Below are 261606 nucleotides of genomic sequence, written 5' to 3'. Positions count from 1 at the left end.
GAAGCTGGGATCTTTCCGATTTCAGACTCCAGCGGCTTAATCCTCTCCCAGGCCTGCAGGAAGGGGAGGAAGAGGGTGTTGCAAGCCAAATTTCATCATCAGCGGCAGCCCCAACAGAGGGAGGAGGAGGCGAGGGGCAAACAGAAGGGAGAAGCAGGGCTCTGGCGCAGAAAAGGGAGTTGTTTGGAAACAGGGTAAAAGGCAGCCCTCTCAGCCTGGGCTTACCGACTGCTCGGCTTGTCAGGAGAAGAGACTCGGGCACGTGGGGCGCATGTGTGGGCACACATATGTACACACACAGGAGTTCTGGGCACACGGGCATACCTCTTAGGGAAGCGGCACTAGCATTAGTGTCTGTCACACCCCACAAGGGGCCTGGCACATGAGAATCCAAAGGAAAAAAAAATGTTGACTGACTGAGGGGTTGAATGTCTGGGAGAATGCTGATGAGCTGAGCAGATAGAGCTCCACATGCTCCTGGAATGTGGCTCTGCCATTTTTCCACCTGCCCCAGGGGCCCTGGCACATACAGACTGCTGGCTCCTTCGGTTTCCTGTGCCTCTAGGGTCTACATAGGCCAGCGAGGGTGGGGACACTGGCCTGGGGAGCCTGGAGGTCCCTGCTGCTTCTGCTTAGATGACACAATCACCCCCGAGCTAAAGGAATCTAACCCTGTTCACTGAGCGCCTCTTACGCACCAGGACCTGGGCCGGGCAGCCATGTGTCCCACAAGATCAATATTAGAAGTGAATCTCACCTTCAAGGAGCTTATGGCCCCACTGGGAGGACCAGACACATAAGTAATGGACTGTGATGCATGACAGAATGTGATGCTTGCCAGGAAAGAACTACTAATCAAGTGCTCCAAGGAGGAAGAGAGTTGAAGATGACCAAGAAAGTGTCCTGGAGGATGGAGCATTTGAGATGGGTTTTGAAGCATGGGTAGGAGTTTGAGTTAGCCATAATGGCATAGGAAGGAGGCAAAGCATTTTAGGAGGAGGAAGAAATGGGAGAAATGGTCATAGAGGCTGAGGGTAAAGCAAAGAGATAGTAACTTTGTCTGGTGGGTGAGGGGGAATAGGGGACCGAGGTTGGGAAGCCGGCACAGGTGAGGACATGAAGGTTCTTGACATGTGGAAGGAGCTTGCATTTGTCTGGGGTCACTGGGGAGCAACTGCAAGGTTTTGAGCAGGAGGTGGCATGATTAAAGTGGTACTGGGGAAAGATAAAGATAGCCAACATTATTGAGCTGTTGTGCGCTGGGTATTGTTCTAAGTGCTATGGAAGCAATTTTCTCATTTAATACTCACAGCTACCCTCTAAGTAGGTGGTAATATTATCCCATTTTATAGATGAGCAAATGGGGTCACAGAAGTCTTGGCAAGAGGATGGGAATTAATTGAAGACAGCAGAAATCACAAATGGGAAGTTTAGGATGATAAATTCTTTAATGTCTCAAGCACTTTGGGGCATGGAGGAGAATACTCATCATTTTTTTCTACTTTGATGTCCAATTTATTAATCTTTATTCAATTATTAACATTTCCCTAAATATTCTCATACCACTTATACAACCAATAAATAAAAAACTTATGAATTTGGCAAATTGTATTTCCCCAAATATTTAAACAGTGACTACAAATGGAGTTAATTCAACTCTTCATAAATCAGGTGTTCTTAAAAACTTTCAACATCTTAAAGAGCAGACAAAACAAACAATATTACTGGGTGCCTGGGTGGCTCAGTCGGTTAAGTGTCTGCCTTTGGCTCAGGTCAGGATCCCAGGGTCCTGGGATGGAGTCTTGCATCCCACCTCAGGCTCCCTGTTCAGCGGGGAGTCAGCTTCTCCCTCTGCCCCTCCCCCTACTCGTGCTCTTTCTCTCAAAAATAAATAAAATCTTTAAAAAACCCAAATAATATTACAATGGTTGTCCCCCCTCAAAAGCCCATTCATTACAAAAACAATATCATGAATTTAAATTTCTTTGTTCAATATTTCTAATATTATTTTCTTCATTCTTATTCTCTTTTCTTCCTGGGGCAGGATTTTCCTGACTTAACCTAGAGAGTCAAGGTTTACCTGCTCCAGCAGGCTGAGGGTGCAGATTGGGTTGCCTGGAGTTGATCTGGGACCAGGCACAGGGTCCCGGTAGGGTGGGGCTTCCAGAGAGATTCTCCTGGACTTCATTATGCAGCCCTTCACCTATTTCATCAGGGAACTGTCCTCTTTATGCTTGGACCAATCACAGATTCTGAATTTTTGTGTGTGACCCTAATCTTTTCCCCAGAATGATTCTACTTCTGAGTGCCTTATCTTGACAGTACAGCCACTGTGTTCAGAGTGGGGCCTGGTCTGGTTCAACTAAGTCTAAAGCCCTTGGTCAATTGGTTAACTGGAACTACATCCTTCCCTTCAACTGTGCTGCTAAGACCTACACTATAGTGAGCTAGGGCGCTGAAGCAAGGGTCTAAGATGAGGCATTAAAGGCTTGAATTAAAGCAGTGGCAATGGAAATAAAAAGGAAAGGACAGTTTTCAGAGACTCCATGAAGGCAAAATTGACTTCTATTTAATGGAAGAGAATAGTGTACCTCATAGAATCAAATAAAAATACATGTGAAGGTCCTTTGTGGTGTATAAGAACCACTAAATCCTAGTTGTTTTTGCTTTTGTTATTATGTTACCATTATGAGATGGCCAAGGACAAAGCCTTAGGGAGTTTACCCAAATTTAAGGGGTGTGCAGCAGGATGGGAGGCAGGAAAGGAGGCTGGAAGAGAAAGGGAACTGAGGAAGATGGTCAAAGAGAAGAACCAGGAGAGAGAGATGTGGTGCAGACCAAGTGGGTGGGAGGCATGAGGACAGTGAGGTGTATCTTCTGGAGGTCCAGGAGAGAAGAGGCTAAGGTCTGAAGGAGGGTGGGGACAATATGGGTGTGTTGGGAGGAAGGAAGGAAACAAAAGAGGTGAGTGATATCTTAGAAACAGAAGTGGCAGATGGGGACTGTCTGGACAGGCTGATGAGGGCCAGAGCGGGGGTCAGCAATTCTAAGGTCATGCACCTGGGGGTGGGGAGCCTGGGCAAATGCGGGAAAGGAAGGCTGGGGTGGCCCTGGGGCCCTATGGTGCACAGAGCGAAAGGCTCCCCACTCTGACCAGGTTTGACTATCCTTTGCAGACACTATTCTGTCAGCCACATGGCCCTTGGCCTTCTAGCCTGGCCATCATGCTCCACTCAACCTCCACATTCTCATGGGAATTAGAACCAGAGAAGTTCAGAACTGGCGGGGTCTTCAGAGGTCATCTGATCTACCCTCCACCTTCAACTACCACCATTAAACAGATGAGGACATTGAGCAGAAGTGGCATGGTTAGTGAGTGACAAATCTGGGATTAGAATCCTGGTCTCCTTACTCCCAATCTAATATATTTTACCCCTGTCACTCAACCTGATGATTCTACTGCAAGAGGACTTGGGTCCATGACACCCAATATCACCTGGCTGCTTAAAGAGACTTTTCCAGATAATAGGCTTTATTTTGGCTTACCAGACCTAAAAACCTTGGCACTGGGGTAGGATTAGGGGGCTTAGTGATAGTCATGGAAGGTATGAGACATCAGAAAAGATGAGCCTCTTCTGTGCTTATCAAAGAACAGAGGTAATATTGGGGGGATTTTAAGAAATAGCAGGTAGTCAGAAGTGGGGAGAGATTAGAGGAAGGAGCCAGAGGCAGGGGGGACTGGAGAGGATGGGCTACCCTGAGCTTAGCAAAGCTCTAGCCTAAAACCTATGTGAAGAATCGAGAGAGGGAAGATAAAGTGATGGTGGTGGTGGGCTTTGTCCTATGGGAATGTGGAGCAAGAGACCGAGGACATGAGGACTCAGTATAGGGTCAGGTGGATGGCTTTATCCAACTTGCGAGAACAGCAGCCCAGCCCCCAAACTGGCAGCACCTCTCTGTCTCCCCTGGCCCTCTGACCACTCTCTTCTTCCCTCCTTTGATCGCTGGTGGTAATTGCTCCCCATTTGGCCATTACTTAGCTCATTAATTGCCTAAAGGAGAACATCAGCCTAGGGTGGGGGTGATTGGTAAAGAAAGCAATAGGGAGGGAGGACTCTAGGGGAAGGGAATGGACATGGGCCTGGGATGGGGCTAGAGTGCGGTGGAGGAGAGTGGGTCTTGTACATCTGGTTCTAGTCAATGGCACTTCTCTGCCCAGGTCTAGTTTGGAGGAACCACTTTTCAACTTTAATTTGGACACTAATACTTTCACTCTCTGACATCCTACCATCCCTGATGCAATCATACTCTCCATCTTTCCTCCTCCACCATCATCATTACCACCATCACCATTGTAATAGGCAGCCTCTAAGGTGACTCCCACAGGCCACTGCCTCCCAGTATTCATGCCCTTGTGTAGTCCTATCCCCTCAAGTATGCGCTGTATTAGTGTTGGCGAGGATGTGGAGAAAAAGGAACCCTCGTGCACTGTTGGTGGGAATGCAAGCTGGTGCAGCCACTGTGGAAAACAGTATGGAGTTTCCTCAAAAAGTTAAAAATAGAACTACTCTACGATCCAAAAAAAAAAAACAAAACTACTCTACGATCCAGTAATTGCACTACTGCATACTTACCCAACGAAAACAAAAACAGTAATTTGAAAAGATATATGCACCCCATGTTTACTGCAGCATTATTTACAATAGCCAAATATGGAAGCAACCTAAGTGTCCATCAAGAGACAAATGGATAAAGATGTGATCTGTGTGTGTGTGTGTGTGTGTGTGTGTGTGTGTGTGTAAAGAATATTATGCAGTCTTAAGAAAGGATGAGATATGCCATTTTTTACAACATGGATGGACATAGAGGGTATTATGCTAAGTGAAATAAGTCAGACTAAGATACCATATGATTTCACTCATATATGGAATCTAAAGTAACAAATGAATAAACAAAATAAATGCAGAATCAGACCTATAAATACAGAGAACAAACTGATGGTTGCCAGAGTGGGGGGGGCGTGGTGGGCAAAACGGGGAGGGGGAGATACAGGCTTCCAGTTATGGAGTGAATACGTCAGCAGGATGAAAGGCACAGCATAGGGAACAGAATCAGTGGTACTGGAAGAGCGTTGCATGGTGACAGACCGCAGCTACACTTGTGGGGAGCCCAGCACATACATAGAGAAGTTGAATCACTGTGTTGTACACTTGAAACTAATGTAACATTGTGTGTCAACTATACTCAAATAAGAATTCTTTTAAAGCATGGGCTGTATTTAATGACTCATTTCTAGTGACTAGAATCCAGCAGAGGTGATGGGATGTTACATCAAGATTAGGTTACAACGAGACTGTAGCTTCTGTCCTGGGTGCTCTCTCACTTGCACTGAGGAAAGCCGGCTGCCATGTTACCAGCCTACACTATGGGGACAAAGAACTGAGGGAGGCCTCAGGCCAACATCCAGCAAGGCCCCAGAGCCCAAGAGGAACTGAATCCTCCCGACAACCACGTGTGTGAGTTTGGAAGGAGATCCTCCCTCAGTGGAGACTGCAGATGAGATTGTAGCCCCTGCTGCCGCCTTGGTTGCAGTCTTATGAGAAAATGAGCCAGAGGCACCCACCTAAACCATGCCCAGCTTCCCGACCTGCAGGAACTACAAGATATCAGTTGGGGACTCTCTTATGGGATCGGGACACGTTCATAAAAAGTGAACAGTAAGTCAAGGAAGTCTATCCTTATTGCCATTTTGCATGGTAGGCAAGGCTTCATGGAGGCCTCAAAGGATGGGTGCAATCTAGATAGGCAAAGGGGGAGGGGAAGACATGAATCAGCCTGATGTGTCAGGTGGAAAATAAAGTGAGATCTGGCCAGAGGGGAGGACCATGCAGGGGGGCAGTGGGAAATGAAGTTGGAACCGGAAAAGAAGCACATGAAGGTATAATGCATTTGTGCGGGGCTCTATACTTCCCAAAGCATTCTCTGTGCTCAGTTGGCTAAGCAGTGCCATCCTCTTAAAGCTCTGCCCAGGTTTCCAGCTCAGCCAAAGGAACCAGGCCTGGGACTGAAGCTTCAAACCTTTTGCTCCAATTGGAGGCAGCATGGAGTGATGTTGTCCAGCCCACCTGAGTCACACATCCTTCCAGCATATAAAAAATGGGCAAGTTATCCAACCTCATGTTGGTTACATTTCCTTCTCAGGCTGATGTAGAGACCAGATATCATATGAAAAACACTGCAGATGTTTCTGGGCAGCCTGGAAATGAATATTAATTCCAGCCCCTAGGCTCCCTGCACCCTAACCAGCCTAGCACCTTGTCCATTTGCCTGGAGGCTGGGCAGAAGTTGTCTCATTTGCATCCATTGCACAACTCCAGAGGGCAGCTAGCCTATAAACACGAGGGTAGGAGGTTGGAAAGAGACATTAATTGACCAGCGCTTCTAAAACCTCCCCCTCCAGAATGTCTTCCAGGATTGGCCCAGGAGAGTCAACTCCTTAGTTCAGGCCTGTCTGACAAAAAAAAAAAAAAAAAAAAAAATACCCTCATCTGCCTTTTCCAGAGAAACTACTCCATCTGCCCACTGGGGTGGGTGGGGCCCAGAGCCACGATCCTAAGGCTGGAAGGAACCCTCTAGAGCTTCTGGATGAAGCTCAGGCCCATCCTCGGCCAGGGAACATACCAGAATCCCCATGTAACAAGGACACAATGCTATGCCACACTTGTTTACAGTTTTCTCATCCTGAGGCTTTGTTGACACTCACCACCACCCTAGGACATAGACAGGCCTTATTATTTGCTTCATCCCCACTTTATAGATGAACAAATGGGAGCTCAGAGAGGTTAAGTGACGTGACCCAAGAGCACTAAAGTGGTGAACGGCTGAGCTGACCTCAGGATGCCAAATGCCCTGTGGTCCCCCAACCCCACACTGCCCCAGGCTCAGAGACACTCAATGACTTGCCTGAAGTCCCTCGTAGACGCTGCAGGGGGCTGAGAACCCAGGCCTCCTCTCCAGCCCCTAGAGCAGGGTTCTTTCTGCTCCATCACCCTGCACTGGGTAGAAAAACTGCTTGGGGAAAGCACAAGTTTGGCAGTGAGAAGGGAGAAATGATGGGAGGGGAGGAAGGAGGGAGCTGTAACCCTGCAGGTGACTGCAGAGGATGGGGTCGATATGGAGATGGGAAGGCTAGGACTCCATGGTCCCCAGGTGGCTGGGCTGGGACTAGCCCTCCCCACTCCATCAGGCCTGAGGCTGCAGGCTGCCAGTGTTCCTCCACCAAGACCCCTGGAGAGCCCAAAATCAAATATTCCTCTTCCCCTGTTCAGGCAGCCTTATTGCCATTGACAGCAAATGTATTGCTCTAATCTTTTCTCATTTTGCCAAGATGGGCTCCATTCTGACCTCCCTCCCAGCCTTGAAGGCTTCACAGAGGCGGGAAGGATGCACTGAGGTGGGAGGGAGGTGCAGGGTCTGGGCTGTAAATGGGGCAGCTGTAGTGATCCCAGATTTGATATGGTCTTGTCTCTAGAAGCCTGGAAGACTCAAAAACTGGGAGATGTCTGGGGGGAATCCATGACTGAGGGTTCCCCTGTGAAAGCAGATGGGAAAGGCTTGATGGGCAATGGGGAAACTGGTTCTAGGGGCCCCAGGGAAGCAGACTTCTGCAGAGCAGACAGGTCTGGGGTGTGTGTGTGTGTGTGTGTGTGTCTGTGTGTCTGTGTGTGTGTGTGTGTGTGTGTGTGTGTCTGGTGTGTGTGTGTGTCTGGTGTGTGTGTGTGTGTGTGTGTGTGTGTGTGTGTGTGTGTGTGTGTGTGTGTGTGTGTGTACACACACGCTTTTGTGTTGAAGCCAAAATTCTAAGCTTGGGAGATGGTCCTGTTGAGATGGGGGAAGGTAGGGTGTGCCCACCCTCTCCAGAGTGTCTGGCCTCCCCTGTCTGTCCTGCTGTCTACTCTGCTGTCCAGAGAAGCCTTGCCAATATGAATGCCCCCTGCTTTTCTGCCTCTCCTTCTGGTCTTCTCTGCTTAGATGAGCACTCAGGCTTGGCAGACCTCCGAAAGGTATCGTGGAAGGGCCAGAAGTGTGGGAGGGCAGAAGGAACGAGGCTTGGGAGACGTGCAGCCTGGGGTCAGGGTTGGTACCCAGAGCCCAGGCAAAAGGGAAGAGGGGCTGTGTAGGGCAGAGTGGTTGTGGGAAGGAACTCACTGCTTAGAGCCAGCTGGGATACATAAGAGAGGAGCAGCTGATGAGCAGAGCTTGGCCAGGGAGGAGAAGTGGGTGCCCATTAGAGCAAGAGTAAGGCAGTAAGGGGTGAGGGTACGGTCCTCAGGCCCTGGGTCCTTCTTCATTTGTTCTGCTATGATCAAGCCTGAGAGAGACAGAGAGAGAGTCAGTTTGCGGCGGGGTGGGGGGCGGCATGTAGAGTCTCTGGGTCCCATCACGGTGAGCGCCTGTCTGTCTGTGTATACCTTCAGGTTGGGCTGGAAAGTCTTCTGGATCCTGACAGGTTGAGTCAGCCTCTGGGGTTTGTGTGTGGGAGCCCTCTTCCCTCTGGCCCTTGCCAGGGAGAAATCCCTGACTGGAGAGGCTGAGCTGGGTCATAGCTCTGCCCTGGGTTCCACAGGGCTGGGGTGGGGTGGAGGGTGTGGTGAGAGAGTGGAGGGAGGGTGCTGGCCTCTCCTGTCCTCCCCTCTTGCCGCGAGCTGCTGCCTCCTATTATCAAGCGATAATTATTTCCCTTTTTATACAGAACTCCCTGCCTGAACTGACCTTCCTGCTCCTCTCTGATTGTCCTCAACTCCACCTTCAGAAAGGCTTCCCTGCCTCCACAGGTCTTCATCAGTTCCCTGCATCCCTGAGCCGTGTGCCAAAGCCACTCAGGATGGCCATCTGTGCCTTGTTTGGTACCTTTTCTTCCCACAGTCCCTTCCCCTTGCCTGGAGATAGCCGAGGTAAAATGTGAGGACCCTTCTATGTGGCAGGCTAGGAAATGGTGCTCAAGGTCCAACCAGATGGGAATTACCACTCACTACCACAGGTGTACGCACAGTGCTAAGTGCCCTGGGACACAGGTCACTGTCCCCTCTGGGTCCCTTACCTCCCCCAACTCTGGCGATACGTCTCTCTTACAGAGCCTATGTGTAACAGGTCCTGGCTGCGGTTTACAGACCCAGGACTGGAACCTTGGTCCCACCCTATCTCAGTTTGGAACAGCCCTTTGGCCCTTGGGCCTCAGTTTCCACAGAGTATGGGGTTTCAGCACCCCCTGGTGGTCTAAAGCCCATTCACCAGTGCAGCTGTGTAGGATGGCAGTTGAAAGGGCCTTCCGGGATATTTAGCCCAGAGGTTTCCAACCTTTTTCATTCCAAAAAATTTTCCATGATTCTGACATGTTAACAGTCATATTTTTTTAAAGTAAACTCTACGCCCAATGTGGGGCTCAAACTCACGACCCAAGATCAAGAGTTGCCTGCTCTACTGTCTCAGCCAGCCAGGTGTCCCAACAGTTGTATTTTTGATATCTGTTGGTTGAGAAAATACATAATGACTGAATTTTGGACTGCATCATTAAAACTCATTTGTATTTTATTTTTCCCCCAGCAATCACACAGTTACACGTAGAGGGTTCCTCAGAGTCTTCATAGGGTCAAGGGCTGAATCTCCTGTGATCACTCTATGGCCTCTACAGTTTGGGAACCACAGATTTAAACCACTCCTCATGTCACAGATGATGAAACAAGCTAGAAGGGAGGAGATCTGTTTAAATTCACAAAGCTAGTGAGAGTGTCGCACCATACTTGCTATGATTTACATAAATCTCTGATCTTTTTAAAGAACCAGCTATTTTCCTCTCTCATTCCATAGCTATTAGAGAGCAGTGGTTCCCAAAGTGTGGTCCCCAGGATAGTAGCATCAGCATCACCTGGAAATGTGTTAGAAATGCAAATTCTCAAGCCCCACCAAAGACCCACTGAATCAGAAATTCTAATGATGAATTCTAATGGTGGGACCCAGCAATCTGTGTTTTAACAAGAACTCTGGAAGGGATTCTAATCCACACCAACATCTGAGAACCACCCGTATGGAGCAGGGACCTACTGAAGGTCAGGCATGTTGTCAGAGATGGGACAAAGTGGGGTTAAACGAGCTTTGCTCTCTGTTTTTTATTTTTATTTTATTTTATTTCTAAAGATTTTTATTTGACAGAGAGAGAAAGACAACCGGAGAGGAAACATAAGCAGGGGGAGTGGGAGAGGGAGAAGCAGGCTTCCCGAAGAGCAGGGAGCCCAACGGGGGGCTCGATCCCAGGACCCCGGGATCATGACTTGAGCCGAAGGCAGACGCCCAACGACTGAGCCACCCAGGCACCCAAGTCTCTGTTTCTTAAAGAGACTGGAATTGGGGGGAGTTGAGTTCAGTACAATAACTACACCCCTCCCCTAAACAAGGTTTCTGGGTGCTTGGGAGAGGCTCTGGTGTTTCTGAAGGGGCCTTGGTTCTATTACAGTCTGATTTAGTTCGACTAAATTTTTAGTTCGACTGATTTTATTAATTGTGAGAGGGTGGTTCCTAGGCATGAAGTGGGGAAACCATGGATTGGGGAAGATTTGTTTTTGTTTTGATGAGAGGGAGAAGGGTCATCAAAAGAAAGAGAAGAGGGATGCCTGGGTGGCTCAGTCAGTTAAGCATCTGCCTTCCGCTCAGGTTATGATCCCAGGGTCCTGAGATCGAGTCCTGTGTCCTTGGGCTCCCCTGGGCTCCCTGAGCTCCCTGCTCAGCAGGGAGTCTGCTTTTCCCTCTCCCTCATGTGCTCTTTCTCTCTCAAATAAATAAATAAAATCTTTTAAAAAATTGTTTAAAGAAAATAAGAAAGACACGAAAGAAACAGGAGGACAGGGAGACACACAAAATAATAGTAACTGATCCTCTGGAGCACTAACTATGTGCCAGGCAATGTGCTGAGAGTTTTGCAAACACTGTTTTATTGAATTCTCCCAACAGCCCTTCACACTATCATTCTCATCCCCATTTAATAGATAGGGAAATAGAGGCACAGAGAAGTCAAGTTGCCCATAAGGTCGTAAGTGATGGAAGTAGACTTTGAACCAGGGCCAATATAACCCAGAGCTCACCCATTCAACCACTCTACTTTGCTGCTTCTCTTAGAGAAATTGGAAGAAATAAGGCTGACAGGGTACCTGGGTGACTCAGTCGCTTAAGGTTAAGCGTCTAACTTCAGCTCAGGTCCTGATCTCAAGGTCCTGGGATGGGTGGGGCTCCCCCCTCAGCGGAGAGTCCGCTTCTCCCTCTGCCCCTCCCCCACTCTCCCGCCTCCCTGCTCTCTCATTCTCAAATAAATAAATAAATAAAATCTTAAAAAAAAAAAAAAAAGGCCAGTCCTGTTATTTGCTCAGAAACCTTCAATGACTCACTAGTGCCTCGAGAATGAAATTGAATTTATTTGGAGCGGTATTCAAGGCCCCTCACACTGTGAAGTCAAAATTCTTTCCAGTTCTACCCCTACTCACCAGTCAGGATCCTTGCACTTCCGCCCCACTGGATCAACTAACTTCTCCGTTTTCTCTTAGAACTTCCTGACCACTTCACTTGCTACTCCCTTCCCCGTTGGGATCCTATCCAAACTTCAAAGCTCAGTTCAAATGTCTCTTCTTCCGGGCAGACTTTCCCGATCCTCAGCCGGAAGTGGGGCTGGCTCTCCCTGAACGCCAGAACACAATGCCCACCTCTGCACTCTGCGCGCTTTGTACCCCACCGCACCCCCACCTCCCTGCCTAGCGCACTACCTGGAACGCAGAAGTGCCCACAACATCTCGGTTTAATTGACAAGGAGAACAATTCTCGAATGGAGGTAGGGAGTGAGACCTCTAGAGATGGAGATCAGAGAAGGAACCGGGCGGCAAGAAACCGAGACGGGCAGAAAGGATGAAGACTCACACCCGGGTGTGATTAGACGGACCAGCCAGGGAGCCGGTCTCCCCTCGCCCCGCCAGGCCTCTTCCCACCGCCCGGGGACCCACGGTGACAGTTCCTCTGTCGCGACTTCAGGGCAGGCGGCCCGGCCCTGGAGAGGTGGGGCGCGGGGGCGGCGGGGCGCGGGCGCGCTCGGGCGGTCACCCGCGTCCTCGTCATTAGCATAAATCCCATCAGCGGCTCCCGGCGCGAGGCGGCGGCGCGGGCGGCGGGGGTGGGGGGCAGGGAGCAGGCTCAGGTGACCGCCCTCCCCCCCGCCGGCTGCGTGGGCGGCGCGTCCCGGTGTTCACGCGTCCTCCGACGGCGCGTTAGGAGGCAGAAAGCCCTTTTACAGCCATTACCTCGCTGCCACCACAGAACTACCCGGCGAGTGAGACTCGAGAAGCAGGAGATTAAGTAACCAAGCCTAGATCTCGCCTCCAATAAGTGGCAGAGCCGGGAATCAAACCCATGCTTTTTGGCACCAGCTTTCACGTTTTTCCCTTAACAGGTGCAGCCCCAGGATGCCTCCCTCACCAGAGAACTGTAGTTTGGGAAGAAAGGGGGTTAAGAACCTTCCTCCCCACCCCCCGCCCCCCCAACACACACACACACAACCTCACCTTTTCTGTGTCTTCTCCCCGGGCTTGTGCAACAGTAAAGGGGCTTGAGTGGAACGGGAGGGGTGTGGTGGTGCCTTGGGTGGAGGGAGGTGTAGGCGGGCAGACAGTGTGTCCAACCCTCATGGCTACCACCATCCCACTGAACTCACTTCTGCTCACTCAGATGGCTACTGGAGCTGCAAAAGCAAGAGAATATAGCAGTAAATGAGAGGAATACCATCTTCAGTTCGCTGGGAGTTTATAGTTTAGTTGGGAAGATAAGGAATATTTACTTAGCACTTAATGTGTACCAGGCACTATGCTAAGTGCTTTTCATTTATTCCTCTCAACAGATCTATGAAATAGGTACTATTATGATTTCCATTTATAGACAAGTGAGCAAAGGCAGAGATGACTTATGAAAGGCCATATAACTGGTAACTGGAAGAACCCCAGTACAAATGAGGTGACATGTGAGGGGCAGGGTGCTAAGGGAGCTTCTAACAAACGCATGGCTCCAGGCCTCAGAGACCTCTGAAACAGACAGAAAACTCTTAAGCTGCCCTGGAAGGGTGAGTAGAACTTAGCCAGTTGAAAAGGCGGTGGGGGTGGGGAGGGAGAAGTGCAAAGAAATGCTAGAAGGGTCAGCAAGTGCAGCTCCAGGGGCAAGCCAGGCCAGGTTAGGGGAGCCTTGGTAGGGATTTTGGTCTTTACTGAGGAGGAAGTTGAAATCATTAATGATTTTAAACAAGACAGAGATTGATTAGAGTTGCATTTTTTAAAAGATCACTCGGGGTGTAAAGAATGTAAGAGAGGGGTAAACAATTTCATTGGTGGCTAGGACTACTGAATTGGACTAGGGTGGTGGCGGTAGGGAAAAGACAAGTTTGCACACCAGAGATACTTAACAGGTGCGCTCAGTAACTGGACAAGAGGTGAAAAGGAGAGAGAGAAAGCTGAGTCATTTCGCGCCCTCTTCTCTCTTTCTAATCATTAGGTCCAATCGTTTAAGAGATGCACTTCATTTCATGAATATCTTTCCCATCTGCCCCTCCTTTCCATCCCTCCTGCCACTGGCCTAATTTGGCCATGTCTTTTTTTCCCTAACGACACAGGAAGAGTCTTTCTACTTTCAGGTTTTTCCCTCTCCAGACAATCCTCCATGCCAGCTGAGCATATGACCCATGTAAAATGCAAACCTAGTCAAAGTCCTCCGAACCCCATTGTCTTGTCATTGTGTCTATTACAGGACAAGGTCCAATTCCTTCCCAGTGTGGTCTCTACATATTTTCTAGCTTGCTTCTTCCCTTCCTCAAGCCAAAGCTGCCTAAGAAAGCATCACACTCACTGAACCCCCAACATCACCTGAGGGTTGAGGTAAATGTTCTTTCACAACCCTAAACCTTCATAAATTGTTTGCTTGTGTATTTATTAAATATACACATGACTCATTCCTGAGAAGTCACAGGATCCTCCCATTGCTAGGAATGTGCCACCCCCTTCAATCTGGTAAATTCCTATTCACATTTCAAGTCCCTGACATCAAGTCTCTGTAGGCTTTACTAACACTCCCACTCCCCAGATAGGATTAACTGCTTCCTCATCTGTACTTCTAAAGCACTTTACACATATTGTGTCCTCAAACTTATCATATGATAGGTATCTAAGGAGGCACAGACTAATGCAATCAATGAGTGCTCCTGATCTTAAAGGTTGTGGGGAGGATTAAGTGGGATAATACGTGTACAGTTAATATTTACTTTCTTCATATCTTCCCTAATAATATTAATAACAATCTGTATTACAGTTTACAAAGTGTAAACTTTGATAGTGTTCCACACACTCTTTTGTTTGATCTGGGACTAAACGTGTGAGATAGGGATAGTACTATTATTTCTGTTTTATAGTTGGAGAACATGAAGTACAGAAGGGTTACAAAGTGATAATGCAACTGGTTCGGTGGTATGCCTGCTGCACAGAAGGGCTCCAACAGTATTTGCTGAAAATGTTTAAATGGAGTCAAGTTTTCTGGTTATAAAACCTGTGACCTTTCTTTTAGATAGACCACACTGCTTCTTGTATGTGTTAGCCAGTATTTTTTTTAAATTGCAGGTAGCCACTCATTATTGAGTAATGAATTCAATGATGTAGAGACAACCAACATGGAGGTGGGGGGGAGAATAGAAAAGTTCAGAGTACATTACATTGTAGTAAGGATGAGCAGATTTCTGTGATACTTGGTTGTGTAAAATGTATTTCTCACTGTGAGTCTGCATGAAAAAGTAAGAAAGCTCTGTGCTTAGCACAATGCCAAGTTCTAAGTGAACACTTATTAAACGGAATTTTAGCACTTTTATTTTTGCATTTATTTTTCCCCCCTGGGCTGTCTCTTCCATTCTTGGCTACCGGAAAGCAAAGATCATATAATCTTTTTTTTTTTTTTAAGGTTTTATTTATTTATTTGAGAGAGAGAGAGAGTGCACGACCGGGGGGAGGGGCACAGGGAGAGGGAAAAGCACAGTCCCCACTGAGCAGGGAGCCCAATGCAGGGCTGGGTCCCAGGACCCCGAGATCATGACCTGAGCCGAAGGCAGAGGCTTAAGTCAGGGTGCCACCCAGGCGCCCCTCATCTTTATTTTTCTGATACCTAGTATAGCGCTTGTTATGCTTGCACTCAGTAAATGTGTGTCGAGTGAAAACCTGGATGAATGTACCAATGAATGATGGCATTTTATACCTCAATAAATATGGTTACAAATGACTGTTCTATCTCCTTCCAGAATTCTTCCTATTCAACAGCGGGACCTGACACTGTTCAATTGATAATTTCCAAAAGCCCTATTTTCCTGCCTGGGAGGAAAAAACAGCAAGGCCAAGCATAACCTGCATTCAAGAAATATCACTTGCCCTTAGTCAACATGGTATCCTGAACGGCTTCAGGAAAGGGATCTGGGGAGGAGAGACCCTAAAAACAGACAACGCCCCCGCCCATCTGCTGACCTTAGTCAAAATGGCTGCCTTTGGCGTCGTTTTCATCAGCAAGCGCATGCCCGGCCCTGGCTCCGCCCCTCCCGCCCCTTGGCTCTCTTGCGTGCGTCGTAGCGTAGAGGGGCAGCGCGGGAGGAATAAATTTCTCTGTGATTGGTTGGTGCAGGATTTCAAACCCGAGCTGGAGGCGCGGTGGCGCTCTGCCGTTGGGTGAGGCGCGGAGGGAAGTAAGTGGAAGGCGGCCCAAGTGGGGCCAGGCGGACGCGGCCAGGTGGGCGCTAGAAGCTGCAGGAACAGGTGCGTCTGACTCTGGGTGTGTGGTAGGAGGGAGGGTGTCCGAGGTGGTGAGCCGTGGCCACCGCGTGTTCAGGGAGAAGACCGGCACCTACAGCCCCTCCTCTGGGGCTCTCCACGGGCCGGGGGAGGCTGCGGCCCGAATGGGTGGTGGCTGGAAGTGGGGGGCTTCTTTCTCCTAGCTGTATTTTGCGGAAAGCTGGGGGCGTCTTTCTGAGGTGGTGGCTTGAACAGGGCAGGAACCGCCCCCAAGAAGTGACTAAATACAGAGTTTGAGAGTGGGTGGGGTAATACCCCCATTCTCGTCAGAGGAGCAAGGAGTTTTGGAAAGGAGAAGCCCTGGTGTTTGAGAGGCGGGGGCGGCTTGAAGTGGAGCCTCTCTCCCTTGTGGGGCTGTGTGTATCCAGGTAGGCTGGCTGAGGCAATGACATCTTGCCTGTCCCATCCTAATTCTTAGCTTTAGGAAAAACGAGGCCTTACTTTTACAATTTCACGTACGTTTCTCTTCCCTGGATTTGGTTCGTAGGCGGAGGGAGTGTTTAGCAACGTAGGGTGGGTGAGAAGATAAGGCTTTTTTTTTTTTTTTTTTAAAGAAATGTCATTATCATTCTTTTGAATGTGTGGGGTGAGATTTTCGAGTTATTGAAAGTGCTTAGAGAAGGCGCCTTTCCTATAGCTTAATCATTCAACAGGTATTTAATCAGTGCGTAATATAAGTACAATACAGTCTTATTTAGCCTTAAAGGAGCTTGCACTTTATTTGGGCTGATAGAACTGAAGATAACTGTGGTGAATCTAGTAGGCCTTTACCCTATTGAGTATACTGTACATTAGTATAGCCCTTTTAGAAAATATTTTGGCAATATTTATCAAGAGCTATAAGAGGTTTTTACCCTACGATATAGTAATCCCAGCCTTGGAAATCTATTCTAAGGAATACAGCCACCTAAAGAAAAAAAACCTGTTCACAGTGATGTTCAATTCATTCATTCAGTGAATGTCTGTTAATCATTTGCCAAATGTCAGGCCCTATTCTGGGTACAGGGGCTCAGCAGTGAACAAAACAGACAAAAATCTGTGCATTCTTGGAACTTAAACTGTTGGGGAGGCAGACAATAAACAAATAATTTAATATGTAAGTATGTTAGATGAAGATAAGTGCTTTGGAGGAAGATAAAGCAGAGAAGTGTAGGGGGTAAGGGCTGCAATTGGAAATTGGGTAGTTAGGAAAGACATCAATGAGAAAACGACATTTGAATAAATCCCTGAAGGAGGTGAGGGAGTGACCCTGCAGGAGATTCCAGGTAGATGTAACTGAAAAACTGAAAATTATATTAATATCCAAAGAAGAGAATCGTTAAATAACCGCTAATCAACTTTTTGTAACTTAATGGAAACATGATGGAGAAAAGCCAAACACCAAGTTATATCAATGTATGATTGCAATATTATGAGATATGAGTATATAATGGGCAAAGAGTAGTTAAGGAGAGGCATGTAATTGTTTAGGGTGATGAGGTTTCGGTTTCACTATTAAAAACATTAATTTTTTTGAACTTAGAACTAAGTCACAGTATGAAGCAGTGTTTTATGTCTGCCAAATGGATGTTATCAATAATAGAGGTAATAATTTTGGACTGAAACTGTTAGGGAATGTTTTAGTGAATTGGTAAGACACTAGACCTTCAAGAATGGAACACTGCAGAATGGGAAGAATCCACAGAATAGGAAGGAAAAAAAGAGACCTTAGTATACTAAACTGGTAATAATTTTCTGAGAAATAATAATTCAACTTGTCTTTTTATTTTAGTCTTCATTCACGTTGGACTGAGAACATTCTGTTTACTCTTTCTGCAATTCATTTGTTCATAAGAACATTTGGTTTCAAGATATTCCTTCTGTCTGCCAGTTGTAGAGAGGCTTCTTATACAGTAAAGCAGAAGCTGGACATTTGGGAAAAAGAATTGCTCTGAAATGCTTTCATATGAAAGAATCTTATAGTATTGAGACTTTCTGAATTCTTGGGAATCTCCAGATTTAGTAATGTTTTTGAGAATGTTTTTCATTAAAACTCTTTCCTGAAAAACTCAGACAACCTTCCATTGCTTTGTCTTACAATATTTAACACCCTTGATGCATCTAAAATGTGATGTATAGGTCTCTTAATCATGTTGTTTCTAGGAGGAAGAAGAGGATAGAGACTTTTCCCAGGATACTCTGCAGTTAAGATCTGTAATAATCTGTTATTCTGAAGGACGATGTCTGTCTCTTGGCTGGGTGATTGAAATTAAACTGGGGACTCAAAGCAATCACATCAAGCTGAGACTCTTTCCTGGTGATGTGAAATTGCTCCCTCAGGGATACTCACAGATTGGGAGTCTGTAACATAGTGACTTCTCCACCTCTGGGGCTTCTCATCAATAACAGCTGAGATTCTCTAGCACCTTTTTGTTTAAAGTGCTTCGCAAACTGATTTCCTTGCTACACACAGGGATCATTTCAGCTTTCCCAAAAGGCAGCTGCCTCTATAGTGAAAAGTGACAGCTGTTTTACAGCTACAAAGCAATGTACTACAATATGACTTTGTTTTTGTTTCCTTTCACATTAGTGTATCTCCTAGCTACGGAGCTAAATAATAAAGGGGGAGAAATAAAGGAGTGTTCATGTGGGTGAAAATGTGACCCAACAGGAAAATTAACATCATTTTTAATTGACATTGAATAGGATGAGTAAATTTTAGCTTTTTGAGTTACAATTTGGCTGAGATATCAGAGTTAGTACTGATGCAGAAAGATATTTTTGTCATCTATAAATAATTCCTGAATGTCACTTCTATAGAACATTAATAAAAATACATGGTCCCCTGGCATATAAAGAGAAGAGGATTATATTTTGCTAGTGCTGTTTTTGGATTACCCTAAGTAAACCTGTGTTAGAGAAAAAAGCTATTTTCAGATGCTACAAGCCTCATGTAAGACAGCTTGCTAAAGAGCCTAGACCTGGTCAAATTTTGCTGTCTTCTCTGTTCTTCTTGGTCTGGGTTCCAGCTATGATTTGGTAATCACTGTGGTAGGATGTAAATAACAACTATCAGACCAAAACAAAAAACAAAAAAATGTCATACCCACTATAATACCCTATAGTAAGGTTCAATTTATACATTATAAAACGTACGTGAATTGATGCTATTCTGTGAGGTCAATAGGCCAAATGTTATTGTTCCCACTTCTAAATGAGTCTCAGAATTTTACTTACCCCAGGTTATGCTAGCAAATAGAAGAACTAAAACTTTATCCCAGGGCTTCTGTCCAAGCCACCCCTTTTTTAAACTGTTGTTTCAGTTTTCATCTATATTCCACATTGATGTTCAGGAAGAATGGAAATTCTTTGTGACCGTAGACTCATGCGTGTGTGTATGTGTTCTCTGATTTTCTTTCTTTCTTTCTTTCTTTCTTTCTTTCTTTCTTTCCTTTCTTTCCTTTCTTTCCTTTCTTTCCTTTCTTTCCTTTCTTTCCTTTCTTTCCTTTCTTTCCTTTCTTTCCTTTCTTTCCTTTCTTTCTTTCTTTCCTTTCTTTCCTTTCTTTAGTAAACTACGCCCAACATGGGGCTCCCACTCATGACCCTGAGATCAAGAGTAGCATGCTCTACTGACTGAGCCAGCCAGGCACCCCATCAATTATTTATTTTTAAATATTGAGTGTGTGTGTATGTGTGTGTGTAATACAGTAGTGCCAAAGATAAGGTCTCTCACATGTGCAGTCTACCTGGGATATAGGGTAGAAATGTGGTAAAGTTAAATTAGAGTGCAAGGTGTATGTGTCTGAATGCCAACTGAGCAAAGCAGTGGGGAAAAGGTCAGTTGAAGTGAATGAGGACAGCCTAATTCTCCTGTCGGGTCACATTTTCACCCACATGAACACTCCTTTAGTGGTTGGGTAGAGAACATGAGAGAAGGGTCCGTGGGTATGGTGATCATACTTGTCAGAAAGGGAGTAACTTAAGGTGGTTCTGAGGTTTGGAACTGAGTGAATGATAAGGATATAAAAATTGAGAGGTGGTGGAGTAGGTCAGTGGGTAGAGTAGTTGCTGATATAGAACAAAGTCTCAGAATCAAGCTTCACCTCCAGGGCCTCCCAAGCAAAGTAAGAGCTATAGGACTGCAGTTAGGAGAGAGCCGGGAGAAGGATGGGTGATCATCTGGAGAGCTGTAATGACTAACATGGGATAGTTTGATAAGTTCTTTGAGAGATTGGAAGATTGAATTTTAGGGAATATCTGGTGTTGAGAGGGAAGAATAGAAAAAAATCCATAAACCCTTCCTAAAACTCTAAATCTGTAGACTCTGATGGTCTGACAGTTGAAAGTTACCTCTGTTGTTTTATAGCAGAGCACTGGGAGTTCAGTTAAACAGCTGCCTCCTGGGTACCAGGCATGTTTGGACAATAATGTAGATGGAAGTAGTTGTATGAGATAACCGTTACTACGAAGAAGAGTAGTCACCAGGTAGGTTCTCTGTGTCTTTAGTCTTTTTAGGAATCTGGTTGTGTTTTCAAGAGCGTACCTCCCCACGGCCTTCACTCTAGGGAGTGATATACACAAAGAACATAGGCGAGAAGAATAGTGGGCTAGAGGAACTTGAGAAAATGTGAGGATTTCTTTTAAAGGGGACAAAGGATCAGGTTGTTGTATTGTCATTTAAAACAAACCTTCTGATTTTTTTTTTTTTTAACCAGTTTTTAATACTCTAGTTGCACTGTGAAATCTTCCTTTTCTGCATTCTTGGGCAGTTAGAAGTTTTCCTATGTGCGGAGTTCACTGTCTTAGTCTCAGAATGTATAGATGACTGCTGAGATAATGGAAATCAGTGCCCTACATTAAACTTGATTGGTCTCTTCCCATTTTTACTGGAGCCAAAGGAAATCATCATTTGAATAAACTACCGAATGCCCTGCTCCTGCCCTGTAGCACTGGGTATATGTACCTGTTTTGTCATACTGTTAAACCCATGGGCATCTCCACGGCTTCCAGATCTCTTCCTGCCAGTTTTCATGCTATTCTTTTAGTTTTGTTCTTAGTTTAGAGAAAGATCTTTGTAATAAATTTGTTAGTCTGGTTGCTTAGCAGCTTGCTGTGATTATGTAGCTTGGAACAGATACATTGCCATTTGAAAATCTTGGTTTCCGGCTCTGATTCAGGTGTATGTTGCCTCCAAGCTTGGAATTGGAAGCTTTTTGGCTATTAGACCAATCATCATTTGAGTACAAATGAATAACTCTGTAGCATTTAGTAGAAAATATCTTTATGTTTATATATCCCTTTGTCCTTTGTGGGGTTTTTTGTTTTTTTTTTGTTTTTTACCCTCATAGCTTATGGCACAATCTTACAGACATTGTAAAATCACTAAACCTTCATAAAAGAGTTATTTTTTTCTTTCTTTCTTTCTTTCTTTCTTTTTTTTTTTTAAGATTTTATTTATTAGAGAGAGAGAGCACACAAACAGGCAGAGCTGCAGGCAGAGGGAGAGGGAGAAGCAGACTCCCTGCTGAGCAGGGAGCCTGATGCCAGGCTCCATCCCAGGACGGACCCTGGGATCATGACCTGAGCCACCCAGGTGCCCCCATAAAAGAGTTCTTAAAATTTTATTTAGATGCATGAAATAAGGACCTAGACCAGAATGTTGAAGGGTGATTTGGAGAAAAATAAGAATCCTTTAATGGTATTTCTAAGGACGTTCAAATTTCAAATGAAATTTTTTATTTCATTTCCTTGATAATTTTTGTAACGTCCAGTTGATGTCTTTTTTTCTTGACTGTTAAATGAAGATATTATTTCCTCTAAGTGTTTCCAGTTAAAGTCTATTCAGAACAGAACTGTCTGTAAGGACACCGTTTTTAATGTAGTATCAGCAGGTCTTTGGGGGGAAATAGGAAGCCTGAAATTCACTTCACAGGACACAGTAGCAAATGATTTTTTTCCTTTGCCCTTCTAACTGTGAAGGTGGTGTATTGTCTCCTTGACGCCAGAATGTGGTACAACATAATCCTTTGCCTATACTTAGTATAAATTTATTAGACATAGTCCCTGCACACAGTCCAACGGAGAGCCCTGCATTACAGAAATAATTCTTGTGCTGCTGAGCTGGCAATTTCCTCACTTAATCACTCGTGTGACGTCATCTGAGCCGTTGGTAGGAAATGTGCTGACCATGTCCTGCGTTTTAAAAGGCAGTTGCAATAGCGGTACTAGCTAAAAATGAAATTAAAAATAAACCTTTTAAGTTAACGTTGAAGGTCTTCAGAGTCCAGAAGGATTAAAGTGGCAAAAGCATATTAATCAATAGACTAAGAGCCACATTTTATAGTTGGTCACCTAGTAATCAACTGACATGCTTGTCCTTAATTGCTTTCCTCAAGCTCCAGAGTGATTGCAGAGTGGAGGAAAAGAAGTAGGCAGGAAGGGGATGTTATATTTGGAGGTCTGAAGTGCTTTTCTGATTTTCAAATGAATGTTAAACATTCCAACTTTGTTTTTATAATAAAAATCATACAAAACAATGATTGTTGGCTTGAGATCCTTATAGTGGTAGCTACAAATGGAAGAGTCCAGATGTTAATCACTGATGGCTATATTGGATTGCTACTGAATTGTTTGTCTGGGGGAGAAGGCAGGACCCCTAATGTATATTTGATTTCTTGGCAGAAAGATGGATATGACTATGCTGAATTTGCGGAATCTGTTTGAGCAGCTTGCACGCCGGGTGGAGATTCTCAGTGAAGGAAATGAACTCCGTAAGTCATCCTGAGCTGGCCTGTGTGAAGAGAAAAAACAGATTTCAGATTTGGGTTTTCTGCAAAGCTGAAGTGTGTTCCAATCTTAAAATTGTTTTTCAGTTGGGCTTCCTAAAAGGAAAATGATGGTCACTTATCCATGGTCAGAGCTTAATGGACACTCATTCTAACTGGTTGCTTTTTTCCTATAGTTGTTCTTAAGTGGGTGTACCCAGATTTTTTTCATTATCAGGAGTCTCTTTCCATTGAATACTTGGCATTAGTTGCCAATTTCACCAAGAACTGGGTAAAATCTGAAGTTCCAAGGATGTTGCTTCTTTCTTTAGAGTAGTTGTTGTCTCTATTTTTTATACTGGGCTTTCCCTCTGTGCTATAAAACATTTTCAATTGAAGAGGAGAAAAATGTCATAATTTCTTTTTGAAGAAGGGACTGTTCATCTGCTTTCACCTATTTCATGTATTTGATTCTTAGGAAGAAAGGATTGAAATTGGGTAGAGAGTTGGGGAGAAAAAAGGAGGTGGTGATAGAATGGTGGTCTGGGAAGTAGATCAGTGCAGAAGGAGGGGGGCTGATGGCCCTGACTTAAGTGATCTAAGGAATTATTTTTTATCAGCTTTTCTTTGGGTTGCCATTGTCTTCCATTTCAGATTTTCATTAATACCTAATTTAGTAAGCTTTGCTCTTAAGTCAGCCTCATTGGTATAAAAGTAATACAAGAACTGTGTCTCTAACCTTTATTTATTTATTTTTAGATCTTCACAGTACTTAGTATGGTGTCCTGCTTATGCCATTCAGCTTTTTCTTTAATTTGATGTTTTTAGTAGCTCTTATCCACCTACCTTTTAAAACAATATTCTCTTTTCTCTCTCTGAATAGCTGTTGCATGACCCTATCATCTGATACCAGCTCAGTAACCATGATGGCATACTAATTAGGCTTCTCTTTGAGGTCACATCATCTCAGAAGATGGATTACTTTGGAGCCCAGTGGGGAAGAGTATTGAATAAGAGATCTTAAAATTCAGGCTCATTCAGCAAATATTTAGCAAGAACCTAAAACAGCTTCTAGCACATGTTGAGTTGAGGGAAAGGGATGACTGACTAAATGGCTTCATGGACGAAAGTGGGGTGGAGCCGTAGCTGTAGGGTAGGATCCCAACAGACACAGATGAAAGAGGGCATTTAAGGTGGAGGCAAGCGGGTGTGGGGCTTGAGGGGAGTAGGAGTAAGGGGGGTGGTGGCATAATCAGAGCAGAGCTTCTGGAAGATGACCCTGGCAGAGGGGGAGGCCGGGAGACCGATGAGGATGTGGTTGCCATAGCTCAGGGAAGAGGCAGAAGGAGCCCTAACTAGAATGGTGTTTGTGAAGAGGGAAATAAGGGGAAATGGGTAGAAGAGACTGTGATAATAAGATCATTATGAGGAGGCAGCTGATAGGATATGGGGGCAGAGGAAGTAATTTGCGGTTTGGAGTCCCAGTAACTCGGGCTGGCTTTTAACTCATTTCTGTGTCTGTGTCTCCACCTGTAAAAAATAGGAATTCAAATGTCTTTATCTTTGTGGGAGTGCTGTGAGCATTTGTGGATAAAAATGAGATACTAGTTAGTTGTGAAAATACTTTGAAAGTAATTATGCCAAAAAAGTTAGATATTTATTTTTACAGGTATCCTTGTTTTATAAAAACATTTCTATCTTCCCATTGATTCCTGTTCTAAAATAGAGGTATGTTTTGCCTCCCTCTCCAAATCCCAAACTTGGAATGTTGGCTTTTGAGGAAATAGGGTGGCTTCATGTTTTCTAGACTCTAGAATCTCCTTTCTACAACCACTTCAGTCTCTGTCCTCTTCTTTGACCCTAGGAATTCCTCCCATGGTTAAGTATCCTGACTCTTTATTCTTGTCTTTCGTCAGTCACTTCATTTTTCTCTCTCCTTCTTGTATAGGTTTGTTCATGTTGTTGTTTTTAGCTAAGTCCAAGATTCCCGAAAGAGCAGAGTGAAGGTTAATATTCAAATAAAATGACTGTAATAACCTACTTATCTTTGATTTCCCTGGTCTAAAAAGAAAAAAAAAATAAAAACAGACAAACAATGATTTCCCCGGTCTTCATTGTTTTTATCTTCTATTCTTATTTTATCATGAACTGCCTGAATTTTTTTTCATGTCGTTGGTGTGTAAACTGGGAATAAATATAACTTAATATTTATCAGGTACCTGTTGTGTACCAACACAATGCTAGGTTTGTGTTACGCTGTGTACAGTAGGTGATTCTACAGTGTATGTGACTTGGTGCCTATCGTCAAGGAGATTATGGTACTTAAGTTTCAGAGATAGGTTTCTTATGAAACAGAAGATAATACAAGTGTCAAAATGTATGCTTTTGGGAAGTATAGAAAAATGTAATGTGGAACAAACGGATTAGGAAAGGATTCATAGAACAGATGGGACTAGAATGGATACATAAAGAAGAGTGTAGGTAGAGCATTCTGTTTGGAGTACGCAGCTTGATCACAAGGGAGAAGGCAGAAATAAGCATGGGTCTGTTCTGGGAGCAGGGACAAGAAAGGGTATTGTGTAGTGGTGGGAGGTAAGTTTGAATAGACTGGTGAGGTGGGCTTGGATGCCTGGAGTTTAAATTTGATCTGAACAGCAATTCTTCATTTATTTGTTCAATGAATATTTAAGTGCCTACTGTGTGCTACAAGGCCCTGGAGATAAAAGAGACACAGCGCCCTTGCCCTTAAGAAGCTTAGAGAGTGGTGGGGAAAACAAAGGAAGAGCCTGTGCAAAGTCCCCGGGAGGAGTGAGCTGAGAAAACAAGATCTCTGGGACGGTTTTAATCTATTTGCTGAACTATGTATCGAATCCTTTTTGTTGTTGTTGCTCTTTTGTTTTGTTTTTAATGAATCAGAGATTAACCTCAATTTATTTTAAGGAAATTTCCCTTAATTCCTTTTTGATAGATGCATTTCGTAGTTTAATATATACATAACTTTTTAAAGGAAATTAATACATCTTTTGAATGTGTACTTCATGACAGGGCCTAGTGCCAAGTTGGAATTGTGACTCACAAACTGACCCCAAAAATGCCATGTTTATTGATCTCCAATATCAGAATTTTTCCTGATCTGTGATCTAACGTGCCATTTTGACCCATCCTGGCAAATTTAGTTCATAACAGAAATGTACCTAGGTAATATCTTAGGTATGCAAATGTTCTGGTTTTGGTCTAACACAAACCAAGTTGAACTAGTAATTGAATCATTCATACTATTAAAATAGGAACTCTTTCCTGGAAATGAACTGATACTTTATTTGGTTTGAGTTCCATCATCCAATTCACTTAGACTTATAATATATGCCAGTTAACAATGAGTAGGGATTAAAACCCAAATTTAATAAGGTTTATCAAGGAGGAGTGTCCTTGGGGTGCCTGGGTGGCTCAGGTCATGATCTCAGGGTCCTGGGATGGGATGGTCCAGGGCTCTCCCTGTCCCTCTGCCCCTACCCCCGCTCATTCTCTCTCTCTCTCAAATAAATAAAATCTTTTTTTTAAAAAAGGAGTGTCCTAAAGAACAAACAAATGAGCAAAATTAGGTCCAATGGAAATCTTTTCATTCTCAAAATTGTTTTTCAATTCAGTAGGTATTTGAGTGCGTATGCAGCACTATATTTAGAAACATTTAATGGACCACAGTGTGGAGCTAGAAAGTTTTCAGACATATAGTTGAAAAGTATATTTCTTGTTCTCTATTTTTTTGAAATTGAAGTACTATTACATACATCAGAAAAGTACACAAATCATAAGTGTAGTACTTGATGAATTGCCAGAGTGAACATGGCTAAGAACCAGCTCTTTAAAAAAATTTTTTGTGAATCTACATTGTTGAAATAGTTAAATTGGCAAAAGGAAAATTTAGTTGTGTTCTAAACTTAACAAAACCAACATACTGTTTAAAGCTATTTGAATTGTAGCTATATATATATGTATGTATATGTGTATATATGTGTATATATATTTATGTGTATATATATTGCATTGTCTAAGATAACTAGGTCATAATATCCTGTTCTGCTAAAACCTGTTGTTTGTTACAAACTGAAGTGTCCTTTGTGTAAGACGCTTTCTCTAGATTGAATTGGCAGTCTAATTTGTAAGTTTGAAATTTAGTCCAGTTATTTTATTAGTCCAATTATTAAGACTGAAACAATATTCATTGTTTCTATGCTCTTAGGTTAAATGCAAACAGGAAAAGTGCCCTTAACTACCCAAGAATCTGCTAGCTTTGTGTGCCTGTGGCCTAGTTTCGGCTGTAAACTGGGTTAATTTGGCCAGCAGCAGATGTACACCTTGGGAACTTCCTCCATGAAGGTGGTGGGGAGTGATGCCTAGAGATAGATCAAGGGTAACGAGAAAATAGGAAGGCACTGTAGAACAGTCTTTGCCAATAGCAGGTGGCAAGCGTGAACGCCACCAGGGTTATCATGCTTTGAGGCACTGTGCTCTCTCTGCAGACATGTGGAAAGAGTCCACATTCCGCCATCAGTGACTCACCCAAAGTTAGTATGATCTGTTCTTCCTGTGTCTTTCCCACTGAAATGTTTATACACCCTTCAGGGCAGTGTTAAACAGCACAAGCAAATTGGCTCTTTAGTTTCAAATCAATATTTGTATAATTATATAGTTGAATGGAATTGCAGGCCTAGACATCTATAATATTAATCTACATCTACTGGAGCATATTAACAGCAGTTACATTTGAATTTGCTGTTTAACGTCTCTCTGATGCAGCAATGCATGACTCTAAAGGAGGCTGTTTTTGTTTTATAGCTGTAACTGTCCTGGTGTGCGACAGCTGCCCTAAAGGTATCCCCCTTTGATTGCCTCCTGTTCAGGAGCTTTCAGTGTTGGTATTACATCTGGAGCCAGGTGACTAATGAGTTACTTATTCCATAGCAGATGCCACTGGCTAAGCCAAAGTAAGTGGCCTATCGAAACAGGAATTGCTCTCCACAAAGCTGTCATGCAGGGTGATGAACATATATCCAGGATCTGCTCCTGGTTATTTTCAGCTGGCTTTGTCTAGAGTTTAGCTGGTCCCTTAATTATATATTTGGAGAAAAACTGAGTAGAGGACTCTGTCATTAGAGCATTAGTACTGTGTTTGGTGCTCGAATTATTGAAGTTTCCCCCTTTCCTTAGAATTCATCCAGTTGGCAAAGGACTTTGAGGATTTCCGTAAAAAGTGGCAGAGAATAGACCACGAGCTGGGGAAGTACAAAGATCTTTTGATGAAAGCAGAGACTGAGCGTAGTGCTCTGGATGTTAAACTGAAGCATGCACGCAATCAGGTGGATGTCGAGATCAAACGGAGACAGCGAGCTGAGGCTGACTGCGAAAAGCTGGTGTGTATTGTTCTCTACGCCAGAACTGTGGCAGTGGGGGGAGGGGACGGCATCATCTGGTCATGTTTCCACCTGCCAGTTATACTCAGTTTCTTCTTCCACATTAAAGAACTAAAAGCAACCAGTCCATTGACAAGTTGGCCTTGATTGGAGCTGAAATTGCAGCGTAGGAATCCTGCTCTTCATAGGCTGAAATTTAAATTTTTTTTCTCTTTTAGACTTGAAACTATGACTTACTAGATTTCAGATGAGAATTTAAAGAATTAAAATTAGGCAGGGAATTCCTAGCGTGCTTGGTCTGTCACAAGATGTTGGCTATCTCTCATGCCGCCCAGAGTAGCTACTCTAAGGTTTTCCATCATTACTGCTCCTAATTCAGGGTAAAGGGCTAGATGTATTCAGCCAGTTGAGCAATGTGACTAACGTGGAACACTATCATTTTAATGTACCAGGATGGGTCATGGTACAAAATAAAGCCTTTACGAGGAGGCACTAATCCATCTTGGTACAGTGTTAAATGCCTCAGTAAGCTCAAGTTGACTGGTTCCAGTGTGTCACAGCTTTGTATCCATTTTAATACATTTTGCTCCACCATTTAGAAAGGTGGGTGGCTGCTTTGATGCATAGAGGAAGCCAATAATTGTCCTGATAAAATGACACTAAATTGTTTTTGCCAGCAAAATGTATTTTGGGACCCTCATTTTGCAATACTGTCTTGGATTTCCAGCTTGACCCAAAAGTCTTGTAGCAGAAAGCCCACTATTCTGGATGGAGTTCATTTTACCAGTCAGAAATCAGAGACACAATCTGGGCTTGATGTGAATTAATATGCTATCGGTGTAGCAGCCTTCCTGAAGGCTCATTTGCATAATGCTGTATTTTAATGTCTTCTGGTCTGCCCGTCCCATAAATTTGAGGTGAAGTTTCTCCCCTGGTTAGTTAGGATGTTTTACTCTGCTTTGGTCTGCAGGAAAGACAGATTCAGCTGATTCGAGAGATGCTCATGTGTGACACATCTGGCAGCATTCAACTAAGTGAGGAGCAAAAATCAGCTCTGGCTTTTCTCAACAGAGGCCAGCTGTCCAGCGGCAATGCTGGGAATAAAAGGTGGGGAAACCGCATCTGTTGTTATCTGATCACGAGCAACACAGCTGTCAGAAGTTCTTGCTATCTGAACTCTTAAATAGGCTGCTTCTGGAATGTGTGCTGAATAAAGCAGAAAAAGACTTTGGAGGAAGGGTGGGTGGGAAATAAAGGCACAGGGGCCTCCCAATTTCTTTTATCTTCTTTTGTTTTTGATCTTTCCTTAGGATGTTGTTTCACCATGGGTAAAATTTTGATGTTGGTGCTAAACTGCACATACTAATCCCACTCATTGCTAAGAAACGTAAAGGTGAAAGTGGCAGTTCAGCAGTACTTTCAGTGTTTACTCTCCAGAGAGCTCTTGTAGCTCTTCTGGTTTAGAAGGCCTTCTGTGAGCCAAGACCAGACAATAATTTTGGTTCCACTGCATCACTATTTAAAATAGTCTCAACCAGGCTTAGAATTTAACACCCCCAATACAATACGTAGGGAAAGGTCAGCACTCTTCGAGCTATTTATTTTGTTGCCTGGTTGTTTTATGGGGAATCTTTATAACTGAGAAGATATATGGGCTTAATTTCTTCAAAAGCTAATGCTGGGTAATACTCTTTCTTGTAGAAAGCACCTACAATTGGGATCAGATTAAACTTCACTCTTCTGCCTGTGAATTTTAGTAGCCTGTTCAGCAGGGAGTAGCACCCATGCTCCTGACTGTAACTTTCAACTGCTGTTGTGAGGTCTTTGCCGAAAAAGCAGCTGTGCTGCGTGTGTCCTCACGCGTGCACAGCCACTCTCTCCCATGGAAACCATAGCAAGCAGCCACCACAACTAGGCTTTGAACTTGTAGTTGTCTCCATAGGAAGGCACTGCTATGAAATTGCTGGTGTTACCTGACCACTGTGACTCGTTCTGAGTGTTCATGCATTTCACTTTCCAGAGTCTTCTGTATCTAATACTGTGTTGTTTCTCTCATCTAGATTGTCAACTATTGACGAATCTGGTTCCATTTTATCAGATATCAGCTTTGACAAGACTGACGAATCGCTGGTAAATAAACGTTTGATCTCTGAGAATTGTCTGTTTTTCTTACCCCTGCTCCCTCAGGAATCTCTTGTCCTCTCTTCTGGAATTCCTTTATTAGTGTTTTATTAGTTGATGTGATACAGATACTGAGCTAGCATTTTATTTTATTGATTAATTTATTTAAAGATTTTACTTATTTATGAGAGAGAGAAAGCAACGCATGGTGTAGGGGAGGGGCAGAGGGAGAGGGAGAAAGTGTCTTTAAGCAGACTCTGCACTGAGAGTGGAACTGGATGCAGCGGGGCTCAATCTCAGACCCTGAGATCATGACCTGAGCCGAAACCAAGAGTCAGACACTTAACCAACTGCACCACTCAGGCGCCCCTGAGCTAGCATTTTAAAATAAAAATCCACACAGGCTATAAGAGACTGGCTTATATATTTAGTTTCTGGAAGTGAGAATATAGAATTCAGGATTTGGTATGAGGTTAAATTTATTTAATGGATCTGTGAGCTACATGTACTAATTGACTGTATCTTGGCTTAGTAAAAAGCCCCAGCTAGCAATAAAAAAAAAAAAAATAAGATTCTACCCAGGCAGTGTTTATTTGCTGCTCTTGGAGAGAATAGACTTGTGCCTTATTCAGAATTAGTTTGGTTCTTGAAGAAAACTTAGTCATACTTCACAATTAGAAGGAAACCAGTGCGGGGCGCCTGGGTGGCTCAGTCGTTAAGCGTCTGCCTTCGGCTCAGGTCATGATCCCGGGGTCCTGGGATCGAGTCCCACATCGGGTTCCCTGCTCAGCGGGAAGCCTGCTTCTCCCTCTCCTGCTCCCCCTGCTTGTGTTTCTGCTCTCGCTGTCTCTCTCTCTCTCTCTGTCAAATAAATAAATAAAATCTTTAAAAAAAAAAAAGGAAACCAGTGCTCTGGAGCTTCAGCCAGAAGACTGACAAAGTTTCCAGGCACTCTATAATGCTTTGTTCAACAGTGATTAACTGGTCTAAACTCTTTGTTACCCTGCTTTTGTGGGGCAGCACCCTTTTCTTAACTTATGGTGGTGTTTCTGCATAAAAGGTCATCTCTTGATATTTTAGTCTTTGATGTTCAGAGACTGGTGGTTTATTGGTTTGTGTATCTTGCCTGTTTTACTGGCCGAAAGCTAGCAAACAAAGCAATAAATCAGGAGGTTATTTGTGGATGGTTTTCTGATAGTGAAAGAAGTGAAGACTACTTGTTATGTGGGCTAGGAGCGTTCTGTCCCAAATCAGTGTTTGGGGAAATCATTGCCATTTTATAGATATACATAGTAAGGAATGATATGAATAGGTCTGGGATATATAGTAAAACTAGAACATATTAGTAGCTGATTTTGGAGCTAGACCTACTTATGGTGTATCTGTTGTAACCCAAACTGAATCAAATAATCAGTAGGTAAATTAAATTACGTAACCAGGAATTGGAGAGATTAGATTTCATTTAGCTAAGCTACCAGTTGCTATGTACTACTGTTTCTGGGTTTTGTGTTTTCAGGAATTATTAGGAGTAAGGAAATCACATGAATGTAAATGGTTAAACTAAGTGAAGTGAAACTAGACCATGGTAAAAATATAATTCTTCAGTGGTGAATGTCTTTGTTGGGGCCCAAGGAAGAGGGATGTTTGGGAAATGTAAAACCTGAACTAGAACTTTTTAAGTGGCTACATTGTACAGAACGTCTGATTAGATAGCAATCCCTTAAGAGTAAGAAGGACATCTAACCCGATCAGTATAGTGCCTGAGATTCTGTGAGTTCTACAACTAATTACAGAAATAGTCAGAAATAAAGGACCAGGCACTGGAGATAATCACGACAGAAGTTGATTCTTTACCCTTTTCTTGCCTCTGTGGTATTGACTCCTGACTCTATTATAATAGCTTCAATTTTAGAAAGAAAGCAAGTTAACTTACCATAGCTCTAGCTACAGCACTTGAGACCCTCCCTTCCCTTTGCCCAAATTGTAAGTTAGGCAGTCTGACTCAAAAAGCCTTTAAAGTTCTCTCTAAATTTATTTGCACAGGGTTTAGGGGAGGCCTAATCACAGAAAGAAATTAATGCAGTGTAATTGTCAACAGGATTGGGATTCTTCTTTGGTAAAGACTTTCAAACTGAAGAAGAGAGAAAAGAGGGTACGTATGGTTTTGTTTAGTTTTTGTTGTTTTTACAAAATTACAATAAAGGAGTTTACTCTAGAAATTTTTCCATGATACAGCATTCCTGACATGTTGCTCTAACCATAGTTAAACACCTATTACAAATGAATTCATGCTGGGGGGTGGTATGGACGATTCTCAGGGTAGTAACTCAGGATAGAATCTTAACTGTTTCACTGTTCTGGCTGCCTCAGCTCATTCATGGAGTGGAAAAGGATATACTTGAGTTTGTTTTGAGTTGTCAGAGGAATTTTACACAGGACTTTTGTACTCTAATAGAATTTTCAGATGAAATGTGTGTATAATGGGATATGCAGAGCTCTCTGTGTGTGCTTGTTTAGGGCACTTAATATGTTTCCAAAGACTTCATGTCCTTAGATAGGATTACAGCTCGACTTTTTCTGGTGCTGTCATCTAAATTTTTCCAAAGCTTGCTTTTTTCTTTTAGGGCACTGAGGGCATTTTTGTGTTGGTACAACTTAAGCTTCATGTGGAAATAGAATGAGAGAGAAGATATTGTTATTTACCATAGCCCTGGTACCTAGGACTTTCACCCAAGTTGTCTAATGGAATAATTTTATTTTCCGTGCTTCAGATCTTCTGTTTCACACTGAACTTCTTGGTCTTTGTCTCCTTTCCAGCGCTCTAGTAGCCGACAGTTCACTGATGGTCCCCCCGGACCTGTAAAGAAGACTCGTTCCATTGGCTCCACAGTAGACCAGGTAAGAATAGTCAGGCCAAGAGAATTGTGGTTGTGAATACATCAGAGGTTAGTGGCCCCAACCATTAAGAATCCTGAGTCAAGGGGTGCCTGGGTGGTTCAGTCGGTTAAGCATTTGACTTTGGCTCAGGTCATGATCTCGGGGTTCTGGGATCAAGCCCCACGTTGGGTTCCTTGCTCAGTGGGGAGTCTCCTTGTCCCTCTCCCTCCCCTTCTGCCCCTCCCCGTTTGTGCTCTCTCTGTCTCTCAAATAATTAAATAAATAGAACCCTGAGTCAACACTGCAACGTTATTTTGAGAGAGAGATTTGGCAAGTTTTTCTATGTAACAATAGGATCCTTATCATCCATATGAATGGAATCACTCTGATTGAGTAAACAACTGTCAGCTTTGTATTTGATTCTTAGTTGCTTGTATGTATGCCTCTGTGACCTATATTTCTGTTCGAAAGTATGAGGTTTCAACTGAGTGTTTTTGAGCTGGGGTTGTAATTCCTGACCAAGATTCGGGAATTTTTCAACCACTCCAAAATTATCCTATGGTGGAGGGGAAATTAGATTCACATGTTTGTCCTTCCCTCATTTCTACTTTTGTTTCAGGGAAATGAATCCATAGTTGCAAAAACTACAGTGACTGTTCCCAATGATGGTGGGCCCATCGAAGCTGTGTCCACAATTGAGACTGTGCCATATTGGACAAGAAGCCGAAGGAAAACAGGTCCACTGGGTTTGTAGCTAAATCGCCTGTGTAAAACAACTGGTGAAATTTCGGGAGACTTGACTTTTTAGAACCCTTTGAGGTAGGGATTGGATATTGTGGGTAGTTTCTTGCTACTGCTTACTGAAGGCCAGAGCACTGTGTTATACCTTTGGATTGCTAGCCTGGCCTGTGCCACTCACACATAATATGTTCTTTCTTTTTCTTTCTTTTTTTTTTTTAATATTTATTTATTTATTGGCGAGAGAGGGAGGGGCAGAGGGAGAGGATCTTCAAGCAGACTCCCCGATGAGCATGGGCCCACACGGGCCTTGATCCCAGGACCCATGAGATCATGACCTGAGCCGAAACCAAGAGTCGGATGCTCAACCGACTAAGCCACCCAGGTGCCCCATAACTCATTATTCTTGAAATGAGTTTTTCTGCATAGCCATTGTTGTCGCTTCTGATTATGGTTACAAATTACTGGTTGTCTACTAGTTATATTAAAATCGGGGTTAAAATTCACAAGGAACAAAATATTAAGAAGCTTAAAGTTGCTTGTTTTCTAGGTACTTTGCAACCTTGGAATAGCGACTCCACCTTGAGCAATAGGCAGCTGGAGCCAAGAACTGAGACAGACAGTTCCAGCACTCCACAGAGTAATGGAGGGATGCGCCTGCATGACTTTGTCTCTAAGACGGTAGATGTGATTGCTCTTTCTTCTTTTGGGCACACTTAATTTTTTTATTGTGAAAGTAATATATACCAGGAACAGATTTAAATAACTTAGTGTTAGAAAGTTAAATGTCAGATTTCCTTTCAGTTCTACTCTTCAGGGCTGACTGCTGGTTACAGAGGGTCTATATCTTCCCATTCTGTGAGTAATAGTACATGAAAGCAGCTTTTCAGAAGCAGTTGTTTATGCTTTTTAGTGATACGTATTTACATAGTATGCTTGAATATAGCACACTTTACCTTTGTCCCATTGGATTTCCTCATAAAAAGCCCAAGCAACCTGAGGCTCAGAAGAGTTAACTGCCTTGTTTGAGCCACAGGACAGCAAGTGGCAGAGTTAACATGGAGATTTTGTCAACAGGTTCTTTCCACTACTGCACACTGCCCCCTTCCAGCTGGATGACCTTATGCAAATTACACAGCGTTGCTGGCTTCTGTTTCCTTAGCTTGAAGAACAAAACCTGTGTTGTAGGACTATTGTGAGAATTACACAAGTATTTGTAAAGGGATTAGGAAGTTGTTTGGTACATCCTAAGTGCTTAATAAATGCTGGTTGTTGATGATGATAATTTTCTAAATCAGACCCCTCTGTTATTTCTGTCCTCTTTTGTCCTCAGGTTATTAAACCTGAATCTTGTGTTCCATGTGGAAAGCGGATAAAATTTGGCAAGCTGTCTCTGAAGTGTCGTGACTGTCGTGTGGTCTCTCATCCAGAATGTCGGGACCGCTGTCCCCTTCCCTGCATTCCTACCCTAATAGGAACGCCTGTCAAGATTGGAGAGGTAGGACCTATGGGGGCCGTCCTTGTGTTACTGCTTCTTTAGCTTTTTGAAAACTTAATGTCAGTTTTTATCCTAAAATTAGTGATGCCAAGCATAGTTTTTCCCACGAATGATGAAGAGAAATGATAAAATGTTAACTTGCAGCCGAGTCCTGCTTGGCTTTGTCTGTTTAGTAGCTTTTCTATAGCAGACTTCTCTTCCCTTCCCTCCTTCCACCCTCTCCGCTCTTCTCTACTCATCCTCCCTCCCTCCCTCCTTTTCCTTCTTTCCTTCCTCCTTCCTCCCTCCCCCTCCCCCTTCCTTTCCTCCTCTTCTCTTCCTTCCGCTCCACATCCTATTCTTGTTTTTTAAAATTCCAAACATATACAGAAGTAGATTAGGATAACTAACCCCTGGTTCCTATCACTCAACTTCTGTGATTACTAATTCATGTCCAGTCTTAATTTATCAGTACCCCCATGTCTTCCTCTTGGCCCTGTCCAGTGAATTAGTTTGAAACAAATCCCAGCCATCATATAATTTCATCTGTGAATGTTCTTCCTCTTATGTTAGAGGTATTCCATACTAAGCTATTAAGATTAGATTGCTTATTTTTAAAAACTGATTCAATCTATTAAGAAATTATTTATTGTACAAATAACATTAACAAGATTCAGAACAAAATGATTATGCTGCTACCCAGCCCCTAGCAAATCAAATGTTACTTTTCTTTAATCTTAACAGTTCTTATTCGTGCATGTAATTGGTTACAAATTTTTTCTACTCTGATAGAGAACCATGGAGTTCTCCTCTACAGATAGGTTTGTGTCCCGATCGACTGTGAGTTGTGTTAAATAATTTTTCTAAGGATAATTAAAGGGTAAAAAAGGTTTTCTTTTTTAGAATAATAAATTAGTTCATATTAAAGGCCATACCTGTAATCTCATTATTGCTTGCTTTCTGAGGCCCTTGAGGAGAGGAGAAGCAGGAGCAGAGTTGTAGCTAGTGGTTTTATTACTTGTTCATGTAAGAGTGTGGTGTATGTGACCATAGATCAGTCCTGTTGGAGTTGTAGGAAAAAAAAAGCTGAGAGTCTCTGTTCTAATATATGGTTTGGGAATAGGAGTTTAAAAGTAAACCTCATGTCCCAGCCTGAGTATTAGTTTGGAGATGGTTCTTCCTACTAGTCTTGATTTGCTGGTCTAAGTGGTATAAATAATAATTTAAAACTCTCCCTTTTCAGGGAATGCTGGCAGATTATGTGTCCCAGACTTCTCCAATGATCCCCTCCATTGTTGTCCATTGCGTAAATGAGATTGAGCAGAGAGGGCTGACTGAGGTAAGAGTCGACCTTCAGGGGTGCCTGGGTGGCTCAGTTAAGCCACCAACTCTTGATATCAGCTCAGGTCACGATCTAAGGGTTGTGAGACTGGGCCTGTGTCAGGCTCTGAGCTGGGCGTGGAGTCTGCTTAAGATTCTCTCTCCCTCTCCCTCTTTCCCACTCCTGCCCACCCCGCCCCCCACTCTCTCTTAAAAAAAAAAAAAAAGTCCACCTTATTTGTGTTAATAATTAGGAGTTCTTAACTGAAAGTGTCACCTTGATAATAGACAGGCCTATATCGGATCTCTGGCTGTGACCGGACAGTAAAAGAGCTGAAAGAGAAATTCCTCAGAGTGAAAACTGTGCCCCTCCTCAGCAAAGTGGATGATATCCACGCTATCTGTAGCCTCCTGAAGGACTTCCTCCGAAACCTCAAAGAACCCCTTCTGACTTTTCGGCTCAACAAGACTTTCATGGAGGCGGCAGGTAAGAGGAGATCTTAATACTAGAATGTGAGTCCCACAGGGGCAGGAAATCTGGACTCTTCCTTGTACCGCCCAGTATAGTGCCTGCAACATTGTGGATGCACACATGGTTTGATGGAAGAAGAGCTATATCAGTGTTCTTGGTGCCCGTCCTCTTCTTGTCTAAACTATACAGGGTACTGACGGGGGGGCCATGTGAAGGCCTGTGGATCTTGTCAGCAAAGGTCTTGTAAAATTTATCTTAAAATTGAAATTTGCCACTCCTACCGCAACCACTCTTGACATCTCTCATCCTGGAGTGACAAAAGAACCTACTGATTTTCCTCTTTCTATTCTCGGCCCTCTGTATGATCCTCAAACAGTATCTAGAGGGGTCCTTCCAAAGTTTAAATTAGATGATGTCTCTTCTGTCCTTAGTATTCTCCAGTGACTTCCCATTGCTCTCAGAATAAAATCCACAGTCCTTCACATGGCCCCAAAGACTCCACCTGTAGGATTCGGCTCCTGGTTATGTCTCTAGAATCATTTATCTCAACACCCTTCCCTTCTTTCTTCTCCCGATCCGCTGGGATGCTTGCAGTTCTTAGCACATGACCAAGCTTACCCCCCTCTTGAGGCCATTGCATTCGTTATTGTCTCAGCCTGGAATGTATTTGCATGATTTGCTCCTTTATTTCTTTCAGGTTTCTTTTTGGGTATCTTGTCCTCAGAAACACCTTTCCTGACCACCTTGTCCAAAATAACTGCGCCCATTACTTTCTAGCTTCTACTATATAGCACAACTGATAGATACCTGCTTTTTGACTCACTCCTCCAATAGAATGTGAGTTCCATGAGGCAAGGTCTTTGTTTAATTCTGCTTTACCTGAGTACCTACAGTAGTACCTGGTCCGTAGTAGGCCCCTGACTGTGGTTTATAAACGAACACCTTGGTAATTGTAGTCGCTGCAGTTGTGTGCCTGCCTTCCCAGCACGTGGGTTGCTAGCTGCTTTCCCTAACTGCGGGAGCCGTTTTTTTTTTTTTTAAAGGTTCTGATTTCTAATATTGAGCTATTGGCCAGTGTCCTGCTTGTTAATGAAACTGGAGTTTGATGCAGTCATGAACCTAATCAGAAGTTTCAGAAACTTACTGTATAGATGAGACTTTGTGGTCGATCACTTGGAAGCACGCTGTCAAGGGAAAGAAGTCTAGGCCTCTTGGTGTTTCCTTTGCATTTGTAGAAATCACAGACGAGGACAACAGCATAGCTGCCATGTACCAGGCCGTTGGTGAACTGCCCCAGGCCAACAGGGACACATTAGCTTTCCTCATGATTCACTTGCAGAGGTGAGTACGGCAGAAACTTGCTTCTGGGAGCTTGGGAATTTGCCACGGGGAACATAATGTGGGTTGGGTGTTAGGGAGGGAATGTGAAGGGTGAATTGTTTACTGGTAGATCTTATGTTTTGGTCTGTGTTTAAGCGGAAGAGCAAATCTTCTAATTGAGTGTTCTCTTGCTTTAGAGTGGCTCAGAGCCCAAACACTAAAATGGATGTGGCCAATCTGGCTAAAGTCTTTGGGCCTACCATAGTTGCCCATGCTGTGCCCAATCCAGATCCAGTGGTAATGTTACAGGACACCAAGCGTCAGCCCAAGGTAGGCAAGTGCACTGTATATATAAAATACATATATATAAACCTGTTTGACCTGATAACATGAGAGAGTGGTGAGAGGTAGGTCCTAAGCTTTGAAAGTGTGCTAACCTGTTTGGTGGCTGTTTAGGTGGTAGAGCGCCTGCTTTCACTGCCCCTGGAGTACTGGAGTCAGTTCATGATGGTGGAACAAGAGAACATTGACCCCATGCATGTCATTGAAAACTCAAATGCCTTTTCAACGCCACAGACACCAGATATTAAAGGTAAGGCCCGACCTGACTCCCTCTCTGGTTTTGGGCATTTACCCTCTCCCTGCCTTTGCTAGAGCTGTTTAGAATTCATATTCTTCAATAAAATTAAGTTTGTTATGAGGATTCTAACATTAAAAGAAAATTTGTACAGTTCTATCATCCTAACTTCTTTTTTCACTTTTATGAAATGTGGTTCTCCTTCTTTTCCTTATACATATGGATATTTTAGAAATACAATAACAATTCAGATATAATTTGATCTTATTTCGCTTAGCATATTGTGAGAATGTTTTCTGTTACTATATAATTTTATTTTTATGGTTGTAAATAGTAATTTACTTAACACATTCCATTAGGAATTGATGTTATTTTTGAATTTTCCATAGTTACTAATAATGCTGACATCAGCATTATATGTATATACCTCTGTTTCCCCTAAAATTAAATTCCCAGGAGTGGGAATTGCTGAATTAAAGGGCTTGAACATTTTTATGTTTCACCAACTTGATTTCTTAAAGACTTTTGCCAATTTGTATTGCCACCAAAAATGTTTGAGTTTGGTTTCTTCCAACATTACTGGCATTGGAGACTTGACCTCTCATTTTTGCAAGATCCTTTTTAAGAAAGAACGTTGTTCTTTATAGGTAAGAATCAAGTGGTCAAACATTAGATTTGTGAATGTTGGAGTTTGAGAATGGCCTAAATCAGGAAGTGAATGTCAGCTCTTCATTGAGCAGTTGCCTACATAGTTCAGAAGATAGACTGGTGTGTTACAGACGATGACAAAAATGATCTCTGGGACTTTGCTTGGGTCTCTAACCTTAGCTCTTAAAGTGCTTCATAGAGTATTCAGCTGAAAACTGGTCACCCACAAGGGTGCTTTTCTTTTTGCCCTTCCTTTAAAAATGTGTCTTAACTTTGACTGAAGTGAGTTTACTGGGGCCCGTGACCACTCCTGAGCATCAGCTTCTCAAGACTCCTTCATCTAGTTCCCTGTCGCAGAGAGTGCGCTCCACCCTCACCAAGAACACGCCCAGGTATGTGGAACCAGCTGGCTTGGGAACTAAAAAAGGACTCTTTCCTTAGACCTCTTTTCCCAGCATACCAAAGCTCGTATTGAAGGGAAAATGGAATGAGGCCTTCAGCTAGCGGCTAGCCTTTAAAAGCTAATCTGGAGCCATAAGGACCCCTTTTTGAAAAGGGTCTAAAGGTTTCGTTTCCCCTCTCTCATCTCAGGCGACAAAGAATAGTTTGCCGAGTAGTTGAGGAGGGTTTCCTATTTTTAGCTGATAATATCAAGTAATGTTAGAGTTGTTGATTTGCCTTCTTTTCATAGAATACTGTTTTGGTTCATTCTCCGTAGATTTGGGAGCAAAAGCAAGTCTGCCACCAACCTAGGACGGCAAGGCAACTTTTTTGCTTCTCCGATGCTAAAGTGAAGTCACATCTCCTGTTACTTGCCCGCATTCCCTGACTGCAAGGAAGGGCGCACCTGTACTCTCTGCTTTGCAGCCTCCTGTACTCGTTACTACTTTTAGCATTCTCCAGGCTTTTCATCAAGTTTAATTGTGCATGGGGGTTTTATTAAAACTATATATATCTCCCTCTCTTTCTCCTCAAGTAATGTCATATCAACACCTTGTGCTGTCGTTGTTGGGAGCTTTTAGATGGGAGATCTTTACAGCGGTAGAAGGGAGAATATGGAATTCATTGTGATTGGGGGTGGGGGGGCTGGGGCGGGCGCATCCCTTTGGCTTAAAGCCAAATGCTGCTCATGACTGATCTTTCTCGGGTGTTATTTAGAACTAATTTCCATGAGGCAGTGACAGAAGCCGCACCTCTTTGGTTAAGACTGACTTGTCTCAGGGTGGGAGGTGGGAGGGCAGGGTAAAGAAAGGTTGGACAGAGGATTTAGGATGGCTCCTTCTGAGAACTTGGAGGTCCCCTTCCCCCAGTATGAACTCAGCTGTAACACGGAGCCTTCATAAAGATGGATATAGGGTGAGGACAGAACTAGTGATGGGGGTGTGCTTACTAGCTTTGATTCGGATTGATTAGGTGTAATAGTGTTAAGTGGCACAACCTTGTAAAAGTGATGCTACAACTTGTATTTATCTCTAATGGGCCTCTGGCTGGGCTTTGGGTTTGGTTGGGGTCAGAGCCAGTTTGTATTTCAGTTGAATTCATTCTGATGCTTGACCCTCCCGTCCCCTTGTCCATTGGAGCCTGACTTCTAAAGGTCATATGCCGTCTATTTGGCGTCCCAGTTCACAATTAAGAGTAGCCTATAAGGGGAGATTGTCAATATTTTGTGTGGCAACAAAAGCCACAGTCATTTTGTCTTTGCACTTTGGTTGCTAAAATCTTCCTATGGAACATAGCCACATCTAGATAAATATGAACTTTCTTTTATTAAAATTATTTCCAATGTCTACAAAAATGCTTTCTTCTGTAGAATGTTTTTGACCCATAGTGACCTTTGTCTGTAAAACACATATTTAGAATAATATTTGGAAAAAAGTAAATCGTATATTCAAAAGTTCTGTGAGGTTGGTTTTCTTGTCCTGGAAGGTAACCTTCAACGCCTTTTTAAAGAAAATATTTTTCCTCAGTGTTTTGGTCCATTATTCATTTTCATTCTCTCCCCTCCCCCAGTGTGGCCCCCACCAGGAGTTTGTTTCTTCGTTTCTCATTCAGTCTCTTTCATTGTCCAAATTGAAGTGCTAGATTTGTCTTTTGACTGTTATCCTCTCTTTTGAAGAAACTACTTTAAACAAAAACCAAACTTTTTAAACAAGTCTTTAGGGACCAGAATGGTGCAGTTTAAAAAAAAAAAAAAAGAAAAAAGACAACTCTGGCTGGCTGACTGCCTGGAACATCCTTCACTGCTGGAAGTGCTTCTGGAGTGAGCTGGGATGATTAACTGAGGGCACCTGCACTTGGAACTCTGAAGCTGGTGAACAGAATGTATCTGAGATTGAGCGTAAACAGTTGCAGGCTTAATATGTAACCACGGAGAGAGGAGGCAACCTACTGGCTTTTTTCCCAGGAGGTAGCAGCTCTCAGCAGCGATATTTTGCCTCAGCAAATTGAAAGAGGACGGGTCCCTTCTCCTCTTACCCCCCTTTACACACACACACATGCCTGTTAAGTTTTATTTTTTAACTTTGTCCTAGATGCCATCTTTTTCCTTAGGTCTGTGTAAGCCTGTGTTGGCCTGGCTCCATATTTGCTGTTCTGTAGTATCTCCCCAAGGTGCATTTTAAGTCACTAATGTGGAGGAAGTAAATGGATTGTATAATGTTAGTGAAGGCAAGACTACCCTATGCAGGAACTGATGGCCTATTAACGAAAAAGGAAATGGTCCTGTGTGTCAGATGTTGGCAGCCAGTTGCTCAGTTTCGGGCTAGGCCAAGAGACCTCAGCCATGAAAATAATTCTGATATTAGCAAAGGGAAATATGTACCCACCTTCAACTTCTTTAATAGTACTTCATGTGGAACAGCTTGACTTTCGAGGGCTTTCTTAATTAAATTGTATTTCCTTGATGTGAGATCTAAGGAAATGGTCCAGTGCTTTGGAGTAGCAGGAGTAGCTCCTGCCCCTAAACCCTTTCTGATGCTGCCTCTTACCCCGCCTTTAATGCAGTTTAACTTCACTCTCTCACTTGCTAAATAACCAGAATCTAAATTTTTAAGTCCGTTCTCCCTCAGTCTAGGTAAGACTCCTAAGTTTGATATTTATTTTTTTAAATTTTTTTTTTAAGATTTTTTTTTTTTTTTTGACAGAGAGGAAACACAAGCAGAGGGAGTGGGAGAGGGAGAAGCAGGCTTCCCGCTGAGCGGGGAGCCTGATGCGGGGCTCGATCCCAGGACCCTGGGATCACGACCTGAGCCAAAGGCAGACGCTTAACGACTGAGCCACCCAGGCGCCCCAAGTTTGATGTTTATTTAACTGGGCAAGCATTGCGTGGTTTGATTCAGTAGCAACAATTTGTATTTATTACTGGGCGTCTAATGATTTCTCTTAAGAACGTGAATTCATTGCAGAAATAGAAAGCATCTGAGTTTCCATCAGAGGACTATAGAGTGTTCAAGTGATTTACCATGACAAAAATGGCCATTTTTGGCTATGAACTACACCTGTGGCATTGAAAGGGGTCTTGAATTCTTAAATTCCTGCTTAAATTATTGGGCAGCACAAAGTGACCAGGAGTGCTGAGTACAGGGAGCAAACCCATCAGTCTTGCTGGGTTGGTTTCGTTAACAGCAGGACCCCCCTGCCCACCTCAAGCTTCAAACAGACACATACACATATACATACAGTACGTGATACACTGTGTGATTTCCTGGGATGTGATTTCCCGGTGGAAAAACATTTGGGAGACCCACCATGGTGAGTCTGGAATACCGAGCAGTGGTTTGCTTACTCATGCGCCACCTTTTCTGAGGCTCTGCAAGACGTAGGGAAGGGGCTGTTATGGAATCCTGATCTGAGAAGCAAGGGAGGCACAGTTCATACAGTAGGTTCTCGATCCATGTGCTTCGATGATAGTCTTGATCGTGACTCGGGTTTCAGCCACTGGTGCAAAAAGATTTTAAGCATGCAGAGTTCGGTTATGTTAGTCATTGTGCTTTTCATAGAAACAGGATTTGGAGAATGGTCACTTAACCTAGGAATTCAGTGATTTAAAAAAAAAATCTCCCTGGAGTTGGCCTGTTTTGTAAATAAGTGAAGCCCCCAGGCCAGGGGCCAGGGTTCTTAACTTGTATAATTTATCAGACTCTGCTTCTCAGAGTCTGTATTTGTTGATGGTTTCTATTCACGAAGTCAGGCAGAAGGCAGTTTGACGTCACTAGGAATAACCTTGTAGTGTGTGGGAGCCTTGTCCTCCGCAGTTGTGTGGGATGGGAAAGGAGGCCACTTTTCAGGGACTCGGAGTTGGAAGCAGGAATTTTCCTTTTGTCTACCTTCTCCCTCTATAACTTGCCAGCTTCATTTAGTTGCATTGTTTTGATACAGATTGCTCTCACATCTCACACAGTTGGACACCATCTGTGTGCTAGGCTCAGACACGTATAAATGGATATTTAGATTTCTAATAAAGCACTTGCCGGTTAATATCTTCTCTGGTTTTCAGTGAAGATGGAATTAACCGATTCCTCATAAAGTCTCTAGGAAATGTAATATGGTGATTGACAGTATACCAAGTGCTTTCATTCATCATCTTACCTGATGTCACCACATCCATGTAGGGTGGGCAGGTAATCTTATCCTAGTTGACAAATTCAGAGGGGTGATTTGGCTTAAATTCCCACAAACTAATCTATAGTTTAGCGGGGATAAGAACTTGGGGATTACAGCTCCTACTGGAGTTCAGTTGTGGTGCTTGCTATTTTAGATCAGCATTGTGGGGTCTGTTGATATATTATTAGGTACATAAATGATTCCATGCAAGGCTGTACGCGGATGTGCTTATTTACAGATGACCCAGAAGGAGCAGGGAGGCCCAGACTGCTGGGAAAAGCATTTGGGACAGGAGAATGAAATGTCTTAATGGTTGGGCTTATTGTCTTGTAGAGTGGGAGCCCTGGGCTTGGTTGGTGACCCAGGGCTGCTTTCTGTGTGGAAGGAGGTGGATGAGCTGGTGTGAGTGTTTGAGGTTCCTCCTGGTGGGAGTCCGTTCCCAGGTCACCCATGTGCATCTTTAGTGCTCTGAAGCTCAGAGCCAAGAACAGGCGAGTCTCTGAGCCAAAGCCATCAGCCTGCTTCTAGAAACGTGTCAGCGGATTAGCTTATTGGCTTTCCCCCTGAGTGGCATTAGCTCTCACCCCGTCTCATGTTCACCATCTGGCTTTGAGTAAGAAGTCGTCGAGTGATCTCTCTTCAGCAGCCTGCTCTGTGCCAGGGCTTTCTGAGGGCTGTTCAGCTTTCTTCCTCATCAACTCCAGGGCCCAGTGCTCTCCAAGAAGAGGTAGTCTGTCTGTTGTGTCCACACATGCACACACCTGGAATCAGAAGAATAGACCTCAGAGGAAAGAAAAAAAAAAATCAGCTCAAAGGAGAATGTGTCTGTGTAGTTAGTGGCCTAAAGTCTTTTGTTGTCAAAACTAACAAGTGGATCTGTCCTTAGGTGAGTTTTTAAAATGGAGTTGCTCCTGCCTGTAAGATAATACAGTTTGTCCAGATTTTAGTAGAGCAAGACATACGAAGGGACTGGGATTTTTCTTCCTCATTGGAAAGCAAGGCCTCAGGTGGGGTGCTTAAGTGAACCACCTCTCGTGCCCCCAGGGAGCTGGCTGCTCTCTCCTCCTAGGTTAATAGATGTTGACTGGGGCTAAATGCCTGATGCTTATGGACAGAGTCCAGCCCCTCAGCAGAGAAGCCGCACTGTGGAGATACAGCGGCTGCCATTAAAGGGGGCTAAGCCCTTTCCAGCTGCTTTGCTTTAACGGGCACTGCCTGCAGGCGGCAGCTTAACAGAGCTGTCTTAGCCCGATTAGGAGGAAATGACTAATCTCAGCATCTCCTGGCACTGGCCTGGAGGCTCTGGGGAAGATAACCCGGTAGGGTGGGAAGTGGTTGGATAAGTGGTGTTGGAGTGCTAGGCGATTATCCCCTCGAAAATGGTGGTCCCTACTTGGCATGGTTTGTGTCTTACTTTGTCTCCTTAAAAAAAAAGTGGGCTTTTCTTTGCTGGCCTCCCTGGCACTGAGGGAGAAGCTATGTTAACCATGTTGGGCGGCCTGGGTATTGAAATCCTGCAATAGAGTTAAGAGCATATGAGGGCAATGGTGCCCATCCCCCTTAGAGGAAGAAGACCTGAGACCCTCCAGTGTGGTCCCCACTTTGGCCTTACATTCCCCTTCACTTCATTCATTCATTCATAGTAGGCTCCACACCCAGGATGGAGCCTAATTTGGGGCTTAAACTCAAGACCCTGAGATCAAGACTCAGACACTTAACCAACTGAGCCACCCAGGTGCCCTTCCCCTTCACTTTGAAATCTGATTTAAAGAGCCAAGATCTGGGGCTCCTGGGTGGCTCAGTCATTAAGCGTCTGCCTTCGGCTCAGGTCATGATCTCAGGGTCCTGGGATTGAGCCCCACATCAGGCTCCCTGCTCAGCGGGAAGCCTGCTTCTCCCTCTCCTTCTCCCACTGCTTCTGTTCCCTCTCTGTGTCTCTCTCTGTCCAATAAATAAATAAATAAATCTTAAAAAAAAAATTTTTAGAGCCAAGATCTGGGGCACCTGGGTGGCTCAGTTGGTTAAATGTCCGACTCTTGGTTTCAGCTCAGGTTATGATCTCAGGGTTGTAGGATAGAGACCTGCGTTGGGCTCTGTGCTTGGCACAGAGTCTGCTTGAGATTCTTCCCTCTCCCCTTCCTTCCCCCTCTGCCCCTCCCTCCACTCGAGTGCCTGCAAATGCACTCTCTCTCTAATAAATTTTAAAAAATAGTAAAAAAGAGGCAAGATCTGAAGGAGAAATCATTTCCTTGGTTGTAAGATGCACTTAAAATATATGGTTTAGTATTTCTGAGAATTGGGATGTCTTATAATCAATGGCATCTTACAAAAACAATGTAGTGTTTTTTCTTTAGTGACTCATAAAATAGTCAAGCATCTTATTATCGATGTTATTTGGGTTGGAAGTGTTAGCTGTTCACGGGAGACAGGCTGTTGGCTAGACCAGATGTGGAGGTCAGGGAACCTCCTTCTTGTGGTCCAAGAGCTTTAAAACAGGGAATTCTTTGTGTCTGAGGGAAGCTACAGGATGGGGAAGAGGAGGGCTCAGCCCCAGAACATCTGGCACCAAGAGACAGACAGGCAATATGTATGATAGGATCAAAATCTGTCCAGTCATGACCCCTAGAGCCATTACATGTGACCTTCAAGTCTGGGAAGGGTGGGAAAAAAGCCACTGTGGATCAGTGAGCCTATGACCAAAATACTAGTCCTCCCCGATGGGAGTTGTGAAATGAGTATAGCACCAAAACACTGGGGTGCTTCAACACAAAGGAGGTTAGAGGTCCGCTCGAACAGGGAGCTGGGAGTTTATTGTAATCCTTTGTCCAATTGGCTCACCAAATCCAGAATATCAGAGGTCTTTCCTCCCATGAAACTGGAAGTCCATGGTTTGGGGACCAACAAAGAAAGGGCAGAGAGTCAAGTTAGGGAAAGGTTGCCCTGAGATGAGAAGTAGACTAAAAATCTAATTATGTTTAAGAATCGTCTTCCTGTTGCAGTAGAGAGAGGTGTTCAAATAACTGTGAAGTAGTGTGTTCAGTGCCAGGATGGAGGTGTGTGCAGAGTGCTGGGGGAGCTCAGGAGGGAGGGGCTGGAGGCTTACCAGCCTCAGACGTGATGACATTAGGCAGCATCTCAGGATGCACAGGGCAGCTAGAGAGGCCTGGGAAGCATACCCTGGACGGAGAGGCACCTCCAGCCCAGTGCCTCATAACTGGACACCAACGACCGTCCCGGCCTCTCCTCTGATCTCACGCTGGGCCCTGGCCTGGCTGGGCCTTGTTCCATCCTTCTGCGGAGCTGGGGAGGGGGGCGGGTAGCTGTTGGTCCCTGCCACCGTCAGTGGCATCCTCCACCCCCAGTTTTGGCAGTAACTGCCCCTTTTGCTGACTTAATCAGAGCTCTGAAACAGTTTGCATTTCTCCCTTTTCTGCCCATTCACTACAGCCTACTAATCAGTGCTGTCAGACTCCACAGTCTCCTAAACCCCCTTCCCTAACCGCGCCTCCCCTCCAGCATTGGCTGACTGCCACCGCCCCTCCCCAAGAGGTACAGACCGTGCCCCAGCTGCCCCGAGTGGCCACTGTTCAGCCGGATGGATGCTTCTTGATTAGCCCTTAACTGCTCCCCTCCCTTCTTCGCTCCCTGTCTTCCCCGGCTAACATGGCTGGGGCCTGCCATTAGCACTAGGTCAGCTTCCCTGCTGATAAGGAGCTCTCTTCCCGCGCCGCTCCGGGTGCCGGAGTGCAGTGCTGTGGGCTGGGAGGGGCTGAGGCAATACCCTCTCCTGACCCAGTGTACTCTCCCATCAAGTACCCAGTCGGCTTGTTTTGGATCATTTGACCTTATTATAGATCAGAGATCCCAGACTTTGATTTGTGCTACCTCTTAAACCCTCAGCTCTGATGGCTGCTCCCCTTTGTTTTCTTAGCTTTCATATGAAATTCCAGATGCTCAAGGTCTTGCGTCTTTTTACCCCTTTATACCCACCTGGCCTCCTTACTCTCATTCCCTGGATCTTCCCGCAAACCAACTCTTGCCCCAGTCACTCCAGTGCTCCACCTCTCTGTTCTGGGGAGACCTTTCTTTCTTTCTTGGGTTTGATTCGCTTTTTTCTTTTTTTAAAAATTATTTAGTTTTAGTAATCTCTACAGCCAATGTGGGGCTCGAACTCACAACGCCGAGATCAAGAGTTGCATACTCTTCCAACTGAGCGAGCCAGATGCCCTTTTGGTGTGATTCTTTTTTTTTTTTTTTTTAAGGATTTTATTTATTTATTTGACAGAGAGAGAGATAGAGCAGGAACACAAGCAGGGGGAGTGGGAGAGGGAGAAGCAGGCTTCCTGCCGAGCAGGAAGCCCGATGTGGGACTTGATCCCAGGACCCTGGGATCATGACCTGAGCCGAAGGCAGACGCTTAACGACTGAGCCACCCAGGCGCCCTTGGTGTGATTCTTGACTCCTCTTTCCTCTGGGATCCTCCTCCCCCAACACACTCACACACACTCTTCTTTGCTTAAGCTAACTAAGGCTGGGGACTGGAGAGGGAGTGGGTCCTTCTTTAGTAATAGCCGCCTGGGCTGCTGGGCTGCGCTAGGAACTGTGCGGAAGCAGCTGAGCCAGCAGCAGAGGGAACAGCAGTCTACCGTCTACCGCAATGATGGTGACAACCGTACCAATTGAGATCTGTGTCAGGTGCCTTGCTAACCACATACATCCCGTCCCGTGTGGTTCCAGCCCCCTTATTGAATAGACCCCATTTCCCAGATAAGGAAAGTGAGGCTCAGGATTCTTAAGTAACTTGCTTAAGTTCACACAGTTATAACTGCCTGAGCCTGTATTTAAACTTTTTCAACCCTTTCAACCTCTATTATACCTTTATGTAGTCTTCTTTTTTTTTTTTTATAAGGTGTATAGAACCTTTAAGTCAAAGTGATTTTCTTCGGAAAGTGAAAGTCTCTGGATCATCGTCTTCTCCTCCTCTGCCCTCAGTCTGAGCAGCCCAAATGTGTCCCAGAGCCTGGCCCCTTCGTGGGCTCCCCACAACAGCCCCCCCTCCGTCCCCGCACAGTGCGGTCCCAGTGTGTCCTCTTTCCAGCCAGAGGTATCAGTGGGGGTGGGAAGTGGAGAGGATCTTCCTGCCAGCCAATGGGGATGCTGCAGCCTAGGCTCTGGGCTCACATCATCTGCTCCTGCTAAGACAATCATCAACATAAAAGGCTAATTGTATTAATCACCAAGGCACCCCCCACTCCCTTTCGGGAGAATTATGAATTGCAATTGCAGATGGCTTTGCTGATTGAAGGCAGTGCTCAGCGGGGAGAAGGGCCAGATCAGATTACACACCATTAATTAAAAACTTCCCCTGACAACCAGGAGGAAGGGAGTGCACACCAAGGGTCGGCCTGGTTGGGTCTCAGTCCTCCCCACGCTCCCACCGCCCCCTCCACCCAGGCCCAGGGGCTGGGGCTATGAAGCCCTGCTGTTGCAGGCTGGAACCTGTGAATTTGGCTCCCCAAGGGCCAGCCCTTCCCTCATCCAAACAGATGGCTGACTGTCCTATTAAAGGGCTCCAGAGAAGGGGAAGCTAACCTTTGGTTACTCATTCCTATGTCTAACTTTGGATGCTCTTCAGATTCTAACCTATTTCCTCACTTTTCATGAAGCTTTTCTCCTCCTTGCTCTAGTCTCTTCTGACAGAGTACAGCTTTAAAGAACTATTCATGAAAATAGCCCCCAAGTCTCTCTCTGAGCAGTCACTCTCACCTTTTGGGCCTGGAGACGGGTTTGGCAGTCAGCTCCGGAGTAGGGGCTGGGGGCTCCGGGGTGCTATGCACCCTGGTCCCAGCTACTCCTCTCTGTGAACATAGGTGTCTCAGCTGCTCTCATCCTGGCGCATCTGAAGTTGTAACTCCTGAATTCTCATGATAGATCCCTGCCTCCCCTCCCTGCCCAGTCGCCCAGCCTCAGTCATTCATTCATCAAACTTTTATTGAGCACCCAGTGTGTGCTCAGCTCTGGGGACGCAGAGATAATTTGTCTAGGAACTTCAGAGCCCTACTGCAGGAGCTGCACCCCCCTGCCCTTGTCAGCCTTCTAGTTCTGGACTCCCTTCCTTCCTTCCTTCTTTCCTTCCTTCCTTCCTTCCTTCCTTCCTTCCTTCCTTCCTTCCTTCCCTCCTTCCTTCCTTCCTTCCTCCCTCCCTCCCTCCCTCCCTCCCCTCCTCCCTTCCTTCCATTTAACTTGTATAAGCCCCCTAGAGCTCTGTTTCGGAAAATTCTAAGCTGGGAGCTGAGGAGACCTTAGGGGGCTGTGGTACTGAGCTGGGTGACCTTTAGCAAGTCAATCACATCTCTCCCCACCTCCCCCCCACCGCCATACACACCCAGCTGTCCCTGCTCATAAAAGGGCACAAGAAGCCCTGGGCTCTGAGAGATTGTGAAGATGGATGAGTGGGGCCCGGCTTGGAGAGATGTAAATAGTACTCCACACTGACAATATCACAGAATCCTGAACATGGACACTGTGGCCACGAGCACTTGGGGACTCAGCTCTCACTCTGGTCACCGGCTGGGCACTGTCACCCTGCCCTTGAAAGACTTTGGTAGCCCCTCCCATCCCCAGTGCCGTTGGAGACATCATGGAAAAGGACCTATCTTTTTTATGGTTTTGGTTGCTGTATCTCAGGGTACCATGGTGATGAGCACCATAGAGATGAGAAGAACTGACTTTTATTGGCTTGTCTCTTTGTTCCAGTGGCCCTCCTCAACCCCCTCCACACACACAGAGCTCCCGGGTCAGTAGATCCAGGAGAGGAGGCAGTGCAAGTAAGTGGAACAGATGAAAGGAGAAAAGCCTACTCTCTTTTCCCTCCCTCTCAATCATCCCCCTCTCCCTTCTTCCCTCCTCCCTCCCATTACCAACAGCAATTGTATTCAAACCCAATAATTACAGTAACAGCGACAATAATCATCATTTATTGGGTTTTTCTAGCATTTTAACTTCCGAAAACATTTTCCAGTCTCTGGTTTGTTTTCACAGCAGGCCCTGGGGGAGGACTGTGCCCATTTTATAGCTGGGGAAGCTGAGATCCAGATAGGGCCCCAAGTCATGGGGAGAGTATATTTACAGCAGCTTGTAAATATTAACAAACCAACTGAGATTAGTAGTCCTTCAGAGGCACTGAACTGCAAATCTTGGTTTCTTGGGTCATTCCTGAGTTCTTACCATCCTTGGGACTCATTCAGTAGCTTTTTTGAGGATCCTGGCAGAATTGAGAATGAGGCTGGAGACAGCTTGTGGCCCAGGTCAGGGACAGGAGGCTGGGATAGGGACTTCCCCCCCCGTCAGGATTGTTCCCATGAATGGGGCTGTGGGGTGGAAAGTGGGCAAACATCTGGGGGAGCCTGCCCTGGAAAAGGCCTGTTTGGCCCAAACCTCCCTTGCCTCTATCCTGCCCCTCTGCCAGCCCTAGAAAAGGCTCCTCTCTGGGTCAGCTCTTCCCAAGGGCAGGGTCCTCTCCTGAGCATTTAGAGGCGTGAGGAATGAAGATCGATCAGAAGGACAGTCTTTGTCCTCAGGAAGCACCCACGCTGAGGGCTGGTCTCTAGCCCCCAAACCATACCCAGGAGCAGAGATATCCCTATGAGGAGCTCAGAGGATGTCCCAGGATCCAATTCTTCTGGGAAGTCTGGCTTTCCCCTCAAGGATGGGTAAGACATTGGGGTTCCCTAAGGTCTCTGTAGCCCTTAGTGTCTGGGCTGAGTGGCTGTCTGGGCTCCAGTACCCAAGGCAAGGCGATCCGGAGGCTCAGGATGCCCACTAGGATCCAGATGGATGAGAGAAGGGGAGGGCAATCATGAATTTCCCTGCCTCCTTCTGCTCTGTCCCATTAAGAGATGTAGGAGGAGGAAACTGAACAGATTTGCTCCCCAGATTCTTTCTGTCTAGAAATATAACACCAGGGATAGGGACTGGCATTCCCTATCCACGCTGTTAGGACAAGGGGCCTAACATCCCCATCCTTCCTGCCCTCAACCCCCCACCCTGGCCCCACCCCCTATAAAACCTGAAGTCTGGTTGTACAAGGCAAGCTACCCACCTAGAGGGCTCCTCTCAGAAGCCCAAAGGTGAGGGCCAAGTTCTATACCATCTGACACACGTTCCCTGTTTCAGTATCCCCTGAACTGGACTGGGATTCTCTCTTCTTGGGCTCCTTTTCTGCCACTTTCTCCATTTCTTCTGTACCCATGAGGATGGCCAGTCGCTGGGCCATGGTCTTGGTGTCAGGGAACAGGATAAAGTTGTAGATGAGCGAAGCCAGGACAGCTCCTGTCAGGGGTCCTACCCAGAAGATCTGAGGGGGCAGAGAGAAGTGGGCATGAGTTATCAGGATCATAGGGTAGCTTTGGGACCCTCGCCTGGTTCCTTAGTATTAACTTGGTCTCCCAGGACCCCTTGATCTGTCTACACGATGACAAAATGGAGAAGCAGGCATCCTGCCCACCAAGTCTCTGCAGGTGAGGTGACCTTGCCTTGCACGGGGCAGGCCTAGTCTCCTCACCCCTCCTGTTTCCCTCCTCTCGCCTCCCCTGTTCCAACCAGGAGCCCTGGCTAAGTGCTGTTCCTGCTTCAGCTGGTGTGTGTGTGTGTATCTATTTCTGTTTGTCTTTTTTCTTTATCCAAGTTTGGAAACTGGTCCAGCTGGAGGAAGTGAATAAGGAAACAGCCAGGACTTGAGGCCTGGGCTGAGGCTGCATCTCCCGCTCTGGCCCATTTATCAACAGTCTACTGGGTCCCCTTGGCTACTGAAGCTGGAAAGAAAGGAAGTACAAGCCAGGATATTTGCCTTCATCTGAGCTTAGGGAAACCTCCCCTGGGGGTCAAGATGGTCCGTGGTAGGGGGACCTGTCTCCCCACGTCCCTGTGGACCCCCTGCTGGTGAAAGCCACCGTCCCTAAGGCCCCTGCCCAGCCCCTCCCCTCCTCACCCCACGGCGGCCAGCAGAGGCTCTCACCCAGTGGACCTCGAACTTCCCAACATGATGGCAGGGCCGAAGGAGTGGGCCGGGTTCATGGAGCAGCCGGTGAAAGTAGACCTGGCGGGGGAGAGTGCAGGTTCAGGGTATGAGGAGGCTTAGGGCAGGCCCAGGAGGGGACAGCCCCCTCTGCCCTGGCTTAGAGCCTTGGTCCCAGCCTTGGCCACTGCGGCGCCATATCCCAGGCCTGGACTGTGGGAACACAGCCTCCACCCAACGCATGAGGGGCTCAGGGAGGGACCCTTCCTGGCCTTCAGGGTCCCTGCAGCCTCCTCAGGGAGGGACCAGTGTGTGCATGTACACGGTGTCCCCTTGGCCTCTTACCCCAATGAGGTGGCCCAGTGCCAGAGAGATCCCCATCATGGTGGCTGGGGAGCCCGATGCCTGGCGGCTGTCAGTGGAAACGAAAACAGAGTACCAGCCGCAGGGTCAGAACCAACTCCACTGCCACAGCCTGGCCCGTCGAGACGCTGCTCCGGACCTGGGTGCGGAGGCTATGCTGGAGGTGACACGGCTGTGCCATCGGGTGGTGACCCGCTCGGGCCTCATTTCCTCACCGTAAGGAGGTGATGCCTCACCACCCCGGTTCCAGGCCCCGGGGAGATGGAGCAGGGAGAGCTGTGCAGTGCAGTTCGGGTCAGCCCTGGACACCCGCTCCCTGCGGAAGGGAGTGGCCGCCCTCCTAGCCCCCCCAGGGAGCTGCAGCCAGTAGTTGGCGAAGGGCTCAGTTCTGTTGGGGAAGGGAAGGCTCGGAGCAGGGGGATGCAGGTTTTTGGGCAGACTGGGAGGAGACCGTGGGTAGGAGGGGTAGGAGGAGACGGGGGTGGGGGGGGAAGTAGGTGGAAGGATAGATGATTAGGGGAATCTGGGGGAGTGAGACAGGCCTCAGGGTGCTGGGGAAGGAGGAACATGGGGACGCAGAGAAGCAGGGCACACGGGGTGGACCGGAAGAGAAGAAGGGCATGCCGGGTCCCCTGCCACTACCCGCAGCCCCAGGCGTCCCTGGCTACCCTGACCCTTCAATGCCCGGTCCTTTCCTGACTCCTACCCTTGTGCCACCTTGTACCATAACCCCATTCCCGCTCTTCCTGCGCTAAGGCCACGGTCTGGTTTCCCCGGGTCCCAGGGCGCAGCCCAGAGCAGGCAAGGAGCACGGGGCTGAGTTATTTCCTCCCTGTCGCCTCTCCTCAGGCCTGGTCGTCCAGCCTTACCACCCGGGTGGACATCCCTTTCCTGGCCCTGCCATGTGCCCCTCCCTGCACCTACCATGTTAACCCCGAGGGTCTCTCGGATGTCTCCTGGGACGACCCCATAAAGCAGAGCAGCCGCCACAGTGGCCCTGGCCAGCTGGGCAGCCACATAGGCCACAGGAGGGGGCAGGGAGATTTGGGAGCCCACGAGGAAGGCCAGAGTCACAGCGGGGTTGATGTGGCCCCTGCTGGTCTTCCCAGGTGATCTGCACAGCGACCGCCGTGGCCAGGTTGAAGGTGATGGCGATCTGCAGCACGGTGGGAAGCGCCGAGGGCCAGGGCAGGGCTGAGCCCACGCCGAAGAACACGTACAGCCCTGTGGACCTCGGGCAAACAGCGCCCTGCTGGCAGCTCTCCACAGCATCCTGGCCCAGCGTCACCCACCGGGCTACCCTGGGTCCGGGCCTGGCTGCCTTGGCAGCTGCCTTTACTTCTCCTGGGACCTCTGATCTCAGCTGTCTCCGGGGGTCTCTTGTCTCTGGCCTGCTCCTCTCCTTCGCTGCTGACCCAGGGGCCTGCTGGTCAGACTGGCAGGAGCAGGCTGACAGGCTTGTGTGCATCTGGGGGGGTGGGAGGCGTGAGGCCTGTATGAGGGCTGGTGCTCCCCTGCTTGCTCCGCCCGGAGCACAGCTGGGACAGGGGGCAGCCCCTGGGCGCTGAGCTGGAACCCAAGCTGGTTCCCAAGCCCGACAGCCCTAACGTTGCTGCGGGCAGAGGCCCAGCCTGAGCGTAGCAGGTGCAGGCGTAGTGGTGGGCGTCGGCTTCCAGCTTAGATGCAGTGAGCTCCTCAGATCCCCAAGTCCAAGGCCTGCTTCCGAGGGTCCCATGCATTCCCAGAGGCTCCTGTTCCCCTGGCCCCCTCTGCCTGCTGGCTCTGCCTCCAAATGGGCTCACACTATTCGATGCCCCATAAACCCAGATGTGAAATGAAGCTCTTTCCTCCATTCCCACCTAAATCCCTATTCACAGAAAGCAGATGTGAACAGAGTCAAATTTTCTAAGGACCTGGGTCTGTGTGGGTGCAGGGGGGACAGAGGGAGGAGGGGCTTATTCCACAGCTGATCAGATGACACACACCGCAGTGGAGAATTTCCCCTGTGAGCTGGGAATTTCCACTGGCTTGTCCTTGCCCCGTCCTGTCTCCCCTGCCTGCCCCCTCCCTCACAACCCTCTCCCCTCCACACCCTGCTCTCCTTCTCAGGGGCCGGAACAATTCCTCTCAAGTCTCACACAGGGCAGCCGAGCCATTTTTGTGACAATGCCAGCCCTGAGGTCACCCAGGCCTTAGGCTCTGCCCTTTTAACCCCAGCAGCATATCGAGATATTTTCCCAAACAAAGGGATTTCCTCCCTAAGAAGAATCTGTGGAGCTGTTGAAGTAAGTCTTCACTCTTCACCACATGGGGGGGGGGGCCCTGACTTCACCCCTGGCCATAACTTCCTGCTCAGTGGGTATGCCCTGGTTGTCTTCAGGCTCCTCAAATGCAACCTGTCTCAAAATGAGATCCTCATTTCTCTCTGTGCCCCCCCCCCACCCCCCATGCACTCTTCCTGTTTTCTCCAGCTCAGTTGGTAGCACCTGGGAAGCATCCTTGAACCTTCTCTCCCTTCTGCCCCCAACCAATAAAGGCATCAAGTCTGGCTGATTTGGAATCCTAAATATTTCTTGACTGTGCCCTCTTCTTGCCACCCTGCTGCCCTGTGGCCTTGAATGAGTCTCTCTGTCTGCTTCCTCACTCAGCTCCAATCAATTATCCACACTGCAGCCTGAGAGATCTTTCTAAAATGCAAATCTGATCCTGCTGCTCCTTTGCTAAAATCCCTTCAAAGTGTCCTCATGCCAGGCCTACAAGGTCCTCGGGGATCCTGCTCCTCCTACCTCACCTCTCCCCACTCCTTGCTTTGTCCTGTGGCCTCACCAAATGACCGGTGGTTCTGCAACACGTTATGCTGGTCACTCCTTGGAGAACGCTCTGTCCTCTCCTTGGATAGCCTTTCCCACGTCTTTTTCTTGGGTAACTCCTAACTCATCCCTAAGGCTCAGCTTCAGGGTCATCTCCTTTGCTGGGTGATGACCCCTCCGTGTGCTCCCACCCCATCTGGGCACTTCTGTACACTTCAGTCACCACAGAATGCTGTCATGGTGATAATGTGTCTCCTTAATGAGGCGGTGAGCCCCTCGGGGGGCCGGAACCAAATTTTGCTCATCCCTACATCTAGTGTCTTGCACAGGGATTGGCCATAGTTGGTGCTTGATAAATATATTTTTTAAAGATTTTATTTATTTGACAGAGACAGCGCACATGCAGGGGGAGCGGCAGGCAGAGGGAGAGGGAGAAGCAGGCTCCCCGCTGAGCAAGAAGCCTGTATGGGGCTCAATCCCAGGACCCTGGGATCATAACCTGAACCAAAGGCAGACGCTTAACCTACTGAGCCACCCGGGTGCCTCGTGCTCAATAAATATTTATTGATGAAAGAATGAATGAATAAAAGCTGCTTGACCTCCTGGAGGCAGGTGACTTTCATATCTACTTCATTCCAGCCAGCCTTATACCCATCCCACCTAGGTCTGAGCTCTCTGAAATCTTCAAGTGGAATAGCCCAGCTCTGGTTACAGGCTCTGTCCACGCACCCTCTTCCATTCCCTTTCCTGGCCTCACCCTCCCCTCCCCAGCCAGATCCCCTGGCATCAGTGCCTCCACTGTCCTGCACGCCCACCCCTTTTCTCCACCCCGGCCCCTGCATGTCTCTGTTCCTTTCTCCTCCACCGCCGTCTGGCCCCATCCGGATCTGCGCCATCGAGCGCCGCTAGAACAACTCGCCCAGCATGCAGGCTTCTGCCACGAAGAGTCCACGGTCTCTGGCTTCAGTGGGGGTCACGGCTCTGCTCAGCCATCCTTACACCGTCCTCAGTCAGCTCTCCCTCTCCCCATTCTTCTAAGGCCGACTTCCAACCTTGTCCATGCTCTCCAAGTGCCCTACTCCAGCTTTCTTCCAGCAGCTCAGCTTGCCCCCTGTCCTACCTAGAAAGAGAAACTAGCAGGTAAGACTTCTTCCCACCCTTCTTCCCCAGGCACAAACTCACCTGCTGCTGCTCCATGCCCTCACCAGCTTCCCTCTGGCCCTGAAGAAGAGGCAGCCCTTCTCCTGTCCAGTCAGGGGCCCCTCCTTGTGCTCCTGGCTCCTCCCTTTGAGTGACTGGGATCCTCTCTGGGCTGGTCCCAGTCTCATCTGGGGTTTTTCACTTCTCCCTCTCAAGGCCGAGACTTGATAATGGGGCCTGGGTAATCCCAGAGTAGTGGAGAGACCACGGGTTTGAGGAAGCCTTTCCTCTTTGTTTCTCTTTCAAGACTTTGCTCAGGTCCAGTTCCTCTATGAAGGCCGCCCTGATTCTCCTCTCCAGCCAGTGGCTACTTCTGGCTTTGACCTCCTCAGGGCCTCCCCTGTTCCAGTGGAGACCCATGCTTGCCTGGTCTCAAAGAGGCTTTCAATAAATGCTCGAGGAATGAAGGAATGTGGCCACAGGGGCAAGTGTGGGTGACCCTCCTCCCTGGCATGGTGGGCTGTCCCAGGGAACCTCAGGGCATCTCTCTCCTTCCCTTCCTGCAGACAGGGCCGCAGAGGGCTTCCCTACACCCTACCTAGCCTTGGTGAGGTGCACCTGTACGCCAAGCACCCAGCCCCACTAATGCCTAGCTGTTGAGAGCCTTTGATAAGGCCGTACAGGCGAAAGCGTTCACATATCCCCATGTATACTGCACCCCTGACCAGTGGGTAACTTCTGTGAGCTCAGTTTCCCCACTTATAAATGGAGATAATCCTCGTTGCCCCATGTGTCATTCGGGGTAAATGTGCTGATACCTAGGAGAGGGTCTCTGAGCCAGGAAAATTTTGGTTGTTCGGATCGCCCTCCCTCACCCCTCCGGGGAGACAGGTGTGAGGACTGGGGTGGGGTGGGAAGGGTCCTGGTTGCCATGGCAGCTCCCAGACAAGCAGCTCCCAGGGCCCCTGCTCTGGGCCCTGGAGGCTGAGAGAATCAAGGGCAGCCGGAGCCCTGGTGTCCAGCTGGTCTAGAGCAGCGCCTCCTGGGGCCCCGTCTGGCCAGGCACAAGGTCGGTCAGCCCCTGAGGCCAGGTGGGCACGGGCCAGGGCTTTGCTCCAGCTCCAGCCAGCACCTCCCCGGACCCTGCCAGTCCTGGGCTCTACTGCGAAGCTCTCGGGTCCCTCATGCTCAGAGGCCCTTTGCCAAGGTCCCATGCCCAGCTGCCTACAGCTGCCTGTCGGTGGCCGTGGGCTTTTAACCCCCTAGAGGCCGGTCCAGCTGCGGTGGCGGCTATCTCCTCGGGGAGTGGGGTGTGTAGGTGTGCGCACAAGGGGCAATAGGGGCTCTGACTGAGGTCCTCTCAGCTCGGGGATCAGAGGGGGAGCAAAAGGGCGTGGAAGGAGGGAGGTACTGGGAGAGCGGAGGAGGGAGAAGGAAAGCACGGCAGAAAGGGGAAGGATTCAAGGTGGCTTCCCTCGCGTCATCTCACCAATCCTCCAGAACTGTGGAAGCCTCGTCCACACCTGACAGAGGAAGCTGAGGCTCCGGAGGGGCTTCGAGAGCTCACCCACCCCTCAACCCCTCCTCCCATCCCCCTAGACACCTGCCGCCGATTTCTACCTTTACCCCTAGCCCTCCTCCATCTCCCCATCCTGTTCCCATGTCCACCTTCCTACCAGGTGAAAACCAGCAGGCCCTGGGCAGAGGGGGAGGGGAGGAGTAGGAAACCTCCCATAGGAGAATCAAGGCTTTTCCCGGCTTCCATTTCCAGGTGGAGCAGAGGCTCAGGGGGTGACTGAGCACGTGTGTACTTGGGTGTGACACACGGAGCCAGGTTTCCAGGTCTGGTCCCCAGCAGCCCTGTGAGAGAATGGGGGAGGGTTGATGTGGCTCCTCACACACACACGCACAAACGCACGCACACCCCCCCCACCCCGAGTGAGCAGCTTATGCCCAGCAGACACAGCCCCGTGAGTACAACTGAAGGTCAGCGTAGATGTGCAGGGCTACTGTGTGCGTGTTCATGTGTGCGCAGGCCTCTGTGGGCTCCGGACCCGAGCCGACTCCAAGTTCACACATCAAGGAACACAGCGCCCCCTGCTGGCCAAACCACCCGCCTCTGCATCTTGAGGGCCCAAAGCCCTATGGGGACCTGCACCCTCTGGCCAGGCCAGGCCTGTAACTCCCTCGAATTGGGTGCCCCACCCATCCCTGAGGGTCTGTCTCCCATAGGCCCACCGTTCACCACGTTATGCTCCCCTTCGGACCCATCAAAAAAGGAACGCAGGTCGTTGGGCTGGAGGGAGAGGCCAGCCTCCCAGTCATGTCTGAGCCTGTACCTGAGTCCTGTGGGGGCGAGAGGGATAGGGGTCCTTTCTCTTCTGCATCCTCTCCCGGATAGTGGGCTGGGGGTAGCTGCTTCCTGGTGGCCTAGGGGACCCGGGCCTGAGGGACTCCCCGTACCCCTGCGTGGCTAGGGCCCAGACCCAGGATTTGTGTTAGAGGAAGCCCAGCAGCTGCGGATTCGGTGGACGAGGTCCCCCCCTGCTGGTCGGAGCTGGGACTTGCGGTCTGGCTCGAGGGTAGGGGCCGGGGTGGATGAGGGCAGGCGAGGGACTACTCCTTTAAGGGGGCCCTGTGAGGTACACACACACACACACCTCTCATTCACCAATACTAGGCTCGAGTTTGAAGGAGGGCTAGGAAGTCTGGCCCTCCTCACCCATGGTCTTTGGGGCTGACGCTGGCCGGCCAGGCTCTATGGCTTCTCAGTCCCTCTCCTGACCCTAATGGCCCCTCCTCTTCAGAGGCAAAGCTGTAAGACCACAGGAGAGGTTCCCATTCCGGAGAAGCAGGAACTCAGGTTCAAACACTCTCAGGAGAGCAGTGCCCAGAACTGGAGTGTGGCTGGGGTCCCAGATGTGTATGTGCTGCGTTCTTTTCACACTAGTTTATTGAGCACTCACTGAGGTGCCGGCCCTGTTTTCCTTCTGTCCCCTGTCTCACTTTATGTTCCCAACAACCCATGAGGTGGGTACAAGTATCCCCATTTTATAGATGAGGGCTCCTTGCTCAGCGGGGAGTCAGCTTCTCCCTCTGCCCCTCCCCCTGCTCTTGCTCATGTGTGCGCTCTCTCTCTCTCTTAAATCTTGCAAAAAAAAAAACAAAACAACACAAAACCACAACTCAGAGAACCTATGTTACCCAAAGTTGCAAAGTAGGATTTGAACTCCAAGCCAGACTCCTTAACTATGATGCAGGGCTGTGTCCTGAGCTGCTCTCCATTTTCCCTACAGAGAGCAGACTGGGCTCAGGTATCTTGCTCCCTTAATCTTAAACCATTCCCACAGCAACCCTGTGAGGGAAGCATTTTTGTGCTTGTTTCATAGCTTAAGAGACAGAGGCTCAGAGAGTTTAAGGTGGCTTCCTAAGGAGTGTCAGTGACAAGGGGACAAGGGCAGAGCAGAGCCACGGGCCCAGAGCTGTGGGACAGTGAGAAGAGAGGCCGGCAGAGGCAGGAGTGAGGAGACCCAGAGAAGGGTGGGGCCGGTTGTGGCTCCTGGGTATGTGTGGGGTGAGGCAGGGGGCTTCTGCCTCCCACAGCAGGCTCCCAACATGGCACCTTTTTGGAACAGTGAGGTGCAGAGAGGGGAGTCCATGGCTGTGTCTCCTACCCGATGACAGCTCTGGCTGGTCACCCGCTTGGCATCTCAAGGGGCTGTCAGCTGGTTCAATTCTCCTCCACCCTGCCTGGCACACCCTGGCACTGGGGCCAGGCCCTCCTCAGGTGGCAGAGACTTGACATAGCTGAGGTGGGAGGGGTGAGCAGGCGAGCGACTGGGTGAGGACCCTTCCTTTGCTCCCACGGCTTCCTCCTGACCTCTAGCTCTGTTTCTGTGTTTTGGTCTCCTCTCCCTTTCTCGTCCCGACCTCACCTCTCTGCCGCTCTAAGCCTTCCCTGGCCTCAGCTTCCCTGTCTTTCCACAGAGAACTGTGCAGACCATGGAGAGCATAAGGGATGACAAAGAGGAGACCGACTGTCCAGAGGGACAGAGACGATCAGTCAGAGTGTCCCAAGGAGAGGCTCTGGGGAGAGATGAGGCAGAACATGAATGTCAGTGGTTTATTGGTAAGCCCCTGCCCCAAACACCAGCAGCCCTACCCTGTGCATCCTCGAGCAGAAATAAATAAGGCAGCATTTAATGAACCAGTTTGTCTCCCTCCTTAGGCAATCTGGGGGGGCGGCAGCCTCTGCAGTCCTAGGGACCGGGACCCCTCTGGCTCTTAACAGGGGGCGAGCGGTGGGGGAAGATAGGGGCATACAGACTGCTGGCCACCCCTTCCTAGCTTGGCCCCAGTGCAGCCTCTAAGCTTGGTGCTACTTTCACAGTCTCTTGAGGTCTGACCTCATGGCAGCAGGCTGTCCTGTCCCAGAGAGACCCCTCCGCATCAGACACCAGCCCCTGGCCCCCACCCAAGAGTCCCATCATGGGTTACTGCTCCCATCCCTAACTGTGAAGCTGGGAGAGCCAGCACCTCCTCCCTAGCCCAGAGGACCCAGCTGGAGGGGAAGGAAGCTTTGCTGTCATACATATATATTTTTTTTTGCCCCTGTGGTTCAGGGGCTGGGGGGCCGGCCCCTGCCTGGAACTGGTCAGCGGGCAGTCAGCTCCATGGTCTTCTTCCGCTCCTCCCGTTGCTCTTCCCAGTCCTCCTCAGGTTCGTATGTGCCCTTGATGATGGCCATGCGCTCGCTCAGGCTCAGGGAGTTGGGGAAGAGTAGGTAGAAGTAGAGGATGGCAGCCAGGATGGCCCCCACGATGGGCCCTACCCAGAACACCTGGCGGGGACATGGCAGCATCAGGGGGCTGAGTGTCAGACCTCAGAGACCAACAGCTTCCCCTCCAGAGGACAGACCCGTGGACCATCAGAGGAGGCGGACCTACAGAGTTCCAGACCTCCAGAGGGAGAGATTTCCTCCTGCCCAAGGAAAAAATATACTGACACCCTATTTATTCCTCAATGACCGGGACTTGGCCTACAGACGCTCAGATCTTCAAAGGAGACAGATCCCCAGAAGGACAGGGCCCCCCAGCCTCACCCTAAAGAGAGACAAATGACCCTTCGAAGGAAAAAGACATGTATATTCCCGGAGAGACAACAGAACTCCTCTCCCTCCCACATAGGGAATGAAACAGACCCTGGAGAGAGAGAACAGGAGGAGGCGACAGATAGACCGTCCAGAGGGACAGGCCCACAGGAAGGAAGACTCTCGACCTCCTCAACCGGAACAGATAAATAAAACATCAGAGAGGACAGACACACAGACACGTTGCCCTCCCCCCCACCCCCATTCCACCCCAGAAGGACAAAGTCCTCAGAGGTTTACACAGAGGAACAGATCTCCTTCCCTTCTTTAGAGGTATAGATACAGGTAGTCCCCCCACCCCACCCCAGCCCCAAACCAGGGTCCTCTGCCATTTAACTACCCTTGTCCTTGTTCTGGTTGCATCCCATCCCCTTCTATATTCCTTTCTCTCTCCAGCCACACCTCCCAGGGCCACCCCCAAGCTCTGGGCCCACAGCATCCAGACAGTCCCGGGGCTCTTGGCCAGGTTTCCAGGCCCTCATTGCCAGGGAGCCAGTGTAGGGCTCACCCAGGGACTCACCCAGTGAGCAGAGCTGAGGCGATTCATAACCATGGCGGGGCCGAAAGAGCGGGCTGGGTTCATGGAGCAACCGGTGAAGTAGATCTGGACAGAGGGAGGGAGGTGGCGAGGGGGGGACATGCTTGTCCAACTCCTAAAGGCCCAGTCTTTCCCACAGTCACCCAGAAGTTCAGGGGCTCAGCCAGGTCTCTGAATCAAGTCTCCCAGTTCCTAGGCTGGTGACCTCTCCCTCCGTGGGTCCCCATGCACCCTTCTTCTCAAGTCCTGTGCTTGGGCTGGATTTCCCGCCTTCACCCCAACTCCCACTTACTGCCATATCCCCTCAGGCTAGAGAAGATTTCGGGGGATCCAGCCTGGGACAGGGTACAGCAACCCCACTCCAGGCCTTAACTGCTGGGGTTCCTGGCTCAGAAGGGTGCTGCTCTAGGGCCCCGTTATTTGCCCCGAGGGGCTGCCCACAACTCCAGCCAAGTGGCCTTATTGCTCACCCCCACGAGGTGGCCCAGTGTGACAGAAAGGCCAATGGACAGAGCCGGAGAGCCCACAGGACTGGTGCGGCGGGTGTCGGTGGAGGAGAAGATGCAGAGTGCTAGCTGGAAGGTCAGAATCAGCTCCACTACCACAGCCTGGCCCTGGCTTGTGTTGTTGTTGAGCTGCAAGGGGAGGGTGGGTTAGAACCCCTGCCTTCCAGCTCTATGGCCGGGGGCTTGGGGCCTCTGAGGACACTTAGAGCCATTGTACCTGGAGGCCAAGCCTTGCGCACATCAGGAAGGTCTTTTGCTGAAAAGACTGAAAAGACCTGACAGTGTGCGCAAAGCTTGGAGCACAGGCCTGTGGCCAAGGAGCTGAGTGTGAGAGGAGCTTTTCCTGGACAAGGTCCTGTCAACGGTTCTGCCCAGTTCCCACCCCCACAAGCTGGCATTTACCCTCCCTCCTGTGGGCAGCTGCCCAGTTTGCCTACTGCACCCCCAGCCTGCCTCCCGCCTGTGTCTGACCCGCTGCCAGTGCCAACCTCAAACCCGTCTCTCCGGTGGGGCTGACTCACGGCTTGACAATGGCCGAGAAAATCCTCCTCTGTGTTTGATTAATGAACCCAGTTTGCATGGGACATGGGGACTGAATCTGGGACTGTGGGAGGGGGTGGGAGCAGGGAACCAGGAGCAGGAACCCATATTCAACAGACCCTACACACGGGCACCACATTACGAGGTTCACACGCATGGTTTCTAAATGTAACCCCCTTGACACCTGCCATGGTAGGTTATGACCACCCCCATGGAATGGCTGAGAAAAATGAGACCCAGAGGAGCAAGGGTCACCCAAAGCCAGGATAATGACCCATCTTTGGTGGTTCCATGAAACCACTCCAATGAGGAGCAGACAGGAGCAGGGACGGTCCCAAGAGGAAGGCAAAACTCAGGGCTGAGACAGGAGAAAGCCAGAAGTTTCGGGCAAGAAAGGAGGGACAGTAGGCACCAGGAGATAGACCAGGAAGCGCAGCAGGAGGGGAGAGGGCGGAGGAGGTGGGTATGAACCAGGGATGCTAGCAGGGGCACAACCCAGCCTGGATATTCATCTTTCTGACCTTCCTGACCACACTGGCCCATTCTGTGGCACCCGTCTTTGACATGGGGCCCGGGGATCTGGTCAGGAGCCCACTTCAAGGTCCCTATCCCACCCCAGCCCCGTGGGCACTCACCGCGTTCATGGCCAGATTGCCTCGGGCATTGAGCGGTGCCAGCCCATAGAGGATGCCCGCCCCAGCAATGGCGCCCACCAGCTGGGCCACCACGTAGAAGACAGCCCGGAGCAGGGAGATCTGGTTGCCCACCAGGAGGGCCAGCGTGATGGCGGGATTGATGTGGCCGCCGCTCACGGGCCCCAGGGCCTGGGCCAGGGTGCCTATGGCCAGGCCAAAGGCCAGCGAGATCTGCAGGATGCTGGGCAGCGCCGACGGCCACTTGAGGGCCGAGCCGAGGCCAAAGAAGACGAAGATGAGGGTGGCCAGGAACTCGGCAAACACGGCCTTGAGGAAGGCCACGGAGCACACCTCCTTCTTCATGGTGGCCGCGGGGGCCTGGCGGCGGCGGCGGCCGCGACGCGGGACGCCCGTCGGGGCGGCGGCGCCGGGGGCGGGGGGCTGGCTCCCGGGTGCGGCGCGCTCTGCGGCGCCCACTGTGTGGCTAGCGGCCTGGCGCGGGCCGTGCAGGGGTGCGCTATATAGAGGGCGGGCGCCCCGCGGGGGGGCGAGCGCGGGGGGGCAGTGGGCGGCTCCGGCGCCCGGGGCCCAGCGCAGCGCGCAGGGAGGGAATCTGGCGGCCAGCGCCGGCTCACAGCGGCCCCGGGGCCCGCGCGCCCCCGGCCCGGCGCCCGCCCCCCCGCCGGGGCAGCAGCGGACGCGCCCGGGCCACGTGACCCAGGCGGCGGCCGTGTAGGCCGGCCGGGCGGCTGGGGACCCGCGCATGGTGCGCCCCCGACGGCTCCCGCGCTCTCCTCCGCGCTGCTCGTCCCGGGCTCCCTGGGAGACTTCGCCGGGTCCGGCCTCGCCCGTCCTACCGTGCTCCGAGCGCCTACCTCCGCTGGCCCTCGATCTCCGTCCCTTGTCTTCCCCTTTTTTTCTCGGGCTCTGGGTCCAGCTCCTCCTTTTCTTCCTGCGACGCGGGCATCCTGACCCGGCCTCACCCCCCGGCAGGGCTGGAATGAGGCGATTCTCCGAGGACAGCGCCACTCAGCTCCCTGCCCGGCGGTGGCGGGGGCGGGTGGCCGGGCTGGGCCGCGCGGGGCGGTCCGGCCGGCCGTCGTGGGCCTCTCCCTGGCTGGGCCAGGCTGGCTTCCCGGGTTGGAGCGGGGGCATTTTGGGAAAAGCGGGCGCAGTGCCAGCCGGGCCCGCGTTTGGCAATCCTCGAAGCCCAGTAGCCCCAGGAGGCTCCCTCTCCCGGGCAGCCGCGCCAGCCCCTCCAGGAGCACAGAACTCCTGGGGATCCCAGCGAGTCCCCAAGAGGATGGGGGCCGGGAATTCACTTCGTTCATGGGACGCGAAGGGGCATGACCGAGGGCGGTTTTGTTTTGGGTCAGGGAAGAGCCCCTGGGAGTGGGGGTCGGAGTTTGGTGCGAGGAGGGTGCAGGTGCAGCGCTGACCTCCCATGCCGGGTCTTGGCCTCTCCCGCTTTTCTACCCCTGCCGGAGGCCCCCCTACTCTGGATATCTCAGGTTTTTCTTTTCTTCCTCCCACCGCTCACCCCTTCCTCCTCTGTCTCCTTAGTCTTCCCCTCCTTCAAATCCTCACTCAGTCTTTTTTTTTTTTTTTTAAGATTTTATCTTTAAGTAATCTCTACACCCAACATGGGGCTCCAACCCACAACCCTGAGATCAAGAGTCCCAGGCTCTACCTGAGCCAGCCAGCCAGCCCCCGCCCCCGCCCCTCACTCAGTCTTGCAATACCTGCCTCTGCTCTTTCTCCTTCAGCCTCTCCCTCCAAACTCTTTCTTTTTCAGACTTCTTGTCTCTCTCTTCAGTCTGCTGGTCTGTCCTTCTAGCAGTCTCTTCCTCTCTCGTCTCTGTCTCAGTCTCCCTCGAAATCCCTGTTCCTCTATCTCCTTGCAGTCTCAGTCTGTCTCTTAGGCTCTCCCTCTTTTTCTCTTTCCAATTTCCCTTCTCCCCCCCCACCCCCTTGCTTTCTGTTTACGGTCTTAGCCTTAGGCTCTGTCTCAGTCTCTCCTTGCCTCTGTTTCTGTCTCCTGTTTTACTTCCTCGGCCTCTTAATTTCTGTGACTTTCTTCGTTTCTTTTCTGTCTCTACCTCAGTTTCCAGGCCCGTCTCTCTTACATGTGTTCTTTTCTAGTGCTCCCACCCCTGGACTAGGTGACACTCTCTTCCAGCTCCCTTCCGCCTCCCCCTGTACTTATCCCTTCCCTCTGAGCTCCCAGCTGCTCTCCGCTGGCCTTCCCAGCCCTCCTTCTTCCCAGCCCCACGTGAGGCATGTAGGGAATGAGACTGGAGAGCCCTCCAGGGCTTGGAAGAAGGATCCCAGGAGAGGAGTTCCACAAAAGACCCCACCACCTGCTACCACCACGTGTCCTTGGGAAGCACTCAGCATAGTGCCTGCTACAGAGTAAGGCTCAGTAAAGTTTCCTCATGTTGTGCGTGTGACTATAATTTTACAGCCCCCCTGAGGGCTCTATGTGGTGTTACACAGAGGGTGCAGCAGAAGGAGAGAACGGGTGCTCCTCTGGTAGTCTCTCCCGCAGGGGCTAAGTGGGGGGGGGGGGGGCTGGAGGAAAGCCAAGGACCTGGAGGAGCGGACTCTGGGCTCCGTGGCAGCTAAGAGGCCAAAGAAAACAGGGACCAAAGAAACCCCACTATTGTTCCTCCTCAGTTCTGTGTTTCCAGCTGGAGCAGCTCCTTTCCCACTTCTTTCCTCCTTTTTTTTTTTTTTTTTAAGATTTTATTTTTTTATTTGAGACCGAGAGAGGGAGTGAGCACGCAGGCGAACATGCACAAGCTCAAAGGCGGGGGGGAAGGAGCAGGAGCTGGTGGGGGAGGAACAGAGGGAGAAGGAGAAGCAGGCTTCCTGCTGAGCAGGGAGTCCGAAGCAGGGCTCCATCCCAGGACCCTGAGATCATGACCTGAGCCGAAGGCAGACGCTCAACCTTCTGAGCCCCCCAGGCCTCCCCCATTTCTGTCCTCTTGCGCCAGGTCTGTTTGTCCTTTCTGCCATGGGTCCTGGAGCCCTGCCCCTGGAAGGGCATGGCAGGTGTGTACTGGGTTTTCATCTGGGCTCGGGGCTCAGGGCTCAGCGCAGGCCTGTCCCAGACTGGAATAGTGACCCTGATGACTCCATAGACTCAGAGGGAGCAGTTGGTTACGTTTCCTAGGCCTGTGCTTAGGGTCCTTGCATCTCTCTCCAACCATCTGGGTCCCTCTGTTCCAAGGCTGTCGCAAGAAACTACTGCAGCTACTATGTTCTGGAACTGTCTTTGCCCTGAGCACTTGGGCTCTGGGCTGGCAGCCCCAGAGGAATGCTTCTTTGGGATGTCTCTGGACTGGGAGATAGATCTCCCCATCTGTGGCAGGGAGAGTTAGAACCCCTCAGGGAGAGCCCTTTCCCTCCTCTCCTGATATAGGGACCCCTGTATTCCCTGGGAGTCATTGAGGGCTGGAGGCAGAAATCGTAGGGTAATTGGCAGCAGAATATTCCCCTGGGGCTCCACGCATTCCCCAGTGTGGGGGAAGAATCTTTCAGTCCTTCCTACAAAGACTTATCGGGCAGTTCCTATGTGGCAGGCACTGTTCTAAGCACTGGGGATATAGCCGTGAACTAGCAGACTATTTCTCTGCCTTGAGGAGCTAATATTCTAATGAAAGGAGACAGGCAATAAACAATGGGTATATGTAAGTTATACAGTGTGTTGGAATCTGGTAAGTGCTAATGGAAAAATAGAATATGTTAAGGGGGGCTGGGCATGCTGGGGTGGGAGTGGAGGTTCTTTGAAATTTTAAATGAGCTATCAGTGTAGGTCTTGTTGAGAAGGTGACGTCTGAGCAGACTTGAAGGAAGACAGGGAGAGGTCCATGCCTGTATCTGGAGGAAGAACATTCTGGGCAGAGGGAGCAGCCAGTGTTGCCGGAACAGAGGGAACAAGGAAGAGCAGAAGGAGGTGAGAGCAGAGGCGGTGGAGGGGGCAGACTGTGCACCAGCAAAAGGCCCACAAGGCCTCACTGGCAAGAAGGAAGAAGTTGCGGAGCCAAGGACTGCTATGGTCTGACAAAGTTTTTAACCCCGCCCCTCTGCTCCTGGGTTGAGAAGAGACCAGAGGGACAGGGATTAAAGCAGGGAGATGGGTAGATGCCTACCCAGGGAGAGGTGATAGTGGCCTGGACCCCAGTGGAGGTACTGATGGTGAGAATGATCAGATTCTGGATCCCTTGCGCACGGAACCCTGAGCGGAAGGCCTGATGGAGTGCTCGCGGTGCGTGAGAGCGAGGCGTCAAGGGGGACTGGAGCTGTTTGGCCTGTGCATCTGAAGGACTGAAGCTGTATCCGTTGAGCTGGGGAGGACGGTGGCAGGAGCAGGTCTGGGTCTGTTAGTTGGGGCCGCGTTGAGTATTCGGGGTTGTCCTGTTCTGACTTCCCAACACAGCGCTAAGGCCAGCGTGAGGAGACCAAAAGGGGCTGTTCTGTTCTTTACTTTCTCTGGAGGCCAGACAGCCTGCCCATGTCTTGGTGCCCCCTCCATGGTGCCGTCTGAGTCACAAAGCCTGGGTTGCCCCTTTCGGCCAGGCCGGCTGTGGAGATTTGCCTTCACAGGCTCCCGTCGTTGAGCTGCTTATTCAGCATTGACATCCCTTCTGCACCGTACCCAACAGCAGCTCTGGGGGGCTCAAGACGTGGGAGAGACCCCGGTTTGTCTTCTGGCACTTTGGACGATATTGACCATCACTCAGGTGTGGAAGAAATAGCACTTATTGGCAAATGAACATTTATTGAGTGCTTACTATATGCAGTGCACTGTACTAGACCAGACTGATGAAGGAAAATACGTAGGAGAATGCCATCCAAGAACTGGAAGGAGCCCTGCCCCCAAAGGGCTTACAGTCTTGCCTGGGAGGCACTGCGTGTACACAGAATCGCCGCTGAAAAGACACAAAGCCACATGAAAGCAACATTTGCAGGCACAAAGTGGGGATGTGGGAATGGATGCTGCTGGGACAGCTCAAAGCCTCCTCTGTCCCCAGCTTGAGGACCCGGAAGCCTGTCCACCTGCCTCCATGCTGCCTTGCGTCTCTCTGGTTTTGGGTGTGTCCGCGCTCCATCCTCCTCCAGACTAGGAGCTTTTCAAGGGCAGAAACCAGCCTGGTGTTCTTTGTCCTTTTCTCCCTACCCTGCTGCGGCCCTCCCCGAGGGCCTGTGTCCACCACTAGACAGAGGGCTGCGCTGGACAGCCCCGGTTGTGTGCTCTGGTTTCTGCCAGGGGCGCCCAAGGGGGCAATTAGGACTTGCCCCAGACCAGACCTGGTCTCTCCTGAGCTCCGAATGGACAGATCATGGGATTTTGCAGTCAAATGCTCTATCCCTGAGCTATACCCCCCAGATCATGGGATTTTTGAATAAGAAGGCCTGAGTTCAAGTTTTGAGTCCGCCACATACAGCTGTGTGATGTTAGATCATTCTCTGAAATGCAGTTCTTCAATCTATAAAATGGGAAGAACAGTATTTGCTCTGCCTGTCTCACCGGGTTGGGAGATAATCAGGGGGGATGATAGGGAGTGCGTTGGAAATGCTAAAATCCGGCGGACCTGGAAGCTGCCCTCCTTCCCTAACCTGCCTGAGGTTTTAGCACAGAGGTTGGGACACAAGAGATGCTCACTAGGTGTCAGGTCCCCTCCATCCTCACCATTTTGAATCCTGCTTTGACCTCTGACCTTAGTGACCCCAATCTGGGCAATCAGGGCAGGAGGTTGTGGTGATGTCACATTTGGTTTTAGGTGAGGTGCAATCCAGGAAGCGGGATAGACATAAAGAGAAATTCTGGGCACCTTCTAGGGGGATGTGTGGGGGTGAGGTGGGGTGGGGATAGGGTGCCTGAGACACATGCAGGCTTGGCTTACAGCTCAATGCCTTGCTGCTTTTGAACTTCGAGAGCAGTTCAAAGTACAGCCCCAGAGGTCACTTTGGTCTCTGATACAACCTCTCCTCTGGTAGGAGGTCAGGTGGCTGTCACCAGCTGTCGGGGGGTTCGGGACCCTTTCTTCCATAGCATCTATGGGCCAAGGCAGCCTTTTTCTGACCCTAGAGGGAACTTTGGTCAAGGATGACAGCAAAAAGCATAGATGAGGAGGTGGGCACACGCCCAGAGATGTTCCCCATACACCGTCCATCTTTGAAGGGAGCGGAGGGCAGGAAGGGGCTGGAGACTCCGGGACACGGGGTGCTCGGTGCCGTGTGAGACAGACACCGACAGAAGCCTGGAAGCAGGAAGGCCCTAGTGCATGGAGAAAGGGGCTCAAGATGTGATTCTGAGGTTAGCTATGCAGCAGACTGGAGAGGGACGGAGAGAATGGAAGGTGTCTGGGTGATGGGAGGAGGAAAGTGCTAGAACAGCTAGGGTGCACTCAGGGCCAGGAGAGGTGAAGAGGCTGGACCAGGATGGGGTCATCCCCAAACCCATCTCCTTCTGCCTTGACTCTCAGGGCCGTCCTTTGCACTGTCCACCATCTAAAGAAGGTAAAAGAGGCTGAGGATCAGGCCCCTTCTGTGCTCTACCCGCAGGAAGCGGAAATAATGAAATAATCCCAATAATGCGTGCTAATGGTATGAGGAATTACAGTTCACACAGCATCTTCACATGCATCATCTCACTTAATCCCACTTAATCTCATTTGAGAACCATTGCACTGGCCTGGAAATGTAGAAGCCCAGGCTCTAGACACAGACCTGCCTCTGCCTGGACAAGTCATTTCCCTTCTGTGGTCCTGAGAGTGCTAGGCTGCTCTCGCCCCCCAGTAACTGAACTAGGGTGGAAACCTGAAGGGAGGGAGAGGAAGAGAGATTCCGGGGGAGCGAGGCCTGTGGCCGCATGCCTGAAGGCCCTGGCCAGCCAGCCAGGGGTGCGTGCCAGGAGAGAGGCCTCACTTGCGAAACGGAGTGTCTCCTTTCACCAAGTGTCCAGTTGCAAATCTCCCCCTCTCCCAAGACAAAGGCTGGGGCCCGCAGAGGGCTTTTGTTTTCTCTGCCACAGGCTAATCTCTGGGTCTGGAGCCCCCTGGAGATGGGGGTCTCCTGCATACACGTAGGGCATGTACACACACATACAGGCATGCACACACACATGCCGGCTTCCTTCTTTGAAGAGGTCTTCCCTCAGGGCAGAAAGGAGGTCCTTGGCCACCCAACCCTCCCTTTTCCCGGAAGACACTTTTGGGGAAGCCGTTCTCTAGCTGATATTCTCTGTCTCTAGCAATGGGAAATTGGCAAACCTTGGGGCCCAGCGCTGCAGCTTGGGGGAATTTTCCAGGAGAGGCAGGGTAGGGGTTGCCCATCAGGGCCCTCCCTTCAGCCCTCTCAGGGGCCTCCAGACCCTCCCCTTCCCTTCTCCTGAGGAGCACTGTCTTAGAGCTCCTGGGGAGGATGGGGCTGCAGAGGGAGGAGATTTATTGCACTGGGGGTGGGGAGGGGTCAAGAGGGGAGTGAGAGGTTGCCAGCCAGTGCACTCACACCACCACGGGCACAGCCACTTACACTCAGGAGCATGCACCACCGTGCACTTGGGGACAGAGAGACACTGGGGAGGAACACACACTTGCACACTAGCAGAACCTGCCGCACCGTTCCCAGATCCCCCTCCCCCGCGGTACCCGGTGCGGCCTCCCCAGAGCCTTCCTCCGCCTGCTGGCCTTCCCTCCCCAAATGTCCAGCTGCCTGCAAGGGGCCAGAGCGTCCGGACTGCTCACTGCCTGCAGCCTGGGGGACAGGGGGTCTGCCGGCCTCACCGCCACCCCGCAGCCCCCGCAGCGGCTCCTGGGCGCGGCGCACGCCCGGGGCGGCCTTCGGACCTGGGGAGAGGAGGGGCTGGCTGGGCGGCGGGCGGGCAGTCCCTCGGAGCTCTTCCCCCGGAGCCTGGGGCCGGGGCCTCGGGGCCGGGCGGGCGGTGCGCTCAGGCCTTGCTGCCCCGCGGCAGGCTCTGCGGCGAGTGCAGCTCCACGGACTGCCGCCGCCGCACCTCGCGCTCCTCCCAGTCGGCGTCGGGCTCCTGCCCCTTGAGCACCGCCAGGCGCTCGGCCAGGCTCTTGGCCGGCGGGAACAGGACGTAGTTGTAGAGGAGGGAGCCCAGGACGGCGCCCACCAGGGGTCCGATCCAGAAGACCTGGGGCGGGAGGAGAGGCCGGTCGGGGCGGGGTTGAGGCGGGGGGGGGGGGCGAGCCCCGACTCCCCGCGCCCCTCAGCCTCCAGACGCCCTCCCCCCGCTTGGTGTTGGAAAGGGGGTCTCCCACGCGATTCGTGGACTAGTGCGGGGGCGGGGCGGATTGGCGGACTTAGTAACGAGGGCAGCAGCTGTTGGGGCAGGCGGGCTAGTTGGGGGTTAAGGGTGCGAATTCCAAGCGGACTGCCCGGGTGACCAGAGGCCATGTGCCCACCCTGTCTGGGCCTTAGTTTCCTTTCATTGTAATAATGCCTACCTCCTAGGGTGGTCGTGAAAACCAACAAAGCACTTAGAACAAGGCCTGGCCCCTACTCAGGCTAGATGAGTGCTGAATAATACAAATGTCTGCGTTAGCTAGTACAAATATTACCATTTACGGGGTTCCAGCCATTGTGTGAGCTGTTTTACACCTCACTTAAGGAACGTCACTTAACTCTTCCAGAAAGCCAATGAGGCAACAACTGCTATTATCCTCACTGAGGGATATGGAAAGGAAGAACGAAGTGTTCCGCCGCATCAGACCCGAGGGAGGAAAGCCCAGCCTCCCCAGGAGGAGCGCGGTGGGTTCGCTGAGCTCCGACCCCCTCTATTCCAGCCCTAGCAGAGATGGGTTTCTGAGGGAGGGGAAGGCCGGGGAGGTTTCAGCCATTACCCAGTGGTCGTCAAACTTGCCGGTGACAACAGCAGGAGCCAGGGAGCGGGCGGGATTCATGGAGCAGCCAGTGTAGTGGATCTACAAGGGGAGGCAGGGGTCAGGGACCGAAGGCAGCTGATGAGGACAGCGCAGGGAGTCCTTGTGCCCCTCTCTAGCCCTTGCCCTCAACCTCAAGGGAACCCCTGTGATGGGCAGTTAGTCCGCATAGGTACAGGGTTCTGTCTTCATTGGAGGCTGGAGTGAGATCTGGGGGAATCTGGGAGTCAGACCTTCTGGGATGGCCACATGACTGTGCCTCTGGGGAGTTCTGTGTATCTGGCCCCTGGGGGTCTTTGTGTCTGTCACTTTTGCGGGTCTGTGTGTCTATTTCTAGAGTGGTCTGTGTGTCTGCTTCTTTGGGGAAGGTCTGTAGGTCTGTCCCTGGGGGGACTAGAAGCAGTGGCCCTGACCTACCCCAAGGAGGTGCCCCAGGACCACGGAGAAACCGATGGAGAGGGCAGGGGTGCCCAGGTTGTCTCCACGACGCTCATCTGTGGAAGCGAAGATGCAGAGCACCAGCTGCAGGGTCAGGAAAAGCTCCACGGTGACAGCCTGGCCTGCTGTTGTGTTGTTGCTGAGCTGGGGAAAGAGAGAGGGTGGGTTGGGGCACGCTGAGCGGGCTCCCCACTCTGGCTCCATCTTCCCACCCATCTGCAGTCAAGGCTCCAGAGAGGCTTCTGGGCTGGGACTGGAACACCGGGGCTCACCAGCCACCTTAGCTCAAATGAATGATGGCTTCTTCCTGGGCTGTGGCCCAAAGGTAGGGGGATTGACCCCAGGACTGCTGGTGGTCCCTAGGCCAGAGGTAGGAAAACTGACTACACAACCCATTAGATTTGGGGGCTGTGATTATGTGCCTAATGTGGGAGGCAAAGGATGCTGAGGTCCACGATTTGTTTCCAGAAAAACAAGAAGGGAAGAGGTCTTGACTGCAGCAGGAAGCTTTAGGGCAGGTAACAGAAAGGTCTTCTTTGCTCTCTAGGCCGTAAGATACTACTGGTGTAACGAGAGGCCTGTGCTCTTTCTTCATGTGGGCAAAGGGTCCCCAGGGAAGGGTCTTAGGACTTGGGTCTGGGAAAGTCCTAGTGAGAACCCTCACCCCATGAGCCCAGTGTACAACTCTTTCTTTTCACCTTTGCCTGTCCCCTCGGATCTTGCCTGTTCTACACTGTACTTCAGGCCTCAGTTTTGTCCTGTGGATTTGTTCCCTGCACATCCCATGGAGGTTGGGGATGGGGGCGCTGGTGCCCTGTACTGTGGCAAGGGGGCCTGTGGACCAGGTGGGGTGCCCATGGTCCTGGCAGACCCTGCCTTGGGTAATGAGAGAACTTGGGGCCGAGCAAAGAGGCTATTTCATAACCAGGCCGCACCCAGCACTGGATTTCTCTCTGGGTTTTGTCATCCTGTGCCCTACACCCTGCCCTCAAGCGCTGGGCACTGCACCGGCTGGCACTAGGAAAGCTCTCAGCTCCCACGCTCCTTCTCTAGGCCCTGAACCCCCATTCTTGGGTCCTAGCCATCGGGCTGGCACCCTTGGGTCTCTAGGGTCTAACCTCAGGCCCTCCACTCCCGTCGTCCAATGTTAGAGCCTCTAGTTGGGGGCAGTGAAAAGAGCTTTGAAGGCAGATATTTTGGAGGCCTACAACTTGCCATGGGGCCCTATTTACTACTTCAGCCTCAGTTTGTCCTTCCATAAAATGGGGATAACATAACAGATTCCGGAGGACTGTGTGAGGACTGGAAATGACAAGGGCAGAGCCCCAGCCCCATTCCCACTGGTAAATGGCTTTTCTAAGGGAGAGGTGTGGACATGGATTTGGTGTCAGACAGCTCTGCATCCACTTCCAGGTGCTGACATCAGCTAGTTCTGTGATTTGAGTCAATTGAATGCTGGGCCTCAATTTACCAATCAGGGTAGAGGGTACACAGAATTCATCTTACAGTGTTGCACCCAGACATAGGTGATATCTGGCCTGGCAAAGAGCAGGTGCACATCAGCGGTAACTTCCTGGCAGCTAGGCTGGCCTTTCCAGTGACCTCAGAGGATGCCTGGAACGGTCTTGGGGGTCATCTAGCTTTCTAGCCTCAGGGCAACCCAGCCCCACTGCTGCACCATTCCAGCAAGGCAGGGTTCTCCCTAGTTCCTCAAGATGGTAAATGCTGAGCAGTAACTTGGGGGACCCTCTCCAGACTCTTTCCTTCTGAGGGCCCCAGTTAACTGTCAAATGATGGAGGAGCAGGAGTGAGTGTCCCCATGGCTCCTTAGCATTTCCATTGCTCTGCTCTTAGAGGAGATTCTCTAGCCACACATTCACTTTCTTGGCCATACTCTCAGGAAGTTCCTCCGGCAGTCTAACTGGACCTCTCCTTCCTGGGAACAGAACTAATTTCATACTCACTGGAAATAGTCACACTCCTCAATCTGTCTCCCACCATGGCCACTCTAGCCTTTCCTCATCCCTGAGCCCCAGCCTCATCATATTTTCCATTTTGAAGAAGAAAAATTTCCTCAATTGGGACACCTCTACCCCTTGCATGAGGAAGGGCCACCTGTGCAAAGGAAGGGGTGGCCGCAGAAACCGTGTAGGACTCTTCAGAGACATCAGCGCTTTTATCCAGTGGCCCAGGGAAAGGCAGGCCATCGAGGCATGAAAGAGGTGCTTGCGGCCCTGGCTTGGGATAGGGGTGGAGAGAGATGTGTATTGAGGGGACACAGACTTGGCCTCCTCACCCATGGCCTCGGATGCCAGGGTGCTGCACAGACCCAGGAGAGAGAGAGAGCAGGAACATGGAGGGGGAGGGATTGCGGTGTCCTCCCAGCTCCCAAAGTGCCTAAGGTGTCCGATTAGCCACTGCTCATATAATCAGCAGTTAGTCACAGGCTCTGGGGACCTTCTCCAGGGTCTGGAGAGACCTTGCCTCTTCAGCTTTTCCTTGAGTTCTGGTGATTTCTCTGGTATTGACACACTGTAGAACTCTTGGCCCATGCCTTCCCTTCTCTGAGCCTCAGTTTCCTTGTGTGCTAAACAAGTCTTAGTTGATGGCTCAGGGAGGGGACACTGGTCAGGTGGAAAGATCATGAGTTTTGCAGTCAAGCCTGGGTTTGAAGGCTGGCTTCTGGCACCTTAAGCAATGGATATACCCATCCCTACCTCGAAGCTCTGTTGTGATGTGTCAACGTGTGGCTTGTGAGGAGCACCTGCTGTGAGGCTCACACACGGATGCTGGAGAAATACTTCTTCCCTCGAGAAGACCCTTGGGACTAGCACTCTGAGGTTCCTCCCAGTTCAGAAAGCACATCTGCTTTGGGACTTTGTCTTCTGCTGAGTTCTAGCCCAGCCCTCACTGTAAAGCGGGCATCAGGTCAACCCTGATCTTGCTCTTCCCCCATGAGACTCAGGGCAGAAGGTGCCAGCAGACCCACCTGGATCCTGCCTCTGCTCAGACCTTATTGCTCCTTCTACCCCGACTCCCTTATGGCACCTGTGTTCCTGGCTTCAGCATCTCTCCCTCTCTCCCTCCTCCCCACCCTCCATCTTTCTCTCTCCACACCCAGACCCTCATCCAGATCTGGTCCCCCCACCTCACCCTTTCCAAGGGACTCCCCAGGACCTGCCCCTTGGGGAAGGGACAAAGTTCTGGCTACTCACTGCATTCACAGCCAGGTCCCCTCGAATGTCGGGTGGTGTGATCTCATGGAGCAGAGCGGCCCCTGCCACAGCCCCCAGCAGCTGGGCAGCCACGTAGAAGGCAGCTCGGAGAAAGGAGACGTGGCAGCCCACCAGGCAGGCCACGGTCACGGCAGGGTTGATGTGAGCCCCGCTGACGTGGGCCAGAGCCTGCACCAGGGTGCCAATACCCAGGCCGAAGGCCATGGCAATCTGCAGCACAGAGGGCAGGGCCTGTGGCCAGTTGAGGGCCGAACCGAGGCCGAAGAAGACGAAGAGGAGCGTGGCCAGGAACTCGGCAAACACAGCCCTGGAGAAGGCTATGGACCGGAGTTCCCACATGCTGTGCCCTTTGTGGGCTGGCCCGGCAGTCACAGCAGAAGGAAGCTTGTGGAGCACGCTCTCTCTCTCTCTCTCTCTCTCTCTCTCTCTCAGGGTCTCTGGGGAGGCTGGGCTAGGGGCATTTATAGGGTTCTTCCATCCTGGATTGGGACACGTGAGGTGGAGGTGGAGTCTGGGTCCGTAGCTTGTCTCTCCTATGGCTGCTCCCATCCCCCACCCCTGCCCACCAGCATGCCTATCACCCCATCTTGGCCTTCACAGCTGACTAATGTTCCCCATTAATAAGCTCCAGATAAGGACTGACGTCCCCTGATTTTCCGTGTTTGTTCCCTGGTTCCCCCAGGGCTGTGGCCCCAGGGCTTCCCCCGCCCCCACTGGTTCTATGAGTGGGGCTTCTCTGAGGGGATGATGCCAAACCCCCTCCCTCTGACTCCAACTATTGGTCAAGGCAGGGACAACACCTCACCCAAGAATGACCATGAGAGAGGATGTCCATGCTACCCCTTCTAGTGATTGGGAAGTTCTTCCTGTTGTTGACCTTCAATTATTCCTTCTTGAAGGGGATGGAAAACAACAGGTTGGCTTGTGACGTGAACCTTCCAAGGCATAAAGGTTTCGTCTCTTCTGGGCTCACTTTCTTGTAGTCAGTTACCCAGAAGTTCTTAAGCTTCATGTCCTGCCAGGAACTCCAGCCAAAAGGCGGCTCCCGTAGCCTGGACGGAGGGGGGTGGTGTCAGTGGCAGGGGGACCCTGGTTCTGGGTGATGGGATCAACCTGCGGTTGCCTGAGGAAGCTTCCGGCTTCCATTCCAGCATCACCCTGGTCCATCTCTGTGATTTACCCTTTCTTGTCTGTCTCTGTAAATAGGGGATAATAAACTTCTACATGGGGTTGGGGTATGGGGTAAATGAAATAATGTAAAGTGCTCAGAGCCTCACCTGGCCCACAGTCAGCCATCAATTAATATCAGCTATTATTAATAGCGTTATTTATTTATACTCTGAATACTCGGAGGAGGAGAAGAGGTCTCCCTAAACTCACATAGAGTGTCCCAGAAGCTGTGACAGGTAGTAGGCACCCCCTGGAGCTCAGAGCCACCCAAGCCACATGGGGAGGACATTTCTGTGAGGCAGTGAGCTGTGCAGGCTCAGGGAGGCCACAATGATCCAGAAGCGACTCTTTGGCCTTGCTGCCCACTCAGCCCAGTCTCTGGGCAATGCCACCTCCCACCATCAGTGCTGCCCTGGCCTGGGATCTAGGAGACATTTAGGTCTGGGAGTCCCCAGGCCCCACTCCTGGGGACCCAAACACAGGGTCAGGCTCAGAGGGCAGTTAGGAGGACTGGCTCCAGACCCTGCTCTACCTCCTGTCCAGCAGGACCCCAGGCAAGTCACAGTTGTAGGAACAAAGTCTGGGAGGGATCGGAGACTGCAGAGTGGAGCCCCTTGTGTGCCCTTAGATGGGCCATGCACCCCTTCTGGTCTCTCCTCTTTGGTCAAGGTGTTTATGATCTTGAGAGACGGAGAGAGGGAGTGGCCTGCTGACCCCTGATTCTGGGCAGGACCTGCCCTCACCTCGTCAAGTGAAAATCTCTTACCTCCCCATAAACCCAGAAGAAGTGTCACGGTTTCTTTCTGTAAGCCCATTAATTCCCAACCCAAATGTGTGTGTGTATGTGTGTGTGTGTGTGTGTTTGTGGTCATTCAGTCACAGTCATAAATTTGGAACCCAGTGGGATCTTAGAGGTCATTTAGCCTATGAATCTCACTATAGAGATAAGAACCTGCAGTCCAGGGAGAGTAAGGCCTATTCACGTTCTGGTCTGGGCCTAGGACTGGGAGGAGGGGAGAGCAACAACCATGACTGGGCCCTACGTGTGCTGTGCATTCCTTTTGAGCCAGGGAGGAAGAAGGTGTACCTGTCAGAGCCCCGGGGGGCTGGGGTGGGGGGTGGGAGGGGGTGGAGGTTGGAGTTCAAGCTGTGGGTCCTGGTGGGCAGTGGAGCTCCCCTAGGCAAGGACTGCATTTTGTCTACGGTGACCACGACGCCATGTCTTACGAGGTCCAAGGTGCCATCAATTGTATGAGGCACCACTAATTAGTATTGCAAAAATGCTTTCTTGGTGATAGATTGTGGTAACAGTTGCACAAAAATGTGTATGTACCTAACACCACTTAACTATATAGTCATAAATGGTTAGAATGGTTTTATGTTATGTGTGTTTTGCCATAATGAAAAATAATTTTAAAAAGCCATGAAGGAAAATGACCCGAAAAATGCTTTCTTACCAATTTTGGTTTGTATCTAATGAAAGAAATCTTTCGGATTGATTTAGATATCAGTTTTTTTTTTTTAAAGTCAAAATCACTCTTTCACAATTATCGAAAAGGAAATGATTGGTGAAACAAACTGGCTAAGATAGTCCCCAAATGTCTTCACATTCGGAGTCCACATTTCTTAAATTTCTTTTTGATTCAGAGTGCTCAGGGTTTTCCTACACAGCATCACCCTCTGTGCCATCAGGAGTGTAGTGACGTACCATTTCCTACAAGAGTGTCGCGATCGTGTCCAGAATTTCTTTCCAAGCTTTAGACACTCCTTCCGTAGGCTTTGCCACACGTGTTTTCTTGCTTCACACGTGACTGGCAATCATTTGGCCCCGGTCTCAGTGATCAGACATAACACAGTTTCATCTACCTCTGGGGCTCTTTCTTTCCTAGGTCCTATAAGACACCTGGCTGTTGTTTCGTGAGAAAATAGGAGTGTGTGTCATCTGCTGGTGGCCCGAAGGAGGGGCTGAGACCCCGGAAAAGCGGAGTTAGGAGGAGGGTGTGTGTGGGGAGCCGGGCCAGCAACGATGCGCCACGAGGCAGCGCAGGGACAGAATTCAGGACTGGTGCTGTCTGCCAATTGACATAAGGTGTGTTTCCTGCTCTGAGCTGAGCTGCAAATGCCCTCCATTCTCCCCACAAGGTCAGTAAAAGTGGGTCACGCTCCACAGCCTGTGAGGCTGGGACTTCAGGGAATGAGGGAAAAGGGACAGGGCCAATCCATGGTCAGGTGAAGTGGGACAGAGCGAAGAGAGCAACTGTGGGCAGCAGTGGCGGGAGGGGTGGGAGACTGGGGCTCAGCCCTGTAGGAGGCATGAGAAGTATTGTAGGGTGTCAAGTCCGTACAGTTTGGGGACAAAGTGTAAGCCATTGGATTTCTACGTAGGGTTACAGATAAAATACACAATGCCTGAGTATGTTTGAATTTCAGATAAATAACAATACATTTTTAGCCTAAGTATATTCCAAGCAATATTTAGGACATACTCACACTGAAAAGTTACCTGTTATCTATAATTGAAATTTAACTGGTTGTCCTGTATTTTTATTTGTTAAATCTGGCAACCCTATTCTATTTGAAAGCAAAAGGGGAACCCAGAGGACTGAAGACCTGGGGACAGCTGGGTTTCAAACTAAGTCTTACAAGGACTTTTGGGGTTGAGTCTCACTAGCCCCATTTTATACAGGAGGAAACTAAGGCAGAGAGAGGTTGTAAAAGTTGTCTGAGATCACAAGTCTGGTAAATAGAGGAAATAAGCTATGGATACAGGTCTGTCGGATACAGAAGTTCAGGCTTAAAGGAATGTTGAAAAAGAAAACCAAAATCGGTGGCATCACAATTCCAGACTTCCAGCTCTGTTACAAAGCTGTCATCATCAAGACAGTATGGTACTGGCACAAAAATAGAAACATAGATCAATGGAACAGAATAGGGAGCCCAGAAACGGACCCTCAACTCTATGGCCAACTAATCTTCAACAAAGTAGGAAAGAACATCTAATGGGAAAATGGTCTCTTCAACAAGTGGTGTTGGGAAAATTGGACAGCCCACATGCAGAAGAATGAAACTGGACCATTTCCTTACACCATACACAAAAGTAGACTCAAAATGGATGAAACACCTAAATGTGAGACAGGAATCCATCAAAATTCTAGAGGAGAACACAGGCAACAACCTCTATGACCTCGGCCGCAGCAACTTCTTGCTAGACATGTCTCCAAAGGCAAGGGAAGCAAGGGAAAAAATGAACTCTTTGGGACTTCATCAAGATAAAAAACTTCTGGGGCGCCTGGGTGGCTCAGTCATTAGGCATCTGCCTTTGGCTCAGGTCATGGTCCCAGGGTCCTGGGATCAAGCCCTGCATCGAGCCCTGCTTTGGGCTCCCTGCTCGGTGGGAAGCCTGCTTCTCCCTCTCCCTCTCCCACTCCCCCTGCTTGTGTTCCCTCTCTCGCTGTGTCTCCCTGTCAAATAAATAAATAAAATCTTAACAACAAAAAAAGAAAAGATAAAAAGCTTCTGGACAGTAAAGGAAACAGTCGACAAAACCAAAAGACAACCGACAGAATGGGAGAAGGTATTTGCAAATGTCTTATTAGATAAAGGGCTAGTATCCAAAATCTATAAAGAAGTTATCAAACTCAACACCTGAAGAACAAGTAATCCAATCAGGAAATGGGCAGAAGACATGAACAGACATTTCTCCAAAGAAGACATCCAAATGGCCAACAGACATATGAAAAAATGCTCCACATCACTCAGCATCAGGGAAATACAAATCAAAACCACAATGAGATACCACCTCACACCAGTCAGAATGGCTGAAATTAACAAGTCGGGAAAGGACAGATGTTGGCGAAGATGCAGAGAAAGGGAAACCCTCCTACACTGTTGGTGGCAATGCAAGCTGGTGCAGCCACCCTGGAAAACAGTGTGGAGGTTCCTCATAAAGTTGAAAATAGAGCTACCCTATGACTCAGCAACTGCACTATTAGGGAATTACCCCAAAGATACAAATGTAGTGATCCGAAGGGACACCTGCACTCCAATGTTTATAGTAGCAATGTCCACAATAGCCAAACTATAGAAAGAGCCCAGATGTCCATCAACAGATGAATGGATAAAGAAGATGTGGTCCATATATACAATGGAATACTACTTAGCCATAAAAAAAATGCAATCTTGATATTTGCAATGACGTGGATGGAAATAGAGGGCATTATGCTAAGCGAAATAAGTCAATCAGAGAAAGACAATTATCATATAATCTTGCTGATATGTGGATTTAAGAAACAAAACAGAGGATCATAGGAGAAGAGAGGAAAAAATAAAACAAGATGAAATCAGAGAGGGAGACAAACCGTAAGAGACTCTTAATCACAGGAAACAAACTGCGGGCTGCTGGAGGGGAGGGGGGTGGGGGATGAGGTAACTGGGTGATGGACGTTAAGGAGGGCATGTGATGTAATGAGCACTGGGTATTATATAAGACTGATGAATCACTGACCTCTACCCCTGAAACTAATAATACATTATATGTTCATTATTTGAATTTAATTAAAAAAAGAAGTTCAGGCTTTACCTCCATTGATGGGTTGCCTTTGTCCTCCAAACCCCACTTCAAAGGCCAGGCAGTCCTAATGGCCAGGGCCAGGGTCTAGGCAGGGACAATTGCAACTCAAGCTCTCTCCATCCCATGGGGTGGGGCCCAGGGATCTCACCTAGCTTCGCAGAGTTCCCTGCTGCCCACAAGACAAGGCAGGACCTTGAGTTTGGCACATCCTCCTTCCAAACCCATCATCTCTGGGTCCTGATAAGTGTGGTGCCCTCTGCCTGGGACACGTGTGACCAGCACTTTCTCGTGGCTAACTCTTCCCTGAACTCTGGGCCAGGGGCTCGCCAGCCTTTCTGACAGAGGCCTGCAGGAAGACACACACCTGATACCCTAGTCCACAGACATGATCTCAGTAGGTAGATGGATAACATAGATGTAGATATGGTTATAGATAGCTAAAACTTATATTTCCCCAACAATATTTCCTCATTCTGGAGGCTTTAAAATCCTATTCTATCTCACTGAAAAAGCAATTTAGGTCACAACTACTAAATTGATTTCATGACCCACTAATGGGTTACCACTCACAGTTTGAAAAATACTGCTTTTGATCCTGGCTCAAAAGTCACTTTCTCATTGGGGAAGACTTCCCGTAGCCCCAGTAACACACACTTCTAGGACCACCCCATGGTGTGCCTTGCCCTTTCGTATCACTCAGAGGCTTGTAATGATCTGCTCATGTCTGACTCCTCTCCTGGACTGTGAACTCCCAGACCGCAGGGACCCTATCTGGGTTTGCTCCCCGTTGCCCCTCCGGGGCCCAGCACAAGGCCTGGCATATTATACGTACTTGATAAATGCTCATCAAGTAAATAAATGAGCAAAACCATCAGCTATTGTCCCTCCAAGCCCCCCTGTCCCCCTTCCCTGCACCCTGTCCCACACCCTCTATGTTGCAGCCACACGGCATTCTTTAGGGACCTGATTTAGGAGAGAACTCAGAGCTTGGGTGGAAAGGGGGAGTGTGCATTTGTGCTCTGGTGGGGTCAGGAAGGGTCAGGAACAAGTTTGTCCTCATTTGAAAAGGATCAGGTGTGAGTAAGGGGCTGGGGGCAGGGAGACATTTTAATAACCCTGCCTCATGAAGTAGGGAGTTCCCAGTCGCTTGGGGGAGTCCCACAAAAGCTGAGCGAACACCGGGAAAGCTGGGGCAGCAGGAGTTGCTGCATGAGGGGGGAAGGCTGGACAAACTGCCTAATGGGGACCAATACGGCTAGCTCTGCAGACTGGAGAAGCCCAGGCTGCAAGCTAATGAAGCCTCCTAACAGGGGGCAGCTGGGAGCCATTGTGAGTACTAGCAGCAGGGAGACCAGCTGGGGCGGGGGGCTGCAGGAGGGCATACCGTTCCTCCCTTGACTGAACTCTTAGTCCCTGGCTTCATCCCCCATGACATCTGGGGGAGGCAGCCAGGCTGGAGGCCCCAAAGAGCCAAGGGTGCCTTTTTTTTTTTTTTAAGATTTTACTTATTTGAGAGAGAAAGTAAGAGGAGGGCAGGGAGGAACAGAGGGAGAAGCAGACTCCCCACTGAGCAGGGAGCCCAACGTGGGGCTCAATCCCAGGACCCTGGGATCATGACCTGGGCTGAAGGCAGACGCTTAGCTGACTGAGCCACCCAGGTGTCCCTCAAGGGTGCCTCAGTGGCCCCATGGCTCCCTGGGTTTCCACCCACCCTGGGGGGCTCCTCCCACAGGGCTCGAGGGCAGAGTGGGAAAGTATTTGCCAGATGGCCAGGAGAGCCTGTGTATTTGCCCTATAGGGAGAGAGAGGGGCTGCAAATGCCAGGGCACGCCGGGGTCATTACCAGGGAAGGGGTGGTAATGAGCTGGAAGGCTTACGGGCAGCGCCCCACCACCTTGCTCACAAAGGTCACCCAAACCTGTTTAACTCCCCACTCAGAACAGCTGCAGCTAAAGCACCCTGGCTCCCGGGTGCCCGCCTCCAGTGAGGGCTCTGTGGGCTCCGGTGACTAGGTAACTTGCAGGACCCGGTTCAGACTCTGCGCTGGGTCCCTCTCCTCCCCACCGTGCCGTTGTGTCCACCTTCCTCCTTCCCTGGCGCCTCACCCCTTTGTGTCCTTCCCAGGCCTCAGCCTCTGTCGGCCTCACACCTCTCCTTGAGGCCTGCCCTGCACGCCCATTGCGTGAAGTGCTGGGCTCACACTCCTCTCACCCAGTCATCTCAATTGTGTGGGGAAGTGGGTACCAACCCCATGTTAAGGATTAGGGTAAGGGAGGCTCGGGGACATTAAGCTGGCTACCACCTCCTCTGCCTCCACTCCATAGCCCCCTGCCTCACCTCCATGAGAGCACAGAACATGCTCCTGGCTGAGTGGCTAAGCTGAGGAAAGGAACTGTATCAAATTCATCTTTGTAGTCACCCTGCTTGGCACGTGATTGGCATATAGTAGACGCTCGAAAGAATGTTTGTAGAATAAACTGTTTACCCAAGGTCAAAATAGCTAGGAAGTAGCTCAGTCATAACTCAAACTCAGATCTTCCTGAATACCAACCCAGCCCCACACCCTTCACCCTCCTCCAGGAAGCCTTCCTTGACTTAATCAAGGGAGCCTCGTCCACCCCACTCCCCAGAATCCTGGGTGTTTGGTGCGTTCCTATCTCCCTTCCCCCCCACAGTCCCTGAAGGCAGGGTCCTGAGACGGCATCCCAGCCTGGTTCTGACCCCCCAGGTCTGCCCCCGGAACCCAAGAGGAGCTCTGTGAATGTGGGATGCCCAGGCTGGGTGGGAGGGGGGAGCCCTGGACAGGATGACCTCAGCCAAAACAACTGTGTTTCCTGCCTGTGGCCTCAGCCACCTCCTCGTGACCCCTGTTCATCCAACCAGATTTCCACCTGGTACTGGGCCTGCCAGCTTCTCACGAGAGCCAGCCCAGGCCTTGGTATTCTCCGGGGGTGGGTCCAGGTGGGGCACCTAATCCTCTGCTCATTTTGCTGCAATTCAATATTAGCCTCCAATTTTCATGCTCTGTTGCCATCCTACTCTCCTCCCTCTGGCCTCTGCTGGGGGAAGGGAGGACTGAAGACTCCCTATGGCACCTCTGAGGGCCCCCCTGGAAGTCCCTCGGGCTGACCACAGCCCCAGGCATGCTCAGCTGAGAGCTGAGCATTGACCTTGGGAGGGAGGGACTGCTGTCCCACCAAGGGAGCAAGGCCTGGGTGTCCAGCGGCCTGGGGGTGGATCCTGACTCCACCTTTTAGGCTGCCTGGCTCTGGGATCCAAAGCCGCACAGGTTCTCCCACCGTCCAGGTAAACAAATGCCAAAGTGCCTGCACATGGCGCCTGTTCGCTTCCCCAGGGGCTGAGGGCCCATGGCTCTGGGAAGTCCTTTCCTTATCTAACCACCCACCTTCTGGCTGCAGTGTTGGCCCATTCTCTCTGGTTCTAGCTGACGAATGTCCATTTTCTTAGGATTTTAGGGCACTTGAAACAGTTCATTTTATTTATTTATTCATGCAACAGTTACTGAGCACCAGCTGTGTGCCAACCACTGTTTTAGGCTTGAGATACGTCAGGGAACAAAACTGACAAAGATCCCCCACCTGGCAGGGCCGACTCTATGGGCCGGTTTCTCAGTCCAAGGGGCCGTTTATCAGATGGTCTTTCCCAGCCTGTTCTCCTCCACTTTTTTTTTTTTTTTTAAGAATTTATTTATTTATCTGAGAGAGAGAGAGAATGAGTGGGGAGAGGGGCAGAGGGAGAGGGAGAAGCAGACTCCCTGCTGAGCAAGGAGCCTGATGCGGGGCTGATCCCAGGACTCCGAGATCGTGACCTGAGCCAAAGTCAGACGCTTAACCGACTGAGCCACCCAGGCGCCCCTCTCCTCCGCGTTAAACAACATGAACGACAGGACATGAAAAGAAACTGAAAATATTGGAAAATCACAGTGTCTCAGCTGTCACCTTCGCCCCCGTCTTACTGCCAAAGCTCGAATTTAAGTCGTGTCACACGAGCGCAATGATCAGTGTGTGCTGTTCCTCCAAAAGTTCGACAGAGTTCCCACGTGACCCTGCAATTCCACTCCTAAGTGTTTATCCAAAGGAGATGAAACCAGGCATCCAAACAAGAACTTGTGCACACATGTCCATAGTAACTCCATTCACAATAGCCCAAAGGTGGGAACTACCCAGATGGCCATCTACAGATGAGTGGATAAGCAAAAATGCAGTCTATTTACACAATGGAGTATGATCCAGCCATAAAACGGAGTGAAGTACTGATACGTGCAATGACGTGGATGAACCTTTTTAGATTACTGCCGAGGGAAAGAAGCCAGACACAAAAAGCCACAAACTGGTGAGTCCACCGATGTGAAATGTCCAGAAGAGGCAAATCCATAGAGACATACAGCAGATGAGTGGTTGCCAGGGGCTGGGGGAGGAGGGGGAGGGAGAGCGACTGCTTGATGAGTATAGGGTTTCCTTGTAGGCTTAATGAAATATTCTGAAACTGGAGAGTGGTGGCAGTAACACAACACTGTGAATTTACCCAATGCTACTGAGTTGCACACTTTGAGATGGTTGAAATGGTGAAAATTTTGTGTTATGTTATTTTACAGTTAAAAAACAAAAGGGTGGCTTTTTCCGGTAGCGGAGTCTGGAGAAGACACGCAGAAATGGCACCTCGCAAGGGGAAGGAAAAGAAGGAAGAAGAGGTCATCAGCCTTGGACCTCAGGTAGCTGAAGGAGAGAATGTGTTTGGTGTCTGCCACATCTTTGCATCCTTCAATGACACTTTTGTCCATGTCACCGATCTTTCTGGCAAGGAAACCATCTGTCGCGTGACTGGTGGAATGAAGGTGAAGGCTGACCGAGATGAGTCTTCTCCCTATGCTGCCATGTTGGCTGCCCAGGTTGTAGCCCAGAGGTGCAAGGAGCTGGGCATCACTGCCCTCCACATCAAACTACGAGCCACAGGAGGAAATAGAACCAAGACCCCTGGACCTGGGGCCCAGTCAGCCCTCAGAGCCCTTGCCCGCTCAGGAATGAAGATCGGGCGGATTGAGGATGTCACCCCCATCCCCTCCGATAGCACCCGCGGGAAGGGGGGTCGCCGTGGTCGCCGTCTGTGAACAGGATTCCTCAAATTACTGTTTTCTGTTAATAAATTGGCTTTGTGTGAGCTAAAAACAACAACAACAACAACAACAACAACAACAAAAACAAAAGGGTGTGCTGTGTGGGACTTCTTGCCCCATGTATTGCTTCTACTCCCCCCCCCCCCGCCCCAGGGCCTTTGCACATGCTGGTCCTCCTACCTGGGATGCTCATCCCTCCTGTCTTCTTTTAGTTCATCCTTCAGATCTCAGTGTAACTGTGACTTCCACAGAGAGGATCAAGCCCCCTATTACATGCTTGACCACCATGCGCCACCCTGGTGGAGCACTTGTCTTGGTCATAATTATGACGTTTATATGATGAACGTCTCCCCTACTAGACTGTAAGGTTCTGGTAAGAAAGGGGAACCTGTGTGTGGTTGGCTTCCTGATGTATCCCTAGGACTTAGCCCAGTGCCTGGCATACCGTAGATGCTCAAAAAATGTTTATTGAGTGCATAGATTAATAAATGTTCCTAAGGGAAATCTAATCAAGTCATTCCCCCCAGCAGTCCCAGCTCAGATGGTTTCCCCATTACTGCCACTGCCACACTGAGCCTTCATGGCCACCACAACTCATCCAATCACCACGGACAGTCAGGATGAGGCTGCAGAAAGCAGACATGGCAAGGAGAAGGAACAGCCACACTCCCGGGTAGCTTAGGAGGTAAGACAGAGTTGGTCAATAAGGGTGGAGTGCAGGTGCAGTGCAATCACTGGTATTCGGATGAGAGAAGTCAGGTGGCAAGTGGGCCATCTGTCTGAGTTGGACTCGTGAACGCGAGTCAGTCGGGGCTGTCTCAGTTGGGCTTTCCAAGAAATGGTTGTTGAACGAATGTGTGAAAGAATAAACTAAGAACCTGCAGGTTAAGTGCTGGGCACTTAACAAGAGCACAAAGGTGGGTTCTGGGCACATTAGAGAATAGCCTCCAGGGGACTTGGTGGGTGGTGAGATGTGGGGTCGAGGGAGGGACAAGAACAGAGAGACTCCAGGGGTATAGTTGGGCCCTGCTGCCCTTCACCAAGATGGGGAGCCCTGGAGGGGGAGCAGGTTGGGAGAGAAATGATAAGATGGATCTGGATGTTGAGGTGCTTCTGGGATGGCTCGAAGAAGTTTCTGGGGGAGTTGCAGAAGCCAAAAGCAGTGGGTAGGAGCGAATGGGAGAGGAGACAGAAGGGGAGGCCAGAGGGGATTTCAGGGCTCATGGGAGGAGCTGGGGAAGAATACGCAGTTGGAGAGAGGGATGAGGGAGGGGATAACAGATGGTGCTCCATGCCCAAGGAGGGAGGAGGTGGGATCCAGCCTCCAGGCTAGGCCTTGTCAGGAGGGGGGAAATGTGTGTTTCCGAAGAAAGAAAGGCAGGGTATGGGTGGGATGTTGCAACGTGAAGGTGCGTGGCAAGAACTTGAGGGTATTGCCGTCTTAGCACTTCTGCTTTCTTTGCGAATGAAGAGGCAGGTCAGCTGCTCAGAGGGGCTGGGAAACGTGGAGGCCAGAGGGCACTGGAGAGGCTTTGAAAGAGCTACAGTGCAGAGCTGAGAGAGGACCCGTGGGGGGCCGTGGAAAGGGCCTGTTTGAGTAAGAGGCCAGGATCTCCTTGGGGGCTTGCTGCTCTCCAGCTGGCTAGGCAGCCCAAGGCATAGAAGCCGGGAAGGCAGCCGGCTCATCAGCCCAGCGGGTGCCAGGAGGGCACAGTGGGCAGCCAGGCAGGGGCTGGGGAGGGTGTGAAGGCCAGGGGGCCTCGGGGCGGGAGGAGAAGGTAGAGGCCGGGCAAGGTGGCGGTCTCGGTGAGCGGGACTCTGGGACAGGAGGCAGGAATGAGGGAGTGAGAGTCAGAAGCACAGAGGGATGTGGCCAATGAACCAAGTGTTTAAGCTTTGAGACACGTAAGCGTTTTAGGAAAGACAAGCTCTAGGCCGCGGCTATGGGAGGGACTGACTGACGTGGAGATGAGGAGGCCTTTGGGTTTGAGAAGGTTAATGGACAGAACAGAGGTGGATCTTCCCCACACAGGAAGAGAGCTGGGCTTCCAGCAGGTGGAGAGGAGGTTTAAGGACGAAGCTGAGGAAACAGGAAGGCTGGGGAGGGAGAGAGGGAAGAGAAGCAGAGAGACGAAAAAGCAGGGAAAGGCTGGATGGCTACATGGACTCAGCTCCAGATGGTGAAGCCTGGATACAGGACTTCCAGAACAATCCCCTCTGGGGGCCCCTGCTGCATGGGGGCAGCAGGCCTCTCAGGAGGGGTCAGCCACAGCTGGAGTTGTGTTTCTGAGGAACCCGGGCCCTCTTCTCTGGCCCCAGGGACACTCTCTTCATTCAGGCCTTCAGCATCTTTTACTCTGATCCCCCAAACAGCCAATGTATCTACCCCCTGACCCTACAGACTTCTCTTTCCAGGCCCCTTTATTCCCCAGAGCAACCTTGGCCCTGTAGTCTTCCCCAGAACCCTTCCCTGCCTGCACCCCATCCCCCCGACAAAATAAACTCCACCCCGTTCCACCCCCTCCCCCGCCCCCAAATCTTCTTACACCACGCAGGCTGAGCCTGGGACTACTTGTAGTTCCCTGAACAGTCTCTGTTCTCGCTCCAGGCTGTGCACACAGTACCTTCCTCCTGAAAGGCCTTCTCCGCCTCCTGGCTGGCTCCTGGCGCCATCCTTTTCTTTCCCCAAGAAGCTTTCCCGTATGATCCAAGACTGCCCCTCTTAGGTGTTCCTAGAGTGTTCTGGGCTTTCCTTATCACAGAGCCCTCACAACACTGTAATGTTTCTGCTCTGGCCTGCCTTCCCCACCATGGACGGTACAAGAGCTGGGTCTTGGGTCTCTAACACCGGGCATAGGGTCTGGCCCGGTGTAGAAGCTCAATAAAAATGTCTTGAATGAATGTACTAGTTGGTTGAATTGGGCTGGGCTGAGCTACTGGTGGTCTAATTAGTTCAAAGGAATAGTGTCTTGTTCCTCTTCCAATGGCATCCCTGGACAGTTGTTCGGGGGGTAGAAAGACAGTGTCTGGGATGGATCAGATTTACTGGGATGGCTTTTCACCATACGACTGTCAACCTCCCCGAAGGTCATATTGTCTGAATTACGTACGGGTGAGAATGGGGAGGGCTGGTGCCTACTCACTGAGAAAGCTCCCTGGGTGATGCTGACCCTTTGCACCTCCCAGCCTCCCTGAAACTGCTTCTCGAAGGCTGAGTTCTGGGCCGTCTTCAAGGTGATAACAACCATCGCTGGGGTTCAACCAACGTGTGCTGAGTTCTGAAACCGCTGCCCTTAGCCTCCACGCCATGTTGCCTTCACCACGACCACCACGGCCACTGCCCCCTAGAGAATTTCTGGTTACCTCATTCCCGTAGGGGTGACTCTTTGGGTGCTCCGTACACCCTCATCCTGCCCAGAATCCTGCATGGAGACTGTCTGAGCCAAATGACCCCCCACAACACCTCGCTCCGTTTAGCTCTGCCCCCTCCTCCTTCCAGTCACGTCTTTGCCAAGAAACTCTCTTTGACCAAATTCTACCCCTCCCAACTCCCTCGCTGCCCCCAGCTCTGGACAGATTCTGATCTCTTGTGGGTGTGGTGCTATACCCCATCAGTGAGAGCGAGTCCTGTCCTCAAGCAGGCTTCATCCCATCCTGGGGTCATGGACAGAAATGGGGGCAGGGCTGGAAAGTAGAGAGCTCTGGGGGGTGCACAAAGTGGAGTGAGGCCCCAGAGCCTGAGTCCGAGCAGCCAGGACTGGAGGAGGAGGCAGTCCCTGAAGGAAGCGGCAGGTCACAGTCCTGAAGAGTACACTGGAATTCTCTCCCCAGACTGGTGGGGGCTGCCTGGAGCTGCAGAGGGCAGTTAGCACAGTGCCCCAGGGATTCACGCTCCACCAACACCTTCAAAACAGTCCCCGGGAGCAATGTGAGTCCCGGGCCCCTGAGGACTTGTCTAGCTGTGGACACAGAGTGGGTTTGGGGGTGGAGGTCACCCTGGGAAGGAGGCCCTCCTCAGGGGAGCACGTCCCCATTCCACAACTCTGCAGTCAATTCCAGTGGGAGCTGGGCAACGCCCAGTCCCTTGGCTCATGAGAGCCGGAAGGAAAGCTGGTGAGGGCCTGTCTCATCAGTGGTTCCTGCATCCAGGGCTGCATGAAGGCTGGGATGGGGGTTCTCAAGCTCTTCACTATAATTCATCAGGTGCACCAGGCTTTGAACATTTCCCGGACATGAAGCTGCCATCAAGTAACTCAGCCATAAAGAGCCTTTGCTTTTTCCTGGAATTCCATCAAGCCGGGTTGGCACCGCTTTCTATCTGCTACAGATCTGAGTCTGCTCCATACATCTTCCATTAACAAAAAATGAGGAAACAAATTAATCATTACTTACATGTGGTCCAATCGGTTGGAAACATTTTTCAAAGCATGACGTCCATGGCACTAGCAGGGGGTAGGAATAGATAACTGAAGGTGTCTTTGATGGTGAAAAGGTAGGATATTATTATCCATGCCAACCCTACAGAGGATGCAGCTGAAGTCCAGAAAAGGAAAGAGATTTTCCAAGGTGGCACAGCTGATAAATATCAAATTCGAATCCAAGTTTCCAACTCCCAGACCAGAGCACTTTCCACCAGGCCACCTGCCCTCTCCCTCTTCCCAGGGAGAATAGAGACTATCCCCCAATACACATGATCGGCTCCATTTTACATTTGTGGGTCCCTATTCCTTATGAGAGTCAGTCTTTCAAACACCCTCTTTAGAGTCCTTGACCAAACTATTTATTCAAGCATGGTGCCCCTAGGCAACTGTATTGTATTGCATATTTAGTTTTTTTTTTTAAGATTTATTACTTACTTGAGAGAGAGCATGCACAAGCAGGGAGAGCGGCAGAGGGAGAGGGAGATATAGAATCCCAAGCAGACTGCCTGCTGAGCAAGAAGTCCAATGCAGATGCTGATGCCAAGACCCTGAGATCCTGACCCGAGCCAAAACCAAGAGTCCACGCTTAACCCACTGAGCCACCCAGGCACCCCTATTATATTGCATATTTAAATGTTGCTAAGATAGTAAGTCTTAAAAGTTCTCACCACAAGAAAAAAATCTGTGAGTTGGTATGGTGATGGATGGTAATTAGGCTTACTGCAGTGATCATTTCACAGTGTATACAAATATCGAAGAGTTATGTTGTACACCTGAAGCTAATATAATGTTATATGTAAACTATACCTCAATAAAAGAAAAAGAGTAAGTGCCAAGAAAGTCAATACTATGGATGAACCTGGAGGATATTATGCTCAGTAAAATAAGTCAGAGAAAGGCAGATACCATATGATTTCACTTATATGTGGAATCTAAGAAACAAAACTCATAGATACAGAGAATGGATTGGTTGTTGCCAGGGTGGATTGGGGGGTCGGGTGAAATGGGTGAAGGGGGCCAAGAGGTACCAACTTTCAGTTATAAAATACATTAAGTCATGGGATACAGCATGGTAACTACAGTCAATAATATTGTATGGTGTATTTGAAAGTTACTAAGAGAGTAAATCTTAAAAGTTCCCACTACGAGACAAAAAAATTGTAAGTTGGCATGGTGACAGAGGGTAATTAGATTTGTGATCATTTTGCAATGTATATATATATCAAATCATTATGTTGTTCACCTGGAACTACTAGAATGTTACAGGTCAATTACATCTCAATTAAAAAAAAAAGAGTAAGTGCCAAGAAAGTTCATACTATATGATTCCATCTATATAAGGTACAAAATCAGACAAAATTGATCTATGCTGTCACAAGCCGGGACAGTGGTTATCCTTGGGGTAGGTGGTGCTGGGGAGGGAACAAGAGGAGTTCTGTGGTGCTGGTCACGTTCTGTGTCTTGATCCAGTTCTGGTTACACAGGTGTGTTCAGTTGGTGAAAATACATCAGGCTTTTTACTAATGACATGTGTGTCTTGATGTATGTTTGTAACATGCCAATTAAAAACTTTAAGAGGTATGTGATCAATAAATACTTGTCATTGATCGATGGAAGAAAGCACTTTGGGACTGTTTCTAACCCATGCTTTAAATATGGGACAAAGCTACACCCCCCGCCCCCATCAGCGGTCCACAGTGCTATGGAGGCTCTCCCTGCCCTCACAGCTTGGCCGGTCAGCCAAAGGCCTACACAGGGACAGATGGAAAAGTCCTCATCTTGCAACACCCAAGCTTCATCAGGACCGGTAACCTCTGGCCCAGTTCCCACTGGGCCTCCCGGGAGGGTGTCAAACTTTGCAGTGAGTAAGGACCCTGAGGAGAATGTCCAGCTGGTGACAGAGATACATCGATGGGAAGGAAGGCAGGGGATGGCAGACATTGAAAGCCCTCTTGAGGAAAGGACAGCTGGAATCCAGAGCCTGGTGGGACTTTGAGCTGTGTGCTGACTCAGGTGGACATAATGACATCTTTTAGACAGTTTCTGACTTGCCCAGTTCTTGGGAGAAGGATGCGTTTGAGCGCAAGAGTGTGTATGGGTGCCTGTGTGTGCCTGTGAACATGCCTGTGCTCTAGCTGTTCCATCTGCCTAGAACACCTTATCCACCCTGCCTGCAACCCTCCCGTCCTAGCCTCCACCTGACAGCATCCTAGGCAGGAGTCCAGGATCAGTTCAAAGGCCTGATGTGGTCTGACACCTCCCTGCCTCGCAGCCAGAATGACTCCCGCTCTCCTGCTCTGGGCCCCCTGTGTGAGCCAGCACGCGGCCGCCTGACTCCGAGGGGTGGTGTGTGTGTCAGCTCCACTCCTGGACTCTGCTCCCGAGGGAAGGGGCTCCAACCCCAGCTCTCCAAAGGACCATGTAAGGGACAAATGCATGCATCTAGCTCTGGGAGCTTGTATTAGGATTGATCAGGGCTAATCCCTCTAAACAAAGAAAATCATTAGCAGATTAATTAAGAGCCCTGTTTGGAGTGCTAATTCAAAGGCTAATAATCTTTTAGTTTAAGCAAGTTCTGATGCTTCGATAAAACCTGTCATTGTTATAGTATTGATTGAAGCCAGGCCCTCACTGTGGAATGCCTGAGTATGCAATTCACACATAATTCCTCCAGTAATTTGGGCACATTTTTCTCGTATTGACAAGCATTGTAATGACTGTAATAAGCTATGGAAACCTCAGGTGAAACAACACATGACTATACTTCTCAATAGAGGTGTAACCGTGAATTTAATGAATGCATTTCCTAAGTCTTTTGTAAAGGGTGTTTGTCCAGGTTCTGATCAGAATATGAACCATATGAGTGACTCAATAGCGTTCATTTATTTGTCCACTCATTCATTTATGCACACAGCATATACTCAGCCCCACCACTGTCCTGGGCTCCATGCCAGGGGCCATGGGAAATATTTTCAAGTAAAGAAGACACCATACTTGCCCTCAGTGAGCTTGTCTTTCAGTGAGATGGGTGATCCCACCAACCTCACGAGAGTACAAGATGTTGTAAGAGAAGTATTCTACTAATGAGATGTCCAGAGGAAGGCAGATCCTGAATGAAGAGTCTGGGAGAGGTTCCCTGGAGGAGGTGGCTTTGGGGTTGGAATAAGTTAAATATGTAGGATTTATTTAAATAGGATTTTTTTTTTCTTTCTACAAAAGTAGTTCATGCTTCAGCATGGCCAAAAAAATCTTGGAAAAGAAGAACAAAGTTGGAGGAGTCACACTTCCTGATTTGAACTTACTACAAAGCTGCAGTGGTATTCTGTATCAAGACTGTGGTTCCATGAGTGGAATGGACTTGACAGTCCAGAAATAAGCCCATATATTTATGGGTAAGTGATTTTCAGCGAAGGTGTCAGGACAATTCAGTGAGGAAATAATAATCTTTCAACCAATGATGCTGGGACAACTGGATGTCTAACATGCAAAAGAATGAATTTCGACCCCTTGACTAAAATTAAGTCAAAATGATCAAAGACCTAATGTAAGAGACTATAAAACTGTCGAAGCAAACTTACGGGTTAGTCTCTTTGACCTTGGGGTAGGTGCTTTCTTAGATATGACATCTAAAGCACCATCAATCAATCAAATCGAATTAAAAACTTTTGGGACGCTGGGTGGCTCAGTGGGTTGAGCGTCTGCCTTCGGCTCAGGTCATGATCTCAGGGCCCTGGGATGGAGCCCTGCATCGGGCTCCCTGCTCAGCAGGGTGTCTGCTTCTCCCTCTGCCCCTCCCCCTTAACTCATGCTCTCTCTCAAATAAGTAAATAAAATTCTTAAAAAAAAATTAAAAACTTTAGAAGAACCGGTTGGGGAGGGAGGAAGGTGGCAAGATGGTGTTGGAAAGCATTATGGTTTGCGTGGACAACAGTGAGTACATGCAGAATGGGGACCTCTTACCCACCCGGCTGCAGGCTCAACAAGATGCTGTCAACATAGTCTGTCACTCTAAGACCCGCAGCAGCCCTGAGAACAACGTGGGCCTCATCACACTGGCCAATGACTGCGAAGTGCTGACCACACTCACCCCTGACACCGGCTGCATTCTTTCCAAGCTCCACATTGTCCAACCCAAGGGCAAGATCACCTTCTGCACCGGCATCCGCGTGGCCCATCTGGCTCTGAAGCACCGACAGGGCAAGAATCACAAGATTCACGTCATTGCCTTTGTGGGAAACCCCGTGGAGGACAACGAGAAGGATTTGGTGAAACTGGCTAAACGTCTCAAGAAGGAAAAAGTAAATGTTGACATTATCAATTTTGGGGAAGAGGAGGCGAACACAGAAAAGCTGACAGCCTTTGTAAACACATTGAACGGCAAAGATGGAACCGGTTCTCATCTGGTGACAGTGCCCCTGGGCCCAGCTTGGCCGATGCCCTCATCAGTTCTCCGATTCTGGCTGGTGAAGGTGGTGCCATGCTGGGCCTTGGTGCCAGTGACTTTGAATTCGGAGTGGATCCCAGTGCTGATCCTGAGCCGGCCCTGGCCTTCCGTGTCTCTATGGAAGAGCAGCAGCAGCGGTAGGAAGAGGAGGCCCGGTGCGCAGCTGCAGCCTCCGCGGCTGAGGCAGGGATTGCTACAGCTGGGGCTGAAGGCTCAGACGACACTCTGCTGCAGATGACTATCAGCCAGCAGGAGCTTGGCTGCTCCGGGCTCCCTGACCTAAGCAGTATGACCGAGGAGCAGCAGATCGCCTATGCCATGCAGATGTCCCTGCAGGGTGCAGAGTTTGGCCAGGCAGAATCAGCTGACATCGATGCCAGTTCTGCCATGGACACATCTGAGCCCGCCAAGGTGAGGGCCAGCGTTGACTCCCCACCCCCGTCACGTATCAAGTCCCCTGGTGTTCATGTCCTTAGCCCTCTAGGCCTGAAACCGTTCTTCAGGGTTTCATAGATGAGCTTTTTGAGGAACAGAGGGAAAGAAACACCTAGATCTACGTTTCTTGTTTGTAAACCTTGCTAAGGCAACAGAATGAACACAGTCCGGGTTGGGTAAGTGTCCTGATGTTCTATAATTTTCCTTCCTTCTTGGTGGGAGCAGTCTGGACTGGTGTATAGGATATTGTCTTCCCAGGAGGGTGAAAGAGGGTCTAAGGCAAAGAAAAAGGAGGTGGTGTCTGACAGCAAGAAATCTGAACATGATGGCATCTGTTTTTATCCTGTATGCTCAGGAAGCAAAGTTCCAGTTTCTCTGTTTGGTCACTAATAAATGTGTGAGTTTGTACCATTAAAAAACAAAAAACAAAAAACAAACTTTTGTGCTTCAAAGAACACCATCAAGAAAATGAAAAAAGAAAACTGATAGAATGGGAGACAGTATTTGAAATCATCTATCTGATAAGAGTCTAGTATCCAATATCTGTAAAGAACATTTGCAACTCAGGGGCGCCTGGGTGGCTCAGTCATTAAGCGTCTGCCTTCGGCTCAGGTCATGATCCCGGGGTCCTGGGATCGAGCCCCGCATCGGGCTCCCTGCTCAGCGGGGAGCCTGCTTCTCCCTCTCCCACTCCCCCTGCTTGTGTTCCCTCTCTCACTGTGTCTCTCTCTGTCAAATAAATAAATAAAATCTTAAAAAAAAAGAACATTTGCAACTCAAAAATAAAAAGACAAATAACCCAATTTAAAAATTGGCAAAAGATTTGAATAGATTTTTTCCTAAAAATATTTATATAGAGAGAGGGAAAATAGGTATTTCTCTATAAATATATAGAAAAGGGCCAATAAGTACTTGAAAAGGTGCTCAAGGTCATTAGTCATTAGGAAAATGCAACTCAAAACCACAATGGGATACCATTTCACACTCACTAGGATGGCTGTAATAAAAAACAACAGACAATAAAAAGTGTTAACAATGTGTGAAGAAATTGGAACCCTCATAAATTGCTGGTGGGAATATAAAATGGGGCAGCCACTGTAGAAAACAGTGTGGTGGGTCCTCAAAAAACTCAGTATAGACTATATGATCCAGCACTTCCACTCCTATTCCACTGCATGCCCAACAGAATGGAAAACCGGGACTTGAATAGATCATTGCATGCCAGTGTTCACAGCAGCATCATTCGCAATAGTCAAAAGTGGAAGCAATCCAAGTATCCATCAACAGCTTCATGGATAAGCACGGTGATATAGCCATACAATGAAATATTATTCAGCCTTAAAAAGGAAGGAAATTCTGACACCTGCTACAACATGGATGGACCTCGAAGATATCATGCTAGTGAAAGAAGCCAGACACAAAAGGCCACCCATTTCATGATTCCATTTATATGAAATATCCTAGTAGGCAAATCCACAGAGAGAGTAAGTAGATTAGTGGTGTCGGGGGCCAGGGAGAGGAAGGATGGGGAGTGACTGCTAACGGGTACAGGATTTCTTTTTGGAGTGATGAAAAATGTTCTAGAATTAGAGGGTGGTGATGGTGGTATGACCTTGTGAATATACTAAAAACCACTGAATTGTGCACTTTAGAAGGGTGAATTTTATGTTACGTGAATTGTCAATCAACAAAAAAAGCTAGTGTTGGTTCATAACTTTCCTGAGAGCTTCCTGGGTGATATCTGAAATTGGCCCCCAATGTGGAGACAGGCCACTCTAGGTTGGAAGGTGATGGTTTTAATAAACAAAGGGAACTTACACACAAGGCTTGTTTTGGGCAACAGCAAGACAAATGGATCCCTGCACCTGCCCACCAAATCTTAAAAGTTTTTAAAGAGGCCTTAACTGGATTCAGTCACGTATACCACGTGGGTGTTTTCAACACCATTACCTCAAGGCTATGTCCTTAGAGCTGCTTCTGGAATTGGGAAAGATAAGCAGAACCATGTTCCAAGGACAGGGGAAGGGGGAAGGAGCCTCTATCACCTGAGTCCAGATCATGGGTCAACTGTTGGTCACAACTTTTTGGTGACCTTCGCCAGCATGCTTATCATGGTAAGTTTGGAAACAAATATTTTTAAAGAGAAGAAAAAGCACCTCCCACGTTTTCACCAGGATGATGTCACAGGCTAGGGGACACATCAGCAAAGGAGGTGGGAAAGGATGGGGTGAGTGTAGCCAGTGTTGGGGATGACTGCTACAGACCTTTGGAGGGCCTGAATGTCAGCTTAGACTACGTGCGGGACAAGGAAGAGCCATGAAGTGTTCTGGAGAGAATAAGCCGGCCCCAGCTGGGAGGTCATGCAAGAATCTGGGCAAGAAGCAGGCTCCGATGATGGTCACCATCCCATTGAATACTGAAAATATGTTCTTCCTGTAAACCAGTGAGTGTTCATCATGTGTATGCACAATAAACAATGAATGGCGATGGCAACATTATTTACGAGAGAGAGAAAATGGAAACCACACCAGTGTCCAATAATAGGATCTCTGCAGTTGTAGGAGAGAACGTCACATGGAAAGATGTTCAAAATACATTAAGGGAAAAAAGCAAACACACTAAGAACCTGATTTTTGTAAAAAAAAAAAAAGTTATTTATAACCACATCTTTATATCCAAGTGGAGATAGAGAAGCTAAAATGTTACTGATAGTTCTCTGCTTGGTGGAGTTAGCTTGACTTTCTTCGTCTTGTGTTTTCTTTTTTTTTAAGATTTTATTTATTTATTTGACAGAGAGAGACACAGCGAGAGAGGGAACACAAGCAGGGGGAGTGGGAGAGGGAGAAGCAGGCTTCCCGCGGAGCAGGGAGCCCAATGCGGGGCTCGATCCCAGGACCCCGGGATCATGACCGGAGCTGAAGGCAGACGCTTAACGACTGAGCCACCCAGGCGCCCCTGTCTTGTGTTTGCTGTTTAAAAATTACTTTTCTATGATGAACATGTATTCATTAAAAGCATAAACATTAATTTAGATAAAATGGTAGAGAAAAAAATCCCATTTTGCCAATTTTCTGGTTATTCACAGGCGAATCCAGTGAATCCAGGGGCAGCGGGAGGCAATATCAACAGGTCACCGAATAATTAAAAAAAAAATTTGCTTTTTACTTTTGGCAACAGGGCAGAGCCAGGAGCTGAGAGGACCAAGGCAAGAACGCGATTCTCAATATTTGGGAGCCAAAGAAGCTAAGCAGGTCCACACTGCCAGTGGGCAGAAGGTATAACACTTTGGCATAAGAGGGACACCTGGGTGGTGCAGTCGGTTGGGCGTCTGCCTTTGGCTCGGATCATGGTCCCAGAGTCCTGGGATCGAGCCCCACATTGGTCTCCTTGCTCCGTGGGGAGTCTGCTTCTCCCTCTGCCTGCCACTCCCCCTGCTTGTGCTCTCTCTCTCTATCTGGCAAATAAATAAATAAAATCTAAAAAAAAAACCAAACACCAAAAAGCACTTTAGCATAAGGAAGAACTTTCATCCATTCATGTATTCATTTGTTCATTCATTCATCTACCAGTTTGGTGAGCAGCTTCTATGTGTTAGGCCTGGGAGCTCAGTTCTAGAGTTTACTTGTACTTGAGAAATGGTGCTTGCCCTTGCCAAGCTAGGAGTTGGTTTATAATAAATCTATATGCCCCATATTGAAATTGCTTACCTAGTAGAGTAAATAGTTTGAGTGATTTCTATGTGTCATGTGCCAAGTGCTTTATATAGATCATCCCATTTGCTCCTCTCAACAACCAAACGAGGTAATTGCTAGTATTATTACTCCCTTTTATAGATGATGAAACTGAGCTCTTGACAAGTTAGCAGCTTACCCAGGTTTCTAGGTTCGGAAGTGGTGGGCCTTCCACCTACTAACCTGCCTGACTCCAAGGTGCACAGGAGGGCAGCCTTCGTCATCAGCCAGGAGACACGTGCTCACCTTGACAATGTTTAATGAGTTCCTGCTCTGGGCCAGGCGCTGCCTGGGTGCTGGGGACAAAGGGGTCGAAGGCAGGGCCTGCCGTCAAGCAATGCACAGAACTAGGTGGGAAGCATAGGTGGATACCACCCTCATTCCACAAGAGAGAAAACTGAAGCTCTGCGAGGTTGAGAGGCATTTCTGAATTTGACACATGACAAAGCACATCAAAACAGGTCCATTTTCTTGCTTCTCTTCATGTTCTTATTTGGGGTTTTGCAGGTACTCATGAATTAGTGCAATATTCACAAATTTTGCACACAGCAGTTGGGGAATGTTTTGTGAGACTAATTTTTTTTTTTAAGATTTATTTATTTGAGAGAGAGAGAGAAAGAGAGAGCACACAGGTGGAGGGAGGGGCGGAAGGAGAGAGAGAATCCTGAAGCAGACTCCACGCTAAACGCGGAGCCCCATGACAGGCTCGATCCCAGGACCCTGAGATCATGACCTGAGCCGAAACCAAGAGTCAGCTGCATAACCGACTGAGCCACCCAGGTGCCTCAGTGAGACTAGTTCTTAAAATTCTTATATTTGTGTTTTATAGGTCTAGGCGTAACATGTAGGGAGCATGATACCAATTCTTTACATTGTTCGACAGCCCCAGTTCTCAAAGTGTGGTCGAAGGACTCCTGGAGATCTCTGAGCCCTTCCAGAGGGTCTGTAAGGTCAAAACTATTTTCATAACAGTAAGACGTTATTTGCCCTTTTCATGCCAACTCTTTCCTGTGCGTACAGTGTTTCCCAGAGGCTGCTTGGTGTGTGGTGTCATCACTGCTCTGATGGCTAATGGAATGTGTGCTTGTGTGTTTTAAAAGTTATCAGTTTTCTGGGGACACCTGGGTGGCTCAGTCGGTTAAGCGTCTGCCTTGGGCTCAGGTCATGATCCCAGGGTCCGGGGATCGAGTCCCGCATCAGGCTCCCTGCTTCGTGGGGAGCCTGCTTCTCCCTCTGCCTCTGCCCTTCTCTCTGTGTCTCTCATGAATAAATAAACAAAATCTTTAAAAAAAATAAAAGCTATCAGTTTTGGGTCATGTAGGTGGCTCAGTTGGTTAAGCGTCAGACTCGATCTCAGCGTCTTGGGTTCACTGGGCATGGAGCCTACTTAAAAATAAAATAATAATAAAATAAAAGTTAACAGTTTTAATTTATAATATGATAAATACTGATATTATAATTCACATAAACAAAAGTTTTTTGGAATTCTTAAAAATTTTTAAGAATGTAAAGGCGTTCTGACATAAAAATGTTTGGGGTCACCTGGGTGCCTCAGTCAGTTGAGAGTCTGACTCTTGATTTCCACTTGGGTCATGATCTCGGGGTCATGGGATGTGTTGGGCTCCATGCTCAGCGTGGAGTCAGCTTGCTCCCCCACTTGCACTCTCTCTCTCTCAAATAAATAAATAAATAAATAAATAAATAAATCTTTATTTAAAATTTTTTTAAAAAATTAAAACTGCTATTCTATAGATCTAGTTATTACTTTTAGAAATTTTCACCATATAAGGAATAGCAATTTATATAATGAAAAAAAATTTGTAATTTTTTATGACAGTGATAATGTATCATATGCCATCCCATTATTTTGTTTGTACATGATACATAAAATCCGTTGCTGCATTCTGAATCCAAGTATTGCTTTGAGAATTATATTGATAATTTCCAGCCTCAGCAGAGTGAAATTTCTCCAAATTGAAGTTAATAAAAAACTAAAGAACTATAATGACTCAGGGAAGTTTGTCTAATTTGGTATGACTGCCAACAGAACACAAATTATGTGAAAATCTCAATTATAACCATATAATTGGTGATTTTCCTATGACAAAGGCAAGAAAAATAAATTTTATTGAACAAACGTGTCATCACTTATGAATTCTGCATAATTACGTATACATTTATTACTCAACCGAGCATTGCCAGCGTATCAACAGCACTCCCAGACAATCACAATAATAATTAATTTAGTCTTCCAATGTTTTGTCAATTTTCAGCTCTATAATAACCATAACTTTACATATTTAAAAATTTTTTGTCATTGTGAAAGTATATCATCAAGGTAGGCTGATAGAACATGTTTTATTTAACACTTTGACACTCTGTCAGCTTAACTGATAACTTTTCCATATTTAAACACATGGTCTGGGAACCTTGCCTGGGTCCCGCAAAAGTTAAGAGTGGGCCTGGTGCTACACGCTGGGTCATCATTTCTTACAGAAGTTGGCAAGAGTTTCCAGAATGTTCAGATCCCAACGCCCCCCCTCCCCTAATCAGCCACTTTTCACTCAAGCTGGCAGTTCTGCTACCAACAAAAGAGAAGAAGGTGTGGAATCCACGTTTCAGCTGGAATTGTGGTGCTCACTGTCTTTCCATTGTCCTAGAATTGCCTGAGCCGTGTGAAAAGTCACCATCCAGACACAACGAACCTCTTGGAGCATGCAATGTAAGGCAAACGCTTTATCTATGCAGAGGCCAGGACAGGGAGACCAGCGGGGACACTCCTCCCGTCCCCCAGCACTCTCATTTGGGCTGCAAGGATGAAGTCCAGAATGTGAACGAAGGGCAAGCATCTTCCTAGAGCACAGTCATCATCCTTGCATGGGGCTAGGTCTCTGGCTATGACTGGGTAGGGGCGCTCCAGGCCCCAGGTTCCCTGTGGCTTGCCAGGTGTGGCTACCCAAGCTTGCCTGGACACAGTTTCTCAACATGGGTTGCCTGCCAGTCCAGGAAATCTGGGTCAGAAGGCCTTGCCCAGACCTTAGCTCTCTTTCTACACATCTCCACAGAGGCTGCTCAGGAAAAGAGCCAGGTGGGGAGCCAGGGATAGAGGATGTTGGTCAGGGGGCACCCAATGGGAAACCAGCTCAGTGTCTCACACTGTAGAAGATGGCATGACGGAGGAAGCCTGTCCCCTTCACCTCATCTTCATGGTCCAGCTTGACCTCCTTGCTTTGTCTCACATTTTTGTCTCCCAGCCTGGAAGGAAGGATAGGAAGTGGCAGAAGAGTGACCCTGTCAACCTCTGCTGTCCCCTCTGCTCAACACATATCAGTTGAGTGTTAAAGGACAGAGAAAGCCATGACCTTGGGTCCTCCTCCTCCTCCTCCTCATCATCATCATCACCAGTTACCTCTACTGGTGCTACACAAGGTTCAAAAGGTGATGCCATTTCCTACCCCTCAGGCCTCTCAGGGCCAGGAGACCAGGAGGTCAGATATCCCAGTCTCCACCCAGGGTGAAACTCAAAAAGATTTGGGAGCTGATTGGACCAGGCAAAAGGGCTGAGGGAGACAGGCGGAGATAAAGGCAGAGTTGGGGTGTGAGGCAGATTGATTGTTCTGGGTTCCAGCCCAAAGAGGCCTGAGCCTTGGAGGCCCTAGGCTGTGGCAGGGTGAGGTCAGAGGCTGCAGCCATGCCCTGTTGCCAGTTCAGTTCTCATGGGCACCTACTACCCACCAGACCTTGCTCCATGCAAAAGTGGTCTCTTTCCTTATAGTACTTACGTTGCTTTCAACTAAGATATACATCTATTGAGCACCTACCATATACCTGGCTTAGAGTTGGCCATCAGGGTCTCAAAGATAAATACAATTCTAAAGAGCTTACAGTAGAGTGTCAGAGTCACCTGTACACAGAGGTCAGTGTTAAGTAACAGAGTGATGGTAGTAAATCACTTAATCTCCAGAGGACTTGAGTTTTCCCATTTATGAAATGAGGGGATTTGACTTTTGTTACTTACATCCACCTGCTTCCAAAAGATTTTGAGATCGCTTCCAACAAATTACACATCTACAATAATTTTGTTAAACTCGCGTTAAAAAATTGAAAAGCAGATGGAAGGAGAGAAACCAGTTGAAGGAGAGAGAGAAAAACGGAGCTAAAATGAGGTCAGATTGAGTTAAGAAGTCAGATGTCAACCTCCCTAGTCATTTCGTTGCTGTAATGGACCATAAAATATGGCCCTGAGCTTCTTGGTAGCCAAGGCAAAAAGAGAAACAGGAAGTGTTATATAATTACCATTATCTGGTAAAATAAAACATATCAGGTTTTCAGGAAAGATCATTTTTTCCTGGTGGTAGATAATAAAGATAATTTGCTGGGTGGGTCCTTCCTTCTATAAGTAATATAGACTACCAGAGTAGATAATGCATTTAGGGGTAGTTTTTCCAGGACAAAAACAATGCAGTGATTTTTATATGGTCATTTCTTCCACCAAACATCAATGGATGCTGAGAGTATAACATTAAACTGGAACTGGGCTGAAGGCATCTTCGCACATGGTCAGCTAAGCTGACATGGTTCAACTGTACAGTTTTCTGCCAACATGAACAGATACCAACATAGAACTCTGAATAGAGGAACGGTTACAGAACAGGGGGTTTCTCCAAGCCATCAGAGCTTGAGTATTGACAAATGGTGCCAAGCAGAGAGGTGCAAAAGTGATGCCTAAATTCTAGTTGGGCTTTGTGTTTCTTTAGTTATGAGTCATATCAAACATCCTTCACAATGTTAATTGGCTTCATTTATATTAAGTAAATATATCGATATTTTTATTGATTTCTTGATAGTTCTTTTTCTGTAAAGTACTTGTCTATATGCTTTGACTATCTTTTTAAACTGCTTTTGGGTCCTCATCTATAAAGTGGAGATAGTAGGGCCCCTGGGTGGGTCAGTTGCTTAAGCGTCTGCCTTCAGTTCAGGTCATGATCCCAGGGTCCTGGGATCGAGTTCCACATCGGGCTCCCTGCTTAGCAGGGAGATGGCTTCTCTCTCTCCCTCTGCCCCTCCTCCTGCTAGGGCTCTCTCTCTCTCTCTCTCTCTCTCTCAAATAAAGACGTAAAATCTTAAAAAAAAAAGGTGGAGATAATAATAGCACCTGTCTCATAGTGTTAGAAATTATAAATCAATTCACCCACACTTTGTTGTGGAGCTTCTATGGTTTTACTTATTACACTTAAATCTTTGATCCAAATAGAACTTGTTGAGGTCTCATCTTTATTACCGCCCCCAACAAAAATTCAGGTGTCCCAACACCATTTATTGAATATTCTCTTTTCTCGGTTGATTGAAGTGGAAATGCCTAGACCTTTCACCAGCATTCCCAGCACTTTCCCTAACCTGAAGTTCCTTTTGGTCCTAATATGTCAGGATGGATGCCAACGCACTGGAAGAGACAGGCATGGATGGGAGCCCTGGCCTGGGAGGTAGACAGCTTGGGTCCCACATCTCTGTACCGTTCGCTGGATGAGGGATCTTAACAATTCATTTCTGCCTTGTGGGCTTCTGTTCCTCCCTCTATAAAATGAGGAGGTAAGCCTAGATGGTTCCTAAGGTCCCTCTCAGCTTTAATGCTGTTTGATTGCAGGCATTACAGAGAGTGCGTGTGCGTGAGAGCGGGAGGTGGAGGCATCCGTGGTGTGCATCAGTCTCTCCAGTGCCAACCCTACACCCCCATCTCACCATTCATGCCCCCATCTCCTCAGCCCAAGGCCCAAGGGCCTGGGAACCAACTGCCTGTCATCCCTAGAAATGCTGGCATGGAAGGCAAGGCCCAAGAGAAGCTGCTGATTGAGGGTCAGTGGGCAGACGACGGCACAAGCCCCTGAGAAAACCAGCCCCGGGAGAGCACTGCTAGAGTGTGCCCATCTCCAAGGCCCTAAATCCAGAGAGGGAGGCCTGTAGAGGCCTGGAAAGCCCTACTCGGAAGGTTAGAAGTGACCATGCATGCGCGAGAGTGCACATGCATCATCCCACAATGCACATGCCCAAAAGAGAGCAAAATTACATAGGCTTTGAGGTGAGACAGACCTGGGTTCAAATCCCTGCTCTATTGCTTAATCTCTGTGAACTAGGGCAAGATACTTAACTCCCAGAGTGTCCTAGAGAATGAACTTCACAAGATTTTTGTGACAACTCAATGAATTCTCACAGTGCCCAGGACAGAGTGGGAGGCCACTTCTGGTGGGAGGCCACTCCAGGTCCACTCCTGCTCCTTTCCCTCGCCATCCTGGATGCTCGAGTCTTTGAACAGCCCATAGCGTGGTGCCCTGAGGAGAGAGCTGGGCTTTGTTAGCTCACATCCCTAGAGCACCCCGCATGGCGCCTGGCCCTCCGTGAGCATGCGCTAAGTGGTATTAATGTTACCACTCACCCAGGGAGCATCCAGGTGGGTGATAGCAGGACGGGGCATCCAGACCTGGAGGGAAGAGAAGCTGACTGGGAGCCTCAAGCAGGGCTGAGTGTGAGGGATTTGCTAACAGATAAGGAGGGCCTAAGACAATCATGTCACTGCCCGGCGGATGTGTTGGCAACTCATCCTCACATTCGATTCAGGTTTACACAGCCTTTACCGAGCCATTTCCTGGCCCCACATCCCTGTCATGCCCAGCCAGCCAATAAACTGTCATCAGAGAGGTTTCTAGATAAAATCCAGGATGCATGGTTACATTTGAATTTCAGACAAACAAATCACATTTTTGTATAAATGTGCCTGAAGGGTGGCAGAACATGCCCAAGGTGCCATTCTGATGGGAAGATTATTTTGAGCTAAAGGCCCTGGAAAAACAGCAGACGCAAGAAGAGCAGGCCCACCTCCCTTTTCTTCCCCATGTGGAAGATGCTCTCCCTCTACCAGGAAAACAAGAAACATTCTTCAAAGGTGAATCAAAGCCAAAAGACTTTGCTAAAATAAGTTGACTTCCTTACCTTCCCATATTTTGGTTTGGTTACTTCTCCCCATTTGCCTCTCTCTGTTCAAACCAGTATAAAAGCATGTGGTTTTGCCGTTGCCTTGGGTCTCCGCTTCCTTACGAGGCTTCCTGTGTCCTAGGAAACTTATATACCTGTGTGTGCTTTGCTCCCGTTCATCTGTCTTATGTCAATCTGATTCTCAGGCCCGGCCAAACAACCCTAGAATTCTGCCTCCCCTGCGGTCCCCAATACTGTGTGGGGCATACTTACGCTAAAGAAAAAAAGTTGTTTATCTGAAATTCAAATTTAACTGGGTGTCCTGGGGTTTTATCTGCTAAAGTTGGCAAGCCTAGCCATTGATCGGCCATCACAGCTTACATTTGTAGGACCCTTTAATGACCATTGCATCAGCTGTGTGCTGCCCTTTGCGGCCAAGGTCACATCCGCTGGCTGGTACAATCCTCCTTTCAGCAGATATGAGCTGGTGGTACACCGGACACCACAGTGGGGGGACGTGCAGGCATTGCTGAAGGGACAGTCAGAGGCAGACGACAGGAGAGTGAGCTCAGAAGTGGGTGGCGGCTGGCTCTCTGGGAAGCCCTCAGTCAACAATATTATTACTTCCATTTACATGCAAGGAAACTGCAGTGCCTTCATTTACAAATATGGATAGAGCTCAGTGCTTCTCAGGGCCTGGGAGGAGAGGTTAATGAATTTGCACAGGGTCCTCCACTTGGCAATAACAGCTGACTGAACTCTGCAACCCTGGGGGTCACGTACCTCTCCTCCTTCTCACAATGCCGGCCACTGGAGAATCCTAACCAATCCGTTGGATATGAATTAGAATTTTCTGTGTGTCTGTCTCCTTCCCTACCCAGCTTCTCCCCTCCCACCCCGCGCCAGGCTGGGCCCCCAGAAGGCAGGGACAGTCTTATTCCCCTTGAGAGTCCCAGTCAGGAGCTAAGAGTAGGCGCTCAGTAAATGAGTATTCCAGGGAAAGTTACTCGCAGGGGTCCTCTCTTTCCTGGATGTTATACCCTAAGCCACTTATTTCCCTGGGACAATGAGGATAACCCTGGCCACTGTTCCCCAGCTGCTCGGCTCCCTTACCTTCAGGCCACAGAGGAGTCGGGAAAGGAAGCGCAGATACCTGGGTGGGACAGAAGACTAGGGCCGGTTGGAGACACTCAGGATGAAGGAGGTAAAATACCAAATGCATACCGAGGCACACAACCTTATGTTCGATTTAGCAGTCTGGCAATTAGGGTACAGGTGGGTCCCTAAAATTAAAGTTCAGTGGGAGAGGAGTTAGGGCAGGGACGGGTTCAGGATCAAGATCAGGGTCAAGATGCTCAGGCAGGGCTGAATACATCTTAGCATTTTGGAGCAGCATTCCATGGCTGTCCCCTTCCCCAGTGCAGCCCCAACTCTGGCCCCTGGCTCCAGTCACATTGGCTCCCTTGCGCGCATACTCCCACAGCAGGGCCTTTGTGCTGGCTGTTGAATCTTCAGAATGCCCTTCCGCCAGGTGTCCACCCAGCTATGCCTGGCCTCCTTCAAGTCACCTTCACAGTGGGCCTGGCCCTTGCCCACGCTGCCAAATGCTGTAACTTCTCCCCCAGGCTGACACTCCTCATTGCCCTTGCCCGGTGCTCCTTTCTTCCTTCCCAGAAATTTTACTTATTTATCTTATTGTTTTGTTGACTAATGTATCCCTAACCTACGGAATAGCACCTGGCATAGTGGGTGCTCGATAAATGTGTGTTGTATTGAACTTGAACTGGATCTGGAAGGGACCTTGATAATCTAGTCATTTCTATTTTGGAGTTTCCCATGGAGCTCATTAAGATACCCCAATCAGGGATGCCTGGGTGGCTCAATCAGTTATGATCCCAGGGTCCTGGGATCGAGTCCTGCATCGGGCTCTTTGCTCAACGGGGAGCCTGCTTCTCCCCCTGCCTGCCGTTCCCCCTGCTTGTGCTCTCTCTGTCTCTCTAACAAATAAATAAATAAAATGTAAAAAAAAAAAAAATGAAATACCCCAATCAGAGTCCTTTCCCTGGACCTTCCGAGTGAGCTTGAAATGCTTGCTAAGACTTCTAATATAAAAGCCCCTTCTCTCCCGCTGTCCCCTCACTTAGCAAGGCAGTCCCCCAGAAGGGCATAGTTAGGGCCCAAGCCAGCATTCTGGCAATTCTCTCCCACTGGGGTCCTTTCTAACTCTTCAGGCAGATCTGGGCACCTCCTAGTTGATCTCTGTCTAGCTTTCTCCTAACCCAACTAAACTAGCACTTAGTTGGAATTCAGTGAATTGGTTCTTATTACTTACTGTGGTAGTCTTTGTAAGCAGAGATGCCTGGGACCTAGGCATCAACCCATTTGATCTTCATCTCGCACTCCCCCACAAGGCTGAGCGGGAGCCAGGCAGGAGGAATCGGGACCTGAAGGATGCCCCTGCCTCTTTCTTTCATTATGCCCTGATTTGGGGAGTAAAGTCCTGTGGTGTCTGGAGCACTGGGCTTGGGGCCAGTCATTAATTGCTTTGTGGCCTGAGCATATCCCGTAACCATTCCAAGTCTGTTTGCTAATCTGTAAAATGGGCTAACTTCCAGGATCCACATGAGGCTGCCATGTGACAATGTACCTCTGTTAGTTCCTGGCAAACCACAGATCATCATACAAACCCAAGTTATCATGCATCAGCCTTCTTGCTCAACGCCTCCCATGGCCCCCCAACCCTCCGAGAACAAAGTTGCAGTCCTGAAAGCTGAGGTTCTTCTACCCAGCACCTCCCAACCCCCAAATCCATGTGCTGCCACTCCTCCCTACACACCCTTCAGTCTGGCTAGAGTTAGTCACCACCTTGAATAGGCTATACCCTTTCATGCCTCCACACCTTTGCACAGACCGTTCTTCCTGCTGGGAATGCCCCCCTCCCCCCCGCCCTTTGCATCACCTGCTTCCTTGTCTCCCTATACCGGAGGTGGAGTTTGGTGGTTTGGGTTGGACTCCTGGCTCTGCGACCTGAGTGACCTTGGGCAAAGTTTCTTAACCTCTCTTAGCATCGGTTTGCTCATCTGCAAAATAGAGATAATAACAAGACCCACCTCTTCGGGGCACCGTGAGGATGAACTGAGATAACACGGGGCCTGACCCCTGCCTGGTACACGGCAGGTGCTCGGGAAATGAGAGCTAATATTGCTACTCGGAGTGTGCTTTTCGACACCTCCTGTATCCCGGCTGCGCCCAGGATCTCTGCCCTCCCCAACAGCCCAGGAGGTCCTGGCCTATCCTCAAAGGCTACCCGAGGGAAGTCTTTGGGAAAGCAGAGGGAACTTTCACTTTCCTGCCCTTACTGATGAACAAGGCAATTAGGATGAGAGCCATCATGGCAGTAGAAATAGAACTGGCCAAGGACAGCTGCACTCTTGGAGAAGAGATCTCCGTCTCAGCAGGTGAGGGAAGCCCAGGGAGGGAGAGACCACAGCTGCAGTAGATTTGCACCCTCCCCCAAGTGACTGTCCTCCATTTTTGAGGGGAAGTGCCAAGAGCCAAGGACAGCCCTGCTTAAGCTCTGGACCCTGCCCTGAACTTCTACCTGTCTGAGCCTGCCTTTTTCCTGGTTACCTCCTTGCCCAATCCCTCACTCTAATGGGGGTTACTTCTACAGCCACTGATAATTCTCACTAATTATGCAACTACAGGCCATACTGTGAAAATAGGGTACTAGCTAAGAGCCCGGACTTTGGTGGAGTCAGGCCAAGTATCTGGCATGATGCCTGGCATATAGTAGGCATATGATGAATGATCACCATCATCACCTCGAATCTTCACAATAACCACTGGATGACAGCATACTTTGGAACCAAAATGCCCTGGGTTCAAGTCCCCGCTCTACCACTTTCCAGGGGTATAAACTTTTTTTTTTTTAAGATTTTATTTGGCAGAGAGAGAGAGAGAATGAGCAGGGGGGAGGGGCAGAGGGAGAGGGAGAAGCAGACTCCCCGCTGAGCAAGGAGCCCGATGTGGGGCTCGATCCCAGGACCCCGGAATCATGACCTGAGCCAAAGGCAGCTGCTTAACCGACTAAGACACCCAGGCAACTCCTCTGTGTAACCTTGACAAACCGTTCAACCACTCTGCGTCCGTTTCTTCCTCCTCTCTGAGATGGGGATAAGAATAGCTCCTACCTCACTGAGCTGATATGAAGATGAAATGTCATCATGTCTTTAAAGTACTTAGCACAATGCTTGGAAGATGGCAAGCACTCAATAAATGTTAGTTATTATTAACTGCTTCCGTATTTGGGGGATGAAGAGATAGGAGAAAAGAGAAATTAAGTAACTTGACCGAGGTCACCAAACTTCTAAGTGGTAGAGCTAAGATTCCACCCCAGGCTGTTCGGCTCCAAGGTCAGAGTTCTCTTGGCTTTCCCACATTGCCCCTTATTTTTATTGCCTTCATTCAATAAACTTAAGCCAGAAAACATTAAAAAATATATGCTAGCTATATGACAATGAGTTGAAGCACTCCAAATATATTTAAATCCATGCGATTATGGTCTTTAAAAAAATGGATCACTTTTGGAAATGTTAAAGGTAACTCATGGGGCACCTGGGTGGCTCAGTCGTTAAGCATCTGCCTTCGGCTCAGGTCATGATGCCAGGGTCCTGGGATCGAGTCCCGCATCGGGCTCCCTGCTCGGCAGGAAGCCTGCTTCTCCCTCTCCCACTCCCCCTGCTTGTGTTCCCTCTTTCACTGTGTCTCTCTCTGTCAAATAAATAAAATCTTAAAAAAAAAAGAAAAGTAACTCATTATTTTGAAAACCGTAAAGAAAGGGAAAAGAATCAAGCCCTCATCTGCTTTTCCTGTATAGTTTACAAAAGTTAACTCAGGTTAACGAAGTAGTTGAGAGAGGGACATTTCTCTTTCTCTTTTTTATTTTTTCAAGATTTTTTTTATTTATTTGACAGAAAGAGGGCCTGATGTGGGGCTCAGTCCCAGGACCAGGGGATCATGACCTGAGCCGAAGGCAGACACCTAACGACTGAGCCACTCAGATGCCCCTGTATTTTCTTTTTTAAGCTTCTAGGGTATTCTGGGATTGGGGAATCCAGAGCACGACTGAGCCACCCAGGTGCCCCAAGGGAGGTTTCTCTTAGTAAAAGGTGTTTCGGCTAGTAGATGCAGGAGGAATTACAGACTATCACTGTTTTGCAACCCCTAAAGAAATCATGGATCTGAGCATTGATTATCAACAGCTGCTTACAATGTGTATCTCTTGATAGAAAAACACACCACCACGTGTGGAGTAATCGTCCCAGACGTTGAACCTGAATCGCATCAAGTTTCTACAGAGAGAGATGCAAACCAAACGCCAGACTGTGGGAAACTCTACCAGACAAATGACCTGGTTTCTTCAACGAATAAATTTAGTGCAAGCGGGGTGGGGGGGAAGAAAAGAGAAAAAGGAGTACCTGTCGTTTAAAAAAGACTGGAGCGACATCAATCATGTGCATTATATAGACTGTATTTGGAAACCCAATTTAAACAGATTCTTTCTGAAATGAGACAACTGGAGAATTTGAACGATCAGATATTTGATGACATTGACACATTGTCGTTAAATTTTTTAGGTGTAAGAATGACAGTAGAACTATTTTTAAGTCCTTATCTCTTAGAGATACATTCTGAAATATTTATAGATGAAATGATGTGATAGCTGAGATTTGCTTCAGAAGAACCCCGGGGTAGGGCAGGGCTGTAGATGAGACTCAGCGGGCCAGGCATTGATAATCATTGAAGTGGGGTAATGAGTACGTAGGAGTTTACTATATTATTCTTTCCATTTTTATATGGTTGAAATCTTCCATGATAAAAACTAGAAGAAAAAAACCAAATGATATAAAATAATTTTGTCTTGGGATGCCTGGGTGGCTCAGTTGGTTAGATGTCTGCCTTCGGCTTGGGTCATGATCCCAGGGTCCTGGGATCGAGTCCCACATCGGGCTCCTTGCTCAGCAAGGAGCCTGTGCTTCTCTCTCTGCCTGCCTCTGTCTCTCTCTCTCTCTCTCTCTCTGATAAATAAATAAAATCTTTAAAAAAATAATTTTGTCTTTATAACTGAGTCTTAGTTATTACTTCTCTTGGGGCTTCACGTCCCCAGCCGTGGAGTGAGGGTTTGTAAACAGAGTGTCTACCATGTGCCAGGCACAGTGCTAGGCCCTCGAACGGTTCTCAGTCATTGAATCTTGGAACCATCCTAAGGGCAGGAAACCTGTATTGTGCCCATTTTAGAGGTAAGGACGCTAAGGTCTAAAGAGGTTAGTTAACTTGTTCAGGTCACACACAGCAAGTGGAGAACCTGAGATCTGAGCCCAGGCATTCCAGCTCCAGAGCCCTGGTGCTTAAGTTCTGCTAGAGGCCTCAACATGCCGTCCTAACCATCCGGCCCTCGGAGCCCCTCCGGGATGCTTTCCAAATTCACAGGAACTCCCTGATCCTCCTGCATCCCTACCTTGCCTGCTGCCAGGCAGGAGGAGGCAGGCAGTGTGGGAACCTGACAGGGGAACCCCACCTCGAGAGTGGAGGTGTGTGAGAAGAGTGCTCCTGAGAGTCTCTGACCCTTGAACTGGGCAAGGGCGGAGCCAGGCAGGAATAGTGGAACATTTCCTCCTTCCCCAGGCTGCCACGGCAGCTTACCCCTTCCTGGCCTGAGTGTGTGGAGGCCCCATGAGCCCTCGCCCAGGTGTGCGTGCCTGTGGGGCGGACCAGGCCCGAGCCAGCAGACTGACGGCAGCAATGGGCAGAATCTGCCCCTCCGAGAGGGGAAGGAGACAGGAGAGGATGACATTCCAGTGTCCTCACGGCCCCGTTCCCCATCGTCTCCCCGCCACTGAGAGGTATAGAAGAGTTTGGTCTCCCGGCTCTCTGGCGATGACAATCGAAAGCCCTGGAGGATTAAAATCTCCAAATGTTCTGAGTGCTGTGGCCATGCAGGCAGGCGGCCCCATCGCAGCACAGTTCTCATCTGTCCACAACCTCTCCCTCCTTCAGTAATTCAGGGCATGCTTTCAAGTGCTTACTGTACGGCAGGCACAGTGCCTGGCACTGAGGGTATACGGGTGAATCAAACAAGGTTTTCTTTCTCTTGGGAAGCTCAGTCGGCTAGGGAGGCCGACCCAGGAACGGAGAAATAGGAGGGTGACAGACAGAATACCTGCTCCACACTCCCTTCTCCCCAGGAGCCCCGCGGAGCCCCATCGGGCTTGGCTAGCCATCCGGCCCCTGGCCTCTCTGGATGGATCACAACGCCTCCGCGAGGCTCCCTCCCGCCGCACCACGTACCTCCCCACGGGCTTTCCCTTAGAAGAGGAGGGAGGATAGAATGGTTCTGTCTAGATCAGCACAGTTCAACAGAAAGAAATATGTGAGACACAAGTGCGAGTCATGTCTGTAATTTAAATTGTTCTCATACCTGCCTGAGCAAAAGCAAAAAGAACAAATAGAATTAATTTTAATATATTTTATTGAACCCAATATACCCAAAATATGATCACTTCAACATGTGGTCAATATAAAAAAATTACGAAGGAGACAGTTTTCATTGTTAGCTTCTCATACTCTCTTGGAAATCCAGTGTGTATTTTTCACTTAGGGTACATCTCTGTTTTGACTGTTCACATACTAAGTCCTTGGCAGCCCCAGGTGGCTAGTGGTTAACGATACTGGACAGCATGGATCTAGAAGATCAGTTTTGGGATTTGGTCTGCCCAACTTAATTTTGGAGCTGGAAACTCAACTCCATTACCCAAGCTCTGTCTCCTTGCCGGGAAGAAGGGTAGCTACAGCCTGCCTCACATTCTTGCCCAGAACACAGCCCCGGGGTGCCAGGCAGGAAAATGGGCTGAGGCTGGGCCAAGGGTGTGGCCCATTAACCAATCTGAGAGCTGAGGGGTGTGGGGGTGGGGGCAGGGAGCTCAGGAGTCCGGCCTGCCCGTGGGCTCCGACAACCCTAGTGTGGGCACATAGAGAGCTCAGAGACACCACGCCCTCGGCCTGCGGTCTCCCTCCTGCCTTTCCATTCCTTCCTCCAACCGTGTCTGCCAAAATGTTACCTTCGAAGTGCTGAAGCTGCAAAATCAAGTGAAAAAAGAAAGCAATGTAACATGGAAAAAAGACCAGAGGAAAGTATACCTACATATTTTCTTAAAATTTTACTTATTTATTTATTGGAGAGAGAGAGAAAGAGAGGGAGCACGAACAGGAGGAGGGGCAGAGGGAGAGGCACAAGCCAACTTCCCGCTGAGCGTGGAGCCGGGGGATCCCAGGACCCTGAGATCATGACCTGAGCCAAAGTCAGCCGCTTTACTGTATAAGTGACTGAGCCACCCAGGCGCCCCAGCACACCTATATTTTAACCATGATTTTCTCTGGGTTATGGAACCAGGTAACTCTTTTTTTCTAACTTTTCTACATTTTCTTAAAATTGTTAAAATTATAAACACATTTCAATGACTTACATAACTCGAAAAATAAATCTGTATTAATCTATAGATTTTGCAAATCCCGTCTGGTCTTCAAAGACCAGTTAAAATGCCAACTCCCTTGAAGGCTCCCCGGACCTCCCTCTGCCTCACTTTCCTCTGTTGTGGTTCTGACTACAGCCTGGCCAGTCCTGAGTGTGACCACGGGCCTGTCTTCTCTCCTGTCCAGCCTCCCGAGGGTAGGGTCTGTGTCTTGGCATCACCATAGGGCCTGCCTCAGTGTCTGCCTCCCAGCAGGGGCTCTCTACCCATTGTGGAATGGATGATTGATGCAAGCTAGAGCCTGAAGGGCTCTGACTGGACTGGACGCCTTAGGGCTCAACAGAGTCCTGCTGTTCCTTCTTCGTGGTGACCAGCCAAGCTACTCTGCTCCCCGACCTCCATCACCCAATATATCAAGTAAAAAAATCCACAGGTGCCAGGGACACATCTTGAGAGTTCACATAGTCCCTGGTGTGAACCCTGGGTCATACTCCTCCCGTCCTCTCCTCTCCCTGTTCCTGGGTAGGTTACGTGCTTTAGCCACTTGGGTCCACCCTGGGTAAGTTGTGAGCATGTCAGAATTCAAAGTCCCCCAGTGCCAAAAATGCTGGATAGCCTAGAAGAAATGGATAAATTCCTAGAAACGCACAACCTTCCAAGACTGAATCATGAATAAATAGAAAATCTGAATAGACTATAACTCATAAGGAGATTGAATCAGTAATCAAAAACCTCCCAAAAGGGGCGCCTGGGTGGCTCGGTCGGTTAAGTGTCCAACTCTTGATTTAGGCTCAGGTCATGATCTCAGGGTCATGAGATCCAGCCCCAAGTTGGGCTCTGTGCTGGGTGTGGAGCCTGCTTAAGATTCTCTCTCTCCCCCTGCACCCCCCCCACACCCTCCCCATTTTCTCTCTTAAAACAAACAAAACAAAACAACAACAAAAACTCCCAGCAAAGAAAAGCTCAGGACTATATGGCTTCACTGGTGAATTCTACCAAACTTTTAAAGAAGAATTAACTCTATTCCTTGTCAAACTCTTCCCAAAAAGTGAAGAGAAAGGAACACTTCCAAATTCATTTTATCATGCCAGCATTACTCTGATATCAAAGCCAGACAAAGATATTACGAGAAAAGAAAACCACAGGCCAATATCCCTGATGAATGTAGAAGCTGAAGTCCTTAACAAAATACTAGCAAACCTAATTCAACACGTTAAAAGTGGGATTTATGCTGGGGATGCAAAGATGATTCAACATACAAAAATCAATTAATGTGATACACCACATTAGCAGAATGAAAGATTTAAAAAAAATCACATGGTCATCATCTCAGTAGATGCATTTGACAAAATTCAGCATCTTTTCATGATAAAAACTCTCAACAAACTAGGCATAGAGGGAAATTATCTCAACATCATAAAGGCAAGATATGAAAATCTCGTCCCTAATATCATATTCAATGTTGAAACACTGAAAGCTTTTCCTCTAAGATCAGGAACAAGGCAAGGATGCCCAGTCTCACTGCTTCTATTCAACATGGTACTGGAAGTCTTAGCCAGAACAATTAGCAAGAAAAAGGAATAAAAGTCGTCCCAACGGGAAAGAGAGAGGTAAAATTGTCAGCTTGCAGATGACATGATCTCATTTGAAGAAAACCCCCAAAGAGCAGAACACCCTATCAGAACTAATAAAGGAATTCAATAAAGTTATGGGATACAAAATCAACATACAAACCAGTTGCTTTTCTATACACTAACAACAAAGTATCTGAAAAGGAAATTAAAAAGACAATCTCATTTACAATAACATCAAAAGGAATAAAATGTCTTGAAATAAAGTTAATTAAGGAAGCAAAAGGGTCTCAAAGAGATATTAAACTCTTGCGTCCATTGCAGCATTGTTCAAAATAGCCAAGATGCCGAGACAAAGTCAATGTCCACAGACAGAAGAATGGATAAAGAGGTGGTGTACACGTCGTGGATTAGTACTCAGCCTTCAAAAAGGAGGAAATCCTGCCATTTGCAACAACATGGATGAAACTTGAGGACATTATGTCAAGTGAAATAAGCCAGCCAGGAAAGGAGAAATGCTGCATGATTCCAGTTTCATGAAGTATCTAAAGTAGTCAAACTCATAGAAACAGAGAGTCAAATGGTGGTTGCTGGGGGCTGGGGGGAGGAGGAAATGGAGAGTTGCTATTTAATGAGTATAAAGTTTCAGTGCAAAATGAATAAGTTCTAGAGATTTGCTGTACAGCATCGTGCCTGGAGCGAACAATAGTACTGGGCACTTGAAAATGTAAGTGGATACACTTCATGTTATATGTTCTTATCACAATGAAACATTAAAAAAAAAAAGAATCCGAAGGCACTGACCTGGGGCCAACTTGCCCTCAATTCTAGCTTCAGCCCCTGCTGTAGGGGCACAGCCTGTCTCCTTTGTTTCCTTTCCTGGGCTCCCTGCAGTCCTCCGGGGACCCCTAGTGTGACAGAGCCCTTGCCTGGCCCAGTTTACCGGCTGGGGGTGTGGGGAGCCCACGCACAGCCGTCAGGCCTCTTTGGTAAGAGGAAACCCTCTGCTGGTTCACGTCCTGGCCTCTTTCCAGAAGAAGTGTGCAGATCTGTCTCATGCCAGTGGCTTTCAACTGTTCCGGGAAAAGGTCTTTTTTTTTGAACACGAGGCTGATCACTCGTAACAGGCCTGAGACACGTCGCAGTCCTCACTGTCACAAAGTGCTTCGGAAAATGGGCTTCACAGCCTCAACCCCACAGACACCACTGAAATATTTACAAGGCTCCTGGCTTGTGAAATGGAGCTTTCCGCTGAGGAGCCGGGAAGGGACACAGTGCGTGTGAAGTATCTACAACACGGTCACCCCGCTGGGGGGGGGGGTCGCTTTCATCCTGGAGGCCTCGTGGCTCCATGAAGCTGCTGCCATTAACCCCATTTAACTGGTGAGGCCACTGAGCGAGGCGAGGCTGTGTGGTGGTGGAGAGCCGGCTTCAGAGTCTGCCTGCTGGCCTGCAGCTGTGGGAGACCCCGGGCAAGTCACGTGCCGTCCTGAGTCTCAGTTTCCTCAGCTGTCGGAGGGAGACGCTAAGGGGACCTCCCTCTGGTGTCAGGCCTGAAGGAAACAGTGCCTAAGTGTTAGCCATTCCTGTCATTGCCCTCCGCTCCACTGCTTCCAGAGCCCTTTTCCCCACTACTCCTTCCTCCGCCTGGAACCAACCTTCCATGTTACTCCTCTGGGGCTGGTTTGCTTCTGTCAGGGACCTCCTGGAAGCTGATGCTTGCTCAAGGGAATGAATTTCTAATGGTGACATCCTGAGCCCGGTGCGGTCTTGGCTAAGGTAGAAGACTAGGAAGGGGGTCCCTCCAACCCCACCTCTCGGACGGTTGCCTCCTGTGCTTGTGAATACAGCTGCCTTGCCTGGATCAACCTCCATCCTCACCCTGGGCTAAGCCACGTTGGGATTAAGCACAAAATTGGTGCCTCCTGTTTTCCTTCCTCCAAGCCTTGATTTGTGTGCCATTCTGGTCCCCTGAAGGGCCTCCCTTCCTCCCTCGCCACCACTGTCTCTTTCTGTGGAATCCTATTCTTTTCTTCCAGATGCAGTTCAAAAAGCCACCTCCCCCAAATCCTTTCTGATCCCCTGACCAAATATAACCACTCCTTTCTCTGAACCTCCCCAAAGCACATCAATCATGTACGACTTAGTCTGAAGGGTACCGGGGAATAAACATCCCTCCGTGCTACACCTGACACTCTAGACTTCTAGGGTTCTTTGTCCTTTGCAATACAGGCTGGTGCTTGTCATAAGCTTCTGAGCAATGATGAAGGTAGCGTCGATTCAACACACATTAGGGGCATTAGACCGTCAGTTCCTTGAGGATGTGGATGGCTTCTCCACATCCTAGTCTCTAGCACCCAGCACAGAGCTGGCACACAGTAAGTTCTTGAAAAGGGGCTCTGTGTGGGTGTTCACAACAGCTCTCATCTGTCGGGCCTATCATGTCAGGCGCTGCGCTAAGCTCGTTCCTAAGTGAGCTCATCGAGCCCTCCCAGTCACCCTTTGAGACAGGTGCTAATATCCCCCACTAAAAAGCAAGCCCAACAGGGTAGGGACTTGTGTCTTTTGTGTTAGTTGCTGTATATACATGATCGCCTGAGATGTAGCAGGCCCTCAATGAATATTGGCTGACTGAATTAATTAGTGAATATCCATTTTACAGATGAGGAAACTAAGCTTGGAGAGGTTTAATGACTTGCCTAAGTGGTAAGGTCAAAATCTGCACCCAGATAGACCTAATTCCAAAACCTGTTTTATCATGGAGCTCTACCAGGTGGAAGAGGAGTTGGGGCTGGAAGGATGGAGATACACAGTCCTACATTTAAGGAGCTTTCCATTCGGTGGAGAAGCAGAAATGCACATATAGAAATCACATGGCACAACACCTGATCATAACAGAATGCATGACCGTCCCAGGAATCAGCAAAAGCCCGGGGGTTGGGAGGTGGGGGAGAGAGGGACAGAAATGTGATTTCACACCTGTAAGCAATCCCTGCAGCTGGGAAGAGGGGTGATTCAGGGTGTTGATGCTTGCCAAAGGTTTCCTGCCCCTGTGCTTTGGCAACCGTATCTGGGGAGGCAGTGTGTCATAGGGAAGGGGGGTCGGGAGGCAGGATTGGAGACCCCAGCACAGGGGAGTTGTACAACCAGGTTACGGCTGGCCAGGATAGGAGGTCCGCTTCTCTGCTGCGGGGCTACTGGAGGGGGAGGGAGGAAGGGCCTGTTCGGATAGCAGCGAGAGGGGCAGGGGGCCAGGGACTTGCAGGGCAATGACAGGCTTTGAAATTTGTCAGGGCTGGGGGTGGGGGCAGCCACAGCTGAGGCTCAGGTAAAGCCAGGAGGGTGCCCTGGAGCCTGAGCTCACCCAGACGTCCAGCTCTTACAGCCCAGCCCGGGGAACCTGCCTGCTGTGAGCAACTTGGGCTCCAGCCCCTGCCTCTGCCCTTCCTCCTCAGCGGCCTCATAAGCCCCCCTGCCTCCGCTGCCTCCGGTTCTCTCTCCATCCCTGGGGGGCAGGAGCTATTGCCGGTTTGGAGGATCTGGTTATGGGTGAGGATCTGGGAAGAGGTGCCTGGGTAATTCAGCTTTTGCCCACCTAGGGAGCCCGAGAACCCCCCCAAGGCCCCCCTACACCCCGAATAAGTGTTGTCACTGAAATACTTGGCCTGAGGGTCCCAGAGCTGGGGTCACGGACACTTCTCATCTTGGCTTGGCCCCCAACACGTCCTGTAACTTTGAGTTAGTCACACACCCTCTTTGGCCCTTTGCTGCTATGGCTGTAAAAGGAGAAGCCTCGCCTCTGCCCACACCTTCACCCCCTCCCCTCCCTGCGCCTGCCTTGCCGCAAACGGAGCTAACTGGTGAGCAGAGTAGAGCAAGGGAAGGGGAGGGGCTGCCTTGCGTGGGCCTGAGAGGAAGGGACAGGAAACGCAGGGGCCAACCCCTTCCCCTACCCTGAGAGGCGCCCTGACAACACTGCCTGGTGGTCTCCCTCTCATCTTGGCCTGGTCATTGGAGACAGTGAGGGGGTTTTGGGGAGACAGAAGAACTCCCTTCCGACTCCGCACCACCACCCCCAGGTGCTGCTCTGGGCCTGCTCTCCCCCTCTTCTATCCTTGCCCTCACTGTGCAGGATATCGTCACGTACTCTGTGATTCAGCCACTATTCAGCTAATTACCAAGGAGTCCCAAACCTCCAAATCCAGCCCAGTCCCAGCTGCTGCACTGCTCAGCTTGATGAGGCCCCAGAGTTGGGCTCCAGGGCGTTGCATTCCCCTAGAATACAATGCAGGGTGCCCCCTGAGCTCTGTAAGGCTCTGCCTGGACCTCTCTTCTGGGCACCAGGAGCCTCTAGCTAAAGGCCTACGGGACATGTCTACCTACATGTCCTATGGGCACCACGAACTCAACCACCCCACCAAACACATCAGCTCCTTCCTTCCTTTTACTAATGGCACCATTCTCCCAGGGCCTCAGCCTCCAAGCCCCATCTCTTCTGACCCCCCTTCTCCCTTTATCCCACATCCAGCCTCTTCCCAAGTTCTGTCAATCCTGCCCCCAGCCGTCTGCCTCTCTCCAGTTTTTTTTGCCACTGGGTTATTTGTCCGATTTTTGAATGATCGTATATGCATGGAGTACTTGTTAAATGCCTGGCTCTGCTCTAAGTGCTTTACCCATACTAACTCGCAGGCTTCATTCTACAGATTTGAGCTGGGGCAGCCTGCTCTGAAGTCTGGGCTCTGGGCTGTCACGAGAGCTCACAGAGTCTGCAAGCTCCTTGCTGCACCTCAGTCTCGCCCTCCTTCAGGCCCTCCCACGTTGCTCCCAGACTGATCCTTTTTCCCTTCTTGTTGAAGAAAAAACGCTTTAATAACAAAAATTGCTGTGGCAGTTTGGTCCTTCTAAAGCATGATTTTTGACCTGCTATTCCCCTGCTCAGAAACCCTTGAAAGTTCCCCCCCACCCCCACTTCTCGTGCTAACAGAATAAAACCCATTCCCTGGGCAAGGGATTCAGGGATGTGACCCCAATAAGCTCCCGGCTCCCCTGGGGAAGCCCTCCCTGTCCCTTGCTCCCCTCAGGTACCCCTCTCTGGTGGGCCTGCCCACGCCTGCTCCCGCCCCAGCACTGCACAGAGGTGAGCTCTGAATGGACCTTTCCTCCTCAAAGAAAGGCTGCATGTCAGAGTCCTTCTTGAGCCACCAAAGCTTCTACCACAGTGAGTCACATGGAAGTAGGCACGACACATGTGGGACTGAGCTGCCTTATGAGGGTGGAAATTAATTATTTCGTTAAACAACATTTGGGGGGGGTGCCTGGGTGGCTCAGTCGGTTAAGCATCTGCCTTGGGCTCAGGTTATGATCTGAGGGCCCTGGGACCGAGTCCCACATCGGGCTCCCCCTGTTCTGTGGGGAGCCCGCTTCTCCCTCTCCCTCTCCCTGCTGCTCCTGCTTGTGCTCTCTCTCTGTCAAATAAATTAAAAAAATAAGATCTTTAAACAACATTTGTGGAACCCTTAAGGCTCATGCTAGCAGCTGACACTGAGAGCTTATCAGGTGCTGGGTACCATGTGAAGCACTCTCTCTATATTACGACTTAATCCCCTCTATAATCTTAGGAAGTCAGTACGATCGCTATCTCCCATTTCACAGATGAGGAAACTGAGGCTCTGAGAGCGGCACTGGTTTGTTTGAGTCATACAGCTTCCAAGTAGAGAAGCTGGGATGGGAACCCAGGCCGCCTGACTCTGGAGTCTGTGCTCTTTTTTTTTATTGTTATGTTAATCACCATACATTACATCACTAGTTTTTGATGTATGGAGTCCGTGCTCTTAACACCACACCTTACTGTCTCCAGAGGCCAGAGGCGTGTGAAACAAACATCCCCAACTCCAGGTATTGGCTAAAGACCATGAAATGGGGACATATAGATGACACAAGATAATCGAGTCCCACATCTGAGAAACATCACAGCACTGACAATGTCAAAATGTCTGAGGAATATAGGGATTCTGTATATTGTACTTTGCTCATCCAAACATTTATCGACACCTGATACATCCATGCCAGGTAGTATATTAACGCATGGGCATAGACCCATCAAAGTGCCTCCTTTCGTATAGCTGACATTCTAGTAGAAAGAGAGAGAGAGAGACAGAAAGAGGAAGCAAAAATCTAAAGAAAAGGTATGTGTCAGAGATGACAATTGCCAAGGAAGGAAAAATAAAGCTGGGTCAAGGAAGAGACTGTCCAATGAACTGGGTGGGGGTACATTGGCAGCATTACTACTTGTATAGGATCAGGAAGGCCTCCCCAATAAGGTAATGTCTGAGCAGAGCCATGAAGTAAGTGATGGAGTGAGCCATGCAGCAATCTGTAGATATTCCAGGCAGAGGACATAGCAAGCGCAAAGGCCCTGAGCTAACAGCATGCTTAGCCCGTCAAAGAACAGCCAAGAGGCCTGTGCGGCAGGAATGGAGTAAACGGGGAGAGAAGGAGCAAGTGAGAGTCACAAATAAATTCAGGCCTACATAAATCCAGGCTCTGTGTAACACCATATGTCTGGGTAATAGTCACGGTGAGGATTTATTGAGCGCATTCCGCATGCCTAGCATAGTAGTACTCAGTCCTGCGACATAAAAACCTCTAGACAGGATCTCTTAGAATCTACCAGGGAGACAGACAAAGAAACTCCACAGTGCCATGTGACAGGTGCTATGAAACTAGAGAAGAAAACATCTCACCTGGACCAGGGGCCAAGAGGGCTTCCTGGAGGAGGAGGCACTTAAGCTGTCAAACAGGAGAAGAAAACCACTCCAGAAAACAGATTCAGACAGGGGAGCGGCAGGCCAGGCAACCCTTGGGCCGCAGTGGTGTGGGGGTCGGGGTGGGGCCCACGACGACAGTTTGCAGGAGGAAGGGGTTGGGAGAAGGGCTGGGGAGGCCATTGAAAGGACAGGGAGGAGAGGATGGGGGGGGGGCCTCAGGGTTTTGAGGGCTGAGAGAGCCTCTAGACAGGGAGGCCCAGTTGCATAAGTAAAAGCATGTGGGCAGTTGGTAGCTATGGGAGTTGGGGCACAAAGAGTGAGCAGAGTTGGAATCAAGATTCAGTAATCTACCTGCCCACCCAAGGCCCTGCTTTCTCACCACCCTTAGGTGGGTCTAGCTGGGAGGTGACAGAGAAGCAGGTCAGCGGCCACCCCCGCATCTGGTCTTGGTTTCCCATCCAATCCTATGAGGTTCAGATCCTTCTAGGCAGATCTCTGAGTCCTCACCCTGGGGCAGCCCAAGACACTCCGGTAGGAGGCTGCTCAGTTAATAATAACTCACACACTGATAGCACTCTGTGGTCTTCAGTGTGCTTCCCCTGCCATACCCTGTGTGTCTTACAGTCCATCTGGGAAGGACAGAGCTCCTCCTTTCCGTAGGAGATGCTGCAGCTCAGAGACATTAAGGCCTTGTCAAAGTCACAAGGCCAGTGGGTGATTAAATTGGGAATCCAGCCCAGCTCTTGAGATTGCAAACTCCACAGCGACACTGAGGCAGCTTTGGAAAACAGGGCCTGGTGACGGCCGATTCCCAGGGACAAGCCTGGGAAAGGGGATGGGACGGGCTCCAGAATGGGGGGAAGATGGAGGTGGGGTGATCGAGGCTGAGAGTGGAGGCAGAAAGGGAGCAGTTTGGGGGTGGGGATGGAGGTTGGAGAGGCTTTGAGACAGAACTAGAGGTCTTTCTGGAAAGGTCTGGTCAAATGGTCCAGCAGGGTTGAAAAAAACAGCAGCAGCATCCTCCCACACCAGGCCTCAGTGACAAGGTGGGGCGGGGCCCATTGCTCCCATTTCACAGACTGGAACATGGAGGCAAGAGAGGCGCCCTCATGGCTTGCCCAAAGACCCATGGGAACTAACTCCCTGTTAGAAGCCAGGGAGGGTAGACAAGCCCTGGGAGACTTTCCCCACTCTGCCATGGGTGATGAAACAGAGGAGGAGAGAGGTGGAAATGGAGACAGAAATCTGGGGCCGCATACAGAGGCGGGGAGGTGGGAGGCTGAAGCTTGGAGAGAGCCTGTCAGCAGCAGAGATGGTGGAGAGATAAGGCCCTGACACCCAGCTCCGGTTACAGGCAGGCAGCATCAGCTGGTCGGGTGTCACGGAGTCCCCGCACCTCCTCCCGCCCTGCGGACCCATCCACTTGGGGCGGCTCTGCAGTGCGCGCTCCCTGGTCCCGGGATGAGGGCACCGGATGGAGGGGACGGGGGAGGCGGCGGTGCGCTGCCTCCTACCCCTGGGCTTGTAAATCCGCAGCGGCCTCCGCAGCAAGCCTCCCGGCCCGCCCCCGACCCCCTCCTCCTCCCGCGCTGGAATGGTACGTTCCGGTCCGCCTGGCCCGGCTGCAGTGGATGTTGCTAGAACCCACGCGGAGGAAGGAAGAGACGCAGGCAGGCTGCGGTGACCCAAGCGGCCGCCCCTGCCTCAGGGACCCCTTCCCGGAGACACGGCACCATGACCCAAGGAAAGGTATCGGCATCTCCCCCACCCCCCACCTGCACCATCCTCCATCCTCCGGCCCCTCCTAAGCAAACTCTCTGGACCGCTATAAGCATCCTCCCCTGGCGCTTGTGCAAAGGTCCTCTGTGGTCCTTGTTGAAGTCAGAGGACCTAAAGGCCCATTTCAAGGAGTGGGTCCAGACTTTTTCCTGCCCAACAGGCCCACCTCCCCTCCCTGACACCCCAGGGGGTTTTGGCATCTCAGGACCCTTCACAGGTGCCTAGGTTCCCTTAAGGAACCAGCCTGGGTGTCCGGGGTGTGGTGGGGGGAGTGGTGGAGGGCACCTGGGTGAGCCCCAAGAGGCTATGCCTATCCTGCACCCTCCTCTGGTCCAATCCCAATGCCAACCACATTATGCTCATCTTTTGCACCCCCACAGAAACACCCCTCACCCAACTCCCTGTTATTATTCCACATCTGGACACATCCCTTGTAGTTGGGTTGGGGAGGCATTTACCATGGCAACCCTGCATCAGGATGCTCTAATTTTTGTTTTTGTTTTGGCTGGGCATGGGACTAGATGGGACCAGATAAAATGTCTTCTCTTTTTTCCCAGTTTTAGGCCTGAAATGGAGGGGAGGGGCTGGGGCAGAGACTTGGCTTGCCTAGTATGGTTACATAATGTCAACAGCCTGTGGAATTATACAACAACCAGGGCCTGGGGCAAAGGGGGAGGGTCCTCGGGCCCTCTGTTTTGAGGGTGCTAAGGATTGGGCAGAGAAAACAGAAGAGGAACCTCCCCTACACTCCCCCTTCTTTTCTCCAAGATAAGCCTCAGAGCCAATGGCATCCTTCTCTGGGCTCTCAGACCCTCCTCTCTCTGTTTTTAATCTCATGAGACCTCAAAATGATGTCATTGGGTGATACCACCTCCTGCCATTGGGCAGACCTCACTTGGGAATGCCGGATGTGTGTGTGTGTGTGTGTGTGTGTGTGTGTGTGTGTGTGTGTGTGTGTGTGTGTGTGTGTGTGTGTGTGTATGAGGGCAGGGCCCTGGAGTCTCTGGGGCTGATCAGCAGGGTGGGGGCTGGTGAGGAGGACCTGTTCTGGACAGGGCGGAAGTCAGAGGTGATAATCCATTGCCTGGGTCTGGTGGGGTGAACCAAAGGACCTTGGTTCTGGTGGGCTGAACTGGATTTTCCTGGATGTGACCCTTCTGGTCTGGGTGATGGAGGAGGTCGGGGAGTGGGAGGGCAGCGGTGAGCCAGGGCCCTATTCCCACAGGCCTGGGCTCCGCAAGGCCCTTCCCTAAGGGTGTTCACCGTGGTGAAAATGAAGAGCTTCCCCCTGGCCCCCCCCACCCCTGCTGATCACCCCCCTCCCCCCGGTCACTTTGCTGACACTGCTCCCTGTCCTGGGATGAGTGCAGTGCATTGCCCTGCCCCCTCTCCCTCTCACCCCCAGCTTTGCTCACAGGCTTTCTGGGGATGGAAAAGAACTCTCCAGTTCAGTGGTCCTTAGGGCTGCATGGAGGCAGAGATCTGGTGCTCGCTCACCTCTGGGCTGCCTCAGCTAGAAGCACCCTGCAAAGAGGGAATTCTGCGGCCTTGCTCTGTGGCCCTTCAGGCTTAACACATTCTTTCTGCAGCCACACCTGACTCCCATTCATTTTCTGAGGTTCAGTCTTTCTGTTGTCAGTTCAGTTTTCATGCCGCCCCTCCCCCGCAGTCTCCCCTGGCTGACAGGGGCATTCAGGGCCCCCCAGCCCCAGCTCCAATCCTCTCACCAAAGCTTACTGGACACCCTGGGGCAGCAAGCAGAGCTGAGTGTGAATAGACTTGAGTTTTCAACCTGCCATGGTACGTTTCCCTCTGGGCCTCAGTTTCCTCATCCATAAAATGAAGGAAGGGGCAGAACTAGATGCCTCCTGAGGTCCCTTCTAGCAGTGACAGCCAGTGATTCTGCTCTGGTTTGGGAGAGAAGCTGAGGTTCCAACACACAAGGCCAAAACAGGACCCTTTACCAAGGACCTCTTGCCCTTCCTCCAGTCCCCATTCTTCTTCGTGTCTCCCCCTCACCCCTCTCTGTTTCCCTGCTCACCCATCCCCACCTGCCTAGTGTCATCTCCCGCCCAACAGAAGGAGACCAGTCCCAGTGGATGGTGCCTGGGCCCTGCAGCCCAATGGTCTATGTGTGGCTCTGTGACCTTGGGCAAGTCATTCTTCCCCTCTGAGCCTCAGTTCCCTCATTTTAAAACAGGGGTCAAAATACAACTAGCAAGGTAGCAGGAAGATTAAGTCAAAGAATCTTTCATTCAATAATATTCTTGAGTGCCTGCTCTGTGCCAGGCCCTTCCCTGGACCCCAGGGAGACAGTGGAATCATACAGATGCATTCTCTGCCCCAGGGACGATGACCGCCAATGGTGGGCTCTCCTGAAAATTTCTCCTTCCTCGGTTTTTATTCCAGCTTCAGAGTGTGCCCTGGGCCAGCCCTGACCCTCCTGGAGCTCAGTTCAACCATCTATAAAGAAAGGGAGAGTCAATCCCCCCACCACAGCTTTATTGGGGTGTAATTGACAAATAGAAATTATACATATTTAAGGTACAAAACTTGATATTTTGATATACATATATATTGTGAAATGATCACCACAATCAAGCTAGTTAACATATCCATCACTTCACATATTTACCTTTCTTTGTGTGTGGTGAGAACTCTTAAGATCCACCCTCTTTAGCAAATTTCAAGTATACAATTCAGTATTGTTAACTAAAATCACCACGCTGTACATTAGATCTCCAGAACTTATTCATCTTGCACAATGGAAACTTTGTGCCCTTTGACCAACATCTTCCCATTTCCCCCACCCCCCAGCCCTTGGCAACCACCATTCTCCTCTGTGCTTCTTTGAGTTTGGCTACTTTTGATTCCCAATATAAATGATATCATGCAGTTTTTGTCCTTCTGTGTCTGACTTATTTCACTTAGCATAACATCCTCCAGATTCACCTATGTCGTTGCAAATGAAGGATTTCCTTCTTCCTTAAGGCTGAATAATATTTCATATCCCGCATACAATAGGTGTACCCGCACCCTTCCTAGTGCAGGTGAGAAAGTCCCAGAAATTAGGGGCTGGTGAGGAGGATTTGGAAGGCTCCCTTTCACCGGTGACTGTCTCTCTCTGCCTCTACTCCACAGATCTCCGTGGCTAACAAGGCCCCCGGGACGGAGGGGCAGCAGCAGGCCAATGGTGAGAAGAAGGAGACTCCAGCAGTGCCCTCAGCCCCACCCTCCTATGAGGAGGCCACCTCTGGGGAGGGACTGAAGGCAGGGGCCTTCCCCCCAGCCCCTTCGGCTGTGCCTCTCCACCCCAGCTGGGCCTATGTGGACCCTAGTAAGTCTCTCGGCTCCTGGAGGCAGGAACATTAAGGGGAGTGGTGGGCCCAGATAAAAAAACCCAGGTAGGAGGAAGTTGCCCATAAATAGATGCATTGTGTGGTTGTTGTATGAGGCTCTGTAGTCAAAGGCTTTGGATTTGGAGGGCTATTCCAAGGGTAGGTCAAGGAGGACTCCATGAAAAGGGAGAAACACAATGTCTGCAGTCACAGTGCTCTTGGATAAGGAAGAGGGATTTTTTTCAAGTCACCAAGCTAGGGCAAATACAGGGGATGGGGGAGGGGGAGGGGGAAACCGGGGGCCATTCTAGAAAGGCTCTCCTCAAAGAAAGGGGTGCATAAAAAGGGTGGGGAGAGTGGACACAGGAAGGGGCAGTATTAAGCTGTGGCTGGCTCCCTGTGAGTGGGGGTGCAGTGTGTTTCCATGTGGGCTGATCTGAAACCTTAGTGGGGACATGTCCCCATGAAGACCCCAGGGCTGTTGGGGGCCAGGGGTCTGAGGATCCCTCCACCCTCACTTTCTTTGTCTCTCTTCCCTTCTCCAAGCCTTTGTTGGGGACAGGAGGACATGATGTGGAGAAGGTGTGTGGATGCCAGCCTCAAAGCCCCTCACGGCCAGGCATAATTCATAGGCAGACTCACCTTGGTGAACGCCAGCTCCTTGCAGACCAAGGATTGCAGCCAGTGCGAGCCCCTCTGTTAGGATGAACAGCTTGTGGGAGCTTTGCCTCAGGGCTAGGAACATACAGCTCCCCACAAGCTATAAGGAAGGGCCCCCTTCAAATCTTCCTCAGCCCCTGCAGCCTCCCTCAGCAGCCCCTCAAACCCACCCACCCACCCACCCACCCCCATCTTATCAACTCCCACCCTCCCCAGCAGAATTCTAGAAGCAATCTCAAGAACAATGCCTCAGACAGAGCCTCTACTCACCAGGAGCGGCCACTGTGGTCCACATCCCTTACCACAAACCCCCTAGGCCCAGAGCCAAGCAGCCCTACCCCACCATGACCTATTGGAGGGCCAATGAAGGTCTAGTGTTTGTGGGAAGCCTTCTTACTGCCCCATACCCACAGGACTGATTTCTTTCTCCTCTTCTCCCACTCTGTGGCCTGGCCATTCAGGCTTTGGCAGGGACTGTAGACAGAACGTGAAAGAGAAGTGGAATATTAATGGGCAAATATTAAATATCCAGGCCCCAGGTTTGCAGCGGCTTCCCCCTCTCTCCCGTTTCCTCATTTCCCATTTCCAGGTGGCCAAGACTAGCTGCCCTAAGTAATGTTTTCCAGGGAACCATTGGGGCAGGAAGGAAGCTCATTTTGGTCAACATGTGACAAACATTTCTAAGTGTGGGCCAAGCACTGTGTCCAGCACTCAGCTAAATTTCTGGGGATGCATTGATTTGCAAGACTTGCCCTCACAGACCTGGCTGTATAGACAAGTATGCAATGATAGGGGCCTAGGCAGCTTGCCTAACCTACCCAGCAGTCAGGGAAGACTGCCTGGACCAAGGGGTATCCACATCGAGTCCTGAAGGATGACATGAGTTCAACTGGTGAAGAGACGGGGAAATGAGTTTTCAGGCTGAAAGAATATGATGTGCAGAGGTCCAGAGGCAAGAAAGCACGTGGCTGAAAAAATATAGTCAGGCTGGAGAAAAGTTAGGAGGGAGGAATGTGCATTGGGGCTGAGGGCTCAGGGGAGGCTGTGGAGGGTAAGATCGTGGAGAAATTGCAGGAAGAGACTATGGGAATTGAAATGACAGTGGACAAGAACAGAGCAGAAGCCTCAGGAACGGCCCAGCTGAGCTGAGGGGTGTAAAGGAGAGGGCAGCACAGTCCCCAACAGGCACAGAGCCGGAGGCTTCCATTTTCATCTAGTTTTGCCCCCATGAGGTGAGTATCACTGACCCATATCATAGAGAAGACTCAGAGATGGCTGGTGACTTGCTCAAGGTCGCACAGCTAGTTAGTCTTAGAGGAAGTTACCCACATGTGGGTCTGTTCGACTGTGGATCCCATGCTCTTCCCAAGGCCTGATAGCTGGGTCCCGAGTTCTGGGAGTAGGCCCCCAAACTTCACCCCCGTCCATACCCTCCTCCTTGCCCTGTCCGGGCTCTCCTTCATCCTCCAATCTTCCCCCTGCCTTGCTTCCCAGCTGGAGTACCAGCAGGTCCTTCCTCCACACTAGTCCCCAGGTCTCACCCCAAGGGCCTCAGAGCAAGCTGGGGCAGGACCTTTGATCCTGGGATGTGCTAGGTGGCCCGGAGAGAGAGGCTGTCCCTCTCTGGTTCTTAGCCACAAAGGAGCCAGCATGTTCAGGGAGGAGAGTGGGGGACATAAGAGGAAAGGGCCATATTTGTTTGGCAGGGCTTGGCCCCAGGGAGCCCCAGCCAGCGTGCAAGAAGGGGAGGGGAGATGACAGTTTATTCTCAGGACTCAGACAGGAGAAGCAGGTGGTGAGAGAGATCTGGGGATGGGATGGGGTTGGGGTGAGACATTTGAGAACGGGGCTAGAGAGAAAGGCTTGCCTGGTCCAGATAGCCACTTTGACAAAAGTCAGCTCTGAGCAGGTGGCCATTGGGAGCAGCATTTAAGTGATTTAAATGTATGGGAGCCCTCACGGCCCTCCCCATGTCCATCCAGGCAGCTCCAGTTATGAGAATGGTTTCCCGGCTGGAGACCATGAGCTCTTCACCACCTTCAGTTGGGATGACCAGAAAGTTCGCCGAGTCTTCATCAGAAAGGTAACCACCTCCCGCAATTCTACCGGATGGTGGGGGGGTTAGGTAGGGGGAGTCCCTTGAGAAGACCCTGGCCCATCCCTCTGTCTGCAGATTCCTGCAGAGGCCATCCCTCTCCCCTTCTCCTGCGACCACAGATGACAACACCTGCTGGGAAGTGTGTCCTTAGGTTTCACTCCACTGCCCCATGCTATGCTTAAACTCATTGTCTCACCCTCTCTCCAGATACTTGGGATCCCTTGTCCTGTGGGGGTAGGCTCTGGAACATCTTTGCTCTTCTTTCACCTTGTCCTGGGTCCATTCTGGTGACCCCTAAGGAGAGTGGAGGGTACAGGAGGCAGGTCTGGAGAGGAGACTGAGTCACTGGGAAGCTGGGGTCTCCCTGAGCTTCACTGCGGGGCCAAGTCTCCCTGACCACAAATGGGGCTCCCCACGCTGAGCAGAACTCCCTCCCACCCCTAGGTCTATACAATCCTGCTGATCCAGCTGCTGGTGACCTTGGGTGTCGTGGCTCTTTTTACCTTCTGGTGAGTTGGCAGTGTGGACCGGGCACCTTCCAGGGCAGCCATGGCGAGGCCAGACTGCTCTTGGAATGTCTGCCTGAAGAGATTTGTGTGGGGGCAGTGGATGCCCTTGTGCTGGGGAGGAACTTCAGGGAGTGCCCATGGAGGAGTCCTCCATTCCCTGGGAGGGTGACCTGGTACCTTCTGGGCCAGCAGGTGTCTGCGAGGCACACATCCTCTTGGATCTTCCAGCCCACAGCCCCACATCTCCCCATCCCAGCCTGGGACTGTGGCTGGGGCTCCCTGTGCCACCAGGGGTGCCTTCCCCCTTTCTTCCTCGCAAGTCCTGTGAACCGTGGGGGGGCAGATGTGGAGATGGAGACAGAGGGCACATTCTGATTCTCCCCCCCTCCTTTCTCCGCAGTGACCCCGTTAAGGACTATGTTCAGGCCAACCCAGGATGGTACTGGGCATCCTAGTGAGTATACCCCAGGCCTCCAGGCCCCTTGCCAGAGAACCCTCAGTGGCACAAGGTGGGAAATCTCCCCTGACAGAAATGGCCCCTCTCCACCTCCTCACAAGAGCATGGCCAGGAGGGCCCTTCTCGTGTTTAGATCTGAGGGGGAGGGAAGAAGACAGGAATACATTCTGGTGCTTGCACAAAGAGGGGAGGGTGGGGCTGGGGCCCTGTCTGGAGAGACCCAGACCTTGGCCCCGAGGGAAAGGGGGGCTGGAACACCTTGGCCCACACTAATGATGATGTTGTGACTCTTATCAATGTTTTGTTATTAATGCCTATGAATTATTCATCATAATAGCTACCACTTATAGAGTGCCTAATAAGGGCTGGGCCTTGTTCTGTGTGCTGGATGTACAGTATTGCATTTGAACCTCGAGTCAACTGGGTAGGATTACCTCAGAAAACTTAAGGTTCAGAGAGATTGAGTAATTTGCCCGAGGTCACACAGCTAGTTAGTGGTGGAGCTGGGATTCAAATCCAGGATTCAGGTTGAGGTTTGTGCTCCTCATCACTCTGCTTGGCAGATTCCCTTCTTCTCAAGCCACTTGGCTCCTGCTTGTCCTATGCTTTTTAAGGAACATGGCGGGTAACTTAAGAGAAGAACTTTGATGGTATAGGTGATTCTTGGCCCTCTTATCTGGGCAATGTGGGGTCATTCTGGATAATTCTAGGCCAGAACTACCCTGGGCTCAGAGCAGAACTGCTCTCACCTAAGTCTCCTTCAGCACCGCCTGTGAGCCCAGCCCTGTACTGGCCACTGGGCTTGCTGGGGGGAAAGCCTCTGGAGGGGAAGGTAGTGAGCAACACAAAGCGGCATGGGTGTGAGCCCGAGATCCCCAAGCCCTCAGTCCACTCCGGGGACTGGAGTGGCTCAAACAAAAGCATAGGAGTGGGACTGCCCATGGTCCATTTGGTAAATAAGGGCCGAGGCTGGCGGAGGACCGGAAGGCTCCCTGTTAGGGAATCTGAGACGCCTGAGAGAACCGTGGAGCCTTACGGGGTGGAAACTCTGAACGTCTGGCGAGGCGCTGGCCCACTACAGCTGTGCTAGGCCTGCTCTTGGGCGGAGAAATGGTGGAGATGTTTGCTCAGCCTCCTGCACCACCCCAAGTCCAGAACAGTCCAAGAGTGGGCCTTGAATTAACACAAGCCAACCATAAGCTGACAGCAAGGAGGCTCATCCTGGCCTCTGCGGCTCCCTGGAGGAGCAGAGGAGTGGACGGGTGGCTCAGTCAAGTTGGGAGTCCCAGGGGAGGAGACATTCACACCTGGAGTCTTTCTTAGGGCGTAGGACAGAGGGCCTGTCTGCAGACCCCACGGGGAGGCATACAACTTGGGGAACTGGGAGGCACTGTGTGGTAAGCTAATGAGACCCCAGGGACTGCCTGCCAGGCCAGCCCACATGGCAGGTTGGCATGGCTCCCAGCACGTCAGCACTGCCCTGCAGACTCAGGTGCCCTGAGGACTCGGGAATGGAGTCCCCAGGCCCTTCACCAGGCCTTCCATGGGAGGGTCGGCGGGATTCCACGTCCTGAGCAGATGGTGGCAGGGGCACAGCCGGGGAATGAGCAGGCTCGCAAGTGGGGGCAGAGTTCACCCCACTGAGGGCAGGCATGAGAATCTGGCCTGTGGATGGTGGGATTGAATGGCCCTCCTCCTCAACATCTCTAGACAGAAAGGAGAGATATTCCCCCCAGCTTGGTGGGGGTGGGGGCGGAGAGAAGTTGGGAGTGGGCATGGACACTGTGCTTTTTATGGGGTGTCACAAAGCCTTGGAGGTGCTTGGGAATTCCAACATCAAGATGCTGCCCTTTTCTCCAGAAAGCCAGCCTGTGGCTCTGCCCTGCCCTACCCCCTCCCCGCCCCTCAACTTTGCCCCCTGAATCCGCTTCTGGGTCTGAGACCTAGTGGGTCTCACCTCCTACCACACACCAAGCCCTTAATAGCAATAAGAGTAAAACCACTCTTTCCCTATGTGTGAGGCACCGTGCTAAGTGCTTTCCAGGTATTTATCATTTGATCCTGAAAACAACCCTACCAGGCAGATACTATGATTATCCCCATTCTCCAGATGAGGATGTGAGGCTCAGAGAGAAGTTACTGCTTCTTAAGCAGTGCAGTCTTGTGCACTTCCCCTAAGTGCTCGGCTGGCCCAGGATCGGCCCTAGAGCGGGACACGCTGAGGGAGGCACTGGGTTTGGGCGCTGGCCTCCACCTGAGTCTCACTCCCCTGTTCTGAAACTCTATAAACAGACGGTGGCTCCAGCCCAGGCCCTGGGGCCCAGGCTCTGACATGCAAGTTAGTCTTTCTTTCACTTCTATGACTCATTCTCTGCCCCCTGGGATGGTGGCCTTCCAGCACCCCGCTCCACTCACCACCTTCTCGAGGCCCCAGTCATCTCCCTTAGCGAGCTCTTGCCATATTGTCTGATTGCTCCCTCTGAGCCCTGGCGGTGGGAAGGAGTTGGGGCTGTTGGGGGGCGGGGCTGGGGGTGGCCAGGCAGAGGAGGAAACGGTGAGACCAGAGCTGGGAGAGGTGGGTCAGAGCCTCTCCAGGAGGCTGTCAGTCTAATTGTAATAACAACTCCCATTCTCAGGTCCTTACCCTGTGCCAGGCCCTGTGCTAAGTGCTGGCGTGCATGCTCTCTGTCAATCCAGCTACAGCCCCGTGAACTGGTACCAGTATTGCTGTTTTACAAAGGAGGAAACGAGGGGGCTCCGCAATTAAGTAGCTTGTTCAAGGTCACACAATCAAAGTGGCAAAGCTGGGCTAAGAATAGGGGTGTCAGGCTCCAAAGCTGCATCATAACCCTCGGGTGGTGTCCCTCTGCCCTTCCTCCGACCCCTGGCCTTGAGGGCTGAGGAACTGAGGGTCAGGGAGGAAAGGAGACTGGGCCCTTGCCCTTCGGAAGCTCCCAGTCCGGTAGGGAGACAGGACTCACAACCAAGATGCACATAGACAAGGGTATTATTATTATCAATATTGCCGACGTGACCGACCAATGACTCAAGTTGAGACCAGAAGAGAGCAGATCCTGGAGTGTTTCACAACTGGGGCAGGACAATTCTACTGTCCCTCACTGGTCCCTGGCACTAGGAGCCCCTTAATCACTGTGACCACTGTCCCACATCACTTGAGAGCCACCAAAGTATAGGAGAAGGTGAAGATGGAGGGGTCCTATTTGCCAAATCCAATCGGCGTTTCTCCGCCCTACATCCCTTATGCTCTTGCATTTCATCCAGAAGTATTTAAAGGTCACCTAACCATTGCCAAGCCCCGGGTTAATTGTAGGAGTGCAAAATGAGTAGCTCACGCCAGATGCTACATCTGGGTGGGGGGTCAGATGAACAGGCCCGTAGGGTGTGTGAGTGCGGGCCTCAGTTGAGGAACGGCCATGGTGCATGGAGGGAGCCCCTCTAACCCAGGCCTCGGGCGTCCCTGCCAGTCAGCCCTTTCCAGCAGAAGCACAGTGTGGCGGGCACATTATGAGGGTGCAGAGGACAGGGGGATGTAGGCGGGGCAGATCAAGCAGGGCCTTGCCAGGTCTTTGGGAATTTTAAAACAAGGGAGCCCCATGGTCGGATCTGTCTATCGCTTGGAGGGTGGAAGGTAGGGCTGGAGGCAGCAGGACCAGGTAGAGAGAGGTGGCCCCACCTAAAAGGGTGGAATTGGGCATGGAGAGAAGGTGACAGATCTGAGCGCTGCCTGGGTAAGAGGATCGGCAGGTCCCCATGATTAATCGGGCGAGGCCAGGTGAGAGTCAAGGATGCTGAGTTCTCTGGTTGGGCGACCTGGATGTGCATGACGTTCTCGGCAATAGGAGACGCAGGAGCAGGGGCAGGGAGGAGGGCGAGTTCACTCCTGACCTGATGGGTTTGGCACGTTTCTGAATGGCTATGTCTGCCGAGGTGGCAGTTGCCTCTGCAGGTCTGGGGTTGAGAAGGAGCATCTAGATGAGAAACAAGGGCGTGGGAGCTGTGAGCATTTGCCTGCTAAAGGGAGTCCTACGGAAGAGCGAGCCCCCAGGGAGAGCATGAGGGGAGACAGCCGGGTGGGACTCTGTACCAAAGGAACAGGCAATACTTAGATACCCTGAGGGAGACTGGGAAGGAGTGGCCCGGGAGGTAGACAGGGACCCAAGAGTGTGTCATTGTGGAACCAGGGGAACAATGGGAGTGATCAGATGTTGAAAAGTCAGGTAAGACAGGGACTGACAAGTGTCACTTGGATTCAACAAGGTCACAGGGATGTGGCAAAGCTGGCTCTCCTTAAGTGGGGCTGGATTTGGGTTTGCGGGGTTGGGGAATAATTTGGAGATGAAGAAGGAGACAGTGAAGTGGGGACAACTGTTTCAAGCTTATCTGTGAGGGTGGATAAAGTGGCAGTAGCTGGAACTGGGGAAGACGTAGGCCGAAGATGGAAAAGAGCTGCGGAGGGCTGTGTGGGAGAGGTGCCAGGGGAAAGGGTGAGGTATTAGAGATGGAGGTGGTGGGGCAGTTGAGCCTGGGATGGTTGGGTTGGTCTGGGACCTGGGAAGGACAGGAAAAAGGGCACATAGACGCATGATACGATGTTTGCAGGTGGCAGCCAGGGAGCCAAGGGAGCCCCGCATCATCTCAAATCTTTCTGGGATGCATCAGGCCAGACCGTGCAGGAGTGAGGCAGCCTGGGAGGTCTGTGGGTGGAGGAGGATGGTTGGAATTGCTGCTGTGGGGGATAGGTGACGAACCGAGGAGGCAGAAGGGCAAGGATGGCGGGCGCCATGTTGAGAGCCCACTGGGGGCTGGAGACCATTCGTTGGTGGTGGCACCAATCTAGGTAGGCATGAACATGCCCCTGGGGTCCTCAGCTCCTCGTCTTCCACCTCCTGGACTGGCCTTCACCTCCACTGCTCTCTAGAAAATCCTCAATCCTCAGCCCCTGTTACTGTGTGGCACTGGAACTCCCGGGCAGTCGTCCGCTGGACGTGGCCACCTGATCCAGAAATTCATGCCACAGGTACTTCCTGCTTGTGCCAGGTGCTGGCAGGACAGATGAGGGCCCTTCCCTTGATTCAACTGCACTCTAGTTAGGTAGACCAACAATAAAGTAACAAGGTGATGATTACAAGTAGTGAGAAGGGCGGGAGGGGCTGAGGCAGTATGAGGCAGTGGTCACAAGCTAGGACTTGGAGCAAGAAGGTGTGAGGATTGCATCCATTAATAGTCATAAAGCATTTAGCACTCTGCCTGGCACATAGAAAACACCGTAGACAAACTTTCTGTGTGAAGTATTGAGAGTGTCTGGGGAAGCCACTTTGGATCGGGTGGTCAGCTGCCCCGTGGCACCCCAGACTCAGTATTTCCAGAAGCTCGTCCAATGCCCATTCCTGTCCTTTGGGGATTGGACCACCAGCCTGCCAATTGCCAGGTTCTAGGATGACTGCCGTCTTAAACACCCTTCCCCCAACCCGATCCTACTGCCTGGCACCTGTGGGCAGGGGTGGCAGAGAGGAGAAGGAGCAGGGGACTGGGTGAAGTGGCCTCAGGGGGCACGGGCTGACTGGCCCGTCCTTCTGTCTCTCACAGCGCTGTATTCTTTGCGACCTATCTGACCCTGGCCTGCTGTTCTGGACCTAGGTATGTGATGGCTCGAGGAGCAACTTGTGGGAACATGAGCAGGATCTGGAAAGTTCTGGCCTCGGTCCTGCCCGCCCCCAGTAGTCTGTGCATCTCTGAGAGGGCTCTATCTTCTGGGCTCCATCAAGCCTGCCCCTCCCTCCTTTACTTGGGGCCCATGAGGTAGCAACAGAGCGGTGTGGATCCACTGATGGGGGTACCTGGGGATGTGGCTGAAGGAAGGGGCTCCGAGGAGTGGGGATGTGGTGAGGCCGAGACCTCCTCACCGTGGCAGTGACCCGGCCTGTGGCTGTCGGTCCCCCCCATTCTCCTCTGAACTCGGTGGCTTGCCTTGCAGGAGGCATTTCCCCTGGAACCTGATTCTCCTGACCATCTTCGTAAGTGACCGAGGGGTGGGGCTGGGGACAGATGCGAGTGGAGGTGGTGGGAGCGGAGAAGGAGGCTGGGCTTCGAGGGCCCGGAAGTCTGGGATGGGGATGTCCAATGTGAGGTCACTGGTGGCGGCAGGAGTATTCTCACCCCACTTCTTTTTTTTTTTTTAAGATTTTATTTATTTATTTGAGAGAGAGAGAGAGACAGCAAGAGAGGGAACGCAAGCAGGGGGAGTGGGAGAGGGAGAAGCAGGCTTCCCGCGGAGCAGGGAGCCCGATGCGGGGCTCGATCCCAGGACCCCGGGATCATGACCTGAGCCGAAGGCAGACGCTTAACAACTGAGCCCCCCAGGCGCCCCTCTCACCCCACTTCTGCTACAGACGTCCCACCCTCTCTTTCCAAATGGTCTTAGTCTCCCCCCGACTCCATCCACTCACTCTTTTCTTTGTGATGTTGTCTTTAAGGGGTTTGAAGGAGGCATCCTAGAGCTCTGGATAATGAGGGGTGGGTTGCAGAGAGTTGGGGTGCGGGGAGGTGGAAGCAGGACTGCAAAAGAAGGAAGGGGACAGCCAGGGCAGCCCTGCCAGGACGCTCCTCACCAGGCCTGAGTTGTGGAAGTGAATGTATGTGGGGGCGAGGCCGATGCAGGGCTGAGGGGTGTGCACCAGGGGTGGAGACCCAGGCTGGGCCTTGAAGGTGTTCGGGCCCCCAGAGGCTGAGTCCTGGAGCGTTCCCTCATCCTGCTTCTCCTTCCAGACCCTGTCCATGGCCTACCTCACTGGGATGTTGTCCAGGTAAAGGGGACAGGTGGAGGGGGGTGGACCACTCTCTGAGGGGAGCTGCTCCCGACCACATCCCTTCAGAGAGCATTCAGATGAGAGGGGGTTCAGGCGGGCAGGAAACATTGGCCTCGAGCGCTCTTCTCGCACGCTCCACTCCACAGTGACAGCGGGACCTGGCCAGGTCAGCGGGGTGGAGGTGGGGAACGGAGGGGAGCAAGGTGACCTCTCTCGAGCTGCAGCCTGAAGGACCCCAGACTGGCTGATCACCCCAGTCCCTGGGAGCCACCTCCTGGCAGCAGCACAAAGCCCCCTCCCCCCCCCACCCTCTACTGCCACCTCTTCAAGATCCTTCGAACAGGAGTCTGAGTCTAAGCATGTTGGGGAGGGCAGGGCCTAGGGAAGAGCTGGGAAGGCAGAGAGAGGGAGGGCCAGGGGAAGGGGGAGGGTGGGGAGCTGAGGTCAAGGGGTCAGGTGCTGGCAGAGGGGGAGGGCCAGGGAGACCAGAAGGCCTGCCTGAAGCTGAGCCCCTGGCCCACATCCTGCAGCTACTACAACACCACGTCCGTCCTGCTGTGCCTGGGCATCACGGCTCTTGTCTGCCTCTCCGTCACCGTCTTCAGCTTCCAGACTAAGGTCAGCTCTGGGGCTGGTGGGCAGGGCAAGGCCTGTGGGATGGGGGGCTCCAGGCTTGGGTCCCTGGCTAGGGAGAGGTGAGAGGGGTGAGTAGGGTCTGCGGAGGCCCCCTGGAGGAGGAATGCCGGCTTCTAGGGGGCAGCTTGAGGCTGCCGTGTAGGCCTCCGCCCTCTGGCCAGCACACCAGCACGCTGCCCAGCCGGGGCCCCCCGGGAATGCGCAGCCCTCCTGTGCAGGCCCAACAGCTGACGCCTGTCCCATCCCTGCAGTTTGACTTCACCTCCTGCCAGGGTGTGATCTTCGTGCTGCTCATGACTCTTTTCTTCAGTGGACTCATCCTGGCCATCCTCCTGCCCTTCCAATATGTGAGTCCCCCGGGTCTCTCAGTGGGGCCCTGGGGAGGGAGGGAGAGCCCACCTTGCCCAAACGTGCTGTTTCCTCCCCCGCCCTCTGGGGAAGGCCCAGAGCCAAAGGCCTACAGCCTGCCTTCCTGTCCAGGCCTCCTGGCACCTGCCCTGGGCTTGTCGGCAGGAGAAGCAAACCAACAAGGAGGCTTTTCTTGGCAGGCCTGGGCACCTGCTTGCACCACGGGCCACATCCAGCTTCATCTTTCTCATCCTCCCCTCTAGGGGGGAGGTGAGGCTGAAGGGGGGGGAGCACAACACATTTAAACCCCGGAGCAGAGAAGGGAGCACAGGAGCGCCAGAGGGCCACGAGGCCCAGAAGGGCCCTGAGCAAGGGCCCCCCGGAGCTCTTGAGGGAGCAGCGAAGTCCAGAGAGACAGAATCTGGCTGGCCAGGCAGGCAGGAGGTGGGGCAGTGGGGCTCTGAGCATACCCCGACCCCATTAGAGTATCAGTGGGGCCAGCCGAATCTCAGCCGGCCGGTCGGTCCCGGGAAATCCAACCAGGACTGCAGAGGGCTCAGTGGTGACTGACACAGTCAGGCTGCTGCGGATGGAGAAGGGGGCAGATTGAGGGCATCACGGGAGGGGCCTGAGATTTAATCCTGGGAACCCAAGGGATGAGGCTATTAGACCCCTGCTAGAGGGCTCAGTTCTTACACCCCCCAGCCCCCACCCAAGGCTCCTCTTAACCACTTTTGGTGCATGATCCCCACCGCTGCCCCTTTTCTGCTAGGCTAGGAGCCGCATTCCTCACTCTCCCCTTCCCCCACCCCATCCTGCCCAGCTCCGGCCCCCAGGGTTATTGGCTCCAAGTCCAGGACCTCAGGATTGACTCTAGCATTTCCTTGGCACTTCCCAAGATCCTGTTGACGAAGGGAGGGACCGGAGCTGGTCTGGATGCTCCGGATGGGGGTGCAGTTACAGGAAGGGGCCTCAGAGCTTCAAAGAACCCTTTATTGACTCAGGGCAGGCCACTGGGGTGCTTGTGTTTCCAGGACTCTTCTGGGTGAAGGCCCTATGGAGGGGGACATGACTGGAAACTTGCAGAGTTTCCACACCCACCTGGGTGCCTCTGAGACCTAGGGGGAACCAAGGTTGGGCAGGGGCGCTGTTCCAGTCTCTGCAAGCAATCCCATCATGCACACCTGGTAGGGACTCCAGAGGACACCCCCCACCCCCCCGAGCCCCTCACCCTTTCAGACAAAGCTCGGGAGCTCCCCTACAGAGGAACAGACAGACCCCACACAGGACAGGGATGAGTTCGCACTGGGCGGTGGTGGGGAGGTAGCAACCTGAGGCCAGGCTCAGGCTGGGAAGATGACAGGGGTCCCACAGGATGAGTCTCCCTCATTCAGCCTGAGTCTGGGGCTGTGTATGCAGGGAACAAGTACCAATCACCCGGGAACGGCCCTGCTAGTCCCTCCATGATCACTGCTATCCTGGGCTTCCCCAGACCCACCCTGAGCCCACAGAGAATCAAGGACCCCTCTCTGTTCTGGGGCTTTTTAGGGACTGCTGGGGAGAGTTGGGGGGTTCCGTGAGAGATGGAATCCACTACGGAGGTCTGTGCTATGTCCTCTGGTTTCTGGACTAAGCCCTTCTCCCTGCCCCTTCGCCCCCACCAACCTAAACCCTTTCCATGTCTGCTCCGCAGGTGCCCTGGCTCCATGCAGTATATGCCGTCCTGGGAGCGGGCGTGTTTACGTTGGTGAGTGTGGCTCCCTGGGGGGGCCCCGCCTCCTCAACCTCTGATCACCTCCCCAGGTCCCTCCTCTGTCCCTGTCTTCCTCACCGTCCTCCTCCCTGACACCATGTGAGGCTCCTGGGGGCGGGTCAGGGCTCAATGCCGCAATCAGGGAACTCTCTCTGGTCTCTGGGACACGCAGCTTAGCTGGGCAGGGAAGGAGGGAGGTTGTAACAACAGGATTAGAGCTTTAGCCAGAGCTGAGAAGAGGCACCCCTGGGTCCTGGGGAGGGCCAGTGCTGCTTGTGGGGGGGGGTGAGAGAATGAGGGTGCCCTGGCCACGGGGACTAAGTCATTGCTCTCCTAGGGGTAATGTGGGAAGGCTTCTTGGAGTCAGGGAGATTCCAAGTGTGAGAGATGCACTTAGTTCAAGCTCGCTCTTGGTTGTTCTCACTGGACTGAGAGTGTTGACAATGACAATGAGGATGACGATGATAACAGTAATAGCTAATATTTATTGAGCACTTCCCCCCACCAGCAAGCCCTTCATGTGCATTTCGTCCTCACCAAAACTCTATAAAATAGGATCTATTGTTATCAGATTCAGATGAAGAACCTGAAGCTCAGAGACCAAATGACTTGGCCAAGTTCACACGGCGTCCTAGGAGGTGGAGGGCCAGACTGGGAACCCGGATGGTCTCGTTCCAGAGCCCCACTCTGGGTCTGAGGCCACATGGGGAGGGGCATGGGGTGGTTGGAAGCAGAGGCCCAGGAGACAGGAGGTAACCAGGGGCAGACAACTGCCTGGAGCAGCCCACCACAGGCCCTTTGCTCAGGTGGGCTCCGTGCACCTGAATGTGACAGTGCTCCAGGACCCCCACCCCCGAGGTGGGCAAGCTCATCTTGGTAACATCTTCTCAGGGAGCACCCAAGGTCAACATTCACTGCCAGCACTAGCAGCCACCCGGCCCTCCTTCCCTCCTTCATTGGAATGCTCAGCTCAGCTCAGTCTGGCCAGAGTTCTAGGCTTATTCACAGGTTCCACAGGCTTGTGAGTGACAGACTGGAAAAAATGGAGGGTCAGAACTAGGAGCAGATGTTTTGAGGGGTGTGGACAAGAAACGGGGTGTGGTAGATTCATTCATTCATCTCCACAGCTGTTTATTGAGCACTACTATGTGTGAGGTACTGTGTTCTGTGCCCAGGATGCCACGGTCAACAGGAGGGGCACAGTGCGTGGCACATAGTGGCATTCAGGAAATATCTGTGGAATGAGGAAATGACCTTCAGGCTTGGAACCTGAGGCTGGAAGGGACTGAAAAGGAATCTAGTGAAACTCCAAGCCCTTCCTTTTATAGATGAGAAAACTGGACCACAAAGAAGTTGAATGACTGGCAAGAGAAGGGCATATCAACTAACCGTGGCCTTGGTCAAGACTAGGTTGACCAATTTATCTCAGTTTACCCGGAACTTTCCCAGTTTGAGCACTGAAAGTCCCACTTCTTGAGGGAACCCCTAAATCCTGGGCAAATCGGGAAGCTTGGTCACCACACAGCACTAACTTCTCTTGGCTCCTGCACCAAAGCTCTCTCCTCCAGGCAGTACCTACTTAAAACAAATTTCGGTGAAGAGGATGGATAGGGAATAGGGCCAGGAGGAAAGAAAGAGGCAGGGTCACCCGGGGGGGGGGGGCAGGGTGGAGCGAGCCTGGGAGGCTTCGGAGGGCAGCTTTTGCCAGGGACGAATGGAAGAAGAGGGGTGAATATGCAGGGCAGAGTGAGAGGCAGAGGAGCATCAGTGGGGGGTTGGGAGGTTACTTGGCTTCATGTGGATCAGGTCACAGTGAGTATGTCAGCTTAGCGGGAAGGCTGTACATACAAGTGGGGCTGGATGAACAGTAATCTCTAAAATTTGTTTAGTAATCCCCTGTGTTATTAGAATAATAAAAATAATCCCAATCATCTGTTCCACCCTTTACATTTTACAAAACACTTTCACGCCTGTTACTTCATGGGCTCTCCACCACAACCCAGGGAGGGAGGCAGCGGCTGATGTTATAAGACCTGCTTTCCACATCTGAAGCCCTGGGTATTTCGGGCTGGTACAGAGTCCCGTTGCCAGTAAGGGGCAGATTTAGGACAGGACCCAGGTGTCCTGTGCCCAGCCTGGTGTCATTTCCAGCACCCCTGTGGTCCCCCTCAAAGAAGACAACTCTTATGAGTTCGGAGTTGGGGGGAAGCTGGGGAGCTCTCTCCAACAACCTCCCTGCTCCCCACCCCCACCAGCATTGCCTTCTCTCCTGGATTATTCCCATCAGCGTGGAAACAGGCTATAATTTCTCCCGTCTGGAAACACACACACACGCACACACACACACACAGCCCACTCTTGACCCACATCCCCTTCTAACACCCCCATTTAGAGCAAGAAGCTCTAATAAGGGAATCTACACTGACTAGAGGCTCCCCCTTGGAAGCAGAGCGTTCCTATGAAAGCTTTCGTAAACTAGAACGGTGTAAACTGAACAAGCAATGACCATTAATTTATACGGAAGAGATTTTGAGTGTCCCAGACCCCAAAAATAACCCCTTAGGTTTTTCTGCTACCTTAGGACACATCTTGCTGACCTTTGGCACAAAATAAATAGAGATAAAACACAGGAGCTCACAGACATGTCTCCAAGCTGCGGCAGCTTGATGCCGAGATGCTGGGTGTGGTTCCGAGGCAAGGAGCTTGGGGGCGCCGCTCATTGCTCAGGGTGCATGTCGCCTCTATAACAACTCCCTGCAAAGCAAATCCCGGTTGCTATGGTCGATACTTTTTTTTTTTTTTTATAAAAGTGAAAATTCTCTTTGGATTTCTTTTGGTTAGTGAAATCAGGTACTACTGCACGTCTTTGGTAAAAATGAAATGGTGTAACTTGAATTTTCGGCAAGAGGGGGTACCTGTATTTCCAGTTTGTCTCCTACCCGCTCTCCTCCCAATCCTTCTCCAATTCTCTGAATCCTCTTAATGCTCTCACCAGGGTCAGCAACAGGTTCCATGTTGCTAAATCCAGAGGTCATCTCCCAGCCCTCACCTTGCCAGACTCAGCTTGTTTGATACCGCTGCTCATTCCTCCACCCAGAAGCATCTTCTTCCCTGGGCATCTTGGCCACCAGCTGTCCTGTTTTCCTCCAGCCTCCCTGCTCACACTGAGCGCCATCGGGCCATCAGCTCTTCTCTCTCTACCCTCAACTCCCCACGGGATCTCAGACTGTCTCAAGACTTTGAATACCATCTTTAATGCTGATGGCCCTCAAACTCATCTCCAGCCCAGAATTCCAGACTAGAATTTCCAGTTGCCTACTCAGTATCCCCATTTGGAAATCTGTGAGGCACCCCAAACCTATTATGTACAATACCAAGCGCCTGCTTTCTCCCTGAACCCCTGCTTCTCCCACAACTTCCCCATCTCTGTCAATGGCAACTCCTCCTTCCAGTCACTCAGGCCAAACGCCCTGCTGACATCCTCCACTCCTCTGCTGTCTTCACACCCCACATCTGGCCCCGCAGCAAATTCTGTTGGCTCCACCTTCTAGCCAGAATCTGACCACTTGTCTCCACCTACGTGGCTACTCCCTTGTCCATGTCCTGAATTGCTCCCACTGGTGGGGCCCCCACAGTCAATGCTCAATGCAAGCAGCTAGAGTGATCCTGTTAAGGGTGAATGAGGTCAGATCATTCCTCCCCTTGGCCGTCAGAGATCGCTCCCCAGGCCCCTGCTGACCTCACCTCCTCCCATGCCCCCTCCCTCACTCTGCTGCCTTCTTGCTGCCCCTGGCCATGACAGGCTCACGCCCAGCCCAGCGCCTCTGCACCTGCAGCTGCCTCCGTCTGTCCCCTCGGATCCACTCCCAGCTCTCTGTGTCCCCGCCTTCAGGTCTTCACTTTGTTTATAATCCTGTGTGACTGTGCATGCACACACGCCCACACGCGCACACGCGCGCACACAAACTCCCTGCTTTATTTCTCACCATAGCACTTCTCATCCTCTGACACACTCTTATATTTTCCTGATTTCTTTGTTGATTGCTTGTCTCCCTGCAGCAGAATTTAAGTTCCTTGAGGGCAAGGATTTTTGTCTGGCTCATTCTTCGCCACATGCCCAGTGCCTCGAATAGTGCCTGGCACCCAGTAGGCACCCCCTTGATGTTTGTGGAATGAGTGGAGGCCTGAGAGGCCGGCCGGCCGAGGGGTCAGGGCTGGCTAAGGTGCTGGTCAGTCTCAGTTGTACAGTGAGTCACAGGGAGGAGAAGCCTCAGCGCCTAATTACCAGTTAATGTCTCATTAGGAGAGCAACACACTGAAAGGCCCTGCTCCTCCTGCCGATTATGTAAACAATGGTCAGGAGTGCATGGTGTAGTGTGAATCCCCCGGCTCTGTCCCTTGCCCCTTGTTCACCTGGGTCACCAGGAGGGGAGACGTGCCACAGGTCCTCTGGGCCCCCTGGGGTAGGATAGAGCTGAGGAGGGGCCCTCGATTCATTCTCCTCCCTCCTCTGAGTTTCAGGTGGACAGAGGCCATCAGAGGCCCAGCCCCACAAGAACTGTCTTGGGGCCTTTCCATTAACCCCAACTCAGAATGTCCCTGACCTCAATATGACCCTGCTTCCGGTGTCAGTTCTGTCCTGTGGAAGCTGTGGTCCCCTCGTCTCTTCATCTGCCCACCCTGGCATCTCCCACCCCAGCCTGTGGAGAAGTCTCAGCACCATGAGGGGCCCTCCCAGCATTGCAACTAGAATGACAAGACAGCGCTCAGAGCATCCCGGCCCAGCTGCTGCAAGGAGGATGTGTGAGAGAGACGAGAGGCGTCAGAGGGGGTCCCAGACCCCAGGGAGGAGCCCCCTCCCCTACCCAATCCTCCCAGCCAGGGCCTTGGAAGGGCTGCTAGAATCAAATGGTCTCCTCTCTTAGAGACCTCAGCCCCTCCCTGACAGTCTCTGTCATCTGGCAGCGCAGAGCCGCCAAGTTGGATGAAGCTGAGCTGGGGCGTGGGGGAGCCCGGGCTTCTTAGAGCCGAGGTCCAGCCTTGAGGAACAGGCCCCTCCTAGGCCTCACCTGTCTAGCCTTGGTGCATTCTCAAGAGGCTTTGGGTTTTCTGCTTCACCCCTATCTCATACCCCCCACTGGGCACCAGACACAAATGCCAATAGAAGCGGGTGAGTCAGCCCACAGGTACCTCAGGGCGGCCTCATCCTCCTCACCCCTGTCATTCCCTCTTCTTGGGTGCTTTCATGTAGAAGCTCGTGGAAGATCAGGCAGGGGAGCATGAGGGCTTGGCTGGGTGGGATGATGGGGCAAGGTGGAGGGGCTGGGACAAAGCAGGAGGGCTAGGGCAGGGAGAGAGAGAGCAGGTCAGGCCAGCAGGTTTCCCACTGTGGCTGAGCCTCTGTGCTTCCATGGCTCTACCTCAGAGCTGGGCCTTCTTTCGGGAAGCTAACTTCTCCCAGCCACCTAAATCAGGAAGCCAAGCCAGGAAACTTAGGGAAGAAACTAGGCATAGGACTTTAGAAATTAGGTGACAAGCCCAGTAGGAACACACTCTCCCCTGCCCAGCCTGGCCAGTCTGGGGACCTCAGAAAACATCACAGTCTCTGTGTTTTAAGGAAGATTATCAAGAAGCTGTGTGGATAGGCCAGAGGCAGAGAGACCAGTTAAGAGGCCACTGCCGAACCCCAGGGTCAGGGACAGGCTGACAGAAAGAATATGTGGTAGAAAGAACATGTGCTGGTCAGAACTGGACATTTCAGGGCCCGATGGTGTTTGGGTGAGTGAGGCTTAGGTAGGAAGATGCTTTGTTTGTAGACGTGCTGGGCCTCCAATACTGGCTGTTGGCCCCTGACCATGGGGAAGATGCACACAGCCATCTGTCCTCAGCCCCTGGAAGAAAGGAGGGCAGAGACTGAGCCCTCAGAGCTGGCATGGACCTATTTGTGCTGAGGCCTCGAGAGATGCCCCCCACCCCACATACACTCCCACACATCACACAACCCCCTCACGTACCACACACACCACACATGTACCACACAAACACCACACACACAGCATACAATCCCCCCACGTACCACACACAGCACACAACCCCCCGTGTACCACACACACCACACACACCACACATGTACCACACACCATGTATGTACACACACACACGCATAGACAGGCACACAGTGTTAGCTGCCAAAGCTGGATGAAAGCCCCATTTTCCTGACTCTCAGCCCAGTATTCTTTCAACTCTGCCTCCCTGTCCATTTCACAGGGAAAACAGAGGCCTCCCGACTGACTCCCTCCACAGCAGAAGGACCCAGAGAGGCTTTCTCAACCTCTGAGACCAGGCTTTTAGCAGTTACTTCCAGCCAGTCCCAACAGAGAATCTGTGTCCCCTGTGTCCCCATGACTGGCCTGGGCCAGCCCCACAGCATCTGGAGGCTTCTGGAAAGAGACTGCTGTTTGCCCCCACCCCACCCCTCTCCCTGCTTTTCTAGTCAGGGCCATGATATGTGCCTTATCTTCTTCACAATTAGAGAAACACTTTGAAAAGCAAAAAGGGCTACACAAACCCAAGGAAGGGTATGATTTTATTTTAGTCTTATCTTTATTTCATTCAGAGCTTAGAGGCTCTTTTGCCTCAGTTTTTTACATGAGTCTGAAAGATCTTGTGAGAACCTTCTCTGTTCTGCCACCCACCCTCCAGCCACTAAAACAGCCCTATAACACCTCCCCTGAGGCCTCATCTGAACCCTCCAGAAATGGAGTGCTTTCCTCTGAGGGCTACAGGTGGGAGGGTGGATTGCCGGGTGATTGCTCCTTCAGGGGGAAAGTGCACTTGGCGTCCCCCTCCCAGGACTCTCCTCAGTTTCACTTCCTGAGGCACTAATGCTCAGCGACAAACGCCCTGCTCAAACCAAGCCCTTCAAACCGACATCTTGACCTGGAGAAGGTGCAAGAAACCCGTCTCCCAGCCCCCCAGGGATGGGGGACTGAAGGGGAGGGGTGGTTCAGAGTTCCTGCAGGGCCGAGGAGTATCTAACTGGCACGCTGGGGCAGGGGAGGCACAAGTCGCTGCCCACGTACCCAGAGCAGAGCCAGGAAGAGGTGCTATCAGAAGGGCCGGGGGGCTCTCTAGGTGTCCACATGCGCGCTACCCCAACAATTTTCAAGGTCTAGCTCATCCTCTTACCACTGTGACCTTGGGCAAGTTACTTGACTTCTCTGTGCCTCAGTTGCTTCATCTTCAAAATGGGCTACTATGAACTCTTCCACAAAGCCGTGGTAATAACTAAACAAGACAACATACGAAAGGAAAAATGAAGACAGCCTAGCACCTGGAACTTGGTGCTTTCTCAACTACCATGAGAGCTTTCACCCTTATTGTAAATGTTAACCTTGTAACTCAGAGCACCGAATTTTGGAGCAGAGTTCCTGGGGTTCAAATCCATTCTCTGCCACATTCTAGCTGTGTGGGCTGATAAAATCATATCACCTCCCTGTGCTTCCGTTTCCTTATCTCTAAAATGCAGATAATAATAGTACCTGCCTCGTAGGTTGTTGTGACTTGCTAGTGAATTACTATATGCAAAGCAGTCAGAAAGTGCCTGGCACATCATTAATCAATAATATCACCTGTCGGGCGCCTGGGTGGCTCAGTTGTTAAGCGACTGCCTTCGGCTCAGGTCATGATCCTGGAGTCCCGGGATCGAGTCCTGCATCGGGCTCCCTGCTCGGCAGGGAGTCTGCTTCTCCCTCTGACCCTCTTCCCTCTCGTGCTCTCTATCTCTCTCATTCTCTCTCTCTCTCAAATAAATAAATAAATCTTTAAAAAAAAATAATATCACCTGTTAGTAGTCAGTTGGAAGATTTGAACCCAGGTCTGCATGACTCCCCAGTCCGTGTTTTTAAGCACTGTATTACCCTCATGCCCTTCCTCAGAGGACCACACAGGGGCCCTTTCACACACTTTCATGTACTGCTCCCCTTTATCCTGGGGCAGGCTTTCTGGCTCACGTGCCTGCCAGACCCTGTTTCTTCAGTGGCCACCTGGAGGTGCTCCCCAGGACCCAGGGCTGCAGGCAGATGCTGTTTTGCCATTTAAACTTTTGACACTCCGAGTATCTTCTGTTGGCACCAGGCAACAGTGGACCCCAGGTCTCCACTCACAGCCTCTCCTCCACTCCCCTACTCCCTCATCCTGTCCCGCAACCCGGCCAAGGGCACAAGGGCTTAAGGCTGGCAGCCTCTTTCTATAGAATCCCCCAGGCCCAGGCCAGGTGGGCCCAGCGCTCCCTACAGCCCCCCAGGAAGCCTACAGCACTCTTGGCCTTGCGCTCTGTTTGTGCTTCTCTTCCCCCCTCTTCCAGCCTTACACACACACACACACACACACACACACACACACACACACACGCCCCAAAGCAGTGTCACATGGTGGAAGGAGAACGGGATTTCGGGTCCGTCCTCTTGGCTATGTGAAGTGAGCAAGTCATTTACACTCTTTGTGCCCCAGACTCCTCAGCTTCATGATGGACATGATAACGGAACGCCTGTCCTAGAAGCTTGTGTGAGGATTCAATGAAAAGGTTCACCAGCTCTTTTTTTGTGTGTTACTTTGATCCTTCTTTTCAAAATTTCCAATTAACTAATATATGAATACATTCATTCATTTATTTCAGTTAATATAGATAAAGCAAATGTCACTTGCATGTCCTTCGCTACCTTCCTCAGTGGTAAGTGCTGTGGTCAATTGTCTCTCCTTCCAGACCTTTCTATATTCATTTTATAGGTAACTGCTATATAGGCGTCTATGACATAGTCTTGTGCAGGTATTTTGTTGTTGTTGTTACAGAAAGGGGATTTTATGATGTAGATTTTTCTGCAGCCTGTTCTTTTCTCATGATAGCTTATTTCAGAGATGTTTCTACCTCAATAGTGCTGCCCACGGTTTATTTAACCCACCCCTGGTTGCACGTCTGGAGTTTCCAAACCCTTCACTGTTAGAACCAGCACTGCTGCACGTGGCCTTGGGCGTATGCTGCTTGGCACACTCACTCTGGCATTTCTGTAGGTTGGACACGGTCCCCATGTTATTTTTTTATGCTGATTCAACACATGGTAACCCCAGCTTTTTGTATTCAGTGCCTGTTTGTTGCTGGCTCTGAGCGGGCCTCTGCCTGGCATGGCTTCCCAGTGTCTCTCAGCCTCACCTCTGGGAGGACAGCAGACATAAGCCGAGGACACAGCAGCCTCAGGCCAGGAGTGTGGCCAGGGGGCCCTGACCGGGCCCAGCCTGGCCAACAGGGTGGATGAGGCAAGTTGGCCTTTGGCTCCTCTGTCCTCTGTGAACGACCTCCCCCCGCCCCCCCACCAGCCACCACGACCTGCTTCTCTATCAAAATGGGAGACAGATGGTCTGGATCCAGCTCCAGGGAAGTGACCGTCAGCAAGCCACTCACTTGCTCAAGACGCCTTTCCTCGTATGTAAAACAGTGATAATAATACCACCTCCTATGAAGGGAGCTGAGATCAAGGATTAGTGTGTGAAAGGGTGCCTCAGAGGTAAGTTAGTAGCCTCCTACTCCCCCTCTGCCTCTTGGCCCTGAGCCGTGCCCCTCCTCCCGCGTGCTCCTCCTGCAGCATCTCATCTCGTGCTCAGCTGGCTGCCAGCTGAAGCACCTGTGACCTTTCAGGCATCAGCGGTCAACGCAGGTATTAGCTCTCAACTAAGATCTTAGCTGCCAAGATGTTAACTTATGACCAACATAGCTGCTCTCAGCCGAGACGTTAGTTAACAATGCTCACCATCACCCAAGGTTATCAGGTTCCTTTCCCCTGCAATAAGTGCATGCTCATAAGGGAATCCCTGATAATTTGCTTTCATTAGACCGACGGCCGTCTGAAGGCAAGCTCCCTGGAACATAGTAGGTGCTCGATCGATATTGTTGGGACTAAATGAGTGGAAAGCCGTCAGCTGACTCGCAGGTGTGAGGCTGCAGTGCTGGGTGGTACCAGGCAGGGCAACTGAAATCTGGGCCAGGCTATCCCAGGTCGCACCACGTCGATAAGCATCCATGGCCACAGGCCAAGGGCAGGGGCAGAGACCATTTCATTCCTCTTTTCTGCAAGAGCAAAGCCTGCTGGCTGCTCTGGGAGGCCTCCCGGGCGGGTGCTCCTTGGAGGAGCCACCCCCAGAACCTGGTCAGGTCCAAGCCTTCTAGGTTGAGAGATTCAATTTCATTAGCTCACCCAGGGGTGACCGGGCTCTTGAGAAATCAACGAAGCAAGCCACTGATTGATAAGCCAGGTCAGCAATTTATTAACTTCTGCTGGCAGCATGGAGGTCCCTCTCCTTGCTCGTTCTCTCTGGAGAGGGGAAAACTTCCGTGGGAATCCAAATCCAAATCAGAAGGAGCAGAGCAGAATGAAGAGAGAGAATAATAATGCTTGATGCCACATACACTGTCATACGTTTACCCTCAACACCATGCTATGGTGTGGTCATTATTACTGTCCCATTTTGTAGATGAGGACACTAAAGTCAGGCGGGTGATGGCTATGGAGGGATGGAAACAGTGCTCAAATGCAAGTGTTCTGACTCCGGTCCTGTGTCCTCATGCACCCTCCCCTCAGTGCTGCTGAGCTCAGGGAGCCTGACCTGCACCGCACAAGGCCCCCCTCAGCCCCCACTGTGGCTCTCCCCGTTCCTTCTGTTAAGGCTACACAGCGTCCCCTAGAAACATTTCCTCCTTCTTGATGGGCCGCCAGAGACCCGTGGGTCTTGGCAGCAGCCTATGACATGTTCTCAAGGGGGCACCTTTCCTTCTGCAGATAATAACTACAAGCCCACATTAACAGCCAGCATTCCTTAAGTTCTTGCCGCGTGTCAGGCACCAGGCCAGGCACTCTGTGCGCATCCTCATTCTCACAACCTCAGGAGGCAAGCACACTCATCTCCCTTTTCTAGATGTGGATTCCGGCTCGGGGAGACTGCCTTGCCCAGGGTCCCAGAGCTAGTGGGGAGTGGAGTTGAGGCTGGATTCAGTTCGGGCTGACTTTCAAGCCCATGCTCATAATCACCCCCACCCCACCCCCCACCTTCCAGGGTGTCATGCCTTGATGTCCCACATGCTGGAGATGCTCCCTATCGGAGCCTCCGGCCCCTGGGCTCTAGTCCCTCTCCCTCTGCCCCGTTGCCCCCTGCTCCTGCCATGCTGAATTCCTCACTTTCCCCACCATGGCCTGCACCTCCCCAGGCCTTCTCAGTCTAGCAAACTCCAAGTCGTCCTTCAAGCCCCAGGTAAAATGTCATCTCTCCTGGGCCACCTTCCTCCTGCTCAATCAGCCCTAATTATGGCATTTACTGAGTTTTATTGTAATCACCCCACAAAGTGGTGAGTCCTGGAAGGAAGGCACGGCATGGTGGTGTCTCTGTCAGGAAGTTGCTCGCACCAACTCTTGCCTCATACATATTTATTGTGCAATGAATGTTCCAGAGGACTCAAGGTACATAGGTCTTCCACACACAAGTGACAGAAGAGCTGGGCACAGCCCAGTTAACAAGAATGTGAATGGATTTAAAGAATTCCAAACCCATGTGGGCCAGTGGTTCATAACCTTTGAGACACTGGTGGAACTTTTGGGCTTCTTTTCTCCCAGAAAACTACACTGTGCCTGTGAAGCGTCATATGCTATTTCTAGGGGGTTCTGCTTCCTGTGCTTGGACCCCAGGGAATAGCTAATTTGGTGTAGACAGTAGGAAGGCCTTGTGGGGGGCAGTAGGGGGGCAGAGAGGAGCTGTCTCTAAGGGAATCACTGTTCATAGTCTGTTAGGCCAAGAAGGTGCCCCGGGAAGAGAGTGTTTCCTGGCAGGAGACACATTAACCACTGGTGCTGCTCACAAACCGCAGAACAGAATGGCTAAGGGTGGGGCCTGTGGAGCCAGACTGCTCAGGTTCAAATCCTAGCTTTGCCACTTCCCAGCTCTGTGACCTCCCACAAGAGCTTAACATCTCTGGGCCATGGTTTCCTCTAGGAATAATCCCTACTCAAGGGATGTTATTAGGACTAAGTGGGCTAATGTCCACAGAACACAGAATAAGTGCCTGTTCTCTGCTCACTGTTAAATGAAGCATTTGTTCATCTTCTAAGAGCAGGGCCCTGAGGCAATGGCGAGAAGACTAGGCCTCAGCTTGAAGGTCCCTTCCTCCAGGAAGCCTTCCCTAGCTCCCTGCCACACTCACATAGGTCAAGATCCTTATTATTAGCCACCCTCCTGGGACACTTCCCATTTCTCTTTGGTTTCCCTCATATTAACGATTACTTCCACTCTAGACTCTAAGGCCTGATCTTGTCTGTCTTTCTTGACTATTTCCCTGTGCTTGGCACATAGTAGATGCTTGGGGAAATAGGTGTTAATTAGGGACAGAAGGTGTTGAGAAAGTTCCAGATTCTGGGCCATTCCAGGAGGGTCACTGAGCAGCCAAGCAGCAGATGATGGTAACAAAATCGGGGTGGGGGGGAGGCTGGATGGGGACACTGAGGCCCCTTAGTCGGTGTCACAGTGCTGGACCTTCTGACTTCTCTCTCTTCCCCCTTCTCTCAGTTCCTGGCATTTGACACGCAGTTGCTGATGGGTAACCGACGCCACTCACTGAGCCCCGAGGAGTATATTTTTGGAGCCCTCAACATTTACCTAGACATCATCTACATCTTCACCTTCTTCCTGCAGCTTTTTGGCACCAACCGGGAATGAGGAGCCCTCCCTCCCTCCCTCCTTTCCTTCCTTCCTTCCTTCCTTCCTTCCTTCCTTCCAAGAATGTCCCCTTGCTGGTCCTCTGACCCTCCCTGTACTCCTGCAAGCCCAGATATAAAACTAGCTGCCAGCCCATCCTTTGGCCTCCCCTCAGCCCGATGCTCATCCTCACTCTCTGCAGCTTGTACCCAAGCATTAGGGGCCCTGTGGAACCGAGGTCACACCCTCCCCCTCTGTGCTGCCCCTTCTCCCCACTTAATCTCCCAAAGTGGACAGTCAAGGCCAGAGGCTCCCCTGGCTTTGAGGACCAGCAGGATTTCAGATGTGGGAAAGAGAACCCAGGAAGCCTAGCTAAAGCCTGCACTGCACTGAGGTTCCTCCTAAGGCTGCCACAGCTGTGTGAACTTGGGGTACACTGTCCTCTGTCCAATCCACCCCTCTGTTCTTTCCTTCCAGATCAGGCATTGACACTTATAAGGGGGTGGGAGGAAGCGGGGCGAGGAGGTGAGGCTGCTTTGCAGGTGGGGGGGATGTGGGTGGACCAAATGGTTGTCCCAGGCTGCCCATCCTCACAGCTTTGAGACCAGCAGCTTGTTCTAGGCACTTGAGCCCTGGGGCCCGTGGGAGAGGGACAGGAAGCCATCTGCACTTGCCTTGGTTTACCCCCCTGGGTCATGACAGAGCACTGCTGGGGTAGGAGGTGCGGACAGGGGGCTCTGCTTCTAAAGTGGGGACCTGTCCAGGGGTTGTAAGGGAAGTGCGAACAGGCAGCCCTCTGGGAGGCGTGGGCTCTGTAGTAGCACCAATTCACCCCGACCTGCATCTCCCTGGGGGGCGTTTGAGGTTGGCTGGACTGACCTTCTCTCACCCTCTTCTCTGGACCCCCTGGGTTGTCCCCCACCCTAGGCCTAGGGTTGAGTGGAGTGCTTGGGCCCTAGAGGATTGGATGCTCTGAGAGAGGGATGGTTATGCTAGTTGCTGAAACAGCCCCACTGGGAGGGAATCCTGCCCTACCCTGAGGCCTTTCTGCACTTCTTTCCTAAACTCTCCCCCATCCCCTGCTGCCATGTGCTGGCTGATCCCCAAGCCAGGCCTCCTGAGGCCTCAGTTGGCAGTGCCCATGTCCCTCCCCCTGGCTTCTGTGGCCACTCAGCCTGGAATCCTAAGCCCCCTCCATTCCTTATCTCCTTATCTCTCCAGTTTGGTAGCTGTTCAGCAGAGCCCGTCCCTCCAGCTGGTCCCATGTGATGAGGTCTTGTCTCCTTATCAGCCTCTAGGCAGCTGAGAGCTGAGACTTGGGTAGGGTGTGCGTCAGCCACCCAGCCCCTGTAGGCCCTGCTGGGGAGGGGACGAGGGGGCCACACCTGGGGGAAGTGTACAGCCGGCACCTCGCAGCCAGCTCTGGGCCAGTGGAAAGTTACTGGGTGGGGTCAGGGAGGTTCAGATACCTGACCTTCCCTTGGCCTCTCCCTTCCGGGCTCACCTCTTTCCCCTATGCTGGGGGCTCTTTTGCCCTTGGAGAGAGTGACTTAGGTATGTTATCAATCTGTTTTGACTCTTCCTTCAGACCACCCTTCCTGTTTTCAGCTTTCAAGAAATATTTCAGAAGCCTTTGAAATTTTGTTCCACCTTGGGCATTTGAGGAAAGAGGGAAGCAAAAACAGACGGTGGTGTTTGTGTATGAGACAAAGGCAACTGGGAGCATGGCTGGATGCCTACTGTGTGCTGGTCTCAATTAATCCATTAAAGCAATCCTATAAAGGGAGTAGTCTGCACATGCCAATCGCGGAGGGAAAGGCTGAGGTGATGGAGAGGATCGGTAACAAGACCAAGGGCATACAGCTAACCTACTAGGTTGGGGCTAGAATGAGACCAGGTGGTCAGGCCAGACATCTCCTGATGTCTCTGGAGATTTGTTGTCCTCTGTGCCACCCCTGGCCTCCCCCCTGCCCCCAACTACCACCACCAAATTTTGTATTCTGTCATTTCCACCTTTTAGACACAAGCTGGGGAGCAGGATTCTGGTGTCTGATTCCCAGCCTCACTGCCGCAGGGTCATGGTATTAAGCAAGATGGAAGACCTCGGTCTGCACAGTGCAGGGAGAGGCGCCAGAACACTTGTTTCCACTGACTTCCTGGTCTGGTTGCCACCTTCCCTCCAAGGCCCCTTCACTTCCTCTCCTAATCTCTGGCCCCAGTTCCAAAGGGCTTGCTCAGCCCGGGCCTTGGCCATGCTTCCCAGAATCCTCTGTCCAGGTCTTCTTCCTAGGACAGTTTATGCAGAAATAGGATTGAGAAGCTCAAATCCAAGGCTGAGCTCCGAAAGCTTGGGGGGAAGAGGTAAGCCCTCAGCAACAAACCTGGCGGGGCCACTTGGGCATCCTCAAAGCAGCAAGAATATGCTGCAGAGCCTCCTGCTCCGGGTCCTGTGAGGGATCTGGGACACGCCGAGCTGGCAGCAGAGCCAGGGCTGGGGGCTGTGCCTTCCGCCTGCGCCGAGGCCAGGAGGAGCCCTAGGAACCCCTGGCTGGGACGTGCGAAGGAGGAAGGGCGGAGGAACAGGAATGCAGGATTAGGAGAAACTGAGAACCTGAAGCTGAGCAGGTGCCACAATCTGCAGAGGAGGAGGAGAACCTGCTGGCCCCTCACATGTTTGGCAGGGGTGGGGCCGGGCCCAGGAAGGGGTAGGTGGGATTTTATAGAGCTCGAGGCAGCCAGGAATCTGACCATCTGGGATGGGAGGCCAGAGGTTTCTTGCCAAGAGGAAGACAGATCAAGAGATCCTCTGCTGGGATTGTGGCTGGGGTCCCCGGAGGCACATGGAATTCCCCAGACTCCTGCCCCAATTCCCAGGCGCGTCTGTGGCTCCTGTGTCACCTGAGGAAGCCCCAGGAATCTTGATTCTTCCTCCCAGTGGAGTCAGGAACCAACAGATACCCTGATTTCAAAAAGGCCCTGCCTCTCCCTCCCCGACCCTCCTGGGACAAGGCCAGGAGGGAGCAGAGCTCCCTGCGGGCTGATTTCACGCTAGCACTTTGCTGCCCCGTGGTGGCTGCCGGAGGAAAAGCAGGGCCTGGTTCTGCAGGCGGGAAGCAGGAGGGCTGTATGGCCTGAGGTTCCAGGCGGGATCTGGCTTTCATTCGTGACCCTTCTCAGACCTCCCCAGACCTCCCTCCTCATCAGCCTCCGATAGTTCCCCTTAGTCCAGCCGTTGTCACATCTCTGTCTGCTGGAATCCACCCTGTGCAGCCCGGGCCCCGGAGCTTTCTCCCAAGTGACTGAGGGCAGAGACCTACCGCCACACACAGCCCTTCTGGCCTCAGCTCCTCCAAGCTGCCCAGGGTCCGCGCCTGTTCCCTTCCCTGGCCTCGCCTTCCCGGTCCATGACTGACAGGAGATAAAAATAAAATTATGACACCTGAACCCTTTCCTTCGCCTGCCTTTTGCTTGTCGCCTCAGATGGCCGGGGAGTCCGCGTGTGAGGTTTAACTCAGATTTGATGTGAAAGGTTCACACCAGAACTGTTTCTCCCAGCACAGCTAAGTGTGAATTAAATCTCCACACTTATCTTGATGGGGAAAAAGAAACACTGGGGGCGCCTGGGTGGTTCAGATGGTTAAGCGGCTACCTTCGGTTCATGTCTGTGATCCCAGGGTCCTGGGATGGAGCCTGGAGTCAGGCTCCCTGCTCAGCGGGGAGTCGGCTTCTCAATCTCCCTCTGCCCCTCCCCCCCGCTCATGCTCCCTCCCTCCCTCCCTCCCTCTCTCTCTCTCTCTCTCAGATGAATAAAAAAGAAAAAAGAAAAAAAAGAAACACTGGTCCTCCTGTCGATATATACCCTTTGCAGAGGCTCTTTGGATGCTTGCTCCTGTTGCCGCCGAGCAGGAGGTGTCTCTCTTCTACTTCTGTTAGAAGAGTCTTCCTTATGTCGACCCAAAACCTGTGTCCCTAGAAGGAAAGCCTATGTTGTAGCTGGAAGGATCCCCAAGAGCAGCAGCTTTAGGGGTCACCTCTCCCATGAAGCCTTTCTCAGTCCCTCCCCCAGGTGCCCTGGCCACCCCCTCCTTGGAGCCCCCCTGCCCTGTACCACCCCAGCTGCATTTTAACCTCTCCTCCTGTCTGCTTCTATGTATGACACTCGAGCTCCTTGAAGGCACAAACTATTGTTCACCCTTGAATTCACAGGACTTAAGGCAAATAGTCTCAATAAGTGGTTTTTGGATAAATGGAGGCATGAATGAACCTGCTCCAATCCTTTTGCTTTACTTAAGAGGAAACTGAGGAGCAGAGGTGCAGTGACTTGTCCGAGTTTATACACAAGTTAGTGCCGAGAGTGGGATTAGAAGGCACATGGGGTGATGACTACATTGCCAGGTTCCTTCAGGGAACTTGGGGCCCAGGGTGTCGTGTGGGATGGGAACACACCACACTGACGCAGTGGGGGACATTATCCACACCTGTGACAAGGTTTGGGTATAAATTCAGCCGCAGCCGGGAAGGAGCACGGCAATATTTAGGGGACTCTGAAGAGAGAATAAATAACATTTTTTAGGCACCCACTGTGTACAACGCACTTCCATTGACAAGAAAGATAGGCGAGGGAGAAGACAGCAGTGTCGCAGGAGAAAAAACATACACGACAGCTCCCAGCCACTTAGCTCACGGTCCCAAGTTAATGCTCTTGAAAGCATGCCTGGCAGGGAGGCAAGTACTGAGGAGGTGTGGAACAGTGGCAAGGCGGGAGGGGGGGGGGCCGTCCGAGTCAGGGTCTGAAGCGAATGGAAGGCTGAGCACGCGCACTGGTGGAAAGGGAGGGAAGGCGGTCCACGCAGGAGGTGGGGGCGGGGTTGGCACCACTGGGCTCCCTGGTCTCCTCCTCCTGCTTCCAGCCGGCCCTTCAGCCCCACTCTGTCTGCCTTCGGCCTGTTCATTCTTCAGTAGTTTCCTAGGGCTGCGGTCACAAATTACTGCAAACTGGTAGCTTAAAAGGGCAGAAATAAGTGATTCTCACACAGTTGTGGAGACTAGAAGCCTGAAATCAAGGGGTCAGTAGGGTTGGTTCCTTTTGGAGGCCCCAAGGGAGAAGCCATTCCATGCCTCTCTTCCAGCTTCTGGGGACGGCTGGAGATCCTTGCTGTTCCTAGGCTCGGGGCTGCCCTCCCATCTCTGCCTCTGTCTTCACACGGTCTTTTCCCTTGTGTCTCTGTGTCTTGAATCTCCCTCTCCTTTCTCTCATGAAGAATACCTGTCATGGATTTAGGGCCCACCCTAAAGCCAGGATGATGATCTCTCCTCAAGGTCTTTAATTATATCCACAAAGACCCTATTTCTGAAAAAGGTCACATTCATAGGTACCAGGGTGTTAGGACTTGTACATCTCTTTTTGAATATCACTATACAGCCCACCATACCATCCATCCCCTTCTGGCAGCTACTGTCTTAAGGGGTGGCCTCCAAGCACATCCCCCTACCCCCACCCCTGGGATGGTCCCCACACCAAGCTCTTCATTCGCATATTCCCAGGCTCCTAAATTAGGTTGGAGAAATGACGGAGCTGAGCTGACCTAATCCAGCTCATAAATATGCCATCTGCTTTCACTCAAGTCTGGCTATTCCCAGCAAACTAGTGTTTGCCCTCTTGCTGATCACACACACACACACACACACACACACAGAACTAAGATCTTTTTTCCCAGCCTACTAGCCCCAAACCCTCTCCAAGATCTCTGCTTTCTTTACTGGGAAAACCTTGCCAAAAGAAGTGAGCCTTACCCTGTCCCTCAATAGCTCTATGCCCTCTTGTTAGCTCTTTTTTCTCCATGATAAGGACACCATGTGCTCTAGCCAAGGGCCCCAGCTGAGTCCAGTCTACCAACCGTGCCCATCAAGAGGCAGCCATGAGAGGGAAGAGGCCATTTTGGAAGTTGATTCCCTAACTTCAGCTATTCCAGCCCCCAGCCATTTGAGTTTTCCCAATTCAGGCCCAAGACATCATGGAGCATGGACAAACCATCCTTGTCCACATTCTTAATCCACATAACCCATGAGGATAATAAAATAGTTGCTGTTTTATGCCACTAAGTTTGAAATAGTTTGCTTTGCGGCAAGAGATAACTGGAACAGAATTTGGTCCCTGGAAGTGAGACGCTGCCATAACAAAACTTAAAACATCTGGCATTGCTTTGGCATTCCAGGTGATAGGAGATGCCTGACAGGCCTCAGTGAGTCCGTTAGGGAAGGCCAGAAGGGCTTCAAGGAGACTGCAGGTGAACGTTCAAAGGAAAGTTGAGGAAAATGTACTTGGAACCTGGAGGAACAAAGACCCTTGCTGCATCATGGTAGAAAATTTGGCAAAACTTTTCTCTGCTCTAATATAAAAAAACAAACAAACAAACAAAACAAAAAACAGAAAAAGGACCTAATGAACTGATGGATCTGGCTAAGAAGATTTCCAGGCAGAATGTTGTGAGTGTCCATGGGTTTATCTTGGCTTTGTATCCTAAGAAACAGATAGTGAGTGGAAAGCTAAAGAAGGAATTACTCTGTTTTTAAGCAGAATTTGGAGGAGACATAAAAAGCCCCATGACAGTCTTTCGAGCCAGCAAAGAATTCTCAAAGTAATAAAGGGCCCCACGGCAAAAATCAAATCCAGGACACTATCAGGAAAACACGGTCTCCTGGTAAAGAAGAGGCCAAAAGTGTGATTATAAAGCCCTTTGTTAAGACCTCAGAAAGATCTAAGATGGGGCCTCATAGAATCTTTCCAATAGACGGAAGTACTCCTAAAAGTCTTAAAGGTGTTTATTGCACAGGCCCTCTGCTAAACAATAGGGCTTCTCAAAATCTTAAAGATGCTAGCCTTCAGCAGCCTCCTTGGGGGCCCAAGACAGAGGAGGTCTTGCCTTAGATTTATGAGAGCAACTTGTCTAATGAAGCTTGTTACTGCACCCCAGTAAGATTCATAGAAAAACCAGAGTTTTTAAGACTTATATTGGGGGGGGGGGGGGGCTTGTGCCTTGGTGGCTCAGTTGGTTAAGCTTCCAGCTCTTAGTTTCAGCTCAGGCCATGATCTCAGGGTCATGAGATGGAGCCCCGCGTCAGGTTCTGCACTCAGCACGGAGTCTACTTGAGATTCTCTTCTCCCTCTGCTGCTCCCCAACCCTGCTCTCTGGCTTTCTCCCTCTCTCTCTCTCAAATAAATAAATAAATCTTAAAAAAAAAAAAAAAGCCTTGTATTGGTAGAAGCACCACCAGCTCAACCTGAAAGGGAGAGGAAATAATACAAAATGGAGAGGCTTTGGACCTATGCCTGTCCTGCTATTATATGTCGTGTGTGTGTGTGTGTGTGTGTGTGTGTGTGTGTGTGTGTGTGTGTGTGTGTGTGTATGCAGGTAAATAACTTTAGTTATTTAATAAGACATATATTCATATGTCTTTAGTTCAGATTTAGTTCAGATTGAGAACAGCCTTACCTAAGGAACCAAACCTGAGGAGCCCCACATGCACATACACTTGATTTAGATGTGATTCTGGACCTCAAGCCTAAACCTGATATAGTAGGGGAATGAAACTTGGGAGATCTTGGGAGGGGCATGAGGCCAGGGGGTGGAAGGGAGCAGTTTAACACAATGAGCACAGTTCTTTGACTAATGGAATGTGATGGAAGGGCTATTGTGTGTGTTCCATGAGTTCTCTGGTCCAGCAATTCTGGCAGAAGTCCTGGTTGACCCTGATGAGACCTCCTGGATTCAGAAGCTAGCTCTTCACTAGACCAATCCCTCTGGCACTGGGGTGGAAGGCACTGAGTGACTGGACCCAGGTCATATATTCAGCCCTGAGCTGCACTCATGGATGGGGATAGGGAAAATGAGGGGTATTTCCCCAAAGGAAAACCAGAGTATGGCTCCCAGGAGAATGCTGAATGACATATCTACCACCTTAAGACAGAGAGCCTGTTGTCAGGGAGCTCCGTCAGATATGGAGATGACAGGGAAGTGACTGTCACGTGGTAAGTGCCACACTACGGTAGTTAGATGAAGAGTTAGGAAAGTCTTCTCTGAGAACTTTGAGCTGGATCGTAAAGGAGGAGCAAATTTTAGTCAAGCAGGCAAGAGAGAAGAGGGCCATTCCGACAGAGGGAACAGCTTGAATAAAGGCCTGGTGTGTGTGTGGTGGGGGGCAGGTTGGGGGACCAAATAATCAGCAACATGTGCCTCTTCCAATGTGATGTACTCACAAGGACACATTCTACCCCTGTAATTCCTACCAAAAAAGCTCAAAGCCTGAGTCTTATGAGAAAACACTAGACAAAACCAAATTGAGGGATATGCCACAAGCTAACTGGCTTATATTCCTTAAAAATGTTCTGAAATGAATAGGTGATTGGGTATTAAAGAGTACATTTATGATGAGCCCAGAATAATGTAGAGTTGTTGAATCACTAGATTGTACACCTGAAACTAACATAACACTGTACTTAACTACACTGGAATTAAAATTAAAAACAGTACAAAAAAAGATATAAATTTTTAAAAATGTTCCGAAATGCAGGCTTCTACTGTTATCTCCAAAGGAGGTTATACCCACAGTTGCATTTCAGTGAGTACTATTTTATTATTATTTTTTTAAAGATTTTATTTATTTATTCGTGAGAGACAGAGAGAGAGAGAGAGAGAGGGGGGGGGGGGCAGAGGGAGAAGCAGGCTCCCAAGGAGCAGGGAGCCCGATGTGGGACTCGATCCCAGGACTCTGGGATCATGACCTGAGCCAAAGGCAGACGCTTAACCATCTGAGCCACCCAGGCGCCCCAGTGAGTACTATTTTAAAAGTTAATTTGTTTAATGTTAATTAAATACATAGATACACACATACATTTTATGTACACTTATGGATAAGAAAAAAATCAGATGGGTATACACCGAAATGTTAATTGTGGTTATCTCCAGGTGGTGAATAAGACTTCAGGTCTTTTCTTGTGGTTTATCTAGATTTACTAAGTTTTCTATACTGAAAAATTACATAACTTGTATAATGAAGTATACTAAAAAGAAAAATTCAAAGAATAGGGACACCTCAGTGGCTCAGTCAGTTGAGCGGCCGACTCTTGATTTTGGCTCACGTCAGGATCTCAGGTCATGATCTCAGAGTCCTGGGATAGAACCCCGCGTTGGACTCTGCTCTCAGCCGGGCGTCCACTTAAAGGTTCTCTCTCTCTCCCTCTGCCCACCCTCCCCCACTCACTCTCTCTCTCTCTCTCAAATACATAAATAAATCTTTTAAAAATATTTCAAAGAATTGGGGCGCCTGGGTTGCTCAGATGATTAAGCATCTGTCTTCAGCTCAGGTCATGATCCCAGGGTCCTGGGTCAGGCTCCCTGCTCAGTGGGGAGCCTGCGTCTCCCTCTCCCTCTGCCCCTCCCCGGCTTGTGCTCTCTCTCTCTCTCTCTCTGTCTGTCTCTCGCTGTCTCAAATGAATAAGTAAAATCTTTTTAAAAAAATTAAAAGGGGGCACCTGGGTGGCTTAGTCAATTAAGCGTCTGCCTTCAGCTCAGGTCATGATCCTGGGATCCTGGGATGGAGCACCATGTCAGGCTCTCTGCTCAGCAGGGAGCCTGCTTCTCCGTCTGCCTCTGCCGCTCCCCCTGCTTGTGCCCTCTCTCTCTCTCTGTGTGTCAAATAAATAAAATCTTTTTTAAAAAATAAATAATAAAAAATTCAAAGAATAAACAGAAAAAAGAGGGAAAGAGAGAGGGAAGGATGGTTGGAAGGGAGAAAGGGAAGGCAGATGGGCAGGAAACCGGCAGTTATTGACAGTTACCAAGTATCACCTACTTGGTGCATTGAGCACCTTTTCCCAGTCTTTTTTTTTTTTTTTGGTCCTCTTTGTAAAACAAAAAAAATGTAAAACTGTACATTGTTGAGAATCTATTCCTTCTTTATAAAACAAGCATTCATTCCGTTAGGTGGCATTTATTTAGCTGCCAGCACTGTACCAGATGCTGGGGATACAAAAGACAGGACAGGGTCACTTCCTTCAGTAAGTTCAGAATAAATAAAAAATTGCAATCTTGTATGAGAAAGGCAGTAATAGACACACATCTAGTTGGAGGGAGGGAAATACTCTTTCTGAAGAAGAGTGGGTGGTGATGTCTCACAAAAGAGAACACACACGAACTGGGTCTCAGGAAAGTAGCAATCCTGGGGGGCAGGGAGAGGGTAGAATCCAACCCCAGGGAACAGCCTGTGCAAGGACAGCAGCCCCCACCCCGCACATTAGAGACCTGAGTGGTTCAGCACGGCTGCAACAGAGACATTAGAATGGGGTGGGGAGTGGGTGGAGGAGAGGAAGCTGAAGAAACAGGTCAGTTTTTAGAGGACCTTGCAGATCATCTTAGGCACTCAAAACATTGTCCCTGGGCCAGCAGGCTTGGCATCACCTGGGGGCCTGTCAGAAATGCAGATCCCAGGAGCGCCTGGGTGGCTTAGTTGGTTAAGCGTCTGACTCTTGATTTCAGCTCAGGTCATGATATCGGAGCTGGAGCCCCGGGTCAGGCTCCTTGCTGAGTGTGGTGCCTGCTTGAGATTCTCTCTCTCTCTCTCTCTCTCTCTCTCTCTCTCTCTGTCCCTCTGCCCCTCCTCCCTTCACACTCATGAGAGTACATTCTCTCTCTCTGAAAAAGAAAAAAAAAAGAAAGAAAGAAAGAAAAGAATGCAGACCCCAGACCTCCAAAGCAGAATCTGCATTTTAACAAGAGGTTCAGGTGAGTCATTTGCATATTCATGTTTCAGAAGGCACCAGGGAGCCTGCCAGTCAGATCTGTCTTCCCTTTGTGTCCTTAGTAGGGGAGAGGAAGTGGTTCTTCATCTTCTCTTCATGGTTTCTTCACCAGCCCCTCTGCCTCCTCTAACGCCAAAGCACCCCAGGCCTCCAGCCTCTGTTCCCTTCCCAGACCTTGCCTCAGCCACACTGTCCTAAACACACCTTAAAAAACCCTTGACTGTAGGGAACCCCTGGATTTGAAAGATGGCAAATGAAAAGGTAGGATTCTATGATTCTATAAACGAATTCTTTGCATAGCATGGTAACCTTATGAAATTCATTATGCCCAAGCAGTTGTATATGCTGAAACCGTACATAGGTTCAAATAATATTTAGAAAAATTTACAGATGCTAAGTCCATAGTGCATTAAGAATGGGAGCTGAGGACGCTTGGAGACATCATTCCTGACCTTTTCTTTGTAATAAGCTGTGTTGGTTTTTTTCTTTTTCTGACTATAAAAACGAATACATGTGCATTATTGAAAGCATGGGAAATACATTAGTTTGAAGAAGAAAATAAAAGGGCAGCCAGAGGGAAAAACAGAAAGTTTTCAAAACAAACTGGGAGGGGTGCCTGGGTGGCTCAGTCATTAAGCGGCTGCCTTCCGCTCTGGTCATGATCCCAGGGTCCTGGGATCAAGCCCCGCATCAGACTCCCTGCTCCGCGGGAAGCCTGCTTCTCCCTCTCCCACTCCCCCTGCTTGTGTTCCCTCTCTCACTGTGTCTCTCTCTGTCAAATAAATAAAATAAAATAAAATAAAAAACTGGGAGAGAGAGATGGAAATCAGGGCATGCAAACACACACACTCTCTCTCTTCCTCTTCCACCCACTCCCTAGGTCCTTCTGGTATGGTTATATCAATAATTATGAATTGATCAATATTGAATGTTTACATATTAAGACTGTAAACCCTGTTGACCACGGGACTATGTAGTATATGGTGATTATTTTTCCTTTCTTGCACAACGTTTTGCTTTTCTGGAGATTAATCGGTTATTGTTAGTTGTTTGTACATTTACTTTCCTATGTCCTTATTATTTTTCTTCACCACCTTAAGTGGGTAAATATCCTCCCAGTATGTTCAAATATACTAGATGTTCTATCATTTCATCTTGCTGACACCATATCGTCTTTCCAAATCTTCTGACTTCTCTAGCCTGCACTGGATGCTCCAGAGCTCTATTGTGCAGCTGTTATGCAGGCATCTCTCCTCATCTCCATCCTGGGGAATCCCCTTCACCACCTTCCTCTGTTGGAAACCTGCATTCTAGATCCCATGAACTTCCCTTTCTCGGGCTTTCTACTCATTTTGGTGGAAAAACCTTTCCCAACAACTTCCTGAGAAAGAATTGATGGGAAATAATACTTTTGGTTTCTTGCATGTCTAGAAGTGTCTTCATTTTGTGTTCACAATTCATCATTTGGCTGTGTATCAAATGAAAGTTTGGAAATAACTTTCCTTCAGAATTTCTCTGTCTGTCAAATAAATAAATAAATAAAATCTTTAAAAAAACCTTTTTATTTTAAAATAACTATATGTGCACTGAGGTCCCATACACCCTTCACCAGGTTCCCTCAATGATTACATTTTTTGTGCATATAATGCACTACCCAAACTGTGACATTAACACTGGTATGTGTGTATATAGTTCTGTGACATTTTATCACACGTGCAGATTCATGTAACTACCACAGCAATCAAGACACAGAACCATTCCATTGTCACAAACATCTGCCCTGATCTATCCCTTTATGGTCATATCCACCCCTACCATCCCTGGCAACCACTAATCTGTTTTCCATCTTCCATAATTTTTTTCCATTTTGAAAATGTTATATAATGGAATCATATAGTTTTTATCTTGCGGGGATTTTTTTCACACAGCATAATGCCCCTGACATCCATGTGAGCTGATGCATGTATCAGCAGTTTGTTCTTTTTTATTGCTGAGTAATAGTTAATGCTACAGCTGTCCCACATTTCATTTAACCATTCACCTATTAAAGGACATTTTGATTGTTTCCAATTGTTGACTATTACAAATAAAGCCCTGCGGTGCCTGGGTGGCTCAGTTGGTTGGGCGTCTGTCTTCAGCTCAGGTCATGATCTCAGTGTCCTGGGATCAAGCCCCATGTGGGGTTCCCTCCTCGGTGGGCAGTCTGCTTTTCCCTCTCCCTCTGCCCCTCTCCCCTGTTCATTCTCTCTGTCTCTCTCTCTCTCAAATAAATAAAATCTTTAAAAAAAAATAAAGCCCTATGAACATTCATGTAAAGGTTTTGTGTGGATATAAATTTTCATTTCTCTAGTATAAATGCCCAGGAGTGTGATGGCTTGGGTGATATGGTGTTTGTTCAATTTTTTTCTTTTTCAAACAGATTTATTAAGATATAATTTACATAACGTAGAGTTCACCCATTTAAAGTGTACAAAGTAATATTTTTTAGTATATTTAGAGCCCTTCCCCTCTTCCCCACTGACCCACAATGGACTGTGACAACGAGGGAGAAATAACCCTTTATTATATTATGGTAAGGTACTGAGATTTGGGGGTTACTTGTTATCGCATTTAGCCTGCCCTGACTAATTTGGCTCTGTCTTTGGAGAAACTGCCTTTACCTCCTGGATCTCAGTTTCCTCATCAGAGAATAAGAGGTTCAAAATAGGGGTTCTCTTGGTTGCGTTTCAGCTATAACACTCCATTTATAAATTGTATGGTTATTGTTTCCAAGTGGTTTAAAACTCTGCAAGGACTAATTATAGAACTTCTCAACTATAATAAAGAGTAAGTTCTCCATTTACAGATGGGTTGTGTTCCAAAAGTCCAGGCAGGAGTCCCTTGTTGGAGTTTCTGTGAGAAAATAGACTTGATATTTTAAAATATACACAGACTCCTGATTAACCCTCAGTCCTGAGGCCCTCTGATCCCCAAATGGAGGCAGTGAGTGAGGTGGAAAAGCAGGGAGCAGGGGCTCTAGGGCATGATTTGAAAGGGAAAGGAGGGAGAGTAAGATGGACTAGACCATGGGCCAAGACATCAGCTGCATAAGGTTCCTTAGGAAGCCATAGAAACCATTATATATGTCAATCGTTCCTGACTTGTATATATGTTTTAATGACTTATTTATTTATTTATTTATTCATGAGAGACAGAGAAAGAGAGAGAGGCTGAGGGAGAAGCAAGCTCCCAAGGAGCAGGGAGCCCGATGCGGGACTCGATCCCAGGACTCTGGGATCATGACCTGAGCCAAAGGCAGACGCTTAACCATCTGAGCCACCCAGGTACCCGTATATTTTCAATTCTATATATACATACCTCTGCATTTTAACTGTTCTTGGGTTTATGTTCTGTGCAGGGCAGAGATGAATTTTCCATGGAGCTAATGAAGCTCAAACTTCAGGGTCCTCATTTACTCATAGAACATGTCTAAGGCCCTAGAAATGTGTCTACAGGGTCATTTGTTTTTGTAAAATTTGCAAAAATACGATATTTTAGCTACAGGTGGTTAAAATTTGGATTTCCACTTCGATGTCCCTTCCTTCACATTTGCCCTTGTGTTAAATGGCATTGGAATGGCTACAGGTATTTTTGGAATCCAGCTAAGGGGAAGTTTAGTTGGAGATACACTCCATTTAGGATCTATTCACATGGTTTTAAATTATTTCCATGCATAGCTGAACTTTTACCTGCTGAAGGAATAACTCTAGAAGTCTCTCATCCACCACTATTATGACCTAGAGGTGCAAGGCCAGAGTTCAAATCAAGATCTAAACCTGTCCTACATTTAGCACCTTGTACCAGAAGTATGCAGGAGTGGAGGAAAAAATAAGGCTTAGAAGATGTATGAAGCCAGAAGCTAGTCTGAAGAAAATTCTTCCGATTGTCAGCTGTGCAAAAATATAAGCAGAGGATTCTGTCCATATTGACATCTAGTCAAAGTAAGTTTTGTCCTGTTGGCAATATACTCAATAAAACAGTATATCATTATAAATGTACCATACATTCTCTTCTTTTTTTTATTTTTATTTTTTAAAGATTTTTATTTATTTATTGAGAGAGAGAGAATGGTAGAGAGAGAGCATGAGAGGGAAGAAGGTCAGAGGGAGAAGCAGACTCCCTGCTGAGCAAGAAGCCCGATGCGGGACTCGATCCTGGGACTCCAGGATCATGACCTGAGCCGAAGGCAGTCGCTTAACCAACTGAGCCACTCAGGCACCCCATTCTCTTCTTTTTTGATGGGAACTGTTCGAAATAGAATTTCTAAGAGTTCCTATCTTTATATTTTTTGATGACACAAATTATCAAGATCAAAGGAGATAATAAAAAACTCATACACCAATTATAATGAGGTTTTCAAAAGCAAATTGGCTAGTAAATGTAATCAATTTGAAGAGTATATCTAAGATTAGTCTTTGCACAGGATAAATTTTAAAAGCTGACAAATACCACAAATATCACAAAAAACTCCCATAATAATTTGATGAATTAAATGCCAGTCACACTTGAATATTACTTTTTTCTTACATTTTTGGCTACATACTCTTTGGTTGTTTCTTCATATGGCAATGATTCAATAATACCATTTTTTAGAGAGGACAAAAAAGATAATTCAGTATTTTCTTAGCATGGCAGATTAAATTTGCCCTTTATTTTTTTTTAAGATTTGTTTATTTGGGGGGATGGGCAGAGAGAAAGGGAGAGAGAAACCCAAGCCGACTTCGCGCTGAGTGTGGGGCCCGATGCAGGGCTCAATCCCATAACTGGAGCCAAAACCAAGAGCTGGATGCTTAACCAGCTACACCACCCAGACACACCCAAATTTGCCTTTTATTATTTGATCATTTAGAAAAGTCTCTTTCAGGTTCACAATTTGTTATTGGCAATGTCATGTAAATTTAGTTTGTCATCAAATTGGGGAAAAATTTGATCAAGTTTCTTTCATCTATGAGCTAAAATTCCAGAGCTTTTAAAAATGTGTAATTTGGGGGCACCTGGGTGGCTCAGCTGGTTAAGTGTCTGACTTTGGCTCAGGTCATGATCTTGGGGTCCTGTGATCTAGCCCTGCATCGGGCTCCCTGCTCAGCGGGGAGTCTGCCTCTCCTTCTGCCCTTCTCCCTGCTCATGCTCTCTCTCTCAAATAAATAAAATATTAAAAAAAATAAAAATGTGTAATTTGTTGTGATTTATTTTCTCATTGTAAATAAATATTCAGTTTTACATGTCTCTGTATTTGTAATCTTTTAAAAAAATTTTTTATTTAAATTCTAGTTGGTTTACATACCGTGCAATAGTGGTTTCTGACTCATCACTTACATAAGACACCCAGTGGTGCCCTCCTTAATCCCCATCCCTCATCTAGGCCATCCCCCACCCACCAAGCACATCCACCCCCACAATTGTATAAGCATCAGGCTCCACAAAACCTGGCCAACTGCAGTGTAGAGCATGCTCCTAGGTGCTGCTATAGCTATTTGAGGTGTTGGGGTGACTCAGGCCCCAAGCCCAGGAGCTGAGTATTGTCAGGTCATCTGGGCCAATCAAAAATGAAAAATGGACACAGGTTCAAAAAGTCACCAGAGTGGATCAAACTAAAATGCCTCTTTATGGGCTCATCTCTGAGGTATTTTAGGTCCCCAGTAACATTACCAGACCCACCTCTATCTTTGCTTCTCAAGGATCCCAGGATGAGGAGGAGCCTGCCATTCCCCATCTAGACCTGGTGACTTTATCTTTCTGGTGAACAGTGTTTCAAAAACTCAAAAACATGCCCATGTCCTTAATGGAATCGAACACCTTACTGGCAATAATATATAGTGTTTAAAAAAGCAAACAAAAAGGGTTTACAAAAGCAAGGTGATTCCAGCGCCTTGAAAATTAAGGGTGGTCAGGCGCCTGGGTGGCTAAGTTGGTTCAGCGACTGCCTTCGGCTCAGGTCATGATACCGGAGTCCCGGAATCGAGTCCCACATCGGGCTCCCTGCTCAGCAGGGAGTCTGCTTCTCCCTCTGACCCTCCCCCCTCTCATGCTCTCTCTCACTCTCATTCTCTCTCTCAAATAAATAAATAAACAAATAAATAAAATCTTTAAAAAAAAAGAAAGAAAATTAAGGGTGGTCAAGGGTTTGTGCTAGCACCATCTAGTGACAAAAGGAGGTAAGTTCGGCTCACCAAAATCTCAAAACACTGGGGAGAGAAATGGTACCAGGGCTGCTGTTCCACCCCGAATTTTTTCTGGAAGTTGTTCAGAGTACTGTGGCTTACTCAATTCCACTATGACTTTTGGTCTTTAACTTATGTCCCCAAATAGATCAGGCAGAGATGGAAGTATGAAGTACAAACTGGGAGGGCAAGAGACAAGGTCCATTTTAAACTCTGCCAGTTAAAATTTTACCTGCAGATAACATTATCTGCAGCGGTCATACTTCAGTCCCTTAGAAGTTCAGCAGGCCACTGGCTTCATGTAGCAGGAAGCCCTTTAAGATGGCAGGCCAGGTGGGGAGAGGTCAACACAACTCTGCTGACCCCTGGCGGAACCTGTTGGATATTCTGGGCCATCCTGTCTTCTAACTGGAAACCGCTACCTGGGCTAACCCCTCGGTCTCTCTCCTTACCAGCTCTGTTTTTTTCCCTACCTCTGGCTCAGCCCATATTTTGCCTACCTCCATTCCACTTTGTCTGTTTCAGTTCAGCTCCTTTCTTCCTTCCATTCTAATTTTCCTAAAACAAACCTGGCTTTAGTCATCTACTTGCAGTTTCTATTGAGTTTGTTTTTGTTCTCCTAAATTTTACTTCATGTGAGAAGTACACAATATGAGATCTACCCTCTTACCAGATTTTTAAGTGTACAGCACAATATTGTTATCTACAGGCACAATATTGTACAACAGATCTCTAGGCTTTATTCATCTTGCAGAACTGAAACTTTGCAGCCATTGATTAGCAACTCCCCCTATCACTCTCCCCCCCGTCCCTAGCAACTACCATTATATTCTTTGTTTCTATGAATTTTTATTATTTTAGATACCTTACATAAGTGGAATCATGAAGTATTTGGCCTTCCATGACAGCCTTATTTCACTTAGCAAAATGTCCTCAAGGTTCATCCATGTTGTCACAAAGGCCAGGATTTCCTTCTTTCTTAAGATGAATAATATTCCATTGTATACAATACCACATTTCTTTTATCTATTCATCTGTTCAGTGGACATTTAAGTTGTTTCCACATCTTGACTCTTGTGAAGAGTGTCACAATGAACATGGGAGTGCTACTATCTCTTCGAGAACTTGATTTAAATTCTTTTGGATGAATACCCAGATATGGGATTGCTGGGTCATATGGCAGTTCTATTTTTAATTTTTGGAAGAATTTCCATAGAGGCTGCACCATTTAACATTCCCACCAACAGTGTACAAGGGTTCCACTTTTTCCACATACTTGCCAAAACACTTGTCTTTGTTTTTGTTCTTCGATAATAGCTATCCTAACATATGTGAGGCAATATCTGATTGTGGTTTTGATTTGCATTTCCTTGATGATTAGTAACATTGAGTGTCTTTTTATATACCTGTTGGTCATTTGTATGCTTTCCTTTGGAGAAATGTCTAGTTAAATCCTTTGCCCAAGGGCGCCTGGGTGACTCAGTCATTAAGCGTCTGCCTTCAGCTCAGGTCATGATCCCAGGGTCCTGGAATCGAGCCCCACATCGGGCTCCCTGCTCAGCAGGAAGTCTGCTTCTCCCTCTCCCACTCCCCCTGCTTGTGTTCCCTCTCTCGCTGTGTCTCTCTCTGTCAAATAAATAAATAAAATCTTCAAAAAAAAATCCTTTGCCCAGTTTTTATGTTATTAGTTTTTCTGCTGTTGAGTTATAGGAGTTCCTTATACACTTTGGAAATTAATTCCTTACCAGATCTATGGTTTGCAAATATTTTCTCCCATTCTTTAAGTTGTCTTTTTACTCTATCAATGGATTTCATTGCTGTGTATGTTAGTTTGATGTCATCTCACTTGTCTATTTGTGCTTCTGTTGTCTCTGTTTTTGGTGTCATATCATGAAATCATTGCCAAGATCAGTGTTTCCTTTTGTTTCTAGCTATCAGTTTCAGGTCTTACATTTAAGTTCTTAATCCATTTTGAGCTGATTTTTGTGTAAGATAAGGGTCCACTTTCATTATTTTGCTTATGAGTATCCAGTTTTCCCAGCACCATTTATCAATACTGAGTTTTCATTCAACAAATATTTATTGAGCATCTTTGCGCCATGCATTATGGTAGGTATAGGGGATTCAAGGCTGAGAATAACATAATGGTTGCAAGCACATCCTCTGGAACCAGACTGCCTGGGTTCAAATCCTGGTACCATCATTTCTAACTGCATGACCTTGAGCAGGTTACAAATTAGTTGTAACCCACTGTCCTCATATATAAAAAAGGGATAACTACGGTCTTTTCTTCACAGGAGTGATATGACGATTGAAAGAATATATGTAGAGGTCCTAGACAGGTGTTTGGCTCCTGATAAGCACTCTCAAGTGCTGGCTCTTAAGGCACGGTCCTTGCCTCTCAAGGAGCTCACAACTTACAGTTGCCCCTATCCACCTGACTCACTTGGCAGTCAGGGCCATCTTGGTCTTCTGACACTTCAAGTGACCTGTAGCTCCTGGCTACCTTTTCCTGGAACCATGGGATGAACCGGGTGCAAGTTCCTGTATCACAGATACTTTGCGTGACTCTGGGTAAGTAATTTCTACCCTCTGGATCTCACTTAATGCACTTGTAAAGGAATGTAGCTGGACCAAAAATGATTTCCAACATCCCAACAAACTCCTTGTTCTGGGTACCTCAAGTTGAAACTATGTCAGCTTGGGCAAGTCACTTAACCTCTCTGCGCTGCCTTCGTTTCCTCACCTGTAAAATGGGATAATATTACTAACCACCCCCTAGCCTGCGATGAGGGTTCAACAAAGCAACGCAAGCCCGGCTGGCAGCGCTCTCCCGGTGGACGTCAGCCTTGAGACCCACCCGCCTCTGCCATTCAACGCACGCGCGCTGGTGCCCGTGCCGCTCGCAAGCAGGCTTCCGATTTCCGACTTCCGGTTCCGCCGGGACCCAGAGGCCAGACTGACTAATGGCGGCGTCCACGAAACAGGCCACCGGGGGCGTTGAAGAGGCCGCGGCGGAAGAGGAACCGCGAATTCTGGAACCCGGAGCAGCCCCATTTGGAAATTTCCCTCATTATTCCCGCTTCCATCCTCCAGAACAACGGCTCCGCCTCCTGCCCCCGGAGCTGCTTCGCCGGCTCTTTCCTCAGAGTTCCGAAACGAGGCCGATCGTGGGGCTCGACGTGGGGTGTAACTCTGGGGTGAGTGACGGGGGCGGGGTCGGAGGTCGGGGAGCCGGGCAGTTGGCTTCCTCCGCTTTCGCTGGGGCTTTGGTTCGGGCATGGCGTCACACCCATCACGACTTTTCCAAAAAGAATTTAAAGGCGTCGCGTGGGTGAACCCCGTGCTGCTGCTATGGGACCTCTAGGGTCCCACCACCATCTCTCTTAGGAATCTTGGAGAGGAATAATTTTTAACTCCGTTCCAAATTCCTGCGTCCCCTCCCGTGCGTTCGCCACCTCCCGGCCAAACCTCATGTGGGAAGGGTCACCGTATTTGGGCTTCCGGCATTTGCCTCCTGTCCAGCGTTAGCTGGCGACCTGGCTTCAGAGACGGGGCTTCTGGAGACCCACCTTTGGGAGCGTAGGGTTGGGATTGGTTTACTGGGAGATGAGCCGGGGTGACTGATTCATGTTTGGCATTAAGATTCGTGTGCCCCCCCCCCAAAAAAAGATTCGTGTGCCATATAGTGTAGGATGGACCCTGGAGCCAAGTGGATATTTATTTATTTATTTTTAAAGATTTTATTTATTTATTAGAGCATGAGAGGAGGGAGGCTTAGAGGGAGAAGCAGACTCCCTGCTGAACAGGGAGCCCGATGCGGGACTCGATCCCAGGACTCCAGGATCATGACCTGAGCCGAAGGCAGTCGCTTAACCAACTGAGCCACCCAGGCGCCCTGGATATTTATTTTAAAAGCATTGAGTTGACGGAGTACAGTGGAGAGGATCGAGAGGGAGAATACAGCTTCCTGGTGGAGGAAGGCATTGCCCTGTCTTCTTACCGCTATTGTTAAGCGTAGAGTGATTATAGTGAAATCACATCCAGAATATCGAAATGTCTGACACCTATTGTAACTACTAGCATATCCTAGAGAAGCAGACATTCTGACCCTATGATTGCAAATTATAGGCATGTAATAAAAAGTAAGTCTCTACTCCTGACCCTAAATTCTCCTTTCCCCCTACACAATGGCAACCGCTGTTTATAATTTCTTGGGCATGCAGCCTATGTGTACACAAGCATTTATGTATGTATAAATATCCTACCTCTTTTAGCTTTATACATAGTAGCACACTATTTTTCACCTTGCTTTTCACTTGATGATTTGGAGGTCACTCATGTCACTACATTCTTTTTTAGCAGCTTCAAAATTGTATGGATGTACCATAATTTATAGGGTGCTTTGTTTACATTTCTAAAACGTCCAGGCCCCACTCTAGACCTACTGATTCAGGATCTTGGGTGATTGAACCCTTGAGTCTGTATTTTCTTTTTTTTTTTTTTTTTAAGATTTTATTTATTTATTTGACAGAGCACAAGTTGGGGAGCGACAGGCAGAGGGAGAGGGAGAAGCAGGTTCCCCGCTGAGCAGGGAGCTCAATGTGGGGCTCCATCCCAGGACCCTGGGATCATGACCTGTGCCAAAGGCAGACACGTAACTGACTGAGTCACCCAGGCACCCCTATATTTTCTTTTTTAAGCTTCTAGGGTATTCTGAGATTGGGGAATTGAGGATGGAGAGGGTGAAGAGATGTGGAGGAGTGACTGATGCAGCAAAATGACTAGTCAAACTGGCATACCCAAAATCAGATTGGAAGAGGGAGCCAGAATAGAAATAAGTATGGAAATGGGGAGAAAATTAAGCAGCATAGTATAGGACCTTCCTACTCAAAATGTGGTCCTTGAGCTACAACATCAGTATGACTTGGGTGGCTTATTAGAAATCCAGAATCTCAGGGGGCGCCTAGGTCACTCTGACAGTTAAGGGTCCTATTCTTGATCTCACCTCAGGTCTTGATCTCAGGGTTGTGAGTTCAAGCCCCGAGTTGGCTGCATGCTGAGTATGTAGCCTACTTAAAAAACAAACAAACTAGAAATACAGAATCTCGGTCCCCCCGCAACACACAATCTATTAAATCAGCAGCTTTATTTTAATAAGATCCATAGGTGTTATGCATATCATTAATTATTAATATGGATATTAAAATGTGAGAAGCCTGGTATAGAGGAAAGAATCTAATGTAGCCTAAATCATTCCATGTACTGTGTGACATTGGACAGGTCACTAGCCTCTGAATCATAATTTTTAAAATACAGAATTTTTTGTGAACTATGCCACACATATAGAAAAGTGCCTAAAACATAAATTTACACTTTATGAATTATTATAATGTAGACACCTTTATCACAATAGTCCAGATCACGAATGAAACATTGTGAGTACCCCATGAATCCCTTATATCACTTCCCCTGTTCATAAACCGCCCCCTCCACCCAAAGGTAACAACTAGCCTGACTTTTATTATTTACTTGCTTTTCTTTATAGTTCACTATTTTTGTATCTCTAAACAATGTAGTTTAATCTTACCCATTTTTGAACTTCATATAAATGGAAGCTTACCATGTATTTTGTTTTGTGTCTTGCTTTTTTACTGAGCATTATATATTCAACATTGTCATCCATATTGATGCACTGAGCTGAATTCCTTCATTTGTAACTGCTATTTAGTATTCTGTCTTAATGAATATACCACATTTAAGTATCCATGCTACTATTATTGGACATTAGGTGATTTCCCGCCACACTTTCTTCACTTGCAAAAAGGCCTAAGTATTTTCCTTACAGGATTGTTGCACAGAGCAAAATGAGGTGATACATAAAAATGCCTTGAAAAAATGGATTAGAACAACACAAATTTGAATTGGTTATAATGGTTATAGAAGTCAACACTAGAGAAAGGAGATGGTGACTTGTTTAAGAGTCAAAAAGGTGCTGAGATGGTGAAAATCACAAATCATTAGACTTGGCTAGAAGGAAGATCAGCAGCGACTTTTGGGAGTAATGGATGTAGAAGCAGAATAACTCTCAGAAGGGGGTGGTGAAGCCAGGTAGTAAAATTGAGGTTGTAGAGTGAAGGCTAAATGAGGAATCTCTGGAATCCAGACTTACCCAACTACAAGTCTGAAAAGCAGAGTTTTATAAGATGGTGCTTGCTCTGTTCCTCACCTTCCTGATAAGGAATACAGGTTATGCCCTTAGAACTCTTTCCTCCTCACTAGGGTCTGAGATACCTAAAAAAAGAAAAGAAAAAAAAGTGAGTTTACCAGCATATTACTTAAGCTGGGAAAGACTGCTCTCGGCTCCTTTGCTGCATTCATTTGGCTGTAACTTTCAACCATACAACCCAATGTACCATCAATGTCAGGAAAGTATAGAGAGGACACATTATAGCCTGAGACCCCTGGAGGGCGCTGAGAACCTGCTCCGTGGAAAACTTTTTGGGCAACCTCCTTAGACTAGGAGCTTCACATCCTATAAAGCCAAGAGTAAGTGACAGTCCAATGGGATGATAAGAGAGAGGTTTTTCTTCCATTCACTGGTTGAGAGCTGCAATGACAAAGCTCTTTTGGATTTCTCTAGGATCTGAGTGTGGCTCTATACAAACACTTCCTTTCCCTACGTGATGGGGAGACCTGCTCAGATGCCTCAAGAGAACTCCATCTACTCTGCTGCGACATAGATCCAGTCCTGGTGGAGCGAGCTGAAAAAGAATGCCCTTTTCCTGATGCCCTGACCTTTATCACCCTGGACTTTATGAATCAAAGGACCCGGAATGTTCTCTTGAGCTCTTTCTTAAGCCAGTTTGGACGTTCAGTTTTTGACATTGGCTTTTGCATGTCAATAACCATGTGGATTCATCTGAACCACGGGGACCATGGCCTATGGGAGTTCCTGGGTCACCTTTCCTCCCTTTGCCACTACCTCCTTGTGGAGCCACAGCCCTGGAAGTGTTACCGGGCAGCTGCAAGGCGTCTCCGGAAGCTGGGTCTTCATGATTTTGACCACTTCCGTTCCCTTGGCATCCGAGGTGATATGGCCAATCAGATTGTGCAGATCTTGACCCAGGACCACGGCATGGAATTAGTATGCTGCTTTGGCAACACCAGCTGGGACCGAAGCCTTCTGCTCTTCAGGGCAAAACAAACCACAGAGACTCATCCGATTCCTGAATTACTGACAGAGGAAGGGAAAGAAAGGAACAGATTAAGATTCTGGAGACAGTGAGACAGGAAGGCAGGAAGACCAGGAAAGAGATACTGAATACTAAGAATTAAGTTAACTTGCCTCAATTCATGATTGTAAGGCAGCCTCAATACGTGGCAGAAGCTTTTGTCCAAGACATACAATTGAAAGAATCATTATCTATTCCCTACTGTTTGAGTTGATCCTGGAAGAGAATATATCTGTGGAGCAATGAGCTGGGTTATCCAGATTGAAATGGCCTAGAGAAAGTGATCCTGGTTCTAGGATATGGAAGGGGCTGCTTCCAGTGGTTAGAGACTTATACCAGGCTAGCCTTAGAATGTATCAGTTTCATGGGCAACTTGAATCTAATCTGGCTTCTTCAGGCTTTTTCTGGATTTACTCATCCTGCCTTTCAGGCAAAACCTCACAGTACAATCTGGAATGAAGAGTCACTGGCCTGGGTAAAGGAGAGGGTTAGTAAGAAAAACATCTTATCTTTCCAGAGCAGGTCAAGTCTCCAACATGCCCAGGTCCAGCACAACAGGTAACAGATACTGGCCAAAATGCACTGACTAGCATTTATAAAATGTTTAAAAGATTTAAATTATGAACCCAGTATCCAGCTGGTACAAAGAAATTAATGAAGTGGGACTGTATAATTATATATAATAAAAGTGACTTGAATATGATTTAGAATGCCCTGTGATTCTGGCATAGGTAGGAAACTTCTGCTTTTAACCACTCTATCCAGGGAGGTTTCAGCTCAAGAAAAAGAACCTCACCCAAGCTCAGAATGGAAAACATGCCAGAGAGTAAGTTAATTCAGGACTTTTTTTGTTAGCGTCCTCTGCCAAAGCATACCGGTATGGGGGTGGGAATATGTGCAGGGAAGCAGGCATAAAATGCAGTCTATAATTGGATGACTTTAGCATCAATGCTATGGGATAGGTGTCACTGATGTTTGTCAGGTTTTGATACCTATGAGTTGAGTCCAAGGGAAAGTGGAAGATGAAGAAAGATTTGTTTGGTGGAGAGTAGATGAGAAAACAAAATATACCTAGCTAAGAAGGGAGACTAGATTGATGAGCTTCAAAATCCTTAAGATCCTATTATTTTCTGAAGTTATAGGAGGAGTAGGGAATAAGAGAATCTGAACCACCAGTTAGACATTCGACCTTTTGATGGAGAAGTTAGTAAAAGTTCCCGCTAGAGAATTTCAGCTTCATGCATGAGAGAGCAAAAACTGGTGCAGTCCCTAAACGATAGGAGAATGGAACCAAAACCTTCATTTAGGAAAACCAATTTTTCTATTTTGTGCAGGATAATTATGTGGTTGGTGCTATTTCCAATCTCAGACTCCAGTACTACTTTTCAGTCTTTTTATATTCCTGCTCCTGATCACTTTCGTCTTAGTGACTCTTCTAGACCTTTACCCTTCTGCAGGTTCTTGACTCTGTATCCCTGCTCCATTAATCTAAGCAGAAGACCTAACCACCAACCAGCGCCATTCTTGTTTGCTGTGTCAGGAAGTCTTTTCTTGCCCTCAGTCTTAAACCCCTTCATCTTCCCTCCTTTTCACTTCTGAACTTACCCAGTGAGCTTTTACCCAAATAACCTCTGCCCGAATTCCTGATCCCAACCTCTACTACCTCTCCCAAACTGTGCTTTATTGAGGATCCCCTTGGTGTATCCTTGGCCTCATTGACTCCTTCCTGTCCACCTGCCAACATGCTCAATTCTTTCTCATCTTGAAAACCACCAACTTTTCATCTGTCCAGTCTCCCTTCAAGTTTATTCAGTCTCTCCCTCCATATCTTTACCATGAAACATGAGCAAAGCCCTTGAAAGAATAGACCCCACGGCATCTGCTCTCTCATTTCCCATTCGTCAATGACCCCCCTGAATGCCAAATCCTGAGGCTTCTTTTCAGTCTTCCTCCTGGGTCATGGCACTATTCAGCACTACTGACCCTTTCTTTGAACTGCTCTTCCTTGGTTTCTTCACCATGCCCTTCTCCCTTTATTTTCTTCATAGCTATCTCTTAGTTTTTCTCTACTCTTAAAGCAGTTAGTTCAAATTTTAATTGAACTTAAGTTATCTGGAGAGTCCTGGATTCATCTCCAGAAACAGTGATTCAGGTTAGGAATGGGGTCTGGGAATCAGTTGGTTTGATTAGATTTAAGTTTTTCTGCATTTTTTTTATTGTGGTAAAATGTATATAACATAAAAATTTACCATTTTAACTGTTTTTAAGTGTACAGTTCCATGGCATTAAATACATTCACAATGAGGAATCGGTTTTTTGTTAAAAAAAACCCCAGGTGACTCCTGGCAAACCAAAATAGACCACACTCTGGGTGCCTGGGTAGCTCAGTTGGTTAAGCGACTGCCTTTGGCTCAGGTCATGATCCTGGAGTCCCAGGATCGAGTCCTGCATCGGGCTCCCTGCCCAGTGGGGAGTCTGCTTCTCCCTCTGACCCTCTTCCCTCTCATGTGCTCTCTCTCTCTAATTCTCTCTTTCAAATAAATAAAATCTTTTTAAAAAAAACAAAATAGACCACACTTTGATTGCTTAGGGTCCCTTAGGGTCCATCCAGTCCTCTTCTACATATTTTTCCTCTAGTGAGTTCCTCCACTCCCATGCCTTTAGTGACCACCTATATGCTAATAACTCCCAAATATATTTCTGGCCCCACCTCTACAGTTGTAGATTAATATTTTTCCTGTTTTGTAGTCATATCGTCCTAGATAGTTCTTAGTCACCTCAGAGTCAACAATATCCCAAAGCAAACTCTACCCTCATTCCACACCTAATCCTATCTGTTGTTGCCATCCACCCATTGCTCAGGCTGCAAACTTCAGTTGAGTCTTCTCACTTATACTCCCCACATTGACAAAGTCACAAAGTCCGGTAAATTCTACCAATTATATGTAAGTCTCATTTATTCTATCCATGTGGCTGGTGCCTACCAGGCATTTCTGTGTTAAGTCATCTACCCTCTAATCCCTACTGCCAGTGTTCCTTTCCTCAAATATCTAGTTATGCTAGTATTATGCTTAAAAACCTTTAGTGGTTTCCTAGTGCCTAGAGTCCTGTCCTTTATCCAGTGCCTAAGCCAACGTTGTTCAATAGTAGCCACATGGTATTTAAATTTAAATTAAGTAAAATGAAATAAAATTTAAAAGTTCAGCTCCTCAGTCATTCTAGCCACACTGGAGGTGTTCAATAGCCATATGTGACTAGTGGCTACCTTATTAGCACAGATTTAGACCATTTCCATCACTGCAGAAAGGTATACTGAACAGCACTGGTCTTCATGCTTTTCCTCCACACACCAGTCACACTGAACTCACCTACCACCCTGTCAGATGTGCCATTTCCTTTCATATCTCTGAGACGTAGCACAAACTCCCTCTGTTTCCCTTCTTTCTCCCCCAGCTCTACCACCTTGCAACCTGGTTGAACCGTTTGTCCTAAAAGATGGCTCAGATGTTACATTTTGTCAGAAATCTTCCCCCCGGGGCGCCTGGGTGGCTCAGTTGGTTGAGCGACTGCCTTCGGCTCAGGTCATGATCCTGGAGTCCCGGGATCGAGTCCTGCATCGGGCTCCCTGCTCAGCGGGGAGTCTGCTTCTCCCTCTGAACCTCCCCCCCTCATGTGCTCTCTCTCTCTCTCTCTCATTCTCTCTTTCAAATAAATAAATAAATCTTTAAAAAAAAAAAAAGAAATCTTCCCCCCAACTCTTGTGGCACTTTGCATTTGTTACTACTTTCTAATGGGGACTTTGCGTGGAAGCCTCTATTATAGTATTTACCTCATTATATTGTCATTATTTATATGGCTCTGCCCTCCCCCCCATAATACTGATCTCCTCAAGCCTAACTTACCTTTGTACATTGAGGCCTAGCACAATGGCTGACACATGGCAGGCTGCTGAGAAGTACTTGTTGAGTTAATATATGAATGAACAAAAGAGAAATGTACCTGAATTCAAGTACTGAGAAGAAAAGGGAGCTCTATGATTGGGCAGAAGACTGCCCAGGAAACTGAAATGGGGAGAAATTAGAAAATTGAGAGAGAGAGATAAGCTTAGCCTTTGGCATGGAAGTTTGAGAGTTTTCTCAAACATATCTTTGCGATAAAATGTCCATTTTGGGACACCTGGGTGGCTCAGTTGGTTAAGCATCTGACTTCAGCTCAGGTCATGATCCCAGGGTCCTGGGTTCAAGTCCCCATGTTGGGCTCTCTGTGCAGTGGGGAATTGGCTTCTCCCTCTGCCCTTCCCCTCCCCACCCCCTGCAACTCATGCTCTGTCTCTCTTTCAAATAAATAAAATCTTTAAAAAATAAAAATGTCCATTTCAAGGCCTGGGCTATTGATGGTTTGGTACAGGACAGCAAGACTAGATAAAAAATTTGGAAGTCATTCATATACAGTGGGGTTTAAAAAGTAGTAAATTCCAAAAATACATGAATATGATGAGAGGCCCAGGTCCTAGGTCTGAGGGCTGCCAGTAGTTATTGAGTGAGGGGGAGGGAAGGAAGAACCAAAAGAGGTCTGGTTAGAAACAGGAGAAAAGGAAAAAAAGAGATAATAATATAGCACCATGTGCCAGACAACAAAGCCAAAGCAGAGCTGGGCTCTGAACCTGGGCAGTGTGGCGGCAGAGTCTGGGCCTTGGCTACCATGCCTTGTGATGTCACAGAAATCCAAGATTGGGAAGAGACTCCAGAGAGCCAGTGTAAAAGAGCATGAGCTTTGGAGTTACTGTGCTTCCTCAAGTTATATGTTCAAACCTGAGAATAGGGACCCAGCCAGGCCACGCTTGGCTATTCCAGATATTCTTAGAAATCCCCTCAGAGAAGTCGGGCCTAATTCTAGGTTGAGTAGTACTCTAGGTTGAGTACCTGAATAGCACTCCTGCTGCTGCCTACCATTAAACAGGCTTGGCCCTCCTGAGTGTTTTGGAAAAGCAGTTGGCAGCTACATAGAGCAGACACAGACACTCTTAAGTCTCTCTCAGTCCTAATTACCTTCTCACTGTACCTTTGACTCGCCAGCTACCCTAACCTTCCCCTGAATTCCTGAAATTCCCAATCTGCCCCAAACTTTGATCCCTGAGTAGGACCTCCTAAAAGTGAGTTTCAGTCTGTTTCATGCTTAGGAGGTAGGAATTCCAAGGCCACCTCCAGGGTGTATTAAGATCCTGAGATCAGTCAGATCCTTCTCAGCCCCATGAGATCAGTTTTGACCCAGGAACAGTGCAGTGGAAAGAATCAGGTTTGGAATTGAGATCTGTCAGTAACTCATTGCATGACCACCCTGTTCAAGTCACTTAACCTCTCTGAACCTCAGTTTACTCATCAGTTCAACTGAAATCACAAGACCTTCCTTTGCCTATGCCCAAATGAACTGGAGGGTGGACAGGTATTTTGCAGAATATAGAGTGTTAAAAACAAGCTGCTATGACATTCTATAAGTATGCCACAGACTACAGCTATGTTTGTTAGATTAAAGGCTTATGAGAAAAACATCTCTTCTCTGTAGAAAACATGCATCTTACTATCTCTGTTTTTTAGGACAAGAAAGTAATAAGTTCAGCTTCAGCACTACAGAGCATTGTAAAGGAGGCAATGCTGGGAGGGAATGATCACTGCTAATGGCAATGAGGCCAGTTTATGATGGTTTCCAGTGATCACAGTGGTTAGAGATGTGAATTTACCTACTTCTCTGTAAATCTTAAGGATACTTTGAAACCTCGTGACTCTGCTGCTGGCGCTCTCTCCCTTCACCAGGGCAGTGCAAAGAAATGTATATGAGGCTGGGGCAGGTTGAATAATGGCCCCCTAAGATGTTCACACCCCAATCCCTGGAACTTGTGAATGCCACCTTAGATAGCAAAAGGGACTTTGTAGATGTGTACAATGTATAGACAGATTAAGCATTACAGATTTTGAAATGGAAAGATTAATCTGGATTATCAGGACAGACCCTAATGTAATCACAAGTGTCCTTACAGGAGGGAAGCGAAGGAAGGTCTGACCACAGCAGGAGAGAAAGTGATAGAAGCAGGAGGTTGAGTGACGTGAGGAAGGGTTGTGAGCCAAGAAATGCAGTTAGAAAAGGCAAGGAAATGGATTCTCCCCTGAAGCCGCCAGAAGGAATGCAGTCCTGACGACACCTGAATTTTAGACTTCTGACCTCCAACACTGTAAGAAAATAAATTTGTGTTGTTTTAAGCCAGTAAGTTTGTAATGATTTGTTAACAACAGGAACAGGAAACTAATACAGGGGCTCTGACTACAATGAGATTAGACTACAAGCCAAGTGGCACCTGTCCCAAATAACTCCTTGATGGCAGAAAATGGCCCCAGTGACCGAAGGGATAGGCAGGGGCTCCATCTACGTGAGTAAATGAGGAATCCTCAATCACTAAAACCTTTGGGAGATGCTTCCGTATCTGAACCTGACCTCTTCTATTGGCTGAGCAGTTACCTGACCTGTTGAAAGGAACTGTTGTATTTCAAGTCTGTAGCAGTTAGTTTCAGAGAAGATGTATAGTATTCATGAAGATGAGGCCTTGATACCATGAAGGTATTGATTGCATACTGGCTTATGAGAGCCTTTGGAGACAGAATATCTTTGGCTCCAAGAGATCATCTTATTTGTCCTCACCGGCATAATTTAGGAGCCAACACTAAGTTTGATAAGCCTTCTTTAGGGACAAGAATAGACAATGGTCCTGGATATACTTTAACTTAAAATGTATATATATGTATGTATATAACGTGTATATATGTGATCCAGTACTGATCACATAATGATCATTTCAACATGTAGTCAATATAGAAATTATTAATGAGATAATGTTATTTTATTCCATCTTCAAAATCTGATGTGTATTTTAACTTGCAGCTTGTCTCAATTTGGACCAGCCAATTTCAGATGTGGCCAATGCATACACTTTTGTGGCAAATCAAGAAGTATTTTATCAAATTCCTTCTGTATGCCCAATGTGCTTTTAGCTGCTTTGAGGGGTAGGGAAAAGTAGATTAAAGAATCCTGGACTTCCAAAGGTTAGATTTGACGCACTCCGTAAATATGTTAAAGTTGAGAAAAGGAGGGGCTCAAACAAGGCAGCACGTTATGTGAGCTTCAGCAAAGGAAAAATCTTTGTGGGCTACAATGGGCATGGAAGACTTTTCTAGAGGATATGGGATTTGAGCTCTTCCTGAAAGGAATACAGCTTTTGCAATGATGGACAAGAGGGAAAGGAGGATGCCCTGTGAGCCTGGAGAAGGAACCTTTCAGCAGAGGTACAAAGGAATGGGTGTTGTGTACATTGAGAACAGACAGGACTAACTGGTTTATAATGGAGATGTCACTCTGAGCAGTACTGAGAAATAACAGTGGTCTTCGCCTTTTAAGTAGATTTTGGATGAAATGAAAAGAAAACCCATAAACATACTAGAGAAAAAATGTTTTAAAAAAGGTACTTTCTAAACATTAAAAGCCATCAGGGAAAAGACCAATAAATGTGACTACCTACGGCAAAGGAAAAAGAAAATCCAGTAAAGTCAGAAGACATACTCCAACTAGGGAAACAATTTGCAATACATGTGACAGACAAAGGGTGAATTTCATTATAACACAAACAACTCTTACACGTCTATTAGAAAAAGACATTCACAAAAAAATGATAATGGCAGACAAACACCTGAAAACTTGTTTAATCTTACTAATTACATGCAAATAAAAAATGCACGAATATTTCGGCACTTACAATAATATTCACAAATTTTTTAAACGGTGATGGTGAGAATGTGGGAAGATAGGTATTCTTACACCCTGTTAGTGGGGATGGTAAATTAGCATAACCATATGGAAGGCAATTTGTCGATATTTATCAAAACGTACACTGCACATACCCAGGAATTCCACTGCTAGGAATTTATCCTGTGGATATACTCACATAAATATGCAAGGATGTATGTACAATGTTATCCATTATAGTTGTCTGATAAAAGTGAGAAGCTGGCAACAATCTAAATGCCCATCAGTAGGAAACAAATAATATGGTACAGCCATGAATGGATTACTATGCAATTGTTAAAAAGAACAAGATAGTTCTATCTATGTTAAAATAGAAAGGTCTCCGAGATACTTTAAGTGCAAGAAGTAAGGTGCAGAACCAGTATGAATGATAAGATTCCACTTTTGTACCTTTTAAAAAGAATATATACATAGGAGGTAATAAAACATCTAAAAGTGAAAATCAATTTGCAGTATGAGCATATTTAGTCATATTGAAGAATTAGCCAGAAAGTTTAAGTGGCTCATTACTGGAAATGGGAAATGCAGCACATAATTGCTCTTGTGTTATTTGGTTTGTTAACCATATGCACATAATGCTTTTTTTTAAAATTTTTTTTAAAGATTTTTATTTATATGAGAGAGAGAATGAGAGATAGAGAGCACGAGAGGGAAGAGGGAGAAGCAGACTCCCTGCTGAACAGGGAGCCCGATGCGGGACTCGATCCCGGGACTCCAGGATCGTGACCTGAGCCGAAGGCAGTCGCTTAACCAACTGAGCCACCCAGGCGCCCCACACATAATGCTTTTTAAAAATAATGAATTTTAAATAAGTTTTGAAATTAAGTAGTATCTTTCTAAAAACAGCCTTCTAAAAGAATTATCATCGCCTGTTGCCCCGCCCACCTGCCTAACTTTTCCATCAAAGCACAGTTAAAATTCTTGAAAAAGTTTTAAATACTTTTTGCCTCCGTTCCTACTTTGTACATCTTTCTCAACCCTTCAGAATTTGGTTTTGCCAAAGTCACCAATGATGTGGCTAAAGTCAGCAGGTATGTCTCAGTCCTGATCCAACCTGACAGTAATATTGGGAACTTTTTTTTTTTTTTGGAAACTCCTTGGGCTCTGGTGACAGCACTCAGCCAGTTGTCTTCCTCCTTCTCTAGAGACCCCTCTCTAATGTTGCTGTTCCTTAGGGTTCTGTTCCAGTCCCTCTTCCCTCGCATGATCTCCACTCCATTTTTTCAGTTACCATCTATGTTCTGATGTTCTCATGCCTCACAAATCTCTTATCTCTAGTCCAGATCTCTCTCCTAAGCTTCAGAATTACTTATCCAACAGCATTATTCATTAATACTTTCCAACCTTTTCCATATCATGGCACACATAAAGAACGATGGTATTTTCATGGCAACACACCTTACCAAGACTGCTGTCTTTCCAAGGAAATTCGTGCTGCCCTGAGGGTTGAGAAAATATGCAGCACATCTATAACCTCTTCCTGGGGCACAACAGTTGGGAAGCTCTTACCTCTTGGATAGACATTTCCACTGGGACATCCTCCAGGCATTTCAATGTTAACATGTTTGGAAGTGAGCATATCATCTCCCAAAACTGCTCTTCCTCCAGTGCTTTCCATTTCATCGAGTGGCCCTACCATCCGCAGGTGACCTAGTCCAGAAGTCTTGCCTTAGCCCTCTGCTTTCCTCCCCTTCCAATCCCAAGACCTGCTGACTCTGTTACTCTTTATTTCTTGAGGTGATCTCTCCATTACCACTATCACTTTCCTAGTCCAGAGCACATCATTTCCCATTTTTCCCCTCAATTACTACAAAAACTTTCTGTCTGTTCTCCGACTTCAGTCTTGCTCTCTCTAAACTGTTCTCCAGATTGCAACTACAGTAGTCCTTCTAAAATGCAATTCTGATTATGCCAACCCCCTGCTTAAAACCATTCAAAGGACTGATGTGAGCAGTGATCTACCGGTCACTCATCAGCACCATATGCACCGTTAGACTATGCTACCAAACTTTATTACTAGCAGCTTGTAGCAACAAGAGGCCTAAGAGACCTAGCTTGTTTTATAACACAGACAACTCAAGTAAAGAACAATATGTGATGGGGTGCATAGGTGGCTTAGTCAGTTGAGCATCCAATTCTTGGTTTCAGCTCAGGTCATGATCCTCAGGGTCGTGAAATTGAGCCCCACGTCAGGCTCCGAGCTCAGCAAGGATTCTGCTTCAGATTTTCTCTTCCTCCCTCTCCCTCTGCCCCTCCTGCTCTGTCTCTAAAATAACTAAATAAATCTTAAAAAACAATACGTGATGAATGGTATATTACAAGGGTGGAAAACCAACTATGGGACTTCTGTATAATTTTTAATAATTTAAGTGAATAATACCACTGAGGAATTAAAGTGTCTTAAGCCCCATCATAGAAAGTGCTCATGGGGTAATAGTAGTTATACTTCTTAAACCTTCTATCAGTGAAAATGAAGGTTTATAAAGTATAGAGAATCTGCAAAATCTGAATGCCTAAATTTTCAGGTATACAAGAGCCTTTGAGTAAGGAGGGCAGATACTTGCTCTGAGAAGTGCAGATGTTCTGGCTGTGTTTTTTTAAAAAAGGGTAAACATCTAAGTGAAAAGTAAAAAAATCCAGATGGTCTGTTTATTTCCCAAAATTTAGTTATTTGGAAACATCCCCAAATAGTTAGAAATGCTTGGCGTACTATTAAGGTTTTTTTCCCTGTGCTTTTGAAATGCAGTAGATATAGGGAGTCTTACTGGATTTTTAAGCCCTGTGAGGAAAGGATCATGTCTAATTTTGGGTGTAAACCCATGACTAGTCCACTGATCCCGATTCAATAAATATTGGATGATTGAATGAATAAGAATTAATCACTGCTGCATGATTCCAAAAATGCCACTATCTATCATCAAGCTCCCTAAAGAGTCCATCAAAAAACTATTAGAATATGATGGCTTAGTCGGTTAAGCATCTTCCTTCAGCTCACGTCATGATCCAGGGGTCCTGGGATAGAGCCCCATGTCAGGATTCCTGCTCAGCAGGAAGCCTGCTTCTCTCTCTCCCTCTGTCTGCTGCTCCCCCTGCTTGTGCTCTCTCTCTCTCTCTATCTACCTCTGTGTCAAATAAATAAAATCTTTAAACAAAAACAAAAAAACTATTAGAATAAATGACTAATAGGGGCACCTGGATGGCTCAGTCGGTTAAACGCCTGACTTCAGCTCTGGTCGTGTTCTCGGGGTCTTGGGATCAAGCCTAGTGTCTGGCTCCGTGCCCAGCGGGGAGTCTGCTTGTCCTTCTGCCTCTGCCCCTCCTCCACTTGTGCTCTCTGTCTCTCTCTCAAATAAATAAAATCTTAAAAAAAAAAAAGGATAAATGACTAATAAATTCAATAAAGTTGCAGGATACACACTTAATATACAGAAACTGTTGTGTTTCTATATAACAAACTATCAGAGAAATTAAGAAAATAATCCCATTCACAATTACATCAAAAAATAAAATACCTAGAAATAAACCAAGGAAGCGAAAGACCTGTACTCTGAAAACTGTAACACATTGATGAAATTGAAGAAGACACAAATAAATGGAAAGATACACCCTGTTCATAGATCGGAAGAATTAATATTGTTAAAATGCTCATATTAGCCAAAGCAATCTACAGATTCAATGCAATTGCTATCAAAATACCAACGACATTGTTCACAGAAATAGAACAAATAATCCTAAAATTTGTATGGAACCACAAAATACCCTAAATAGCCAAACCAATCTTGAGAAAGAAGAACAAAGGTGGAGGCATCACAATCCCTGCTTACTGATTACAAACTATTCTGCAAAGCTATAGTAATCAAAACTGGCACAAAACAGATACAGAGGCCAATGGAACAGAATTGAGAACCGAGAAATAAATCCACACATATGTGATCAATTAATCTATAACAAAGAAGGCAAGAACATACAATAGGGAAAAGACCATCTCTTCAATAAATGGTGTGGGGAAATTGTGCAATTATAAGCAAAAGAATGAAACTGAACCCTTATCTTAATATTATACACAAAAGTCAACTCAAAATGGATTAAAGGCTTGAATGTAAGACCTGAAACCATAAATGTCCTCAAAGAAAATAAGCAATGAGTTCCCTGACATCAGTCTTAGCAATATTGTTTTGAATCTGATTCCAACAGGCAAGGGCAACAAAAGCAAAAAAATAAACAAATGGGACTACAGCAAACTGAAAACCTTTTTGCACAGTGGAGCAAGCTCTCAAGAAAATAAGGCAACTTACTGAATGGAAGAAAATGTTTGCAAAGCATAAATGTGATAAGGGGCTAATTTCTAAAATATATAAAGAACAATAGCAAAAACAAAAAATCTGATTTCAAATTGGCAGAAGAGGGGCGATGGGGCAAAAAAAATTTTTTAAATGAGCAGATGGTCTGAGTAGACATTTTTCCAAAGACACACTAATGGCCAACAAGCACATGAAAAGATGCTTGATATCACCTAACCATCACGGAAATGCACATCAAAACCACAGTGAGATATCACCTCACAGAATGGCTATTATTAAAAAAATAAATAAAAATAAAAAGTGTTGGGGCGCCTGGGTGACTCAGTTAAGTGTCTACCTTTGGCTCAAGTCATGATCTCAGGGTCCTGGGACTGAGCCCCATATCGGGCTCCCCGCTCAGTGGGAAATTTGCTTGTCCTCTGCCTTTGCCCTTCCCCCTGCTCGTGCTCTCTCAAATAAATAAATAAAATCTTAAAAAATAAGTGTTGACAAGGATGAGGAGAAAAGCAAACACTTGTACAGTGTTGGTGAGAATGTAAATTGGTGCAGCCACTATGGAGAATAGTATGGAAGTTACTCAAAAAATTAAAAAGAACTACCATATGATGCAGCAATTCCACTCTGGGTTTTTATTCCAAGAAAACAACACCCCCATGTTCACTGCAGCATTCTTTACAATAGCCAAGATATGGAACAACCTATGTGTCCATCAATAAATGAGTGGGTAAATAAGATGCGGTGTGTGTGTATGTATACATACATATATATAATACATATAATATACATACAATGGAATATTACTCAGCCATAAAATAGAATGCAATCTCGCTGTTTGCAGCAATATGGATGGACCTTGAGGATATTATGCTAAGTGAAATAAGTCAGAAAAAGACAAATACCCTATGATTTCACTTACATGTGGAATCTGAAAAACAAAACAAACGAAACCAGACATATAGATACAGAGAACAGACAGATGGTTGCCAGAAAAGAGGAGGGTAGGAGGGAGGCAAATGCATGAAGGGGATTAAGAGGTTTCAACTGCCAATTATAAATAAGTCATGGGGACGTATTTTACAACATGGGGAATATGGTCAATAATACTGTGTTAACTTTGGTGACACATGGTAACTAGACTTATGGTGATCATTTTGCAATACAATGTTGTACACCTGAAATGAATAGGATACTGTATTTCAATAATAATACTTCAATTTAAAAAAAAAATAAGGTGAGCTTTCTCAGAAATGAAAACATGTTCACGAAGAGATTTGCACAAGAATATAACAGCCCCAAAACTGGAAACACCCAAATATACATCAACTGGAGAATGGATAAACAAATAGTGATATATTCATACAATGGAGTATTACTCAGTATTAAAAAAGAACAGATTCACATTAGTCAAAATCATTACTAAGCTAAAGAATATAGACCAAAAAAATGCATACCATTTGATTACACTTATGTGAAAGCCAAGAACAGACAAAACTGGTGATAGAACTCAGGAGGTTGCAGGCGGTGGGTGGTGGTAGGTGCAGGATAGTTAAATATAAAGGGGCATGAGGGAATTTTCAGGGGTGATGACTCACTATTGTTTTGGGTGTTACATAGGTGTATATTATTGTTGAAATTCACCAAACAGAACACCGAAGATCTGCATTTTATTGTATGTTAAGGATAAATCAATTTTAAACCAAAGGTGAAAGAGCTGGTGGGAATAACCATCATGACATCTTTTATGCTCCAGTAATAACTGATCTCGGGCACTCACTTCTATGCTCAAGAACCCAAAATGACTTCTTTATCACTTATCCCGTCATTCTGATCTTCTCCATACAAAACCTCCTCCACTAACTTACACTTCCCACCCAGCCAAGGTGATCTGCTCACTGTCCCAGGCAGCTAGCTAATTTGCTCTTTCCTACCTGAGTCTCTTTGTGTCCTTACCCTGCCTGAATCTATTCAAGTTCTCTCTGCCCTTCAAATCCCATTCTAAATTAGGGAGAGTCCTTCAGAGAGAAACTCTTGATTAATCCTAGCCAATGTGAGCACCCCAAGATCCTTCAGCTTTTATGTTCCTTTATTGGACTAATATGATGCGTTAATACATTCCGTGTACACAACAGAAGCGATTTTAATAAAATGGGCAGAGACAGTGACTAGGGATCCCTTTGTATATTTTCTGCAGAACCCCAACCTACATTAGCGGGCCAGTCACTACCATGCATATTGTGAAGACTATACGGTATCCGGACAAGGGCAAATAGATATTTAATCAAGGACCATTGAGAATGGTACTGAAGGGAGCTCTGAGACCCTGCAGGGGCCTAGGTGGGCAGTTTGCTTTTCTTCTTTTAAGCACGCGGTTAGTTCAACAGGGCAGGCACTCGTTCCCATCAAGACAGCAAGTGGCTGAGAACAAGGTTCTATCTTTTTTCTGCTCAGCCTTACCTCCTCCAGTGAGGAAACGACCAGCACTACTCTGAAAGCAGCGGAGCCTGTTCCTAGCGCCCAGCTTTCCACATTACTGGGAGGACCCAATCCCGATCCGGAGGTGGAAAAGTGAGGAGGGAGCATTTAAGGCCAAGGAGGCACTCAAGCGTCTTCCCATGGATTTACACCCAACACGTAAGCAGGAAGGCAAATTACAAACACCAACGCTCACAACCACACATACACGTGCACGCCCAGCCCCACAGAAGCAGACGCGCATGCCCGTGGCTCCGCGCGCACCTACTTAGTTTTCTCTGCTATAGATGCCCCTCATTGCACCCCCGCTCGGCCCAGCGCGGCTTCTCCTACCCCGGCACCGGGGAGGTTTACCAAGCCGGACCCGACCGGGCCCGAGGAGAGTGTTTCTCTACTGGGGGAGGGGAGCTCCTTCCCACCGGAGCGGAAGCAGTGCTCTCCGGACGGGCGGACTTAGCTCTTGTCCTGGGAACATCTGGAGGGGGCTGGGAGGGGCGCGCATCCAAGAAGAACGTGGATTGGCTGCGCGGAAGGAGGGAGGCGGGGTCTGGGCGAGGGGCGGGGCTCACTGGCCCCTTTAAAGCCTTGACATCAAGAGGCGGCCCCAGCACCCCCCTTCTTCTGCCCCCCGCCCCCGAGCCGCGGCCATGGACCCGGCGGATCTGGCCTGCCCTGGCCCAGCTCAACACCTGATTTCGGTGAGTTCCAGGCCTACTTGGGAATTAAAGGGCGGCGAGTGGAGGGTCTGCAAGCTGTGGGCTGGGGGTGGGCGGTTTGAAGGGTAAGACTCTCGTGGCAGCCTTGGGTCGGAGGGGGCGGCGCGCCTTCCTGCCCGGACCTCGCTGCCTGCCCCTCCCTCCCGCCGCACTGTCCCCAGCGGGGGTGGGGGGGTGGGGGTCCGGCTGCTACTCTGTCCACCCCCACCCCACCCCCTCCCGCCCCCCGCGCCCTCCTCGCGCACACTCCATGGCCCCGGAAGGGAAACTTTCGGGACAGGGGGATGTTCCGGGGGCCGGTCTCCCTCCCTCTTTGAAAGCACTGACCTTGCCCCAGCTGCGCACCCCACCCCACCCGCATCCCACCGTCCGGGTGCCGCTTAGCGGTGCAGGGTTGTTGCGCAGGGCGGGGGGGGAGGGTGGTGGAGGGAGGCTCTCCCCAAAGCGCAGGCGCGGAGACGAGCCCTGGGCTCCTCTTCGCCCTCCTTGCAGTCCCCGTGGCCTGGGGCGGTAGGGCGTGGGGAAGATGGGGAGAGGCGGAGAGATCAGGGTCTCTAGGAACAATCCTTCGGTGGCTTTGAGGGGCTGCGGGAAGGACGGAGGCGGGGGGCCAGCAGGCTGAACACTAAAGAGAGGCTGAGGGAGGGAGAAGGGCTGGGCAGGGTGTGGGGCCAGGGCAGCGCCTGCAGAAAAGGCTCTCTGGGTCCTGGCTGCGGTGCCAGAAGAATGCAGAGAATTTATCTGTGCCCGACACTCCCCTGGCCTAGGCCGACTAGAAAATCGGCTCACCGAACCCCAGCCCCCTTCTTCTTATTCTGGGCTCAAGCTCTCAGGTCTCCAGCCCTGGCACTGCCCCAAGGGCACGGAGGTCCCTCGCCTCCCGCGGGCCTGGTTTTCCAGACTCTCAGCGCTGTCCACCCAGCCAGCCAGCTGCTGCTTAAACGCTCGCCTTTCTGAGGAACCAGGGGTCTTAGACTGACGGCAGATCCCTCTCATTCCCTCCCAGCCGCTCTCTCCCTCGCCTTGGGTCCTCCTGCCTAAGCGCAGCTGTCTGCCAGAGGCCGCGGCTGGAGGCAGATGCCTGGGACAGGGATGGTACTGGGAGACAGTGGCCACCCGTTCTGTGGTCTGTACTCAATGGGGAAAATGAACCCAGCCTAGTTGCCTTGTTGCAGACCCTGTCTTGCAAGACCCCTTGTCTTTCAAGAAGGGAGACACAAAATTCACTACTCATATTGGTTCCTTGTCTTTCTAGGAACAGCCTAGCTTTAGCCGGTTTCCTACTTCAGAGAAACATGTGTATTCCTGTCTGGGGAGAGATAGTCGCACATAGTTCAACTTTGTTTTCAAAGTCTGTGGTCTGTGCATGAGGTGGCTCAGGCCCTCCAGCATCTTTATTCAGCTTAGGGCTTTGGAACAGAGTGGGAACCTGGGGAGGCAGATGGCCTGGGTTGCAGGGAAGAAGGCTGTTCCACAATAGGCAGAAACCAATGTATATGAGGACCAAGCTGCTGTCACTGTGGACTGGGAGTCAGAAGCACTGGTCCCTGCTCTTCCCAGTTTGCTGTGTGACTTTGGCCCAGACAGTCTGCCTCTCTGGGGCTCTTTTCGCTCATCTGTAAAATTCAGCAGTTGGACTGGAAAGCTCTAACATTCCCTTTCACTTGTTGACCTTGTGTGGTTCCATTGATAAGTGACTCTGAAAGGGAGAAAGGTCCCCTGGCTGGGTGACTTAGTTTGAGGAGGTAGGTGTTGGCTGATACAGTTACCCAAGCCACAGTTACCCAAGATTGCAGGGGTGCAGACTCCCTTATTCTCCTACGACTAGCCATTGTCTTGCTCACCGCTGTTGGCTTGGGGTGTGAACTCTTGCTGGCTGGGGTTTGGCCCACCCATCAAGGCCTCTGCTGAGATATCCTGGCAGGCCAGTCTTTGAGTTGGGCCTTTGGGGAGGAGTTGAGAGAAGGGTAGGCAGCCAAGGGCCAGCCGGGTAAGCAGATTCCCAGGAGACAGTTTGCATCTCAGCTGTTGGGACTTGTTTTAGGATCTGAGCCAGGGAGCACAGTACACTCATCCGCCCTCCTATGGGAGGAGGATGAGAGCCCCGCTGTTGTTGCCCATCTCCCTCCCTGGCCCTCCTCACTTCACCTGTGTACTCACAGCCCCCAGGCCCCAGGCAGTGGGCTTAAGGAGTTTTCCCTGCTGCCCTCACCCAGCCCAGCCAGCCTCCTGGGCCCTTCCACGGCACCCTGGCAGCAGGGAGAAACTGCCCCAGCCCCGCCTTTCCCGGCCTCCTTCCCTTCTGGGGGTATGGTTTCTCAGGAGTCAGGCTCTCCAGGTTGGGACTTGCTCTCTAGCCTAAGAGCCAAAGGCCTTCACGTTTCCTTGTTTGTTTTCATCCTTGATCTCCCAGGTGCCAGGGGGGATGTTAGAGGAGGTGGTGGTTAGAGAGGCTGTGGGATTGGTTGGACATGGGGACACATTGTCTGCATTGCTTTTCCCTGTGCTAGCTCTCCTGGGCCTGGGGAGCCCCCTTCCCTGGGCCCTGCTGCCCACCACGGACTGAAGCTGCAGCAGGAGGCATTTAGGTTAGACCCCAAGGAAACCTTCCTCACTGCGAGGAGCCCCTGGAATGGAAAATGGAAGCTCCCAGCGAGGTCAGTTTCCAGTCCCTGTCAGAGTGAGGGATGCGGCTGTTGCTAGGCAGAGGCTGCTCTTTCCTCCTGGGGTGTGGCTCTGAGGCTGGCCAGCTGGAGTCCCCGTTGGAAGCAGGAGGAGAAAGGACCCTTGCCCAGTAGCCGAAGAGGGGACCCCAGCCCCATCGGCTCTGGGTCACCAGAACTGCATCTCTTAGAACAAACGCCACTTCTCGCCCTGCTTCCCTCAGCTCCTCCCCCAATTCACACCACTACCACGGTCTGCTTTGACAGGCCTCGCCCGAACCTGGCAGGCGCCTCCAGCCCCAGTCTGGCTGCGCTAATGGACTGATTGGATTTTCTATACTTGGAGTTTGGGATTTCTGACTGAACATGCAAATTTATGTAAATCAATCTGGGATCTGCCACCACATCAAAACAACATAGAGTCACAGGCTGGAAGGAATCCTAGAGACATCTAGTCCAACGCCCTCGTGTTAAAAATGGGGAAACTGAAGTCCAGAGGGGGAAGTGATTCATACAATGATGAGTGTCAATGGCCAGGCTCCTGACTCTGATCTGGTGTGTTACATGGTCTCCCTCTGCCTTAATTTCTCGGGCATGAAGGGCCTGGCCGAATTTAAAGCAGAAAGGGCAGTTCTGGGACCTGAGACTGTGGAGAGCTGGACCCTTGGAGGGTCAGAGTGTTATCTCAGGGCCTCCCCAGGGGCTCTGGTCAGATCTAACATGCTGAAGAAAAATAACTTCGGATCCCTTCGAACAACACCCTTGTTTTTCCCCAGGCCCTGCCCTGGAAGGTTGGAGGACAAGGTCATTGGTTGCTGCCTGGCTTGGGCCTTGTGGTTTTCCCAGAGCTGAGATTGTGTCTGTTCCGGCACCTCTCACAGTACCAGGCACACAGTAGGCTATGGATGGCTCTGCACAGGCAGTGCCTCTGTCTTTACCCTCCCATCCTCATGTGAGTCTCCGCTGCTTCCCTCCATGGCCGGGGTGGGAAAAGATCGTTAGTCTTCTGTGACTTTTTGCCTCCCCTCCCCTGCCCTTGCTATAAGAAGGATCTCATTTTTTTGAGATCAGTGCCAAAGTTGGAAGGGGGCTACAGAGATGGGCTTGGGTCCCTAAGAAGTAGTCTCTCCACTTCTTGACATGTTTCTGATTTGATACACACACACACACACACACACACACACACACACACACGCTCAGCTGTAAGATGCCCCCTGTTCCCGCTTCAGAGATGGTGCCTGTGGCGTGGGGCTATTTGGAAGGCTGAGCCCTCACTTACCCCATGGTGCTTGCGTGTGTTGCAGAGATGGTGGAGATGCTCAGAGCAGCTGTTGGCCCGCCTTGTAGCACTTTGGCAGAGTAAGTGTATGGGCTCAAGATCAGAGGCCCTGACTCCCAGCCAAGGCCACCACCAGGCCCTGCTGCAGCCTGGGGAGGGGGCTTGGGACACATCTGGGGTCTTCCTCACCTTTATCCCAAACCCAGGCCCCGCTGACTCTGAAAGGAGAGGCCCCCCCGCCCCCTCCCCCCACCTTCTTCAACATCTTCCCAAAACACAGCAGGTACAGAGCCAGCACTGCCCATCGGCCCTCAGCTCCTATATCCTTAGTTCCTTGTGAGGGGAAATCCTTCCTGCGCCTCAGTTTCCCAGCCTGTGCTGATGGATTAATAACACATCATCACTGGGGTGTGGCACCTGTTAAGTAATTGCCATTCTCCCAACTCTGGGAGTTACATGGATGAAAGAGGCCTGAGGAGGCCAGGCTGTTATTAAGGTGAATTATCACTGCTATTATTACTGATTTCTTTTTTTTAATTTTTTTTATTTTTTTAAAAGATTTTATTTATTTATTCATGAGAGACAGAGAGAGAGAGAGAGGCAGAGGGAGAAGCAGGCTCCAAAGGAGCAGGGAGCCTGATGTGGGACTCGATCCCAGGACCCTGGGATCATGACCTGAGCCGAAGGCAGACGCTTAACCATCTAAGCCACCCAGGCACCCTATTATTACTGATTTCTAAAAGTCGAGCAGCCCCGGAGAAGAGCCCAGTCAGGCACAGCTCCCTGGATCCTTATGGCGGTCCTTGAGCTCTGGGAGTTCTCTGGTACTCACTAGGCTTTTAAAAATATCTATATCTGTATCTGTAGAGATATTTTAAAAGGAGAGATGACCCCATTCTGCTTCTCATGCTGATGCCTGCAAGGCTTGAGTGGTGTTGGGTGCTGCTTGGGCCACTGGTGTGCAGTTCCCATTCTCGTGCAGGGCTTGAAACTGTCCCTCCCCGCTGACCCTCTGGGTAGAAGAATGATGAGGTTTTTCCTAGATGGGACTGTGAGGGGCCCCAGAACTCCTGGGGTGTGGCCCTAGGGTTCTCAGCAGTCGTTCCTATGCGCTGATTCATTTCACCCTCGGCTGGCTTGATGTGGGGGCTGTAATTGGTCCTTTTGTGTGAGGATCTGTTGAGACACCCCCAGAACCTGCCCGCAGCAGCTGCAGGGACCTCCAGGTGTCCTTTACCCCAACTTACTCCCACCTGCCCCAAACTCTTCCCCTTGCCCAACCACCCACCTCTGCCCCTGCCCCTTGGGATCTAGAATGAACCCAGTTCTTACCCAGGAGGAAGTGGCCCTGACCAACTTCCGAACAGTTTGGTGCTCCCATGCCACACCACAGGCTAGGGGTGGCAGGGCCTCTCTCCTAGCCCAGAGAGAAAGGGAGTGAAGACTAGTGTCCTTTGGCCAGAGTCCCCACACTCATCTAGCCAGACCTCCTCACCTCTCCCTTGTCCCAAGGGCCGGTCCCTACTTCCTAATATGGGAAGAGAAGAGATAGCCCCAGCTGGGAGGGCCTTTAGAAATCACCTGGGCAGGTGGTTGTTCCTGCCAACATTTTTTTTTTCAAAGTTTTATATTTTAGGTTTTCACTAGCATTTTTAAAAATATAGTCCAAAAATCAAAATGGTACAAAAAGGTGTATGTTGAGAAATTGTGCTCCTACCTTCACCCCCTTTTCCCTCCGCAGATAATCAGTTACCAGTTTCTTACATATCCCTCAAGAATGTCTTTACACAAAACAAATACAAATGTCTATCCTTATTTTTCTCCCTTATCCAAAAGATAGCAGATAGCATACACTGTCTTCATCTGTTAGCTGTTGGCAGTGTCTGGGTGTGCGTGGATTTCTCCTGCCACCTGGCAGTTCTCTGGTTTCTGGTCTTTACTGCCCACCCCAGGGTCACCCAGTCGATCCCAGGCGATGAGCAGGGTTTGTTCACCTTCGTGTACTGAACTTCATTCAGATGCCAAGGTTTAGGCCCAAACCAGCCTCTGAGGCATTCTCAGCAGTTACTGTGGGCGAGGTGTAGTGCTAGACCCTGGGGGTACAGTGCTGATCCCAAAAGTCTACCCTAATCAAATAATTCAGCAGTTGTAGAACCACAGCTGCAACGCAGGCTACCAAGAAAGGGCATATACCATAAGAGCAAGTAATCAGAGGCCCTGGGCCGCCTTGGTGTATGCAGGAGTGTGCATGTCCTGGGGGGGGGCACATGGCAGGGCACGGCGTGAAGCTGGGGGCAGGAGGCTGGGGGCCGGGACTGTAAATATAGTGCCACGTGACCTGGAAAGCTGCGTTTTTCAACTTGACTTCTGTGGCTTCTCTTCTCCCCCCTCTCCCAGTCTGTGGGATGTCCTGGGCCCCTTGAGTTTTATTATGTCCAAGACAAGAACCCCTCTTCTCTGCCAGATGGTGCTGCTAATGCCTCCTCCCCACCCCCACCCCACTGCCTTGTCTCCCCAGCTCTAGGCCTGCAGGCTCCTGAAGCTGGAGCCTTCCTTTCCCCTGTAGGCCGAAGGGAAGTTGGGGGGTGTTTGCTTCTCACTTCCTCTCTAGACGGCACCTCACTTCCTGTCCCTGGGACCAGGAGAAGGCTTAAGCTCTCGGCTTTGCTGACCCTTCCTCTCCCTACTCCCCACCCCCCTGCTTTCCTGGGAAGCCCGTCGGCCCTGTAGGAGAAAGGCAGAATCCAAACCAAGGGCTTCTCCCTAAAAGCCCTGCCGAGCTCCTCACCTTCAACCCCCTACCCCAGCTGCAATCCCTTTCCAGACATGATCTCATCCTTCTATGCCCTGCAGGAAAAGTCAGAGAGAGTTCACCCCACTTTACGGATAGGAAAACTGAGTCCCAGAAGGGGACTCAGGGTCACTCAGTGCAGCCCAGCCAGAACCGGAATCCAGAAAGCCTCACTCCCACTTGTGGGCACAAGTAAGAGCAGAGTCCAGTGAGGGCTTGTGGGTGAGCCAGAGCTACTTTCTGTTCCCATTGAAGGCTACTTACTTCTTGCCCGAGCTGGCAGCTTAGGAAGTCACCTCTGGGCTCTGGCCAAATGGCACCTACTGAGTCAACACTGAAGCTGCCCAGACCTGGAAGGCACTTGGCCGGCCAGAGCCTGTTCCCTTTGAAGAAAGAGGCCAGGATAGGAACCTGAGGGAGTGAGCCCCGGGGGCTGAGGCTGGGGGCTGGGAAGGTGTAGCCTACAGGTGCAGCCTGTGTGGCCTCCCAGGCCCTCTTCCTCTTGGATCTGAGAACAGAGAGCTGACGTTCCAGTAGTCAACTCAGCAGTCGCCTCCACGACGGCCTCCAGGAGTCTCTCTGCCTCAGCTCTTCCTGTGGAATCCAGCTCGTGTCTCCGGTTACACCCTGGGTGTTGAAAATATGCTGACTCTGCTATTGGGTTGGGAGATAGGAGAGGAGTTAGTAACTGGCATGGGCCAGGGGACCAGGAAACACTCCCCTTCAAATGCCCTCCAGTCCAGCTGCACTGCGTTTCCGTACACACCCCGAGATTTGTGCCTCCTTCTGTTTCTGCCTGCCTTTTGCCTAGAAGGACCCCCTTGCCGTTCCCTTGTACCTAAACCCCACTGGTCTACAAAGTCTCCGTTCCCTTGATGCCTTGCATTCTGAAAAACTGTTGCAGCTGCAGCTTAATATTTCTCTCCTGATTTTTAAAGTTCTCCAAATGACTTCTCTTGTGGCACATCCTCCACAGTATGGCTCTTACCTGCATGTATCACATCCCCTACTAGATTGAAAGCCCCAAGAAGTCAGAAGAGCTGAGCCATCTCTGAATTGCCCCCAGTCCCCAGCCTTGGTCCTCCTCCCGAGTGATCTTTTGGGAAGTATCTGCAGAATGAATAGCTTAGTCCCATTGGCCAGAAGGAGTCACCAGGCCCAGGAGTGGGTTGAGGGCTTGGATAAGGTCTTATCAGCATTAGGGACAAAACTGAAAATGTCCCTTGCTCACCTCTCCACATGGTTTGGCCTCAGAGCCATTTGGGCAGGGGACAGTTAGGGGTCTTTACGAGAAGCTGAGGAGTCCACCATCCCTTCTTTGTGGTCTTACTCTGTCTGGAAGGAAAGGAGATGACCAGGGTCAGGGCTTCACTGCAGGAGTGTGGAGGAGCACAGAAATGCAGGCAGGGCTCATCCTCAGGGAGCTCCCCTTCCAAGGGCACAGGAAGTCCCCTCTTCCTCACGGGGGAGGACTAGAGAACAGGATGTGTTACCGTTGGAAATACCGCTCCTGCAGGAGGTGCTTCAAGAAGCCACGTCTGTTCCGTTCAGGGCAGCTTTGCAGGAGAATTGCTGGGCGGGGGAGGCGCTGGGCTTCAGTGCTGCGTGGAGGGCTTTGGTCTGTCCCCAGAGCAGAGGTCATGGGAAGGTTTGAGGCTGTAGGGACACAATCGGAGGTACAGTTTTAGAAAGAGGACTGCTCTGGTGGAGCTCCTTGGAAAAGTGATTGTGGCAGGGAAAATATAAGATTAGTCTGGAACATCTTATGGTGCCAGGAAGCAAGCAGATGTTCAAAAGTAAATACATTTTTTTTTTTTAAGATTTTATTTATTTCAGACAGAGAACGTGTGTGCCTGCGCAGGGGCGGGGGGTGGGGGGGTGGGGAGGGGCAGAGGGAGAGGGAGCCGGATGCGGGGCTCGATCCCAGGACCCAAGGATCATGACCTGAGCCGAAGGCAGACGCCCAACCGACTGAGCCACCCAGGCGCCCCGTAAATAAATTTTTTTAAATGGAGGCATGTGGAAAGCGGAGGAACCGACCTGAAAGAGTTCTCAATGATCAAAGCTGGAATTTAAGCAATGAAATAAGTGATGATAATATTGGATTCTAATCCAAAGAATAAAATATCTATGAGTTCATGCTAATATAGATATGTAATTAAGTAAATCAGTGGCTGTGAAGGGACAGCTCTTCCTTACAGAAAATTTCTAATTAATAAATGTATAAGGAATGAGGGAAATCAAAAATTATCATTAGAACACTACAGTAATTGCTCTTAGCAAGATCCACTGATGAATCCTAAAATTAGCAGGTGAAAATTGAAGCAGAAACAGGGTATTTGCGTGGTCACAAAGTATTGCCCCGCAAACTGGTTACTAATGACAAAAGGAAAAATAGTAACTTTACAGATAAACAGATAAACCCACTAGATACCACCTAACTAGGTGCTCAAGGTTAACGTCACCAGTCATAAGACATCTCAACATTATACCCCCTGATAAAATGCACTGAAAAGGGCACATCACCTCTGTGGTATTCTTTCCAAAAATTCATAACCTCAGTCTAATTGGAGAAAACATCAAAGAAACCCCAGTAAGGGAATACTCTCCAAAATACTGACCTGATCAGTTCCCTTCCAGAATGTCAAGGTCATGAAGGACTACTGAGGAACTATCATGAATCATAGGAAAATAAGGAGATTTGGTGATTAAGTACAATGTGGGATCATGGATTCGATGTTGGAATAGAACGTCAGTGGAAAAACTGGGAAGATCCAAATAAAGTCTGGGTTTGGGTTTGTTTTTTTTTTTAATTGTTCTTCTAAAGAAAGTTGTAGAACAGTGAGAACATTGCTGTGTCTTTTTTTTTTTTAAGTGTGTGTATGTGTATACACAACCATACAAAGTTTTAAAATACACACACACAGAAGTAGAGGTGCAAGATGGCTGGGCGGGGGAGGAGCATCCTAGACCAGGGAAAAGTCATCTAGGAGAGGGTGGTCACCATCAGGAAAGTGAAAAGACAAGCTATGGAATAGGAGAAAATATCTGCAAGTCATATACCTTATAAGAGACTTGTATTCAAAATATATAAAAAGTCCTTATAACTTTATTGAAAAAAAAACCCCACATAATCCAATTAAAAATGGGAGAGGGATCTAATAGACATTCCTCCAGGGAAGATACACAAATGGCCAATAAGCACATGAAAAGGTGCTCAACATCCTTAAATAGGGAAATATAAATCATTACCATCATGAGGGATCACTTCACACTTACTCAGGTGACTAGAATCCGAAAATCAGACAGTAACCAACGGTGAGGATATAGAGAAATGGAAACCCTCATACACTCTCGGTGGGACTAAAATGGTGCCTTTGCTTTAAAGATTTTATTTATTTATTTATTTATTTATTTATTTATTTATTTATTTGAGAGAGAGAATGAGAGAGAGAGAGCATGAGAGGGGGGAGGGTCAGAGGGAGAAGCAGACTCCCTGCTCAGCAGGGAGCCCGATGTGGGACTCGATCCTGGGACTCCAGGATCATGACCTGAGCCGAAGGCAGTCGCTTAACCAACTGAGCCACCCAGGCGCCCGGTGCCTTTGCTTTAAAAACAATTTGGCAGTTCCTCCAAAAGGTAAACCTAAAGTGACCATGTGATCCAGCAAGTCTACTCCGAGGTATATACCCAAGAGAAGTGACTACATCCACACAAAAACTTGCACACAAATGCTCACGGCAGCATTGTTCATGAGAGCCAAAAAGTGGAAACAGTCCAAATGTCCATCAACAGATGAAGAGATAAACTGGTGGCACATCAGTTATTTATCAGAATACTATTTGGCCGTAAAAAAAGGTGTAATTGGGGCGCCTGGGTGGCTCAGTCGTTAATCATGATCATGATCATGATCAGGTCATGATCCCAGGGTCCTGGGATCCAGTCCCTTATCTGGCTCCCTGCTCAGCGGGAAGCCTACTTCTCCCTCTCCCACTCCCCCTGCTTGTGTTCCTGCTCTTGCTGTGTCTCTCTCTCTCTGTCAAATAAATAAATAAAATCTTAAAAAAAAAAAAGGAACATAGTGCTGATCCGCACTTCAACATGGATGAGCCTTGCAGATGTGATGCAAGTGACAGAAGCCAGTCATGAAGACCACCTGTTCTATGAGTCCATTCATATGAAATGTCCAGAATAGGGAAATCTGTAGACAGAAAACAAATTAGTTCAGGGGTGAGGGGGTGCTACTTAAAGGGTAATGAAAATGTTCTGCAGGTGTCACAATGGCATAGATCTGTGACTGCACTATGAACCACTGGATTGCACACTTTAAATGGGTGAGTCATAGGGGATGTGAACTATGTCTTGAAGCTTAAAAAAGTCCAGGAGGAAGTGGCCACCAGAGGCGCTTGTGCCTGAGAAGGTGACAGGGATGGAAAAATCTTGTTTGGATTTAGCATTGTGGCGGTTAACTGCTGACTTTGGACCAGGTTGAGGAAGGAGTGAGAAGTGAGGATGGGTGTTTTGTTTTGTTTTAGAAGTTTGGCTTGGAAGGGCAAAAGAGGGCACGGTCTGGGGAAATGTCAGGGGGAAATTATTTTTTAGATGAAAGACACCTGAGAAGCCTTAAAGGCTGATGGGAAAGGTCGCTTCAGGAGGTCATTACTGAAGACCTAAGTGGGAATGGGCCGGGGCAGGAGGGACTGCCCTTGCCTGGGAAGTCGGCAGCCCCTCTGCTATACCGGGAGGACATGGGGAGAGGGGGAGGTGCAAGGGTTCTGATGGGAGGACGCGGGCAGATTTGAGGGGTTTTCCCTCTGCTGGCTTTAATCCTCTGGGGGAAGGAGGGCAGGCAATTTGAGAAGAGTGGAGTGGGTGTGAAGTAGCCCTTAGAGGGTAAGAGTGCAACTCTTAACAGTAAACCTCAGTGTTGATGGCTTTCCTTTGGTGAGGAGAGAATAAGAAACAGTGTGAGCAAAAGCCTGAGGACAGAAGTGAGTGTCAAGTCTCATCCTGTGCTATCCCCAACATCTAGACTCTGTGGGAAAAAAAAGCATTGACCTAGAAGGCTCAAGTCAAGGAATCCCAGGGATCTTCTAGAATTGTACCATCTAGTACAGTAGCCACAAGCTGCATGGGGTTATTGAAATTTAAAATTCATTTTCCTCGGTTGAACTAGCTACATTTTTTTTTCTAAGATTTTATTTAATTTATTTATTTGAGAGAGAGAAAGCATGTGAGAGCATGAATGTGGGGGCAGGGCAGAGGGCAAGGGAGAAGCAGGCTTCCCGCTGATGCGGGGCTCGATCCCAGGACGCTGGGATCATGACCTGAGCCAAAGGCAAACGCTTAACGACTGAGCCACCCAGGCATCCTGAACTAGTTTTATTTCAAGGGCTCAATAGCCACATGTAGCTAGTGGCTACCATATTGGACAGCACAGAAAAAACATTTCATCGTCACAGAATGTTCTACTGGACAACACTTCTAGAAAAGTGATTCTCAAACTATTTTGGCCTGAGGACCCCTCCAACCTCTTAAAAATTGAGGACCTCCAAAGAGCTTTGGTTTATATAGGTTATACCTTTTGACACTTACTGTCATGTAAATTAGAACTGGGAGTTTTAAACATTTAATTAACTTAGAATAATAATAAACCTATTATATGTTAACATATTTTATGAAAAATAACTATATATTTTCCAGGACAAAAAAAAAACAGTGAAAAGAATGGCATGTATGTTCTTGCATATATGTCATGTCTGACTTAATAAAAGTCATCTGGATTCTCATATCTGCTTCTGTATTCAGTCTGTTGTGATATCACATATCATGTAGTCTCTGGAAAATGCCACTATAGACTCACGAGAGAATGAGAGTTAAAAAAGCAAATAATGTCTTAGTAGTATTATGAAAATAGTTTCAACTCTGTGAATTCCTTGGATGAACGTCAGGGTTCCTGGACCGTATTTTGAGAACCACTGTTGTAGAACAGCCTGCATTTGGCACCAAGGAACTTGGCCTTGAGAGATTGAGTGATTTGCCTAAAGCCACACAGCGAGTAAATTGTAGTGTTGGGACTAGACTCTAAATCTGCCTTCTGGCTGGAATGAGCCCAGCTAGGCTTTGGTGAGTGGGGACTAGGTTTCGTGGCTGTGGAGCCCCTGGCCATGTGGCCCTATAAATAAACCCATTGTGTCTGTGTCTGAGCCCCTTCCCTCTCCCCACCTCCAGCAGCTGCTTTTTTTTGTCGTTGGGTTATGCTGTGGACAGGGAGCATCAAGGAGCTGGGAGAGGGGAGGTAAGGGGTGTTGGAGCCTGTAAGACTTTGGGGCTCAACGCGACTGCCCTTCCTCCTGCCTACCTGGAGGGGCAGGGGACTGATCCTACTGTGGGGTCAGAAAGAACCCACACTAAGGAATGGAGGTTCTTGCAGTGCCTGTGAAGAGGAAGTTGGAAGGGGCCGCAGGGGCCCCTTCCCCATGGACACATGCCTCTCAGTAGGGCTATTGTGTCTTAGGGCCAGTTGTCAGGAGGAGGGAAGGAAATTCTTGTCTGTCCTCTTTCCCTGGGGCGGGGCGGCGGGGGGGAGGCCAGTTGGAATTCCTATGGCTAAACGATGCTTTGGGCAGGGATTAAGGTGGCTGCTTTCAGGCCACGGATGCCCTGGGGCACCAGTCCCTTTATTCCCTTGCCACACCCACAGCAGCCCCGGGCTGGGGCTGATACGGTCAGAAAAGACTTTGCAATGGGTACAGAAGTTGCTGTTTACAAGTGGACTCTTGGGTGTGACGGGGATTCCAGAAAGCAGCTGGGGGATGGGGGGAGCGGCGGCGGGCGGGGCGGGGGGGGGGCGGGTAACGGTTGTTGTTACGGATGATTCTGTTATTAAAGTGAGCTTCTCCATCTCTGCCTTCCCACAGCTGCCCTCCCTCCCCCACCTCCTGGTCCCTGGCTTCTGTCCCTAGAGGACTCTGGGGGGAACAGCTGGTGAGTGAGGGGCTCATGGGGCCCAGAGCCCTTGGCTAAGGGCCGGGATGAGGGAGCGCAGAAGACAGGCTTACTGCCACCTCTCTAGTCCCTTCCTCCCAGGCCTAGCCTTGGAGTTCAGGGAGGGGTCTTGCCTGTGCCCTGGCTGGGCGGAGGGTGGGCACTGTAGACCTTACTCCTTTGCTCTGGCCAATTGAAAGCCCGGGACAGTCAGCTCTCTTTTGGGGGCCCTGTGACAGACTGGGCTGAAGAGACAGAGTCACCAGATGCACTCAGTGATCAGGCTGAGCCAGCCGCGTCCCCAGGTTACCCAGAGCCCCCTGAGCAGCTGTTCCCCTTTCCCTGTCCCTGGTTGCTGCCAGTGGCCCCCCACCCCCACTGGAGGGCCCCAGAGGCGCTGGTCTTCCTCCCTTCCTCTCCCCCCCTCCCCTCGGCACTGAGGTCACCTCCCTCTGAATCAGGCCTTTGTGGGGGGCGGGGCTGCCCGTTGGCAGTTCTGGCGGGAGAAGCCTCCAGTTCACGTTGGAGCTCCCACCTCCTGCAGCTCCATCTCTACCCAACGTGGCCTGCATCATGTGTTCCAGACCCAACATCCAACATCCGGGCGTGTCGGGCGTGTCGTGGGACCACGGGAGGAATGTTTGAAACCAGGGCCATCCTGAAGAACCCAGGTTGGGGGTTTTCCAGGCCTGGGGTGGGGCTGAGCCCAGAAGCTGTGAGTAGGAGCTGTGGAGCCTGAGGGAGGAGGAGGGTGTGCAGCCCCCGGGAGAGGGACCCCACTGACACGCGGCAGGGACAACCACTGGGGAACAAATGTGGGTTGGTTTTCTCCCCATGAGATTTAGACCGAAAACCCAGGCTGTGAGGGGCCAAATTCCTCATTAGGCTCAGACTGGGAGCTGGAGGTGGTAGTATCTCCTTATATTCCCTAGAGGAGAGTGAAGCTGTAAGAAGCGTTCTTTGCGCCATAGAAATCTTAAACTCCGACTGTGGTCCTGCTCACAGCGTGCACTGCTCCAGGCGCCAAGTTTAAATGCAGGCCTCTTCCCTGTGACTCAGGCAATCCGGGCTGCCAGCTTCCTGCCCCTCTGCTTGTGGCCCTGCGGACGGAGAGAAGGCCTCTGGTCCTGGGTTGGCCAGACCACCTCGGCTGAGGGCAGAAAACTTCTCCCCAAAGTGAGGTTGAGTCACAGTCTGTCTTCGTTTCCGGAGCCTCTCCCGAAGCCCAGCCGGGGAGACGGAGACGGTTCCACATGACAGAGCTGTTGCTTTTGGGTGGCCTGTCACTTGGAGGGTCTCCCCCAGGTCACAGTGGGTCTCAGGCCTCCCTGACCTGGGATCCACAGAAGCTCAGATTGAGGGAGTGGCGGCATTCAGCTGGGGGCGGGGGGGGTGTATCCGGTCCCCACCCTCCTCAACACGCAGAAAACCACAGACATGATCCACAGCCAGTCCCCATGATCTGGGCCTCCTGAAGGCATTTTTATTTTTGTTTTTTTAGGAAAAGATATTCTCCCAGAGCATCTTCACCCTTAGTTTGGTTTTTGCTGTCGCTGTGGGGACCACAAAGACTTGGGCTTCCCCCCAGCTTTATCTTCCTCCCTTTCTGGCCCTGGACCCTGCCGTGTTCACCTCGCTGCTTTCCTTCACCCTCCCAAGTCTGTCTCTCCCCTCCCCCACGACTCCGGAGGTGTCCACAGGGGAGAACGGGTGCGGGGACTGGGGGGGGCGGAGCTAGGGCACCCTGGGGGCACTGGGAGCCTCTGAGGAGCAGGCGTGCCGGGGTGCTGGGGTGGGGTCTAACTCAAGTGGTGGAGGTAACCCGAGGCCTTTTTTGGTTTTAACCCCTATTTATGTATGTGGGAAGGAGGATATTTCCTGAATTTTTTTCATTTTTTTCCAAGCCCGTCCATTTCTAAAAATATCAAACACGATAATGTCATGAGCAAATGAAGTTATACTCAATACATTTTTCATGATGTTAAAATAACAAAGGACTCGAGATTGTTGTGGAGCGTTTAAAAATAAGTATTACAAGTTTTTCCTTTTCCTGCAGTTTTCAGAAGCCCCCTTCCCGCTGTCATACACACACGGGCACAGTCTCTCGCACTGGGAAAGAAGGTTCTCTCCGTTTGCAATTGCCCCTTTTTCCCTCTGGGGTGAAGGCTGGGCTGGCAGCTGGCAGGGAGGGGTTGAGGAGGAGGAGGCCTCTGAGCACGGGGTGGGTGTGCGGCGCTGTCAGATCTGCGGGTGCCCCCACTGCCCAGACCCCGCAGGGAGGAGCCTGGGACTCGGCGTCCCTTACAGATGAACATCCAGCAGCAGCAGGCAACGAGGTGGGACTTAGCATCGTACCTCTGTCGGGTTGTGATCACGCAAAGTCTCCATTTATTGAGTTCACGCAAGACCCTCTACACGCATTATCTCATTTCACCCCCAACAACCATTTGGGCTGAGTATTCTTAGGCCCGTTTTATAAGTGAGGAAACATCTTGTAGAGTCAGGATTCTCACCCGGATCTGTCCCATACGTATATCATAGCTCCAGGAGCCCTAGGACTCTTAAGAAGCTTACAGTACGACTCATGCGTGTACGGAGAGGCCGCCTAGGAAGGGGGAAAGCGAGGCCTGTCCGCTGTGCTTGGTGATCCAGCCGTATGTCTTGGGCAGCCCCCTTGACCCGCAGATACGGCACCCTCACCCGGGCTGGTGCCCACCCCCCGTAAAGTTGTTAGGATCAGAGGCAGTGGTCCCTGAGAAAGGGAATGCGCTTCCCGTTCCAGGATTTCATCTGGACGCCCCCGAGATCTCTGCTTCGGTGTCACCTCTCGGTGCCTTATGGGGACCCGCTGTATGTCCATTGGCTTCTCTGTGCGTTATCTGCCTCCCCCAGTAGAATAGAAGCTTCACAGAGGCAGGGCTTTCTCTGGCTTGTTCATCCCCAAGGCCCAGTGCCTGGCACACAGCAGGAGCCCAGTAAATGCTTGTGGAACGCACGGCTGACACACCGTGTCCCTCTTTCTCCACAGGTGAGGTGACCGTTCCGGCGGCTAGTGTGAGTGTGCCGGCCTGGGTGAGGAGGCAGAGACAGGTGAGGGGCTTTGAGCCTGTGCATGCTGGGGTGGGGGGGACTGGAGGAGGGGGCGGGGGGCCGGGGAGGCGTCGCCTGCGCCCCACCACGGAGGACAGAGGAGGGATCGTTCAGATGCCTGGCCGGTGAGCTGCTAGAGGCTCCTCTCTTGCTTGCTCTGACAGTACTAAGCTCCTTTTGTGGGGGCTACAGTGGGTCAGAGAGTGGACTGGGGGCCTCCGCCCTTTTACATTAGGAAGGGTTTTCCCATCTACTGGAAATTTCTGCAATATTTGTGCAAAAGAAGGAAATGAGGACTTTCCTCTAGCAGAGAAATTGCAACTCAAATAGCAGCTGAAAACTCGTCAGGTACAGCCAGTAACTACGGCAATAGTCCAGTGACCTATACGTCATGGTACAGGACAGAAGCCTGGCTGCGCCGTTCTCAGGCAGTGACAGACGAGTCGGTTTCGTCATCAGTCTGTCCCCAACCTGCCAGGTAGCCCACCAAGGAGTGCGAGTCTGGGCAGGGACCTGAATGCAGAGTGCCCGCCTTCACGGGGTCGGCTCTCCTGGGGAGGCGGGCGGTTGCAGAACTGTGCAGGAGGGGTGCCTGACCCGGACTTGGAGTGGGAACCCCGAAGAATGCGTAGGAAGGAGCTGGCTGGGTGGAAAGCAGGGAGGCGTCAGGGGACCCCTGCAGAGGGAATGGCACGCACCAAGAGACTGGGCCACTGGGGCCTGGCCAGGAGCAGGGAGCTGGTGAGGCACGCAGGCTCCCTCACACTGTGCCGGGAAGATCAAGTGTGCCGGTTCGAGGCCGATCTCAGCAAAGAATTCCGCTCTCTTGGTCATCGGCCAGTGTCTGTGTGACCTGTGGTGGGGTGAGCGCAGTGACTGAGGTTTATGAAACAATGGTCTCCGTTCTTAAAATGGGCAGAGTGTGCCTGTGTGTCTGTCCTAGGACCAGAAGAGCCTGAGTCAGACCCTGAGTTGTTACAATATCCGTGGCCCATTGGTCACACTAGACTTCCAGAACGCTGACGAGTTTTGTCTTTGGCCTCCTCCTCCACTCACCTCCTCCCTGTGCCCTGGAGTAGCCTGCCAGGGCGTCTCTCACTTGTTCCAGGGCCTGATGTCAGAGGCCATGGACCAGCCCGCTGGGAGCCCTGGAAAGCCGAGGCCAGGAGAGGGTGGTGACAGTGGCACGGAACCGGGCACCTGCCAGGAGCTTCTGCACCGACTTCGGGAGCTAGAGGTGGGGCACGAGACAGGGTGAGGGTGGCAGTGCCAGCTGGGGCCCTCAGGAGCTTGGGTAGGCCTTATGGATGTGGGTGGACCTTCCTCTCAACCTGCTTTGCCGGGCTGGAGCAGAGCTAAACGTTCTCTAGCAAAGCTCCTCTGAGAAGCCCTTTCTTTGCTCTGAGCTCTCCAACCTGGGAGGGGGGCGCAGCTTGGGAGAAGAGGCATGCACAGGGGCAGGGCTGTCCTAGCCCCCAAACGTCTCCCTTCTTTCCCCCCTTTTCTCCCCCCACTTTCACGCCCTTGCCAGTGTAAGAAAGGCATGGTCACAGGGACCACAGGAAGAAGGGTTTAGATGACCCAGGGCTTAGGAGTTGAGGGGCAAGGACAAGGACCCCTCAACTAAGCTCTTCGCCATCTTCTTAAGACCCTGCCCTCCTCCCTCCAGCCTCCTCTGCCCAACGCCCAGGGAAATAAGGGTTACTTTGGGCACATCCCAGCTTAGGTCCTCCTGGCCACTGTGTCTCCGCAGTCCCTCCAACCTCCCTGACTGAGGTCGGGCTTTACAGAAAACCAGCAGCCATCTCAGCTCTGCCTTTCTGATGCCTTCCATCTGTCTCTGTAGGCCTCCCCGTGGGGAATGCAGCCAGAGCCAAGAGCTGGGGAAGGGGTGTAGCTAGTAGACTCCATGCCTCCCCTTCCCCAAAAAGAATTTGCCCTGGTGGAGGAATGATCCCACAGCCTCCTTATCGGCCCCCTTTCTCCTTCCTGCAGGCAGAGAACTCGGCGCTTGCCCAGGCCAATGAAAACCAGCGGGAGACCTATGAACGCTGTCTAGATGAGGTCGGTGGGGTCTCCAGGGGGACTGATGCAGGGGGAGGTGGGGAAGCTGGGAGGAGCACGGGTTGTCGGTGCTCCAGGCAGAGGCTGGTGGGCTGATAGCTGTGCCTCGGGCCCTCTGTCCCCAGGTTGCCAACCATGTGGTGCAGGCACTGCTAAACCAGAAGGTAAGCAGCCACAGGAGACATTCTCGCCCCTGAGCCCAGACGCCCTGGGGAGAGGCCCTGAATACAGCAGGGGAAGTCCTTCCTGGGGACCCCTGAGCCTACTCACGTAGGGGCTAGAGGAGGGAGCTTGGTGGAAATGGCCTATTGACCCTCCAACAAGGCTCCTTCTCCCCACCTCAGACAGGTCCATACTGTTCTACCTGGAGGAGAGGTGGGCTCGGTAAGGCCAGGTCTCTGAGCTATGGTAACTTTGATTTGGGCTTGAAGCCTTCCCTAGTCCTGGCCTCCGCTGTTTTCTCCAGATTGTGATGGCCCTGATAGCAGTGTTAATATTGTGAGCATAAGGTGGCATCTAAATATTTACTCAAGTACTGTGGGAACTTCTTGACTTCTGAGCCACTCTGACCCCCAGGTCTTCCTCTGCCTTATATGGGCCCTTCTTTGATGTGTGGTTTCTTAGAGGCAGGGGGTTGGCTCAAGGGATGGGAAAGATGCCAAAGGGAATAGGGTTTACCTCCCACCAGGGGTGGTAGACTTTAGAGAATTTACCATCCCCAGAAAATACGACAGCTACAAATGTAGGCAGGCTCAGCGCGCCCCCTAGAAGGAGGCTGCAGGGGAAGAACATGCCCAGCAGGAGTGCCCGCTACTCTGATGAAGGAGGCTGAGCTCATACAACTTGCCCCCTCCCCACCATCCTCTCCTTGTCTCCCTCCGCCTCCCTGGGCTCAGGACCTGCGGGAGGAGTGCATCAAGCTGAAGAAGAGGGTGTTTGACCTGGAACGGCAGAACCAGATGCTGAGCGCCCTGTTTCAGCAGAAACTCCAGCTGACGACAGGCTCCCTCCCTCAGGTGGGCACAAGCGATTCGCCTTCCCTCCTCCTGCCTCAGCTTCCTGCCGCTCCCAGCCCCGTCAGCATCATCACCTTCTTTTCTCCTGACACCTGAAGAAGTGGGCCACCAGCTATTCCCCTCCATTTTGGAGGCTGTGGCCATCTGGGAAAGGCCCATCGAGCCTGATAGGTCTGAGCCTTAGTTGGGGAGGGGACGACTCCCTGAGTCCCCTCAAGCTTGGCTCTCTCCCACCTCCCAGGTGCTCCTTGCCCCACTGGATGGCATCCCTTGTTGTTGACAGAGAAGGTTCTTGCTTGGCTCCTGCCCTGTGTGGGGTGATGGGTGGAGGCTGAAAATGCAATGATTTCAAGCTCCCAAGGGACCCCTTTGGCCACCATGTTGCTTTTTCTTGGCCAGGGGCAGGGGCGGGGCTGGGCATAAGGCGCCCAGTGCTGGGTGTCACAGAGAGGTCAGGAAAGGCACGTGTCCGTCCCCCCCCCCCACCGGCCCGGGTCATTCTGTGTGGGTGTGTAGTTGCATATGCTCGCACAGTGACACACAGGCTTGTCCTCAAACGCTAGTCCCTGATCGTAGACCTGACACCTGCCTTACCCAGGAAAAGCAGAAGGCTACTAGGTGTGAATCCTGAACTCTGTTAAGATGTCCCTTGGGGGGCGCCTGGGTGGCTCAGTTGGTTGATCTTGATCTCAGCTCAGGTCTTGATCTCAAGGTTGTGAGTTCACGCTCTGTATTGGGCTCCATGCTGGGCACGGAGCCTACTTAAAACAGCAACAAAAAAGATGTCACTTGCGGTCGCTGTATCAGGAGCCCCAAGGCTGGGGTGAGATACGGCGGTGGGAGGATCAGGACCAGCTCCAGGGACCTGAAGTGAACCTTGGGTTCTCCGGTTCAGCCAGCACATCCCTACCCCACCCCCAACCTTGACAAGAGAAGCACCTTCTGGGTGTATCTGTCTGAATGTGTGTGCCTGTCTGATGCAGCTCTTGGCCCCCAGACCTTAAGCAGGATGCCCCACGGCTCTCTGGCTGAGGCTTCTCATCACCATGGCCTTTTTGGAGGCTCTGTCCCCAAGGCCCGTGCAGAGCTGGGTCTGAGTCGGTGGCAGTAACTATGTAGCTCTTCCTGCCCTGGACAGGTCCCCCTGGGATCCCCAGAGGCCTAACCCCGCTAGCCAAGCTCACCCTGTGCATACCTTTCTTGGCAACCAGGGATAACAGAGGTGTGGATCATCCTTAAATCACTGAAATGAAATCTGGGACCTTTAGGGGTTGGGGGCAATAGATCTATCTTCCCCAGCGGTAACATGACATAATAGAAAGAGCATAAACCTTGGCCTTAGGTACGCTTGGATTGGGTACCCAACTTAGCTAATTCTTAGCTATGTGACCCTGGGCAAATTATTTAACCTTATGAACCCCAGTTTTTTTCTTAAAAGTGAGGATTAAGACACCCATATTGCAGGTTATCATGAGGATGAAATGAAATATAGTGTTTGGCCCACAGTCGTAGTCAGTGATTAGCGACTATTTATATTGTTAATGTTACGCTCAAGTTGTGCTTTGCTAGGATGAAAGCTCCATTGAGCAAATGCTAATTAAGCTCTTACTGTGGGCAGCGCCTTTGCCAACGCGTGTATGGAATTGGACAGGGCTGTGGTGTGTGCAGAGCACATAAACCCTGAGGGTTGTACTGCTGCGAGCTAAGACAGGGCTGCAGACAGCCATAGTACGGAGCGGGGTGACAGTGCTGTCCGTGAGCCCAGAGGGGAGAGAGGCCAGCAGAGTGGCCTTAGGGAGGTGACATTGGACCTGGGCCTTGCTGCACAGGCGATTTAAAAAAGTAGAGTTGGGGGTGGGGAGAAGGGCTGCCCTGTGGGAGGAACCGCAGGGAAACCCCGGGCAGAAGCAAGCTGTTCGACTGGGCTGGAATGGAGACTGTGCCAAGGAACAGCAGTGAGAACCAGAGGTGGCGTCAGGGAAGGACCAGCAGGCCGGGCCCAGAATGCCGGCAGAGGGGTCCAGACCTGTCTCCTTGGGCAAGTGGGCAGGAATAGGAGGCTTTAGAGGTAAAGGAAAAAAAAATACTGCTTTGTGGATAAGGGATTTGTAAAGCCACTGGACCAGGTCGGGGAGACAAGCGCTGAGCAGCATCCAGGCCAGAGGAGTGAGGATCTGGGCTGTAGCCGGCTGGCCAGAAGAGGGAAAAACACCACAGAGGCAGGAATTTACAGCTGACTCCTGTCTAGTCGAGACGCCTCGGCGATGGAAATGACATTCACAGGGACTGAGAGAGAGGTGACCTGTGATTCCGTAGTGGTACTTTTGTCATCCTCAGAGACCAGTTGGGGGGAGGGGCAGAGATGAGAACCCCTACCCTCTCTCTTCTCGGACCCAGTAACAAATGCCTCTGCGTCAGTCTCAGCCATCCCGGGGAAGCTAGGGTCACAGGCAGTCAGAACAGGAAGGGGCTGTTGGAGGCCGGCCCTCTGTAATCGGGAAGGGGGCCCCGCAGAGAAGCCGAGTGGTCCTGGAGCCGCAAATTAGGCTTGTCACTGCCCTCTGCCCCGGGACCTTCTTTCTCCAGAGCCCCAGGCCAGTCCCATCTCCCTGCCACCTGGGCTCACACGTCTTCATTCCACCTGTGCACAGTCTCCCGAGGCTCCGCTGACCGAGTGGCAGGGGTAGTGGCGGAAGCCACACTGGAGGCCAAGAGATGACCTGAAGGAGCAGACTTGGAAGAACGTTTTCCTGCCCTGGAGGGGAAGGCCGAACTTTGTGAGGGAGTAGGGACCCGGGACAGACAGCCCCATTGCTAACTCTGCCTCTCCCCTGCAGATCCCACTCGCGCCGCTCCAGCCGCCTTCAGAGCCACCGGCCTCTCCCTCCCTGAGCTCTGCCGAGGGACCGACCACCCCGCTGCCACTGGGGCACTGTGCTGGGCAGAGAGAGGTAGGAGGGCTGGCCACAGTGGTTTGTGGTTTCGCTGGCGACGAACTCCTCAGTCGGTTCTCTGTTGCTGCTTCCTAAGGAGTGCCAGGGGGAGGGCTGCTCCCTGGTGCCCAGATCCTCGTCCGGGTGTGAGCCTCAGACCGAGAGAAACAGGACCCCACTGCCAGTCATGAGCCTTGTGAGCAAAGTTAGTTAGTGGTAGACTCGTGGTTACCATTTTCTGAGCTCTCACTGCCACACACCTGGATCTCATTTATATTTTTTTTAATAATTTTTGGCCTATATTCACAGTTGTCTCTATTGAAGTCTAGAACTATTCATTTATTCTTTTGCTTCCCTGGCTTCCTTTATTTTAGGAGGTTAAGCATAATTACCACCCCATTTTATAGACGATGCCGTGAAGCTTAGGTTAAAAAACTAGCTGACGTCCGTATAACTAGTTGAGCGGTAGACCTGGGACTTGAACCTCCATAGTCTGGCTCCGGGGCCCGTGTAGTTAACCGCTATGCCAGATGAGGTGGGCCCAAGAAGGAGCTGGGCAGAAACAGGGAGAGGCTTGCCGTGGAGCTGTCCCAGCTCCCTCCTCCCTGGGGTGCGGGTCCACAGGACAGCTGTCTGACCTGAGAAGGCCTGGGCTTACTGGCAGGGACTAACTGAGCACTTGGCCACATAGCACCCTCTTCTTGAGTGTCTGTGTTCTTTCTGGAGCCTGGAAAATGGACAGGCCTCCCTCCCCTGGGGCAAACATAGATATCAGGGTTGTAGGTGGTATCAGCCCTGCTGAACCAAACAGTAGTGGGGGGGTGCAAGCAGGGGGTGTTGGGATAACCAGGAAGGCAGATGAGGGCCCCACCCCACCCCAGGTACAGCAGGAGGAAGAGTTGGTTGGGGTCACCGGGGCTCAGTGACTTAAGGAAGCTGAGCTGTCCTCTCCGAGAAGCTGTTAATTCCTTCTGGGGACTCGGACAAAACCAGGCCAGCCCTGTTCCTGACATACTCAGTTTGGCCCAGCTCAGGTCCTAGGCCTGCACGCGGGCCCCTCCTCATGTTGTTTCTCCCCGAAGGTGTGTTGGGAGCAGCAGATGCGGCCAGGAGGCCCAGGACCCCCGGGACCCCCAGCCGCCCCACCCCCGGCACTGGATGCCCTGTCCCCATTCCTTCGAAAGAAAGCGCAGATCCTGGAGGTGCTGAGAGCCCTGGAAGAGACCGACCCGTTGCTTCTTTGCTCGCCTGCCACCCCGTGGCGGCCCCCAGGCGAGGGTCCCGGCTCCCCAGAGCCCATCAACGGCGAGCTGTGTGGCCCGCCCCAGCCTGAACCCTCCTCCTGGGCCCCCTACCTGCTCCTAGGCCCTGGTAGCCTGGGAGGCCTGCTACACTGGGAGCGCCTCTTGGGGGGCCCAGGAGAGGAAGAGGGTGCTGGGCGGCCCTGGGGCCCTGGTAGGGGCTCCTCCCAGGCCCAAGGCACTGGCTCTGGGCCACCCTGTGCCCCAGGCAGCAGCAGCTCCTCCTCCTCGGATGAGGCAGGTGACCCCAACGAGGCGCCCAGCCCTGACACCCTGCTTGGGGCCCTGGCCCGCAAACAGTTGAACCTGGGCCAGCTCCTTGAGGACACAGAGTCTTACCTACAGGCCTTCTTGGCTGGGGCTGCAGGCCCACTCAACGGGGACCAGCCAGGTCCCGGGCAGCCATCTTCCCCAGACCAGGGCCCCCCACAGCTGTCCAAGTCCAGAGGCCTCCCCAAGTCAGCTTGGGGTGGGGGTATCCCAGAGGCCCACAGGCCGGGCTTTGGTGCTACCTCAGAGGGCCAGGGTCCCCTCCCCTTCCTCAGCATGTTCATGGGTGCGGGTGATGCCCCCCTGGGCTCGCGGCCTGGCCACCCCTACTCCTCATCTCAGGTGAAAAGCAAGCTCCAAATTGGCCCCCCTTCTCCCGGGGAAGCCCAGGGACCCCTTCTGCCCTCTCCAGCCAGAGGTCTCAAGTTTCTAAAGCTGCCTCCAGCTTCGGAGAAGATCCCCAGCCCAGGAGGCCCCCAGCTCAGCCCCCAGCTTCCCCGGAACTCCCGAATTCCCTGTCGAAACAGTGGCTCTGATGGTAGCCCCTCCCCGCTGCTGGCCCGCAGGGGTCTGAGTGGAGGAGAGCTGTCCCCGGAGGGAGCACAGGGCCTGCCCACCAGCCCTTCCCCCTGCTCTGCAGCTCTGGACTCTGCACAGCTCAGACCTCCCCAGCCAGCATTGTCCACCACGCTGTCCCCAGGACCCGTGGTCTCTCCCTGCTATGAGAACATCCTGGACCTTTCCCGGAGCACCTTTAGGGGGCCTTCCCCAGAGCCACCTCCATCCCCACTGCAGGTACCCACCTACCCACAATTAACTCTGGAGGTGCCACGGGCCCCTGAGGTCCTCAGAAGTCCTGGAGCTCCCCCCAGCCCTTGCCTCCCAGAATCCTCCTATGGGAGTGCCCAGGAGAAGAGTTTGGACAAAGCCGGCTCGGAGTCTCCCCATCCTGGCCGCCGGACCCCCAGCAGCTCATCCAAGAAGCCCAGCCAGGGGGCAGGGCGGCGACCTGGGGATCCTGGCTACACCCCTCTGCGGGACAGACTGGCAGCCCTGGGGAAACTGAAGACTGGCCCTGAGGGGCCAGAGAAAAACGGGGTGCCAGCCAGGCCTGGCACCGAGAAGGTGCGGGGAGCAGGGAGGTCAGCGGAGAGCCCTGGAGATGCGGCGCCTCCCACCCCCCGGCCTCCTGAGGGGCCAGAAGCCAAGGGGGCCCTGCGGGGGGCAGTGGCCTTGGGCACGAGCAGCCTGAAGCAGCAAGACCCTGGGCTCCTGGGGGACCCCGGGGCCCGAGTCTACTCCTCCCACTCCATGGGGGCCCGGGTGGACCTGGAGCCCGTCTCACCAAGGAGCTGCCTCACCAAAGTGGAGCTGGCCAAGAGCCGGCTGGCAGGGGCCCTGTGCCCCCAGGTACCCCGCACACCTGCCAAAGTGCCCACCTCAGCCCCCAGCCTTGGCAAGCCCAATAAGAGCCCCCATGGCAGCCCAACGAAGCTACCTTCCAAGTCCCCCACCAAGGTGGTACCCCGCCCAGTAGCCCCACCGACCACCAAGGAGCCCCCTAAGCCTGACAAGGGGAAGGGCCCACCGTGGGCAGACTGTGGCGGCGCTCCGGCCCAGCCTCTGTCCCCTGCCCCTGGCCCTGCAGACGCAAGCCAAGGCCCCGAGGGCCGGGCCCCGCACTCGGCCATCGAGGAGAAGGTGATGAAGGGCATCGAGGAGAACGTGCTGCGGCTCCAGGGCCAGGAGCGGGGACCAGGCGCCGAGGCCAAGCACCGCAACGCCAGCAGCATTGCCAGCTGGTTCGGCCTGAAGAAGAGCAAGCTGCCGGCGCTGAACCGCCGCGCAGAGGCCGCCAAGAGCAAGGAAGCGGCCAGCGGGGGCTCACCGCTCCGGAAGGAAGTCAAGGTGGAAGCCCGGAAGCTGGAGGCCGAGAGCCTCAACATCTCCAAGCTGATGGCTAAGGCGGAAGACCTCCGCCGGGCACTGGAGGAAGAGAAGGCCTACCTGAGCAGCCGGGCCCGGCCGCGGCCCGGAGGACCGGCTCCAGGACCAAGTACGGGGCTGGGGCAGGTGCAGGGCCAGCTGGCTGGCATGTACCAGGGCGCAGACACCTTCATGCAGCAGCTGCTCAACAGGTGAGGAGGGCCTGGGCCCGGTCAGCAAGCGCTGAGTAGTTGGGGGGCACTTCCCCCCCACCCCCCATGGGCCCTCCTGGGGCTGGGACTGCTTTCCCTGAGAGCAGAAAGGGCAGGAGGTCAAGTAAAATGCCACCAAAGCATCTAGGGGCTAATGGCCTGGCCCAGAAGAAAGATCGGGGCTTAGATCGGAAGCCTGGGCTCTGTGCCCCAGCTCCCCTCCTCTCTGACCGCCTGATGTTGCACGTGCTGAGACCCAGCTTCTCATTGAAGAAGGGTTAACAGTCCGCATTTCCCTGAATCGCTTCCAGCATTAGCCGAGGCACCAGAAGTGCTGCCTATGCGCTGATGTTACCGTGGGCTGATGGGGGTCTTACTCTGGGATTTTCTGTCCCATAGCACACCGGGGCTCCCCTCCCCATCTTGCCCATTGCCACCTGCCACAGACTCAGCAGCGGGAGCGGTAGCTCAGAGAAGGGGCCATCCCGTCTTGGGGTTGCTCTGTCCGGGCCAGATGAGGCAGAGTGTCCATAGAGGTTGGGCACCGGGTGGGGGTGTGGCCTTTGTGGACCAGGAGGTGACCAGGCTGCCATCTACTAGCAGATGGCATCGAGATGTCTCTAGGCTTGACCCTGTGTGGCTTTTGGAGAACTTGTTCCATCTCCCCTGCCGTTTCTCTGAGGTTTTTCCTAGAGCCTCTGCCTGTTCCCAGCATCAGGAGGAGTTGATGGCGGCAGCCACCGGGGCTGTGTCCCCTCTCCCAGGGGCCGGGGGCAGTGGGGATTTCGCTAGACCCAACCCCACCGGAGGGAGTGAGGTCTGAGTGTCTCTGGGTGCACCCAGGCCTCCCTTCACCTTTGTCTGCACTGCTGCCTGTAGAGTGGATGGCAAGGAGCTGCCGCCCAAGAACTGGCGGGAGCCCAAACCCGAGTATGGCGATTTCCAACCAGTGTCCTCTGACTCCAAGAACCCCTGGCCAGCCTGTGGGCCTCGAAATGGCCTGGTGGGGCCTCTTCAGAGCTGTGGAAAACCTCCTGGAAAGGTAGGTTCTTGGCGGCTCGGTATTGGGCCTAGCTCTGTGGCCCGGCCAGATCTCCCACCCCCTGGAGGGTCCCCCTTCCCTGGGTCGTGGAAGCAGCTGGGTGTACTCGTGGTCTCTGGGGGCTGGTGGGCTCCAGGGGTCCCAATGACAGAGCTTGGGGAGGGGCCTGGGCAGGGGTGGAAGGAAGGGGTTCTGAGGTCTCCTGTACCCCCATGCAGCCAAACAGCGAGCCGGGAAGGCGGGAAGAGATGCCCTCAGAGGACAGCCTGGCTGAGCCAGTGCCCACCTCACACTTCACAGGTCAGCAGGGTCAGGGGCCAAGGATGGGACCTGCCCCTCAGCCCCTGCCCACTTTACTCCTTTCCTGTCACTGCAGCAGGTGCCAGGCCCTGAGTGCCATCTTGGGGCCAAGCACCAGGTAGGCACTGGAGCTCTGCACAGAACTAAATCCCTCCCTGCCCTTGGGTACCCGGCCTGCTTCCCTGCCCCCCGCCCACATCCCTCCATATCTAGGGGAGTTGAGGGGGAGGACTGGTAGGGATGACAGCCTGTTGGGCCAGGAGGGGCCCTGCCCAGGTGGGGAGCCCCGGCTGGGGCAGGAAGCCGGAAGAAAAAGGCAGAGGGGCGGAGCCTACAGCCTCCCATCCCTGACTTACCCTCCCCTTCCCAGCCTGTGGCTCCTTGACTCGAACCCTGGACAGTGGCATTGGGACCTTTCCACCCCCAGACCATGGCAGCAGTGGGACCCCCAGCAAGAATCTTCCCAAGACAAAGCCACCACGGCTGGACCCCCCACCCGGAGTGCCCCCGGCTCGGCCCCCACCCCTTACCAAAGTCCCCCGCCGTGCCCACACGCTGGAGCGTGAGGTGCCAGGCATAGAGGAGCTTCTGGTGAGCGGGCGGCACCCTAGCATGTCAGCCTTCCCCGCACTGCTCACCGCCGCTCCAGGCCACCGAGGCCATCAGACCTGTCCTGACGGTGAGTAGACGGGCAGAAGGGCGGGTCATCCCTGGAGCTCTACCCGCCACCACCCACCTTCCCCTTGTCCCCATGCAGATCCCTGTGAAGACCCAGGCCCTCCCCCTCCTGTCCAGCTGGCTAAGAACTGGACCTTCCCCAACGCGAGGGCAGCCAACAGCTCCACTGACCCTTTTCTATGCCCATCCCGACAATTGGAGGGGCTGCCCAGGACCCCCATGGTGAGCATGGCCAGAAAGGAGACAGGCCTGGAGGGCAGGAGGGATGACATGGGGAGAGCAGTTCCTGCAACGAGGTACAGCCCTGTCTTAGAAGAGGCTGAAGGGTCAGCCCCCTTGGATGCCCCTCCGGGCAGCCCACCCACCTGCCCCTTCTCACACCCCTCTTGGAGAAAGGGTTTCTCTCCCTCCCTAGAACCTCGGTAGGACCATGCTCAGTTGTGCCTCAGGCCACCTTGGTGGGCCCCCTCTGCAGCACCCCGTCAGGTGGGCAGAGCCCAGCACCTCTCTAGTCCAGCTGCAGGGCGGAGCGGGGGTGAAAGGAGCTACTTCTTGAGCTTCCCTTCCGTTCCCAGGCCCTGCCCGTGGACCGGAAGCGGAGCCTGGAGCCCAGCCGCCCAGCCCCTACACCCCAGGGCCCGGCATTTGGAGGTAGCCGCACACCCAGCACATCGGACGTGGGCGAGGAAGGGAGAGTGGCCAGTGGCGGCCCACCAGGTCTGGAGACCTCAGAGTCTCTCAGTGACTCCCTCTACGATTCGCTCTCCTCCTGTGGGAGTCAGGGCTGAGGGGCTGTGCCGCATTAGGGCCCCTCTCTGGCGTTGGAGACCACTGACTGGACCAGCTCTCCTCGTGCCCCATCCCTTGGGGCCCATGGGGCCCCTCCCTGCAGGGACCAAGGAGGCAGATGGATCAGAAGGTGAAGGGGGTCCCTGACACACCCCATTGCCCACCGCTGCTGTGGAGGGGATGCCCACTCTCAGCTCAGGGAGAGACCCCACCCTTGGTCCCTTCTCTCACCTGGAGTAAGGCTCGTCCTCTGAGGGACTGGGGGTTCAAGGTCGCAGTGTCCCAGCCCCCAGCGCCCCCTTCAGGCTGAGCCATCTTGTGGTGCTGGGCTTCCCGCCCACCAGCTGTGCCATCTCTGCCCAACCTGGCTGCTCCCTGCCCTGGAGCCCCGTGGGGCCAGCCCAGAGTCCCCGTGCCAGTGGAGTTTGGGGGGCGAAGGGTCAAGTTGCCTTCTCTCTCTGTCTGCCCTGGTCCTCCCTGCTGTCTGGATGGTGCTGCCCTCCCCTGCCCCATGTCTTTGGGGTCCGTTTGTCTGTCTTTTTGTGATTTTTTTATATTGAAGCGCCTGGCCCAGCCCCCACCCCCATCCCCGCACTGCGGTTAATTTATCTGTCGTTAAGAACTCGGCTGCTCTGCTTCCAGCCTCTGCTTCTGCCCTATTCCTAATAAAACGTGGAGGCCCCTCCCTGCCCTGGACTCCGCTTTTTCTGTGGGAGGTCTCCGGAGTGGACAGATGGGTGGAGGCTGCATGGGTGCCAGGGTGAGGGACCCCAGGGACCTAGACTTGGCCTCAGGTGCCCTTGTGAGGCAGCCCCCTGCCACCGGCACAGCTGCTGGTGGGGTCACCTTAGAAGGTCGCTAAGTGTTGGGGAGTGGGGTCTGCTTAGGCCTGGAATGGTGCCTGGGGTTAGGGGATTCATTCCCCTGCGGTAGGGCAGAAGGCTGGGCTGCCTCTGGGGAGGGTGGCTGTGGGCATGCGCTCAAACTCCGGTACATACTGGGTGGGATGGGGTGTACAGAGTGAGCTTCAGGGGCTGCTGTGTAGACAGTTAAGTGTCTGTAGCCTCCTGTTGCCAGAAAGCAAAGCACAGCTGGGTCTCAAACTGTTGCCACCTTCTTCTTTTTTTTTTTTTAATATTTTATTTATTTGAGAGAGAGGGAGAGCATGAGTGGGGGAGAGACAGAGTCAGAGGGAGAAGCAGACTCCGCACTGAGCAGGGAGCCCGAAGTGAAGTGGGGCTCCATGCCAGGACCCCAGGATCATGACCTGAGCCGAAGGCAGACACTTAACTGACTGAGCCACCCAGGCGCCCCCTGTTGCCACCTTCTTATCTCTCCTCAGACATTGGGCTTTCCCCCCCAGATCTTCTTGCCCCTATTTCTACCTCAGATTTCTTTGTTTGTTTGTTTGTTTGTTTGTTTGTTTGTTTGTTTCTTTCTTTCTTTCTTTCTTTTTAAAGATTTTATGTATTTATTTGACAGGGAGAGAGCAGGAACACAAGCAAGGGGAGCAGCAGAGGGAGAGGGAGAAGCAGGCTCCCCGCGGAGCAGGGAGCCCGACATGGGGCTTGATCTCAGAACCCTGGGATCATGACCTGAGCCGAAGGCAGATGCTTAACTGACTGAGCCACCCAGGTGCCCCTCTACCTCATATTTCAACCAGAAGTTCCCCTTGCTCTGAAATTCTCACTTCAGGAAGGGGAGGCCAAGAATGAGGCTGTGTGGAAGGGTCTAGGCTTCTAGGAGTTATTTCGTACTCTCCACATGGCATGAAAAGGCCATGGGGTGGCGGTGGCCCTCTAGCCCTTGGATTTCCCGTTGGGCATGAAGCTGGGCATTACCTGGAGGTAAGCCAGGGGCACCTAGACCATCACACATTGGCCAGCCAAGTTGGGCCAAGGAGGGCCTCCTTCCTGCCCAGGTTGCCAGGGTGTGGGGTGACTTGTTGAGTGCCCATCAGACCTAGCTGGCACCTAGCCTCTCCCCGTGATGTACAGTCTGAAGGCCACCTGGGCAGCATACACTCAGTACCCCTGGCCTTGTGGCTGGGATTCTGGACCGTTCATCATGGGGGTGGGGGCCCTATGGTGAACACATGGTCTGTGTTGGCACCACAGGCTTGCAGAGCTGAGGTCAGGGGTGCCTGGCAGGGAGTAGGAGCTGGGCCCATTCACACCTCGGTGATACGCTGGCTGTCGCTCTGTGCCCTGGCCAGCCCAAGGAAGGTCAGGGTAGGGAGTGTCTGGGCCTCCCTTTATACTAGCTCCTAACCCTGGTGTCTCCAGCCCCAGAATGCTCCAGAGAGCAGTAGAAGAACTCCTCCCATTAAAATAAACACCTACCATGCCACCAGCCTGGCTGAGAAGTGATGGAGCCTCAAGAGAGTGGTTTCTTTCCGAGTGTGTAGCTTGCCTTTCTTCTGGCGGGACCTTAATCTCCTCCTCCCTTTTTGGCCTGTGGATCACTCCTGATGGGCAGGGCTTGAGAGCACCAGACAGGAAACTCAAGAGTCTTAGCCACTGAGTCTGGTTTTGTGGGAAAGTGGCATCCTTTCTCTGGGCCCTGGTTTTCCTTATCTATGGAAGGAAGATCAGGAGATTGGGCCAGAGCACCTTTCTCCTTAGCTCTCTAGTTCTTCCTATGTCTCCTTTAATCTGGCCTCTCTCCCTCCTCCCGTTTCCCTTCGTTGATGTCTTGGAAGAAATTAGCAAGACTTAGAGAAGGGTCAAGTCAGCTATCTTGGGTTTTCCCTAAACGTCCAAATCCCATTTTCTCACTTCCATCTTCTACCTGCAGCTCCTTTCCCATTGTCCCTTCCGCTTTTATGGGCTAGCAAATGATATTGCCAAGCTGCTAATCTGCCTTTTGCCATGGGGGCTTATAGAAAGGCTACATCCTTCTAATTTTTTATTTCTGGGTTCTTCAGGCGCCTTTCTCTGTTTGAACCTGATGTATTACCTCATTTCCTTGTTAGTCCAGAATTGTTTGCCTGCCGGATATTTACCCTCTGTCCTTTCCGGGAAAGAATTTGGGATGGTGGGTTTGACTCTGGACTCCACTTCGCAAGCTGAGACCAAGTGGCACATCCATGTTTGTGTCACCAGGGTCTGGCCCGTGTGCTGTCAGGCTCTGTTCTGCAGTGTTGCAAATGCAAGGTGTCCCCTTGGCCCCTGGGGCAGTGTGAGCCACGCAACATCAGCCACACCTGGTACCTTGGAGCCAGCCCTGCCCTACTGACAGTTCCAAGGTGGGGCAGCTCTCATTCCTAAATCTCCCCATGTCCAGCCCACAGAACTGTGTGCACCCTCCATCTGAAGTAATCCTGTGGAGGGGGGACACACAAGTAAGTCAAAGACACTCCTGGGGAACCCGTTTTTCCTTGTACTTCAAGGAAGGCTTTGGCTAAAAGACTACTTGATCTTCACTATGGCAGAACACTGCATATCTCGGTTGGCAACATCGGCTTGCAGGATTAAGGTGACCTCACTATTTTCTCCATGAAGAATGGGTGATGTTTGCCTTACCATTGTGTGTGACCCCTTCTGCTGAATTCTCCAAACAGAGGAAGCCAAAACTGCCAGGCCCCCCTTATCCCCCCTCAAATGGCATTAAGGCATCAGCAAAAGACTGAGAAGGTTTCAGGTTTCACACCACTGGACACTCTGCCTTTTACAGGAAATGTCCTAAAATGTTAACAGGTTTTCTCTGGCTTGCCAAGAGTTTTTATTGCTAGATTTTCTACAAATAGTATGTTTTGTTTTCTTTATCAAAAAAGGTTTTAAAAAAGAAACACTCATGCTCTGCAGCAAACTCTAGATATACACACCCATCCTTTAATCCTGTGTGAGTTAATTCAAACATGTACTTTTTTTTAAAGACACGTGAATGTGAAGTAAATACAGGTGAGCATTTCTATGATCTTGGGATGGGGATAAACTTTTAAAAATCTTTTTTATAATTAATAAAGACATACAAATTATAAAAATGCATGTTTTTTTAAAAAAACTTTTTTAACAGGTGCATTTTTTTCTTTAAAAAAAAAAGTGACTGAAATTGAATAGAACGAAGGAAGAAGCATCTCTTTCATACTCCAACTCCCAGCCTCACTCCCCAGATATAACACATGTTGATCAGTAACCTTTTCAAATCATGTTTTAAATGCACGCACACACACACACACACACACACACACACACACACACACACACACAGCATGTTTACGTTGACCTTTTATTAAACGATGAGATTATTCTACAGTTACTGATCTGCTTCTTTTAGCATTTAATAATATATCTTGGAGATTTTTCCAAAGTCCGTGAATCTCCATTATCATACACGGTCTTCCGTTGTATGGATGGGCCATGCTAATTTGTGTTGCCATGACAAATAGTGCTGCAGCGAACATTGCATATGTGTCTTTGGCCACTTGTGTATTTTCACAAGATAAATTTTTACCAATGGAGTTGCTAGGTCAGGGCCGCCTGGGTGGCTCAGTCAGTTTAGCGTCCGCTTTCAGCTCAGGTCATGATCCTGGAGTCCCGGGATCGGGCCCCGCATCGGGCTCCCTGCTCAGAGGGGAGTCTGCTTCTCCCTCTGCCCCTCACCCTGCTCGTGCTCACTCTCTCTCAAATAAATAAAATACTTTTTTTAAAAAAAAGGAATTGCTAGGTCATAGTATATGCTTAATTTAAATTTTTTACAGATACTAACAAATTGCATTTCACTAACAATGATCTTCTACATCATTCAGTATTATTAAATTATTTATTCTCAGCCAGTGCGGTCAGAGTAAGTGACCATGTAGAGTCTTGTGGCCCAAAGTTAGGGACTTTGACTTTTTACTCAGAGAGAAATGGGGAGCTGTTAGAGACTGATAAAGAATAAACTAGAGAGGGCAAGTATGGCCGCAGACCAGTAAGGGGACCTCTTGGGTAACTCCAATGACAGATGGTGGTGACCTGTTCCAGGGTGGAGGCACCGTAGACAATAAAATTTGCTAATGTAATTGATGTGAAGAAAGGAGAAGAGCCAAGGGTAACTCCAAGGGTTTTGGAGCAACTGGTAGGAAGAAGTTGCCATTAACCGATAAGGGGGAGAGTAAATAGAGCAGACTTGGGGGAGGGAAGATGAGGAGTTAAGTGTTGGCCATGTTAAATTTGAGATGTCTATTGGACACCAGCCAATGGAAAATGTGGAGTAAGCAATTGGTTATACAAGTCCAGAGTTTAGAAAAGAAGCCTGGGCTAGAGATATAAATTAGTAAGTCATCAACATATGGATGTTATTTAAAGCCAGGGGCTGGATGAGCTCAACAAAGCAGTGAGAAGAGGAAAGTTCTGAGTCCTAAATCCTGGGATCCTTAATTTCTTCAGAGGTCGGAGGAAATGAGGAGAGATCACAGAGGAGACTGAAAAAATAGTACCAAGAGAATGTGGGGTCCTGGAATATAAAAAACGAAAATGTTTCAAGAAAGATTAATCAGTGTCAAGTTTTGCTGATGCGTGTGTCAAATGAGGATTGAAAATTGTTTCTTCAATTTAGCAATACAGAAGTCACTGGTGACCTTAGCAAGAGTACTGGTGGAAATGAAAGCTGTTTGGAGTGGTTCAAGAAAAAAACGGGAAAGGAAGCCTTGGAGTATGTATGACTCTTCCAAGAAAGTGGAGAAGAGAGTGGGGTCAAGAAATGCAATATTTACTATTTTTTTTAAGTCTTATTTTTCAAACTATTTCAAACTTACATAAATGTTTTAAGTACAGTACAAAAACTTTCTTCTAACCCCCTTGAAAGCTGCCAGCTTGGGGCGCCTGGGTGGCTCAGTTGTTAAGCATCTGCCTTCAGCTCAGGTCATGATCCCAGGGTCCTGGGATCAAGCCCCGCATCGGGCTCCCTGCTCAGCGGGAAGCCTGCTTCTCCCTCTCCCACGCCCCCTGCTGTGTTCCCTTTCTCACTGTGTCTCTCTGTCAAATAAATAAAATCTTAAAAAATAATAATAATAAGGATGTTCATTTTCATTACATAAGTTGGTGTTTGCCAGACTAATCCATTATACATTTACTATTTTTCCCTGTATAATTAATAAGAACATAATGGGGAGGTACTTTGAAACTGTGTAAATGTTTCATTTTCATCAAACTTTCTATTTTTATTTACAAATGTTTTGGGGTTTTTCTCCTGCCGTGTTTGGTACAGAATAGACAGGATTAGCCAGGGCTGCCAATTTACCAAATGACTACAACATAGAGGAGAGAGAGAGAGGCCAGGGGATTAAAGGTATATGCAAGGGAGTGATTCTATTAGTTGGCTGTGGGCTTTACCTTGGTTAAAGAGGGAAGAGAGAATGATAAAGGGGAGGCGTGACAGAGGTACAATCAGTAGATGGCAGGTCCTGGCGGGACCAAAGGAATTTTGGTGATAGGGTACTAGAGGGAGTGAGCTGGGAAGAAATGAGGTGGTGATCAGAGGGTGGGACGCATGAGGTTGAGATGATAGGAGGTGTTATGGGTTAAACTGTGCCCCCCTCAAAAAAAAAAAAGAAGATGTTTAAGTCCTAACCCCCAGTACCTCAGAATGGAAATAAAGACTTTACAGGGGTCATCCAGCTAAAATGAAGTCATGTGGGTGGGCCCTAATCCAATATGACTGGTGTCCTTATAAAAAGTGGAAAATCAGACATAAGGACAGACCGGCGCACGGGGAGAGGCCATGGGAAGACACAGGCAGAGATCATGGCGATGCATCTACAGGCCAAGGAATACCCATCAACGACTGCCAGCAAACCACCAGAAGTCAGGGGAGAGGTCCGAAGGACACGGACGCTCCCTCACAGTCCTCAAGAAGGAACCAACCCCGCCAACACCTTGATCTCGGACTTCCAGCCTCCAGAACTGTGAGGCAACAACCTTCGGTTGTTCCAGCTTCCCAGTCGGTGGTACTTCGTTACAGCGGCCCTGGGACCCAGAGGCGTTGAAGTTACCGGGAAGGACAAGGACCAGGAAATGACCACGGCAGTGAGTAGTTCAGACAGGGTAGAGGGCAAGGTCGTTGGAGGAGAAGAGATCATGGAACTATCTGTGTGGTTGTTGAAACCTCGAAGAACTAGGACACAATTCGCATCAGAGGGAACGACCATGAGGCAGGAGCCAGAGCCTTCAAGAAATGAGAGGAAGGAACCCGGGGATTGTTAGGTGAGCGGGAAAGGGAGGGAGAGTGAACGGATAGTCTGTCAACAGGAGACTCAAGGCTGAGGGGCTTGAGGGAAAGAGAAGGGTCTGAAAGCAGCGCTGAAGAGCAAGGAGGGCACCTGCACACCTTCTGGCCTGGTGACGTGTGAGCTGAGGGAAAGAAGACAGCGTCCTCAGGGCGAGGCGGGAGGGGAGAGGTACTCGTCACAGAGGCGATGTCCGGAAGGAGCTCGCTGACGAGGAGCGGTGAGCTCTAGAGGGCCCAGGGGAAGGCTTTCAGGGGACGGGAACAGAGGAGGGAATGTGCCGGGGCTATGAGGATCAGAGCGCGGGAGATGAGTGGGCATCACACCTCAGTGGAAACATCTACCAAATATTGTGGCCATCTTTATCAACTTACCACAATCCAGTGTACCCTTTTGTACCCTTTGAATTTCATAGCTTGTGGATGGGGAACGTGGTGAAGATGTGGAATGGTCACGGCGAACCGAGAAGAGGGACCAGGCTAAGGGCGAGTCAAGGATTTTCAAACGAGGCTGGAGCCCGGCGGCGGCTGAAGAGCAGGAATGTCTTGTGGCACCAATCTACAGGAAAGTGGAGCTCTTGTGGTGGCTGTTTCTTTTCTTACCGGGGTGCAGAGGCCTGGTTCTAAGCCTAGAGAAGGAAGATTGTGGGACTAGTGCAAGGGTGGGTTTTGCTGATGAGGGAGTTGAGGTGGCTGGTGAGGTCATCCGCCATAGGCTCCGGCTTGAGCAAGAATAATAATAAGTCAGGGCGCCTGGGTGGCTCAGTTGGTTAAGCAACTGCCTTCGGCTCAGGTCATGATCCTGGAGTCCTGGAATCGAGTCCCACATCGGGCTTCCTGCTCAGCAGGGAGTCAGTCTGCTTCTCCCTCTGACCCTCTTCCCTCTCGTGCTTTCTATCTCTCATTCTCTCTCTCTCTCAAATAAATAAATAAAATCTTAAAAAAAAAAAGAATAATAATAAGTCAGAGCAAACATCATTTACAGTGTGCCGGGCACTGTTCGAAGTGCTTATCCATAGTAACTCAGTTACCCCACCGCAGTCTTTTATCCCCACTTTCGTATGAGAGTGTGAGGCTCAGAGAGCTCAAGGAAGCTGTCCGAGGTCCAAGGCTATCTGCGGAAGAGCTGTGAGTCAAACCAGGCAGTTCAGCTCCAGAGGGTGCTTTCAACAGCACAACAAAGAGGGAGGGGCCGCTAGGAGGGCCCCGAAAGGCGTGGGAGACAGTGGAGGGGTGAAGGGGCCGGGCTGGGGTTTCGGTACAACCACAGTGCTGGGGAGAAGCAGAGAGAGGTAGTGAGAGTTGGAACCATGTGTGGTTGTGGCCTGAGAGCAGAAGAGTAGACTTTTACATCCGGTGCTGCTGGCTGAAATGAGGCAGAGGGAAAAGTCACGGCAGAGGACCGGAAGATCAAGGAACCCGAGAGCTGGGTGGTGGAGGGTCATCCACGGAGCACTGAAGTATCCCAAAGTGACATGGACATGGAGGGAGAGGACAACTGGAGACAGATCTCTAATAACTACACAGAAAGTTTCCTGCAGGAGAGCAGGTGGTCAGGGAAGGGTGAGCAGAGGGCCACTGGGGCCTACGGTGGCAGAAGCCATCAGGAAAGCAGGTTTCTCGTCATTGACTCGTGGGGAAACCAACAGGGTAGCCCTGGGGGCCTTCTCTCAGGCAGGAGCACTCCAAGGAGTTGGAGTTTAAAAGCCCCAATTTAAGTTTGCCGCATATTTTCTTTGTCCGCGATTCTTTATCCTAAAAAAAAAAAAAAATCATTTCCTGCAGAACAGTTGGGAAATATATTGCCACCAAGTGGCGCCACGGCAGCCGTGCCCGTCGGAGAGGTTCGCGGGCCTGAACTGCCACCCAGTGGAGAGAAGAGGAAATGCAGGGTGCCCTCCCTTCGTCATTTGTCACCAACGCCCTAAATCAGCTGCCGGTCTCCCCACGCCCTCACAGAGTTGCGCAAAGTACAGAGAATATGAATATGTGCACTTGGACCTACCCTCTCCTTCCTTCATTTCCTCATCCAACCACACTGTTGTTTATACAACGAACATTGGTTGGGCACATAGTGGGTGTGAGACACTGAGCTAGGAACCAGGGACCCAGAGGGGAATATGACATGCCCCCTCCCTCGGGACTCACAGTTCTAGTGGTTGATGCCAAACAGTCACTGGGTGATCACAGGGGAACGTGGGTGGTGGTGTAATGGAGGGTACCCACGTGCTATGGAGGCCGCCGAAGGGGCTGTAAACCAGTCTCCCTAGATGAGGTGATATCAGGACTCAGACCTGCAGAGTAGGTGTAACTGAGTCACGCACAGAGGCTGGGGGTGAGAGTTCTAGGCAGAAAAATGTAAACGCCAAAGCCTAGCAGTGAGGGACCGAATGGAACATTCTATAGCATAAAGATCAGTTTATTATGGCTGGAGCACTGAAAGATGGGAGGATTTTTGAGTATACAATGAGAAGTTTGAACTTTCTCCTGACAGCAAAGAGGTGCCATTGAAAAGTTCAGCGCTTACTGTCAGAAAGGTCCATCTAGAAATAGTGTGCTGGGGGCTAAGGCCAGTGAGGAGGCAGGAGCAGTAACCCAGACAAGATTCAGTAGGTCCTGAACCTAGGCAGCACTTGCTGTGTTGGAGAGCCGTGGACTAGGTTTCCATATGCTCCTGAAATATGAGGTTCCCGGGGCTCTGTCGGGCTTGATCATTCTTCCTAAAATGATGCCTTTGAGATCCATCCAGGTTGTTATTTATTTATCTATGGCTTATCCCATTTTACTGCAGAGTAGTATTCCATTGTATGGATGTACCACAGTTAGTTTATCCATTCACCTGTTGAAGAATACTTGGCTTGTTCCAGATTTGGGTTATTACAAATGAAGTTTCTGTGAATGTTCATGTACAGGTTTTTGTGTGAACACACATTTTTATTTTTCTAGGATAAACATCCAGTAGTGCAATTGCTGGGTTGTATGGTTAATAGGTATTTAATTTTATGAGAAAGTGCCAAATTGTTTTCCAGAAGTTGTACCATTTCACTTTACCACTGGCAGTGTATGAGGGTTCTAGTTGCTCCACATCTTTATAACTACTTGGTATTATCACTATTTCTTTAAAATTTTAGTCATTCTAGTATGTGTAGAGTGGCATTTCATTGTTGCTTTATTTTTTTTATTTTTTTTTAAGATTTTATTTATTTATTGGACAGAGAGAGACAGCGAGAGCAGGAACACAAGCAGGGGGAGTGGGAGAGGGAGAAGCAGGCTTCCTGCTGAGCAGGGAGCCCGATGTGGGACTCGATCCCAGGACCCTGGGATCATGACCTGAGCCGAAGGCAGACGCTTAACGACTGAGCCACCCAGGCGCCCTCATTGTTGCTTTAGTTTGCATTTGCCTGATATCTAATTATATTTAACATCTTTTCATGTGTTTATTTGCCATTTGTGTATCTTTGAAGAAGTGTCTGTTCAAAGAGCTGCCTCACTTTGGTTTTAAAATGTGCCGAATCATCCACATCTCTATCTCTAACTTCCCCCCAGGACTTCAGAATGGGGATGTAAATGCTGCAAATGCCTCCTGACATCTTCATGGAAGTCCCCCCCACCACTGTAATCCCAATATGGCCAAAGGCAAAACCACCATCCCACAGGAGTCCTGGGCCTCCCCAGTGGAAGAACTACCACTTAGAGGGTTTACTTTGTGCTAAACACTGTTCCAAGTGCTTTATATATTTTAATTAACTTAATCCTTACAACGATCCTTTAGGTAGTACTGGGTTTTGTTTTGTTTTGTTTTAAGATTTTATTTATTCTGGGGTGCCTGGGTGGCTCAGTCAGTTAAACGTCTGCCTTCAACTCAGGGCATGATCCCAGGGTCTTGGGATCGAGCCCTATATCGGGCTCCCTCTCCCTCTGCGGCTCCCCCCTGCTTGTGCTCTCTCACACACACACACACTCTCTCTCTCTCTCTCTCAAATATAACGATTTTATTTATGTATTGGGGTGGGGAAGGAGCAGAGGGAAAAGGAGGCACAGAGATCTTGAGTAACTCACCCAAGCTTACACAGCTGGCAGTTGGCGGTTGGGTCTATCCAGATCCCAGAGTCACCCTTGATTCTCCTGTCTTTCTCACGTCCCCATGTCTGTTCAGTCATTAAAACCTGCGCATTTGCCTTCTGAATATTTTACTTCCATCATCTTTCCTCCAACCCTTATAACTACTGCTCTGGTGCAGCCATCTTTTCTCTTGTCTGGACCACTGTAAGTACCTTTAAAAAAAAAAAAAAACAAACCTTTTTATTATAGAAGATTTCAACAATGCAAAAAAGTAGAGACTAGTACAATGAATACACCCATTGCTACAACCAGTATAAACTCATGGCCATTCACTTCATCTGTACCACTCACTTCCTGTTGCCGCCTAACCGCGTTATTTTGAAGCAAATTTCAGCATATTAATGCATCTATAAATATTTCAGTATAAGTCTCTAAAACAACTTTCAAATAACAATCACAATACCAGGGGCACCTGGGTGGCTCGGTTGGGCGTCTGCTTCAGCTCAGGTTGTGATCTCAGGGTCCTGGGATTGAGCCCCATGTCAGGCTCCCTGCTCAGCAGGGAGTCTGCTTCTCCTTCTCCCTCTGCTGCTCCCCCTGCTCATGCTCTCTCTCTCTCAAATTAAAAAAAAAAAAAATCACAGTAACATTCTTCACATTATGCATTAGGTATTTCTTTAAATCATTAACTAATCATATTTGCATTAGTTATCCACTGCTGTGTAACTGGGTGATTTAAAACAATAATAAACATTTATTGCTGCTCACAGTCCCCATGGGCTGGAAACCTGAGAGCAGATGAGCTAGGTGGTTCTGGATCAGTGTCTCCTGAGATGCCAGTCACCTGGAAATCCAACAGGTCCCGGAGGATCTGCTTTCCGTGCAGCACATCGACACTGGCTGGCAAGTGGGTGCTGGCTATTGGCAAGGGGCTCCAGTCCTCAGTACCAGGGCTCTCCACAGGGCAGCTTGAATGGCCTCACAACCTTGCCTGGTTTCCCCAGAGCAAGCAAACCAAGGATCCAAGGAGGAAGCTGCAAGACTTTCATGACCCAGCCTCGTAAGTCACACACACGTCTACAATATTTCCTGGGTCACACATGACAGCCTGCTTCATTGTGAGAGGGTGGGAATACCAGGAGGCTAGGATTTTAGGAGGTCGTCCTAGAGAATGGTAACCACAGGTTCAAATTGCCCCAGTTGTCTGTCTCTCTCTCATTTATAGTTGGTTTATTTGAATTAGGATCCATGCTTGCATTTTGTTGATATGGCTCATAAGTCTTATTCTCTAGGTTCCTTTCCCTCTTGTTTTTTCATTTTGTCTTTTCTTTGCCCCCCCCCTTTTTTTTTAAGAAGCCAGGTTGTTTGTCCTTAGTTTTACATTTACTGGATTTTGCTGCTTACATCCCCATGATGTCATTTAACACAGTCCTCTGATTCATGTCTTTCCTGTAAACCAGTACTTAAATCTAGAACTTAATATGATTCAGATTCTTTTTTTTCCCCCCAAGAAAGCTTCAATGGTAATGTTTTCATTATTTCATTAGAGGTTTACAAAATAGTGATAAATTAACCCTATAATTCCATCATCTAATAGCCGGAATATTTCTGTAGATAGAAACTTTCACTCACTTTTTGACTACCTTGCTGCACAGTTAATACAGAAAAGATACATGCTTCTTTCTCTTTATTAACAAGTACTAGCATCCTTCAAAGGTGACCAATAAGATATTTTTAAAATATCATCATGAACTTGTAGATTTAAAACATTTGACAAATGATCACATCTTCAGCCAGGAGGCACCTCTTCAGGTTAGCCCCTGCATCCCTGACTTATACCAGCCACCTTTGACTTGTTTACTCTCTGCCATAGCATTATGCTCTGGGTGCATCCTGCACATCTCCTAAGCAGACCCCTCAGAACCATGTCCCCAAGAAGTTCTGGTTCTTTTTAGTGGGAAAGGAAAAAGACCACAATCTGGGTGGAGTATCTTTACCTTTCAATGGCACCCAACCCCGTCCATCCTCCAGTCACCTGAGATGTAAAAATGCAAAGCTGACCACTCCCCTGCTCAGAAGTCCTAAAAGGGACTCTGTCGCCCTCAGGACAAAGCCAGTTCCTAAGCACAGAATAGCCAGTCCTGGGGCGCCTGGGTGGCTTAGATGGATGAGCGTCTGCCTTTGGCTCAGGTCATGATCTCCAGGTCCTGGGATCGAGCGCTGTCGGGCTCCCAGCTCAACGGGGAGTCTCCTTCTCCCTCTGCCTCTCCCCGTTTGTGCTCTCTCAAATGAATAAATAAAATCTTTAAAAAAAAAAAAAACAGCCAGTCCTGTACTGTTTCCCCATTTCCTCCTCCCTCCCACTTCCTCCCAGTCTCAAACTTTAAAATCCCGCAGAACCTAATGTTTTGTTGCTCCGGTACCCACTTCACCTCATTGCCTGTCTCGCTTTAACTCAATCTTGGAGATTCAGCTTTCTCAGGTGTCATCTCCAAAACACTTTTTCCTGAACCGCCAGGCAGGAATGTCTCCCACTGTCTCGTGGCCACCGTGCCCACACCAGTGTAAGCACCCAACGTCTCCACGCAGCTCTCCTGCCCTGCTCAGCTGTGAAGAGCTCAAAAGCAGTCATTGCCTTATCCAGCTTTACCCCCAACATGGAGTACATCGTCTGGTGCCTAGTGGATGCCCCCATCTGATCACCTGCTTAGGCAGGACACTGTCCCTTCCCAGTGCATAAGTCCTTCCCTTCTGCCCCCCACCAGTGCCTTCTTCACTGTACTTCAGGCCTGCACATCTGCTAGGCATGGAAGGAGCTGCTGTGTTAATCTGTTTAATCTGTATTTGGTGGGCTCACTGGGGGCTGGGGGAGGACCAAAAGGGAGCTCACTCTCCTACTCGAGTTACTAAGACTGGGGATGGGGAAGATTTTGCCCAAACCACGTCACACTCCCTTCTCCACTCGAGCCAGCTGGAGCCCCAGCAGGATGAAGGTGGGGATGGAAAGGATGACACCAGCCAGGAGACACCGACAGTGTAACGTCGCCCACATAGAGCAACAATGAACAGGAGCTCTGGAGACAGTGTGCCAGGATTTTTTGGACAGATTTGCCACCTGCTGGCATGACCTGGGAAGTTATTGATCATATGTAGTAAATACACCCCCTTCTTAGGCTATCGGGAATATTAAACAAAACACAGAAAGCACCTTGCAGTGATTTATTGTGAGCACTATGTTGTGCCTGGTAAGTGAAGGCAACTTCCCCCAAACAGAAGGCCTTTAGAGTCTCTGAGACTGGAGTTTTTCAAAGTCAGTAAGAGAAAAAAGGTTGAGAAGAGAGCTTAAGGTACACTTTCCAAGTTGGGGAGAGTGGCTAAGGGATGCGGGTATGTGAAATCCAAGAGGTCAACTGGGAGTAACCTGAACCAGGCAGGGTTAACAGTCAAATCCGAAGAGGAAGCTCTGTGTCTACGATGAACATGGCAACTAGAGGGCAAGCATGCTGAAATGGAATAACCTAATTATAATGCAAACTGGCTTATAATCTCATATGTCTATAGACAAGGATTTTTGTATTTTTCACTGATGATTCCTATCACCTAGAAGGGAGCCTGGCCACAGCAGGTGACCAAAAAGACTTGCAGAACGAGTAGAATATGATGCCTTTCCCATTATGCATCCAAAATTCCAAAGCCTGGCCATCTCCACTGGAACGGGTGGCACATGCTGCTATCACAAAGTGCCTAAAGGCTGGGGGGTGGAGGGCAGGAGGACGGGAAAAGGCCTGGGCTCTATACTGCACAGAGGAAATTCCCAAAAGTTGTGGCAAACTGGGGCTAGAGTGGGAGGCCTACGGGGGGGAGAGGGGAGTCCCTGTTTCTTTCTAGTCACCAGTCTGCTAAGTCTAGATCAGAAACTCAATCCTGTTCCACTCCCAGGCCCTGCTTCTAAGGCAAGTGAGACAGTACCCAAGCCCATGTTCAGCTGTGGCCTTGAATTTAACACACACTTACACCAGGAAAGGTTAAAGAATTTTCTTTATTTTTTACAAATTAAGACTATGTAGATTTCATATATTTCTGAATCAAAAACACCTTTGTCTTCACAGTATGAGTTAGAGAATGCAGCCTGAGCTGAAAACCAAGGAACTAGAAGAGAAAGTTATAATTACAGTGATTACTGTATTAAAAACCTGTTAGGCATTTTCTTTAAAAGTTGTTTTTTTAGATCTTGTCATTCTTGGCACTGTTTCTAAAGAAAAACTCCTTTATCCCAAGCAAAAAAGCACAAGAGGTGGAGTTTGGCTTCAAGAGATGTAACTGAAGATTCTCAGGCCTTGGAGAGAATCAACAAATTTACGGAGAGGGCGATTGGGCGTTTAATGGGAAGGAAGTCCCTTTATTAAAAGTTCTCAAGCCAGAGGCTGGAGGCGGTAGCTAGTCAGAGGGTAGCATCCTCTGCAGAAGCCAGCCATTCCGGGCAGTGCGCCACTCCAGGAATACACACACTCCCTGGGAACCGCTTCTCGGGGTGGCACGGTGATACGGTGCACTGCGAACCAGCAGCCGCTGGGTCAAACTGTGTGCTGCTTGTGCATGGGAGAGCCAAAACTGGTATCCTCCCGGCAATGAGCTGTTGATGGCTCAGGCCCCTGCCACGGAAGCCCTGTGAAGAGCCGGAGCCACAACTGCTCTCCAGGCTGCCTGCCCTTCTCCGCCAGTGCCCTGCGGCAGCGCCCTGCAAAAGCGCTGGTGATCCCCATTAGTGCTGGCCTCCCACACTCACCACCAAGCAAGCTGGAGGGAATCAGAGGTCTTGCAGGTTTGGTCACCTGTCCCTGGCTGGAAGGCTACAGATTTCGGGGAACAGGTGAAGAGACCAAAAACTAAAGTGCATCTGTAAAATGAACGTTTATCTACCGCCCCACATCTCCGGCCTGACCCTACTGGCGTCCAGGCGGGAGAAGACAGAAATGCACTGGACTGTTATGAATGCTGCCTCCCGAGTCATCACAACCCACTTCTGCCGCTCAAAACAAAGAACCATTCAGTTAGCAGCGTTCTTCTCCCCCACTGCCCCAAACAGGTCCTCATCTGGGTCTGTCGGGCAGGATTAGTTTACGATTACCCCCTAAGATTACCCCCGGGCTCAACCATTCCCCTTCCCTAGCCTTCCTCTCTCCTGGTATCTGTACTCGAAGCCAGGTGGGGGAACCCACTCAGCAACTAAGGTGATAAAAAATAAAGACAGGGGAAGTTTGGGACTTCTCTGCTCTCTCTTGCCATACATAACCAGCCTTTTCATAAATACCTGACAAGAATCGGTCTTTCCTTTGTGCTGAAATCCTCCCGCCCCATGGATGGAAAAGCGGCAGATTCCCTGAGGGTCAGACCAGGGACAGGGAAAGGGAACACGTCAATCCACATTCCTTTTGGGATAGCAAGACAGAACGGTGTGTTTGCCAGACCAGCAGCAGCTTGGGCAGCTCAGAGGAAGCAAAGCATCCAACAGAAGAGGCTCTTCGTTTTCTTTGTAGGGGTTGACAGTAGCTCTGATGTAATGAGCCTGAATTACAACAGGACCACCAAACTCCTCTCCGATGGAAAGCACACTGCCCAGCCCCACAGGAACATGCACAAACCACACAACGCTGAGGAAAAGAGCTAAAGTAGCTCTACCCAACAGTTCAGGTGCACCTGGTGAAGCTCGGGTGGAAAGCGGACTCCTGGAGTTTGCTCTGCTGTGGGTCCCACTCCTCATCGCGGTGACCAGCTGGCTGCCTGAGCAGAGGAAGAGGCTAGGGACGGGCTGGACAGAAAAGGGAGTGGGGAAGAACCCCAGGAATACGAAGCCAAACTCCAAACTATATTCTGCTAATCAGTTTTTTGATCAAAAAATTCAAAATAGAGAAAACCACAAAGTACAAAAGCTTTTCTGATGCTTTTCATTATCACAGAACACACCACCTGCAATGTGTGCAAAGAGGAAATGAGGGTTGGAGGGACAGAGGTCAAAATGGGAAAGGCTGCATGGTCATTTCATTTCTTCTCTTTCTTCTTGTCCTAGAAACGGAGAAAAATTGCCCAATTAATTTTTCGCATCTGACATTCAAGCTCAAACTCCTGAATGAGCCAGTACCTGGCTGCCTTTGGTTAGGGACTGGAAGGGAACAGGATGATAAGAGGAAGCAGAAATACTCATTCAGTGGGATAGGAACTGAATCTTAGCCATCTTCCACTGAGTGTCCCTCAAGTTGCTGACAGACCTGACAAGAATAAAGGTTAAGCAGTTGCTCCCACTTCCACCCCAAGAGTACCCCACTGGGCTGCCTGACCACTCCTGGCTTACTCATAACCACCACAGCTCTAATCCTAACCCGTGAAGGCTGGAGACTGGTAGTCCACCCTAAAATAACTACACAAGAGGCCAAGATCAACTTTCCATTAGCCTGAGAAGCATAAATCCTGGGCACAAACCAAAACCCAGAAATAATCTAGCCCAGTGAACTCTGCATTCCATCCTAGGTGGAAGCCCTGTGTATTAAACAGATGCGAGTTGAGCTGCTTTGGCTGAAACCTGCTTGGAGCTCCATCTAGTCGCAGCACAGGGATGACCGACAGCCACCGATCCCACCTCCTCACCAGCTTCCACCACCACCAGACTGTCTCCTGCTCCCGAAGAAGGTCTATAAAAACCCTCCTGGTTTCATTTGTTCCCCTACTGCTGGAGTGGACTATGTTAACCATATACAGAATGCGTGTCTGGAAACAAGACTAACACGCATAAAACTGGTCTACTTCTGACACATATTTGTAACAGCCAATATTAAACAAATTCCCTAGAATATCTTTCCCTGAGTCATAACCATCTTCACAGCCTTTAAATTCTTCATATAGATTGTTTCCTGCTGCCACTTAAGCCCCCTTTCTCTTTTGATACTAATCTCAGCGATTTGTTTTCGTTGTTGGATTTTTTTATTTTTAAGTAATCTCTACACCCAACGTGGGCCTTGAATTTACAACCCTGAGATTAAAAGTCACATGGTCCACCAACTGAGCCAGCCAGGCACCCCTTGTTTTTTTTAAGGATTTTTTTTTTTTTTAACTTGTTCCTTTTACTCCATGGGCTAAAAGACTTCTGGTTTACCTCTTATGCAGCAGCCTGCCTTACAGTTAACCTGGACCTACACAGTGTGTCAGTTCTCAAATTTGAAGTCTACACAGATGCTAAGTTCAGGGGCCATTCTCTAATCCTCAGGGAGCAGGTGGACTAACCTTCTCATTCATAGCCAGGATCATCATGAGCTTTCTGAAGAGAGTAATGAAATCTAAGAAGAGGTCAACGCAGTGCCTGAAACAGAAGAACCAGATGACCAACTGGCATGTCCCACCTTCCTTTATCCACAGCCCACAGAGGGGCAGAGCACAAAAACCCCACGCCCACCCCATGAGTGGTTTCACCAACACTCCACCACCAAGTGTAACTCTGATGTCCGAGATCCTTTCCAAATCAACAAAGCCATGCAGCATAGGGAGAAGAAAAACTGAGCTTTAGACTCTGCAGGGCCCGCATGTGAACCCCAGACTACCATTAACTAGTTAGAGACTCTGAAATTACTGCATTTTTTCAAAAGTTATACATTAAAAAGAATGTGTATCTTCATTATTAAAGGTTTAATATAAAAATAAAGAGTAAAAGGGGAAAGATTCCTTTCTCCCTCTATGCCTAGAGATAACCACTATTAAAAGTAAGGATAATTAAACGCATATTAGTAGTTCAACTTTAAAAAGAGCTGATGTCTTCCAGGAATCGAGGGAGCCTGCTATTTGGTGCACAGCTCCAAAACCACAGGCATCCTACCATATACGCCCCCGAAAGCGGGCCAGGAAGTTCAGCCAGTGCCACCTAGACCACTCTTACCCCTCCCGACGGCCACAGAAAGGGAGGCGTTCAAGACCAGTTTTCACTCACCAGATATAATCCTTATCTCCATTTTCAGCCTTCTCAATAATGAGTTGAGTATCAAAGAGGACAAAGCCACACATGACCACCAGCCCCACATACAGGTTTGCCTAACAGGAGAAGATGAGATAAGGTTACCATGTGGGAGACGCCAGAGGGGAAAAGCCAGCTGTGCCTCTTTTTGGCTCTTGGCTGTTTGAAATTAAACAAATGCTAACCCTACAGGCAGGAATGTTCTCGGGAACGGAAGCCTATGGTAAAGACCACATGACTTCCCTAAGCACAACTCTGCACTGCCCGAGAGTGAGCATTCTGGAGGATTCTTAGTCTACATTCCTTTAGGGTGAAGCAAATACAAGAAGTACAAGGCAAATGGCTGCTAGAAAGTGACATGCAAAGTCTCACCTGGAAAAGCCAAATGGATCCAAAGAAAAGATTCCCCAGGGAAGACAAGAGCATCAGGCTCATGGCTGACATCAAGACACCTGTAAGAGATGACAAAAAGCCATCTTGAGAAAAGCCAAAATGAAGTCAGACAACCCCATTAAACCATCCTTACTTACCCCCACCCCCAAATTAAGGCTTTCAATTGCAACCCAGCAATCACAAGAAGTTAGAAGGTAGGGAAAGAGTCCCAGTGTGAATTCTGGCTAAATCGAGACTCTCTGTTTTCCAGCCCACGCTTACCTCCGAGAAAGAGGTAGCTCCGGCGCCTGGCATACAGGGCGCTCAGGGTGAAGCAGGTGAAGATCATTGCTGTCCCCATGAAGGCAGTGGGAAGAATGCTGTTAGAGGAAAAGACCATTAGACTGAGGGCTACAGGTCTGCAAACCTATATTTAGGAGGCATATCTGCAATGATAAAAAGACCTAAGATGCTATTAAAATAGTTACCTGGGGTTGATGGCAATGCACAGCTCCAGAGCAGGACCTAGGCCAACTCCTAGAAAACAAAAAGCCCCCAAACATGGTATTACCATCAATTCCTAAAGAGGACCCTTGTCCAAAGCTGACCATCAAAAGCACAGGCAGGCCCATGCTCCTAAAAAACCAAAACACGTGTACTAAAATAATTAAATCTCTCTCCTCTATGTGCCTTAACTGTTTACTTGACTGTTATTTATTTATAGACAGAGCTACAAAACTGTTCTCTTAGATGAAAATCATGGATGGCCCAGGATGAAAACACATTAGAAAAAGGAAGCAGGGGCGCCAGGGTGGCTCAGTCGTTAAGCATCTGCCTTCGGCTCAGGTCATGATCCCAGGGTCCTGGGATCGAGCCCCGCATTAGGCTCCCTGCTCAGCGGGAAGCCTGCTTCTCCCTCTCCCACCCCCCCTGCTTGTGTTCCCTCTCTTGCTGTGTCTCTCTCTGTCAAATAAATAAATAAAATCTTAAAAAAAAAAAAAAAAGGGAAGCAGGCATGTCAGACATTTTTTGAGCAAAGCTGTAAGGCTGCAATACTCAGAAGAGGAGTGATGTGAGACTATGATGTAGGCCAGATCAGGAACTGGAGTAGGAACACCAAGAGCAAACCAGTGCCTTGTGGCCAGCAACCTGTAGTCACACAGGACTGACTTCCTTTGTAAAAAGGCCAGACCGGTTCTGGGGGTGGACACTTGCCAAGAGGAGGATGCAGTGGCAACCTGTTCCAGCCCCAACATTTCCCCCACTCTTGCTACTCTCTCTCCCCTTCTGGTAATTCTACCCCTTACTGCCTTCAAAAACTAGCTTTCCCTATTTTAAAATCTTAATCTCTAAATCCCTTCCTTTCTACAACAACACTACATAGATTAGACACACTCTAAACAAGTTGTACTGGGCGCCTGGGTGTCAGTCGTGAAGCGTCTTGCCTTTGGCTCAGGTCGTGGTCCCAGGGTCCTGGGATCAAGCCCCACATCGGACTCCCTGCTCAGCGGGAAGCCTGCTTCTCCCTCTCCCACTCCCCCTGCTTGTGTTCCTGCTCTCGCTGTGTCTCTGTCAAATAAATAAATAAAATCTTAAAAAAAAAAAAATTTGTACTAAGTCAAATGCTGCTTTGCAAGTATTTTTACTATGTAGCTTGAGTCCTGTTTCCCTTAATGATAATTCTAGAAGAGCTGTGCTTTTCTTTTTTTTTTAAAGATTTTATTTATTTATTTGAGAGAGAGAGAATGAGAGATAGAGAGCATGAGAGGGAAGAGGGTCAGAGGGAGAAGCAGACTCCCCGCTAAGCAGGGAGCCCTATGAGGGACTCGATCCCGGGACTCCAGGATCATGACCTGAGCCGAAGGCAGTCGCTTAACCAACTGAGCCACCCAGGCGCCCTGTGCTTTTCTTTCTTTCTTGAGAATCAGCAAAGCGCTCTGTTGGATGGATTTCAATGTATGGCTTTAATTAACTGTCCGCAAAGTTCAGAATAAATGGTCACAGGAGTGATAGCTGCCAGTGTGAGTCCAACTAAATTAGAGTTTCAGGCCAAGTTTAGTCCCACGTCGACCATTAACAAGTTATGCTACCTAAGCTTGGACCTCATTCATTCAAGCAACAAATGCTTATTTTTGGATTTAAAAGTAGAAGTCACAGTCACTGAAGAGCTAATCCTCTGGATGGGAAAGCAAGATGCACCTCTATGAAATAAAAAAGCAATACAAGGCAAAATATACTCAAATACAAGACTGAAGGGTACACTGTGCCAGTTGGGATGAAATCAGAATACATACAAACCTGGGGCCTTAGTCTGCAGAGATACTAGATACAGTACCCCCAGTATCCCTTCTCCCACCCCAAATTAGCCTAGTTCCTAACATACCTGTAAGGAAAGCAAATCCAGCAAGAAGTCCCAGTCTTTTTTGCTCAGTTTCATGGCTATGAGGTGTTGTCATCAGCCAAATCATCAACCCCAGGGAGCCCAAGGCAGAGAGCAGGCCAGCCTGTCAGATCCAGAGTCAATAATGAAATACTTGAAAAGAGCAAATTTATTCCGCAGACCTTACTGGGATCAAATATTCATCTGAACTTCCTAATATTTCCTTCTAACCTGGAGGCAGTGGAAAAGCAGAGGGGACTAAGGAGAAACTAGAAGCCGTGTAGGACAGGGCTAGGACCATGGTGGATGCTAGAGGCTCTTCTGACGCAGGTAGTCCATCAGCTACAAGTACCCAAGTCAAACTATGAGTCTTGCCCAAGAAAAAGATGAATCAGAGTGACAAGTGCTTGAAGCACATTCCAATCTGCAGGACAAGTAAAAATGATCCCTTTTTGATCACTTTAAAACACACACACAAATATATATACCCATACATCGAAAAAAGACTGAGAGGGTGCTACAGATTTAATGTTTATGTTCCCGCCAAACTCATGTTTAAACTTTAACCCCCAATGTGCTGATATTTCGAGGTTGGGGGGTGTCTTGGAAGGTGATTAGGTCATGAGGGTAGAGCCTTCATTAGTGCCCTTACAACAGAGATCCCAGAGAGCTCCCTTGCTCCTTCTATCATGTGAAGACATAGCGAGAAGACAGTCTTTACACAGGAAGCAGGCCCTCACCACACAACATATCTGCTGGTGCCATGATCTTTCACATCCAGCCTCCCAAACTGTGAAACATTTGCTGTTTAAGCTACTCAGTCTTTGGTTTTCTGTTAGAGCAGCCTGAATGGACCGAGACAGAGTAAGAATCAAAATGTTATGTCTGGGTGTTTTTATTTCTTTCTCATCACTAGTCAGTTTTCCAAAATCTCTAAAATGAAAGTGCATTAGTTTTGTAAGAAGAAAAATATTCTTTAAAAAAAAAAGGCAAGTGGGAAAAGCTGCAGGCAATTAGAAAAAGAAGAAAATCATCAAGGAGGTATGTAGACAGTGAAGTTCCTTCCTTCCTTTAAAGGTATAGCTGATCCTCGTTTTTCTCATAGTTATGTTCTATAAAGTCACTGTGAATAATGAATTAATGAATACTGAACAACTGCTCCTGAGAAAAATAAAGGGTTAAATTCTCATGCACCTCTGGTTACATTTTCTTCAACCGAAAAATACATGTTTTACATGTGTTTATGTTTAAGGACACTATTTGACATATACTGTTGGTTCATTAACCTGGAACTCATGGCCAACACACTCTAACTCAAGCCTGAACACAGCTTACCTAACAGACGTATTTTCTCCATAAGACACATCACAGTCTTAGTGTACTTTTTTTTTGCACTTTCGAACAGTAGACTGCACTCTAGCACTATGCCTGGGGTCCATTTTAAATACTGACATCACCACCAAAATCACAAAAATGCAAAAAATGTAGCACTACACAGACCATGAAAAAGACCCTTGTTTATAGTACAAGAGCTTGAAGCAGGGCAGTGTGGCGCCTTGTTCAACCTCAGCTGGAACACAGTGCCACGCGCAACTCAAAAGTTTTTGCCGTTCTGCTTAGGACTGCGAATATCTGCAAAAGCACCATGAGTACTGATTTCAGGTTACAAATACATTTTAGCAAGTAGGCAATTCATAAATATAGAATCCACGAATAATGAGGATAACTGCATTTTACTACATTGCTTAAAAAACAAAACAAAAACAAAAACACAACCAGAAACCAAAATGGCCACTCTTGCCTAGAAGGTAGAGTATGTTTTAGTCTCAACTCCAGGGATCAAAGTTTTATCCTCTGAGAATCTTGAGTAATTTTTCACACAACCTCTGCCAGGAGATGCCTGAGCATAGGGACAGTTCTCAGTAGATGCAAATGCCAACAGAGACACACTCCTGGTACTTACACTGAAAAGGACACTTGGAGAGCAAGTCTTGGTTAGTGAGAACTTCAAACTTTTTTGATTATTTGTCCACTGTTCCTTTTATTCCTACTGGCCAAACCCAAGGTCTCTTTCAACAGAGGAAAGTGAGCTGTTGAAGGTTTTCACGCAACCATGCAGATGTAAGTGCATCCGCGAACAAAAGAGATCAAATCTTTGAAGGTCTCAACCCTGCCTCTCCTGATTATCATACAATCAGTGTTCTATATCTAAGAACCCCACAGTCACAAGCAAAAAAGAGAAAGGAGGCAGGAAAAGATAAAAAGGCTACTGTGCAAACCCCAGCACACACTCCATGCCATGACCCAGCGGGCTGGGGTCTTACACCATTCAGTGTCCAGGTTAAGACATTCTGTTTTCAGTACCTAGAGAGGACCCAGCTGCCAGAAAATTTAAATAAGGCTCTGCATGTCCTTAGTTACCAGCCAGCTCTGGCTGAGTTCAGATTGCAAACTACAGAAAAGGATTAAGGAGGGTACAAGCTGGCACCACCCAGCTGAGCTGATTTCTACCTACTGAATTTGTGCCACAGCAACTAGGAGAGAAAGTGCTCTTACCTGAAGGAAATGAGTGACGACATGGACATAGGCCCCCATGGCCGCCACAAACATACAGAGGGCAAAACTGGCATAGACCTTCTTCAGGTGCTGCTGTGTCGAGGGGGTTCTGGGAAAGAACGTTAGTAACAGCCATTATTCTAGGACCAATTTCATTTCTAAGCTAATAATCATTTCCCTCTCTTCTTCTCAGGGAATATGTGTTAAGTTATTAAAAAAAAATACATATTTTGAAAATAGATGAATTGAGAATCTTAAATACTGGGGAGGAGCCAAAGGTCCCACATTATGAACAATCAGTACCCAAACTAGAATAACTAAATGGTTTTTCAGTGACTACAGAGCAGACCCTAGAATCTGGGTGCTTTTAGCAGATCCTCTGGATTCTAGCAAAGTTAATATGCCAATTAATACATACAAAAGTTAATAAACTAGGAAAAGTAAGGTATGAAAGGAAATGCAATAAGAAACTACAGTCAAGATCAAAACACTTACATGTGGGAAAATTTTAAGAGTGCATCAAAGTTCATCTTCCGATCAAATATGTTCATGATGCCAGAGTCTGTGGGACACAGCCTCCGCTCTGTAGAATCAAGGATAAAAAGAAGAAAAGGTTATTTTACAGATATATAGACATACAAAATAACATAAACAACTTTGTCATAAAAATAGCAACATACAGGTTTGGAAAAATGAAAGTTATCTAAAATCCCACTGTCCTAGCACAGCCATTTTCATTTCTATGCATTTCCTTCGAGGATACATTTGCAATCATACTCAACCATTTTAAAGGACACAGAGGAAATGAAGCCATCTTCTTCTCCCTATTTTGTTACTAGCATTTGATTTCTATTCTTTCAGAAAGTAATTTGTCCTTTTGATAGTTTCTTTGAGGGCGCCTGGGTGGCTCAGTCGTTAAGCATCTGCCTTTGGCTCAGGTCATGATCTCAGGGTCCTGAGATCGAGTCCCACATCGGGCTCCCTGCTCCGCGGGAAGACTGCTTCTCCCTCTCCCACTGCCCCTGCTTGTGTCCCCTCTCTTGCTGTGTCTCGCTGTCAAATAAATAAATAAAATCTTTAAAAAAAGACAATTGATAAGTTTCTTTAAGAAATTACCAGTTAGCAATTAAAGGGATCCAGTCACTGAACATAAAGCGATATTTATTGTTATTTTATTTTTTTGGGGGGGGGACAGGCAGAGGAAGAGGGAGAGTCTTAAGCAGGCTCCACACTGGGCCTCCACCCTGAGATCATGACCTGAGTCAAAATCAATACTGGAACACTTAAGCACCCCTGCAACATAAAGCAATTTTATGTCACTGTATCAAGATGCTAGAGAATTCTCTCAACAAAAGCACAAAACCTCAAAGAGGGAGGGATGGAGGGAAGAAGGAAGGAGCTGGGCCTGGTACTAAGTCTTGAATTTTATTTATTTTTATTATTTTTAAAGATTTTATTTATTTGACAGAGAGAGAGAACAAGCAGAGGGAGCAGCAGAGGGAGAGGGACAAGCAGGCTCCCCGCCGAGCAAAGAGCACAACGTGGGGCTCAATCCCAGGACCCTGAGATCACGACCTGAGCCCAAGGTAGACGCTTAACTGACTGAGCCACCCAAGCCACCCAGGTGCCCCAGGTCTTGAGTTTTAAATATACGCATGTAGAAACTTTCCATCCAATGCATGTTAAAACTGAACTGAAAGGGATTTACAATTTTAAAAAGAGAAAAGTTCCTCCATGAAAAAGGAATTTGTGATTTTTTTTTACATAATTTCAGAAATTTTCCCACAGAAGAGATGGAATAGTACAAAGAATTCCTATAAACCCTTTACCCAAATTTCCTATTAATATTTCACCATATCTGCTTTATCCCCTCTCTATATAGCAGTATATACAGACTTTAAAATATTTTTTTCCCAACCATGAAGGCACAAAAATGTTTTTTTCCCAACCATGCAGGCACCCCTAAATACTTGTGTGTACATCTGAAAACAATAATCAAAACCAGGAAATTAACACTGACACAATACTATTATCTGATCTACAGACCTTATTCAGATCTTGCTAACTGTCCCAATTATGTCACAGAAAGGACATTTTTAATTGAACTGTACCCAGGTTATATGCCATCAATACCATCAAGTTTGGCTCTTAAATTTTGTTCCCTCCTCTATTTCACATGCAATCCTAAATAAACACATTCAATCTACAGGGCTTAAAAAAAAATCTAATCAAGAATTTTCATCTTTCCTAAATACCCATCTTCCACAATCATCCAGATTCTTATTAGACCCATAATGCCTATTCATTTCACACTGACCAAAAATGGGAATGGGGTGGTGTTAAAACACAAAACTAAGTAGTCTGAAAGACAAGTCAACTAGTCACGCCTATTCTAATGAGCACCTAGCCCAATACTCAGCAAAATCAGTCTGGGCAATAGAAGTTACAATCCCAAACGGACTCCTCAGAAATCCTGGGCCAGTGGAAAGATGCCATTCTTCTAGTTCACATGCATCATTACCATTTGTTTCCTGAGGCTCACTCTCTCACAAGTGCAACAATTACAATGGCTAGCTTGCTCTCTCTTGATCTCCTCTTTCCTTTCTCACCAACATCCTACTCACCTCAATTTTTTTGTTAGTTCTGTTCTTAAGGATGGATACAGTGAGAAGCTGAAGAACCTACTAAAGCTACTGCTCACAGCTCTAAGTCCCAGGGCTCTGGGCCCTCTTGATCTAGATGGTGCAATTATTGCAGGCTGTTGCAAGACCGACCACAGCCTTTCATAACCATGATGAACTCACATCCTCTAGAGAGCACACTTAGAGGACGGCAGAATCCAGCACCTGGAAAGTGTCTTTGTTTAAGTCTTCCATTAACACCCTTAATGACATCCCGAGATAGAACCTGCAATCGTTCTGAAGCAACCTGCAGAGCCAAGTTTCTCAGGATTCACAACAACACTGAAGCACCTCTTGCTTCCAAGGCTTCCAATTTCAAGAGTTAAAAAAAGGAAGGGAGGGGGTGGTGAATGGGCATCGCAGTGTAAATCCTCAAATACCCAGGCAACTGTTAGTCAGAAAGGGGCAACACCCTGTAACCAGACCCCACTAAGTGAAACAGTGGGAGGGGATAATGGCAGAAACTCCTCTTTCCCAGTTTGCTCTGTGACATTCCCCGGGGGGTGCTGACTGCCTCTTACAACTGCAGATGGAAAAACCAAAATTATCAAAGTTGTGAGGACAGGGAGAGAGTATTTCTCCATGATTTAGTAGTGCTTTGTGGTTTAAAATAAGTAAAAAATAAATTAAATAAAACCAGTTTTCTAACGCTAGTACTTATTCTAAAATTTAAGTGAGATATGTAAGTACCAAATTTTCTAGATACAAAGGCACACAGCAGTTTTTATGAGAGAGAGCAAGAGAGTGTGCACATATACACACACACAAGTGTGTTGGGGGGGGTCCCAGAGGGAGAGAGAATCTTAAGCAGGCTCCAAGCTCAGTGTGGAGCCTGATGCAGGAATCGATCCCATGACCCTGAGATCATGACCTAAGCCCAAATCAGGAGTCTGACGCTTAACTGACTGAGCCACCCAGGCGCCCCAAGGCACACAGCAATTTTAATAATAGCTTTGTAGGGAAAAAACACAATGAAGTATACATTTAATAAATGACATGATATGTATAGGACATAATTTATTTCAGAACTGTTAAAACGTAAGAAGGAAAAAGTTAGGTCTTAGAATCAAGGAAATATGATAGTTTGCTCTAGGTCTGTTCCAAACAGACAAGAACGAATGCACAGATAAGTAAAGAGTCAAAACGATTCTTACAAGTTTTGCCAGAGGGATTAAGCTAAACAAGTTTCTAACTTACCCTCAACTACTTGTACTCAGAAGCTGCAGAGAAAACATATCTACATTTCAAAGTCTATATGCAAACGCAGCTGAACAAGATTCAATTGCATTCATAACTCAAAAACAGCAGCTCCCAGGGAGCCTGGGTGGCTCAGTCAGTTGGGCGTCCAATTCATGATTATGGTTCAGGTCATGATCTCAGCGTCCTGATATGGAGTCCAGGTCCGGCTCTGAGCTCAGCAGGGAGTCTGCTTAAGAGTCTCTCCCTCTGTCCCTCCCCCCCAACTCACGCACTCTCTCTCAAATACATAAATCTTTAAAAAATAGCAGCTCCCATACCACAAGTATTTTCAGTCCCAGGGAACAATTAGCTCCTAACAGAGCTTGAAGTATTCAAAATCATTAACCAAGTAACTCAGCTAACATTTCAAAAGGGCCCCACAGTTAAATGAAAATCTTTGTTTTAAAGACAAGACATTAGGGACGCATGGGTGGCTCAGTCGGTTGGGCGTCTGCCTTCGGCCTGGGTCATGATCCCAGGGTCCTGGGATCGAGTCCCACGTCGGTTTCCTTGCTCCTTGGGGAGCCTGCTTCTCCCTCTGCCTGCCACTCCCCCTGCTTGTGCTCGCTCTCTCTGGCAAGTGAATAAAATCTTTTTTTTAAAAAAAAAGGACATTAAAATGACAAGTTTTATGCTATGTATATTTTACCACAGTAAAGGGAAAAAGTATATTACAAGTTGCTCAAAAATTATTTAATACAGTAGTTCCCCTAACACACATCAGTCCATTATGAAATCCATACCAGCATCGGTCTGTATCAAACTAGACACCAACTCATACAAAAATCTAGAAATTGCATCCTCTCTCCCACCCCACCCCCCAGTTCTAAATGTAAAACAGGGAAGTGGGATTATTTATTTAGAATACAATGTAGACAGCGCCTCCTAGACTCATGAGAAATTTGTCTGCACCGCATTAAGTAAATGTTCAGACGTTAATCATAATCAAATTCCTTTAATTTGGTTCAGAGCTTCACTTAATGCCTTCATCCTTAGAAGAGCAGGAATACCAAACTTGACAGATATTCTCATCAACTAACATCTATGTCTTAGGTCTTGTTAAATCTCTTGTTTTGTTCTAGGTATCTTCCTTACCCTTGCCCTAAAATAATTATCATCAGGAGCCAAGATGTGAAAACAACAACAAAAAAATTCTCTACATTCTTATTTCAATACCTACTAAGTATAGTCCATATGAAACACAGCCAAGTGGCCAAAAGCTATGCAAAACAGAAACAATCACAAATTTTTTAAAAAATCCTTGCCTTTGAAAGATAAAAGCCTGCTGACTACTGGGCAGAAGGCTGCCTTAATATTTACAATTTAACAACAAAACCAGCAATTCAGGAGCACCTGGGTGGTTCAGTTGGTACAGCATCCAACTCTTGATCTCAGGGTCATGAGTTCAAGCCCCACATTGGGTGTGGAGCCTACCTAAAGTAAGTATTTTTAAAAATAGAGCAAGTCAAAGAAACATTATTCACACATTTAATTAAACATTTAGTAGTGAATTATATGGTTCCTCATTCTTGTTGTAATTCAACCATTCTGAGTCCCCTTCCCACATATCCAGAAGGAACCAACTGATACTTGAGAGAAGAAAAACCCCATGTGGTTAAAAAATTGGAGGGGGGTGGGTAGCAGAATTGTATTTTTTTAGTAGTTCTTCCTATTGAATAGCTTTCAGACTCTGTATAACCATGTATCTAGAATAGTGGTTAAGAGCTTGGCTTGTTGCACCTGAATCCTGATATTGCCTTAGCTATGTAACACACAGCAAGTTTCTGGCACTTGAACCTCACTGTGCTTTAGTTTCCTCATTTGTATATAGTAATATATAATAATATCTACTTCATAGGGTTGAGGATTATGTGAGATAATACAAACAAAGTGGTTAGAATAGTGCCTCATACAGGAACGCCTGGGTGGCTCAGCTAGTTAAGCATCTGACTCTTGATTTGGGCTCAGGTCATGATCTCAGGGTCATGGGATCGAGCCCCGTGTCAGGCTCTGTGCCAGGTGTGGAACCTGCTTAAGATTTTCTCTCTCCCTCTGCCTCTGCCCCTCTTCCCCCCACCTATTCTCTCATGCATGCGTGCTGCTCTCTCTCCAAAAAAAAGAACAGTGCTTCATACATAAGACTGGCTCCATATGTTAGCCATCGTTTTTACCAGTGTAAATACTCATTACTCTCATGTCTTCAGTGCATTATTTTCCCCTAGTTTTATAAAACATTTACTGCAGGTCTAATCTACATATGCCCTGTAAATTCATTCTAAATTCAACCACAGTTAACTGTATCCTGAAGACTTAATATTTACCCACATGAACAAAATTAAATTGGGGGAAGAGGGAAGAGTCTAAGAAAATTATAAACTGGAATTTAAAGGAATTTGATAAATCTTATTACCGGCTAAAATTACTTTTGTGCAAATGGCAGGCCTCTCCTTGGGCGCATTTACACTGTACCTCCTGTCCCACAGGGCCACAAGGCGTTTTGAGACAGCCTAATAACCACTAAGTGATAATCCGATGTGGTAGAGAATTTGATGAAGTAAATGGTCATTAGCTTGATGCCTTCCTTGTCATCCCTAGAAGGTAGGTCAGTTTAGTTTCAGGAAGTTCCAAAGAACTGTTTGACAGGCCTGGGCTCTGGTGGTCCTAGATTTGAACCCTAGATGTCCCAGCCCCTCCCTTAACTTGGGCCCAAATTCCTGGCTAGTGAGATTAGCTAGCTAACACCGGATCCGGTCTCTCTAGGGTGTTGCTTCAGAACCAAGCTAGTAACTGGAGATGGAATGCCTACTGCCTTCAATAAATGATTTTTTGAACTTTCACACTACTGAACCTCTCTCTGTAACCACAAGTGTTTGACAGACTGAATCATAAAGAGGCCCCAATGTCCTAAATACATACTCAGTTTCCAGTGTAAACCAGTAATCCCTTCCCAATAACAACATATTTAGCCCAAATGAAAGCAGGCATAAATGAGGACAAACTTTTTAAGTGTTTTGGATTCCAGTTAATTGTGTTGGAACTTCTCGCATAGATGGCTGTAAGCACCGTGAGAGCAGAGCTTGCATGTGATTCAGCTTTCTGTTCCCCCATATTTACATACAACCAGGAGTCCCCAGAGCAAATGCAGACCCCATTATCTCATCAGGAGTGTTGCAACCTCAAATCAACACTCCCCAGGTGGTTCAAAGGGGAAGCTACCCTGAGGAGTAACTCAGTGGCCCAAAAAGCCAATCTCTAGTTTTCTTCTCCTTGGTTTGAACACTGTCTTTGGAAAACAAAAATGTGTTTAATACAAAAGCTACTTCGTGAAACTTGGTTAGAAACTTGGGGGTGGGGCTGGGGCGGGCGGGATGCCTGGGTGGCCTAGTCTGTTAAGTGTCTGCCTTCGGCTCAGGTCATGATCTCAGGGTCCTGGGATCGAGTCCCACATTAGGCTCCCTGCTCAGCGGGGAGTCTGTTTCCTCCCTCTCCCTCTGTGTGTGCGTGCTTTCGCGCTATCTCAAATAAATAAATCTTAAAAAAAAAAAAGAAGAAAAAAAACTCTGGGGGAACAAAACAGGGTAAAGTGGGGGACACTTCTAACAGCTTCTACAGTCAAGTCAAAGTGGCAAAGGAAAATTTAGCAGACAGAACATCAAGAGAATATTCAGTATTTTCCCAAAGGAGATAAATACCCTTGGGTAGTTTATGAAATAAAGGAAATTAATACCCTTGGGTAGTTTATGAAATAAAATGAAACTTCAGGCCAGCAGTAGTACCTTCACTTTACAACTTTAAAGTGCTTTTATATACATTATCTCCTTTGATCTTCACACCAATCCATAAATAAAGGGCAAAAATGATTAATCTCACTTTAAAAAGAAAGCTCAAAAAGGCAGCGTTAATAGTGGCAGGAGCACTAGCTTTGGAGTCACAAATCCTGCCATTTTCTACCATGTAACTTTGGGAAAATCATTTTACCTAAGGTCATCTAGGCTTCCTTATCTGTAAGATAAGGATGATTAAATAACACCTGTTCTACCAAGCTGACTGAATGCCGGCAAAAAAAAAATCTGTGGGACACAGATAAAAAGTACAGCACAGGGGAATGGAGTCAGTGACACTGACTGTATGGTGAGATGGCAGCTACACTAGTGGTGAGCATAATCTATACACTTGAATCACTATGTTGTACACCTGAAGTAATGGAACATTGTGTGTCAACTATACTTCAATTAAAAAAAAGAGGAGGAAGAAAATGAAAAGCTGTGTGAAATCATTGTAAAGTGCTAAAACGACATTAGTATTGACCTGACCAACACCACGAAGTTAAATAGTAGAGCCAGAACCAGATTAGGGGCCTTATGACCTCTAATGCCTGGTGCTCTTCCTACTATTACAGCCTACAGTAGAAAAGCAAGGTTTGGGGTTTTTTTTTTAAGATTTTATTTATTTATTTGAGAGAGAGAATGAGAGAGAGCACATGAGAGGGGGGAGGGTCAGAGGGAGAAGTAGACTCCCTGCTGAGCAGGGAGACCGATGCGGGACTCCATCCCGCGACTCCAGGATCATGACCTGAGCCGAAGGCAGTTGCTTAACCAACTGAGCCACCCAGCGCCGGAAAAGCAAGTTTTCATTAAGACAGTTCCAGCCATAGGCCAAGAGAAACTTAAAAAAGTATTAACACATGCTGATTCCTATTACACTTCTCTGTATTTTTCAGCACTTCTACAATAAGCATGAACTATATGAATAACCAGGAAAAAAATTAAAATGCTAACTAAATATCTGGATTAATTTTACCTTTCCTATTCTTAGGAGAGTAAGACTTCAGTCACTTCAACAGTGGGGAAGGGAGAGACGGGAAGAAAGAGGGTTCACTAAGCCATGTTTCCACAAGATGAATAATGGAAGAAGGAAACTCTAAATACAAATTACAGAGAGTGTTTCTCAAGGATTTAACCCCTCTGTCCCTTTTGGAAGAAAATGGTAGAAAATCTAAGTATTAACATATTCTTGAAGCCAGAACAAAAAATATTAGACAAGAGAAATAAGCCACCAAAGAGAGTAAACCTAATAATTACAGAAATAAGTGTATTTGTAGAAGCCATAATAACTTGGTTATACAACGTGAATAATCTCTCTTGAACTGAATTCTTAAACTACACATTCAACCAAAAGATAAACTAAAACTAAGTATTAATAAATAACTAGAAAAGTCTATTCGCCATTAACTTTTAACCTTAAAATCTTGTGTTTCAGGCACAGTCAGCTCTTCTACTGAGTTACACATTCACAAGTTAACTATTGCTAGAACAGTCTCAAGTTCAGAGAGGTTTTGTTACTGTTGTTTGGTCAAGGAAAGTCTGGTGGGGTAGGCAATGCAGTCTGGGCTGGTACTGAATAACAATTCCGCACTTAATAGATATACAAAAATACCAAAGCCTACTTACTATCATAGCTCCAGCAAGTAGGTCCAAGAAAAAAACAACCGCCCAACGACGCCTTTCCTGCGCGGACTTCGAGAAAGACGCCCACAAGGCTCAGGACCAAGCAAAGCCAAGGCCACCTCACCTGTCCAAAGGTAATCAATCAGACCAGAACGGCGCTGGAAAACCAGGAAGGATCTTCTCACCTCCCGCCTCTGCTTTCGGCTTCAAGTAACTAAGAAGGTTCGCGTGTCACAGAGGAGTGTGACATCACCCGCCTGGCCGTGACAGGGCAGGCAGCCTGCCTGACCAGGCCCTTTGTCGAGTCCTGGCCCTCGCTGCTCACCCAGAAGGGGCCCAGCCAGAGGGCCCACAGCAGAGAAACAATCAGTCGGGTGAAGCAGGGGTGATCTCAAACCCGTGAGGTTTCGCTTTCATTAGCCTCGGAAGGAAGGGGTGGGGGACGTGGCCTGACTTTAAGTAGTCAAGGCTGTGCGAAAGGGCCCCTGCGCCTACTCTTGGCGGGGTGAAAAAGAGAAGGAACGCAGAGTGGGAAGAAGAAGAAAGAGGAACTAAAAAGGACCCTTCACTAGCACTCGCGCGCAGAACGGGAGCCTCGACGTCCCCCAAAACGCAGCAGACGCACCCCAGCCCCTCCCCCGCTCCGGTACGGTTGCGCATGCGTGGTACTAGTTCCCGAGCTTCTCCCCTCCCCGCGCAGCTTTCCGAGTCCCGTCGCAGAGTAGGACCCCATTCCCCGAAGGTGCAGTCTGTCCGAAAACCGAGACTATTCCCACTCTTGCTCAAACAATAATTGCCAACCCCATTTCCATTTCTCACTCTCAGTTTACAGTCCCGGCTTCAGACGTACCTTCTTACCAGCCTCCAGGGGCCTACGCAGCTCTTCTAACACCGGATGTGTTTCTGACTCTCCCAAGGTCCGCTCCAGAATTTTTACCCTAAGCGTCTGCCCCTCGAGGGAAGCTCCGCCCCTGCGGTCCGCTTAAGGCCAGTCCTCATTGGCCCCTGGCCGGGCCTCTGCCTTCCCATTGGCTTTACGTGCGTAAACAACGGCTGCTTACTTCAGAGCCATTCGTTAATGCCCTTGTCGATCAAGACTCTGGCCGCCAACCGGCGTCGTAGAAAAGGTCTCCGCCTCTTCCCCCATAGTGAGGTAGGACCGCGGTCTAAAGTCGCCCCTAGTGGAGAAAGTGAAGAGGGACAGACCCCACCCAAGATACCTGGCAAGTCACCGAGCCCCGCGATGCGTGATGGGATAGCACAGCAAAGTCCCGGGTTTCTGGTTTTAGGCTTCCCATGGAATGTTAAAGGGAGAAAGAGATTCAGATAACACGTAAAAAAGGGCTCTCACAGGGGGCAATCTACCTTGAATCGATTGGGGCTTAGGCTTCCGAGCACTTTTGAAGGATCAGCGAATTGTCCAGGAATTCGAGGAGGACATAGCAGCCCCAGTCCTGCAGCCGAAGCACCGACGCGCTCTAGCCCAAGTGGTGGTCCTGGGGCAGCGTGCGAGGCTGGCGGGCTTCCAGGATCACCTTGCCTGCTTGGTGGAGATAGGCGACAACTTCATAGTCACTTCTGCCTGTGGAGTGGGGTGGATGGGAGAGGGAAAGAGGGCGGCAACCTGGCAGAGCTGCCCAGGCAGCCCCGAAAGAAACGAAATCAAGGGAAATCAAAGGGCTGGAGCTTCCCATGAGCTTGTCCGGGGCAAGAAGCCCCACTTGTGCGAGAACTTAGAGTAAGGAGTTGTGAAGCCGATAAAAAAAAAAAAAAAGTTCCTATACTATCAATGTTTTAAATTACTTTTTTACTAATTTATCTAGATCGCTATAAAAATAGTACAAAATTGACATATGAAGAGGCAAAGAGTATGCAGACAAAAAATGTAGAAAAAAAGAGCTTATAGTGGTTGCCAGGTAGTTAAAAATGTTTTTTTGTTTCGTTTTGTTTGTTCTGGATCGTGTGATGGTTTTCGTTTTGTCAGCATTTTAAAATAGGCAGTGATTTCTTTTTCTCGTTCTAAATGAATATTGACTATTATGTAATTTTATATTCTCTTTCTTAAATACAGCCCCACAATTATATGTTTTTTACACTGCAAAGAATATAGATTCACCCCTGCCTCTCATTTTATAGATGAGGAAACAGGCCCCTGACAGAAAAGGTTCTTGCAAAGTAAGGGAAGAAACAACGATTAAGCATTGGATGAGTGGAGATGAGATCAGAATCTGTCCTTCTAGAAGGATAGAACAGTTATCCTTTCAGTAAAGAATACAAATGTGCAGGGTGTGATTCTCAGTACCCAAACTCAGGTATGCAATAAATATATTTTTACTTTCTACAGTACAACCTAATATTTACTCTGAAACTCATTCCATCAGAGTGGGTGAA

General features: G+C 49.2%; 8 protein-coding genes, 1 long non-coding RNA gene and 2 pseudogenes across 16 annotated transcripts; 6 read left to right on the top strand and 5 right to left on the bottom strand.

Annotated features, from left to right (window-relative positions):
* The first annotated feature begins 15764 nt into the window (after positions 1-15764).
* On the top strand, positions 15765-40575 carry RACGAP1 (Rac GTPase activating protein 1). Of its 4 annotated transcripts, none has more exons than XM_028125723.2 (17): positions 15765-15860; positions 22561-22645; positions 27848-28050; positions 29021-29157; positions 30111-30180; positions 32270-32323; positions 32989-33069; positions 33668-33794; positions 34337-34467; positions 35120-35284; positions 36507-36602; positions 36872-37070; positions 38291-38396; positions 38573-38705; positions 38832-38967; positions 39884-39992; positions 40319-40575. In XM_028125723.2, exons 2-17 carry the CDS (start codon positions 22561-22563, stop codon positions 40392-40394), a joined length of 1908 nt encoding a protein of 635 aa, XP_027981524.1. In that variant the 5' UTR covers positions 15765-15860; the 3' UTR covers positions 40395-40575. The 4 variants fall into 4 exon arrangements, with proteins under 4 accessions (XP_027981524.1, XP_027981525.1, XP_027981522.1 ...); XM_028125724.2 differs by having other exon boundaries at positions 22557-22645; positions 33668-33785; XM_028125721.2 differs by having other exon boundaries at positions 22557-22645.
* An 11701-nt stretch (positions 40576-52276) lies between these two features.
* On the bottom strand, positions 52277-54924 carry AQP6 (aquaporin 6). The gene is given in 8 exon segments (XM_028125737.2): positions 52277-52558; positions 53219-53244; positions 53247-53299; positions 53541-53648; positions 53650-53720; positions 54506-54685; positions 54687-54814; positions 54817-54924. Coding segments are annotated over 8 exon segments (816 nt in total). The 5' UTR covers positions 54854-54924; the 3' UTR covers positions 52277-52345.
* A 7261-nt stretch (positions 54925-62185) lies between these two features.
* Positions 62186-65664, bottom strand: LOC114225890 (aquaporin-5). Its single transcript, XM_028125736.2, has 4 exons — positions 64900-65664; positions 63689-63853; positions 63201-63284; positions 62186-62371 (listed from the first exon to the last, which is right to left on the bottom strand). Exons 1-4 carry the CDS (start codon positions 65662-65664, stop codon positions 62186-62188), a joined length of 1200 nt encoding a protein of 399 aa, XP_027981537.2.
* Positions 65665-72853: 7189 nt separating this feature from the next.
* On the bottom strand, positions 72854-77824 carry LOC114225835 (aquaporin-2). The gene is made up of 4 exons (XM_028125646.2): positions 77465-77824; positions 74229-74393; positions 73773-73853; positions 72854-73063 (listed from the first exon to the last, which is right to left on the bottom strand). The coding sequence occupies exons 1-4, from the start codon at positions 77822-77824 to the stop codon at positions 72854-72856; spliced, it is 816 nt and encodes a 271-aa protein (XP_027981447.1).
* Positions 77825-87865: 10041 nt separating this feature from the next.
* Positions 87866-88404, top strand: LOC114225781 (small ribosomal subunit protein uS11 pseudogene; annotated as a pseudogene).
* Positions 88405-96658: 8254 nt separating this feature from the next.
* Positions 96659-97737, top strand: LOC114225712 (26S proteasome non-ATPase regulatory subunit 4 pseudogene; annotated as a pseudogene).
* A 29146-nt stretch (positions 97738-126883) lies between these two features.
* Positions 126884-159913, top strand: FAIM2 (Fas apoptotic inhibitory molecule 2). The gene is made up of 12 exons (XM_028125731.2): positions 126884-126974; positions 130146-130341; positions 132985-133085; positions 133545-133609; positions 134010-134063; positions 139674-139724; positions 140062-140101; positions 140853-140890; positions 141424-141511; positions 141781-141876; positions 143571-143624; positions 156234-159913. Exons 1-12 carry the CDS (start codon positions 126960-126962, stop codon positions 156381-156383), a joined length of 948 nt encoding a protein of 315 aa, XP_027981532.1. The 5' UTR covers positions 126884-126959; the 3' UTR covers positions 156384-159913.
* Positions 159914-176302: 16389 nt separating this feature from the next.
* Positions 176303-186849, top strand: BCDIN3D (BCDIN3 domain containing RNA methyltransferase). The gene is made up of 2 exons (XM_028125512.2): positions 176303-176560; positions 180004-186849. The coding sequence occupies exons 1-2, from the start codon at positions 176327-176329 to the stop codon at positions 180646-180648; spliced, it is 879 nt and encodes a 292-aa protein (XP_027981313.1). The 5' UTR covers positions 176303-176326; the 3' UTR covers positions 180649-186849.
* A 9002-nt stretch (positions 186850-195851) lies between these two features.
* NCKAP5L (NCK associated protein 5 like) lies at positions 195852-226657 on the top strand. Of its 3 annotated transcripts, XM_028125508.2 has the most exons (13): positions 195852-195914; positions 212681-212742; positions 213822-213979; positions 214738-214806; positions 214932-214970; positions 215703-215822; positions 218660-218773; positions 219838-222464; positions 223344-223506; positions 223725-223806; positions 224177-224485; positions 224564-224706; positions 225060-226657. In XM_028125508.2, exons 3-13 carry the CDS (start codon positions 213857-213859, stop codon positions 225270-225272), a joined length of 4002 nt encoding a protein of 1333 aa, XP_027981309.2. In that variant the 5' UTR covers positions 195852-195914; positions 212681-212742; positions 213822-213856; the 3' UTR covers positions 225273-226657. The 3 variants fall into 3 exon arrangements, with proteins under 3 accessions (XP_027981309.2, XP_027981312.2, XP_087882184.1); XM_028125511.2 differs by lacking the exon at positions 195852-195914 and having other exon boundaries at positions 212686-212742; positions 213851-213979; XM_088026058.1 differs by lacking the exons at positions 195852-195914; positions 224564-224706 and having other exon boundaries at positions 212687-212742; positions 225060-225224.
* Positions 226658-229489: 2832 nt separating this feature from the next.
* On the bottom strand, positions 229490-238214 carry LOC148163749 (uncharacterized). Its single transcript, XR_015768853.1, has 2 exons — positions 236542-238214; positions 229490-235321 (listed from the first exon to the last, which is right to left on the bottom strand). It is a non-coding gene; the product is annotated as an uncharacterized LOC148163749 (long non-coding RNA).
* A 2350-nt stretch (positions 238215-240564) lies between these two features.
* Positions 240565-260174, bottom strand: TMBIM6 (transmembrane BAX inhibitor motif containing 6). 3 transcript variants are annotated; one of them, XM_028125415.2, is made up of 11 exons: positions 260066-260145; positions 259219-259339; positions 250344-250431; positions 249849-249957; positions 247296-247416; positions 245401-245449; positions 245195-245292; positions 244913-244992; positions 244517-244617; positions 243820-243895; positions 240565-242607 (listed from the first exon to the last, which is right to left on the bottom strand). In XM_028125415.2, the coding sequence occupies exons 3-11, from the start codon at positions 250397-250399 to the stop codon at positions 242584-242586; spliced, it is 714 nt and encodes a 237-aa protein (XP_027981216.1). In that variant the 5' UTR covers positions 250400-250431; positions 259219-259339; positions 260066-260145; the 3' UTR covers positions 240565-242583. The 3 variants fall into 3 exon arrangements, with proteins under 3 accessions (XP_027981216.1, XP_027981215.1, XP_087882185.1); XM_028125414.2 differs by lacking the exon at positions 259219-259339 and having other exon boundaries at positions 260066-260174; XM_088026059.1 differs by lacking the exons at positions 259219-259339; positions 260066-260145 and adding an exon at positions 259340-259362.
* Between the last annotated feature and the right edge of the window lie 1432 nt (positions 260175-261606).

Source organism: Eumetopias jubatus, unplaced genomic scaffold, assembly GCF_037043125.1.
Source record: "Eumetopias jubatus isolate StellerSeaLion01/CBP00866 unplaced genomic scaffold, mEumJub1_p1.0 scaffold_8, whole genome shotgun sequence".
Classification (NCBI taxonomy): Eukaryota; Metazoa; Chordata; class Mammalia; order Carnivora; family Otariidae; genus Eumetopias; species Eumetopias jubatus.
The sequence above is the reverse complement of the archived record's forward strand: the minus strand, read 5'-3'. Positions and strand labels throughout refer to the sequence as shown.

Bases quoted from the DNA above. Each gene is read 5' to 3' on its own strand.
- RACGAP1 (XM_028125723.2), top strand. From the start codon at position 22,561: ATGGATATGACTATGCTGAATTTGCGGAATCTGTTTGAGCAGCTTGCA. The intron at 28,051-29,020 runs GTGTGTATTGTT...TTTGGTCTGCAG, and splicing joins AGGCTGACTGCGAAAAGCTG to GAAAGACAGATTCAGCTGAT. The intron at 38,397-38,572 runs GTGAGTACGGCA...CTCTTGCTTTAG, and splicing joins CTCATGATTCACTTGCAGAG to AGTGGCTCAGAGCCCAAACA.
- LOC114225890 (XM_028125736.2), bottom strand. From the start codon at position 65,664: ATGCGCGGGTCCCCAGCCGCCCGGCCGGCCTACACGGCCGCCGCCTGG. The intron at 63,854-64,899 runs GTGAGTGCCCAC...CTCCCCTTGCAG, and splicing joins GCAATCTGGCCATGAACGCG to CTCAACAACAACACAAGCCA. The intron at 63,285-63,688 runs GTGAGCAATAAG...CCCTCTGTCCAG, and splicing joins CACTGGGCCACCTCGTGGGG to ATCTACTTCACCGGTTGCTC.
- LOC114225835 (XM_028125646.2), bottom strand. From the start codon at position 77,824: ATGTGGGAACTCCGGTCCATAGCCTTCTCCAGGGCTGTGTTTGCCGAG. The intron at 74,394-77,464 runs GTGAGTAGCCAG...CTCTTTCCCCAG, and splicing joins GGGACCTGGCTGTGAATGCA to CTCAGCAACAACACAACAGC. The intron at 73,064-73,772 runs GTAATGGCTGAA...CTCCCGCCCCAG, and splicing joins GCAAGTTTGACGACCACTGG to GTCTTCTGGATCGGACCCCT.
- FAIM2 (XM_028125731.2), top strand. The intron at 140,102-140,852 runs GTAAGTGACCGA...TTCTCCTTCCAG, and splicing joins TGATTCTCCTGACCATCTTC to ACCCTGTCCATGGCCTACCT. The intron at 141,877-143,570 runs GTGAGTCCCCCG...TCTGCTCCGCAG, and splicing joins TCCTCCTGCCCTTCCAATAT to GTGCCCTGGCTCCATGCAGT.
- BCDIN3D (XM_028125512.2), top strand. From the start codon at position 176,327: ATGGCGGCGTCCACGAAACAGGCCACCGGGGGCGTTGAAGAGGCCGCG. The intron at 176,561-180,003 runs GTGAGTGACGGG...GGATTTCTCTAG, and splicing joins ACGTGGGGTGTAACTCTGGG to GATCTGAGTGTGGCTCTATA.
- NCKAP5L (XM_028125508.2), top strand. From the start codon at position 213,857: ATGTCAGAGGCCATGGACCAGCCCGCTGGGAGCCCTGGAAAGCCGAGG. The intron at 222,465-223,343 runs GTGAGGAGGGCC...TGCTGCCTGTAG, and splicing joins ATGCAGCAGCTGCTCAACAG to AGTGGATGGCAAGGAGCTGC. The intron at 223,507-223,724 runs GTAGGTTCTTGG...ACCCCCATGCAG, and splicing joins GTGGAAAACCTCCTGGAAAG to CCAAACAGCGAGCCGGGAAG.
- TMBIM6 (XM_028125414.2), bottom strand. From the start codon at position 250,399: ATGAACATATTTGATCGGAAGATGAACTTTGATGCACTCTTAAAATTT. The intron at 247,417-249,848 runs GTAAGAGCACTT...TGGATCTGACAG, and splicing joins TCGTCACTCATTTCCTTCAG to GCTGGCCTGCTCTCTGCCTT. The intron at 243,896-244,516 runs GTGAGTGAAAAC...CTTCTGTTTCAG, and splicing joins GGAGATAAGGATTATATCTG to GCACTGCGTTGACCTCTTCT.